The sequence below is a fragment of the Diceros bicornis genome, chromosome 5 (assembly GCF_020826845.1).
Source record: "Diceros bicornis minor isolate mBicDic1 chromosome 5, mDicBic1.mat.cur, whole genome shotgun sequence".
Taxonomy (NCBI): domain Eukaryota; kingdom Metazoa; phylum Chordata; class Mammalia; order Perissodactyla; family Rhinocerotidae; genus Diceros; species Diceros bicornis.
Window position 1 is genome coordinate 11899349 of NC_080744.1, and position 288358 is coordinate 12187706.

The window sequence follows — 288358 nt, forward strand, 5'->3', positions numbered from 1 at the left end:
AAATTTAGAATTCCATGTATGCTACTTCCTGCCCTCTGTTATTGTAGGCAGCCGTCTTGGCAAAAATGGAGCAGAAAAAAGCAACCGGGCCAGATTTCATCATTCCCAGGTGACAGGACTAAAGGTAGTAGGGAGATAAGAGACAATTACCAAGTTGATAAGATTCATCTCGATTCTTTCCTGATGTGTAGTTGAGTTTGATCTAGAGCAATGCTTCTCAAACTTTCATGTGCCTATGAACCGCTTGGGGATCTAGTTAAATTGTAGATTCCCGTTCCGTAAACGTAGGGTGAGACCCAAGGCTCTGCATTTGTAATAAGCTCCCAGGTAATGTCTACACTGTGAGTACAAAGATCACAGTTTAAGTAGCAGGTAAGAACCTAGAACAAACAGGCCTGGTGAACATGGATTGGCGTAGGTCAGAGGGCAATCATGCCTTGAAGCAAAGGATTTTCTTCAATGAGAGAGAGTGTCAAAAGTGCCAAACACAACATATATTAGAGGCTGGTGGGGCCAGGACCTGAAGGGTGAACAGTAGAGACCATCTGTTGCCAGCAGAGGGCAGCAGAGGGCAGGGTAAAATGCACAGCACTCTCCCACAAGCGAACACCCTGGTGGCAATTCCAATCAAGCTCAGAACAGAGCGTGGGTGAGAAGGCAGCGGGAAAAGCAGGACCCTGGAAGGAGATGTTCGCATGGGCTGGAAGGAACTCACAGGAGGGAGCACTTTGTAGCAGCAGAGAGAACACCAATCATGGAGTCAGGAGACCCAAGATCCAATCCAGAAGCTGAAACTAAACAGGGGTGCCTTTGGGCCAGCCACTCACTCACCGTCAGCCTTGATTCCCGCATCAGTAAAACCAGAAGAAGCGCAAAGGGTGATGGCTAATGGGCCTTTCCAACCTTCACGTTCTGTGATCAGTGCTTCTTTCAGACTTGGAGGAAACTGGAAGGCAAAGGATGGGCAATCAGAGGGAGGACAGAGCCCAGGGAGAGACGGCTGGTCACCAGGACGAAGCCCAGCAGGGCACATGGATGGGCAGTGAATCGATTTGGCCTGAAAGCTAGGCTCTGTGGAAGCTTTGGGTTTTTTTATTGTTGTTTATTTTTATTTTTATTTATCAAAGATTACATGCAACTTGATCTAAAAGTCAAAGAGGAATAAAAGGCTTGTAACCCAAGCAGTCCCTCATTCCTCTTATCTTCCTCATCCTTTTCCCCAGAAGCAATGTCTGAACTCTTTTACTGTTTCTTCTCCGTATTTTTTGTGTGTGTGTGTGAGGAGATCAGCCCTGTGCTAACATCTGCCAATCCTCCTCTTTTTTTTTTTTTGCTGAGGAAGACTGGCCCTGGGCAAACATCCATGCCCATCTTCCTCCACTTTATATGGGATGCCGCCACAGCATGGCCTGACAAGCAGTGCGTCGGCGTGCGCCCGGGATCCGAACCGGCAAACCCTGGGCCACCGCAGCAGAGCGCGCGCACTTAACTGCTTGCACCACCGGGCCAGACCCTCTTCTCCATATTTGCCTCCATATTTCCAAATAATATGTACAATATAATCCTATTACTCAAATCAGTAGTTATTGATCTTTTACTATGGTGGATTAGGATATTATTTCAATTCCACCATCTCTTGCTCTTCATTATTCTCCAAATATAACATCTTATTTTTTGGGTCATATCTATATTCACTGTTTCCATTATTATGACTATATACATATTATTCAAGTAACATACTGTGTCAAGTAATATACTGTGACTCTATTTAATTTCTGATACAACTTTTTGTTTATCCTGGAATTAATAATTGTCTTATTTTTGTATTTGCTTCGTTTACTTTGACCATCTGACTAAATCTCCTGTGCTCTCCAATACCTCTGTACAACATCTCTTCCAAAGACAATTTTTCACATATGGAAATTTGTCAGATTATTCTCAGTTTTGCATTTTTTGTGTTGGATCCCGTGTTTCCTGGATCCCATCCTTCCTCCTCGGTTTTCTTCTTCATTTTAGTGGAGCATATCCTTTAGTAACATCCGCCAACACTTATATCTATGCCACTCTGGTCACTGTGGTCGGCCACAGCACATTCTCTAGTGAATCCCTCAGGAAGAACTCACAGAACCAACTCTTCCTAAGCTCTGGCATGGTCCTGACAGCGGGTCTGAACTCTTTGTATTGCAAGATATAAGTTTGGCTGAATACAAACTCCTTAGCTTACATTTTCTTTCCTTGAGTATCTTAATTATGTTATTCCATTGTTTTCTGGCATAACGCATTGCTCTTGACTGGTCTGATGAGAATCGATTTCTGTTCCCTAACACATGAATTGTTCTTTAGCCTGGATACGCCAGGGATTTTTTTCTTTCTCTCTTTCAAGTCCAATATGCTTGCTAGACTGTGTCTCAGTGTTGGCCTTTTTTGGGTCAGTTTTCCCAAGTATTTTCCCTTTTAATCTGAAGATTGAAACCATCTTTTATTTCGAGAAAGTTCTCCTGAATTACAGATTTTAGTATTTGTCGTGCTCCGTTTCTTTGGCTTTTTCTTGGGGGATTCCTATCTTATGCATGTTGGATCCTCTTTGCTTCTCCTCGTGTCCATCATTTTCTCTCAAATCCCGTTTCCCTCCATCTCTTATTGATTTGAAATGTTTTTCCTTTTTCCCTCTTCTATTTCTCTAAAGCAATATCCCTTGTGTTTAATTTGCTTTTGTTTTCCTCCTGGTTTTGTCATTTCTCAAATTTTTTTCCTTTTTTTGTGAATTCTGTAATTTCTCATCTAAACACTCCTTTTCTCCAATTATCTCATTTCTGAGTTTTTCTAATTCTGTTGGTCTTGCATAGCGTCTATCAACTTCTTTTAGCTTGTTTTGAAATATCAATTTACAATAGTTATCTGCTTTGTGGGTACATTTTTCTAGACTCTTTCATTGAGTGGGGACATTATCTACTTCTTATTCTCCTTTTTTGAATAACTTTGTATTGGTCCACCTGCAATCCTGTTCCGTTGCTCATTTTTCCAACAGATGAATTTACTTCACTTTTAGGAAGGAAGGATGTGTGGATAGCTCCTCCAGTTTCGTAACCCTAGAATTCCCTCTTCTGTTGTTTTTGGAGAGAGAAATATATGGCTTTGAGCTCTCTGAGATTTGCCTCCTCTATTCTCCTCTCCCATTTTCATCAGAACTTCTCATTGCTTTGACATTATTATTTCTACTCTCAGTTTGGATTCTGCTCTCAGCAGTTTCTCCTCAGTGCAGAACTTTGCCTCTGAAGGAAGCTTTGGGTTTCTAGTTTCTAGAGTTGGTAGTCTAGGTAGTCTAGAGAACCCAGTCTACCCCGAGAGTCTCCCATTGATTGTGGTCTCCAGCTCAAGTCACGGATGCACATGCACCTCAGATTCTGGTATGGGACTCTGAACACTGTGGTCTCTTCAGCGCGTCTCCCTGTAAGCCAGAAAAGCGTGGTGCTGGCTTCACGCTAATTGTATCACGTTCCACTCCCCTGGTTTCTTGAGAATGTGTCACTTTAAGGGGCAAAGTCAGAAAGGATTCAGGGAAAGTGACAACAGTGTAACAGCTAGATCTTAGGTTAGCATGAAGGAAGCCATCTCAGGGAAAGGAAGCAATATTGTACCTGTATATGACCCTGACTCACTAGTCTTTGTGAATACGTTCTAGCTGGCACATAGCCTAGATGATTAAGCATCTCTCACTTTTGCAAAATACATGATCTGCTAGTTCTACAACTCTTGCTTATGTATATCTCCCAGTTGTGATAAGGATATCTTTGTTCTCTGAGTTCCCCAGAAACAGGATGACCTCCGGAAAGAAAAACTCTGTGTTGGTTCCCGTCACGGATGACAGAAGAAAGAGATAATGAGGCGCCTTGAAGTTCATCACACCGGATTATCGACAACACTAACACCCTCCCTCCCTGCCCATTTCCCCTATATAACTGCCTCATGATTCTGTATGATTTTAAGATGGTTCTTTAGGACACTAGTCCACCATCTTCTGATCGTCCTAGCTAATTGAGTAAACTTTCCTTTCTCAACTACCGGCTTGTTTGCAATTGATTGGCACTGGATGTGGTGAGCAGAACGAGCCCCTTTTTGCTGGGTTACAACAGCACAATTTATGAACCTCCTTAAATCCCCTTCCACATAAAAACTGACAAAGTAACTATTAACCTTGAGTTTTTAAGTTTTTGCCAGTATTATTTCAAAAGTTTACCACTCATCGGATTGTGGTTTTCGGTTTTGCTATCCTAGATGCTTTGTCAGAGTACCTGAGTTTGTGGGGAGTCTGTGGTCTTGGGCTTAGGTAACCCACTCTTTCACAATTTGCAAATAGGATAAAGAATAATACCACAGAGTTATCAAAATAATGAGGTGATAAGGATGGTGAAACTTATGAAATTGCCTATGATATAACCTATGTAAAAAATTATTTATAAACTATAAAATGCTATTCCATTGTTAGTTATTTCAAAATGGGCTTATGAAATAGGTGAAAACCTATAATTTTATGTTTATACTGTTTTCACCTAATATGCTATTTTTTGTCTTTTCCCACTAGAATGTAAGCTTTATAAGATTTACAAGATTTTTATCGGTTTTTGCTCAATGCCATATCCTCACCACCTATATAGTGCCTGGCTCATCGTAGGCACTCGAATACTCGATGAATGAATTAATTATTTGTGCTAACTTTGCCTTAAAGCATGTTATGCAAAAGATAAAACAAATGGGCAAAAATTAAACTATTATCAGGCCGTTGTTGAATTGGGCCTGGGTAACACGCTCTGCCAACCAATTTCCTTCAGTAGTTCAGTTTGCTTTGCTTTGTTGCCTGAGAATAGCGTTGGCTCCCTGAACTGCAGGGTAGGAACTCGGCAGCACGGTGCCAGAAACCGCTGCTGCGGAGAATGTGGCAGCGTTGCGCTCCAAGCCTCCAAGCCCCAGCCCAAAATATCAAGAGCTTGCAACAACGTGGAGAATAGCTGGGCCGAGTACAAGGAGCGGCAGTGTCCTTCTCTCGCTGGCGTTTAGAGAAGCCTGGCAGTCTATTTTTAAGTACATAGACTTGCTTTAATGGAGCAGTCTGTCAAAATAAGCCGGGCTGCCGGGGGGGGGGGGGGGGGGGGGGGCGAGAAGGTGCAGCGCGGCGTCCCTCTCCCGTGGGAGCTGTTTATTTGCGGAGGATGACGCATGGGAGCGAGGCAGCGCCGCCAGTAATGATACTCACAGCAAGAAAAATAATAGCGTGGGGCTTAGGATGGGCTCATCTTGACTCGATGTATGGGTGGGTTTTGTGTGTTTAAACAGCCTCCCGTTGCATTTGCATCTCAAACGCGCTCGAGAAGGAGCAAACGCAGGACCTCGCCAGGTGAATTCTTCCTAGCAGGTTTTGCAAGAGCAGGGGAGCTACAATTAACAGGTTAATGAGCAAAAGTTTAGTCTCTACAGGTTTCTCCCTCCTAACTATTGGAGGGGTGACAAAAACCGCCGATTTGCTTCATCACCACACAGTGCTTGATAAATGAGTAACATTTCTACGTCGTGAGATACATAGGGTGGGGCGCGAGGTGCAGAGGGACGTGGGGGAAAATAGCAAACACTCACATGAAGACTCATATTTTGGCCTTTACTCACAGTATTCGCTGCTTGTGAAACTACACAATGAAGGGCCAGGTGGAGTTGGACCCTTTTAGTTGGTGCCAGAACCTTGAATTCTTTGGAAAGAAGAAAAGGATTTAACGTAAAGTACAAACGCTTTAATCAAGTGGCTTTCTTCACATACCATGAAAGCATTTTGAAACATTCAAGTAAAAAAAAAATCCTTATTTTCTGAAAATATAACCTCTTAAACACCAAGGACACTGCCAGACCAAGTCCCATCAAGTAACAAGGCACAATAAGAAGCTTAAAAAGGGGGAGGATTAAGTTACATTTGTGTGAATAAGCTCATTCCTGTTGTTCGGGTCTCAATCCTTAAGTGATCCTATCTCGTGCGTGGAAGGTGTCTCCGTGTTAAATTATACATTCATATTCTCAGTAGGGCTCACCACCCTTTGGAGACAAACAGCAATAATTCCAAGTTTGCTCGCCCATTGTCCCCACCTACAGGGCCCTCCCCTCCCCCCAGCCAGGTGCTCCTGAGCCGCCCTGGACCGTCTCACACGTGCAGAAGAGAAGTCTGCACCTGCCCCTCCGAATGAGCACAGCTCCTGCCCCACTGCTGGCACCTTCTGAGGGATGCCATTCCCAAATGCTGCTCTTGCCCCCGTACTAGCCCCAGGCTCTCAAATCTGCAAAACACACTAGCTGACAAAAGGTACACATCCCTTTCCTGCCTCAAGGTCAGAACCATGCTGGTTCTACAACAAAAAGGCAAGAGGGCCTCATTCCAGCACATGCCCCGCTTTGTTTCTGGGGCCTCAAAACAACCCGACTTGTGCCCCATATCACACAAAATCTTTCGTGGAAACAGCTTCATCTGCTGCTGCCTTCTCCTCCTCTCTCTGCCCATCTCAGATCTCCACCAAGGCCCTGGGAATGGAATAAACACTCCTCCTCCATCACCCAAAGGGTACAGATGTCCTCCTTCCAAGAAAACTTAAAGTCCCCATGCAAATTAACTCCTCTGGGGCCTTCCCTCCCATTTGACAAATACGCCAAGACAGATTTGAACCTTGAGTGTCTGATCCCGCCTCGCCCTGTCTGTCACACCCACGTGCCGGGTCCTGTAAGTCTTTCCTTCATAAAACGTCCCCCTGACCCTTCCTCTCCTTCTCGTCTGCCACCATCTTTATGCAGGCTGCTTGTCTCTTCGCTCCTGGCTTACCTCGGAGGTTCGCTACTTAGAATCACTGCTGCTGCCCAAACAACAATCCTTCGATGCTGTCTTGAACACATAAACTCTTTGCTGTAGTTTCTGACTCTCAATTGACCATACTAATCAGGAGTGTTACAGTGGAGACAATGCTGGCCTTGGAATCAGTCACCCTATGTTCAAATCTTGGCTCTGTGCTTGAATAACTTTTGTAACCTCAGTCCAATCACTTAATTGCTTTTAGCCTAGATTTCATCATCTGTAAAATGTGACATTAATATCTACATCATAGGGCTATTGTAAGGAAAACTTGAATAATGAATGTGAAGTGTTTTTTTAAACGTGAAAATACAAATGTGAAGTATAATGTTGCGAAAATTCAAGCACTTCCCCTTGGAACGAGAGTTCTCCCCAAGCTAGCCACCACCCACTTTTCCAACCTTTTCTCCAGTTACTCCCATTTCCAGCCCTCCCGGACTCATCAATCTGTTTCTTGCCCTTCAGATATGTCTTTCACTTCCAGATAATGCTAGTTGCTGTAACAGATAAACCAAAATTTCAGTGGCTTAATACAAGAGAAGTTTATGTCTTGGTCACTTAAAATCCAAAACAGGTGTTCCTATTTGCGAGGTAGTTCTCCAAGAGATGATTCAAGGACACAAGATCCTTCCATCTCGTCGCTCCACCATCCTTAATGTGTGGTTTGCAAGGTCTCTCCAAAAGAAAAAGATCATAGGGAATCACACTTATGAGGTTATTATGGGCCAGGCCTGGAGGTGGCACATATCAGAGCTGAGTCATGTAACAGCATCTACTGTAGTCCAGTGGAATGTCTAGCAGAGTATCCAGTAAGAAGAGGACACAGGTTTGGTGAACAGCTGGCTACTCTGTGCTGCCAACCCAGACACACACCTAGAATATATTTCCCAGAATTTATTCTCCAGATACATCCTTCAAAGACCAGCTCAGGCCTCGCTTCATTTGTGAAGGCCTTTTGGAGCAATCTAGCTAATGATCTTATTCTCTAACTCAAACTCCTTGCAAATATCAATTATACTATCCTTTGACTCATTAGCCTCTTTTTTTTTTAAATCACCAAGATTTATATCAGATCTCTTTCTTCTTAAACTCCCTGAGCCATCTAAATCTGACAGCAGCCTCCCTGATGAAACACTGCCCTACAGCGACATCCATCATTCCAGACCTTCTCCTGCCTCCTGTGAGCTCTATTGCTGGTGCAGTTCTCTTTTCCACTGAATAACTGTGAAAGTCCCCCGAGGAGGCTTCTTCTGGTGAAAGTGGCTGGGAGGCTTCAGTAAGGCCTCAAACCTGAACCTCGGAGCCAGAAAGCATTGGCTGGGGAAGAAGCTGACCTCAGCCCGCAGATCTTCCAAAGTTACTAAAGCCTCTTCAACAGTTAACTTAGACATAAAATGTAATAGAGTTTATACTTGTTTGCGGCCAATGATCCACGGTAGGAAGTGGTAGTATTGGCTATAGAAATAGTAGTAATAATAGGAATTAAATATTTAAGGCACTAAGGTTGGCAATAGCGGAAGATATAAAAAAAAGTCTCTGTTCACTTTATATAGTGTTCATTAGTCAGACATAGTAAAGTTCATGTAATACATTTTCTCCCTAAAAATGGCAACACGTATACTACTCATTCGTCTGCCCTTCATTGCCTTGGGGAACAAATGAGACTCGATGAGATGAAAATAAGAGTATAATTTGGAGATGAAAGAAAATTAAGGAACTGAACTCAACAGTAATTGCTTACAGAAATTCAAAATGTGAAAAAAATTTGCCAGAATTCGGAAAACCCACCTTCAATTGTAAAGTAGCCTCCCATTCCCTCTCTTCTCCTCTCCCTCCTCCACCCGAGAGCTCCTGATGCCTGGGTCTCACAGGACAGTTTGGAAATCCCTGCTCTGAAATCTCTAGAGAAGCCCGGGAGCGTTGTTGCTCTCCCGCCACTGTGAGTAGCAGGCGGAGAAGACTCCCTATTCTCTGGGCGGAGAAGCTGGCTCAGCCCATGCGTTTGAAGAGACACAAACCTCCCTTCTCGTTCTGCCGTTGACAGCACGGAACGGTGTAAACAAGAGGCTCCTTCACATGTATTCATGCAGCTCGGCTCCCGCCGTGCCGACGTTCCTAGGCAGATGTACAAGTGCCCAAAGACAATTAAGTGATGATTCATGCTCCACCACACCTGCTAAGGCAGGCTGCTGGCTGTGCGTGAAACATATTTTAGCTGTAGCTGATCTTTCCCTTTGGTTGAGGACCAAGTCAGAGTAGGCCTGGCTTTGAAGTGATTTCTGTCTCGGTGGATTAGGAGTATCAAAAACAGCAGCTCCGCAAACCTTTTAACAAATATTTACAATTCTGCACTAAACAGCCTCCACCATTCCTTAGCCTTTTCTGTCTTGTGAAATGCTTGCCAACCTCCCTGCCAAGCTCATGCCCTTGCCAGGGTAGGGGAGAGGGCAGCGGCTCAAAGGAAATGAAGTGAAAACAGTCAGGCAACCACACTCTTTGCTGTGGAGGAGAACGAGGCCTTTTCTCGCTGACCTATCTGCAGACGGGGACTCCCTCTCCGGTCCCCATGCCACCGAGGGGCCCTCCTCCAGCCCTGGGTGATATTTCACTTTCTCAATTGGGGTGTTGGAGGGACACATTCTCCACTCACTTCAGAGAAGTCATGGGACTGCCTTGAAGCCAAGGTTTCCAAGTACGTCCAAGGGTGGCTGTGGCCAGCAGAGAAGGACACAAAACAATAGGTTAAACTGCAAAGGAGATTGGTTACCAGGCTGTCGGTATTTTTGTCAGAAGACTGTGACACTTTGCATGGTTTATGGTAAACCTCCTTCATTGGAGATTTTAAATTAAGCTGCTCTTCACAGAATTCTTTGGTTGCGTCTAAAATGCATGTTAAACAGATGACACTGAAGTATTTTTTATTTTTAAGACTCCTCACCATGAGCACAAAGATCTCATAACAAAAACAGATGGAGAAGAAAATGATAAGAAGCCCGCAGGCAGGATTCCCTGGTGACAGGGCAGAGAAGAGCAGCGGTCCAGCCCCTGGCCCCTCTCCAGCCCGACTTCTCGGGGCCCTTGCACCTTACCCATGGAGTCAAGGCCAAGACGAGTTACGTGAAGGACGCTCAGAGCAGGGGGCAGCACTGGCCAGGCGCCTAAGCGGCTCTCAGCAGCAGCAGAGGCCTCTATCAGAGAAGTTACCACAGCGACAGATGGCAGCTGCTGACGTCACAGCCACTGCGGTTTGTTCATGGAGCCCCATGGTGTGGTACCCAGGGAACCTCAGAACTTACTGTGAGACTCTGAGGGGACCTAGACAGAAGCCCCACAGCAGTGGTAGAGGCAAGAGCCCACAGGATGTGCTAGACTGTTCACAGGACCACCTGCTGTTACCTCCAGCTGCTGTGGCTCAGGAAACGCAAATCAGAAGCAGATAAACTCAGAGATTTTGTGGGTAGGGTCGTGGTCAGGCATTTCATTCGTTCATTCATTCATTCATTCATTCAACAAGTGTTTCTATTTCAAGGCACTGGGTTAAGTGCTTCACAAAACAAAAATAAATTCCACACAGGTCTTGCCACCTGAAAGCTGGTACTAATCCCTCTATAAGCACAAGGTCATTATATCGTCACAGATAGAGTCTGCATTGGCTCTGGTGGTGGAGAGAGACGATCTCTGTACAGTATTGGGGAAAATAGGAAGGATTTTGTGTAGGAGCTAAGGGTCGAGGGAAAATTAGTGCATGCGAAGGCGGTGCGGAATATATTCCCAAGGAGAACAGCGTGAGGGATGGCAGTGATAAGGGAAAAGTTGGACAGGCTTAAAAATAAAAGCAAGTGGTTCCATTTGACCGGGTGATGGTGTGTAGGAAAGGAAATAGTGGGAAACGTGCTCAGACAAGTGTGATTGTCGGGACATGGAGGGCGGAGCGTGCCAGCCCCGGGAGCCTGATTTTGAGGATAAAGTAAGGGGAAGTCACTGAAGAGTCCTTAGCAGAAGAGTGACCTGATAAGATGGTTACTTCAGGAAGATTAATAGCCAAGAAAACTCCTGTATACGGGGCCAGGTTCATGACCACACTTTATAGTAGCACCTGTCACAATGGTAGTCAGTAGCACGTACGAGCAAGAAGACAGTTTTTCATCCCAAACTTACGTCTTCCTGCTGCCCAGAATACTGTCTCAGGCTACCAACTTTTCTGTGTGCTCAGGGAGTAAAAAATTATGTAAATAATAGCCTATGTCCGTCATAATTAGGAGGGTCTGCCCACTGAAGGGAGGGGCAGGGCAGACACAGTGAATAGCTAGTTACAATATATAAAATGATTCACACCCACGCTTACCAACAAGGGGCACATCCTCTGGGAAGCCTTTCCGGATGTCCCACAATCTCTCCTCATCTCAGATGGAGTGGGGGGCCTTCTTCCACAGCCCACAGCCCCCAGGCACATATTCTTAATTTACTCAAATCACTTACAAAGGCATCAATGCACAACCTCATTCCTGAAAATTGGTGAAAATATCTTTTTCTACAGGGATATTTTCCTTGGTAATTATGTAAAAATAATAATAATAGCACATACACATTGTGAGTCTTATCTAGAGGTCTTAAATATATGATAAACTCAATACACTTTATTTCACACATTTTAAGAATATGGAACAGGAACAATGGTCCTCATTCTGTGAAATCTAGCCAACACCTGTTAGTTCTACTCAAACGTAATAATCTCTATCCATAGAAAATGCTTCCATAACTCCTATAGCAGTTCATGAATATTTGCTTTCAATTTCAGAATTACTCTATAGTTTAAAAATAAAAAGGGACTTAAAAATTAAATGTAAAGATTTTTCTCTTTTCAAAAAGGTAGAAAATACATCTTTATTTTAGCAAAATTAGAAAAATATATATACAAGCAAAATAAAGAAAAATTTTTAATCCATTAATCCCACCATTCAAAGATAATGACTATTAGTACAATATTGTATATATTCTCCTAGATACATATGTAAACAGTAGCATACTTAGTTATATGTTGAACAATATATTGTGAATGTCAATCTATGGAAAAAATATTTAGTTATGATACATAGTACTTTTTAATAGAGAAGTAACATTTTATTTTATAAATATGCCATGATTCATTTAACCTGTATGCTTTTGTATGTTTAGATTGTTTCCAGTTTTTCCACTTTAAAAGCAGAACTTTTATAAGCATGCTGTCTAAATATTTGCTTCCATTTATAATCATTTCCTTAGAACAAATTTATAGAAGTCTAATTTCTAGGACAAAGGGTAAGCATATTTTAAAGGGTTTTGTTGAGTATTGACAAATCTTTTAGAAGTCTTAGACCAATTTAATTTTTCTTCTGCAATGAATGAAAATGGCCATTTTCTTGAACACTGGATATTATGATTGTGTTTTATTATTTGCATATTTGAATACTTTATAATGCATATTATTCAAATGATTTCTTCTTTTTTGTGTTCTTTGCCCATTTTAAAATTTGTGTATTTGGGGTTTTTCACTCTTATGTTTAACAACTCTTCATACTTATGTTGCAAATATATTTCTAATATGTTTTATTTTACCATTTTTGTACTGTTTTTGACATAGAGTAATTTAAATTTGTACGTGGTCAAATTTATTCACCTTTCTCTTTTTATGATTTCTGGATTTGTTGTCAAGTTTAGAAAATCTAACACTCAAGATTATATAAATATTGATAAAAATTTTTCATACTATTCTCATGAATTTTTGACATTTAAATTTCCTTAGTCCATTTGGAATTTATTTTGGTATGTGGTGTCAAAGTAGTGGTTTGTCCTCACGTGTTTTGCAAGTAGCTATCCAGTCGTTGCAACAGTGTCTGATAAAATTTCATCCCTTTTCACTGTTTCCCCACTCCCATTTTCTTTTTCACCACCCAAAGATTAATTACCATCTATCACAATACGCATGTGCCCTGTTACCCTTTTCACCCTCTTGCCTCTCCCCTTCCCCTCTGGTAACCACCAATCTAATCTGTATCTATGTGTTTGTTTGTTGTTGTTGTTGTTCTTGTTCTTGTTTTTATCTTCCACTTATGAGTGAAATTATATGGTATTTGACTTTCTCCATCTGACTTATTTCACTTATCATAATACCCTCAAGGTCCATCTTTGTTGTCACAAATGTCTGGATTTCATCGTTTCTTATGGCTGAGCAGTAGTCCATTGTGTATGTATACCACATCTTCTTCATCCATTCATTCATTCATGGGCACTTTAATTACATATCAAATTTTTATAGATGAATGGGCCAGTTTGAGGATTTTCTATTTTTTCTTTTAATCAGGATTCCAGTCCTCATCCAACACTGTGCGCTTTATTTTAGCTTTCTAACACCTTAAATATTTAATATGGTATGGTGAAGTCCTCAGGATTGGTTTGGTTTGCTTCGTTCAGATAAAAATTGTACTGGTCTCACTCATTTGTCCTTTAACATTTTTCAATAAGTTGTGAGATTTTCAACCATTTAAAAAGGCACATAGAACAATAAAATGAACACTCATGGACCCACCATGCTTCCTAAGGTTCTTTTGATTTTATTTATACCCTAACTATGCATGTAAATATATACACTTGTTTAGCAGTTTTTTAACTTTTAATAAAAATTATGCATTGAATATTATGTTCCTATTTTTTGTTGATGTTGTTCAATATTATGTTAGTGAAGTTTGTGCAACTGATACCTGTAACTCTAGTCTTTCTTTTTCATTCCTTCATAATATTCCGTTGAATAGAATGTATCATTTAAATTATCTATCTATTGCCTTGTAAATGCAGTTTTATGTGGTTTCTTTTGCTGTGAACATTCTTGTCCCTGTCTCCATATATATATGTAGGAATTTCTCCAGGAGATATGCTAAGTAGAATTGCTGAGTTGTGGGATGTATACCTGTTCAACTTTATTCTAGGGATTGTCCCAGTGCTCTCCAGCATGGTTGTACATTTACTTTGCCACTAACAGTGTGTAAGAGTTCCCATCACTCCACAGCCTCACCAGAGTTTAATGTTTTCAAGTTTAAACTTTTGCCAATCTAATCAATTTATTCTTCCAGATGAACTTTAGAATTGTGTTGTCAAGTTCCAAAAACATAACTCATTGAGATTTTTAATAGAATTTGTAACTTCATATATTTATTTGGAAAAATTCACACCTATATATATATAATATGAACTCTTCCCATCTCAGAACATGATTTTTCTTTCCAATATTTTCTTTTGCCTCTTTCTAAAGTTTTGCATTTTTTCATAGTTGTGAACATTGCTTGAGTTAATTCATGTGCATTGCATATTTTGTTGCTATTGTGAATGAACTCTTTTTTCAGAAGTTGATTTTTTAAAAGCCAAAAATTTACTTTATTCTTTTATTGACTTTGAATTTAAGTAGATTAGTGCCCCCAAAAGATGGAAAATATGTTAAGAACAAATAGCTGAGCATATCCATAGCATTATCTAAAATGTCAAATGAAAGGTCAGCACTGACATTAAATTTCAGTGCTATTATACATAGTGCTAGTCCCCTTCACTGATCTGCCCTGCTCTCCAGAAACCCTATTTTTTTTAAAAAGTCACTTTCAATGGCTCCTCCTCCTAACAGGCTGGTAACCTCAAGATGATCTAGAATTCATCACATGGAGGGGTGTGCAGAGAATGGGTAATTCCTTTGGGACCCTCCTCCCCCGGGCACTGTGCACCATCTTGCAACACCTTACCAAGTTTCACTATCAGTCGTAAGGACAGCTTAACCCTTAGCTTTAATCATATGCTCAAAACTAAAGGATACAGGAGAGGGTAGGAGGAAGAATGGAGGCTGCTACCTCGATGCTCCTCCCTTTCTCTCTGAGCATCCACCTCTTCATCAATAGGAGTTATCAAGCACCTACTATGGGCCAAGGGCTCGGTCCGACACTGTTGGGGTAAAGGACAGAATATGGAAAGAGCCAAAGACATGCTTCCTGTCCTCAAGAATCGCCCAGTCTAGCTGGTAAGAGGATTAATGTTCATGCAGAATCAGAGAACAGTTCAGTACCTCTGAAGAGTACTCATTTTTTCTGTACTACTCTCAGCTTCATCCAGTTATAGATAGATAGATAATAGAGATAGATAGATAAAATAGATAGATAGATAGATAGATAGAGATAGAGATATATAAAATATTTGGGGTATTTTAGTTTCTGTGTCACTCTGTGAGTTGGAATAATGTAAACTATTCTTTTAATACCACAACTGGATAGAAGACCTAATTTAATGCTGCTGTGTCTCACAGCCTGTACAAAGGACGCCATGATTTCACTTTGAGCTGAGTGCGTTCTGCCCATCGTCACCACGCACCGGCCCTCAGCTGTGGGCAGTTCTGGATCACAGCACTTTCCTCCCCAGAGATATTATGTTGAGCCCCCAGCTCTGTTTAAGCAATCTCTGGTGTGAAACAGTAAACTAACCAGTTTTTCAGAACTTTGAAAGGAGTAGGAAAAAAAGTCCAGAACCCTGTGTACCTGGGATTAATTTTACCTCTGTTTGAAAAAAAAAAAAAATAGTTCCTCCCTCCAGCCCATTGCTTTAGAATGACACTTGGAGTAGCATCTAGTGAGAGAGAGATTAGTCTGTTCGTTCGTCTTGCATTATGGTGTACATCATTAAAGACCTAAATACAAAAGATATACACACAATTCTGAGGATTAAAAGTAAATTGCAAGCTATTTTGATTCTTCAGAGGGAATTAATAGTATCACATTCCTTAATCTTTTGTAGAGGATTTACAGAGTAGTTTCATAAATATGATCTCCTTTAATTCCCTCAACAACCCAGTCGGGTAGGCTGAGTGGGTAATATTATTCCATCAAATCCATAGATGTTAAGGCTAAAAGGGACTTGAAGACCAACCCTGCAGATAACAAAACAGGCTCAGAGCAGCTGACTTAACCCAACTGATAGAGATGGAACTAGAAAACCTAGCGCTGACGACCAGACCCACTGCTTTTCTACTCACCACGATGCCTCATCTATCTCAAGTAAGGAAAGCTAAAAGTGGTCATTTAGTCTGTAGATGACCAAAAGGGAAGGAAGGAGGGTGAGGTGCTCAAGGGTTTCAATGGTAGAATGTCTCTGTTTTATGATGACATCAACTGAGACCCCCACGTTCGAGGTTATGGGAGTGTGAGGTACAGAACCTCTTAAACCTCCTGTGGTTCATGTGCCAATGTTACAGCTAACAGAGAAGTGAAAAGCCCTACATTCAGCCTCTCTGACTCCAAGGGAACATTGGCTCCCAGTTAATGCATCCTACCTGGCTTTCTCAGGGGATGCCTAGGTCTGGAATTACAGAATCTTTGTGAAGGAAGGTCATTTCTAAGACTGACTTTGATGCATAGGGCCCAAACTTAGTCCAAAATCTTGAAACCCCATTGAAACAAATTCTACCTAGAATGGAACCAAAATTTACAGTTTTCCCCCAGAATCAAAGCCATGGAATAGTTCTAGAGCAAGGATAAATTCCAGCCCTTGCCTCCTTGGACTAACCCTTGTGTGAGTCCATAGATGTACTGACAAGACTATACAAGGTGACAACCAAGCTGGGAAGGAGGTGAAGGGCAATTTATTTTATCAGGACACCTCTGTTTCTACCTTAATATTAAACAGCTGACACTGCAGATGCAAAGGTGAGAGGTTGCCCAAGGATTGCACCGCAACCTACTTCCCCTCGTGAGGCAGGGTAGTGCGTGGCTGCCTAGCTAAGCTCTTTACTTGGCAAGGCACCAGGCATCTGGGACAGACAGCTGGGTCACCATGCCCCCGTGACATCAACACTGTTCAGACACTGGAGCAAGTAAGACAGAAATTTGATCCAAAGATTGGTTTTGGAGAACCACACTCAGACTGGAAGGCTGAGCCCCTGAAAAAGATCTGTCTCGCCAGCTGGCCAAAATAAATACGTGCAAAAATAAAAGAAAGGGGGAGAAAAGCAGATTATGAATAGTTTTTCCAGACGTGCAATTCTAAACCTAAGTCCAGATATGCACATTAGAAAAAAAAAGTACCCTAATCATTTGAACTACTTCGTCTCTGGGAACAACCTTATTTTACTTTAAATTTGCTTTGATTCAGAAAACTGACATAGAGTGAGATCAAGGAACTTATATGCATTTATGTAGAAGTTTATTATTCTGAACATTGAAGCATATTAATGCAAGACTGAAGTGCACATCATTTGATTATTACCGATAATAAACACACATGACTGCCTTCTGCATCCTGGCACTTAGCACTGATTTTTTGTTGTGAATTACTGAGACCCACGTTCACATTTTAAATTCTGTTTCTTGTTTGAGAGGTCAAATTTTTTGCCCAAATATTAAGTTTAGTTACTTCAACAAACCTGCATCAAATACCCACTCTGCGCTGTACAATCCATTACTGAATTTGGGACTTTTTGGTTTTTATGTTGAGGAGAGGAAGAAGAGGAAGAAAGTGAAATTCCCCATGGGGAAATAAAGCTTATGAGAGACTTGACTGTTTACCTGCTAATCTTCATGTATCTTAGAAAAGTGCATATCAAATTTGGAGAGGTTTTAATCCTCCCATTAAGAAGAGATGGGTATTATTTTATTTCTGCTCATAATTAACATGGTCATCTTATTGTATTTTGAAATGGTAGCATGCGTTGGTTGTTTTCATCCCACAGTCTCAAGTAGAGACAGTGTCAGTGAAACAAAATTATTATGAATACTATATTAATTATTATGTGCTAGAAGTTTAACAGCAATGGTGTAACTGGTAAACAGACCATTTAAAAGTAAAGTCTTCAAGCAACTAGAGGGATGTGCAACTGTGACATACAACTATCTACTGGGGCTTTGGGGGAAAAATAAATAAATAAAATTATAAAAGTAAAGTCTTCAACAGTAAAGAAATAATTCCTCCAAATACTATAATGTTATGTAAAATGGAAAGAGATATTCTTATAATTAATTGCTCTATTCCCTTATTCTAATACTCCCAGGCCTAAGAGAGCAGAATGTTTACAACGGGTGTTACCATCCGTATCCTAAATAGCTTTTTAATGACACTGTTCTTCTTCGGTTAAATTATGTGACATAAAACCTCCCAGAGAAACGAAAAAGAACACAGTAATGAACAAGACATATAAAGTTCCCGGACTCCCTCAACAGCCTTGCTGATACCCTCATCCATTACTGAGCACATGTTCAAAGCAGCCACTCTGACCTTTCTGATGAGCATCTTTTGAGAATCACAACTCTCATAAAAGGAAAGATATCTTATTAACCAAGAAAGTTCATATCCCATGTAAGCCTCACACATTAAATATTGCATAATCCATTCACTAGGGAGTGGAAAAGATCAATATTCTAAGTACGGTAATCTCAAATAAGCTTAAATGAATGTTTTTATATTTGGATAATAATGACATACTTTGAACCCTACATTATGAGTAAACATTTTAATACAAAGCACATAAACACTTTCCCTTATTTTTGACAATATATCTAAAACCATTAATTATGCTTTTGACGCCTGACCCGTTTATACATGAGTTATATGATAAATGAAAGTCAAAGAGAAGATGCCTTTATTTAGGTACCACATAGCATAACTAATTTTCCATATGAAAGGATATTTATTCTCCTTTGTTATAAATTGAGATAGATTGGCAAGGTACTCAGGAATGTCAGTCATATTACCTGCCCAGGTTACTGTTTAATACCAAATTTACGTGTTTAAATAGCTAAAAATATCTTGTTTTGAAAAGTCTCAAATCAAAGAAATGTGGATTACAGGGGATGAATAATAACAAAAACTTTGAAAAACAAATCCACTCATGTTGTATTGATGCTGCATTAACATTCTTCATATGTTTAATTATGTCTTAATATGTGCTTATCCACTTCAATGATGTCTGGTTTTGTGGTCAAGTTCAGATTCATTATGTTTCTTTAAAAGTGTCTAACACAATATGATGCTCATTTAATAAGAACCTTTGATGATGGTTGCAAACCCCAGCAAACTCCCAATTACCACAAGAGTATTTTGTAAAAAGAAATTTTTTAACAAACTTGTAATCACCAATAACAAAGATTCCAGCACTGACTTGTCACTATTTTTAAGAACTCTTTTTCAGTCAGAAGGAAACGTTTCTGAGTAATGCAGTACTTCTCAAACTTAAACACACAGACAAAGCACCTACAGATTCGGATTCTTATTCTGGGGTGAGGCTCAAGATTCCAGGTTTCTAACATGTACCCAGGTGAGGCGGCTGCTGCTGGTCTAGGCACCACACTCTGTGAAGCCAGAGTAGAGAATTATTTCTAGGAAACCAGTAAAAAGCCTCAACACCTTACTGGAGTGTTCCCTGGATTTTAATGAGTTTTACTATAAAGATACTCATCAAGACACTACTTACCTTGTGAGCTAAATTAAAGAATGACCATCATTGCTCTGAAGACAGATCCTTCAAATGGAAAATATAAAGCATTAACAGTCTAGCTCTAATTTAAAGGAATTAAATTCATTCTTCTCCCACTGAAACATTCATTCATTAACCAAACACCTGATGAACATTAATGAGGTGCCATTGTCAGGTCAGGCAAGACAGAATTAAAAAAGGGCCTGAACTTTGTGTTTAAGAGTTTGCAGTATGGTAGAAGAGATGAAACATCTTCCCCCAAACACAAATAACTGTACCCGGATGTAGAAAGGAATCCGTATCCTAGAGCAAGGGAGAAGCTGGGGTGATGGGAGGGGCTGAGGGGACACTCACGGCTGTGTGAATCATGGCATCCTGAAGGGCATGGGAGTCACCTCTGAAGAATGAGCTGAGTTGAATATGCAGAGATGGAGCTTGAGGAATGGTCCACACAGAGGGACAGAGAGAAATTTGGGTGTTTTTATTAACATCTTTATTTCTACAACCAAAATATTTAACATTTAACATTTTGGGGCATGTTTTATTGAAAAGTCTTTCAGGACTTCAAAGATCAGAGATTCTCAAAGCTCTAGGGTTCTCAAAGTGGGATTTCCCAACCAGCAGCATTAGCATCACCCAGGAACTCTCCAAAAATGTAAGTTCTTGGTCCCCATCCAGGACCCACTGAATCAGAACTTGGGCCAGGGCCTAAAATTCTGTTGAAACAAGCCTTCCACAAGGAAATTGGAAATCCACTGGACCAGACCTTCTCTGCTTCAGTATGGATAGAAATCTCCCTGGGAGCTTACTGAAATGCAGAGTCCTGGGCTCCACCCCAGAGAATCTGATTTAATACAGTGAGGTAAGGCCTGAAACACGCATTTTAATAAGCCTCCCAGCCTATTCAGACACAGGTGGACCACAGACCCCATTTTGAGAAACACTGAGTTAGAACATAATTTCAGAGGAGATGAAGGAAAGACAACAGGATGTGAAAAGAGAGTCAACCAAAACAGGTAGGAAAGGAAGAAAAAGTAAAACAGCTCTATGTTTATCAGTATGAAACCAGCCAGTAAGGAAAGAGTTTGATTCTGAATGCTCTGGAAAGAAAATTAGATCCAGAAAGCTGATACCTAAGTAACTCACACATTTCATCTAGTTTGATGGACAATTCCATGAGGGGTTTTCAATAGCCACAGACAATTCCTCCTTTACAGCAGAGGCCTCCGAGTATGACTCCTCTTGACATTACAAGTGTAGAGAAATCGCCGGAGTTCTTCCCTGCTGGATGGATGCCCAAGAATTCAATAAGCCATTGTAGTTCCTAAAAGACTGTCATGTATCGCTGTAGGTCACAGGAGAGCTGAATGGCAGAAGTTACTCTTAAAGCCTCGTCCTGTTTAGAGAGCGAGGTCAGTATTAGCCATTTACTCTCAGAGGGTATTTTCTTTTTCCTATAAACTTTCAGGGATAAATCTCAGAGAGACCTAGTATCTAGAAAATAAAATTCTGGCTCAGTAGAAGCTACAACTCTATAGCAGAGTGAGATTAATTACTAGGTTTTGAGGTTGAATGTTATCCTCTAATCTTCCTCATTTTTAAAATAAAATTGAACTGCCCACTTTAAGTCTAGGTTATTCCAAACAGAAGATAAAACATGGAGTTCCCAAAGTCCTCAGGGAACTGTATAATTACTGGGGTGCCAAGAGAGAGAGTTTCCAGGGCACAGAGCTCCCTGAGACATGCAGGCAGCTGACAGCAGCTCCTTTGTACAGGTCGGGGCCTCCATGTCTGTTCCCCATTAGGCAACTTAGAATCGGGGTAAAGAGCAAAGACCTCGGAGTCAGATGGCCCAACCCCTTAATTGATGCGTGACTTTAAGCGAATTACATAATCTCTCTCCGCTTCAGTTTTCTCATCTATAAAATAGGCATGTTAATCATAATAACTTCATGGGATGCTTGCAATAATTAAAGAGATAATACATATAGAGCATTTAGAAAAGGTCTTGACACTTAGTAAGCACTTAAATGTCTCTATTTCACATATTTTATGCATAGAATGGATCTAAGTAGACACGAAGGTGTCACTAATATTATTAAATAAAAACACATGTATCATTGAAAGTACTTTTAGAAATGAATTATTTTACATCTAGTTAGTCAAAAATGCATTAGATCAGAATCCAAAAAAACCTCAAAGAGAGAAGCTTCAGCCTTTTTTATCTGGCTTTATTGGTATTTCCATTCCAAAGTGTTCCTGAAACAATATGTTTCTCAAACGTCTCAGGTAGCCTGGGTTTGTATTGTGGTTCCTCCATTAAATGCGGGACCTCAGTGGGCCACCTAATCTCTCTGGACCCAAGTTTCCGCATCTGTGAAATGGGCTCAGAGCACCCGCTGTGGAGGGAGCCTCAGGAACAATGTTGTTGTGTCGCTGTGGTGATGAAGGCGGCTGCTGTCTCAGGGTCCCTAACCACAGAGGAGAGTGAATGTCAACCCCATGGGTCTGTGGCACATCCCAAAGCAGCCATCCAGAAGGAAGAAGTCTCCAAAGTCTTGATATGACCGTTAAGATTCGTGTGAATTTTTAAAATTCTATTCCATGACATAATTGTATCTTTTTACGTAAAAATGTTTAAATTGCTTTCCAGGTAAATTACTTAAATTTCTCCTTCCTCTGTCCCTCTAACACTTCTCAAGTCAAATTGATACTCATCGGCTACCCACTTATTTCAGTATTGGTAAAGACACCCCGGGTTCAGAAACCCTAGAGGAAAGTTCTATGCAAAAATCACATTTTTGCAATCAAGCTACAGGGAGAAGTCTAGTGCAGCTATTTTCTGGATTACTGAGGATTTCCAGTTCTCAAGCATTCTTTCCCCACCTTGTTTATTCACCATCAAAGATCCAATATAGTGAATACATGGCAGAGGAATTGAAAGTAGAAGAAAGAATCCTGGAGCAGCTGCATTCCGTGAGATGAGACTGCGCTCAGGGCTATTACGCAAATCATACATTATTCAGGGTAAATCACACCTAGAAAAATTGTGTTGAGATGTCTCCCACATTTCAAAGGTACAGAGCTGTACCATAGAATTTGTAAATTTCTGAATAGGACTCTAAGACTTTAATAAAATCATTGCTCTATCATTTTTAAGGGAAGAAGACCTCAGCTCTAGTTTTTGTATAATAAAGCACCTTAACTTAGACACTAAAATTCTTACTTTGGTCCTCAAATTCAAAGGAGAGATTTGTTCCTAGCTTATAAAGCAAACATATCTAAATGGCAGTCTCCCAGTCTAATAAATTCAGAATATTGTGATTTATAACAAGCTTTTTAAAACAACTTACTACTGTGTAACAGTCATAATGCCATAAAATATTAAGTTAAATTCTCAATTATTTTATCTTTATTTAAATGTAAGTCAAGCTAAGTTGATTTATAGACTTACATAGGTCTCCTATGGGAAGGTTATAGAAAAAAAGAAATGTTTCATGCAACATAATTACGGATCTATTCTTTAGGTCTTAGAACCACATAAGTAAAAATAATACTTTAAAGTGTCAAATAATAAAATATATATATTGTAACAATAAACGGAATTTTCTAACCTATTAACCAATTGAGGTGAGATGAAGGAGTATTTTTATATTTGGAATGTAAGTGATGCTTTTTCCACTTAGTGATTTGTTTCTTTTAAGTGATTGTTATAAAGTTACAAGTATTATCAGCATAAACCACTAGTCTCTTAAGATTCCTTTCTCTATTAAAATTTGTGTCATGAAGTTGATAGATATGTTGAGGCAAATTTTTCAGTGATTAATTTTTTTTCTTTTCCTCAGAGGCTTTGGAGATCTTTTTGCTTTCAGAGAAGAGCTCTCAAGTGCAGCAGAATCACCACATGAGTGCATGCAAACAAAGATCTCCTTTTGCAAATAAATTAAAATTGTAGTGCTGGGAAGATAAAAGACTTCAATTGACTCACAGGTTTAAACAGAAAATTTTATATTTTCCTTGGAAATTCAAGTGACTATGATCATTACCCTCCATATTTTAGAAAAAGAATTTTTTAAGCCTAAGTCTTTTTCAAAGAGATGGTCATGATGCAAACATGGACCTGAGATGCTTTGTGGGCAGGACCCGCCTGAACCAGTTGGGCCTCGGAAGGGGTCCTGGTAGCCAGCTCCAGCTCAGAGTCCACTGGAGGCGCCCAGGAGAAAGGGCAGTGTGCACCTGTTACAGTCTTAAATGTTGCCTACAATAAGCTGTTTAACTTAGGGGGCAGGGGACATAATTTTATATTTTTCCTATTATACAACCAGGACATGCTCAATGATTAAAAAAGAAATAAATCAGAGAATACAGAAACGTCAAAAGTAAAAAATCAAACTGAGGTTCTCTTAACCTTCCACATACCCTCTACCAACCAACCCTACACCAGCAATCCCATTCTCCAAGGGGTTCACTGTTAAAGGCTGGTGTGTAATAATCATTTCAGATTTTTTATGAAAATATAATAAGTATATTCTGCATATGTATAATTTTAGGATAAAATGGAATTATCCTGTAAGTATTGTTCTCCATGTCCATATGGAAAGCCAAATTATCACTAGAAGATTTCTTGGCTAGAATAGAGTCAGAAAGTAAAGAAGTACATGGAGTTGAATTGCCTTAATGGTTTAGTGGATTGAGGCTAAGACAATGGTATGCTCCATTCACTTTATGGGAATTTGCTAACTAATAAGAAGTCAAAAGATCAAAACGTGCCTGTCCACTCTTTAAACCACCAGTTCAGCAGACAGAGCCAGGAACACACATATAAATGTTTGCACTCTGACCATTCCCTATCCCCATTCTAAGTTCAGTACACACTATGCCCCCTCGATTAGTGTAAACTTTCTTAAGGAAGGGTAGTAATTAAAAATTTGTTATAGTCTCTTATTCACTATACTTGATTGCATTAGAGCTTGATTATGTCATTGTATCATCCAATTATACAAATTATAATGATTAGCTTGAGAGGTTGATGCATCATGACTTTAGACATTCCCCCTCATCACCTTGACAGAGCTATTTATCAGCTACTTTCTTGTTATTTTCACAGCAGACTGATCTCATTCATTACATCTTGATTTTTCCTGATTTCATTTTCTAAGGTTATTCATCTTATCTTGTAGTCCTAAGGGTGCCGTGTGTGTGTGTCTGTATATGTGTGTGTGTGTGTGTGTGTGTGTGTGTGTGTGTGTGTAAGTGAGGCATTGTGAAAGCCAAAGAGGACACTAAGGACCTCTCTACTCACAGGAAATGTTCAATAAGAACAGCACTGACAATGCATGCTGTTATTGCTTGGACCTTTGAAGATTCTGGGCTTGCCTAGAATCTCACAGGATGCTCACTTTATCATAGACATGAATAGTAAAACATATATCTGTAGAGTGTTGGGTCATAATGCCCTGCATTATGAGTGTCCAGACCTGCATTTTATTTAAGGAAATTCATCAGATATTTATGAAGCACCTGCTATGTGCCAGGAGCTGTGATAAGCGTTGGTGATACAATGGTGAACAAGACAGACCTCATCCTTGCCCTCGTAGAGTTTCTGATCTAGTGGGCAAGACAGCCATTAAACAAGGCTATACAGATATAAAGGGTGTTCCAAAACAGTAGGCAGCAGTGCTGTGGAAGTGGAGAGCAAAAAAATATAAGCCACCTCCTGGTTAGGGGAAGGAATTTCTTCCTAAGAATAAATCAGCCAGGCAAAGATGGGTGGGGAGAAGAGAGGTTGAACATTGGAATCCATAGTGGATGGTCATAAGGTGCCTGTTATTTTTGGAAATCAATGATTCTAACACACTGACTAACAAAACATTTTTATGCCATTGGAGAACCTCTGGGAGTAAGATCCTGTTACAACACGCTAAGAATGTCGACTGAGACTCTCAAAACACAAGACTATTGCTTCTGGCTCTGATCTGCCCGATCAGGCATCAACGAAGCTCTGCTGCTTTCTCATTCTCCCTCCCTCACCCATCTCAACAGGCGTCCTGTGTTCTTCTCTCCCTCACCCTGACTGCTCTCCCAGCTGCACCCATCAAGCAATAAGACCATGGAGTAAAATGTTTCCCTAAGTGTCATATGAGTAACACTGGCATAAAAAACGATGATTTTAGGTAGAACACGGACAAACTTTTTAATAGTTATGCATTTATTTTTACAAATTCCTTCTTTTTAAATAAATTCAATTCAGTTTTCTTTAAATTCAAATTTAAATAAATTCACTAGTCAATTTAAAGAAATATGTTGAGTAAATAAAAGTGAAACAAAGTTTGGGTGACATCATTATACTGGGGGTGCTCTAAACTGACCGTTTCCCTTCCTGTACCTCATATTTTCCTTCCGTAAAACGGGAATGCTAAGACTTGCCTCGTCGATAGTGGTGAAATGAAAACGTCCTTAAGCCGTAGCTGGGTTTCTGGTACACAGCAGATTTTTAACAAATGGTAATTTCCTTTTTCTTCCCTTTCTTACTGCCTACATGCTGACCTTTCTACTGTCATTCGTATCTGGCCTTAACTATTAAAGATAAAATGTAAGATATGCACATGGACTGCATTTCAAATTAAAAGCTCAGGATAATCTACTACGGCTTTCTTTTTTCTCCAAGGCTAGGTCAGATACACAGACACATAGATACATAGACATAGACAAAGATATAGATACATAAATATGCCAGGACAAAAGAAGTGTTGAAGAAAAGACTCGAAATCCTTTTTCTGCAAGAATGCTCATTAGGCAGGCAAAGAGCTTTAATGTCATTATGATAAAGACAGTTTAACAGCCTATGAATTTATCTTGTTTTATTTCTCTCTGGGTGAGAAGGAGCAGCAGGTGCAGAGGCTTTTAAACTAGAAGAGGGGTTGACTCTCAGCTCCACTGTTCACTAGCTGTGTGACTAGCTGATCAGGTAACTCCATCCTCTGAGCCTCGGTTTCCTAGTCTAATGACACCTACTACCTTACAAGGCTGTTGAGAAAGTAGAGACAATGTACGTGAGGCATGGGACACTATACCTTGCTTAAAGTAAGTGCTAAAAATTATCATTATCATAGTTATTATTTTTATCTACTGCCCATGACCAAACTACAAATACCTCATTGCAGAAAAGATGCTATTACTCTTACTCCATTCATGAGGGAAGAAAAGCCCTAAATTAGTTTTTAAAAAAGTCTTAGTGGGGGCCAGCCCAGTGGCGTAGTGGCTAAGTTATCACGCTCCACCTTGGGGCTAGCGTTCACAGGTGCAGTTCCCGGGTGCGGACCTATGCACCGCTCCTCAAGCCATGCTGTGGCAGGCATCCCACATACCAAGTAGATGAAGATGGGCACGGACATTAGCCCAGGGCAATCTTCCTCAGCAAAAAGAGGAGGATTGGTAATAGATGTTAGCTCAGGGCTAATCTTCCTCACCAAAAAAAAAAAAAAATCTTGGAGGGACCAGCCGGGTGGCACAGTGGTTGAGTTTGCACACTTTGCTTCAGCAGTCCAGGGTTCGCAGGTTCAGATCCTGGGCATGGACCTACATACCAATCATCAGGCCATGCTGTGGTGACAACCCACACGCAAAAATGGAGGAAAATTGGCACAGATATTAGCTCAGGGACAATCTTCCTCAAGCAAAAAGAGGAGGGTTGGCAATGGATGTTAGCTCAGGGACAGTTTTCCTCACCAAAAAAAAAAATTTTTTAATTTTAAAAATCTTAGAAATAATATCAGAGTTCAATTATAAATAACAGAAGCCATTCTTGTAATTTTAAGCAGAAAGAGATTTCATGCAAAGAAATGGGTGCTCACACCATTGTTGGAAGATCTAGAGGAGCAGTTTCTAGGCTGGGCCATCAGAACAGCAACACAAAAATGGCCAAACCTGGGGAGAGGCTGCTCTGCCATCAAGAAGAAGGTGGGAAATCAAGAAATGGGCACAGCAGCTGTTGGCTCCAGGAAAATGTACATCCATCCAGGGTCAGGAAGCCAGGGCCATGATGGTTGGCTGCAGAGTGGAGTCGCTAGATGAGATAAGGAATGCCCATTTAAATTTGAATTTCAGATCAAGAACAAATAATTTCTATTATAAGTGTGTCCTATACAATAGACATGACATTGTTCTACTTGTTCTAAAAAAAATCATTGTTGGTCTGAAACTCGAATTTAACTCAGTGTCATGTGTTTAACTAGGTGCCCTGAATTACTCCTCCTCTATCTGAAATTCAAATTTAACCAGGTGTCCTGTATTTTATTTGCTAAATCTGACAGCTCTACTCTAGAGCCACCCAGAGCCTACTAGCAGAAGGATGCCTTGCAGATGCAGCCTTAGTTCAGTCTCAGAGGATTGCATCAGATTGGCAGAAACTAAATCGCGTCAGGAACTCTGGCTGCGAGGCACTGGGGAGACACGACTCTTAGCTTTCCAGGCTCTGTCTTATGGAAGGCACACAAGAAGTATGAAGGAACATGTGACAAGCAAACACTCTGCTACCACGGCTACACAGGAATATAGATTCATCGTGGTTGTAATTTGGTTCATATTTATCAAATACATCTTGAGCATCTGAATTTGCCAGGCAGTATAGGTACTGGGGATACAGTACCACCCAAAAAAGACAGTCTCCCCTCATAGAGGTTATGATCTAGCAGAGAAAAAAATATAATTAACAAAAAAACCTGCAACTTACAGAAATGCATAAAATTGAAAGTAAAAGCCATCTATAATCCGACCACTCTTCTTCCATCTTGATGTGAAAAAGAAAAGTATAACTCTCCCTATCCTTTTCTCCCTCCAGTTTTATCTCCCAGAGATAACCGTCAGTAGTCCTGTGTGTGTGCCCACACACGATTGTAAATAAATGAAGCCTGATCACCAAGTCTTACCATGGTGGAAGCATAGAGGCTCAGGGCATCTGCTGAAGGGGTCCCACTGCACAAAGCTAATTAGAAAAGGATGGAATCTAGACACCTCTCTCCTCTTCCCTTGGATCCTCAGTGCCTGATTCAGCTCGGGTGGCCTTCTGGAAGTCACTTTCTCTCTTGGTCTCCATCCTCTCTCCAACCTGCTGTCTCTCCCTTCACCTGCCTTGGATCTTCTCTGTCAGAGAAGATCTGACTCAGTCGGAGACAGAGTGGAGCACATACAGGGCAGAGCAAACCTCTCTCTGGAGACTATTAATCAATTTCATACACCCAACTTTTCTTTGGTGATGTGAGAATACCCCCAGTCCACTAACGGGAGGATGGAGGGAGAGAAAGGGAGTGAAGGGGATACACCCCCTGCCCCACCCCTACTTTCTCTCACACACACAGTTAAGTCTTAACTCTTTGCATTGTGTTTTGACTCCTTTATCCAGCATTAAGGATTCTCCATGTCTGACTGAATACATGACCATGTTTTCCGCCCACAATTCTCTCACAACAAATCTGCCCCAGTCACTCTCCAAACATGCTTTTCTGTTTTCCCACTTCCGCCTCTCTGTCCTGACACTGTCTGTATGGAGGGCCTTACTATTCAACACCTCTGCCCACGGGCACTTCCCCGCTCAGGACCCAGGGTGACACTGTCTTAGACTCTATTCCTCCAGAAGCCGATCCTGAGACAAGGATTTGAGTGCAAGGGGTTTATTTGGGAGGAGGTCCCAGGGAGCTTGTGTCGGGGAGGAGGGAGTGAGGCAGGGAAAGGAAAAGCTAACGAAAGATATGTATCGAGGAGGTCATATGGTGGGCAACGGGGGGGGGGGGGGCGCGCTCAGCCGACTAGGGAAGTCAGGCAGAGGAACCCCCCAGAAGGAAGAAAGCTAACGTGTTTATGCTACAGGTCCCACCTGTCTCGCTGAAGGCTGCTCCTAGTGACCCGAGCTCCCCTGCAGTTCCTGCTTGGCCCGTGTGTAGACTGAGACACGCCTGCGGTGGAAAACGGCAGGTGCGCGCAGTAGGATGCTCAGTGCATACAGAACAGGTGGGTGCCGCGGACGTGGAGCATTTTAGCAAGTTAGATGTGGTTTGCTCTGTTATGCTCTCGTGGCTCTTGGTTTGTATCATTCCTGCCTCACGTTACAGGCATTTGTGTGTAATCAGAAAAAAAAATATTACTGCCTTCGCCTAGGTTGCCCCCAGAAAGCAGAGCCAGAGGCAAATGCTTCTGTGCTAGGACTTTATCAAGAAGCGCAAACCCAGGAGGGCAGGAGCGGTGACAAGAGGGAGCGAGGCGGGGAGGACAGAAGCGCCAGTAAGCGGTGCGGGTCCGTGCCGAAGTTGGCCGCCAGGAAGCTCACCCTGATTGCTTTCTCTCCCAGGACCGCCTCCAGGAGGCTGTGCGAACCGAGCGTCTCAGGACACTCCTCCAAGCGATGGAAGGGGGAAGAGCCCATCTGCTAGTTCCCTTCCCCCATCGGCGAAGGTTCATGCGACAGGGACTTAGGTCCTGCACATCCGCGGTGCATGGGGGGCGGGGGGGCCAGGAGCACCGAGAGAATCCCGCAGCCCCCAGCGCCTCAGCATGAGCGGAGACGCCCCAGGGCGGTGGGCGAGCCACGTGCGGCTGCGGCAGCAGGCGAGCGGCTGTCTGTGGGTGCAGGAGGTTGGTCTGGACTTCCTCTGTGGCCGGGGCTAGAACTAACGGCTCTGGAGGCAGATGAGGGCAAGATGATCTGAAGCGGCTTTTTATTGTGGCTGATTCACCCACTGAAATAACTCACTAGGGATGACCCAGTCCTCACGTGGACCCACACACATCATGTCAAGAAAATTATTCTGAAAGAACATGGAGCATCCCCACAGTGGCGCACAAATTAAAATCAGCTTCCTATTGTGAAAATCTGGTAGATCAAACTAAAAACAAAGGAAGCTGAGTGGATAGAGGTCTTCTTTCCAAAATGGCTGATCTCAGCGAAAACAGGTCTCTGAGGAGCTGGGGACAGACGGGAGGAATGAACCAAAGAAGGAAAACAAACCGAGTGAAGCAAATCTATGTGAAACCTCCTTATCAGTGAGATAATGGAAGGGAGTTTTCTGGTTCACTTAAGGATCCCTCAGAGACATTCTATAAAGAATTTTTAGCTGTTTTATTTGTACTCATCAACTTCTATGAAGCACTAATTTTAAGTGCATACAAATTTTTTATATATGTTTGTGAAATTTGCAGTAAAGAGGCAAAGGGAACTATCTTAAGGAAATGGGATGCTCAAAATCTTCATAGATGCTGGAGGCAACCTGTGAAAGAGAACCGTGTTTATCTGGTGGAAGATGAGTAGGCAGAAGAATGCAGGCCTGGAGAGACACTGTTTAAAGAAGAGAGAGGAAACGTACTTGATTTCAACCTCTTTATAGTCATCAGCTCTACATTTATTTTTTTTAAATCTGGATACTGTTACATATATTATGAGTAGGTATTGATGAAAAGGTCGATGACACTTTTTCTACAATCATTCAGTATTATTTCAAAAGGAATTATTTTACTTTAAAGAAAATATTTTAAGTTAATATTCCTTAAGAAACATTCTTATTTAAATTCTGCACCCATGAAGAAATTCAGTTTTTAGTTATTCCAAATATGCAGAAAATGACCTAAAAGTTTTATAATTAATATAGGACATAAATATATTGTTAAAATGCATTAAAGGGTTACACAGATAACAAAATATAATGAATACAATAATGAAGATAGTGCCACCTTTTAAACAACAAGTCAGTCTCAATTTCTGGAAGAAGAGCTGTGTAAACTACCACAGAAACCACGGTCTATGTAATCAGGTCACTGAGGCGTGTTCCTGCAGATCAAGCGCTTGGTTGTAGTCAGCCATAGCTTCCTCAGTCAGACCGATTTTACCACGAACTTCTGCTCTAAGACGATAGAGGAGAGCATCATTAGGCTTCAAAGACAGGGCTGTGAAAGAAAAACATTTCAAGATATGTTTTATGCCAGCACTGGAAAATAGTCTCATTTTTTAAAAAATAAAAATTTTGTAAGAACTTTAGTATTACTTATTTGAAAACATTTTTCTTCAAATGTAAGTAAGTATTTAGTTAAATTAAAAATATTGAATCTTTGTAAGAAAACTAACTTGGGGAAACACAATACAATGTCTTTCTTTGCAAGGCTGGCATTGTTTGTGGATGGTTTCCCTAATAGTTTTCTATATTTCAGCTCACTGTGCTTTAAGTTATGACACAAAGGAATCTATATTGATTACATTAAAGATATGATCTATAAAAACATTAATTCTTCTGTAAGTTTACCCAAATAGACCTGATGATTTTCATCTTTTGTTGTCTAAAAAAAACCCACAACAACCACTGTAATCTTACCCAAACAATTACAAAAAGAACATACCTTTACTTAGGTCTTCCTCAGCTAGCTCATATTGCTTTAAACAACAGTAGAAGTGTGCTCTGTTAGAATATACTGCAGCCCAAGAGGGACAGCTTTTCACTACATTTGCAAAATCTTCTTTTGCTTCTTTGTATTTCTTTAATATTGTATTTGCAATAGCTCGATTCATGGTAGCACATTCATTTTCTGGATCAAACTTTAAAGCCTTTGAGAAGTAGTCACTGGCCTATAAAATTCGAAGATAATGATAATTTTAATATTTTAATTGGCAGCTATCCAACAAGTTGAAGCACTTTTACTCTTAATTTAATATTAAGGCCAGTGATGTACCAAGGGGGCAGTGGAAGCATTTCATCCTGAGTACCAATGATAAGGAGGGGCATTGTCTGGAGACAATGTAAGATACAATAATAACACCGACCAAAAGTTGGTCTGCTTTTTGTTATCCCCATGTGTGAGCAAATCTAGATTCCATCAGTGATAAAGCACTCCTTCTGGCTCAGGTGAAATGCTCCATGACCCACCCCTCAGATCCCACAGCCCTGTACTGCACCAGAAAAAGGTAAAATATCAATTAGAAAAGAAGGTCATGACAAGAAGATAAAATACGTAAGAAAATTAATATTTTTCATTTAAAAGCAAAGTATCTAAAGAGCTAAAGGGATAAGTGAATTTTCAAAATAAGGTTCTAAACCATACCAAAAAGGGATAAAAACTCAGTTACACTATGAAAAGTTATGAAGAAGGAAGAGAGAGAAAAAAATATCGGCTTGTCAAGAAGATCAAAGGCTCTGGATTATTCGTTACTCGTCACGGAGCTAGAAGGGACCCTTCCAAGTGTGGTCTGGAGACCGGTACTAGGGTCTTGGTCCAAGAATCGTTTGCTTACGGGTCCTCGTTTGCAAGGAGGTAAGGACAGAAACTGAGAGGAAATTGTCAGTAACTTCTACAGCATTTTGACAGGGCGGTGACACCCCAGCACAGGAACATATTTCTGCTAACTCATTTTTACCATGTCTTAGCAATGTGTTCATCAACAATAAATTGGAAATTTTTTTAAAAAACTGGTCCTTCACCACAAATAGCTTCAGATGCTGATTCGACATCCTACTACTCAAGGTAGGAATCTCTTCTCTAACTCCATGATGGACGAAAATTTGGCTCCTACTTTAAAACCTACCTTAAAGGAAAGGTCATTTTTGACAATACAGTTTGCCTTCTCCAGTTCCCCACCACACAGTTCTTGCCAACACGCCACAACGCTGCTTCCACTACCTCCCCTGTTCTCTGAGTTCTGCTCTTGTTCAGGTCTTGTCTTTGATGACATTTCTGTGGCATGAACACTCTTGATCTCCCCTTCCTTTTTAAACTCTCTCTGTCCTTGGGACAAGGTGTCTCCTCGGCTGTTCTCCCACCTCTCTGACCATTTTCTCTCAGTCTCCTTCCCTGAACTATTTTTCCCTATGTTTCCCAGGGATCTGCCTTCAGTTCACTTCCATTGTGGGTGAAATGAAACACAGATACCATGGTGGCCAGGAGCCCAGACCATGAAGCCAGACTGCTAGGTTCAAATCCTGGCTCCACCACTTAATATCTCTGTCTTTGAGTGAGTAACTAAAGCTCTTTTTGCCTCAATTTTCTCATCTGTAAAATGGAGGTAACAAATAGAACTCTGCCTCCAGTGTTGCTTTGAGGATTAAGTGAGGTAAAATGTAAAGTACTGAGAATGACATCCAGAATATCATAAGACTCAATCAATTATTATTGATATACCATTTTTTCCCAGTGTCTACAGGTGGAGAGACAACACAACCCTCAGTTAATACTCCATGAACATTGCTGCCTCTGCCTTGTGTAGGCGTCACAGGGCACATAAGACTGTGTAACCCATGTCATCCCTGGATGGAACTATTCGATGCTGCAGATAAGTGCAGTTTAAGGATCAATTAAGAAGGCAGCAGAATTGACATCCTTCTGTGAAGAGCTTAAAGAGAATTCACTCCTGAACAGAAGTTCATCAGACTCACAATCATCAGAAATGAGGCAAGGGAGTAACTCCAGGCAGGGCCTAGACTTTCTTCAAAAAGCAATTTAGGCTTCATTTTAATTCATCAATAAATGATGGATCAATAAAGGCCACACTATTCTACATCACAAAAGCATGACTTCAAACAGGTGGGAGCAAATGCCTACCTCTGCTAAGATGAAAGAACTCAGTAAAACACGATAATGTGCCTAACTGTGAACACTGTAACTTTCTATTATAGCTCCAAAGTATATTACTTCGAAAATGAAAGCCTATAAATTTAATGAGGTTACTTGCAGGATAGGAGTATTAACAATGAGGCCACAGACACCTGCCACAATGGACAGCTTTGAGTTTTTCACCATTGGTCCAATGCCCTCATATCTATACTTAATTAGAAAGCAGACTGCCTTTTAAAAAGTTACCTGTAGTTCATGATTCATGCACGTGGGTCATCCAAATATAGTTTAAAATCATTAAGACACTAACTAACAATAAAAGAAGCCAGAGCACATACATGTTTTAACCCTCTAGAGATTCTTGTATCTATTGGAGGACCCTTTTGCCTGCCCCTTAATCTCCCTTCCCGTGTAGTCAGAAACAAAGGGGAGAGGGTGCAGGGAACAGAAGAATTTTCTCCACAAAGAGGCCTGGAGCATCCTCAAATAGCTGAATGACTGCTCTCGAAGTCTGCTTGTCTCTGGAGGGAGTGTGCCCTGTGAAGCCTGTGCATCCAGGATCTCAAGACAGAGGACAGGATACATTTTAGATGAAATATTTGCCCAGCTGTTGTGTCTCTGGTTTGGGGGAAATAGAGCCATACTAAAAAAAAAAAAAAAAAAAAAATCAAAGATCAAACTACACTTTAGATCTAACCAAATAGTTGTGTACATGAGGCCCACAGAGTTATTAAAGACAAACAAGTTTAGAAGGTGAGGGTCTCCCTCTCATGAGGATCTTAAACATTTATGGAAACAGAAAATTGCCCTAAGCATTGCATTTGTCTTAATCTCATTGACTAACTCTGCAACGCAGAGAAACGTTGCTAGGATCCAGCCAGAGAGTGATTCTGAGCCTGATGAAGTTTAAGGCAATTGACCCTGCATTGTCAGCCTGGGAAAACATTAACCTCCCAGCTGTCCACTGAGGTCTGAGCTACAACAATCTCACTCATGCCTTACAGAATCATACCTTCGATAATTCTCTGTCCCAGCTTCCAGCTTTGCCACTGAGGTCAATCAGGCTCATCACAGGCATCAGCAAGCTGTTAGGGTCATGATCTAACTTGGGAGAGAACAAGAGCTCAACTAAGGCAGTGGCAGTAGGAACAGAATGGAGGGGAGATGGTTGAGAAAAAATTAAGAAGCAAAACCAACAAGATGAGATGACTGACTAGAGGAAGGAGGTGAGGAAGAGGAAGTTATGGTTGACGCTGACATTTTTACTCAGGTGACGTTATAGAAGATGATATCTTGAATCGAGAAAGGGTTTTTACCAAGAAGAGGTGGACTGGGGGTAGAGGATCAATTCAGTTTTGGCTCTACTGCATTTGTAAAATATCCAGTTTTAGCGACTGGTGATATACTTGAGTTAGGAGCTCAGAAGGAAGGTGCAGGCTGACATGTAGTATAAGGCCATGGGTATAGTGGGGCTTTCTGAGGAAGGAAATGTAGGGAGAAGAGGGCAGAGTATGACTCCTGGCCCTAAAGAGCTTACAATCTAATTGGAGTAAGGAGATAAGAGATCAACACACAGAAACATTGTGGAGTGGCCCAAGGCAGTATTGAATCTGTATAGAAAGAATTCTATACAAAGCAGCATAGAGTCAAGATCTCACTTTCAATTCATAACCACAACCTAAAATGAGAACTTAATGTTGCCTGGTAGGATTACCAGTAGGGTTACCTACTGCATTTCTCTAGTGTGTTCACCCTACCACTCTCTAAAACAATTATTTCACATTTTCTCTTTTCTCCTCAAAACTGCTAGCCACCTCATCCCCCTTTTTAACTGTCCATCTTCACTTTTAACTGATAACTGATACTCATGTTCCAAGGAGAAAACATAATTGATAGGAATGCCTACTATCGAAATCTACCAATCTTCATTCCACTGGGCCCCAACTCTGCCTTCCCTCATGACGTAATGGACAGGGTGTCCTGCTCCCTTCAGAAGCCACCCCTGCAACTTCCAAACTTTAACCTCATCAAATTCTCAAAGATTTTGATCCTAATTATCCCTGCCACCCTCTCCTACACCAACAATTTCTCCCTTTCTACTAGATCCTTTCATTAATGTAGGAGCATGTTTCTCCCTTTCTACTAGATCCTTTCATTAACATAGGAGTATGAATCGATATCTCTCGTATTTAAAAAAATAAAAAATAAGAACTCCTTACCCACTGTAGGTATTACCCCCATGTCACTGCTCCTCTTCACAGAAGAATTTCTTGAACTAGTTGAACTGTCTAATTCTTCACCTTACATTTTCTCCACAACTCTTTCCATTCCAGGCTCTGTCTCCACTGCTGCTCCAACACTGTTCTTGCCAAAGTCATCAGTGACTTCCTCCATCCTCCTCTTCCCTGCCCTCTCAGCAGCGTTTGACACAGGACACTTTTCCCCTCTTAAAGTACTTATTCTCAAGGGGATACCATTCTCTCCTGCTTTTCTTCCCATCATCCTGACTGGATGCTCCCTTCTCAGTCTACTTTCTGGCATCTCCTCTCTGCTTTACTTCTAAATATTGGTATCACCTCACAGCTGGCTCCTTAAACCTTTTCTCTCCACCTGTACTATCTCCCAGATAATCCCATATAGTCCCACACATATGCTGATACTGATATAATAATGCTTCCATGAGACTGCATTAGACATGTATCACTACTAATATTTTCTTGTTCATTTTCTATTTCTTCCTCCAATAAAATGTAAGCTACATCAGAAAAGAAGCCTTCCTTATCTCGTTCAGCTCTGTATCCTCAGGGTCTTTATTAATGCCCAGCACATGGCAGGGACATCATAAATATGTAGAAACTGAAAGAATGAAGAGCTAAGTGGAACCAGGAAACATTTGCTGAGCTTTTCTAGCAAAATACAGACAAGAAACATAGCCTCTTGGCATATAAAGGTGCCCTAAAGAACATTTTATTGAGGGGTATGGTGACAGTGTTGGGTGGCAGAGGAGAATACAGAAGTGACGGGTTTCAGAAAATACAAGTGATAAAAACAACTTTTTTAAATGAGTATGTTGTCTTAGAAGGCAAGGGCTGTGAAAAGTTCTGAGAAACACAGAGCTTGTGGTATAAGCCTTCCCAAACCAGGCTAAGCTAGAGGGGACATATTGTAAAGTCCTTTCCTATAGCAACAGAGGGAGCCCAACTTGGAAAGTTACCATGGCACGTCAGCCTGTTTCCCACAAGAATCTCTGCTTTCAGTCCAGCAAAAAAATTTATCTCATTCAAACATGAGTAACAGAAAAGTAATTTGCCTGCCTTCATTGTAAAAACAAGGATGAAAAATAACAGCTTAATTTCTGGAAAGATCATAAAAATTCCCCAGAAAAAAAGTATTGCTACAATGTAGATAAAAATTATTATATACATTTCAAAATGAACTAGAAAAAAATTGTTAGGGAAGCAATTGCATTTAAGAAAAAAATAAATCAGAATTAAAGGATCTCAGCAAAGAGGTAGCAAGGAAGACATGACATTGAAATGGATAGAACTAAAAAAAAAAAGTAGAAAAGAAACCTGAATTATAAGGTCCACAAGGGGATAAAAGATATTTCAGAAAACACAGTAAAGATTCAGAAGAGAGATGTGGGAAGGCAAAGAAAAGGAAACACAAATTAAGAGATAAAAAACATTTGAGAAAAAATAATTGGTATATAGAAGTCAAAAGACATCCTATATATAGTAATTGGTATTCATTCTCAGTGAAGAAAATCAAAACAATGAAACAGAAAAGAATTTTTACACTGAATTGAAAAAAAATTTTCTGAAATCTACATATTGAAAATGCACACTGTGTACTTGATAACTTTGATCCCAAATGGTCAACTCTAAGGCATACCTTGGTAAAACTATTTACTTAAAAAAAAAATCTTTGATTATCCTGACAAAAAGAAGTCACTGACAAAAGAACAAAAATCAAGTTTGCATCAGGCTTTTTCACACCTGCATATAACACCAGAAAACAGTAAAACAACACTTACAAGACACTCAAGAAAAGAAAAAGTGAGTCAAGAATTTTAAGCCCAGCCATGCTGTCCTAAGATATAAGGGATACAGGCAAATGGCTCTGAGCATGAAAAAATTCAAGGACCATTGTTCTCATGAGCCCTTTCTCAGGACTCTACTGGAGGACTGATTTCAGACAACCAACAAATGACTGGCTGGGAGGGAAACTTTGGCAAAAAGCCTGGTGATCAGAACTGAATATACTTAACTGGAGAACTAGGACAAAAATGTGAAATAAGGGTAACAAAATAATAGGCAAGTATTAAGTCCTCTGGCAGTGTAGGAATCGTGAAACTCATAACAAAATGGGAGAACAGAGAGACAGTGGAAAGTAAGTGGACACAATAAGCTCAAGCATATTTGAGAACACAAATATAAACATTTTTCATAAAGAGAATTCTATTAACTAAAATTGACTAACAGATGAAAAGGAGGAGTAAGGGAGGAAGAGATTAGAGGGTAATTTTATTGTTATTCACAGTAAAGAAATTAAAGAAATAAGGAACTGAGGGTATAAAAGTATTTTTATAAAGGTAATCACTAGAGCAAAACTGTAAACCTTCCTAGATATTAAAAAAGCTCTGAAAAAATTACATAAAACAGACCACAGAATAAAATATTTTAAATACATGTAAACAGAAAATATGATGTAAAATAATGGAACTAAGATCAAACATATTGATCATGCCAAAATGTAACTGAGCTTAACCCACCTATTAAAAGGTAAACAAATATTTTCAAATCAGAATCTAAAGCAAAATCCAACCATATGCCATATAAAGAGACACCTAAAACAAAGGATTCTCAACACTGAAAGTAAAAGGAAGGGCAAAGGAACATCAGCACAAGCAAACCTAATGAAACCAGAGGACCCGATCCTCCTATCAGATAAAGGAGGATTTATTCCAAAGAACATTGAAAGAAACAAAGAAGGGCATTTGTAATGCTGAAGGCTACAATTCACATTGTGTATCTACACATGAAATAATGTAGTGGCAATTTTCATAAGGCAGAAATTACAGGACATGTAAAGAAAACTATATAGGGCCACACTAATTCTAGGATACTGGAATAAACCTTTCTCAGTCTAAGATAAACCAAATGGAAAAAAAGTATGGATATAGGCTAATTAAAAACATAATTAATAAAGTAGATCTTATACATATATTTTTAACTCTATATCCTGATAGTAGAAATTCTTCTTTGCAAAGGCCCCTGGAATATTTAAAAAAAAACGTTGCAGGGCTGACCCAGTGGCATAGTGGTTAAGTTCAGTGTGCTCTGCTTCAGCAGCCCAGGTTTGTGGGTTTGAATCCCAGGCACAGACGTACACCACTCATCAAGCCATGCTGTGGCAGCAACCCACATACAAAATAGGAGAAGACTGGCACAGATCTTAGCTGAGGGCCAATCCTCCTAAAGCAAAAAGAGGAGGATTGGCAACAGGTGTTAGTTCAGGGCCGACCTTCATCACAAAAAAAAAGTTGCCATATACTAGACCACATTAAAACTCAATAAATCCCCAAATTAGAAAATAGAAAAGCCCTTCCATCTGGACATTTTAAATTCCCTATCAATTTAGTCTTTAGTCAAAGGTAAATAAAATTTCAGGTGCAATATTTTGGGAAAACAAACAAAAATAAAATCATTACGGACCAAAATACATAGGATATTGCTAACAGCACTACTTGGGGAAAAGGCATAACCTAAACAACTTATCACAATAGAAACAAAAGGGAGACAAGAAATGAATTAAGCTTCTGGCTCAAAAAGATAGACAAAGAACAAGATAAATTGAAGAAAAAGAACAAAAGAATGAATATAGATAAAAAGCGAAAATTAAAGTTTGAATTCTGTAGATGTATTACATGTTACAGTTCAAATAAAACAAATTCAAAATATAAAAAAAATCATCTATACTTTTATTTCGGACATTATGAATTGAGATCCAAGGAGATTAAGAGGTCACAAAACCAAAAGTAACATCCATATCTCCCTACTCCCAGTCAAGTGCTCACGTGACTGAAATTTAGAAAAGGTAGAAACTAAGACAAGTTAGATAATCACATCATGAAAGAGGGTCTTGAAGGAAGCCAGAGATTTGGCTAAGTGGGCTCAGAGAGCAGGGGATTCCAGGCTGGAGGATGGCGACAATGGATATCAAGGCGATTGCTGCCCTTGGGGATGTCCCAAACAATGTTACCTGCACAGGTGTTGAATGGTTGGTGACAATGAGGAAGAATAAATCCATAGAGGTGTAAACATTTAATAAAAAATTATAAACATTCTTAAGAAAGGAACATTTTTTTTAAAGAAGAGCTAATGAATGATTAGCCAGATGTAAAGATTGCATTTTGAAACTATGTATAACAAAGAAAGCACTTAGTGTCATAAAGGAAATGTTAAGGAAAACTCACATTACCTGGGAAAACTGCCTGTGGTGAAAGTAGATATTTCCTGCATTAAAGTAAGCCAGCGAGTACTCGGGGTTTAGAGAAATTGCAGCTTGATAGTCTTTCATTGCGTTCTGTTGTTGACCCATAAACTCGTGAATCACACCACGATTTGTTAAGAATTCTGCTGTAGTATTGATCTGCAGTATAATAGTATGAGTATTTAGCATCTGGGAATAGTATTTATCTCCGATTTCATGTTCTGCAAAAATGAATGTTATGAAATCTACTTGTGGGAAACTAGTAATTTTATAGTGCAGGTGAAACCCCATTAGAGCAAATATTTTGAGAAAGGACTCTGTATGAAGTTGGTTCAATGTCAACACTTTGTTGAGTTGGTTGCAATAAAATAAATAATCTTAGTGCTTTACTCGGCTCCTTTCCAAGGAACAGACACAGAGAGAAAAGCTTAACTGTTTAGCTCTGTTAAGCTGGAGAGAAATTGAATAGTTAACATGTTTATTTGTCCTATGTAGTTGCTGTTATCTTTCAGTTCTTTCCTTTTTCTCATCTCAAAGATTACAATATCTACCCGAATCTACAGAAACAAAATCAAAAATCTAGAAGAAAAGAGGAGGATTTTCTGTCACTGTAAACAAAACCTGAGATTTTTATTTGCCATTTCACTACAAAATAATCTTGAGGTTTACTTTATTCTTTCTTTAGTTCCTTCAAACCCAGAACATTATTTTTTGCCTTCTTTTTTTCATTACAAAATAATACTGATGTCCCAGGAAACTACAAATGGCATTTACTGAGAGGAATCAATATTTATCAGGAATTTGTTTTTTGAATTTTAAACATACTTAGGTTATAAAATTGGCAAGCCATAATAACTCTTTACTCCTGAAATCTCCTGGGAAAAAAGCACAAACATTATTTTCTCTACAAGTCACTTTAAAAAAGTAATAGAAAACTTCTTACTTGACTCTATTCATTGATGGTGTTAACTTATGCTAATGATAATATAATCTAAGTGGATTTTTACCTTTATGGCAGCATTAATATCCTGAATTGCAGCAAAATTATCACGCATCTGAAGACAGACCACAGCTCTTCCTTCATAGGCTAGGTAGCTCTTTGGATCAACTTCTATGGCAATGGTAAAGTGGTTCCAAGCTTTCTGGAATTTTCCTTGGGCCTAAAATAATTTTCCACTTACATGAAGTAGCAAATAGTCCATAACATGACAAATGTTTATGATTCTAACTTCATCAAATAAAACCTTTAGTAAGGACATATTTATATTGTGCTAGATCTAAAGATATGTTAAACAAGGAAGTAGGCTGTACTGCATTCAACTGACCTCTGAATATTTATGCTGAATTTTAATTAATTAAAATAAATCTAATTGTCAGAGTCACCTCTTATACCAATCTCGGACACCATAAAATCATAGCCACCATGTGACACTCCAATGTTTCTGACAATCATCACAACGTTTACATTGAGCTCCACACGCACAGGCAGGGACTGTGTTTATTTGACAGTGAATCTCCAATTATATATAATATATACGTAACAAAATAAATATGTGTTGAATCACTAACTGAATAAACTAATGGCGTAAAATCTATTTTGATGAATTGTACCAGCATCTGAAATTTTAGGATCACTATACACATTCCATGGAAAATGCATGCAGATCTACCAACCATCTATTTATACCAACCTTAGCGCCAACCAGAAAACAAGAAAAAAGGGCAGAAGAGGGCACTGTTAATAGAATGGTGTCAGAGTATTTCCTGAGAAGACCAGCTGGTAACTAAATACCTCATCACAGGAAGGCAGTGAGATGATAAATTCAGCACGGTCCTGGGTCTGTCCTTTATTCTTGTGGGCTCAAAATCCCAACTTGTCAGAATCTCAGAAGCTGACTCACATAAACCAAGCTGAGCCCAGTGACTCTTGGATGAAAGTAATAAGAAATGTAACTAATAAGATAACTAGACACAGTTTTTTAACCAGCAAATCTTTTCCCTCAGCGTAAATTATGTGGAACTCAACATCATCATCACAAATTTGTTTGATAAACAAGAAATCAGGCAAATTGAGACTGAGTTATTAGACCATTAAACTGCAAACAGCCTCACAATAAGATTATTTCCATCCTCTCTTCCTGACAACATCTGTTTTGCTCACTTCTAGATCCCTAGTGCTAGACACGTGGTAGGAGAATCTGTATTTGTTGAACAAATGGTACTGTTTCTCCTGAACAGGACTTGGACGGGCCCCTCTAACTCTGCTTTTTCAGTCCTTCCTTCCCTGACTCAATCCTTCCTCATACTGATGTGTTTGTCAGTCCTCTTTCAGGCTGCTATATATCCAGCGAGATCTTCATAAAAATGCAAACCTGATGTCACTGTTCTGGTGAGTGATATTCACGCTTTTTTTTTTGTTTTTGGTGAGGAAGATTGGCCCTGGGCTAACATCCGTGCCCATCTTCCTCTACTTTGTATGGGACACCGCCACAGTATGGTCTGGTAAGCGGTGTGTATGTCTGCACCCGGGATCCAAAACCACGAACCCTGGGCCGCCGAAGCGGAGCACGCAAACCCAACCACCATGCCACTGGGCTGGCCCCAGATATTCATATTTTTAACTGGCCTACAAGACCTTCACCTCTAGTCATTATTCAGTTCTCCAGCCTCATCCCACGTCACTCTCCCCTTGTTCATAACACTCCATTCACTTGGGTCCTCTGTCTCTTTCTCACAAGACTTGCTAATGGGCTATTCTCTCTGTCTGGAACACTGTTCTAGCCCCAACTCCTACCTCTGACTAATTCCTAGTCTTTCACACCTCAATTTAAATGTTAATTTCTCAGAAAGCCCTCCCTTATCCCTCAAACAAAGCTAGGTTCCCTTATTACAAGCTGTCCTAAAACCCATCCTTTTCCTTGTTGCACTTATCATGACTACAACTAAATAATTATTCATATGATTGCTTGATGCTCATCTTTCCACTAGGTAGTACACTCTACATGAAGAACCAAGTATATTTTGTTCACTGCCGTATCCCCAGGCCTAGAGCAGTTCCTGTCCTATATTAGGTGCTCAGGAAATGCCTTCTGAATGCAATGAATGATGACATTAACACATTTTATTGTATTGCAGGTTCTGGCTGCTTTGGCAGTCATCCTGTCTCTTTAAATTGACTTTGCAAATTTCTACTGTCCTCCAGTAATGGCTAATTTTATGTTTAACTCTCAGAAGGCAGTCTTATTTCCCTTATTAATAAGTTCTTGAGCATACCTCATATAACCACCAATCCCAACAATCACCTTCAATATTAGTCTTAGATCAGTCAAACTCACTAATTTTTAAATGAAAAAAAAATCAACTTTAATGGCAGATTATTAACAGGAATTTCTGCACGTTACAATAATTTTAACATACTTTTTTTTGCCCATTGTTTAAATTTTGGACTATTAAAAGGGATAAAAAGAAGATTTGATTACTCAGTTCCTTTCCGTGAATATAGCACATTTAGTATTCCAAAAATGTCACTACATCTTTTATTAGTGCAAGTTAGTGCAGATAGGTTGGTGAGTGCATGGGTCAGGTCAGAGTGTTCCAGAAATCACTCAGAGACCGGCGTGGCCACACACAGAGGAGCCCTCTTCCACCTCGCTGGAAGGACAAATGCCTGGTCTCTTGCCTTCCCAAGATGTTCTAATTCACTGCCTTCTAGAAGATGACCTGACTTCAGAAGTCCCTGTACAGTGCTCATCTGAGCCATCAGATGGCTGGAGTCCACTTCAAAACTTTCATACACTGTTTATTCCCTTCAGCTTCTCACTAATTCAACAGGACAGAACCTGTGGAGCCCAGATACAAGCTGGTGGAACGAAGGTTAGCCAGACTCTTATGTGAAACTCATTGGGCAAATTTAGAAGTTGTCCATAAGTGTGTTGGGGGTCGGGGGAGGGAGGGGTGCAGGCATTAAGGAAACTCAGGTTCCAAAGATCCTGGTCTCACCAGCACACCAGCTCCCCAGACGAGCTCCCCAGGCGGCTCCCTGTGATGAATGAAACCCCTGCTTCCCACTGCTGCTCTGAATACTCACACAGTAAGCGAAAGCAAAATGTTCATAATCAAAGAAATAATATGGATCCCCATCGCCAGCAAAGGGCCAAATACATTCTATCTCTTGTCCAAAAAGTGCTTTCATGGCCCAAAACGTAGTTATATAATATTACCTGCAAATTATAGCCTAAACTAATTCTGGCTTTTGCGGACATTGGATTAAAATGCAACGCTCGCAGGAAGTCCGTCTGTGCTTGTTTGGTGGCTTCCTCATGACCATACTCCATGTAAGAATTTCCCCGTCCAATGTAAGCATCCAGAAAATGTGGATTCATTTTAAGAGCCCAGGTGAAGAAATTGACGGCTTCTTCAAACTCTTTATTTCTGAAAATAAATGAAAATATTGATGCTTTCTGGGGAATTTTCTAAGTGCTTTCCTGTATATAACTTTTTCATAAAGATTTGCATCGACCCTTATAAAAAACCTTTCATTTTTATTGTCCCTCACAGAAAGTAGGTACATAAGTCCACGAGACCTAAGGAAGTCTGACAGATTCTTTGAAGATTTTGGCAAAAGGGGAGGGGGGGGGTGAGAGCCATTTTTATAGCAGAATATGCTGGGATGCTGTTCTAGAGGTTTTTTCAGAATTATAAAAGTCTGAATGGTGTTTCTGAACCTGTTTTTAACAGCTATCAGTGGCCAATATAGAAAAATATGTGCTATTATTGATGAAATGCACTATTTAAATCAGATTAAAATAAATTTACATATATGTATTTAATATTTCCCTATACAATGAAAGGAACCACATTTTCATTACATGGAAGTCCTCACTTCAGATCTTCTATGAGGGCAGGCCCTTTGTTTGTGGAGAGGAGAGGAGAAAAAGAAGTAAAATGCATTTTATTTATTAACTGGTGAATACATGTGACTAAATGATAACTCTGCTTCTCTCCTAATCATTCTCTTTGGTGGCGTGATGGCTGTCGAGGGAATCAAGTATTTGTTCATGGGCAGAGAGAGTCGCTTTTCCATCTCACATGCATATCTAATAATTATACTTAATCTCAATTAACATGGAGAAAGTCTAGAAATGTTTTAAAAAATAGAATGAGGGAGCTAACCTTGAGTAACTTTCCAGGTGCTGCGCAAAGTGCTTTACATATGCTATCCCACTTAATCCTTCCAACAACTCTAAACTAGTTGTAATTTTCTACATTTTACAGATTAAAAGAGAATGGCTCAGAAAAGTTTGCACCTAGTAAATAACACAGTAAATAGCATACTAAGGCTGCACAGAGTAAATATCTGGGATTTAGACTCAGGTAAACCATACTCCAAACCCCATGCTTTTCCACACAGTCGTCTCTACTGCAAGTTCCTCAACTTTAACACACTTGCAGTTGGTGCACGAGAGCTGGTGTCTCAACAGCGCAGTCAGAGGAAAGGCATGGAGTTCAGACTTAAGCCCGAACATGCAAATTAATACTACGCTTTCTAGGTTGTTATGAGGATCACATGAGAGCATGTGAAAAACACTTAGCACACAGACCTGCACCCAATATAGATTATTATCTTCCTTCCATTCTTTTCATTACTTCTCAAAAAGGTTTCAAAATTTAACGAGATGCATCACTATGCTGATTTTTCCTTTATAAAACACATGGAACCCAGGGTAACCATTCTAGACACTATCATCTCCTAGATACTATTCAACAATATCTCTCAGAAGACTATCTCCCAGACTTCAGCCCCTCCTTCTCGACAGCTGCCCCACATGCAGTATCAATCACTGAAGATTTTTCTTGAAGTCAAATCACATTTTTACTTAACTAACTCTGTTTTAAAAGACAACTTAATTTCAATACCATAAACAAAAATCAATGTCTCATCCCATAAACAGAAGGCAATCATAAAAATAAATAACTTTTGGAGCTGGATACTGTAGTCTGCAGAACACTGAACCTGAGGGCTGCACCATCTCGCACAGTGTTGGAAAGATGTTCAAGACTAGCTCTTAGCTAAGACTTTCTCCTGGATGTATTCAGGTTTGAGAAAGAATTCAGTTTGAAACTGAAAAGCAATTCAGTTTCTCACAATGTGATTCAATATTTTTTAATACTGTCAAGTGAGAGAGAGGAAGGATTAACTAACAATCACGGAACAACTGACAACTGGCCATTCACAAAGAAATAAAGTCGGATTCCCACCTTACTCTACAAATTCCAGATGGATCAAAATTTTAACATAAAAAATAAAATCCTGGGGCCGGCCCGGTGGCGCAAGCGGTTAAGTGCGCGCGCTCCGCTGCGGCGGCCCGGGGTTCGCTGGTTCGGATCCCGGGCGCGCACCGAAGTACTGCTTGGTAAGCCATGCTGTGGCGGCGTCCCATATAAAGTGGAGGAAGATAGGCACCGATGTTAGCCCAGGGCCGTCTTCCTCAGCAAAAAAAGAGGAGGATTGGCGGATGTTAGCTCAGGGCTGATCTCCTCACAAAAAAAAAAATAAATAAAAATAAAAAAATAAATAAATAAAATCCTAAAAGTACCAGAAAAAAACATGAGTTTAGGATGCGAGAAGGCCTTGATTTTTATGGAGTTGAGTTATCAATATTTTCCTTTATGCCTTCTGGTGTTTGTGATTAATTTGAATTAAAGCAAAAGTAAGAAATCCTGTAGGCTTTAAAAAGGAGTTACACCATAAACAAAACCAAAAGGCAAAGGACAACTGAGAAAGTACCAAATAAGTGACATTGACTAAGTTCCTAGCTTTGGGAAGCGGCCACGAAAATCAGTAGGAAGGAATGACAAGAGGCCCAACCAAACAGGACATTTTCCAGGAAGGAAGCAAAGGTCAAACAGCCAATGAGTACAGTAGTCCCCCCTTATCTGAGGTCTCACTTTCCATGGTTTCAATTACCCGTGGTCAACAGTGGTCTAAAAATATTAAATGGAAAATTCTAGAAATAAACAATTCATAAATTTAAAAAATATATTTTTTAATGCTTGTGCACGCCATTAAAAATAATTGAGGTACTCATGATGTTTGCTCCATATTTTGGCAAACACTACTCAAAAGTGGTACATCAAGTGTTCTGCCAGAAGATCATACAAGAATCCACAGTAAAGCCCCAGGAAGGCTTGGCTTCTGACGTTACAGACAGGCGAAGGTCAACATGCACATACATGAGCCAGTCGTTATCCTCTGTGTTCGCTCTGTGGATTCTTAATAAGAAAACACAGGCTCACTTCCCTCAAATAGTTTAAAATGAAATTGTGTTTCTCTCCTAATCACTGGCACTATTTGAGAAGTAAAAGTTCACTAAATATAGATTCACAATGCTTGTAGCTGCTTTCTCACTGTATTACAGAAATAATGCTAGACAACGTACTTTTTATCAAGAATAATTAAACAAGCCAAAGCAATCCTGAGAAAAAAGAACAAAGCTGGAGGTATCACACTCCCTGATTTCAAAATATTCTAGAAAGCTGTAGTAATCAGAACAGCATGGTACTGACAGAAAAACAGACACACACATTAATGGAACAGAATTGAGAGCCCAGAAATAAAACCACACATCTATGGTCAGTTAATCTTCAGCAAAGGAGCCAATACAATGGAGAAAGGAAAGTCTCTTCAATAAATGATGCTTGGAAAACTGAACAGCCACATGCAAAAAAAAAAGGAAAGTAGACCATTACCTTGCACCATACACAAAAATTAACTCAAAATGGATTAAAGACTTGAACGTAAGACCTGAAACTATAAACCTCCTAGAAGAAAATAAAGGCAGTACACTCTTTGACATCAGTCTTGGCAGCATCTTTTCGAATACCATGGCTACTCAAGCAAGGAAAACAAAAGAAAAAATTAACTAATGAGACTACATCAGACTAAAAAGCTTCTGCAAGGCAAAGTAAACCATGAACAAAACGAAAAGACAATCCACCAACCAGGAGAAAATATTTGCAAATAATATATGCAACAAGGGGTTAGTTTCCAAAATATATAAAGAACTCATACAACTCAACAACAACAACAACAAAAAACCCGATCAAAAAATGGGCAGAGGATATGAACATACATTTCTACAAAGAAGATATACAGATGGCCAACAGACCCATGAAAAGATGTTCAACATCACTAATTATTAGGGAAATTCAACTCAAAACTACAATGAGATATCACCTCACACCTGTCAGAATGGTATTATTAAAAAGACAAGAAATAACAAGCGTTGGAGAAGACATGGAGAAAAAGGAATGCTCGTACACTGCCGGTGGGAATGTAAATTGGTGCAGCCACCATAGAAAAGAGTATGGATATTTCTCAAAAAATTAAAAAAGAAATACCATATGATCCAGCTATTCCACTTCTGGGTATTTATCCAAAGAACATGAAAACACTAATTTGAAAAGATATATGCACCCCTATGTTCATTGCAGCATTATTCACAATAGCCAAGACTTGGAAGCAACCCAAGTGCCCATCAATGGATGAATAGATAAAGAAGATGTGGTATATATATACGATAGAATACTATTCATCCATAAAAAATGATGAAATCTTGCCATTTGTGACAACATGGATGAACCCTGAGGGTATTATGCTAAATGAAATGTCAGACAGTGAAAGACAATTACTGAATGACTTTACTTACAGGTGGAACATAAACAAACAAACAAACACATAGAGAAGAACAGATTAGCAGTTCCCAGAGGGGAATGGAGTGGCGGAAGGGTGAAAGGGGTAAAGGGGCACGTGTGTATGGCTATGGATCGCAACTAGACTTTTGGTGGTGAACACGATGCAATCCACACAGAAGTCAAAGTACAATGATACATATCTGAAATTTGTATAATGTCAAAAATCAATGTGACCTCAAAAAGAATAATTAGACAGTAGTAATTTTGTAAAAAATTCATTTAGTTGATAGGTTTTGTTGTGCTCAGTATTTCTACCTATGAGCAGTGAACTGTTTACTTATGATGCATACCTATGGTGACCATGTAAACTTAAATTTCCATGGCAGTTCCAGTTCTCTCATATTTTTCCCATAAATCATTGAAATGCTCCTAGTCTACTGACATCCAAATTGCATTATACACACTGCTAAACCTCTTACCCACAGGAAGATTAAAAATCCTTTGTGAGTACATATGCCGATATATGGTTTATAAAATATAATCTCACCCTTTGTATAGACTAACCAATTTAAAAAGAAAAAAGAAATGAGGCAATGGATTGAAGCTATTTTTCTATATCTATCGAGTTATCAGACCTAATGTTTAATGAGCTAGTCTGTTCAGACTAAGTCAATAATCACTAAACCTTAATGCTGGAAAGGGACCTTGAAAGCCACCTAGCAAGCTCTTCAAAGCTGATAATGACTGAAAATCAAGATGTGCATATCCCACAGTGTCCTACAGATTGAAGCTCTTGTTAATAATCACACAGCATTTGGACAGTGGAAAAATGTGGCAGAGTATCTGTGTTGTATCTGGATACGTGTTCATGGAGACATCAATTGTTAAGCATCAACTACCACAAATATAAAAGTATATCAAATTAGCTTTACTAAAATAAAATGAGTTTGTATAAATCTAAAATAATGTAATCACTGACACAGGTGCATGATTCTCATTTCAGCGTCCGTTAACTACGGATCCTGTGCTAAGCTTGCAGGCGAGGCCATGGACACAAAGGCCCACTGCATTTTCCAAATTAACCACATACGTGACAAGATGTGCCCTACTGAGCTGTGCAAATAAATCATAAATACCTCCCAAAACTAAAGAATGTGGCTTGCAGAGTCAAAGATTCAAAAGTATTGTATGCAAATATAAGAATAGTAAAACAAACATGCTGAAGTAAAAAGTGGATGGGATATGCAATTCTGAGTAATCAGGCTCTCCCTCTGTGACATAATTTTTTTTTAATCTGAAGGTGGCTTTCTCAAAGAGATCTAAAAATTAACTCTACCGTCACACACTCAGTGACCAAACTGGGCAACAAGTAGGATATTCAGCCTGAGGAATGTTGTCTCCTAGCAACCACAAGAGCGAGAACCAGAGATACACAAAGGCATACTTCAGAAGTCTGCGACCCCACGAGTTCAAAGATCAAAGCCCTAAAATTTAAAGATTTATTCTTTTTTAAAAATTTTCCAAGTGGGAAAATCTTTCCTTTCTCTGCTTTAAGACGCCAGTGGCAAATCTCAATACTTATAGAACATGCTGCTGTGGTATAAGAACATTATAGTACACCTTGAAAAGCAAAAATATTTTTCCTGAAATACATATAACCAATCACTAAACATTCCTTATTGTTAAAGTCAGTAAAATTGTTAAAACTCAAAACACGTGGAATTGGAACTGTGGGCGATCAGGGCTTTACTGTTGATTTAAATTCAACTTTTATTAAAGGACAATAGAGATTCTAGTCGGCTGATAAAAGTTGGTTATTTGGAATTGCAAAGCAGTATCAGCTTAAGGAGGCTCGGCCATATATACCCAGTGATTACATTTCATAAAAGAGACTGGGAGCCGACACACACAGAAATTCACCGACTCTAATGGTTGCTAAACACAGGAATGAGGTTGAGAGAAATTTTGGAGTGTGTTTTGAGTTTTAAGAGAATGCAGTGAGCTCAGACAGTTTTGATCTTCACTCACCCCCAAAACAAACATGAGTCGTCGTTATTCCATCTCTTTTTAAGAATGACAATGACTTAAAGAGATGGATTGTACACAGGTTGCTGGATTAAAATAGACAGTGGTGAGACTACGTTTTGCTGTCTGTGCCAGTTTAGGCCTGTTAACCCAAAGACACCTTCACAAGTCCCAGGTATTATATTACTATATTCATGAAATTAAAAATCTAACTCTCATAGGGAAATGTAGCTGTATTATCAATGTCTTACAAGGAGAAAAAAAAGAATGTCAACTTCCTAAACAATTCAAACTATGTTCTATGGTCTAAATTGGATATTTACACAACCTACTCTACCATCTTAATTTCCTCCTCCAGTTAACTGCTATTGTTCCTCTCATGAAAAATAATGCTGTAAACTATTACTTAACCAAATACATTTTATCCCACATTAAAATCATCCCGTGCTGAATCTCTATGCTTTTAAAAGTAAAATGACCAGAAATTAATATTTATATGTCAGATGTATATGCAGAAATGTAAACATTATCATTATCAAAACGAATCTCCTATACTCTAAGATTATCTCAGAGTAACTTTTAAACTGATCACCCTCTGTATTCAGCCTCATGTAACTGTTCTTTTCTCCCCTCCTATAACTTACTTGTCTTTGCAGTAGTCCCAGAAACAGGTAATAATTTTTTAAGTAATATGTTTTTGTAGGTTTTCTTGTATTATGTAGATATTTACTGGTATTGTTTTAATCGGTTTTAGATTTAGAAATGTTTTCTAAAGGCAAAATTTTCCTGAAAATATATTATTTTTTGAAATCACCCTCTTTTCCAGGAAACAGGCTTTTTAAAAGTTCCATTTTATGAACAAAATAAATTACTTGATTTTATTCTTAGATATTTCAAGCTACACATAATTTTATTCTGTATATTACCAAGGTCCTTTCCCGGTAAATGGGCTTGAATCAGATGGACACCCCCAAATCTGTGATGCAGGTTTTTACTTGCTGACTTAGCTAAAATAGTTTATTAGAAAATAGAAGATAATGACACACTTAGGTGAGTTCCCTACTCTTATACACAAGGAGTTGCTTTCACTTCTACATAAATTGCACTCCATACCTGTGATGGCAAATGGCAGTAGCTTGAAAAAGGCTCACGTTAGTCTTGCTTATCAGTGCAGCTTGTTTAAAATCCTGAAACAGTTTTATAAACTTTTATTAATTTTGCGACATTATCTTTTGTGCTTTCTTAAACTTCCTTCTAACTTTGAGTCTGCCATGAATATACTTAACACAAGCATTAAAATATACATCTTCCTGAAACTTTATTTCTTCCCTTTAGTACCACATCTAGTGACAATGGATGGATCAGAGGAAACCCGTAACTGAAAACTCACTCAGAATCGTGTGTTACTGGTCTTCACTTTTCCTGAGGTTTTGCCTGCTATGTGCAATGAAGTACCTCATTTACTTTCTTTTTATTTATTTATTTTTTTTTGCAGTGAATGCCACCAGAGACTTCCCCACCCAGGTGGAAATGGAAATTCACCTGAGAGAACCTTTGGCTTGATGTGACTATAGGACAAATAGGTACCCTGGACCCAGGGAAAGGGTGTAACTGGGCCTTTTGAGTGGATTGGCTAAGGCTGTTCCTACCTTTGGAATCCGAACTTCCAGGAAGAAGTCTACTGTTTTGTCTAGAGATCCCAGAGACCTCTCGAGAGGGAGCAATGGAAACCCTGATCCCAAGATTTGAAGTTAGGGAGGTCAATTGGGATGGACTCAAATGGCCGTGGGGAAGAGGTTGTTTAAGAGAATTAAAAGTGCTCAGTCTGCAAGAGCTCTTGCCCCTGTGGCCCCAGACACTGTCCTCTGTTAGGCACCAGAGACACAGAGTCTGAAGCTCACAAGCTTTACAAAACCCTACAAAAATGTTTGGGACCTGAAGCAACATAAGAACATCACTAAGCTGCAATTAATAAAATATTTAAATAAATATCTACATATCAAAATATCATGTCAACTGCAAGGGCTCTGCTTTTTCCCAAAGGACAGCTTCAGCAGGAATTTTCATGGGCCATTGTGGTTGTAACCTCACTTGACCAAGCTAAACAGTAGGGAGTACTGTAACCTCCTCTGGGTGACAAAGGAAATCCCTCCAGACTCCCTTCCTGGAGACTGGGACACTGGCACTCTACAGCCTTAAACGGCAAGTGACAGAGTTCTGGTTTCCACCCAACTGGAGAGGAGCTGACCATAACAGTCTCCCTGTGCCTCCCCCTCCGCTTCCCCTCCCCCGCCTCCTCCTCCTTCCACAGACCTTCCCTGGCTGTATCAGAGGGAGGAAGCTGGCTGTCTTATGGGGCTAGAATGAGTTTTCTGCAAATACTAGGGGCGGCAGCGGGAGTAGGAGGGCCAAGCTGAGTGCTATGGTACCCTACTGGAGGAGGAAGGTGTCAGTCACAGACCAATCTGTGACTGTGGACTCCCCACTTAGATTCCTGAAGCATATTTGTATACTAAATGGAACTATTTGGAAGAAAATAAGAAATTGATTGTATAATATAATCAAATATGCTACAAGATAACTCCTTTAAGAGGATTGTTTAGCTAAAATGGAAGCGAACTTGCAAGTAAAATGAGATTTATTACAAATATTCCCATTAATGTTGGGAGTTGTGAGGAGTGATCACTAAATTAAAAGGCTGAGAACACCAATGTTAGTTTTGTAATCAGATAAAGCTTACAAAAATCAACTTGTCTCTATATACATAGTCATTATTATACTACATGGTAATTAGGCATTAATTATCAGCCATGGACATAAATGATGACTGTTAGCATTACTTAGAATAAAGCTAATCATAATTTTTATGATTTTTCTCTTCTGCATTGATTTTTCTCTAATATGAAGATCATAAATAACACACCACACGATGTCGCTCATACACAAAGCAAATTCCCTCAACTCTCATTCCCTCGGCTGATGAGTTTATTTGTAAGGACCTTCACCCACACTGTCTTCCTTTCTGTGTCAGAGGGTGGGCTCTTTACCTCTCTGCTTCCCATCTCCTCTGGAAACTTGCTGCATCATATTCCTGCTGTCTTCTGTGTCTTGTCTCACTGCCCCTATTTAACACGCCTTCCCTCAACTCCCCCTGCCCGCCAACTACACACGGCCATGTCTTTCTAGTTCCTGTCACTACGAATCTCCTTGAAAGCACAGTCAACACTCACTGTCTCCACATCCCCAAATTCCATCAACTTCTTACTATTCGTGTTATTTAATAAGGTCAGTTTTATTTTGTAATTTGTGAACTGCCTCTAAAGACATTATTTTTATTCTTATCAAAGTAGCTCATGTATACAGTGACAGGTTCTAATAAAACTGGAAAACTTACAATGCTTACAGTGATCCCCTGCTCTATTCCTCCTTATCCCTGACTCTCACTCCCTAAAGGCAATCGTTTTTACATCTTGCTGTTATTTCTTCTGCTGTTTCCCTTCAAATTTCTAAATAACATGAGTATTACATCATGTCACTTCCAACATAGGACAGAATTTAGCTATCTTACACCATCACTCCACACCCCTCTCCTTCTCCCACCATCCCTGTATACCTAGGACAATTCGTTTGTTTTAGTCTCTATTTTACTTCCCTCAAGTGTAGGATCCTTGGCTACCTGTTCATATTTAAGTTTGAGGCATTAAAATATGGCATGTTGCCTGAACATCTCTTCTCCACTATCTTTAACCTTGTGGAACTATATCTTTTTTATTCCTTTACTGTCGTCCTGGTAGGTTTTCAAGAGGACAAAGAGATAAACAGATGTTCTCAATCCAACAAGCTTAACCGTTAACTTCCTAACCAAGGCCAGTCTACCTGCTGCTCTGCTTCCCAGTCAAGCTGTGCCTGTAGCAGTCACACAACTATCGCTCCACTAGATGTTTTCAGCACTCGTCTGATTTGACCTCTCTGTTAATCAATCATTCCCACGAACAATTTTCCCCTGGGTAGGTGTTACGACTCTGCCCTCTCTTGGTTCTTCCTCTAGCTCTCTTATTATTCAGTCTTGTATTCCTTCCTTAGTTCTTCCTCTGCTTGCTTCTTTTGTTTTTAATTTTTCAAATTAATTTTTTTACTTTACATAGATAAAAATTTGTTTTTTTGCTTCTAATTAGTGTTCACAGGGCATATGTTTTTCCAGCCTTTTACTCTTACCTATCTATATCATTATATTTAAAGTGTGTTTCTTATAGCCAGAATATAGTCGGGGCTTTTTAAAAATTCCAATCTGACATTCCCATTATCTTAATTGGTATATTTTGACCATTTCATTAAATGTAACTGCTGATATGGTTGGGTGTAAGTCTACCATTTTATTTGTTTTCTGCTGTTCTCCTCCATTTTCTGTTCCTTTGTTTTCCCTTCCCAGACTTATTTTGGATTATTTTAATTTTTTTTAAAGTTCCATTTAATTAATCTACTGTCTTTTTCACTCAGGAAGTCACATTTGAGCAGAGATCTGAAACGAAAGGAGGGCATCAGCCATACACAGATCAGTAGGAAGAGTGTTCTATGCATAGAGAATAGCTTGTGTGAGGAGCCTGAGGCAGGAAGGAAGCCTGGCATTTCCAGGCAATAGCAAACAGTCAGAGTGGAGTGAGCTGAGAGGGGAAAAGAAGAACGTTTGACGATGAAGTCAGATCAGTGAGCAGCAGTCAGAACACGGAGGGTCTTGACCGGCCATAGTCAAGAGTTCAGATTTTATTCTAAGAGTGACAGGAAGTCATTGGAGGGTTTAACTTGATCTGCTTGATGTTTTGAAGAGGTCTCTCTGGCTGCTGTGTGGAGAACAGCAAGTAGAGGGACACAAGCAGAAGCAGCGAGGCCAGCTAGGAAGCTCCTGCTACAGTCCAGGGGAGAGAGGGTGGAGGCTTGAAATAGGAGAATAGTAGTGGCAAAAATGAGAAATGACCGAATTCAGATATGCTTTAAGGGTAGAGCTGACTGGACTTGCTCATGAGTTAGATGTGAGGTGTGAGGAAAGAGAGGAGTCAAGAATGATTCCCATTAGACTATGGGCTCCTCGAGGACTGGAAATCTGTCTTATTTATCTCCATATCTTCAATGTCAATGCCAGTACCTTGCCTTGTCTGAAAGAACATAGGATTTGGAATCAAGTGAGACCTGAGTTCACATACTACCCCAGTACTTTCTGGCTGAAAGACTTTATTTAACCTCTTTTGAATGTCAGCTTCCTCTTCTATAAGTTACAATCATAAATTGTGCATAAGTTACAGTCGTTGAGAATCTGGTAGGCAGCAAGTATGCAACAAATATAGAGTTAATGTTTTTGTGAAGTACTCAATAAGTATTTACTTGGTAGACAACACAGGCCCTGCATTTAATTCACCAACGGCTGAGGTCCTTTGCTCTCAATCCCCATTTCCTCCCTTTCTCCATCCAACACTGGTGCCCAGAGTTCCACAGCTTTCTTGCCTACTCCAAACAAAGAAGTTCTTTAGCTCTCCTCATGTGAGGGAATTCCAAACGGTTCAACTCAAAACCAAAACCTAAAGGAGTTCAACTCTTGAAATTACATTTCATCATAGTGTAAATTGCCTAGAATAAAGTTTCTCAGACGCTTCCTTAGTAATAAGTAATTCTGTAGGGCAGAATCTCAAAAGAGGACTCCAGAAGTCAAAAAAATCATACAAGCCATCTTTGGAGGTTAACAAAATAGGAAACACTCCATGACATAATGTTCTGTCATGGTTCCTCAGAAACAAACAAGCAAAACTACCATTATTTAACTGCAAACTTCAAATTGCTATTTAATTTTTGCCTTGTATCTCTTAATCTTTTTTGTGTGTGTGTGAGGAAGATCAGCCCTGAGCTAACATCCATACCAATCCTCCTCTTTTTGCTGAGGAAGACTGGCCCTGAGCTAACATCCATGCCTATCTTCCTCCACTTTATGTGGGATGCTGCCACAGCATGGCCTGACAAACGGTGCGTCAGTGCGCACCCCGGATCCGAACCTGGGATCTGAACTCGAGCCGTCAGCAGGGGAGCACGAGCACTTAACCGCTGCACCACCTGGCCGGCCCCCGTGTATCTCTTAATCTTAATTCCAAAGTTGGAATACAAATAAGATAAAAATAAATGAGAATATGAATTTTGCTTAATTTTCAATAAAGAAATACATTTTAAGCCTCCTGTTTCTTTTTGATACATTACAGATATTCTCTTCTACTGCCGTTCCAAGCGCCTGTTCCCACTAATTTAAAAACCTATTCTCAGTAGCCTATTTTGAGCAGCTATTTTCTGCCCTATGTGAAAAAAAAAGCAGATTTATTTTGATATATTTTCAAGGGGAATGAGGAAAATTGTGAATGAGAAAGAGCATCGAGCAACAAAGTAAATGATACATAAATCATTTATTTGCCAAATATTTGAATTTTGTGTGTCGTCAAGATACTCCCCTGGGGGAGGTGATAGTCTTGATATTTCATCAAATCAGAAACATTTTTTTTTACACATTGGCTATTTATCTGTAATCAAAACAAAGTAAAAATACACTTTTTCTGCTAAGATTCTAGTAGTCAAAGTATTTCAATACAGTTCTTCCTAAAGCTGAGTTACTGCTCATTAATATTGACATTTGACATCAAGAAAAACTTGCTCACTATTTTCGAGATGAACCTGCAAAATCAAGTGGGTTTGTTTTTACAAGGAAACAGGAAGTTTTACCTCTAATGCGAAACTGTGCTGCCCGAGTTCTACGTAGAGGAGTCCACGATTAATGAAGGTATTTAACGTCACAGTTTCTCCAGCATCAAGAAGAAGCACAATTCCATAATCTGTTAATGCCTAAAAATAAAACACTCACTGACAGCCTGGATTCACCACCTTAGAGCCTTACTACATCGGCCACACACGCACAAATGTGTTTATGCCCAAACTAAGACCTCATATTTAGTTCTTTAATTTGACTTCTAGTTTATGGCCAAAAATAATCATTTGTTACATTTAAAGGGTCCCCTGAACTAAATATTATGGACGCTACCACTTTTTAGTAAGTGGTACGCACTGTGCCTGCACCTCACATGTCATCTGTGAATCATCCTAAACATTTTTATTGTCTGTGGTGGGAAGAGGGGACCCGACACCCTTCCCCCACCCCTTACTTTCACCAAATGACTGTCAATATTAAAACAGAGCACTTGTTACCTTCTGAAATTTAATTTCTTTTTAGCGTTTTATTGTTTTCCTCACTGAAACCTAAGTTTTATGGAGGCAGAGCTTATCCATTTTGTCCACCACTGCAAAGCCCGTAATGAGCACCGTGCCTGCCCATAACAGGCACTCAATAAACTTTTGCTGAATGAACAAACCCTGAATCAATGAAAATGGATCTTAATTAACAAATAAGCACTTGTTGGAAAATTACTTCAAAATATTTTGATAGGTATACTCGCTTTTTTAAGATATTAGTCTAAGCTGAAAATTAATCAACTTTCTCCATTACTTTTATCTTTTCTCTTCATTCAGTGAATAAACAAGTTTCTACTGGTCATCTACTCTACACCAGGTACTAGGAGCATCCCAAATTTGAGTTGCAGCTGAATCTCTTAACTGGTTTTCCTACTGCATATTTTGTCCAAAAGAGCCATATGGTTTCATTAGAAAAGGGCCAAATCTTACATGCCTATAACACAGGCTAACAGAAAATGCAAATAAATAGTATTTTACTATGTGCTCATTGGTCCTCCTCCAGTGTTTCATGATTAGGGACTCAAGTGTCTAAAAGAATTGTACAATTAAAGATTCTATAATGTACTTTGTGGCCTAATTATAAATAAACATGGTCAGGGCTGTAAAAATAATTCATAATACTTGTAAAAACAGAACAAAACGAGAATGTTGGTACTTTTTCTTTCACAGAATCGCAGAATGTGAAACCTGTCAGATGCCTTAGAGACTCACTAAACAGCTGAATATGTGACACAAGAGGAAACGAAGGCTGGGAAGTGAGACTCCATGAAGGTCAATGAGCGGGATTTGTATCATGCCTCTGCTATTATTACTAGCTTTTCAGTCTTGGGAAAGTTACTTAACACTAAGCCTCAATTTCTTCATCTGCAAAATTGGGATATTAATAATTCATCACCTTGTTGTAAGGGTCCACTTAAAGATATTTTGATGGTATGCTGGGAAAGCGTTTAGCCCAGTGCCTGTCACACAATAGCCCTAAGTAAGTGGTAACTGTTATTATTTTTATTAGTATGGAGTGGTAGGAACCAGAATTCACCTTTTCTTAATTTTTATGAAACCATATCTTGGGAGAATGCCTTAGTTCATTTTCTGCAGAAAGTTTCTTGGGTACTCTCAGTCAGGAATGCTGAGAAACAGGTGGAGGTAGATAAAGAGGGAGGAGGTGACACTGTTAAGTGACATCCGGTCCACAAGCTGGATGTCAGCTGGTTTTACAAAGCCACCTAAAGACTGTTAACCAGAAGCAAACAAACCTGGGAACACCAATAGAGGTCTACTCCCTGTGTGACTTGGATGTGTTTCTAACCTCTCCCTACTTCCATTTCCTCATCTGTAAAATGAGTTGATTGGATGAAATGCGTTGGGTACGTGGCAGCTCTAAAATAGCCAATACGTTATTTTTCCAGTTAGGTCTCTATTTAGGTAGTTTTTCATTTTCCTTATTCATAGAGCAGTGGCTCTGTTACCTATCAGAGATAACAAAAATGGAAGTTCCCTGCCCCCACCTAGCCCATTGTGTGCAGCCTCAGAGTTACCCAGAAAAGGCAGGAGTGGGGGTGGGGAGGGGGGTCGTCAAAGACGCCTGCTGTGCAGGTTACTCTGATAAATGACCCTTTAATTAGCTCCTAGAATCTTAACAACTCCTTTGTTAAAAATTAGTTATTCATTTGTCAACATTTCTGGAGGAAACCTGATAGTCTGGTTACTAGGAATTTTACATTCTCTTAGGTAGAAACAATGTTTCTCAACTTCTCTTCCACAGCAAATAAATTTCTAAATCTCTAAATGTTTTAAACAGATTTAACTGTCCAAATTTCAAGGAGATTGAGGGAGTGTGTCCACACAGAACAGCAGGAACGTGATGTGTTCTTCTTCAGGAAGGCTTCATTGACGGTGGAAGTGGATAGAAACAAGGAAGGGAGGCAAGTGGACAACTGAGAAAGAGAAGCAAGAGGGTGGCCAGAGCACTGAGACCACAGACCAGCTGGCCGGTGAGGAATCTTGACTGAAAAAGGACCAAACCGACAGGCGGAGGGAGGAGAGGGGCAAGATTAGCAAATAAGAAGAGGGGTTGCACAGGTAGAAGCTGGATGAGGACAGCTAGAGAAAAAGGTGTGCTGTGGCCGTCAGTTAGGGCTTCGAGATGCACAGGCAATCCTGGTCCCTGGTCCTGGAGTTGGAAACCATCACTCAAACCCGCTGCTGTGTCTGTGATCTGAGCACTGTACAAAAAATACCTCAACATACTGTTCTAGCCAATGTTGAGATTCTGAAGCAACAGTATTGCTGGGGTTCACTGCTTAAAAATTCTGCAGGCAGTGTGTATCAGTAGAAACATTTAGTCAAGTGAGAATTATGTACTGTATTTTAATTTATATATGCCTTTCAATGCTTATAAAAGCATTGTAAAATTAATTTTTCATTTGGCGTTGCAGATATTGTTTAAGAAAATTTAGTGAGCACTAACAAAGAAATTAAGTATTCTTTGAAACAGTTCTTTGGTTTCTCAAGGTTTTGGTGTGTCTGTAATTCCACAGGAATTATTTTTCAAAATTATAACAGAAATAATAAGGAAATACTTTACACACGCTTTACATGTGTTTACAAATGCTTGATCGTGTTTTTACTAAACTGGGCGTCTTACCATTCGAAGTTCACTTATCTTGGTGTAACATAAGGCTCGGTTATAAAAGGCTATGTAACTGTTCTTGTCCATGTTGATGGCTATAGTCAAATCTGTAATGGCCAGCTTATAGGTCTACAAAGAAAAAATAATTAGGTGAGAAGGGTTAATCATAATGGACTAAAATTTAATTGTAAAATAAATTCTTGATTCTATCCGAGTTTTTGCACACTCATTTAACCATTCTGTGTATCATCCATGAAATTAAGATAATCAAGCTAATCCTTCCCAGAATTAACTAAGAAGATCTCTTGGTAGGAATAATTATTCGAGTTTCTCTTACCTGCAAATAAAATTGAATATATAAACAACTTTAATTTAGACGATTATCTCATAGCCAATGTTGCTATACAGCAAGGAGAAAATTATACATCTTATTGGCAAGAGAGAAGCAAGCCACATTCACCCAGCACACATTCACCAGAGCCTGCTTGCTTCTGTCGCTTGTACCCTCACGTCACATAATCGTCATGTTTTCTACCCACGTTCTCTTTTGCTCCCTCTCTGATGCTCCTCTGATACCCTAGATCATCCATTTCTATAGATAGTAATTTTCATGGAATTAACACGTAATGCAAGGACTTACCTTTGCTTTAAGGTATTATTTGCAAAATATTTCATATGAAATAGCTACAAAGAAAGGTCAGAAAAGAATAGTAGAGAGAAACAAAGTATTCCATATAGTATCAGATATCAATGGTGCTGCTCACACCCTCAGATCCAGTAATTTCTGTTTAGAAATCAATCATAAACTCAAGCAATGATTTTGTTCTCAGTGTGTATAACTGTATTATTTAAAACAGTAAAAAATTTAAAACAACTCAAATGTCCAACAATAAAGTAGTTAAGGGGCCGGCCCCGTGGCTTAGTGGTTAAGTGCGCTCGCTCCGCTACCGGCAGCCCAGGTTCGGATCCCAGGCGCGCACCAATGCACCGCTTCTCTGGCCAAGCTGAGGCCTCATCCCACATACAGCAACTAGAAGGATATGCAACTATGACATACAACTATCTAGTGGGGCTTTGGGGAAAAAAAAGGAGGAGGATTGGCAATAGATGTTAGCTCAGTGCCAGTCTTCCTCAGCAAAAAGAGGAGGATTAGCATGGATGTTAACTCAGGGCTGATCTTCCTCACACACACAAAAAAAGTAGTTAACAATAAAGTAGGGTGAATCTTATGTAGTAATTAAGACTGGTATCTTCAAAGATTAAGTGCAAGAAGCAAGGCACAACAGAAATTATATAAGCAGCATAATCCCAATTTTGGAAAATATGTATCATATATTATTAGAAGAAAAAAAATGACAATGCAAATGCACCAAAATGCTCCCAGGAATTTTCATTTGACGTTGGGATAATAGGTGATTTTAATCTTCTCCTTTATTTATTACTGTATTTTCCAAATTCTCTACAATGAATATACACTACTTTCTTAATAAAAATAAATTATAAGGCTATTTAAAATGTATATGTCAAAAATAAACATCACTATGTTGTGAAAAACTATGGACTGAAATCCCCTTTGATGTGTAAGTGTAAAGTGCTGTATGTAGCTCAGCAGTTCATACCAGGTCCACGGTGATTCGTCTCTCAGAGAAAAGAAAGGGAAGTGCGTCCCTACTCGGCATGGGAGCATCCGCCCACTCTCAAATTTCAGGGAACAAGGCAGGAAATCGCCCTACCTTGTTGTAGTATTTCAGGACTCCTCGGTAGATGTAGGCACGCACACTCTGAGGATAAATTTTGATGGCCTCATTACAATTCAAGATCGCTTTGGAGTATCTGCCTTTCAGACCATAGAAGGCTACTCGGCTTAAATATGCCTTTTCAGAGAAAGAGAGGAGGAAAGCAGGAACGGATGTCTTAGTAAAAGCATCAATTCTACCAAAATATATGGTAGTTTGCACAAATCTATGCCACCCAAAATAGTATAAAATATAGTCTTTTTTCCCACTCTCTTTTATTATAAAAAATTTCAAACACACAGAATAATTGAAAGAATAGTACAATGAGCACCCATATGCCTACCACCTGGATTCAATAATTATTAACCTTGTGTAATATTTGTTGTATCTTTTTCTTCTGACATATTTGAAACTAAGTTGTAGACATCATTATGCTTCACCCCAAGCCTTCCAGTATGCATCTCCTGTGAAAAAGACATTCTCCTACACAACCACACTACCATTATACATCTAAGAAAATTAATAGTATTTCCCTAAAGTCATGTAATATTTATTCCATATTCAAATTTCATAGACTTTTAAAATCAGGATCCAATCAAGCTTCACCTATTGAATTTTGTGTTGTCTCCATAGTCTCTTATAAGACAGGAATAAATGTGTTAGCAAAACAATTTTATAGTATATAAAATTATAATTATTAACAGCTTCATCAAAATATTAACAATATTTATATACATCACAATTCACAAAGCACTTTTACGTATATAATATCCCTGCTGGAAATAATATTTTTAGTTCAAGGGGAAATACAGATGTATGGATTATCAAAATGGATTATTATAGTTAGCTGAAAAGTAGGTATAAGTAACTGATTGTTGCTAACTAATAACAACAACATATAAAGGATTTAATAGTTTTAGCAAATTTAACACACTCTCCAAATCACTGCAATTGTTCATTTAAGTACCTGGTAATGTTTTGGATTGAGGGTAATTGCACGATTAAAATCCAGAATCGAGTTATCCTTGTGGAGTTTTACCTTACAAAGCCCACGTTGATAAAATCCTTCTGCAAAATCAGGATTTGCTTTCACAGCTTTTGTAAAAGAATCAAAAGCCTAGAAGAGTATATTGTTAAAAAGAAAATCATTTAGTGAGTAGAATATATTAATTTAAAATGTTAATAAATTACAGTATATAACTATTGTTGAAAAGTTTTCCCTCTTTTTTGGTGATTTTAAATACATTTCTCCCAGAGAACCTTGTGGAGCAAAGAAAAGTTATATTTATGAACAAGTCAGGTTTATTATTATAATTTACAGGTCCCCTTACTCCCAGACTAATGTCTACATAATCCATGTTGTTAGATTACAATACTTTTGGAGGTGTAATTTTAAGTGTTATTCTTCATATTGTGTTTCTTCAAAGAAATCACAACCAGTACATTTTATTCCATGAGCATCCAAGAACCATAGCGGATACTATGAAATTTCAGAACAACAGAAATCCAAAATTTTTCTCAACATTGTAAAGCAAAGCTGAGTTTGCTCTGTTTGTCTGAAAGTGCTAAGGACATGAGATTTGTAATTAACCTTATATTTATTGGAATTTCTTTATGAAACAACTAATCAAATGCAACTCTTTTTCAAGGCTATGGAGATGCAAGTTTTGGACACTGTTCACCTCTATGAATATAAGTACTGAAATGGTGTGTGTGTGTGGAGATGGAGTTGTGGAATATCCAACATTAGCCATTGGAAAATATTAATTATTTTACATATTTATCATATCATTTGACAATTTTGTGGAATATCCAACATTAGCCATTGGAAAATATCCATTATTTTACATATTTATCATATCATTGACAATTTTGAAGTGGAAAATTGTGTAAGATAGCCTAATACTGGATAAATACATAACAACTGAATCAACCAGTTTTCAATGAACCTGGCTATCTTAATAACCAATTTCAATCTGATTTGAATTGTTCAGTTGTCAATAAGATAAATCAGTGTCCTAATCATTTTCCGTTTATTCTACATTACACTGAAGCACTCAATTTAAAGTACTTAGAATTTAATAAGTAAATTCATATTAATGTGATGAAATTATTTTGCTATAGTAATTTCTTACAGTTAGATTTATTGTTTTGGTGGGAAATACACATTAGTCTTTAGAATATTTTTAACAAACAAGCATCAAATAAAATGTGTTGAATAAATAAAATCATGTAGTAGTATTGCAGTGTGCAGACTGTAAGAAGCCAAGCTTTCCAAGTAGCTTGGGTCTAGTCACTCACCGCATAGGTGGCTTCAGAAATGGATCTGAATGCAAGCAATTTCTAAAATCACAAATAACCTATGCTCCTAAATACACAAAATACCATTTGTAAGTTGCCTTCCTCCATGTAACAAAGACCCAAGTTATACAGACAGTCTGCTGAAGCCGCTACGGCATTTGGTCCTTTATCCGAATGAGAAAAAACTTCCAACGCCTTTTTAAGCATTCTCATAGCTTCCTGTAACGGTAAAAAAAAACAAAAAAACTGGTCGGGGAGAATGTCTCTGTCTCATTTTCATTTAATATAACAGCCTTAAATGTCAGAAGGAATCCTGAGCACACTGCCCCACTCTCATTCCCCATGAGGACACAGAGGCCCGGTAAAGGCTCAGATCTTGTCGGGGCGCGACAAGAGGCCCCGCGCAGAGTCCGACGGCAGCGAGTCCCACACCGGGGCCTGCCCTACCAGCTGGTGCTTAAGCAGGCTCACGCACATGGACTTTTGGAACTATAATTTCTAAATTCTAAAGGATATTTTCTTGTATTCTTAAAACAGACTTAAGTTTATAGACTAGTTTATGGCCAATTTCCTAGTAATTTCCTGAAGGGAATACTGGGCAGCTATTAGGTAGTAAAAGATCTCCAATGATAAGGTCTGATGGGGTTTTAATCAACCTTTATTTTGTCCTGCTGTGCTCTTAATGGGGTTGCACTGACACCAGGAAATAAACTAACATCAAAAATCACCTATTTAGACTACCTAGTCAAAATAGTTGAAACTCATTAATGAAAAAAATTTTCAATTTTCCAGATAGGAATGCCTTTTCATAATTACTTAATCAATGTATACATATACACAGAAAGACAAACACAAGTGACTTTTTAGCCCATTTCTTAATTATATTAAATTGCTAAAGAAAAAATGAGATTTAACTTGGGTATGCTAAGTGTCCTTTGTGTCCCCCTGCAGCATTTACTCTGCATGTTTACAGCCCACCTCAACATCCATCCTTCCATCCTGTCTCAACATCCATCCTCCCAGCCTCACTCTCAACATCCATCCTCCCATCCTCACTCTCAACACCCATCCTCCCATCCTCACTCTCAACACCCATCCTCCCATCCTCACTCTCAACACCCATCCTCCCATCCTGTCTCAACACCCATCCTTCCATCCTCACTCTCAACATCCATCCTTCCATCCTGTCTCAACACCCATCCTCCCATCCTCACTCTCAACACCCATCCTCTCATCCTCACTCTCAACACCCATCCTCCCAGCCTCACTCTCAACACCCATCCTCCCAGCCTCACTCTCAACACCCATCCTCCCATCCTCACTCTCAACACCCATCCTCCCAGCCTCACTCTCAACACCCATCCTCCCATCCTCACTCTCAACACCCATCCTCCCAGCCTCACTCTCAACACCCATCCTCCCAGCCTCACTCTCAACATCCATCCTCCCATCCTCACTCTCAACACCCATCCTCCCATCCTCACTCTCAACACCCATCCTCCCAGCCTCACTCTCAACACCCATCCTCCCATCTTCACTCTCAACACCCATCCTCCCATCCTCACTCTCAACACCCATCCTCCCAGCCTCACTCTCAACACCCATCCTCCCATCCTGTCTCAACATCCATCCTCCCATCCTCACTCTCAACACCCATCCTCCCAGCCTCACTCTCAACATCCATCCTCCCATCCTGTCTCAACATCCATCCTCCCATCCTCACTCTCAACACCTATCCTTCCATCCTCACTCTCAACACCCATCCTCCCATCCTCACTCTCAACATCCATCCTCCCATCCTCACTTTCAACATCCATCCTCCCATCCTCACTCTCAACATTCATCCTCCCATCCTCACACTCAGCACATGACCTTGCCATAGAAAAAAACCATCACCATCTCAATTTCCCTCTTTTTTACTTTTCGATGTATCTATATCTTCCTCCACTTCCATCTTTTTCCCTCCTGTCTTTGAATGGTTTCCTTTCTTCTCCTTTTCAGAGCTAACTCCTCAAGCTGTGTCCCTGACCCCAGTTCCTACTCTCCCCTGAGCACAACCTGTTATTTCCTTCCTTTTTCGGCTATCTGCCTCTGCACTGTCTCCTTGAGTCCATAAAGTCTTCTATCTCATTTAAATTAAAATGAACACATCTTCACTTTCCCCTGCTTCCTCCTCTAGCCAGATGTCCAGGTCTCTGTCCTTCACTGTTTTGAAAAGTCTCCTCAGGAGGCTCTGGAGGGTCTTGCAGGTAAGGCATAGATACATTCTGACAATAGTATTGCAGCTGCTGTATAGATAAAAGCTTGGAAGAGTGCAACACTGTTGCTCTAACTCAAGCAAAATAAAAATATGTTTGGACTAGGAGAATGACTGTAGAAATAGAGAAAGGAAGTGGATTTGAGAGATATTTAGAAAGTGGAACCAAGAGAACATCACTTGAGTGGAAGGGGACAAACAAAGGTGACCCCAGGTTTCTAGCAGAGCAACCAGGGCACAGGGGGGAGATTAAGGTAAATATAAGAGTATTCCTAAAAGGAATTCACTATCAGAAAGGTGTCTGTTCTCCCTAAAATAATCTAGGGATTCAATACAATTCAATCAAAATTCCAACGGGGTTTTTGATGGATCATGACAAGCTGAATTTAAAATGTATATGGAAGGGGGCGGAGTCAAGATGGCGGCGTAGGCAGGCTCTGAACTCACCTCCTCCCGTGGACACAGCCAATTTACAACTACTCGTGGAAAAATTACCCCTGAGACAGAACTGAAAACTGGTAAGAGGAACTCCTGCAACAACGGACAATCCTAACTGAGGTGGAAGAGGCAGAGACTCCCTTCCGGAGAGGAAAAACGCCGCCTTCACAAGCCGCCAGCTTCACGGCCGCCGGGAGCAGCTCACAGGTGCGCAGCCTCCCTGGAGGCGCGGGGCCCTGAGCCGGGGAGCGCCCCCGCTGTGGGCATTTTGTGGACCCAGCACAATCAACACCAGCGGCATAATATCTGACTGTGCCTGCTACCAAAACACTGGGGAGCACCCCCAGAAAACCCGGTTCACAAAGAAACTAAAACTGGCTCTTAAAGGGCCCGCGCACAAACTCACCCGTTCCAGAAAGCATCCTAAAATCACCAGAAAAGAAAGGTGCACAGTGCTTTGGTGACAAGAGACTCAACTAATAGGCCCTGAGTGCATCTCGGTGAGGGGTGAGACCTCTCCAGGGACTGGGACATTGGCGGCGGCCATTGTTGTGGCCTGGTGTGAGCGTGCTGACACAGACGCCATTGGAGTTCTCCCTGAGGCCAGCTAGCCCAGGGTCTGCTCCACCCGTTAGAGCACCCATTTAATCCAGCTCAGCCAGGGCAGGCAGCCCACCCTAGAGACTGGCCCCACCCAACAACAAGCCCTCAGGCAACATGTGGGCCTGCATAGATTGGTGACTAGATTCTCTGCAGCCTGGCAACTGAGCCGACTTGAACAGGGCAGGGTGTGCACAAGGAGTGGGTGGAGAGTGTGGGGCAGTGGCGGAGTGTGTGGGGCTCCCACTGTGGAGAGACTGGGTCCGCTTGGGGAGGTCGGGGCGCTCACACGGGGCAGGATTGTGTTGACTGTGTGTGTGGACCTGTGGGCAACAGGGCTTGTCAGCTGCAGAAGACTTGTGCTTCTCAAAGACCCACATAGGAGGTTTGCCCCACCTTCCAAAGCCTGAAACAATTGGGTGTTCCTGTGCCTGAGGCCAGCCCCACCCAGCTGCAATCCTCAGAGAGCTGACAAGAGACATAATAGGCTAGAGGTTTGCAGCAATTGTAAGGCCCTGAGCCTAACAACCTGCCACGCTGGGGGCCTACTCAGTTAAAAGAAATACTGCAACACAAATGTGGTATTAGAACTTACAGCCAACTGTGCTGGGGCTCCCCACACCTGATAAAGAGACTGAAGGGCCCACAACAACTACAAGCAGCTGAGCATTACAACAGCTGGCCAGGAGCATAACTCAGCCTCCCTGGGCACCTATAGGGAGAGCTAACAGGCCACAATAGAAGGACACACGTAGCCCACATAGGGGCCACCCCTGGAACATTGAGAACTGAGGGAAGCACACTGGAAGCCTCCTAAGGCATCACTTACATAAGGTCACCTATCCAAGAGCAGGAGACGTCGCTGACCTACCTAATACATAGACACAAGCACAGGGAAAGAGGCAAAATGAGGAGGCAAAAGAATACATTCCAAGTAAGGGAACAGGACAAAACCCCAGAAAAGGAACTAAGTGAAACAGAAATGAGCAACCTACCCAACAGAGAGTTCAAACTAACAGTGTTAACGATGCTCACTGATCTGGGGAGAAGAATAGATGAACTCAGTGAGAATGTCAACAAAGAAATGGAAGATATAAAAAAGAAACAATCAGAAATGAAGACTACAATACTGGAAATGAAAAATTCATTAGAGGGACTCAAAAGCAGAGTAGAGGATACAGAAGAACGGATCTGTGAGCTGGAAGAAAGACTAGAAGAAATTACCCAAGGTGAACAGGTAAAAGAGAAAAGAATTAAAAAGAGTGAGGACAGTCTAAGGGACCTCTGGGACAACATCAAGCGCACTAACATCCGTGTTATAGGTGTCCCGGAAGGAGAAGAGCGAGACAAGGGGACAGAGAATCTATTTCAAGAAATAATAGATGAAAACTTCCCTAACCTAAGGAAGGAAACAGAATCCAGGTACAGGAAGCACAGAGAGCCCCAAACAAGATAAACCCAAAAAGGCCCACACCAAGACACATCATAATCAAAATGTCCAGAATTAAAGACAAAGAGAGAATCCTAAAAGCCGCAAGAGAATGTCAAGTTACATACAAAGGAAACCCCATAAGGCTATCAGCTGACTTCTCAGCAGAAACCTTACAGGCTAGAAGAGAATGGCATGATATATTTAAAGTGCTAAAAGGAAAAAACTTACAGCCAAGAATACTCTACCCAGCAAGGTCATCATTCAAAATGGAAAGAGAGATCAAAATTTACCCAGATAAACAAAAATAAAAGGAGTTTGTCACCAAGAAACCAGTGCTACAAGAAATGTTAAAGGGACTGATTTAAGGGGAAAAGAGAAGACCACAAATAGCAAAAATTATCTATTTCCATGATTAGAACGTAATGGATACAAATGCACAAAAAAGAGGTTAGATATGATATTAAAAACATAAAAGGAGGGAGGAGGGGAGTTAAAGAGTAGATCTTTCAGACAGAGGTCAAACTAAAGTGACCATCAATTCTGTATAGAAGAAGTAAGGAACAGAGAATGACTGCTAAAACACTGAGGAAAAAAAAAAAGTTAAAAAATGGCAGTAAGTACATACTTATCAATAGCTACTTTAAATGTCAATGGACTAAATGCTCCAATTAAAAGGCATAGGGTGGCTGACTGGATAAAACAACAAGACCCATATATATGCTGCATACAAGAGACACACTTCAGACCTAAAGACACTCACAAACTGAAAGTGAAGGGAGGGAAAAAGATACTCCACGCAAATGGCAATGAAAAGAAAGCTGGGGTAGCAGTACTCATATCAGACAAAATAGACTTTAAAACAAAAACTGTAAAAAGAGACAAAGAAGGGCATTACATAATGATCAAGGGAACAATCCAACAAGAAGATATAACACTTGTAAATATCTACGCACCCAATGTAGGTGCACCCAAATATATAAAGCAATTATTAACAGACATAAAAACAGAAATAGACAGTAACACAATAATAGTAGGGGACTTGAACACTCCACTTACACCAACGGATAGATCATCCAAACAGAAGATCAATAAGGAAACATTGGCCTTAAACGACACACTAGAACAGATGGACCTAGTAGATATATACAGAGCATTCCATCCAAAAACCGAAGAATACACGTTCTTTTCAAATGCACATGGAACATTCTCCAGGATTGATCACATATTAGGCCACAAAACAAGTCTCCATAAATTTAAGAAGATTGAAGTAATACCAAGCATCTTTTCTGACCACAACGGTATGAAACTAGAAATCAACTATAGGAAGAAAATCGGAAAAGCCACAAATATATGGAGATTAAACAAATGGCTACGGAACAACGACTGGGTTAACGAAGAAATCAAAGAAGAAATCAAAAAATACCTGGAGACAAATGAAAATGAAAATATGACATGCTAGAATTTGTGGGATACAGCAAAAGCGGTTCTAAGAGGGAAGTTTATAGCGATACAGGCCTATCTCAACAAACAAGAAAAATCTCAAATAAACAATCTAACAATGCACCTAAAGGAACTGGAAAAAGAAGAACAAACCAAGCCCAAACTCAGTAGAAGACGGGAAATAATAAAAATCAGAGCAGAAATAAATGAAATAGAGACCAAAAAAACAATAGAAAAAATTAATAAAAACAAGAGCTGGTTCTTTGAAAAGATCGACAAAATTGACAAACCTTTAGCTAGACTCACCAAGAATAAAAGAGAGAAGGCACAAATAAGTAAAATCAGAAATGAAAGAGGAGAGGTTACAACAGACACCTCAGAAATACAAAAGATTATAAGAGAATACTATGAAAAGCTATATGCCAACCAATTCGACAATCTGGAAGAAATGGATAAATTCTTAGAATCATACAACCTTCCAAAACTGGATCAAGAAGAAGTAGAGAATTTGAATAGACCAATCACCAGTAAGGAGATCGAAACAGTAATCAAAAACCTCCCCCAAAATAAAAGTCCGGGACCAGACGGCTTCCCTGGTGAATTCTACCAAACATTCAAAGAAGACTTAATACCTATCCTTCTCAAACTCTTCCAAAAAATTGAGGAGAGGGGGAAGCTCCCTAACTCATTCTACGAAGCTGACATTACCCTGATAGCAAAACCAGACAAGGACAACACAAAAAAAGAAAATTACAGGTCAATATCACTGATGAACATTGATGCGAAAATCCTCAACAAAATACTAGCAAATCGCATACAACAATACGTTAAAAAGATTATACACCATGATCAAGTGGGATTTATTCCAGGGATGCAGGGATGGTTTAACATTCGCAAATCAATCAACATAATACACCACATTAATAAAATGAAGAACAAAAATCACATGATCATCTCAATAGATGCAGAGAAAGCATTTGACAAGATACAGCATCCATTTATGATAAAAACTCTGAATAAAATGGGGATAGAAGGAAAGTACCTCAACATAATAAAGACCATATATGACAAACCCACAGCTAATATCATCCCCAATGGTGAAAAACTGAAAGCTATCCCTCTAAGAACAGGAACCAGACAAGGATGCCCACTGTCACCACTCCTATTTAACATAGTACTGGAAGTCCTAGCCAGAGCAATCAGGCAAGAGAAAGAAATAAAAGGGATCCAAATTGGAAAGGAAGAAGTGAAACTGTCACTATTTGCAGATGACATGATTGTATATATAGAAAACCCTAAAGAATCCACCAGAAGACTTTTAGAAGTAATAAACGAATATGGTAAAGTTGCAGGATACAAAATCAACATACAAAAATCAGTTGCATTTCTGTACACTAACAACGAAGTAGCAGAAAGAGAAATTAAGAATACCATCCCATTTACAATTGCAACAAAAAGAATAAAATACCTAGGAATAAACTTAACCAAAGAGGTGAAAGATCTGTACACCGAAAACTATAAAAATTGCTGAAAGAAATTGAAGACACAAAGAAATGGAAAGATATTCCGTGCTCTTGGATTGGAAGAATTAACATAGTTAAGATGTCCATACTTCCTAAAGCCATCTATAGATTCAATGCAATCCCTATCAAAGTTCCAACAACATTTTTCACAGAAATAGAACAAAGAATCCTAAAATTTATATGGAACAACAAAAGACCCCGAATAGCTAAAGGAATCCTGAGAAAAAAGAACAAAGCTGGAGGTATCACACTCCCTGATTTCAAAATATACTACAAAGCTATAGTAACCAAAACAGCATGGTACTGGGACAAAAATACACACACAGATCAATGGAATAGAATCGAAAGCCCAGAAATAAACCCACATGTCTATGGACAGCTAATCTTTGACAAAAAAGCCAAGAACATACAATGGGGAAAAGAAAGTCTCTTCAACAAATGGTGTTGGGAAAACTGGATAGCCACGTGCAAAAAAATGAAAGTAGACCCTTACCTTACACCATACACAAAAATTAACTCCAAATGGATTAAAGACTTGAATGTAAGACCTGAAACTATGAAACTTCTAGAAGAAAACATAGGCAGTACGCTCTTCGACATCGGTCTTAGCAACATCTTTTCAAACACCACATCTGACCGGGCAAGAGAAACAATAGAAAAAATAAACAAATGGGACTACATCAAACTAAAAAGCTTCTGCACAGCAAAGGAAACCATCAACAAAACGAAAAGACAACCTAACAATTGGGAGAAGATATTTGCAAACCATACATCTGATAAGGGCTTAATCTCCAAAATATATAAAGAACTCATGCATCTCAACAACAAAAAAACTACCAACCCAATTAAAAAATGGGCAAAAGACCTGAACAGACATTTCTCCAAAGAAGATATACAGATGGCCAACAGACACATGAAAAGATGTTCAAAATCACTAACTATCAGGCAAAGGCAAATCAAAACTACAATGAGATATCACCTCACACCCGTCAGAATGGCTATAATTAACAAGACAGGAAACAACATGTGTTGGAGAGGATGTGGAGAGAAGGGAACTCTCATACACTGCTGGTGGGAGTGCAAACTGGTGCAGCCACTATGGAAAACAGTATGGAGATTCCTCAAAAAATCAAAGATAGAACTACCATATGATCCAGCTATTCCACTGCTGGGTATTTATCCAAAGAACTTGAAAACACCAATTTGTAAAGGTACATGCACCCCTGTGTTCATTGCAGCGTTATTCACAATAGCCAAGCCTTGGAAGCAATCTAAGTGCCCATCAAGGGACGAATGGATAAAGAAGCTGTGGTATATATACACAATGGAATACTACTCAGCCATAAGAAACGATGAAATCCAGCCATTTGTGACAACATGGATGGACATTGAGGGTATAATGCAAAGTGAAATAAGTCAGAGGGAGAAGGTCAAACACCATATGATTTCCTTCATTAAGTAGTAGATAATAACAACAATAAACAAACACATAGGGACAGAGATTGGATTGGTGGTTACCAGAGGGGAAGGGGGCAGGGAGGAGGGTGAAAGGGATAATTCGGTACATGTGTGTGGTGATGGGTTGTAATTAGTATTTTGGTGGTGAACATGATGTAATCTATGCAGAAATAGAAGTACAATGATGTACACCTGAAACTTTTACAATGTTATAAACTAATGTTACTGCAATAAACAAAAAATTAAAAAAAATAAAATAAAACAAAATAAAATAAAATGTATATGGAAGAGTAAAGGTCCAAGACTAACCAGGAATTTCCTGGAGAAGAATATGGTGTAGGGACTTGCTCTACCAGATACCAAGAGTTACGATAAAGCTTAGCAATTAAGACATCGTATTACCGGGCCAGGGGCAGAAAAATTGGTAGAGAGCCCAAAATCAGATCTACACATACATGAAAACTTATGGTATGATAGATGTGGCACTTCAAATCTTTGGGTTAAGGAGAACATTTCAATAAATGATACTGGAATATTTGAATATCTATATGGGGAAAATTGAAATTTTATCACTATCTCACACTCAGAAAAATCAACTCAAAATACAGTAAGGTCTTAAATGGAAAAAGAAAACTTTTAAACCTTTAGAAAAAAATATAAGAGAATATCTTTATGACCTTGGCTAAGGAAGGGCTTCTTAAACAAGATTTTTTTTTTAATGTCATGACATAAACAGATATATTTGACTACATTAAAATTAAGAATCTCTATTCATCAAAAGACACCATAAAGAAAATTAAAAGACCAGCCACAAATTTCAAGAAAATATGTGGCACACGTATAACTCACCAAGGATTAATATACAGAATTAATCTTTTTAAATGACTAAAATTGATAAGAACAAGAGGAAAAAAACAAGCAAAAAAATGTGTACAGGAAATTGATAGAACAGGAAATATGGGTGGCTAACAAACACCTAAAATGATTTACTCAAACAGAGAAATGTGAATTAAGACCACAATGAGACATCAGATTTTTATCCACCAAATTGAGAAAAATAGTGTGACAACACTAATTATTGTAGAAGATGCAGATCAATAGGAACACTCATACACTGCAAGTGGGAGACTAAATTGGTACAACCCAATGGAACAATGTGTCATTTTCTTGAAAATTAAACATTCTCCGTACCAGCAATCCCACTCCCAGGAGTCTATCCTGGGAAACTACTCCCTGTGTTAACAGAAGACATGAAAAAGAATATTTATAGCAGCTCTACTCTTAAGAGGAAAAAATAAATAAAAGGAAATAACCCAAATGTTAATTAACAGAAAAATCAACAAATAAATGGTATAATTTAGTTTTGTAAAAAAATAAGCAGTTATTCTAGCACAATATAAAATTTCCATTAATAGGCTTATTGAACATTACTGAAGACTTTTCACCTTTCTTCTCTTGGCCTTCATTTGGGCTTTTGCTAATAGTGTATACACGGTGATCTCGGGCTTGTTCAAAGTGATCCCATCCAGGACCTGGATGGCCTTGTCATGGTTCTCACAGAATGAATAAATGAGTGCTTGCTGTATGGGACTCAACTTAAGGAGACCTACAAGGAAAGGAAAGTTTAGCAATACCTTTGCCAAGGATCTAGAATATAGAATAGAATTATTTTAAGGAAGTCAAGCAATTCAATAATCTACCTTTATAATATGAATTAACAAATCAATATGATACTAAAATCTATTTGCTACCAACAAATAAAAAGACCTCCCAATTACAAACAAAAAAGGTAGAAGTGTGAGCCACCCCTGACGGCCTAGTTATTAAAGTTCAGCGCTCTCACTGCTTCAGCAGCCCGAGTTGGTTTCCCAGTCACGAAACCACACCACCTGTCTGTCAGTTGCCATGCTGTGGCAGTGGCTCACATAGAAAAACTAGAAGGACTTACAACTAGAATATACATCTATGTACTGGGGCTTTCTGGAGGGAGAAAAAGAAAGAAAGAGAAAAATTGGCAACAGATGTTACCTTAGGGTGAACCTTTCCCTGCAAAACAAAATGTAGCAGTGTCAGCCTAGTGTTTCTTATAATAATCCCCCTCACAAAATTCCCTGTGTTATGGAGCATTTTACTAATTGATTACGTACATGTGAGGCTGAAGTTTTAAAGTTTCGCAATCTAGCTTTGACTTTCAAGTGACCCCTTCGTGCTATCTGTACATAGCTATCACAAATAGTATCAAAATTTTAAAGAGATATTTCTTTTTAAATTGACAATTATAATTTTTCATTAATTATATTTACCTTTGTTCATTTCTGCAATTTGATAAATAGTGAACTTTGCAAGATCGTAGCATTTCATCATAAGAAGATATTGGCCTCTGGAAGAAATAATACCTTTTCAACTCTAAATAGTTAAAAACAATTTTTTTAAAATAAAGTTTCCTATAACAAGTTACTTAAAATTTTACAATTACAATACATTCATTCATACTTACATATGCATGATAAAAACTATGTGAAAATTATACACATTTTACATAGTCTAAATAGCATGGAGATGTGGTGAGAAAACAATTTAGGAAATGTGAGGCTGAAAGGAAACTACTAAAATCTTTTCGCAATTATCTGTATTTAAAATGCTTTACTCTGTTACTGAGAAATTTTTAAAAGATAGACATACTCCAAGGGACATAAAAGGGGGAAAGTATTTACACAAATTGCTAAAATATGGTTCAAGAGTTAAAAGACAAAGCAAGCCCTTATCAGACAGCATTGTTCCAGTCCATTTGCCCATGTCTATGAGTCCATGTCCCACGTTAGAGATCATAACATATTTTTGGTAGGGATAACTTATAACCTGCAATGGGTCCCTTTATAGCAAGCTCTACTGCATTTGAAATACAATTCAATGTGCTGGGGGTTTTTTCCACCAAATCAGCTGAGGTTTACATTTGGTACCTCTGTGGACACAAACAAATGTCCAAAACATGTTACCTAACTTACATGAGCTAACTTACATGATTACTATATAACCAGTAATCTAAAAAGGTCTCTAAGAACTTAAATGCAAGGATAGAGCAAAGGGAAAGCTCTGGTTATCTTATATCATAAATTATCTTATATATACATGATGAGCTGAGGCCTTCTGGGGAAGTTGGAATTTCCTCCGAGCATACTTAGGAACTAATGCACCTATTATATATATATATATATCAATATATTATATATATATATATATATCTTATATATAAATTAACAAAAACAATCACTACGTCTGACTTGATGGTTGGGAGATGGCCATTGCTGGGAGAGTAAATGTAAAATGAGGAGGCTGGAAGGATCAAGAGAGAACTAAAGATCTCAACAGCCACCTCAGAGGCTCAGTTACCCAAGAAGAATTCTGTTTCTAAAACACATACCTGATTATATACAATTGGATTCCATCTGGCTGAAGGTGGATTGCGCGAGACAACTCTCTTACTGCCTTTTTCAGTTTATGCAACTGCCGAGTGATAAGCAGAAACTTAAGTCAGAGTAATATTGCTTGCGCCCTTTCTGATGTTTATCCCCTCCCCCCTTCAATACAGAAACTTTGCAGGAACATCTCCTAATACACATGTTTTTCTTAAGAATCATCAAAGCAAACAGAATAAAGAAAATTAGAAAAAAATGTTTTGATGCAAAGTCAGTTTTTTAAAACCATTTATCTTTAATTTTGAAGAATGATTATATATACAATGAATTATATATATTACATATATATAATTTTACATAAATGTGATTACATCATACATTCCATTTTGCTTTCCTTTTTTGTTTAGTTTTTCAGTTTCTCTCTATCAACTAAAACAAGTTTTTCACCAGACTTTATCCATGTTAATAAACTAGCAAAGGAGGGTAAAATGAAAAGTAAAAGTCAATTCCACTTAAAAATAAGGGAGGTAAAACAGGCTTGCACTTAAATTATTAAGTAAATGAATGAATAAAACAAATACAAGAATGATGAAAAAAGACATCTGTTCAAAATCAACATACAATGAAAAGTAAACCTTGATTCTTTCCTTAATACTGGTCTCAGAAGCATAATCTGGATTTGTACAAATCTGGGGACAAAAATCTACTATCATTGGGGATATTACAAAAGGAGGACTACACAGATCCCAGCAAAATGAACCCGGGACAACCAAGCACTCCTCTTATTATGCTGACATGGCGATGCAAAGAGGAGAAGGCACAAAACTAATTTGTGCCAGGAAGTAGGCAGTGTCTGTTGAAATGGTACAAACTGTTTAGAGAAAATAGTGGAGGGAGTCAAAAGAGGGAAACCAAAATGGGGGAGTTTGATATGTGTTTAAGTAAGTTTAAGAATTTCTCTGGAACTTCAGGCCTGTTGCTTCTCAAGCTGAACCTGCTGGGGTTGGTGTAATTAACAAACCATCTAGTCACATGTCTCCATGGCTCCACCTGTTACAACCATATAGATCTATGCACTGAGGAAACCCCTGCTGGAAAAGAAGGAGGCTCACCCTGATCTTTACCAGGTGTCCCGTGGTTGGACTTCTCCAGGTGGCCTTAGATTGGGCTCAGTCTGGAGGCTGAACCCACACAGTAGGCATATTATTATTCTATATATATACAAAGAGTTTGATTGGTAATTGTCTTATTTACATGGGATCATATTATACATACTTTACACTTTACTGAATCTTGCTTTTCTTACTCAGCAGTATCTAATGGAAATCCCTCAAACTCAGCTAGACTAGTTTCAATTATTCTTTTTATTGACTACATAATATTCTATGGTGTGACTGTAACACAATTTATTCATCCATTACTGTGTAGATATTTTTGCCTCTCAGAACAATCAGTCTTTGAATATATGTCCTTACACCCTGATATTATGGTGGTGCTTTGGTTCCTAAGTATGCTAAGAGGAAATTCCAACTTCCCCAGAAGGCCTCAGCTCCATCAACAAGGAGTTAAGCAAAAGGACCACACACCCTTCCCATCCCTTCCCCAACAGCACTCAGGAGCAAATTTTCACTGGGGACAATACTACAACTTCCCTGGATCTTCTACCTCCATCATCGTGGGACTCTAGTCACACTGGGTCCTGAGAGGTAGACAATGGAGAACTGAGCCTCCAGCCAACTCTCAGTGGACACACAGTGTGAGCAAGAAATAAACCTCTGTTATTTTAAGACAGTGATTTTGAAGTCTTGTCTGCTGTTGTTGTTGTTCCACAGCATGACCTAGCCTACGCTGACTGAAACTAACGTGACTAGCGGACTGCAGGCGGAGAGGGCAGGAAGGTAGTGAGGAGCCAGCTCACACGGGCTCTAGCAGACTTTTGGATTTTGCAGGATTTGGCTTTTGTTCTGAGTGCAAAGGGAAGCTATTGAAGGGTTTTGGACAGAGAAGTGAAATAATCTGACACGTTTTAACAAGATCACTCAGGCTGCTGTGTTGAAAATCCATCAGAAAGGAGTAAAGAACAGAAGCAGGAAGCCCAGGAGGCTGTGGCAACACTCCTGGCGAGAAATGGCAGTGCCATGGAGGGCCGGGTAGCGGTGCAGTGGAGGAAAGGGATATCTACTTTGAAACGCAGAGACAACAGTTAACAGCGTTTATCTCTGGGAAGTCAGATTTGGTTGGAGTCAGGGAGAACTTTTACTATTTATTGTATTGTTTGAATTTGTTACACTAAGGATACATTATATGTTTTTATTTAAATAACTTGTAAAATTTAAACAAAATTTAAAGGAAAGTACGAGTGAGTAGGATCCCGTTCTACGCAAGGATCCCATTCTACGAACCCACCTACTCACTCATACACACACATACACACAAAACCAATAGACTCCAAAATGTTAGTAGTAGTTATCTCTAGAGAGTGAAATTATGGATGGTTTTTAATTTATTCTTATTTGCATACATATATTACCTGCAATAAATATACATTGCTCTTGTAAATAAGGCAAAAACAGCTATTATTAAAAAAAATGAAAGACAAAAATTCACACCTCATCAGTAGAGGCTTTATAAGAAAGTAATTATAGTTAACTATATCTATGTAATATTTATTGCTTATAAATTCATTAGTCTCTGTAATTAGCTGAAAAAGAATACATTAATATATTTTAAATTATATTGAACAAATATCCAAAAATAAAACTTTTTTTTTTAATTTTTTTTTTATTTTTTCTTTGTGTAGGACTTTATGGTTCACTTTTTTTTTTTTAATCTTTTTTTTTTTTTGGTGAGGAAGATCAGCCCTGAGCTAACATCCATGCTAATCCTCCTCTTTTTGCTGAGGAAGACCGGCTCTGAGCTAACATCTATTGCCAATCCTCCTCCTTTTATTCCGCAAAGCCCCAGTAGACAGTTGTACATCATAGTTGCACATCCCTCTAGCTGCTGTATGTGGGACGTGGCCTCAGCATGGCCGGAGAAGCAGTGCATCGGTGCGCGCCCGGGATCCGAACCCGGGCCGCTAATAGCAGAGCGCGCACACTTAACCGCTAAGCCACGGGGCAGGCCCAAAACTTTTTTTTTTAATTGATGTTTTAATAGTTTTTAACATTGTGACATTTTGGGTTGTACATTTTTGTTTGTCCATCACCATATGTATGATTCCCTTCACCCCTTGTGCCCACCCCCCACCCCCATTGCCCCTGGTAACCACAATACAGTTTTCTCTGTCCATGTGTTGGTTTATATTCCACATATGAGTGAAATCATACAATGTTTGTCTTTCTCTTTCTGGCTTATTTCACTTAACATAATACCCTCCAGGCCCATCCATGTTGTTGCAAATGGGACGATTTTGTGTTTTTTTATGGCTGAGTAGTATTCCATTGTATATATATATATCACATTTTCTTGATCCAATCATCAGTCAAGGGACACTCAGGTTGCTTCCACTTCTTGGCTATGGTGAATAATGCTGCAATGAACATAGGGGTGCATAAGCCTCTTTGGGTTGTTGATTTCAGGTTTGTTGGATAGATTCCCAGTAGTGGGATGGCTGGATCATAGGGCATCTCTATTTTTAATTCTTTGAGGAATCTCCATACCATTTTCCACAGAGGCTGCACCAGTTTGCATTCCCACCAGCTGTGTATGAGGGTTCCTGTTTCTCCACATCCTCTCCAACATTTATTGTTTTTTGTCTTGGTGATTATAGCCATTCTAACAGGCGTGAGGTTATATCTTAGTGTTGTTTTGATTTGCATTTCCCTGATGATTAATGATGTTGAACATCTTTTCATGTGCCTATTGGCCATCTGTATATCTTCTTTGGAGAAGGGTCTGTTCATTTCCTCTGCCCATTTTTTGATGGGGTTGTTTGTTTTTTTGTTGTTCAGTTGTGTGAGTTCTTTATATATTATGGAGATCAACCCCTTGTCAGATGTATGTTTTGCAAATATTCTCTCCCAGCTGGTGGGTTGTCTGTTCATCTTGATTCTGGTTTTGTTTGTCTTATAGAAGCTCTTTAATCTGATAAAGTCCCACTTGTTTATTTTTTCTTTAGTTTCCCTAGTCTGGGTAGGTATGGCATCTGAAAAGATTCCTTTATGACCAATGTCAAATAGTGTGTTGCCTACATTTTCTTCTATGAGTTTTATAGTTTCAGGTCTCACCTTCAAGTCTTTGATCCATTTTGAGTTAATTTTTGTGAATGGTGATAGCAGATGGTCCACTTTCATTCTTTTGCATGTGGCTGTCCAGTTTTCCCAACACCATTTATTGAAGAGACTTTCTTTTCTCCATTGTATGTTCTTACCTCCTTTGTCGAAAATTAGCTGTCCATATACGTGTGGTTTTATCTCTGGGCTTTCAATTCTGTTCCATTGATCTGTGTGTCTGTTTTTGTACCAGTACCATGCTGTTTTGATTACTATTGCTTTGTGGTATGTTGTGAAGTCAGGGATTGTGATGCCTCCTGCTTTGTTCTTTTTTCTTAGGATTGCTTTAGCTATTCGGGGTCTTTTGTTGCCCTATATAAATTTTAGTATTCTTTTTTCTATTTCCGTGAAGAATGTCATTGGGCTTCTGATTGGGATTGCAGTGAATCTGTAGATTGCTTTAGATAATATAGATATTTTAACTATGTTTATTCTTCCAATCCACGTGCATGGGATATCTTTCCATTTCTTTATGTCATCATCAATTTCTTTCAATAATGTCTTGTAGTTTTCATTGTATAGGTCATTCACCTCCTTGGTAAGATTTATTCCTAGGTATTTTATTCTTTTTGATGCAATTGTAAATGGTATTATCTTTTTGAGCTCTCTTTCTGTTAGTTCATTATTAACATACAGAAATGCAACTGATTTTTGTAGATTGATTTTGTACCCTGCAACTTTGCTATAGTTGTTGATTATTTCTAATGGTTCAAAAAAATAAAACTTTTTATAAAATCAAATCTTAAGTACCTTATAATAGGTTTCTGCTCGACAAATATAGCTTTGAATATATAAAGGATCAAGTTTAATAGCCTCAGAAAAATGCCAAATGGCTTCAATGTAGTTATCCAACTGTAGCAGATGTATGAGGCCAATATTTATATAAGCCAAAATAACAGTTCTAAAAAAATGAGAAAGCAAAATCTTGTTAGACATTTTAATTATTCCAAATGTTCTCCAATTATGAATGAACCTAATGAAATACGTACATCAATATATATCAGGGGTTTTTTTTAATGTTTTACTAAGGCAAAGTAAACTAGTTAACTCTCTACTAAAAATGATAAACACCTTTATCAAATCCTTAGTAGGGAATCAACATTTGTAGTCTGTGCTAGGATCAGAATTCCTGAAGTTTCCTCGACTCCTAGCAATACTTTACCCTTCCTTGACCTAATCTTGACTTATCTTGAATTACAAACTTAGTTTTCCTCAATTCAAAAGTTTTTACCTCAGGCTATGTTATATTCTCCATGAGTAACAGAAACAGTAATGTTCTTGAGGCTTGGGGTTAAAAATCCTCTCCACTTAGGTATTAACCCAGCCTCTTTTCTATATCAAATAAATGTTGTTTTTCTCTCTTAAAATCAAACAACTTTAAATACAGAAATGTCCTTAGAAATTACCTTGTTTGATGCCTCTATTTCAAAATACACATCCTACAGCTCAACATCATAGAAGCCGTGACCTTTTGCCTAAAAGACACCAAAGTTCCCACTGCCCACTTTTTGGTTTTTTGTAACTGGAACTCTTTTCTTTACCTTCCTGACCCAAAAATATCCAAAAGAAAACCATTGTGGTCATTATGGAGCCATGCTCCATGACTTCCCTGAGTCAAACTCAGTTTACCTTAGATAAGCTAAGTAAACAGTAGGCTGGTTGGCATGGAATTGGCATGATTTGTTACTCTTTCTGCCACATTCCATTTTAATGAATGCTCCATTGGAAAGAAGAGGAATTATTTAATTAAATTCTGTGTTTTGCAGCTTAGCTTTCTGACTAGTATGTGTAACTTTCAGTCTGTGTTTCTTCCTGAATCTGTGTTCTAAATGTTATTGGTTTTTTTCTTTCACTTTACTAAGCAAAATGAAGTCAGAAAATCTAAATAGAGGGTTTCCTCCTATTGAGTCATATGGTCTGCATAGCAATGATATAGCAAGCAGAATGTTTTGCCATTATTTTAAAACTTGATTACAGCTTTCCATGAAGCTAACTTCAAAAAGGTCTAACCTGGGCATCCCCAAGCTGTTCTTAGTAACTTGTGGATTTTGTTATTCATGGATTTAACTCCTCTCAAACCAGTTCAATCTCTAAAATTTGCAAAAGCATCTGAGGCAAACAGACGTTGAGAACAGGTCTTATTTTAGAAGTAATCTAATCTCTAGAATTAGTGTTCTAATTCTAGGATGACTTTATAATTGTCTCATTTTTACAAGGTTATTAATGATGAGAGGGAAAAGCTTTTCCCTTTATTCTGTTTTTTTCTTAATTTTATACGAAAGTGAAATCAGTAAGAATGAAAAGGAAAACGCACCTGTCTAGAGAAATAACAGTTTCGAAGTCACAAATTGCCAGCAACCAAAGTTTTAGATCTGCATAGAGTATGCCCCGATGTAGAAAACAGCTGAGATTCTCATCTCCATCATTTATGAGAGCTTAAAAATAAAAGTATATCTCTTATTCAGGTTCTGAACAAATGTATCTGAGTTATGTTTTAGTCTATACCTTTCCTACTGCTATTCTTATTTTTTTAACATTACATAGAATAAAACATATCTGCAATGAGTGCTTCTACTCATTGTAGAAGCATTCTACTTCTTATTTGGAGAATGAAAAATAGTATTCACATAAAAATGTATTTGTTTATAAGTAACAATGTGGCTATCATGGTTCACAAACTCATTACAGCTGGAAGAAATCCCGGTGGTAATATAGGATAGTCCACTCACTCTACAGATGAAGAGATTAAGGTTCAAAACCGCTGGGTACACTGACCATGGTCGTGCTGCAAGTCAATGGCAAAGATGGGCCTAGAATCTAACTTCTGACTCACTCCAGTGGATTGCAGTCAGAAGGGTGCCCTTGCCCCTGACGGCCTGTTATTCTCAGGAAGACAGGATGGCATTGCTACTGGCCGAAGAACAGGCTCTGGTACAAGTCCAGATGGGCAGACAGCAGAGGTCAGGTTTACACACACAAACCAGGTCAGCCAGCTCAAAGAGGCTACTCCAAGACAAGCGGATGGTGGAGTTAAGGCAGGTACCTTGACTACGCATGCCCTGACTAACAGAAGATGCAGCAGAAAGAAGCCCCTCTCAGAACTCCAGGTGTGTGGCTTTCATCAGTAACCAGTCTAGAGTCAGCTCATGTCTCCTCACTTACTGATTCCCCCTTCACTTTCAAGAACATGCTAGTGAATTAGATGGGTGTTCCACAACATTTGATCCATGTCTTCTAAGCCTCTGAAGCCCATTCTGGCTAAAAAGGGAAAGTTTTGCCAAAAATGTGCATAATGCTCACAGTCTGGGACACAAATATTCACAGCACTAGATTTTCGGAAGTACATCTAAAGTAAGCAATGATCACACAGATTAAGTAAATAATCACTTGAAGGCAATCTGACTCCTCAGTTCATAGTATGATTGGCTAGCAAGGAGAAAGTCAGCTGCAGTTTTGATGGTTGCCCTAGAAAAATGGAAAAATTCTTCTTAAGGAAAAAAATATTAGAATTATTTAACCTCTCTGTGCCTCAGTTTTCTCATCAGTAAAATGGGGATGAAACTAGTACCTACCTCATACCATTATTCTGAATATTAATTGATACACTCCATATATAGCATTTAGAATAGTACTTGGCAAGTAGTAAAATGCCCAACAAATGTTAGGTATTAATCCTAGCTTAGAAAAATATCTTGAAGGTCCTTTTTGATTGTGGAAGATAAAACTCCTTAGGCTAGTCTATAGGACAGGATTCAGGCCAAAATCAAGCTGGTCTACTCTTAATAATTAAATAACCAGGATTTTGTATTATTGTGATAGCCGAGAAAAGAGGGGGTGAGAGGCCCAAAACTTGGAGAAGAGGAGAATATGAGAAAGAGGTCCTTAAAGAGGACCAGGGAGAAAGGGGTTCGGCCAGACGGCAGATGGACAGGGCTGACAGTGCTAGATAAATAGGGTGTTTGACTTCCAATTTTAAATCATCTGTGCTAACTTTATCCTTTGAACCGTAAAACTTTCAATAACAGACAGCAGCCACAAGAAGTGAGTGGGTGAGCAAAAGTGAAGAATCAATCAGAGAGCAGAAATGAGATGCAAAGAAATGAGATGCAAAGATTACAAGAGAATTCAACAGGAATCCTTAGTTTTCTCTTCCAAGAATCCTTGGAAATAGAAGGGAGGGCACTAGACTCCTCTCAGCACATAGAATGGGATTTAGGTTATTTTATTTAAAAATTCATGGGAAGGGTGACTTCAGAAGGCAAGTGGACATAGAGACATCAAGTAACAATCTTCTGGGATTGCCTTCCCTGAGGAGTAATGTATTCTCTTTGGAAGAGTGTTAGTTGTCTCAGTTAGACTAGATACTGTCTCATCTAGAATGATGAAATTTTAGCACTTTGCACCCAGGTTGCAAATTACAGCCATGTTGGAGTGCTGGGCTCTGGCTGGAATTTGCTGGCCAGGATGGGCTAACTTATTACTGAGCACTTACTCTACGCCCAGAATTGCTGAGCGTATTCCTATACCAGGAATGCACCAATAGAGGGCCAGGGGGAAATGGCCGCTTTTACCTGCTGGCGTCCTCTATCTACTGAGGATTCTCAAAGCCCATTTTCAGTTTGAGGGTTAAAAAACACCGAATTTGACTAATCCATGGACTGGGCCTATGGAGTAGGACACAGCCCATGAGGATAATTTACTGTCATTTTAGCAAGCTGACTGGGAAATAGACCTGGATTTCCAGAAATATCCTCAGAACTCAATATATGAAAAGAGATTTCTTTGATATGATATTCTTCCTTTGCCACAGTTACACACACACGTAAATACACACACTCACACACAATAAAAGGCATATGAGTAACACTTAGCTAAACCATTGTAGCTTGTAAGTATATATGAACATACATACTACATAAATAGATATTAATATATAAGAAAATATACATCATTACGTAATAATATACATATCACAATAGTCATCCCACATTAATGTCCCACTCCAAGGAAGTGAGCTGCTGAAGCTCAGATCAAACTCCCATCTACATGCAGTTGAAGACAAAGTACCTGAAACGCTGTAGTCCTGGAGCGCTCTGCAAGGGTTGCTCTTTCTAAATAAGCAGGCTCTATAATACAAGGCCAACCAGTTATTGGGATCTAAGTGAATTGCAATGGAAAGATCTTGAGTTGCTTGCTTATATAAGTGCTGTTTAAAATATGCTCTCCCTCGGCGTGTCCTAGTGAAAGAAAAAAAATGATTTTAATAGGTATTGCGAAATACACATTTTCTTTTTTTGGTATATGTATACGACTAATTTTACACTTGAATAACAATTCATGATCATTTCTCTTTGCTTCCCAAGTGTTTAGTCATGATGTTGACAGCGAAAGTAATATAAACCTTTCATAAATAATCAATTATACTTTTTGTATATATAATTATATGCTATATATTCATTACACGCTTACTAATTTTATTATATTTCTTACATTTATCAGAGAGATGGGTCAATAAAATAAAGATGAGATTTATTTATTTTTATTATTTATTGAGTACCCAAAATGTTAGGCTCTAATTTATACAAGATTGTTCTCTGGAAAAAACAAATAATCCATTTTGAAGGAAATGGGCCTCAGTGAGTAGAGCTGTTATGGAATTTTTCTCTGGCACTGAAGATACACCCAAATAAATGGGAGGCTGCTCTATTATGGATGAAATTATTGCATCAGTTGTGTGAATTGGATTCTGTCTCCATTAACTTCTGACTTTGATTTTGAAATTATCATTGACCTATATCAATTCCAGAAAATCTCATTTTCGATCATTTAATAATGTAAAGCAAATTAGTTTTTAGAAATAAAATAAGGAAGACAATTAAGGAAAAATAGGAAGAATAAGCTAGTAGGTTGCTTGCTCTGAAGAAGTTAAAATAAATCCAGGAGGAGGATAAATAGATGTCCAAGGAAGTTAGATTACGAAAGCCATGGTAATCTGAAGAAAAGCATGCAGCCAGTATGTTAGCAGATTGGTAAGAGAGTCTTTCAAATGCACTAGGCATCCTGAGACTCAGGCTATTTTATCCTGGAACAAAGTAATTTTTACCCTATCTTTAAGAAATATCTTATGTATTTTCTATTGAATATAGGAATTTTAAATTTATTTTTATTTCTGATTGCTAAAGAATATTACTAACTATTTTTCAGCATATATATGATTCTGAACTTAAAATCTTACAGAATAAACCTTTAGTAATATTTTTGTAGGATGCCATTAAGTCATGCCAATTCTTCAAACACACTGACTTTTGCATCTGTTCCTTCTTTCATTTCTACTGCCTCGATACTTCAGACCCTCATCAACTCACACCTGGGTTACTATTTTACCCACTTCCTAGCTCTAGAGTGATCAGATTCGATCATCAGACAATAAAGATCTCTTTTCTCAAAAACTCTCAACAGCCTCCTATTGACAATGGGATAAGGTCAAATTCTTTAAAATGGCCTATAAGGCCGTCCATAAGGTAGCACTATCTTACAATAGCTTGAATTGACCTTTTGTTCCTCTCCAATTAATTTGATGCCTTCCTACCTAAAGGTAGTACCCCTTTAACTCAAGAAGAAGTAGACAACCAGAATAGACCAGTAACTAGGAAAGAATTTTGATAGAGTTTCAAAAAAGTTTGCCCTCCCTTCAAAAGGCTCTAAGCTGGGATAATTTTAGAAGTGAGTTATTTTAAACTTTCAAAGAACCAAAATTATCCAATCCTAAAGGACTTGTTTCTAAGAAAAGAAATAAGTGGAACGCTTAATTTATCTTGAGAAAGTAGCCAAATCCTAAAATCAAAATCAGACTACAAAACTAGTGATTAATCTTACTAAGAATATAGATAAAAATTCTTAAATAAGTAAAGACAAAGAGAATTCAGTATAGTTTAATAATATTCCATCTAAAAATACATGATGGCCAAGAGGCATTTACCCTTCAAAATTAGAAAGCCTAGTAATATGAGCATCTTATAAGCAGATCACAAGAAAAAAAAATTAAATAAGAATGAAAGGATACTCTCTTGAAATAATTAAAAAATAAATGGCTCCAAGATTACAACTATGATACTTTTTGGTAAAAACCAAAGGCATTTTCACTAAATTCAAAAGATGACAATTCCTATTATAACTAAAATTATTGTTAAGTTAAAGTGAATACAATGATAAAATGAGTTGGGAGAGTAGGGCAGACCAAAAATGGTAGAACAGAGAACTCTAAAACTCCATCCTTCCACAAAGAGAAATGAATAAGCTGGCAAAAACTGTCAAAATCAACTTTTTTGGAACTCGGAGATCTAATTAAAAACTTACAACAACCAAGGGAATGCTTAACAAAGGTGGAAAAACTGATGAATTTTGGTAAGAGAGCTCTATAGTGTTCTAACTTACCCTATTACCCTCCCCCACTTCCCAGCTCCATGGTGGCCTTGAGGATGGCAACCTGCATTTCTGGTGAAGGTTGCTAGTACAAGAGGGAGCAATACAAATCTTATTTTCAAAGAATTATGGCTGTGTGTTTTGACCTGTCTGGTGGATCACTGAAAGACTGGCTCAAAGGATTTCCCTTTGTTTTGTCTGCCTCTGAGCTTCCTGAATGGTATCTATCAAAAGCATTTAAAGGTAAATGTATTAACTGCTGCCACCTGGGGCACAGGATGACAGCTGAGACAAACAATAGACAGACCAAAAAGCCTGGGAAGGAAGAAGCTAAAGAAGGAGATACCTGGGGGAATGAGGGTTTTGAAAAGTTTCCACGTATTCCGGGAAATCTAGAAGGCCATATGCAAGCCCAAGGCTGGAAGCATGCACAGAAAAGACCTAAGAAGAACCTAAGCTCTCACTTGAATCTGGTTGATTCAGGCTCCATGCAAGCAGGAAGTGAAAGCTAAGACATTGAAGTTGTAACTGTTGGGTAAGCACTGAAGGAGCACCCCAACACAGAGTCAATCTGCAAAGATTGAGAGAAGTTTTTCTTGTTGTTGTTTGGCTACAGGAGTTTAAGGAAATCTCAGTCAAATCACTAACCAACAACTGAGTTAACAGAACAAAGACTTCAGTGGCCACACGTGATATAGAATATTGACGTTACAAAATCAGTTCAGAAAAGTCACTAAACAAACAATATGAATGACAAAAAGCAGTGACAACAAACCCTGGGAGGGGAGAGAGTGAATCTAATATCCCAAGCTGCCACATTATAATAGTCAAAGTGTCTACTTTTCAATAAAAAATTACAAGTAATGCAAAGGACCAAGAAAATATGGCCCATTCACAGGACAAAAAGAAATTAATAGAAACTGTCCCTGAGGAAGCCCAGACATTGGACTTACTAGACAAAGACTTTAAATCAACTGTCTTAAATATGCTCAAAGAGCTAAAGACAACCATAGACAAAGAACTAAAGGAAACTAAGAGAATGATGTCTCAACACATAGAGAATATCAATAAGATACTGATAGATAGAAATTGATTGATAGATGGATAGATAAATTATAAAAAAGGAACCAAATAGAAATTCTGGAGTCAAAAAGTACAAAAACTGAAATGAAAAATTAACTATAGGGTTTTAACAACAGATTTGAGTAGGCAAAAAAAGACTCGGTAGACTTGAAGTTAGGTCAATTCAGATTATCCAGTCTGAGAAGCAGAAAGAAAAAATAAATAAATAAACCTGGGAGACCTATGGAACACCATTAAACATACCAACATATGCATTTGTTGTAAGTTGCAGAAGGAAAGGAGATAGTAAAAGGGGGAGAAATAACATTTTAGAAAGTAATGGCTGAAAGATTCCTAAACTTAACGAAAGAAATGAATCTCTACATCCAAGAAGCTCGGAGACGCCATGTAGGATAAACTCCAAGAGATCCACACAGAGACACCTTATAATCAACCTGTCAAAAGACAAAAAGAGAATCCTGAAAGCAGCAAAAGAGAAGCAACTCATCATGTACATGTGATCCTCAATAAGATTAACAGCTGATTTCTCATCAGAAATTATAGAGGCCAGAAGACAGTGGGATGGCATATTTAAAGTGCTGAAAGAAAAAATTATCAACCAAGAATTCTATATCTGGCAAACTATCCCTCGAAACTGAAGAAGAATTTAAAACATTCCCAAATAAACAAAAACTGAGGGTGTTTGTTGCTAGTAGACCTGCATTACAAAAAATGCTAAAAGAAGTCCCTAAGGCTGAAATGAAAGACACCAGACAGTAACTTGAAACCATAAGAAGAAATAAAGAACACCAGTAAATGTAACAAAAGGTAAATACAAAAGCCAGTATTATAGTATTTTTTGTTTTTAACTCCTCTTTCTTTCCTATGTTACTTAAAAAACAAATGCATATAGCAATGATTACAAATCTCTGTTAATGGATATATAATGTATAAAGATGTAATTCGTGACAATAACAACATGAAGCTGGGAGGTGGAGCTACATATAGAACAGCAAAGTTTTAGTATACTATTGAAACTAAATTGCTATTAAAGTCTAATTAGATTGTTATAAATTATCATTTTAATTGTAATCTCAGGGCAAACACTAAGAAAATAACAATAATATACAATAAAAGAAATGAAAAGGGACTCAAAATGGTACACTAGAAAAAAATTAATTAAACACAAAAGAAGGCAGTAATGATGGAATTGAGGAACAAAAAATATATAATACATATAGAAAGCATATAGCAAAATGGCAGAGTTAGTATTTCCTTACCAGTAATTACACTAAATGTAAATGTATTAAACTTTCCAATTAAAAGGCAGATATTACCAGAATGGATTTTTTGAATAACATAATCAGCTATATGCTGTGTACAGGAGACACAATTTAGATGCAAAGACACAAATAGGTTGAAAGTGAATGGAAGGAAAAAGATATTCCATATGAATAGTAACCAAAAGAGAGCTGGAGAGGCATTACCCTGATATCAAAGCCAGACAAAGACATCACAAGAAAAGAAACCCACAGACCAATATCTCTTATGAATATAGATACAAAATTCTTAACAAAATACTGGCAAACTGAATGCAACAGCATATTAAAAGGATTATATACTATGAACAAGTGAAATTTATCCTATTAATATAAAGGTGATTCAACACACGTAAATAAATCAATTTAATACACTACATAAAGAGAATGATGGGGGAAAAAACCACATGATCATCTCAATTGATGCAGAAAAAGTACCTCACAAAATCCAACACCTTTTCATGATAAAAACACTCAATAAACTAGGAATAGAAGGGAACATTCTCAACATGATAAAGGACATTTGTGGAAAACCCACAGTTAACATACTCAGTGGTGAAAGACTGAAAGATTTCTCCCTAAGATCAGGAATGAGATGAAGATATCCACTTTCCCCACTTTTATTCAACATTGTACTGGAAGCTTTAGAAAGAGTAATTAAACAAGAAAATAAGCAAGAAAAATAAATAAACAAAAGGCATCCAAATTAGAAGGTAAGAAGTGAAACTATCTCCACTTATAGATCACATAATCTTACATATAAAAATCCTAAAGAATCCACAGATAAACTATTAAAGTTAATAAATGAATTCAATAGAATTGCAAGATACAAAATCAACATATAAAAATCAGTTGTAATTAAAGGAAACTAAGAAAACAGTTCCATTTACAATAGCATCAAAAAAAATTAAATATTTAGGAATAAATTTAACAAAGGAGGTATAGGACTTGTACACTGAAAACTATAAAACATTGCTGAAAGAATTTAAAGACGACATTAAAAAAAAGACATCTCATGTTCATGAATGAAAGACAGCATTGTTAAGATGGCAATAGTCCCCAAAGTGATTTATAGATTCAATGTAATTTCTATCAAAATCCCAACTGTCCTTTTTGAACAATGGAAAAGCTGAGACTAAAATTCATATGGAAATGCAAATATGCCAAATAGCCAAAACAATCCTGAAAAGGAACAAAGTTTAAGGACTCACATTTCCCTAGTTCAAAATTTAATACAAAGCTACTATAATCAAAACAGTGTGGTACTAGAATAAGGATAGACATATAGGTCAATGGAATACAATCAAGAGTCCAGAAATAAACCTACCCATTTATGGTCAATTGATTTTGACAAGGGTGCCAAGACCATACAATGAAAAAAGAATAATTTCTTTGACAAATGGCTCTGGGAAAAGTATGTAGAAGAATGAATTTGGACATTTACCTCACAACATATACAAAAATTAACTAAAAATGCACCAAAGTACTAAATGTAAAAGCTGAAACTATAAAACTCTTAGAAGAAAACCTAAGGGCAAATCTCCATGACCTTAGATTTGTCAATGTTTTCTTAGATATGACACCAAAAAGCACAAACAACAAAGGAAAAAATAGATACACTGGACTTTATCAAAATTTTAAACTTTTGTGCATCAAGAAAACTAAAAGACAACCCACTGAATGGAAGAAAATATTTTCAAATGATATCGCCGATAATAGTCTAGTGTTCAGAATACATAAAGAACTCTTACAACTCAACAGCAAAAGGCCAAACAACTCAATTCAAAAAATTGGACAAAGGAATTGAATAGACATTTCTCCAAAGAAGATACACAAATGGCCAATAAGCATGTGAAAAGATGCTCTACATAATTAAGTATTAGGGAAATGCATATCAAACCCACAATGAGATATCACTTGACACCCACTAGGGTGTCTATATTCAGAAAAATGGAAAATAACAAAGGTTGATGAGAATGTGGAAAATTGGAACCCTTGTGCATTCCTGGTGATAATGAAAAACTAGTGCAGCCAGCCATTTTGGAAGACAACCTGGTGGTTCCTCAAAAAGTTAAACATAGAATTACCATATGACCCACCATTCCACTGATGGGTATATACCCAAGAGAACTGAAAAGAGGTGTTCAAATAAAAACCTGTACACCCACGTTCATAGCAGCATTATTCACAATTGCCAAAAGGTGGAAACAATCCAAACATCCATCAACTAATGAATAGGTAAACATAATGTGATGTATTGATATAATGGAATATTATTCAGCCATAAAAAATGAAGTACTGATTCATGCTACAGCATGAATGAACCTTGAAAACATCATGCTGAGTGAAAGAAGTCAGACACAAAAGGTCACATATTATATGATTCCATTTATATGAAATATCCATAATAGGCAAATCCAGAAAAACTGAAAACAGATTAGTATTGCCAGAAGCTGGGCACAGGGAGTTATGGGGGTGACTACTTAAATGAGTAGGAAGTTTCCTTTTGGGGAGATGAAAATATTCTGTAACCAGGTGCAAGGAAAGCATCTGACAAATCCAGCACCCACTCATGATAAAAACTTTCAGTAAACTAGGAATAGAAGGGAACTTTCTCAACTTCACAGACTATCTATAAAAAACCTAGAGCTAACACACAATGGTGAAAAATTCAAAGCTTTCCCACGAAGATCAGATACAAGACAAGGGTGTCCCCTCTCACCACTCACTTTCAACATCATACTGGAAGTCCTTGCTAATGCAAAAGGCAAGAAAAGGAAATAAAAAGTATATAGATTGGAAAGGAAGACATAAAACTGTCTTTGTTCACAGATGACATGATTATCTATGTACAAATTCCAAAAGATTCAACAAAAAACTCCCGGAACTAATAACTTATAGCAAGGCTTCAGGATACAAGGTTAATATACAAAATTCAATTGCTTTTCTATATACCAACAATGAACAAGTGGAAATTGAAATTAAAAATACAATACCATTTACATTAGCACATTATACTTAGGTATAAACCTAACAAAATATGTACAAGATTACGTACAAGATCTACATGAGGAAAACTACAAAACTCTGATGAATGAAAACAAAGAAGAACTAAATAAATGGAGAGGTATTCCACATTCATAGATAGGAAGACTCAATATTGTCAAGATGTCAGTTCTTCCCAACTTGCTCTATAGATTTGTCACCAGCCACAAACTCTGATCTATTTCTCTTGTCTTGTCTGACCTATTTCTCTTGTCTTGCTGAAAAGTGCAAGTGTTTCTTTCTCTAACGTCCTTGAGGTTGTTGGTTTCAGCTATGTTCCAGGAGGAAGATCTAAACACCAACCACCCTGAACCAGTCCAAACCCCAATCGCAAAAGTGATGCCTGAGCAGATAGGCAAAGTGTACAAGAGTAAGCTTTGCCTCATTATAATGCTAAGCTCACTGCCCCAGGAGCAGTTTGAACCTTATTAACATAACATGTGATGTATGTGAAAACATGATTTCAGACTATGCCTGCACAAGCTTATACCCACCTCTACATGTGACGACAAAACTTCCCTTTTGAATATTCATTCTCTACCCCAAATAAAGGCACCACTTTCCCTTTGCTTGGGGAGCCACAGCTGTGTGAAATTATTCCCTCTGGTCTCTTTAGTTGCTGCATGCTGCAAATAAAATTTTACTTTGTGTGACAACTACTTCTGATGAAGACTTTGATTTCAACTCACCAAGAAGCAGACCCACTCTGGTCTGGTAACAGAGTCAATGCAATCCAAATAAAAATTCAGCAAGTTATTTTATGGATACTGACAGATTGCTTCTAAAGTTCATATGGAGAGGCAAAAGACCCAGAATAACCAACACAATATTGAAGGAGAAGAACAAAGTTGGAGAACTGATGCTGCCCCACTTCAAGACTTAACTGTGAAGCTACAGTAATCAAGACACTGTGGAACTGGTGAAAGAAAAGATCTATACAAATAGATCAATGAAACAGAAGAGAGAGCCCAGAAATAAACCCACATAAATACAGTCAACTTATCTTTGATAAAGGAGCAAAAACAATACAATGGAGCAAAGATAGTCCCTTCAACAAATGGTGCTGGAACAATCAGACACTCACATGCAAAAAAAAAAAATTTAATCTAGACAGACCTTACATTCTTCACTCAAATGGATAATAGACCTAAATGAAAAATGCAAAACTATAAAACTCCTAGAAGATAACATAGGAAAAAACCTCAATGACCTTGGGCATGGTGCTGCCTTTTTAGATACAACACTAAAGACATAATCCATGAAGGAAATAATTGATAAGCTGGAATTCATTAAAATTAAAAACTTCTGCTCCATGATAGACAATATCAAGAAAATTAAAAGACAAGCCACAGACTGGGAGAAAATATTCGCAAAAAACACATATGATAAAGGACCGTTACCAAAAATGTGCAAAGAACTCTTAAAACTCAAGAATAAGAAAACAAACATCCAGATTAAAAAATAGGTCAAAGACTCTGACAGATACATCACTAAAGAAGATATACAATTGCAAATAAGTATATGCAAAGATGCTCTATATCATATGCCATCAGGGAAATGCAAATTAAAACAACAATGAGATACCACTAGACACCTATTAGAATGGCCAAAATCTGGAACTTCGACAACACCAAATGCTGACAAGGATATGGAGCAACAGGAACTCTCATACATTGCTGATGGGGATGCAAAATGGTACAGCCACTTTGGAAGACCATTTGGTGGTTTCTTATAAAACTGAACATACTCTTACCACGCCATCCAGCAATCACACTCTGGTATTTATCCAAAGGAGTTGAAAACTACATTTTTCACAAAAAAACTTGCACACAGATGTTTATAGCAGCTTTAGTCATAATTGCCGAAACCTGGAAGCAACCAAGATGTCCTTCAGTAGGTGAATGAATAAATAAACTGTAGTATAGCCAGATAATGGAATATTATTCAGTATTAAAAAGGAATGAGCTATCAAGCCATGAAAAGACATGGAGGAAACTTAAATGCATATTACTAAGTGAATGAAGCCAATGTGAGAAGGCTACATATTGTATGATTCCAATTATATGACATTCTGGAAAAGGCAAAACTATGGAAACAATAAAAAGATCCATGGTTGCTAGGGATGGTGTTGGTAGAGAGGAGAGAGGAATAGACAGAGCATAGAGGAGTTTTAGGGCAGTGAAAATACTCTGTATGATATTATAATGATGGATATATGTCATTACACATTTGTCCTAACCCATAGAATGTACAACACCAAAGTGAACCCTTAGGTAAACTATGGATTTTGAGTGATTATGATGTGTCAATGTAGGTTCATCCTTGGTAAAAAATGTGTAATTCTGGTGAGTGATGTTGATAATGGGAGAGGCTACATGTGTAGGGGCAGAGGATATATGGGAAATATTTGTACCTTCCTCTCAATTTTGTTGTAAACCTAAAACTGCTCTAAGAAATAAAGTCTAAAAAAAAGAAAGAACAAAAATATTCTGAAATGAAATACAAATTGTAAATGTACCAACAGCCACTAAATCGTACACTTTTAAATAGTGAGTGGTGAATTTTACTTCAAAACAAAAGAGTTTGGAAGTATAAATTTTAAAATTTCAGGGACAAAATTAACATTACTTGAATATAATAGGCTTGTATACATATAAAATCTATTAGTATCAACAAAAAATGTTTCGCACTTAGAAGGGAGTTACTTAAGGTGGTCAATTATTCAATATTCAAAACAACATTACTCTCCTAATTAACAGCAACAACTACTTATAAAATGTTATGAAAAACTACCTCATTCATACAAGAAAAAACAGATTTAAGAAAAACTGTGACTGGGGGCTGGCCCAGTGGCAGAGTGATTAATTTTGCATGCTGCACTTTGGCAGCCTAGGATTCGCAGGTTCAGACCCTGGGCATGGACCTACACACTACTCATCAAGCCGTGCTGTGGTGGCATCCTACATACAAAATAAAGGAAGATTGGCACAGATGTTAGCTCAGGGACAATCTTCCTCAAGGAAAAAGCAGAAGATTGGCAACAGATGTTAGCTCAGGGCCAATCTTCCTCACCAAAAAAAAAAAAAAAAAAAAACCTGCAACTGGAACTTATCCTAAAATGTACAGGATACAACTGATTATTGTAAATTTACAAATATTTGATTGAAATTTTTTTAATGTTTTAAAATACTTTTAAGAAAGTGATTCTAAAGTTCACTTGGAAGGGAAAAAATGGTAAGTAAGCCAGGAAAATATACACAAAAAAAGACTAATGAAGGGGCATTCCCTGAAATAATTAAAACGACATATTAATATAAGAATAGGAAGACACATCAATGGAACAGAAAAAAGTATCATCATATATGTATGCAATTAATATGAAAAATTAGCATGTCCAATCAATGGTGAAAGGAGTATTCAACAAATAGTATTGGATAGTTCATTCTCTATTTGGAAAAAGTTATCCCTACCTCACAATATACATCAAAACAAAGTCTATATGGATTACAGCTTGCAATTTTTTAAAACTAAACTTTAATACAATTAGATAAAGCTGTAGGCGAATTGTTAATCTGATCTCAAAATAGAGAATAAATTTCTAAACTTAAGAGCAAAGGAAGAAACTGATAGAAAAAGACTAATAAATTTGGCTGTGTACAATTTTTACATTCTTTATATTAAAAAATTAATACACAAATTTTAATGAGGCAAGTGACAAACACTGTATACATAGAAAAATGCACACAAAGTGCAAAAATTGATGATATCTAAATTGAAAAAATATATAACTAAGACTAATAAAAGAAAAATTATTCAAAAGGTCAATAAATATATTTTTATTTCAGCCTTACAGAAATGTAAACAGTGAAATATTATTTTAATCTATCAGACTAACTTAACTTATAAATGACTATAAAAATAGAATACCCAGTATTGGTAAAGGTATTGGGAAATGGACCCTGCCCTTAATGATAGTGACAGTGTAGACTGGGACAACATTTCAGATGTCAACTTGGTAATAATTATTAAGAATATTAAAAATATCCATACCTTTTAACTCAGTAATTCTAAAGCTAAGAATTTATTCTATTTCTTTATTTTTAACTTCTTCTTTATATTTTCACATTTTTTTCAAACATTCCCCATGGAAATGTGCTGTTTCTATAAGAAAAAATTAACTTCTTGTTCAAAAAGAATTAAAAAACAAAGAAATTGAATTATTAAGTTTTCCCAACTCTGAGTAGAAATTATCGATTTTACTATTGAGGCAATAGAAAATATTATAAGTGAAGATTTCTGCTACCAGTAATGAAAGAACAGGTAATTCAAACCAATCCTCCTACTGATGACAGCTATGAAAGATATGCAAAATATGAACAATACATGGTAGAAAATATGGGAGAGCTACAAGAAAGTAAAAAATTACCAGGCAAGAATATGAGAGAGGATGGAGATCAAAGGAGGTTAGCCTGGCTTTTGAAGCTGCTTTTCCAATGAGGCTATTTGCCTGTCTTGTAGGAGACAGGCGACAGGCTTGGTGATATTGACAGCTTCACAGGGTTAATGGCTGGCATTGGAGTCTAGGACTTATCAAGAGGGACAGGCCTTGCTGAACCTCCACTCCTTGTAGGTTGCAACCACAAAGAGCAACGTCTAAGGAGTAAAGATAAACTGGAACTAGACAGGGCCCTATGGAGCTGCAGCTTAGCTTTGAATCCTCTCAATCCATGAAAATGGACGAAGGAGAGATCCTGGATTTCTAGTGCCTTCAGGCTCCCGTGGAAAGTAAGCATAAATCCTCTCTAGAGGAAGATAACATCATTCTAGGCCTTTGATTTTTTCAAAAAACAATTTTTCAAATGTAATGATAAACATACAATCAAAAATAACCAGGTACACAAGGAAGAAAAAACTACATGAGTCAAATCTAGGAAAAATGAGAGAGAATACAAATGAAACTAGACCACTATCTTACACCACACACAAAAACTAACTCAAAAGGGATTGAAGACTTGAATGTAACACCTGAAACCATAAAACTCCTAGAAGAAAACACAGGCAGTACGCTCCTTGACATCAATCTTGGCAATGAATTTTTGGATCTGACTCCAAAAGCAAAGGCAACAACAGCAAAATTAAACAAGTGGGACTACATTGGACTAAAAAGCTTCTTTCTGCATAGCAAAGGAAACAATCAACAAGATGAAAAGACAGCCTACCAGATGGGAGAAAATATTTGCAAATGATATACCTGAAAAGGAGTTAATATCCAAAATATATCAAGAATTCATACAACTCAATAACAAAAAAAACAAACAATCCAATTAAAAAATGGACAAAGGATCTGAGTAGACATTTTTCCAAAGACACACAGATGGCCAACAGGCACAAGAAAAGATGCTCAACATTACTAATCATCAGGCAAATGCAGATCAAAACCACAATGAGATACCACCTCACACCTATTAGAATGGCTATTATCAAAAAGACAAGAAATAACAAGTGTTGGCAAGAATGTGGAGAAAAGGGAACTCTCACGCAGTGTTGGTGACAATGTAAACTGGTGCAGCCATTATGGAAAACAGTACACAGCTTCCTCAAAAAATGAAAAATAGAACTACCATATGATCCAGCAATTCCACTTCTGGGTATTATCTGAAGAAAACAAAAGTACTAATTCGAAAAGATATTTGCACCCCTATGTTCATTGCAGCATTATTTACAATAGCCAAGATATGGAAACAACCTAAGTGTCCATCAGTGGAGAAATGGATAAAGAAGATGTGGTACATATACAGTGGAATACTACTAAACCACAAAAAAGAATTAAATCTTGCCATTTGTGACAACATGGATGGACCTTGAGAGAATCATGCTAAGTGAAATAAGTCAGACAGAGAAAGACAAATACTATATGATTTCACTTACATCTGGAATCTTAAAAAAAAAAAGCAAATGAACAAAGAAAACAAAACAAAACCAAAATCATAGATACAGAGAACAGAATGGTGGTTGCCAGAGGGGATGAAGGTTGGGGCCTGTAGGAAACGGGTGAAGGGGGTCAAGAGATACAAACTTCCAGTCATAAAATAAATAAGTCATGAGGGTGTAAAGTACAGCATGGTGACTATAGTTGATAATATTGTAGAGCATACTTGAAAGTTGCCAATAGAGTAAATCCTAAAAGTTAATTGTATGGTGATATGTGGACAACTAGACTCACTATGAGATTCATTTCACAATGTATACAAATATCAAATCATTATATTGTACACCTGAAACCAATGTACTGCTATATGTCAATTATACCTTGATAAAAAGATGTTTTTAAATGAGAGATAATAGAAATAAACCTATAGGAGCTATATATACATTGGAGATGCCACACACATTTTTAAATAACTGTGTCTATAATGTTCAAGAAAATACAAGACAAAATTGAGAACTTTGGCCAAGAACTGGAACCTTTTAAAAAGAACAAAATGAAAAATCTACACCTGAAAAGTATGGCTGGAATTAAGAAAGCAATGGAGGAGCTAAATCACATATTGGACACAGTTGGAGAGAATTAATGAACTAGAAGAGAGGTCAGAAGAAAATATCCAAAATGAATCAGAGAGAGACCAAAAACTGGAAGATATAGAAGGGATGGTATGAGACCTAAGAACAGAGAGAAGGCCTAACATACACACAATTAGAATCACAGAAGAAAAGGAAAGAATGTGCCAGAAGCGATATTGGACAAGACAATGGCTGATAATTTTTCAAAACTACTGAAGACTTGAAACCACAAATTCATGAAATTCTACGAACCATAAACACAATAAGTAAAATCACTCCCATGCACAACAGAGCAAAACTGCTGAAACCTAAGACAATGAGGAAAGTGTAAAAGCAACCAGAGGAAAAAGACACATTACCTTCAAAGGCACTGACTGACCACTGATTTCCCCACTAAAAAAACAATCTCAATGACACTGCATTGAAATATATTCAAAGTGCTAAAAGAAAATAAGTGCCAACCTAAGATTCCATTCCGAGCAGAAAAGCAGAGATAACCTTTAAGAACAAAGGTTAATAATAAATAATAAATAAAGATATTTTCAAACAAACAAAAATTCAGATGATTTGTTACCAGCAGATTGGCCCTAAAGTAAACTGAAATACGGAAGCAAAATTATTCTAGATAGAAGATGATAGATGCAGGGGAAAAATACAAATGGACCAAATACGACAATTAAAAGACAAACATTGTCATACCGGTTAAAAAACAAAACTCTATTACATGCCATTTTCAAGAGACATTTTTAAAACAAAATAGTATAGAAAGTTAAAAATAAGAGATGGAAAAAATATATAACATGCATATATTAGCCAAAAGAAAATTAGACATAATATCTAATAGTAAAATGTTGACATCTTTCCCTTTGAGACTGGGAACAAGATAAGGATGCCTCCTATCACATTCCCATTCAAGAACACAATAAGGAAAGAATGGGGCGAAAGGTGTAAAGACTGGAAAATAAAACTAATATGTTTTACAGATGATATGTTTGCATATGGAGCAAATCCAAAAGAATCCATAGATAGATTATTACATTTCATAAGTTTAACAAGAATGCTATATTACAGATCAATATACATTTATCAATTGTATTTCTACCTACCAGTAACAAAAAGTTAAAAATAAAATTATACTAGAATAGTACCTAAGATAACACTAAGCAATACCAAATATCTAGGAATAAATCAAGCAAAAGATGTGCAATAAGGCTTCTTTACAGAAACCATGAAATATGGTTTGAGCAAAAGGAATGAAGATCTAAAGAAATGGAAGGATGTACATGTGCATAGACGAAAAGACTCAATATTGTTAGGACATCAGTTTTCCCCCTACTGGTCTATAAACTCACTGCAATCCCAATCAAAACACAGAGGAGTTACCATGGAAGTTGACGTGCTGATTCTATTAGGTTAAACCATATGAAATTGTGAAATTTGACTATTTTGATCTACAAAGAAGTCAATTTTCATATATTTCAACCCAATATATTTGGAAATGCAAAAAGTCAAAGAAATCTCTGAAAATTTTGAAAGACCAAAAGAATTGTTCTACTGGATTTTAAGACATTATGAAACTATAGTATTTAAGACAGTATAGTATTGATGCAAGGATAGATAAAAAGGCAAAAAAGTAGAAAAAGGGACTCAGAAATAGATCCATCCATAAATGGATCTTCATTTTCTACAAAGCTAACACTGCAAAGCAATGGTGAAGGGATAGCCTTCCTATTAAATGTTGCTGGGAAAATTACATATGCATATGGAAAAAATGAAATTTGGTCCCTGCTTCATATTATATACAAAAATTGCCTCCAGGTATATTGTAAATCTAATTTTAAAAACAAAACAATAAACCTTCTAGAAGATCAAATAGGGAATATCTACATGACACAAGAATATGAAAAAACTTTCTTAAAGAATACAAAAAGCACTAACCTTAAAGAAAAAGGTTGATAAATCAGACTATATTACATTTAAGAACTCTGTTGACCAAAAGACAATATTTAAGGAGTGTAATAACAATGCAGAATGGGAAAAAAAAATTGCCACAAATATAACCAAGAAAGGGCCCATGTCAAGTATATGTAAGAATTCATACAAATTAATGAGAAATAAAACAGAAACGCAAAAGACATGGATGACAAAAAGGAAATCCAAATGGTTAATAAACATATGAAAAATGCACAATCATGTTAGTAACTAAGAAAATGAAAATCCAATCCCAATGAGACAATACTACATGCCCACTAGGATGCTAAAATTTTGAAAGTCATAATAATACCTAGTGTTGTGTGGAACCCGCACGCACTGCGGGTAAGTAGTATAACTACTTTGGAAAATTAGTTTGGCCCTACAGCTGAACACTTGCATACCCTATGAACCAGATATTCCACTCCTAGTTGTACATCCGACAGAAGTACGTATAAGTGTGTACCAAGAGATATGTACAAGAATGTTGAAGGTTGAGTCTGGCCCCGTGGCGTAGTGGTTAAGTGCGAATGCTCTGCTTCGGCAGCCCGTGGTTTGCAAATTCGGATCCCAGGCGCATACCAACGTGCTGCTTGTCAAGCCATGCTGTGGTGGTTGGATGGGCCAGAGGAGGATGGGCCAGAGGAAGATGGGCACGGATGTTAGCCCAAGGCCAATCTTCCTCAGCAAAAAGAAGAGGATTGGCAAAGGATGTTAGCTCAGGGCTAATCCTCCTCACAAACAAAAAAAAAAAAAGAATGTTGAAGGAAACAGTATTCACAATCACCAAAACTAGAAACACTCAAATGTCCATCAACAGTAGGATGGATAAGCAAATTGTAATATATTCATGTAACTGAGTACAAAATATAAAATGAGCAAGCTAGAGCCAAATGCAACAGTACCTAATATTCAGTGAAAGAAGCTAGATATGAAAGAATACTACTGTATAGTTCTATTTACATAAAGTTCAAAAAAATAGGCAAAACTAAACAGTTAATGTTTAGGGACACATACTTATGTGAAGAAACTATACAGAACTACAGGGAAGTGATTAAAAGAAAAGGACAGCGGTTACCTTCCAGGGGAGGCAAAGGCACAAGGAGGACTCCAGGATGCTGGAAATGTTTCTTGACCTGGTGATGGTTACACAAGTATTTGCATTGTCATAAGTCATTAATCTGCACATTTGTATTTTGTATTTTTCTTTTTTTTTTTTTTGCTGAGGAAGATTCACCCAGGGCTAACATCTGTTGCCAACCTGTCTCTTTTTTTGCTTTGAGGAGATTAGCCCTGAGCTAACATCTGTGCCAATCCTCCTCTATTTTGTATATGGGTCACTGCCACAGCATGGTTGACTAGTGGTGTAGGTCCATCTCTGGGATCCAAACCTGAGAACCCAGGCCACTGAAGTGGAGCACACCAAACTTAACCACTATGCCATGGGGCCGGCTCTGTATACTTTTCTTCATCTTTTTGTTTTTTTTTGAGGAAGATTGGCCCTGCACTAACATCTGTTGCCAATCTTTCTTTTTCTTTTTTTCTTCCCAAAGCCCCAGTACATAGTTGTGTATCATAGCTGTAGAGTTGTAGCTCTTCTGTGCAGGACGCCACCTCAGCATGGCTTGATGAGCAGTGAGTAGGTCCGCACCCAGGATCCGAACCGGCAAACCCCGGGCCACTGAAGCGGAACACGTGAACTTAACTGCTATGCGACCGGGCCGGCCCTCTGTACACTTCTCTTGACCCCTGCTTTATTTTACTATAAAAAACTTTAACATTGAACAAAAATTGTGAGTGAAAAGATGAGCAGGTATGAATACACATACATTTTTAAACCTCTTCAAAACAAAACTTAGATTAAAAGAAAAGCAACAAAATGAGAGCTGTATTATGCACAATGAAGGTGGAAGGACAAAGTTTAATATCCAAGTTACAATAACATGTCACGGAAACCTACATGAACAGTTCTCTGTACTTAATGAATACACAGCATAGGGAAAAGAAATCCAAGGAAAAAAATATAGGTCAATACTCAAAAAATTTATAATGTAACTAATATTTAGGAAATGCAAATGAAACAACTCTAAATTATCATTTCATTACTATTATTTACAAATTTACATTTATTTTTACATTTATTATTATTTACAAATTACCTACTACAATTAGGGTGCAGGTAAAGATTTTCAGTCACTGGTAGCACTGAAAATTGATTCACTATTTTTAAAGGGCTGTCTGATGTATTTCAAGTAATGTTCTTTCCTGACAATGTATTTCAAAAATAATAATAATTTCAAAAGTACATCTAAAATAATTCTCACCTTGCTTGAGAATTTTGGGGATCTATATTTAACAATGCTGTGAAATCTTGTGTGGCTGCAATCCAGTTTTCATTTTCATAGTAAAACATCCCACGTTTCAATAAGGCATCTGTTCTTTTGGGATCATAAAAAATACACTACATGGGGTCAGGGGGTTGGGGGAAGCACAAAAACATATCACATAATTAACAAAAAAAAAGTAAGTCAAGTATATAATCCCATAGGAAATTAAATGGACCACAACCACATTTTTAACTTCAGATTACATAAGATCAAACTACTTTTAGATGCCCAAACTTTCAGATTTGTATTTAAAGATTATGTCTTTAGAAAGTCCATTTATCATCAAATTCTAGAAAGGGGAGGTTTTCTGAGAGAAAAACAAAAAACAAACAGCATATACAAGAAGCCAAGGCTTTTTCTCACTAAAATTTTTACCGATAAAACTTCATAAGTGAATTATTCAACTAGAGTGGGGTTATACTGGATCTATCACAGCATTTTATCCCAATTAAAGATGATACATATTAGACCACATCAGGCTGATTCAATCAAGTCAAGTATGGATTAATCTAGTCCCTAACATGGTGGAAAGAAAGAACTGGTATTGGCATGGTTCATTCATTTCACATTGACATACAACGCAATAGAGCGAACAGATTAAGTCATTGTATACTCAGTTGTAAAGCTCCTTGCCTATTGATAGTGGGGGGAAAATTGAAGCACAAAGATTAGCAAGTATTTTAAAACAGAAAAAAAAAAACCATAAAGATTTTGAAGCTTGTTCGACCTCAAGTTGCTGCGTTTGTCAATTTTTAAACTATTGGTGCCAGTTGGAGGAAAGGAACAGAAGAGATAATCTCAATATCTTCAAAAGAGATTTTTGGTCACTTCTAGACCAGAAGTGACCAAAACTTACAATATTCTCTGGAAGCAAAAGAACCTCAAGTCTGTGGCTATCACGGATTAAGAAACAGGGTAGGGGCAGGCCTGGCGGTGTAGTGTTGTTAAGTCCACACGCTCTGGCCCGGGGTTCGCAGGTTTGGATCTCAGGGGAGTACCTACACACTGCTCATCAAGCCATGCTGCGGCAGCGTCCCACATACAAAAAATAGAGGAAGATCAGCACAGATAGTAGCTCAGGGACCATCTTCCTCAAGCAAAAAAAGGAAGATTGGCAACAGATGTTACCTCAGGGCCAATCTTCCTCAAAAAAGAAAAAGAAACAGGGCAGTTGGCAACATGGAAAGCTAAATTATTTAAATAACTTCTAAATTCTCATTTGTGTTAAGAGCTGAGAATTTAGAGTTAAAAGTAAGGAGATCAAAGTTACGATTCTGCTACAATCGGGGGAATATTTTGCCTGACTTTAGCTTCAAAGTACAGTTTAGCCACAAGTTCACTTCCTCAAGGGAATTCCCTGATATCCCCCAACCAAATATAAATTACCCCCATCATCTCCATTTCCTTCACAGCACTTATCATAATCTGTAATTATATATTTACGTAGGTATTTATTTCTTTAATATCAGTCCTTTAAACTACAGGCTCCATGTAAGCAGGAAACATGTCTGTTTCATTCATCAATATTTATCCAGTACATTATACAGTGCCTTAGTCAACACATATTTGTGAGTGAATGAATGAATGAATGGGCCAGTGAGCATAGCTTCTTTGAGAGCAAATGGGCTTGCTGCAGAAGAGAATCAGCTATGTCTCAAGAGTTAAGAAGTAGAAAACGATTTTCTCTATTGTTTGAAGGGAAGAAACAATTTTCAAAGGTTTCTTTAACCACTGTTTCACTGTTCAAGAGGAGATAGCTGGAAAAGTCAAGCCCCCTCAGAGCTATCTCAATGCTCCCACATCCAACTCTTTGACATAAATCCATTCATTCACTAATAATTAAAAAAACCATCCACATGGTGTTAATATCAATTCCAGTAATGAACGCTCTAGGTCCTAACCTATAATGAATTAATTTTGATTATATAACATATATGAAAGAATCAACAATTTCTATATTAAGATGAGAATATCAATGATGTAAAATACATCAATGGCAGCATTATATGTGATAGAGCTTACTTTAGAAAAGTCATCAATGGCCAATATTTTGTTTGCTATTTCATGCATCTCACCCCTCTTGAAATACAGATCAGCATCCGTGGGCTTACACTTAATTGCCTGGGTGTAGTTTAGAATTGCCAAAGTAACGTCTTTTTTTCTCCTGAAAATTTCTGCCTTTGACAAATATGCCTCTAAAGAAAATTAAAAAGGTAAATTTTAGTGTTACAGTCCTTCCATTAACTATGAAAATTTTAAAAGAGTAATCCCTCTCTCTCCAAAAATGTAGTCTTAGAATAATCTTTATTATACTTTCTTAACCATTTAAGTAAGGTTTTTTTTTTCACTTCAACAATGCAAAATTTATTCTCAAAGGCAGGATAGATACTCATTTATTGTTAGAAGCATTTTCAATTTCATTTTGAAGTGACAAAAATTACCTTTTACCTTTTTGTATGTCTGAAATGTTTCATAATCTTTTAATGTTCACAATAAAAAGTTAGATTTGATAGCACAAAATTTTATGGACTTTTACAGACATCAGTATAGATCAAAAAAACATTTATTAAGCTCACGTTATATTCTAGGGGTATGTTTTAGATGCTGGGGATACAAAGATGAGTACAAAATTTCTCATTCCCAAAAAGGTCCATGTTTAGTCATTCAAGTTGGTTACAGGATGGTACATAAGAGCAAGCATATAGATTTCATCCAACCGAGAAGTCTTAGGAACACTACAACTCTAATTCAGAGATATGTGGTCAAGGAAAGATTTGTGAATCACTTCTATAACTAAAATTTTTAAGTTCATATTCTTCTTGTGGGATGAGCAGTAAGAAACGAATTTATTGTAATGTATACCAAGTACATTAACATTTCAAATCATGATGAGTATTTTGAAAACAATGTAAGATCACAGAAGTCCTAAGTTGACAATATCAAGAGTAAATTTAACTTAGGAATGTCACAACCACTTTTGGAGACTTTTATCTATAGATTTATGTATCTTTATAATACCACTAAATGATCAAAGCTTAAGTAAATATATAAATAATATAACTGTCTGCAAAGATAACCCACCTGCATTATTTTTATTATGTTTATTTATATAATTCAAGTCATCCAAAGCTTCACTAATTTTGTCTTGGAAAAGATAAATGAAATGTCGGTGCCAATAGGCATTGAGAAACAATGGCTCCAAGAGTATAGCCTAGAAAATATATGTATAAATTCAATTAAAATTGATTTATTAAAGGAAGATAACCTATCAAATAAATTTTTCAAACATTATTGATCCCAAAGGCTTTGTATGTGTATAGTATAAAACAGTACCTCTCAATCTGACAAACTAAATCTAGTGTTTCTAATACTAATTATTTGAAAATGCCAATAATTATACTTTCACAATGCCACATGTATACTACAACTATTCATTGTTCAAAATTCTAGTAAAAATTAACTATATAATTATAAGCAAGTGTAAATTGTTAATATTGTTATTTTGATTAAATAAAACTTACTTCCTGTAGATCATTCATGGCACTCTGTAACTTTCCCAGTTTCCTATAAATAGCTCCACGCCTACAATATGAAAATGCAGGATATTTTTTCTTATTATTTATTTCTTCAGTCAAGATCTCCACTTCGGATTCATAATGTTTAACAACCTCTAGAGGAAGATCAGACTTCAAAGAATCACTCAGTTCTAGTTTTGGTGGTTCTTTCACTCCTTCAGATAAGTCTTTAGGAACAGATATTTTAACAACTTTCTCTCTTGTAGTTGTCTTCTGACGTTTATACTTAGAGAACATACCAAGAGCCCATGTTCGAGGGTCGCTATTTTCTGGAATTCCTCCCTTACTTTGGACAAATTTGTCAAAATTTAAACACAAAGGTAGGCTGGGACATGGAAGTGGACGTTCATGTAATGGAACTTTGAGCAAATATTTCTTCTGTCCAGGAAGGATTCCATGAGACGTTGATCTAGGTTTTAAGAGAGTGATTTTTATATTACAGAAATATAATTATTTTTATAATCAATGTCAACTCACCCAAAAACAAAATTACTATTTCTCTGTTATTGAAATAAAATTACATGCTACTTTTATGCAACCCAAGTCTTCCTGTTCATTCATTAAAATTGTAATACCATATGAAGAATCTCTGTAGAGTTTATGAAAGCAGAAGATTGTTATTAAGATATATTCTCCCTAGAGTAGAAACAAGGGATCAGCGCTCCTTTCAGGTTTAATTTATACTCCCACCCCCAACCAGAGGAATTACAATGGAGAATTGAGGAGACAAAACTCAATATGAGAAAGGAAATGCCATCCAAGAGGTTGGATAGGACATGAACTTGAGGAAGCAGGAAGAAGGAAATATTTGACTACATAGCAGTCTACCAAGGAAACATCCTAGACTTCACCCTTCTTTAGTAGGCTATCAAATTAGATAATACCTCATAAGCCCTCAAATGCTACATTTCTAGGATTATCCTCCTCAAATTCTCCATTTTCCACACAGTTTTCATTCAGTGACATTCACCGTATGGCTGGTACTGTACTAGTCACATGAGATAGAATAAACACATTCTATTGGAAGAAAACAAATTGAAACCCCATCATTTCAATAATATTTACTGAGGGTGTACTAGGAGAAAGACCTAATTCTAAACATTCGGGGAATAAAAATGAGAAAAGTCAGCATCCTTCTCTTCCCTGACTTTGAGACACTCTCCACTCCTCTCCACATTCTAGTGCAAGCTGCTATATCTCTTTTGCCTAGAGTACAATAACTTCTTAATTCTCTGCTTCTGCTCTTGCCCTTCATCTCATCCATTCTCCACATGGCAGCCAGCATGTTTGTTTGTTTGTTTTTGAACAACTGTAAATCAGATCATGTCACTCCCTCTAAGAGCTTCCCCTAGTACCCAGAAGGCAAATCAAGCTTTCCTCCATGGTCTACAAGGCTCTACATGATGAGGCCCCAGCATATATCTCTGGTAACACTACTCTCCTTTCCCAGTTTTCTAGCCATGTCATCCAAAAGAAAGCCTGAAAGCTATTGCATTTCCAGCTCTTCTGACTGGCTGGCTCTTTCTCATGGCTTCTTCTCAATTCATATTTCTGATCAAATGTCACTTTAGAAAAGCCTTCTGTGCCAGATATGATTTGTTTCCACCTCCACATTCATCTCTACCCTTCTCTACCTTGCTCTCTGCCCTGGGGCACTAATCTGTACAGACTACATTCACAAGATCCCTTGCTCTCTGTTTTCTAATAGAGTATGTACTATTAGGAACCTTGAAGAGGGAGGGAGGAGAGTGAAGTCAAGGTATTTATTCTTCTGGCTCCTTCCTGAAAGGTTGCCTCAAACTGGCTATGATCCTTGACCAAAGATTATGCGACCAAAGATCACTGCTTCTTTCAAGGAAATCCTTTCTATACAACTCTTTTATTCCAGGCTCTAGTAATCACTCCCTCTTTTTGTCCTCTCAGACTTAGGGACAGAAAATGGCTCTATTATTTCTAGCCCCAGGATACTACATTATCATTTGTGGTTTCCCTCTGCCCTGACATCTTTGTAAATTGCCCCTTTATTATGCTTTCCTAGAATTATCCTAGATTGAGAGTGCTGTCTGTTTACTACCCAGACCTGGACTGATAAAGTAATTGGTACCAGAGGTGGACCCACGAAATACACACACAAAAGGATCCTGGGATAAACTTCTTGCTGGGATAAAATAGGACGCAAGTAATCCATGGTATGTGATGGTATCAAAACTTCTCAAATTATCCCCAGTGTTAGCAGGGGGCAACGTTCAGGTGGAAGGCAAGGCATTGGGAGACCAAGCAGCTATCACTTAGTCACTAGGACAACATTAATGATTATAAACATTGTGGAATCATTTGACTTCTTTCAGACGAAAAGAGAAGCTCCAGTACCTACTAAATGCCCAAATCCCCTAACCCTTGAACACCAAGGTAATGAAGCTACTAGGAAAGGAGGATGAAACTAAAATAGTGGATACGAACATTTGAGCAGGCTGAATGAGGCTGAGAATTTTGAATCTCCAAATCCACTCGTCTTCCCTTGATGGAGGAGACTGACTGGCTGAGGGATTGTCAGATTCCCCAGTCTGAGAGACTCAACTCTCTCCTGCATAAATATCTTTCAATGACAACACTGTGACATTGCCTCATACACTATATCAGATCTGATTTATGCACTTCCCCAAATCACTCAGCTCTTGACCTCCTGAACCCTCTCGTGGAGCTACACCTACTAGAGTCCCTCAGTTCCCCACATACCTCCTCCATATAGGTGGCCTTGGATGGGTGGCTGCTAGCCCTAGCCAGTGCAGCCTTGGCTAGAACTTCCCTGGCATATTCTGAGTGATTATCAAACTTTAGCATGCATCAGAGTCACCTAGAAGACTTGTTAAACACAGATTTCTGGTGTATTAGCTGGATTTGGTGGACACAATTACCACAATAAACCACAGGGACAGAATGGCAATCACAGAATCTTAACCCACAAGGATCTGAGGCAATAACTAAATGACTACAGGTCCTTAGAAATGAGATAGATGGGCAGCCTGCTAAGGTGTTCTTTGACTTACATAGGTGAAAAACTTCTAGGTCTTCTGGGCATAGGTCTAACCAGCTATAGTAGGGGTTCACAACCTCTTACCCAGCTCTCAGACCTAAGCCAGTTCACAGTCTAAAACCACTCACTTGACAGGAAGGCCAGGCCAGGTCGCACTGAGGAAGGATCTTGCAATGTGGCATAGGTGTATTCAGTGAATTTTTCCTAAAAGCTTTCAAAAGTTTGAGAAAGTGAAAATACCCAAACCTTCTAGGGATTAGTAAATACTGCCTCTAAACTTATGCTGATCCACAGATACCCACTGTGAGTGCCACTGAAGTCCATCAATCAAATTAGGGAATTATGAAGGTCAAGTGACATAAATAATTCTGGCCTGAAACCATCTAACAGTAGATCTAGTAAGACATGGACTCATCCCACGATAATTTCCCTAGCCCCAGAATGTGTAGTGGGAATGAATCAACTTAATAACATAAACTATACAGTGAAGGAGATAATGGTAGTGAGGTCAAGTGGAAATCTCTGGAACTGCCCTCATTCCATTCCATACCACCATCCACCAAGATAGTATACCAAAAAGACTACCAGGGAAATTACAGGTTAGTGACACTAAGGAAACTACGTCACCTCCTGCTTGGGAGATGATAAATTCTGCCTCTCTTGGAAATGTAGTGGCAGAAGGATGGGCCAACAAAACCAGGACTGAGACTACAGATTTGCTTTCAGGAGCTGGTCAAGTTTGGAAGTTTTGATAGTGGAAGTCAGGGCTAAGGTCAGTTATCCCAGAAAGGGGCACAAGGCGATATATCCACAGGGATGGAGAGCCATTAGCAAAAGGGCTGGCCTGGATCTCAGACCAAGTGTGTTACTTAACCCTGGAAGACAGAACACTGGCAGAGATCCAAGAGGCTGGCAATTCACAGAAGTCCAGGTAAGAGGGAAGGCAATGGGTACAAGGGAGCCAAGGTGGGCCAGGAACCACCAATAAGCACAGCTTACTGCTGCATCAGTGAGCTGCTGAGGAAGGTCTCTGCAAGTCCCTCACTGGCTGGTCCATCAATATTGGGCTCAGAGACCAAAGCCAAGGGAAACTTCCAGAGAAACGGTGAAGCTGCAAAGTTATTGTAGACACATGGCACCCTGCCATGACCTAGCTGACGGGGGGAGGCAACAGGGGTAAGCTATAGTAAAGGGACTGGAGGAAATGCATGGGTCTGGGTCCTTAATCAGCTCAAACGGCCTTCAGTAGGAGTTACTCTCCACAGTCAAGATCTGACTTGATATACGAGTACGTACGCAGTCTGTTTCTAACCAGTTAAGGAAGCCAGCCAGAAAGAGTGTGATTAAACAAGCTTAAAGCTCGGATATAAAATGGTAAAAAGAATATTTTTGTGTTACCCAACTTAAGATTAGTGAAAAAAGATCTCAAACTATAGGAATAAAATCATTTTTATAGCTGCTCCATAAACTTGTTTTAAAATAGCAATTATTTCAGAGCTACACTTTTGTGGTAAATTAGTTTAAATTCAGATTTTTTTAAAAAAAAACAAGTTAGGAACTCTGTATTAATGTGTTATCTTAGATAAATACTCCCACAGTTTGTTGTATTGCCTCCACCAAAAGGCTTATCCTATGGATCCTGTTACACCTGTTGGCAGTATATACAAATTTCAAATTCAGTTGTTAGAAGGCAAATAAATCTCTTTAAATGGTGAAACTGTATAATTAAAATGATAAAAGGTCAGTAAGCAGTAAAACACCCCACTGAAGTACTGTTTCATCTGCTTACATCCTTTATATAGATAGAGGTCACTTAGGTCATGGCCAAAGTGGTGCTGTGTATTATCTTTTCCAGGATGGTGAAGATTCATAATACTTTGAAATCAGAAAATGTATCAAAAATGTATAAGCAAATTTCTAGTTCTGATCTAAAACATTTGTCAACTTAGAAAAATCTACCAGGCTTCTAAAGATGAGCTAACAAAAAACGTTTTAGGTATTATATTTGTTGCAGGGGAAACTTAAGCACAAGTAACGTGCAGAGAATCCAGGATTGGAATGGCGTTCTCCACTAAGGTTGGTCTCTGTTCCACTCTGGCCCTCACACTTACACACAGTTATTCCCCAGTCTTCTACGGGACAATGTCTCCCCACCATGATATAATTAACCCTTCTTCAGAACCAGTAAATCTTTATAACAATAAAATGAACAAAACATTTATGATTCTCTTATCACCAGGAAAGTCTTTACTGTTCAAAAGGGCTTAAGTTTAATAGTTTTTTTGTCATCTAGGGATATCTAAAAACAAATAAAGCCCAGAGCTTTTTGGAACCTATTTTGCACAACACTTGGGTTATAAAACAGTTATGTCCTGAGCACTTAAATATGAACATAACTGGAATTTCAGTTGTTGTTATTTTAGGTACCTCCATATTTTTAAACACGCTAGATACTATTACCTCCAAGAAAGGAGAAAAATTAATTATTTCTTATGATGAGGCCTCAATAAGGGCACAAAATATACAAAAAAAAAAAGCAGCTCGTCTATCTAGATTTATTACTCAATACAATAGTTTAAAATTTTAAAACAGTTAAATTCCAACAATCTATTTCAACTTTTCAATAGGTGGTGTTTGTCTGGAGCAGGAGTTTGTTTTCTGGTGCTAAATCGTTTCAGGAAAATAACTTGGTAGATTTTACTTCTATCTACTGAAAGATTTCATTTAGCCATCAAATTGACTTAGTCTTACTTCATGTCCTTAAATCAGCCCCACCTTTAACTTATAGTTTGAACCATTCACAGGTTTATATTATTAAATATCCAATATCAAAATTTAAGAGATTGCCATTTATCTAAGAGTTCAGCATATTTTCAGTGCTGAATAAAAGAATAACTCCAATGAGTGAAATTACGAAGTTAGGGTCAAAACCACGATACATTACTTAAACTATAAGAACTACTGATTAAACAAGACCTTGTAAGCATTTTTGGAGGCTTGGATAACTCCTCATACACAGTCATAAGTTTGCTGAGTTTCAATCCTTTCTTCCATTTCATCTTCTTTTTCTTGGGATAAACAATGTAACTAATGCCAGCTTTTCTAGATGCTTCAATGAGAGAGAGAGAGAGATCTCTCAAACCGTGTTTGTTCTGAATGTTATCTAAGATGGTATCTATATTTTCTTTCACAGGGATGGGTTCCTCGGTTTCATTTTGCTCAGTCATCCGACGCTCCAACTCCCTTTCTTTCTGAAATATCACCTCATTTATATTGCTTTGCACGTCGTCCTTAATCTCTAGTGGAGCTACAGCCTCCACCTTTCTCAATTCAACCGCAGATTTTACTCTCTTATTAATAAGGATACAAAGAGGCAGAAAAAATATAAAATCAATTTAGTTGCTACGTTTAAAAATAATTTAGCTACAATTACTATTAATGTAGTTTGGTCACTATTGAAAAATTTAAAATCATGTATTCTTGACATTTTTCAAAAGTCAGCTTATAAAGTTAATAGTGGGTTAGTTAAAGCAAAATACAATAATTTGGTTGGTCACAGGACATTTTGTTAGCTACATAAAAATAACACTATACAGTAAATATGCATTAATTGTGATTTTACATATTCTTAATTAAAAGAGAATGCTTTTTACATATCCAAATAAAGTACAAGCTCTGCTTTTACTTTCAAGGCAAAAAAGTTGGTAGAATGGGCAAACATTATTAGAATACCTTATCCTATTGGTAGAATGGGCACAAATTATTAAAATGCCTTATGCTATAAAATCAATTTGTCAGTCTGTTTTCAAAAGAACTTTAACAACATTGAATTTCTATATGACAGTATTCAAATATTCTTTACAATAATTTTCAATTTAATATTTACAAGCTTAAGTAACAGAATTTCAGCCAAAAATTTATTTGATCTCGTCATTAAAGAATCAACTTAACTTTTTTTTTTTTTTTGATGAGGAAGATTGGCCCTGGGCTAACATCCATGCCCATCTTCCTCTACTTTATATGGGACACTGCCACAGCATGGCTTGACAAGCAGTGCATTGTTGTGCACCCAGGATCCGAACTTGCAAACCCTGGTACTCTGAAGTGGCGCAGAGCACGAGCACTTAACCACTGCGCCACCGGGCAGGCCCGATCAATCAACTTAACTTTTAATAATAATATTAATATTATAACACATGAATAACTGTAAATAATTTGCAATAATTATTCATTAGTACTTGAAACTCTAACAACACTCATTACTAATAAAAGATAGACTAGTTCCAATCCTTTGAGACTAGTTCCTGCCTATTGAGCCACTATCAACAAATTAACTGCATTTAATTTTGCTAAAAAATAATTCGTTATAGAGATGTTTTTCTTTATAGTGAATTTAGGCCCAAATTCCAAACATAACAATTTCATACAAGCTAGTTATATACTTCAAGATGTACTAAAGTGCAATAGAGATATTGACCCTCCATTACTTACTATACTTCCCTCTATCTCAAGAAACACTAACTCAATATGTAATTAGCAAAGAGGATAGAGAAATACATAGACTATATGTTACATGTAGGTGTATATATCAATAAATATAAACACATATGTATATATCAAAAAAGCATGTGCCTAGGGGCCGGCCCGGTGGCGCAAGCGGTTAAGTGCGCGCGCTCCGCTGCGGCGGCCCGGGGTTCGCTGGTTCAGATTCCGGGCGCGCACCGATGCACTGCTTGGTAAGCCATGCTGTGGCGGCGTCCCATATAAAGTGGAGGAAGATAGGCACCGATGTTAGCCCAGGGCCGTCTTCCTCAGCAAAAAAAGAGGAGGATTGGCGGATGTTAGCTCAGGGCTGATCTCCTCACAAAAAAAAAAAAAAAAAAAAAGCATGTGCCTAAAAAAAAGTAGAACATAAGATACTCATTCCCCACTTGCTGACTAGATATGGATTATGCAGAGAGACCATATGCAGCTCTGTAGAACACTCAGGAAGGAATCACTGACAAAACCTATAACTATAAAGCAAAGATACCAGAATGGGTTTGGGGTTTTTTTCCAGCTTTATTGAGATATTATTGACACATAACATATGTAAGTTTGAGATATACAATGTGATGATATGACACACGTATATATTGTGAAATGATTATCACAATAAGGTTAGTTAACACCTCTATCCTCTCACATCATTACCATTGTTTTTGTGTGGTGATAACATTTAAGATCTACTCTCTTAACGACTTTCAAGTATATAGTATGATATGGTTCATTATAGTCACCATGCTGTACATTAGATCTCCGGAATTTATTTATCTCATAGCTGGAAGTTTGAACCCTTTGACTAACATCTCCCCATTCTTTCCCTCCCCCACTAGCCCTGGCAACCACTATTCTACTCCATGTTTCTATAAGTTGAGCTTCTTTAGATTCCTCATATGAGTGAGAACAGACAGTATTTATCCTTCTCTGTCATTTAGCATAATGACATAAGATCCATCCATATTGTCACAAAAGGCAAGATTTCCTTCTTTTTTACAGTTAATATTCCATTATATATATTTATTACAAGAAAAGAAAACTACAGGCCAATATCCCTGATGAATATAGATGCAAAAATTCTCAAGAAAATACTAGCAAACTGAATTCAACAGCACATTAAAAGGGTCATACAACCTGATCACGAGGGTTTATCCCTTGGAGGCAAGGATGGTTCAACATACACAAATCAATAAATGTGATACATCACATTAATAGAATGAAAGATAAATATCATATGATTATCTCGATAGATACAGAAAAAGCATCTGAAAAAATTCAACATCCTTTCATGATAAAAACTCTCAATAGATTTGGTATAGAAGGAATGTACCTCAACATAATAAAGGTCACGTAGGACAAGCCCACAGTTAACATCATACTCAATGGTGAAAGGTTGACATCTTTCCCCCTAAGATCAGAAATAAGTCAAGAGTACTTACTCGTCCACTTTTACTCAACATAGTACTGGAAGTCCTAGCGAAAGCAATTAGGAAAGCAAAAGGAAAAACGGCATCCAAATCAGAAAGGGAGAAGTAAAATTGCCTCTATTTGCAGATGATATGATCTTATAAAGAGCAAACGCCAAAGATTGTACCAAAAAATTATTAGAACTAATCAATGAATTCAGTAAAGTTGCATGATACAAAATCAACATACAAAAATCACTTGCGTTTCTATACACTAACAATGCAGTATTTGAAAAAGAAATAAGGAAAGTAATCCCAGTTACAATAGCATCAAAAACAATAAAATACTTAGGGATAAATTTAATCAAAGAGGGGAAGTATTTGTACACAGAAAATTACAATGATGAAAGAAACTGAAGGGGGCGGAGTCAAGATGGCGGCGTAGGCAGACTCTGAACTCACCTCCTCCCGTGGACACAGCCAATTTACAACTACTCGTGGAAAAATTACCCCTGAGACAGAACTGAAAACTGGATAAGAGGAACTCCTGCAACAACGGACAATCCTAACTGGGGTGGAAGAGGCAGAGACCCCCTTCCGGACAGGAAAAACGCCGCCTTCACAAGCCGCCAGCTTCACGGCCGCCGGGAGCAGCTCACAGGTATGCACCCTCCCTGGAGGCGCGGGGCCCTGAGCCGGGGAGCGCCCCCGCTGTGGGCATTTTGTGGACCCAGCACAATCAACACCAGCGGCATAATATCTGACTGTGCCTGCTACTAAAACACTGGGGAGCACCCCCAGAAAACCCGGTTCACAAAGAAACTAAAACTGGCTCTTAAAGGGCCCGCGCACAAACTCACCCGTTCCAGAAAGCATCCTAAAATCACCAGAAAGAAAGGTGCACAGTGCTTTGGTGACAACAGACTCACCTAATAGGCCCTGAGTGCATCTCGGCGAGGGGTGAGACCTCTCCAGGGACCGGGACATTGGCGGCAGCCATTGTTGTGGCCTGGTGTGAGCGTGCTGACACAGACGCCATTGGAGTTCTCCCTGAGGCCAGCTAGCCCAGGGTCTGCTCCACCTGCTAGAGCACCAATTTAATCCAGCTCAGCCAGGGCAGGCAGCCCATCCTAGAGAATGGCCCCACCCAACAACAAGGCCTCAGGCAACATGTGGGCCTGCATAGATTGGTGACTAGATTCTCTGCAGCCTGGCAACTGAGCCAACTTGAGTGGGGCAGGGTGTGCACAAGGAGTGGGTGGAGAGTGTGGGGCGGTGGCGGAGTGTGTGGGGCTCCCGCCGTGGAGAGACTGGGTCCGCTTGGGGAGGTCGGGGCACGCACACGGGGCAGGACTGTGTTGACTGTGTGTGTGGACCTGTGGGCAACAGGGCTTGTCAGCTGCAGAAGACTTGTGCTTCTCAAAGACCCACATAGGAGGTTTGTCCCACCTTCCAAAGCCTGAAACAATTGGGTGTTCCTGTGCCCACCCAGCTGCAATCCTCAGAGAGCTGACAAGAGACATAATAGGCTAGAGGCTTGCAGCAATTGTAAGGCCCTGAGCCTAACAACCTGCCACGCTGGGGGCCTACTCAGTTAAAAGAAATACTGCAACACAAATGTGGTATTAGAACTTACAGCCAACTGTGCTGGGGTGCCCCACACCTGATAAAGAGACTGAAGGGCCCACAACAACTACAAGCAGCTGAGCATTACAATAGCTGGCCAGGAGCATAACTCAGCCTCCCTGGGCACCTATAGGGAGAGCTAACAGGCCACAATAGAAGGACACACGTAGACCACATAAGGGCCACCCCTGGAACATTGAGAACTGAGGGAAGCACACTGGAAGCCTCCTAAGGCATCACTTACATAAGGTCACCTATCCAAGAGCAGGAGACGTAGCTGACCTATCTAATACGTAGACACAAGCCCAGGGAAAGAGGCAAAATGAGGAGGCAAAAGAATACATTCCAAGTAAGGGAACAGGACAAAGCCCCAGAAAAGGAACTAAGTGAAACAGAAATGAGCAACCTACCCGACAGAGAGTTCAAACAAAGAGTGTTAAGGATGCTCACTGATGTGGGGAGAAGAATAGATGAACTCAGTGAGAATGTCAACAAAGAAATGGAAGATATAAAAAAGAACCAATCAGAAATGAAGAATACAATACTGGAAATGAAAAATTCATTAGAGGGACTCAAAAGCAGAGTAGAGGATATAGAAGAACGGATCTGTGAGCTGGAAGAAAGACTAGAAGAAATTACCCAAGGTGAACAGGTAAAAGAGAAAAGAATTAAAAAGAGTGAGGACAGTCTAAGGGACCTCTGGGACAACATCAAGCACACTAAAATCCGTGTTATAGGTGTCCCGGAAGGAGAAGAGCGAGACAAGGGAGCAGAGAATCTATTTCAAGAAATAATAGATGAAAACTTCCCTAACCTAAGGAAGGAAACAGAATCCAGGTACAGGAAGCACAGAGAGCCCCAAACAAGATAAACCCAAAAAGGCCCACACCAAGACACATCATAATCAAAATGTCCAGAATTAAAGATAAAGAGAGAATCCTAAGAGCCGCGAGAGAATGTCAAGTTACATACAAAGGAAACCCCATAAGGCTATCAGCTGACTTCTCAGCAGAAAACTTACAGGCTAGAAGAGAATGGCATGATATATTTAAAGTGCTAAAAGGAAAAAACTTACAGCCAAGAATACTCTACCAAGCAAGGTTATCATTCAAAATGGAAGGAGAGATCAAAATTTTCCCAGATAAGCAAAAATTAAAGGAGTTTGTCACCAAGAAACCAGTGCTACAAGAAATGTTAAAGGGACTGATTTAAGGGGAAAAGAGAAGACCACAAATAGCAAAAATTATCTATTTCCATGATTAGAACGTAATGGATACAAATGCACAAAAAAGAGGTTAGATATGATATTAAAAACATAAAAGGAGGGAGGAGGGGAGTTAAAGAGTAGATCTTTCAGACAGAGGTCAAACTAAAGAGACCATCAATTCTGTATAGAAGAAGTAACGAACAGAGAAGGACTACTAAAACACTGAGGAAAAAAAAAAAAAAGTTAAAAAATGGCAGTAAGTACATACTTATCAATAGCTACTTTAAATGTCAGTGGACTAAATGCTCCAATTAAAAGGCATAGGGTGGCTGACTGGATAACAAAACAAGACCCATATATATGCTGCATACAAGAGACACACTTCAGACCTAAAGACACTCACAAACTGAAAGTGAAGGGAGGGAAAAAGATACTCCACGCAAATGGCAATGAAAAGAAAGCTGGGGTAGCAGTACTCATATCAGACAAAATAGACTTTAAAACAAAAACTGTAAAAAGAGACAAAGAAGGGCATTACATAATGATCAAGGGAACAATCCAACAAGAAGATATAACACTTGTAAATATCTACGCACCCAATGTAGGTGCACCCAAATATATAAGGCAATTATTAACAGACATAAAAACAGAAATAGACAGTAACACAATAATAGTAGGGGACTTTAACACTCCACTTACACCAACGGATAGATCATCCAAACAGAAGATCAATAAGGAAACATTGGCCTTAAACGACACACTAGAACAGATGGACCTAGTAGATATATACAGAGCATTCCATCCAAAAACCGAAGAATACACGTTCTTTTCAAATGCACATGGAACATTCTCCAGGATTGATCACATATTAGGCCACAAAACAAGTCTCCAGAAATTTAAGAAGACTGAAATAATACCAAGCATCTTTTCTGACCACAACGGTATGAAACTAGAAATCAACTATAGGAAGAAAATCAGAAAAGCCACAAATACATGGAGATTAAACAAATGGCTACGGAACAACGACTGGGTTAAGGAATAAATCAAAGAAGAAATCAAAAAATACCTGGAGACAAATGAAAATGAAAATATGACATGCCAGAATTTATGGGATACAGCAAAAGCGGTTCTAAGAGGGAAGTTTATAGCGATACAGGCCTATCTCAACAAACAAGAAAAATCTCAAATAAACAATCTAACAATGCACCTAAAGGAACTGGAAAAAGAAGAACAAACAAAGCCCAAAATCAGTAGAAGAAGGGAAATAATAAAAATCAGAGCAGAAATAAATGAAATAGAGACCAAAAAAACAATAGAAAAAATTAATAAAAACAAGAGCTGGTTCTTTGAAAAGATCAACAAAATTGACAAGCCTTTAGCTAGACTCACCAAGAAAAAAAGAGAGAAGGCACAAATAAGTAAAATCAGAAATGAAAGAGGAGAGGTTACAACAGACACCTCAGAAATACAAAAGATTATAAGAGAATACTATGGTTGGCTATATGCCAACCAATTCGACAATCTGGAAGAAATGGATAAATTCTTAGAATCATACAACCTTCCAAAACTGGATCAAGAAGAAGTAGAGAATTTGAATAGACCAATCACCAGTAAGGAGATCGAAACAGTAATCAAAAACCTCCCCAAAAATAAAAGTCCGGGACCAGACGGCTTCCCTGGTGAATTCTACCAAACATTCAAAGAAGACTTAATACCTATCCTTCTCAAACTCTTCCAAAAAATTGAGGAGGGGGGGGAAGCTCCCTAACTCATTCTACGAAGCTGACATTACCCTGATACCAAAACCAGACAAGGACAACACAAAAAAAGAAAATTACAGGCCAATATCACTGATGAACATCGATGCGAAAGTCCTCAACAAAATACTAGCAAATCACATACAACAATACGTTAAAAAGATTATACACCATGATCAAGTGGGATTTATTCCAGGGATGCAGGGATGGTTTAACATTCGCAAATCAATCAACATAATACACCACATTAATAAAATGAAGAACAAAAATCACATGATCATCTCAATAGATGCAGAGAAAGCATTTGACAAGATACAGCATCCATTTATGATAAAAACTCTGAATAAAATGGGGATAGAAGGAAAGTACCTCAACATAATAAAGACCATATATGACAAACCCACAGCTAATATCATCCTCAATGGTGAAAAACTGAAAGCTATCCCTCTAAGAACAGGAACCAGACAAGGATGCCCACTGTCACCACTCCTATTTAACATAGTATTGGAAGTCCTAGCCAGAGCAATCAGGCAAGAGAAAGAAATAAAAGGGATCCAAATTGGAAAGGAAGAAGTGCAACTGTCACTATTTGCAGATGACATGATTGTATATATAGAAAACCCTAAAGAATCCACCAGAAAACTTTTAGAAGTAATAAACGAATATGGTAAAGTTGCAGGATACAAAATCAACATACAAAAATCAGTTGCATTTCTGTACACTAACAACGAAGTAGCAGAAAGAGAAATTAAGAATACAATCCCATTTACAATTGCAACAAAAAGAATAAAATACCTAGGAATAAACTTAACCAAAGAGGTGAAAGAGCTGTACATGGAAAACTATAAAACATTGCTAAAAGAAATTGAAGAAGACACAAAGAAATGGAAAGATATTCCATGCTCTTGGATTGGAAGAATTAACATAGTTAAGATGTTCACACTTCCTAAAGCCATCTATAGATTCAATGCAATCCCTATCAAAGTTCCAACAACATTTTTCACAGAAATAGAACAAAGAATCCTAAAATTTATTTGGAACAACAAAAGACCCCGAATAAGTAGAAGAATCCTGAGAAAAAAGAACAAAGCTGGAGGTATCACACTCCCTGATTTCAAAATATACTACAAAGCTATAGTAACCAAAACAGCATGGTACTGGCACAAAAACACACACACAGATCAATGGAATAGAATCAAAAGCCCAGAAATAAACCCACACATCTAAGGACAACTAATCTTTGACAAAGGAGCCAAGAACATACAATGGGGAAAAGAAAGTCTCTTCAACAAATGGTGTTGGGAAAACTGGACAGCCACATGCAAAAAAATGAAAGTAGACCCTTACCTTACACCATACACAAAAATTAACTCCAAATGGATTAAAGACTTGAATGTAAGACCTGAAACTATGAAACTTCTGGAAGAAAACATAGGCAGTACACTCTTCGACATCGGTCTTAGCAACATATTTTCAAGCACCATGTCTGACCGGGCAAGAGAAACAATAGGAAAAATAAACAAATGGGACTACATCAAACTAAAAAGCTTCTGCACAGCAAAAGGAAACCATCAACAAAACGAAAAGACAACCTAACAAGTGGGAGAAGATATTTGCAAACCATACATCTGATAAGGGTTTAATCTCCAAAATATACAAAGAACTAATGCATCTCAACAATAAAAACCTACCAACCCAATTAAAAAATGGGCAAAAGACCTGAACAGACATTTCTCCAAAGAAGATATACAGATGGCCAACAGACACATGAAAAGATGTTCAAAATCATTAACTATCAGGGAAATGCAAATCAAAACTACAATGAGATATCACCTCACGCCCATCAGAATAGCTATAATTAACAAGACAGGAAACAACATGTGTTGGAGAGGATGTGGAGAGAAGGGAACTCTCATACACTGCTGGTGGGAGTGCAAACTGGTCCAGCCACTATGGGAAACAGTATGGAGATTCCTCAAAAAATCAAGGATAGAACTACCATATGATCCAGCTATTCCACTGCTGGGTATTTATCCAAAGAACTTGAAAACATCAATGCGTAAAGATACATGCACCCTTGTGTTCATTGCAGCGTTATTCACAATAGCCAAGACTTGGGAGCAACCTAAGTGCCCATCAAGGGACGAATGGATAAAGAAGCTGTGGTATATATACACAATGGAATACTACTCAGCCATAAGAAACGATGAAATCCAGCCATTTTTGACAACATGGATGGACATTGAGGGTATAATGCAAAGTGAAATAAGTCAGAGGGAGAAGGTCAAATACCGTATGATTTCCTTCATTAAGTAGTAGATAATAACAACAATAAACAAACACATAGAGACAGAGGTTGGATTGGTGGTTACCAGAGGGGAAGGGGGGAGGGAGGAGGGCAAAAGGGATAATTTGGCACATGAGTGTGGTGATGGGTTATACTTAGTATTTGGGTGGTGAAGATGATGTAATCTATGCAGAAATAGAAGTATAATGATGTACACCTGAAATTTATACAATGTTATAAACCAATGTTACTGCAATAAACAAAAAAATTTAAAAATTTAAATAAATAAAATGTCCATTCTACCCAAAGCCATCTATAGATTCAATACAATCCCTATCAAAATTCCAATAGCATTTTTCACAGAAATAGAAAAAACAATCCTAAAATTTGTATGGAACCATGAAAAACCCCAAATAGTCAAAGCAATCCTGAGAAAGAAGAACAAAGTTGGAGGCATCACACTTCCTGATTTCAAACTTTATCACAAAGCTATAGTAATCAAAACACTATAGCAGTGGTATAACAGACACATAGACCAACGGCACAGAATCAAGAGCCCAGAAATTATCCCATGCACATACAGCCAACTAATATTTGACAAGGGAGCTAAGAATACTCAATGGGGAAGGGATAGTTTCTTCAATAAATTGTGCCGAGAAAACTGAATATTCACACGTAAAAGAATCAAATTGGACCCCTATCTTACACTACTCACAAAAATTAACTCAAAATGGATTAAAGACTTACACGTAAAAACTGAAATTGTAAAACTACTAGAAGAAAGTACAGGGAAAAGGTCCTTGATATTGGTCTTGGTGATGATTTTTCGGATATGCCACAAAAAGTGCAAGCAACAAAGCAAAAATAAACAACTGGGGCTAAATTGAACTAAAAAGCTTCTACACGGTAAAATAAACAATCAGCAAAATGAAAAGGCAACCTACAGAATGGGAGAAAATATTTGCAAACCATCTACTTGATGAGGGGTTAATATCCAAAACATATACGGACTCTTACAACTCAATAGCAAAAAACCCAAATAATATGATTAAAAAATGGGCAGAGGATGGTCACGTAGTGGTTAAGTTTGAACACTCCACTTCAGTGGTCTGGGGTTCATGGGTTTGTATCCTGGGTGTGGACCTACACACCGCTCATCAAGCCATGCTGTGGTCCCACATACGTCCCACATACAAAATAGATGAAGATTGGCACAGATGTTAGCTCAGGGACAATCTTCCTCAAGCAAAAAGAGTAAGCTAGGCAGCAGATGTTAGCTCAGGGCCAATCTTTCTCACCTAAATAAATAAATAAAAGGTGGGTGTTGTTTAAAAAAAAAAAAAATGAGCAGAGAAACTGAATAGAGATTTTTCCAAAGAAGGCATACAAATGGCCAACAGATTCATGAAAAGATGCTCAACATCGCTAATTATCAGGGAAATGCAAATAAAAACCACAAGGAGATAGCACCTCACATCTGTTGGAATGGCTATTATCAAAAAGACAAGAGACATCAAGTGTTGGCAAGGCTGTGGAGAAAAAGGAACGCGTGTGCACTGTTTGTGGGAATGTAAATTGGTGCAGCCACTATGGAAACACTATGGAAGATCCTCAAAAAATTAAAAAATTAAAAATAGAGGGGCTGGCCTGGTGGCATAGTGGTTAAGTTTGTGTGCTCTGCTTCAGTGGCCTGGGGTTCACAGGTTCGGATCCCAGGTGCAGACCAACACACTGCTCATCAAGCCATGCTGTGCCCGCATGCCACATACAAAATAGAGGCAGATGGGCATAGATGTTAGCTCAGGGCTAATCATCCTCAGCAAAAAGAGGAGGATTGGCAATGGATGTTAGCTAAGAGCCAGTCTTCCTCACAAAAAAAAAAAGTAAAAATAGAACTACTATATAATCCAGCAATCTCACTTCCAGGTATATCCAAAGGAAATGAAATAAGGATCTCAAAGAGATATCTGCACTCCTATGTACACTGCAGCATTATTCACAATAGCCAAGAAATGGAAACAACGTAAGTGCCCATCAATGGATGAATGGATAAAGAAAATGTGATGCATATACACACACACACACAATGTTACATATATAGGCTATGTATATGTGTATCCACATATATATGTATATACACATATACATAACATATATACAGTGTTATATATGTTATATGTATACAATGTTATATATATGTTATATACATATACAATGTTATACACACACACACACACAACAATGGGATATTTTTCAGCCACAGAAAAGAATGAAATCCTGTCATTTGTGATAACATCGATGGACCTTGAGGACATTTTGCTAAGTGAAATAAATAAGTCAATAAGTAAATAAGAGAAAGACAGACAGATTGGTGGTTGCCAGAGGTGGGGAGTGGGGGATAGACGAAATGGGTGATGGCAGTCAAAAGGCACAAACTTTCAGGTATAAAATAAATAAGTCCTGGGGATGTAACATACAACACGATGACTATAATTAAAATACTTTATTGTATATTTGAAAGTTGCTAAAAGAATAGATCTTAAAAGTTCTCATCACAAGACACAAAATGTGTAACTGTGTGTGGTGATGGAGGTTAACTAAACTTGCTGTGGTGATCATTTTGCAATATATACAAACATCGAATTATTATGTTGTACACCTGAAACTAATATAATGTTATATGTCAATTATATATCAATAAAAAAATCTTTAGGATAGTGTCAGTGTACAGGGATATAAAACAGAGGATCAAAAAGTCAGTATGAAAGGAGAATGTCAGAAATGAAATAGGAAGCAGGCTAAAGTTAAACCAGTAAAAAGCAAGTTAGAAGCAAGTAATGTGGAGAATCAAGGAAGATGTCATATTTCAGAGAGAAAAACAAAAGCTGGGAGCTGGATGCCGTTGCACTGAAGGTAAGCCCCAGCTGCTCAAGGAGGCCTGTGGAGTCTTGGTGCAGAGGAAAGTACGTTGCATTTGCTAAGAAGAGGTGCGGGTTTAAGTTCTAGCTCTGCCATTTACTACTTTCTGATCTTTGCTGTTTCAAGTATAAAACAAGGATAATATCTATCTCACTTTCCTTCTCATCATGAGATTGTGAAGTTCAAGATCAAACTGGACGAGTGTCCACGAAAATGCTTTAAAACTGCAAGCCCAATGCAAGTCTAGGTTAATAAGTGACTTCATTTATAATATGCCAGGTAAAGTCAAACTACGAATATGAGACACCTCCAAGAGCTATTGCAAATCTTAAATTGGCACCCCAATCACAATCTTACAGGGTCTACCAAATGCCCACTCCAATCCAAACTTTCAGTCAACTCTGGATGACTGGATGAATCAACTGACTACGTGATTTCAGGAAAGCAAACAAAAAAGCATAGGTCGTGATTATTACTAGAAATATAAACATTTCTTTTGAATAATAAAAACTGAAAATTTATCATACCTTTAATTGTGGAGATTGTGTGCTGAAACATTTTTGGATATTTTCAAATGATGCAGATTTTCTTAGGAAAAAAACCTGTGAAATAATCAAATGATAAATATCTATCGACTATAGATATTATTCGGTAAACTAAAATATCATATGACAGTTGGCTAAGGATAACTGTTTAGGTTAATTAATGAAATGCAGAAATACTAATTAAAATACAGGTTCTTACTCATTTCACTGACTTCACAGAATGGAGCAGAACTTAAAATCCATAAATTAATTTAGAAAAGTGCATAATAATATAAACTATCTTATTTTTAAAAATGCAACTTAATATAATAAACACTTACCAAAGCTTTCTGGTGGGTACAAGTGGCACAGGTTGGTGTGAATGTGGCACAGATATGATGAGCCATAATCCCCTTAGCCCTGGGGCTGCACTAACAGGACTTGGAGCAGCTACTGTCCCCTGAATAGTCACCTCTAATCAGGGGTCCACAGGACCTTTTACTCCACAGGACCACACAAATATTATCACTTATTATGAGAGCTACTAAATTAAAAGAGTTGGGAAGTACTACTATCTACTGGATAGAGTAGAAAGTACAAAAAAAAAAAAATGACATGTTCTATGTCCTCCAGCAGTATAATGGTGGAAAGACATAAAGAAATAACTACAATCCAAAGCAGCTGTGGCAATGACTAAGGATGGTGTGAATCAGGTGTAATCAGGTGTAAAGAGAGCAAGGGAGAGGGAGAGGGCAATTCTCAATGGGAAGGAACTTGGATAGACTGGCTTGAAGAGGTAGCCTCAGGGCTGGCCTGTGAAAGGTAGAGACATTTCCACAGACTGAGAAAGGGTTGAGAACGTCCCAGGCCAATGGAAGAGGCTTAGCAAGAACAGCGAAGTGTCACAGTACAGGGGATTTTAGTCCCCAAGCACTCTGGTGCAGGCAGAACACAGGTACGTGAGGTTACATGGAAGCAGAGATATAACGGGAGGGAGGATAGAAAATAGAGTTGAGGCCAGGTCATGAGGCTTAGTGAGCTCTCTGACTTTATTTGGTAGGTGGGGTTACTCAGTTTGTTGAGACATGAGTGACATAATCATTCTTGTGTTTTCAGAATATAGCAGGGGGCAGTAGGGAGGATGGATTGGAAGAAGCGGTTACTAAAAATGGGAATATCTGACAGGTAGGTATAAAGCAGTGCTACCACAACAGTTTAGAAAGTGCAAATGGCATTCCAAACTAGAAAATGCCATTCGCTGGTTCAATTCTTTTATGTGATGCTCACTGCTCTAGGTGCTACAGATAAAACAGTGAACAAGAATGATATGACCCCAGGCTGGTGAGGAATAAAAAGATCAAACGTACATAAGGACAAATATTTAGTAAGTGCTACAAGGAAAATAGCAAAAGAGTGATCTATATTAAATAGAAACATTATCCCCTCCAAAAGAAAAGTATTACCTGACTGCATGGGGAACAAGGAAGGGGGCATAGACACATATTTAACCTGGTTATCCTACTAGAATAGAGATTTGATTGTCTCAGGGCACCAATACTCTCTACTGTGTGGCACTCAGCATCCCAAAACATCATCAGGGGAAGGAGAGGGCTGAGGGCACGAAGGAGAGAAAAACAAACTGCTTCTTGTTTGTCTCCCATAAAATTCAGGGCATTTATTTAGCCACTTTTATTTTCATACCTTTCTTCTTCTCTCAATCACTATCTCTTTTCTCTCTGATTGTGTTTATTGTTTAATTAGCTTATTTGGATGCACTGTAATGATAATAAAGTCATAAGCATGAGTCTAGTCACCATTTACAGAATTCTCTGTTTCATGGCCATAAACAATTCCCCCATTTGGTGAAAAGATTTATTAACATGTTACTTTGATCATTTAAGACCTAGGCAAGAAGTGATAAATGAGTGCAAACCAGAAATTTTAGGAAAACTCACAGAAGATATCCTGCTATTGATTAGTAAATAATATCTTTTGAGTGTCATTAAGACAAAATATTTGAAAAAGAGGAAATGTGTCCTCGGCAAAAACACCAGGGAATGTTTTGAGGCATTTCCCGGAATGAGGAAGCATTAAGAAATAATTTCCAGAATTACTAGAAATAATATTTGAGCTGTAGGCAGAAAAAATTATAGAATAGCAGAATAAAAATTATACATACCCTAGAACTTCTTCTGCTATACTGATTTAAAGCAACGACACTTTCCTTGCTTTCAGATGAAAATTTCTCAGTTAAAATTCTGCTTGCTTGAACACTCTACGATAAAATGATAATAGTTTCAAATTATATAGTGGAATACTTTTAAAAGCCTATTATCACTGTTGCTTCATAGTACAACATTATTACCAAAAGAGAAATGTATAGAAAGTTAGAATTGTAGAAAACCAGAGATGCATCAAAGTCCAGCTACAGCCTTAGTATTTGGCTAAAACCCACAATTTGGCTTTAGCATTGGCCTTTAGCCAAACGGATACTTCCACATTATTTCTGGCATCCCTAGTCTTAGTAGCAATCACCAAGCCTGTGATCTCATAGGTAGCATTGAATCTATTCAGCATATCAACATCAGGATTATGAATAATACATATCATTTGGATTTATTGTCAATACATAACTACTCACTGCCAAATATAAGTAAGCATTCTAAATGTTAATTGGAATGAAAATCTCCTCAAACACTTTATAATTCAAACTCTATGAGTTAATTAAGTTATATATGTATATTTATTACTGTAAGGGTAAACTGCTGCAATGATTAGGATTACTATTAAACGTGCTACTTCTCTATCTTGTAATCAGTGATTTGGATATATAGAAATAACTAGAAGATCTCAGTTTGATAGCCTGGTGGATTCATGATGAATTAAATCATGTCGCTGCTTTATTTGCTGAAATTTTCAGGTCTCAAACAACTAACATTTCAAATTCAAAAAATATTTATTCAATAGGAAATCAGATTTTAAAAGTATCATGTAATTATTACTGAGATTGGAGCAGATATGGAGAAGGCTATGGGTAATTTAGGAAGCACCAGCACTGAAGTTTTGTTCATCCTCTTCTGTCGTATTTTCATATAGCAGCTATAGCACAATGTAAGGTAAGAGAATTACTGGACGCAGCAGAAAGATACTTGGTCACTTGCACCACTATTCTTCAAAGACAAAGTATGTGAAACACAAGATTTTGGAATTATTTTGTCATATGCCTACACAAAATACTCAAATATGATGGAATAGCAGCTATTACATATTAAAAATAATGCTTGTAACAATAACAAGGACAAAAACCTTAATACTGTATTTTACAGATATCAAAACAGCAGAACTTACTAATGATAAATAGTTGCTTTTTAAAAAGAGAACATGGTACGCATGCTGGAACCTGCCAAGATACTGCCCAAGCTAATGTGCCTTGAGAATGCGAGCACTGCTTACACGACATCTGATGTAAAAATCCTCCTTCTCTACTCCAGGGATATTGCTGAAACTGGTAGGCATGCAATAAAAGCTGGGATGCAGATGGAAGTGGAAATAGTTTTGCTACCTTAAAAGTCAATTATGACTTCTGCTTCTAATTTTGGCAGGCTAAGTAATTTTGCTGAGGGCAGAAAGCTACATGTAATATGAAAAACATAATCTTCAAAGCATCAAAGAGCTAACAAGATGATGAAGAGATACAGGGCCAAAATCTAAGAAAAGGCAAGAACTTGGAAAGGTAAGCCCAGTATTCAACGATGCTTTTGTTCTCAGGATGTTTGCCAAAGCTGCTGCAAATCTGAGCTGCAGATTGGCAGCTTCTTGGGGTAAGGGTGACAGAAATCGAAGCCCAGAGTCTACCTGAGTTATTTATACACAAATATAATATTAAATATATACAAAATATACAAGTATCTAAGGCTACACAGATGTTACACCCTCAGGGTTACACCCTCAGATTAAGAGTGAATGGAAGTAAATCAACCTTTGTGTAGACCTTCAGCCTGGGCTCTATCATGAGGTCAATAAACTCAAGCCTCAACCTTAGATTAAGGCTGTCTCTGAGTGGTAAAGATACCAGGTTCTGACAAAAAATTTTCTCTGGAGAAAGGAACTGTCATTCTAGGTCTCAAATGTTTCCTAAAAATAATGTTTTAAATATGGTGATAAACATTTAAAGACAGACAGGTACACAAAGAAATAAAACACCAGAATGTAATAGATTTAGAGAAAAAAATACAAATTCTAAAAAGAAAAATACAAAACCAAATTTAAAAATACAGTGAACAAGTTTAACAGTATATTAGAAACAACTGAGGAAAGAATTATGAACCTGAACTATAATATAGATCAAAAGAAATAGCCCAGAGTCCAATATCAAGAGAAAAAAGAAATACATGTGATTAAAGTCTCAGAAAATGAAAGAGAGAATGGACAGAGGCAAAATTTGAAGAGATAATAACTAAAAATTTTCCATAGCTGATGAAAGACATCAAACCACAGATGCAAAAATCCCAATGATTCCAAAGTGTGATAAATAAAAAGAAACCTGCAACTAGACACATCATAGTGGAACTTAGGGAAGAAAGAGAAAAACTTCAAAGTAGCCAGTTTTCAGGGAAGCAGAGAATTAATTAACTTCAAAGGACTTGCACTTAAGATTCACTTCTCGACAGCAATAGCGGACACCAGAAAATAGTGGAACAACATTAGTGTGCTAAAAGAAAACATTTACCACATATACCATACCCAGGTAAAATATCCCTCAAGAATGGGGTAATATTAAGATATCTGAAACAAAGAAAAACAAGGGTTTCCACCGATTGCAGACCTCCCACTTTCCTTAAAGCAAATTCTAAAGGATATACTTTAGGCAAAGGGTAAAATGATTTCAGACAGAAAGGTCTGAGATGCTAGGGAAAAAAAGAGAGAGGGAGAGATAAATACATGGGTAAAATATAAAGAATATTGCATAAAATGATAATAATAATGTTTTGGGAGTTTTAAAAGATAAGAATCTAAAAATATATCAAAGTAAGAACATATTAAATCAAGAAGGGGTAAATGGAATTAAAAGGTTTTAAAGTCATTGCATTTTCCTGCAGGTGTATAGAGGTATTGATTAACATTAGATATAGATTAAAGATATTGATTAAAGGTAAAGATGAATATTCTAGAGAAACCACCATAGGAATAAGAAATAATATATATAACTTCCAAAATAGGGATGATAAAACACAATTTATCCAGATAGTTGAAAAACTAAAAATAAAATCAGAATATATTATATCCAGACCACTGCATTTTTTTAAAAAAGGAACAACAAAGATAAATTTAAGAAAGGGAATAAAAGGAGAATATAAAACAAACAAAAGGCAGAGTCTATAAAAACATAAATTAAATGGCAAGATAAAACAAAAAATATCAATAATCATAATATATATATATAAATAGGTTAAATTTGCTTTTAAAAAAGTAGGGCACACAGATCTTTGTATCTAAATACCATTTCCCATTCACAGGAACCAGGAGTCTTTGAACAAAGGTCTGATTCCAGTTATGGCGCATGGAAAGTGTCTTGGGCCCTCTTTTTGCGCCAGAAAGTCCTGTTGGATCCTTTTTCTTCTGGTCATTGGGTGTGAACAACCACCCGTATCGATTTACTTTTAGAACATCTTTCTAATGGATTACTCCATCATCACCAGTTCTAACCAATCCTTCTTATTCTTGCTACAATTCAGACTTTGTTCAGACAATTCTGCCCACTCTCAATTCCCCATATTCATACTTTCCTATATACAAAGACGGAAAAATACATGCCCATACTTTAGAAACATAATACAGTAGTTTGGAAAACATTGCACTCATGTTACAGACTCTCCTACTGTGTCAGTTCAGTTAGAAGCAGATGCTACCAGTGGAGCATAAAAAGAGAAGCAGCAGTAGGCAGAAGGGGCCTTCAGACCATGATGTAGGTGTGACACCTGTGAAAGGGGAAGAGAAAGGAAGGATTGGGTAGGAAGAGCTTCAGACCACAGAGAAGTTCTGAGAAAGAGTCAGCTAGGCAGATGGAAAGTCCCTGAGCCAAAGCTGCCTGTTAAAACAATTCCACATCAAGCAGGAATGGGTCAGCTCTGGCAAGCCCCTTGTGCTCAGGCACTGGCCGGGAGCAGCCCAGAGGAAGAAGAGCCTCTGAGGGAACACCGTGGTAGATCTACAGGACAGCAGTTGGAGGCTAGCAGTCAAGTATGCTCCTCTCAACAGATTCTCTTGAAGGAGATGTGAGCATCACATTTTCATGGGTGCCACACGTACTTACACAAATTAATATTTGCCAATCTTTTACATTAAGGCAATCTTTTCATATACCTTATGTTATTAACCTTATTTTAGCACATGGCATCTTTTTCCAAAAAAAAATATTATTTTCTTATGTAAATGAAAAATCTATACTACACTAAAAAGAAAGAAATGCAAATATACACCATAATCTTCCAAGATTTGAGTTACATATACACTTTAGCCAGGAATTCCAAATAGAAAAATATATATGTGTGCAAAGATATATGTTCAAGTATCTTTTAAGTGAAAAAAATAGAGACGCAGAAAAATATAGATTACATGACTCCACATACGTAAAAACATTAACTTGCATGCGCCTACATTACATAAATGAAAATGAAAATGTCTGAAACGATACACACAATGCATTTAACAATGATTAACTTCAGGGAGAAGAGAACTGGGGAAGGACAGCGTTCAAGGTGGGGAGCGCTCTTTATGCCATACACGTCTTTATTGTTTGAGTTTTTTCCACACGAAAGCATTCATATACTACTCATACAAGTTCTTCAGTGATTTTAATAGGCCCGGCCACTTTGAAAACGGCACAGACAATAATACTGCTAAAGAAAATAATGGTAATTTAACAAAAGACAGAATAGAAAGAAAATTTTTAAAAGACAGAAACCACAAAATAAGACTAGTAAGACCAAATTAACCATATGCTTCTTATACGGCTCATTTAAAACAAACAAAAAACACAACAAAGACAGGAGTAAAATGAAAATATTCCCGAACACAAACAGAAAAGAACACAGGGTTGGCCATATTAGAGTGGAATGCTAGCGTTAACTCGGCCAAAGTGGGTCATCTAAAATCGATAATAAAGAATAAACAGTGCTGAATTCATAATAAAGACAAAACAGCTTCTACTCACATAAAGTAAGAACTGTCAGTAACACTTGGAGAAATGGACAAAACGTAACTGCACTGAAAAATTCCAACCAGTGTTTTTTAGATCAAAGGAAAGAAATATGCCATAGGAGAATGGAATATAACAATACAACAGCTATATCTATTATTAATTGAGCACTTACTATGCATCAGGCAATACATTATATAGTCTCTCATTAAATCCTCAGAACACCCACTCTACATACAAAATAAACTGAGACTTCAAGAGGCTAAGATACTAGTACAAGGTTATCCAGGAACTAAGTGGGATTCAAATCCAAGAGCGTATAATTGCGAAGCCTGTGCTCTGCTTAGTGCTGCCACAATGTAACAATGGTCACTGCATATAACACGATTGAATTAACAAATACTATTGGTACATCCAGTACACCACAAAGCAAATATCAATAAATTCCAAGAAATTGGTATTCTAAAGAATATATTTTCTTATGTTAATAAGGGTTAAGAATAAAATTTAAACAAAATAATTCCAAGTCAAAAAAGTTTAAAAAAAATTTCCCGTATATGTATCAAAAAGATAATGAAAACTACAATAGAAATTATCTAGAAAATAAATGAACACACTATAAAAATGTATGAAATAAGATCAAAGGCTTACACAGAAGAAAATTATGAAGTATTTATATTACTTAAAAAGAAGATAAAGAAATTAATTAAACTTTCAGTGCAAGAAATTAGAAAAATGCCAAAAAGAAATGTCAAAATTTTATGGAAAGCAGGAAGCCAATAACCAAAACATTTTCAAAGACAGAAGCAAAAAAAATTCAGAGAGGCAAAAGTTGAATTAATAACAAACCCAAAAGTTTTTTGGTCAAAGTTAGTAGGTTGAACTCATTTGTTTTTCTGGCTGACCGGCCATGGCATCTAACAGCTAGAGGATCATACATCATAAACTTTGTTAAAAAAATTAAACGGATGGTTTTATACTGGTGTGAAAATAGTAGTTTGACAAGTAGAGACTAAAACATTTGTAATTGAAAACAAATGAGAAAAAACCAAAAAAATTAAACTAATTGCTAAAAAATCTATCCTAGAGAAGAAAAAAATCTCAAAAATATCACTAGAAATCTGAAAGAAAATGATGCAACATTAGAAATGGAGATTAAAACTGAAGAGAGAATATATACACACTCTGCATATAACTTATACATTTCAATCGAATAGATGGCTTTCTGTAAGAATACACGTTACCAATTAACTCAAGAAAAAATAGTAAACATGAATAACCCAAGAATTAGAAAGGAAAAATTTTTAATTGTCAAACAATTACCTTCCCAAATGGCTCACGTTTCCAATGAGTTCTTCCAAATTTTCAAGATTATTCCTTGTATCAATTCCAGAATATTAAAAAAGATGAAATGCTACCCAATTAACTTTATGAAGCAAGAATAACCCTGATAGCAGAGTACAACAGAGGAAAAAAATATACTACATACATATTTCACTATGAGTATATATTAAAAATAAAAATAAAATATTGCCTATCAGAATTCAACATGCTATTTAAGAATAATACACCACAATCAAGTAATCCAAGAAATATAAGGGTGTTTCAGTATTAACATTCCACACACATAGTATCAGTAGGTCAAATATGAATGTGATTCCATCCCTGCCTTGGTTGCAGAAAAACTAAGAGGTAAATTAATGACCCCATTTCAAGCAACAACAGCATATATGAATAGAATTTATTTGATTTAATCTTACCTCTGACTTTATTATGCTATTACCCTTGTTATGCTTTCCCCATAATTTCTTTAACTTTTTTTTTATCTTTCTCTGATATATGTGTTCTAATAAGCTGCCTAAAATCCTGTGCAAATAAAATAATCCTAAATATCATTAAAAATTTATGCACAATGATGTTCATCACAGAATTATTTCATTTTATTTTTTGTGTATGTGTGTGAGGAAGATCAGCCCTGAGCTAACATCCATGCCAATCCTCCTCTTTTTGCTGAGGAAGACTGGCCTTGGGCTAACATCTGTGCCTATCTTCCTCCACTTTATATGGGACGCCGCCACAGCGTGGCCTGAGAAGTGGTGCCTCGGTGCGCGCCTGGGGTCTAAGCCGGGCTGCCAGCAGCAGAGCGCGCACACTTAACCACTACGCCATGGGGCCGGCCCCACAGAATTATTTTAAGACGAAAAAAATAAAGAAGAAAAGAGGGGAAAGGGTGAAAGAAAAGAAGATAAGGAAGAGGAGGAAGAATTTTTAAGGATGAAATAAAATGGACCAAAAAGTGGGCAGTAATTGTCTTGAGGAAGAAGAATAATAGATGATTTGGGTTTTCTTCTCTTGATCTTTCTAATTTTTAAAATAATCAGTATAAAATAAAATGAGAGCAAGTGAACACTCTTTAAGGGAAGAAGAAAAAGATTAACAATTGTATTGGGTAGTGTTAAAAATTTTTAACATTAAATTAACTAAAAATACACTTTTAAAAGCAAATGAAAATACCATGAAGATCTAAACAACCCAAGTAGCTTTATATCTCGGCACCTCAGTCAAATAAAACATCCTTCAAAAAGAAAACAGAATATTCTTCTTGACTGGCTAAAGTAACATGGATAAGTACAACATTTTTTATAAATATATATATATAAGTATACATGTATAAGTATGGGCTAATAAGTATATGTGTATATATGCACATACATATAATACATACATACTATAATTATTATATATGAATTTCGATAGCGCCATCCAATCATTCTTAATTATGGCAATAGTTGTCTGACAATTTACACAACTGTCCAGTAAAATTCAATGTCATAATCAGACAATTAATTTAACTATGAACAACAACCATAGAGAAAAGTCATTCGGTATATTACCTCATATTTCGGATACAGAGTTTCCTTCACGACGGATACTGGAACAGAGAATTTGGGTGAAGTTAGATTCCAAAACAACTTCGTAAACCCTGGGTAAGCAGACACCTTTGAAAATAACATAAAAGGCTGTTAGAAACTATCAAATCGTACCTAAGGTAAAAACCCAAGCTCCTGTCAAAATTGCTTCTAGTTGCCCAGAAATTGAAGTGATTGGTTCCACAGCCTCTGAAGGTCTTTGGAAGAGAACTTTTCATAGCCATCAGATTAGCAAAAATGTAAAGTTGGCAATTCCAAGTGACGCCAAGGATGTGGGGAAATTAGAGAACCACACTGGAGGCAAAATGGCCATTTCTAGTAAAACAGAAAATGTGCATGCCACGTGATCCAGCAATTTTCACTTCCAGCTATGTATTCTAAGGAAATTCTTACACGTGTTCATGAAGAGATATGTACAAGGATGCTCATACAGCACATGAAATGGCAAAAAACAAAGTCCAATCTAAATGTCCATTAATAGAGAAACAGATGAATAAAATGTGGTATATTCACATAACTAAACACTATAAAGCCATTCAAGAACAAAAATTACATACCATAGATGGATTTTAGAAGCTTAGTATTGACAGTAAAATAAGCAAGTTTTAGCAAGATGCATACAAAATAATGTCATTTATATAAATGAATCTATAGTATTTATTGTTTAAGGTCACAAATACATTTATTAAAGTATAAAATCATGAAAGACCACAGGTGTAACAGTAATTGCCTTTGGATAAGGAGGAGGGGAGAGAAATGGAATTAGGAAGAAGTACAATAGGACTTAAATTACTTTTAAATTTTCTTTTATTTTAGAAAATCTGAAACAAGTATGAGAAAACGTTAACATAAATTCTTGATAACACTTCCCCTTGTGTTTTTTAGTTTAGTTTCTGTATTTATTTATTTGTTTCTTTAAACTTTTTCCAAATAAAAATTAATCAGGTATAGGGGAATTTTTAGGGAGGTGAAACTATTCTGTACGATACTGGAATTGTGGCTATATGACATTGTGCATTTGTCAAAACCTATTGAGCTTTGAGCACAAAGACTGAACCTTAAAGCATGCAAATTTTAAAATATCATTTAGGAGATCAAGAGCAAACCCAGGATGGAATGCAGAATGTAACAAAACAATCTGGCTGTATTATAAATGTCTGAAACAACCTCACTGAAGGCGGTGGGGGAAAAGTTGCTGACTTTAGGAACTTTGGAAATGAAAGGAGTATGTAAAACTAAAGGCAAAAGAAACTATACATAGCACTGCACTTTAGTTGATAAAGTTGTATCCCACAGGAATATAGGCTAATAATTCTGACACTTCTATGCATGAATACTTCTATACTGGAACTGAACAATTAAGCAAATGGATGGAGGATGGTAGGAGCCAGATTTGTCATGGTTGGAGTAGGAGTCTTAACATAAGCGAGGAGGCTGGAAGGATCCATGTGGTGATGGATTAGAGTGGAAGACATCAGTATGAACTCACGTTTAGCTTAATTTAGACACACATGGTTACATACAGAAATATTTTTAAATATGTATATTTACAGGAGTTAGGATACACACATATACTTCCTGGCTGAGTCAGCTGAGAAGGCCTAGAAGCAGCAATGCCCTGGGAGCAACAAGCACACCAATGCCCACATCTTGGTTTCTAAGTACATTCTCTAGTAAAGGGAACCAGGCCTTCTTGTGGAAATGGCTTATTCTATGGACTGGGGCAGGAAAAACACAACATGAGCCAGGAGCATCTTGTATTGCCAGAAATTAAGAAAGTCATAAAAAAAAAAAGATCCCACAATGATAGGGTATGTCAAAGGGACATAGCAGCCAACTGAAGGAGGTCTCAATGACCAAAGCTAGAACAATTTTAGCAAAATAATAATAATAATAAAGCAGTATTGGATTACAACTCTAAGTATAACATAAATACCCATGAGTCATATTGATATAAATAAATAATTGAATAAATAAATAAATGGGAAGAATAGACAAATCTCCTACACAGATGAATGCAAATCAATTTTTGTATATACTCTACCCTCAAGGAGGTGGAGCATAACTCCACATTACTTCAGTGTAAGCTGCACACAGTGACTTCCTTCCAAAGAGTAGAGTATGGAAAATGTTGGAAAAAAAGAGAAACTTGACAAAGAAGAAACTTGGCAAACACTACCTTTGCCAGGTGATCAGGATTAACACCAACAGTGATAAGTCACGTTGATAAGATGTACCCTTGATATGATGTGATGAGAATGGCACTTCACCTTAGTGGTCTCCCTCCTAAAACCACATCAGGTAAATCCCAACTGGGGGACATTCTACAAGATACCTGACCAGTACTCCCCAAAACTGTCAAGGTCATCAAAAACAAGGAAAGTCTCAGCAACTGTCACAGCCAAGAGAAGCCTAAGGAGACAACTAAATGTAATGTGGTATCTTGGATGGCATCCTGGAACAGAAAATGAACATTGCATAAAAACTAAGGAAATCTGAATGAAGTATGGATCTTAGTTATTAATGATGTATAAACATTGGTTCATTGATCTTAACAAATGTACCATACAACTGTAAGATGTATTCATTTCCCGGGGGCTGCCATAACAAACCACCACTGTATGGCTTAAAACAACAGAAATGTATTCTCTCACAGTCTTGGAGACTAGAAATCCAAAATCAAGGTCCATGCTTCCTCTGAAGGCTCTAGCTAAGAATCCTTCCTTGCCTCTTGCTAGCTTCTGGTGGTTGCCAGCAATCCTTGGCATTCCTTGGCTTGCAGCTGCATCATTCCAATCTCTGTCTCTATTGTCACACAGCCTTCTTCCCTGTGTGTCTGTGTGTTCACGTGGCATTGTCCTCTTATAAGGACACCAGTCCTATTGGATTTAGGGCCCACCCTAAATCCAGGATGATCCATCCCAAGATTCTTAATTACATCTGCAAAACCCCTACTTCTAAATAAGGTCACATTCATAAGTACTGTGGATTAGGACTTGGACATACCTTTTGGGGCCACTATTGAACCCACTATTATATTAATGATAGGGGAAACAGGGTGTGTGATATATGGGAAACATCATATTGTCTTTAATTTTTCTGTAAGTCTAAAACTATTCCAAAAAATGAAGTTTATTTCAATAAAATAATAGGAAAATAACAAAGCAAACAATATAAGAAAAAATAATTTTTAAAAATAGTTGGAGGTAAAAAATTAATCAGTCACTCATGACAAGAGCTGGAAGAAAATGTGGTAAGATTTTTAAAACAATAACTGTTTGAATCCATGGTGCTATTGGTAATTATGTTTTCTTTAATATTTTCATTGACTTTTAATAATATTTAATTGGACTATGCATTTTCCCCAAAAAGACTTCCTTCACCAGAAAAATGAGCTCAAATGATTTTAGAGCATTAGCTCACAAGCATTATTCTAGCATTAACTATGAAACCTTAACGGTGACATCTCTTGGAGCGTGGGTGTTACACAAATTTTCAAGAGTAAATACAAAGACCCAAACCCAATAAATAGAGTCACAATGATAAGGTGACGCTGAGTTTTGACCACTTTTATTTCTAGTCAGATATACTTCAACTATGCCGTACACTTGATCACGAGCTTCCTATCTATCAACAGAGTATTCAGAGAAAGCGGATTTTGCAGTTGCCAGGTTAATTTGTCGAACATAAGTATTCAAAATCATGTTTCCATCTCACTCATCCTCTGTTTTGCTGGGCACACTGCATCCCTTTCTGCTGTACAGACCTAGAGCCAAGAAGTCCTTGCTAAAAAACGAATAAACTCTTCCAAACTCAGCTGACAACTTTTCTCCCAAAGATCACCTAGAAATTAAGATTTCAGGTAATCAAATGATATGTCATGTACAATACAATAACTTCTTTCATGCAGTAGATAGACTTCCAGCAGCTTAAGCATCCAGAATAAAATCATTCCCCTAGAAGTAAGCAGGATACAAGCCTCCAAGTGGGAAGAGAGGAAAATCTATCGCTAACAGCAGTACTTTGCTCTCAAGGAGAAACACGGAGGCACCTTCAGGACTGAATTTATCAAATTAAACTAGTGAATAAACACTCGTCATGGTAAATTGTTTCGCCAGCAATGCTCAGAACTTTCTAAAAGGAGACAGAGGAAAATGGTTAGAAACAGCAGTGTTGGTGGCTGCTAGAACCTGACAAAAGGGTAGAGATTGCACAGCAAACTGAATTACTAACTATAAAGCAACCCAGGTTAATTTCATACAACAGTACCTGCACAGCCCCTACGGTTACTATGTGTTTACAACACAATATAATAACTCCTGCTCACTCTGAAGACCAAGCTCAGAACATTCTGTTCACTAAAAGAGAGAGAGAACGCAAATTTGTGTCAGGGGTAAATTAAGCTTCATATACATGAAACATAAGGACAAACAATAGTTTTTAAAATATGGTCTGAGACACTGGAGAGCCTCAAGAACTTTTCCAGGGACTTTTCCAGACCTTTCCACACTTGAAAACTATTTCTTTAACAATACTAAGAGGCTATTGACCTTTTTCACTGTGTTGAAATTTGCACTGATAGTGTAAAAAAATGTATTGGGTAAAACCAATTGTGCCTTAGCATGAATTAAGGCGGCGGCACCCTAAAAATGCCTGGCAGGAAGCAAGAAAAATTGTTAATATTATTGAATCCCAATTTTTAAGTACACATGTTTTTAATACTCAATGCGACTGAAGGAGAAGTACACATTAAGGGTCTCTGTGGCCACAGTGAGGTAGGATCATGGTTTTGAGGAAAAGCACATGTGCTATTGCTTGAGTTGTGAACTGAATTTGCCATCATTTTTATTTGAAAGGACAAACACCAAACTATGGTTATTCAGACTTGAGTATGTGGCAAGTATTTTCTTGAAAAATGAATGAAGCAAACTTGTCATTTCAAATAAAACCATGGAGAGTATTTGTGGCCATTAAAAAATGTAAGCTTTTAGCAAAAACTAGAATTTTGGAAAATTTGTGTCCTTCATCACGAGCTTGCCAGGTTCCTAATACTAAAACATTTTTCTGATAATATTAAAAATAAGATATTTTGATAATATATATAGTGAAATGTGTCAACATTTGAAGATCTACATAACTTGGTGAACAATATTTTCCAAATAACCAACACATGATGTTACAAAATCATGAACAGGTATAAAATCCATTCAAAGTACAAAATAAACCAATAGATTTTAATGAGGTATGAAAAAGTCATTGATATGGTTTCAGATTTCAATTGCAACAAACCTTTTTAGCTATACAAATGATCCTTTAATACATTCTCTTCTAGCTGTACACATTATCATTTAATATTCTCTTTTTAACTAAGTTTCTCTTTTACCCAGTTTACCTCAAAGGTAACATCTTGCAAAATTATAGTACAATATCACAAACGAAATATCGACATTGATACAGTCAAGACAACATTTCCGTCATCACAATGATCCCTCATGCTGTCCTGTTACAGACACTCTCACCCCTGTCCCCATCCTGAAACCCTGGAAACTATTAATCTGTTCTTCATTTCCATAATTTTCTCATTTCAAGAATGTTATATAATGAAATCATACAGTATGTAATCTTTTAGAATTGGTTTTTCTCAGCATAATTCTCTGAAGATTCACCCTTGTAAGTTGCATGTATCAATAATTCATTCCTTTTTATTGCTGAGTAGTAGTTGCATGTTCAGTTTAAAAAATAAATAAACCTGCCAAACTGTTTTCCAGAGGGCTGAGAGGAGAGTTTTCCAAATTAAGAATTCAATTTCCAGGGGTGGGGGGTTGGGCGAAAGGGGTAAAGGGGTAAAGGGGCGCATATGTATGGTGATGGACAAAAATTAGAATATTGGTGGTGAGCACGATGCAGTCTATACAGAAACTGATAAATAATAATGTACACCTGAAATTACACAATGTTATAAACCATTATGACCTCAGTAAAAAATTGAAAAAAAAGAATTCAACTTCCTTAATAGTTATAGGGCTATTTAAATATCTATTTCATATTGAGTTAGTTGTGGTAGTTGGTGTTTTTTGAGGAATTGCTCCATTTCATCTAAGTTGTCAAATTTATATGTGTAAAGTTGTTCACAGTATTCCCTTATTATTCTTTTGATGTCTGCAAGCATCTGTAGTGATAGCTCCTGTATCATTTCTAACATTGGTAACTTAAGTTGTTTCTCTTTTTTTCCTTTTCAGTCTTGCTAGAGATCAATTTTATTAATCTTTTCAAAGACCTAGCTCCTTGTTTCATTGATTTTCTCTATTGTTTTTCTGTTTTCAATTTCATTGACTTCTGCTCTTTATTATTACTTCCTTCTGCTTGCTTTGGGTTTATTTTGCTCTTCTTTTTCTAGGTTCTTGAGATGGGAGCTTAAATTATTGATTTGATACTTTCTCTTTTCTATTATAAGCATTTAGTGCCATAAATTTCTCTCTCTGCACTGGCTTAGCCGTGTTCCACAAATTTTGATGTTTTTTTTTTTTTCAATTGATTTTCAATGTTTTCTCCCAAATCCCTTGAGATTTCCTTTTTAACCCATGAATTACTTATAAATGTATTGTTTTGATTCCAATCATTTGGAGATTTTTCTGTTATCTTTGATATTGATCTTTAGTTTGATTCCATTTTGGATTTGCTCTATCTTGGTATATATTCCGTTGGAACATAAAAAGAATGTGTATTCTGCTCTTGTTGGGTGTAGTGTTCTATAAATTTCAATTAGATCCTGTTGGTTGATGGAGTTGTTGAATTCTTCTATATCCTTGCTGATTTTCTGTCTACGTGTTCTATCAACTATTTAGAGAGGGGTTAAATTTCCAACTATAATTGTGGAATTGCCTATTTCTCCTTTCAGTTCTATCAGTTTTTGCTTCACATATTTTGCAGTTCTGTTGTTTGGTGCATACACTTTTTAAGATTGTAATTTCTTCCTGGTGGATTGACACTTTTATCATAATATAATGCCTCTCTCTGTCTCTGATAACTTTATTTGCTTGGAAGTCTACTTTATCTGATATTAATATAGCCACTCCTGCTTTCTTTGATTAATGTTTGCATGTATATCTTTTTTTACCCTTTTACTTTCAACATCCCTATATCATTACATTGGGAGTCAGTTTCTTGTAGACACTATATAGTTGGGCCATGTATTTTAATCCACTCTGCAATCTCTGTTACTTACCTGGTATATTTAGACCATTTACATTTAAGTTAGGAATTTAGTCTGCCATTTCATTTTTTGTTTTCTGTTTATTCCCTCTGCTTTGTTTTGTTTCTCTGTTTTCTTTTTCGTGCCTTCCTGTTACTTGGACATATTTTAGAATTCCACTTTTATTTATCTATGATATTTTTGAGTGTATCTCTCTGTACAGCTCTTTAGCTTTGCTCTAGGTATTACATTATATAAACATAACTTATTAAAGTTTACTGATGTCATCATTTTACCAGTTCAAGTGAGGTGTAGAAATCTTGCCTCCCTGTATGTCTCTTTATCCTTCTCCATTTATAATATAATTGTCTTAAACATTTCCTTAATTACATTTAACAATATGATAATTTTTGCTTCAACTGACAAACATAACTCAGAAAACTCAAAAGGAGAAGGAAACTCTACTGCATTTACCCATATTTTTGCTTTACGTGTTTTCATTCCTTCTAGATATTCCAAGCTTTCTTCTTTCATCATTTTATTCCTGTTTAGAGAACTTCCTCTTGCCATTCTTTTAGGGTAGGTCTCCTGGAGACAAATTCTCTCAGTTTCCTTTCATCTGAAAATGTCTTGATTCCCCTTCATTCCTGAAGGATATTTTCTCTGGATATAGGACTCTGGAATCATAGTTCTTTTCTTTCAGCACTTGAAAAATGTTCTGCCACTGACTTCCGGCTTCCACAGTTTCTGAGGAAATTCACTGCCATTCAAATTGTTTTTCTCCTGTAGGTCACATATTGTTTCTCTCTGGTGGCTTTCAAGGTTTTTTCTTTAGCATTAGTTTTCAGAAGTTTGACTATTATGTGGCTTGGTACAGAGTTCTTTGGATTTTTCCTCCTCAGAGTTTGCTCAGCGTCCTGAATACGTTTAAGTCTTTTGCTAAATTGGGGAATTTTTCAGCCATTATTTCTTCTAATATTTTTTCAGTCACCCCTCTTCTTTTTCTTCTCCTTCCAGGACTGCAATAACACAAATGTTAGATCTTTTGTTATATTCCCACAGATCCTTGAGGCTCTGTTAACTTTCATTTTTAGTCTATTTCTGTTTGTTGTTCAGACTGGATAAATTCTATTGTTCTACCTTCAAGTTCACTGAGTCTTTCCTGTCTCTTCCATTCTCCCTTTGAGCCCATCCACTGAGATTTTTATTTCAGTTATATTTTTCAATTCTAAAATTTTCATGTTTCTGCTCTATATCTTAAATTTGTTTACTAAGACTTTCTATTTCTATTTTAAACAAATTTAAAAATTTGTTTCAAGTGTGTTCATAATTGCTCATTGAAGAATTTTTATGATAGTGGCTTTCAAATCTTTGTCAGATAATTCTAATATCTCTGTCATCCCAGTGTTGGCATCTATTGATTGTCTTTTACATTCAGTTTGAGATTTTCCCAGCTCTTTGTATCATTAGTGATTTTCAATTGAAATTTGGATATTTTCAGTATCATGCTATGAGACTCTGGATCTTTTTTAGACCTATTTTAGCTGACACTCCACTAGGCCTTCTCTGATACCCCCAGAGTGGGAGGGAGAGGAGTGGCTCATTACTGCCACGTGGAGATGGAAGTCCAGGATCTCCATGTGGTCTCAACTGATACCATGGAGGGGAAACCTCATCATTACTCTGTTAAGATGAAAGTCCCAGCTCCACACTCGCCTTCTCTGACGCCACCCTCACAGGAGTGTTAGAGTGCCTCATTACACTCTGGCAAGAGTAAAAGTCTAGATTTCCCACTAGGCCTCTACTGGTGGGAGTGAGTATGGGGCCACAGGTTTTTCTGTGGTGTTTGTCTAGAGTAGAGAGTTTATTGTCTAAAAGTTTCCTGTCGGGGCTGGCCCGGTGGCGCAAGCGGTTAAGTGTGCGCGTTCCGCTGCGGTGGCCTGGGGTTCGCTGGTTTGGATTCTGGGCGCGCACTGTCGCACTGTTTGTCAAGCCATGCTGTGGCGGCGTCCCATATAAAGTGGAGGAAAGTGGGCACGGATGTTAGCCCGGGGCCAGTCTTCTTCAGCAAAAAAAACAAAAAAGAGGAGGACTGGCAGATGTTAGCACAGGTCTGATCTCCTCACAAAAATAAATAAATAAATAAATAAATAAATAAATAAAAGTTTCCTGTCTTGCTGGGCTGCCTCTTCCCTGGGTCTTTGGCTAGAGAGAGCAGGTTTTATTGGGACTTTTTTTTTGTCTTTACCTATTTTTGTTTCTAGGTTACCAATTTTTCAGCTCCCAGTATAAGTTATATGAAGCAAAAAAGAAAACCGAAGGAACTGACTCAGCACCACATCATTTCTTGGGTCCCAAGGTTCCTGGTGTGTGTGCCTCATTCTCTCCACCTTTCAGAGGCTTCTTACGTTTACAACGTCCAGGGGCTTGGTTGTGCTTAGCAGGAAGAACCGGGAAAAGTACTTCTGCTCTATCTTCCCCAGAAGCGGAAGTCTCACAACTAACTTTCAGGAAACTAACACTTGATAAGTTTTGGAAAATATTCATAATTATGTTAAAAAGCTATTAAAATAATCTTTCTTTTTCCAACTACAAATCTGTGTGGGACCAGAATTTGCCTTATATATTTCAACAAAAACAGACCACCACAAAATAGAGTGCAGAAGCAGACAAAAGAATTTAGCTGACATTAAAGAGATTTGCAAAAAGGAAAAAAACCCTAGTTTTCACACCAAATATTTTGTGTAAAAAAATTATTATTTTTTATAAAAGTATATTATGTATATTAACATATATGACTTTATTAATTTTAATAAAATTTTATATTAGTTAAATTATTTTGTATTATATTAAATATATATTTATTATTTATATATTTATTTATTTATTTAATAATATATATTTATTTAAATATATATGTTATATTAAATAAATTAAATAAAATTTAATAAAAAACATCTTGGCATTTTCTCAGTTTTAATTTTCAAAATTTTAAATTTCAATAGATATAACCCACATAAATAATTATTGAGGTCCTCAATAATTTTTAAGAGTGTAAAAAGGGTCCTGAAACGAAAAAGTTTGAGAACTTGTGAGGTAAGGAAAACTAATACTATAGGAAATTCTTACTTCCTCTCCCAAGAGTTGTAGCTCTGGTTTGTGAGCATGCTGTCTAGTGTCTGGTGTCAATCCAGGCGGTATCCCTGGTGTTGTTGGAAGGACAGCAACATATTCTTGATTGTCACCCATAGCAGGAATTCCTTGCAGTATTCTGCAGTGTGATTAAAAAAAATAAATTTGTTTTTTAAGTCATTGATAAAGCAAAAGATGTTTGCTCTCATTTCATATCTCTACTGAAATAAACAAATTGACGTTTGATATCTGTACCAAACAGAAACTGTGCAGAAGTCAGATTATCCAAAACGGGAAATAATTTAAAAATAATTCATGTTTGGTTCTGAATACATTTCAGTAGTGAGCTTTATGATGGTTTTGTTTATTATATTGGAATCATAGATTCACCCTATGAAAGCCTGATTATAAAAGAGGTAAAAATTCTCTCCCCTCTGATCACTAACCTGCTCCCCACTCCAAGCTCACGGGAAACAGTTTCATTTCTTAGACTGAGGCAAAGCGTCAGCCTAAACAGAACTGCTTTCTCACGTTAAAGTTTTCTCTTCTTGATTTATATCTTGCCAGGAGGAAGAGAGAACTGTTACAGCATCAGGTCTTCCCTGTTAGGCTACAGACTATGTATATATATAAGGATATATACAGGAGGTTCAAAGCTTATCAACAAAAGCCTTAATTAAATCAAAAAGATGAGGTAAATCAAAATTTGAAGGCAAAACGTGTCATTAATGCCTGACTTACAGACTGCTTGAAAATAAACTTTTGTGCTGCAGCACTTACTGTAAAAGAAATATAAATGAGTATAAATTGGCCCTACACAGACTATATAACAATGTCAATTTCACATGGCAGTATCTAGAGTCAGTGTTCCCTCTAGCTTTTTGGTATACCATTATATAAACAGACAATCATTTTATGAGCCACCAAATGTTAAGACTAAGCACACACACACCCAACTGACTTTAATTACTTCATAATATGCCGAAACCCTCAGATCCCATCATACTAGCTCTTAAAAAACAGGCCCACCCAGAGCCTGGCTGGAGAAGGTAGGGCTTTGCCAAAGTAGAGTCATGTGAAAAATCTTCCTATCTCACCCAGTCAACATCTGAATTCGAGTAGAAAATAAAGCTCAACTCCCAACACAGTGAATACAGTAGACTGCTACTCGACATAAAATCCACCCTCCTTCTAATATGCTTTCCTTCTGAGGATGGAGACGTAAAAACTTTCCTGCAGCCAGTGTCCTCAATGTGATTTAGGATACGCTTAAGCAGATGCACTCACATACAACTTGGAAGGAAGAAGGTTCTGATGTTTCTGTTGGCAAGCAGTCATGGCAACGTTGAGTTCTTCTGTAGCAGTGTTCCAATTACTTCTTTTATAGGTTGCCTTTTTTTTTTTTTTTTTTTTTTGCTAGTGAGCATATCAAACAGACATAGTGTGGATTCAGAGTCAAAAGTGGTGACAGTAGAGACCACATGATCCCTGACTCAGCTAAGGTGCTATGTTGCCAGCATTGTCTTCTAGATTTCCCGCCTTCTGGACTATGCCAGAAGGAGCAGCAACCTTGGCAGCCAGTTAAGCATGCTGTGTGAGTCATCTCTGTAAGCCCTCCCTACCTAGGGCCCATTTTTCCAATCTTTCCATTGACTTTGTAAGCATTGAATTCCCATTACTAAATCACTTTTTGTTTAAAATAGCCAAAAATATTTTGGTTTTCTGCAACTAAATTTTGACCGATATATCCAGGGAAAACAAAAGAATAGGGTAAGGTCTATTGGCTAGAATAATGAGCCAGGAGACTATATACATCAAGATCAGTAAAGTATTTCTAAGATCAGGGAGGAGAGGGTGACTTAAGAAGCTACTTTGAGGCACTGCTGTGTTTTTACCTGACCCTAAGCCAAAAACAAGGTAGTAAGAGTCATTCACATCTTATTGTCTTTTGCCCTTTCATGTTCCAATAGCTCACTAAAGAAATAGAAATTGTGGTTGGTTGGAAGGAAAGTGAAAGAAGTCACTGGACATTTTAGAGTGCATAGCTCTAGCAGACATGAATGGGCCTTAGCAGAAAGGCTACCAAAGTTAGCAACTGTTCCTGTATGACAAAGATGAATCACTGACTTTGAAATTTTTCTCCAGATTTTGATTTCCAGAGAAAAGAACCAATCCTTTCTAGAGTTCTACTCTTTGGAAAACACCACCATCTCAGTGGTTCAGACTGAAATCTCTTCATCTCCAACCTCTCTGTCACTCCCAACAGTAATGACTTGCCCTGTTCCTTCAGCCTCCAGAATGTCTCTCCTGCCATTACATTTTCTCTCACCTGAGTCCCATGATAACGTCTTTGCTGGTCCCTTACCTCCAGACTCTCCCTCCTCTAATCCATGCTATATACCCCTGCCAGAGGTGTCATCAGTCACCCCCTCTCCTGCCCCTCTCCTGAGACTGGCAGTCAGGGTCCTCCACAGTCTGGGCACCATCTACCCTACCAATCCTACTTCCCTCCCCTAACACCCTGTCCAACTGCATTCACTTTGCAAAAAGGTGTCCTAAGTGCTGAGACTACTATGGGGGCAATAAAGGAGACAGGCAAACCAAGTTACAGTACAGTGTGATTATGGAAATGATTAAAACAGGCTTTCAGATTCAACCTCTCCGTGAGACCTTTACAAATGCCCCTCTGCCCATTCAAAATTCATCGTTACCTCCCTAGTTTTCCTGCTGCATTTGATCTGCTCTTTCATTATAAAATATACTATACTTTATTCTGTATATCTTTTCCACAGTAGATCATAGGCTGGTTTAGGGGGAAAAGTGATTCTTATTCATTTTCTGTCTCATATGGATGCAAATGTAGTAGGTACTGAATAAGTATTGTTGAATTTTGGCTGACCAAGAAAAGTCCCACAGCCAAAGCTTGTCCCAGACCTATCCTGGGGAACTGAGAACCGTGGGTCAGCAAGATATACCGCAGTGGTTCTCAAAGTGTGTTCCCTAACCAGCATCATTATCATCACATAGGAACTTGCTAGAAGTGCAAATTCTTGAGCCCCATCACACGCAATGAATCAGAACCTCTGGGTGTGGGGCAGAGCCCCACCTGTGTTTTAACCAGCCCTGCAGGTGATTCAAATGCATAATGAAGTTCGAGAACCACTGACGTACTACAATCTTTCCTAAAACAGCCTGATAATAAGTATATCCCGGGATGCTTATTAAATCTACAGCTTTCCAGATCCCTCCTCTGGAGATTCTAATTCAGTAGGTTCAGGATAGAGCCTGAGAATTGATACACTTATAAAACACTCCAGGTGGTCCTTATCCTCAGGGGAAACCTAAAAATCACTGATATAGTGGGAAGAGCTAGTCTTTGGAATGAAGTTGAACACCAGGATTTAAGCCCCAGTTTGGCCACGTGGGGCGCTATGTCGAGTATGTCACTTTTCCCTCCTAAGTGTCTGTTTCCTCGTCTATGAATGGCAACGGTGATCGGGTCTTTTAGGGTCTAATGCTTAGGTATAATATGTGTGAAGAGTTTGAACATACTACATGCCCAGTAAGTTGTTGATATTACAATCATTATTGCTATTATCACTGAGGGGATTGAATAAGGAAACAAGCCCACCTCTCTCCGAGTGAGTTCAAACCTCCTTCCCAGTCAACATCAGTCTCCCATGGCGCCAGAGATATAAAATGTACTTCTCATTGTAGGTTGCTGTCAAAGAAGTTTGGAAAACCTTTGCTCTAAGCTGAGAACACTCATAAAACATCTCTGCACACATCTTCTGTGAGTTCCACAAAAGTGACCGTGAGCTCACTTCACAGGGTGGACCGTGAGTTCCACCCTGTGAAGCTTGGAGAAGCATTCTGCCTCGGGCAACACTCTCCTCTGCTTGGTGGTACTCTAACAGAGAAGTTTCCCCATCACATCTTCCCTATCTCTTCCTTAGCAAATTTCCCTTGCTTCTTGGAGTACCAAACCTGGGTGAGGCTTCGCAGGGAAATTTTAAGAGTGCTCATGTACAAAAGTTTAGCCAAAGTAATACTACTCCAGACATTTTTTTTAAGTGTTTGCAGCAAGCCACTAAATTGATTTCACAACCCACTTATTGGGTCACAATCCACAATGTAAAAAACAGTAACTTACAAAGAATGTTGTTTGAAAAGCAAGTTCCTAGGTCTAGAAAACACTTTAGGAGTTCATCTTCTTGAAGATGCTAATCTACAAATAATTTTCTTTAGTATAATCTTTAAAATCTGGAGCAAAGGTAATAAATACTTTTAAAAATTCAGGGATTGTAGTCTTAATAAAATAATAAATCTAAAGAAGAATAAGAGTATAACTATATAGAATTTTTTTTTACAAAACATGATTGGGGGGAATTTTATTTTTAATCATTGTAACTCCATTGCTACATGCAAACAGTGACATCTGGTGGAATGACATCGCTTTGCTTTAAAAAAAAATTCCAGCTTTCATATGTTGGCAGTTATGAAATCAGATAAATTTCCAAGTAATTCCTTTTTGGGTGTATATCTGTATAAAAACAAAAATGTACTAATCTAATATCTTATCAAACATTGATAGTGCATACTGAAATAACTTTTTGTCATTCCAATCTACTTTTTAAAATATGTTTAAGGCTTACTTAGGTGTATGGAATATTTGTTGAAAATAGATATAATAGAAATCTAATTGAGGTTACTATTGTTTCTAGTTCTAACTCTGCCACCAACCGTGATTTGGGGTGTAAAATTTTGCCTCAGTTTCCTCATCCACAATATGAGAAGGTTAGGCTAGGGGAAGGCTAAGGTCTCTTACAGCTCTAATATATGTGCTTCTGTCACACCTATCACCAGCCAGACTTCAAACAGGGATTAAGTCTTATGCTCTTTGGCATAATGTCTTGGGTCATTGCCTGGACTATGCAGCAAGGAACAAGACCCAGTAAGGGATGCGGATGGGGCCAGGATTAGACTTGACCATGGAGGAATGGCAGACGATGCAGGAGATGGGGATGGTGGGGGAAAGTCAGCCCCAGATACCCACACTGGAAGGAAATGTAGACCAGAAGACACAACACAATGTTTCAAATGCAGTGCAATAGACCACAGGTGGTGGGGCACTACAAGTGGCATCAGAAAGGCCTAGCATGGGACAATAGCACATTCTAGTGGGGGCAACCAGGGATGGGGAATACAAAACCAGGCAGTATTCAGCGAAAGCTTTCAGTAATTAAGTAATTAACACCAGGGACATCTCCCACAGTTAGGCAAGGCCCCAGACCTGGCCGAGGACTCAGAAACAGGATTTCTATTCCTAAAAGGGAACAAGCAATATAAGATAGAACCCCCACTCTAATATAATCAGAAACTTGCTTCCAAAATTGGGTCACAATGGGTCAAATATAAACCACCAAGGGTGAGGAAAATATGCTTATCTCAGTTTATTCAACTAGAGCTTGTCAGATACTTCCTAGCTTATATCAGGATTGGTTCTGAAAATAAAATGAAAGTGAGTATTCAGAACAAGGTATACAAGAAAGAAATGAAAGGGTCTTTCACAAGTTCACAAAACAGTGGGATATAATCTCTGGAGGCATAATGGTTCCGTTTGTGTGCTCCGCTTTGGTGGCCCAGGGTTCGTGGGTTTGGATCCCAGGCACAGACCTACACACCACTCATCAAGCCATGCTGTGGTGGTGTCCCACATACAAAATAGAGGAAGATCAGCACAGGTGTTAGCTCAGCAACAATCTTCCTCAAGCAAAAAGAGGAAGATTGGCAACGGATGTTAGCTCAGGACAATCTTCCTCACATAAAAAAAAAAAAAAAAAAAAAAAAAAAAACAGTGGGATATAATGCAAACCACATTTAAAATCAGAGACACCTGGGTCTGAGTCCTAGCTTTTATCATATATGGACTTATATATGGACTAGTTACTTAATCTCTGAACTGCATCTTCTTCGTTTGGGAAATGGAATGATTTCATCTACTATATAGAGTTGTTGTTAATGCTGAATTATATAATAAATGCATTTCAATGCATTTTCTATTAGATAATTTTCTGTTTTCCTATTCAAATATCACTATCCTATTTGGAGAGTTTGGATAAAATCTTTCGAATAAAAGCACAGTTTGTATAGTTGATTTGTAAACTATAAGAAGTAGAAATAGTAAGTCAAAACAATTACTCATGTGCCTGTCTTTCAGTTTTAAAATAAAAATCCTTAAAGGAATATAAACTGTCAAAACAACATCTTTAACGTCATTTTTGTAAGATGTATGTATATGTAATATACGTGCTTGCCCAGAAAAAAGCCTAGAATAATCTTTATCATATAGAAAAACCAATAGGAAAAGGTCAGCCTCTAGTACAATAGTTTTAACAATCACAGAGAAAAATTATAGAGGCAAAGTTTTCAGATCCTGCCCCATCCCACTCCCAACACCTTTCAGGATTCTGAATAACTAAATTAGTAACATAAACCTGCATCTTCTGTTTCTCCTACTTAAGATCTAAAAGTAGTATTCTAATGCCTCCAAGATGAATAGCCAAGAAATGCCAGGTAAATCTATTCAGTACTAACTTTGGGCAGCCAGAAACGACCTATCTTCATTCAAAGGTGAGTACACAGAAAAACCCAATACAAGTTCTATGAAGAGTCTGCAAAATATAAGAAAAATATATAGCAATCAAAAATTTATATGAAGAACATCCTTTTGAAAAAGATTTATTATAGAAATCAAAAAATATCTTAGAAAAGATTTGCTTTGTTTTGGCAAGAAAATTTTTTAAATGCTTTCACAAAACAAGTAACAAAAGTTCACATAAGACAAGACTTAGACTTTTCTTAAGAGATTGATAGATTTAAGAAAGAATAAGAAAAATGCCATAGCACTATTAAAATGGCAATCAGAAGGAATTTTTTAAATTTACACCTCAGAAAATAAAACCATTGATGTGGAACAGAGGTTTGAGAGATGAATGTAATCAAAGAGATGATAAATGTAAAGGATAGATAATGAAGATCCAACATATGGCTAATTGATATTCCTGAAGAAATGCACCAATAAATAGAGTGGAAACACAACTCAAAATAAAACAGAAAAAGTGATATCAGATAATGATATAAACAAAAAAGACAGACAAATGTTGACAAATATGACAGGTTATAGGAAATAGCAAAGAAGCAAAAAAGAGAAAGAGAATACAAAATAAGATGACAAGAATAATACCAAGTACATCCAATATGACAACAAATGAATATGCAGTGATCCAACCTATTATGGGAAAATGCATTTCTAATTGGTTTAAAAAATATTCAAGTCTATGCAATCTACAAGGGACACAACTGAGAAAGATTAAAAATAAAAGAAAGGGCAAATAGATACCATATAGATAAGGCAAAAAATAAGACAAAGTAGAGTTTCACTTTTTATGGATTTAGTGTACAATCTACAATGAAAACAAAAGGACCACAGTTAACAGTTTCTTGAATTTCTTCCCACATACAAAAAAATTTGTTTGTATATAGTCACATATCTGTTTATATATTTAGTTCTATCTCCTTTTACACAGATCTCTACCTCATTCTTTATCTCGAGTACAGTGCATCCCATCATTGGATGCCCGATAAAAACTCTTCTACTGACGGACACTTAGGTTGTTTCCAGTTTTTAGTTATTACAAAAAGTGACACAATGAACATCCTTATGCATTTATCTTAGTAAATGACAGTCATCAGCAAATAGGTGGTATTTAAAGCCATAGTACTGGATAAGATCACCTTGAGAGTGTAGGTAGAGGGGAAATATGTCCTAGGACAAGCCCTTGGCACTCCAATGTTTTGAAATCAACAGACGAGAAGACACCAGCGAGAGAGACTGAGAAGGCATAGCCAGGGAGGCAGGAGAAGAACCAAGAGAGAAAGCGGTCCTGAAACACAAGGGATAAAAGTGTTTTAAGGAAGAGCCAGTGATCAACTGTGTCAAATGCTACTGAGAAGTCAAGATGAGGACCGTGATATCTTAAAGCAAATCTGATCATGTCATTCTTCCTCAAAAAAACCCATCAATGGCTTCCCAATACACTGTGAATAAGAATCTCTCCCCCAAAGATAAACTAACACACGGACAGAGAGAACTGTTTGGTGGTTACCAGGGGCAAGGGGGGTGGAGGGTGGGTACGAGGGGTGAAGGGATGCATTTATATGGTGACTGACAAACAATAATGTACAACAAAAATTTCACATTAGAGAAAAAAAAAAAAAAAGAATCTGTCCCCCAAACGGTCACACACACACCCTCACATACACATGCAGGGCATATATAAAATCCTACATGACTGACCTCCCACCTCCTGTCCAGCCTCGACTCTATCACTGTTCTCTCATGCTGGACTTCTTTCTAACTCTCAGATGGGTTCCAACTGTCCACAGAAGAGACTCTGAATCTTCAATGTGTATATGAATCATCTGCCTTTCTAACACATTCCCAGCTGAAGTTGATGTTGCTAGTCTGTGGACCACACTTTTGAGTAGCAAGAATCTAAAAAGCATTCTTTCCCCTCCTCCTAGCTATCTTCCATTCATTCTTCAGGTTTCAATTTAAATTTCAGTTCCTTAAACCTCCCCAGGTAATCAGGAACTCTTCTTACATGTTTCCTTAGCACTCTGCATGTCTCCATATTAATTGTCACATTCACCATAATTGATTCACCACCTTTCTTCTCTGCTAGCCTCCAAGTTCCCCAAGGGTAGGGATTATATTTCTCTTGTTTGCTGATGCTTCCTAGTGCCTAATTCTACGACTGCCACATAGCGGGTACACAAAAAAATATTTGTTGATTGACTTAAGTGATTATTCAGATCTGTATTTCTTGAAGTGGAAAGATATATAAAACATAATGAGTGTTAAAAATCGGGTTACAAAACAATATGTACATAGCATTATCCCAGTTTTGTTCTATATGATTTATTATTTGCATACAGAAAAGTCAGGAATCATATATTTAAGAGCATAAACAGTAATATCGCTGGATGGCAAGATTTTGAGTAACTGGGAGGGGTTTTTTGTGCATTTTCTTGCATCTTTGCTAAAATATTGTATTTTTACTACTATTTTGTAACAAAATAATAAATCAAATTAAACATTGAATTCTGACACTTAACCTTTGGTTTTCCTGTTGTTGTTGTAGTAGTTTCTCCTGTCTTAACGGACAGAACTAACAGTCTGTCCACATTTTTTTTAATGTGACTAGAAATTTCCCTTGTAATTTGAAGCTGAGTTGAGTCTGGAATCTATAGCTGAAGCCCTGCTTACACCAGGAAGCCAGCTATACGGGGTACCTGACTTGAGAAGGTCAGCCAAGGTTTGTAGGATAGTATTTTTGCCAACTCTCTACTGATGATGGATTAACAAAATACACAAGCAATTTTACATAGACAAATCAGTGAAATAGAATACAAGTTCATAAATAGACTCAATAACACACTGGAATTTAAGGTGTGAAAACTTGGCATTTCGAATTAGTGAGGAAAAGAGGATTTATTGAATAAATGATATTGTGCAATTGGCTAGTCATTTGGGGAAAATAACAATGCTTACTCTTATTATCAAATTAATTACAGGTAGATCAAAGATTTATTTTTTTAAAAGAGAGCCATAAAATTTATGAGAATACATTTAAATTTAAATATAGAAAAGCCCTAAGAATGACACCAAGTCTAGAACACATAAAGAAAATGATTGCCAGTTTTACTACATAAAATTAAAACTTCTGTATAGCACTAAGACATCATAAACAAAACTGTAAAGCAAACAACAAAGTAAAAAAAAGTCTACAATGTATATGACAAATAATTAAAACCTTTAATATAAAAAGATCACTTATAAATCAATAAGAGAAAGATGAATGATGACTCAACACAATATGAATTGGTAATTCTCAAAAGGAGAAGAGCAAATAGCCAAGAGACATCTAAAAATATGCTCAACCCTACTAGAAATGAATAAAAAAAGAGAGATTTTTTCTCATCAGATCAGGAAAATCAAGAAGACTGACAATTAGTAGTTTCTCAAGGGTGAAAGGAAATGAACTGTGTCACAAATTGTTGATAAGAGTATAAGTTGGTATACTTTTTGTGGAGAAAAAGCCAGGAATATGCATCAAAATTTTTTAGCCAAAAAATTTAATAAATAATGCCACACTTGGGAATATTCTTACATTGCAGTTTGGTTAAGTTAGTGAATATTATGAAATAATTTAAATGTTCACACATAATCTTGAGTGAAAAAATTCAGTCTATAGAATGCCATGTAGAGTTTAAACACATGTACATACAAGAGATGTTCAGAAGGCTGTTCACCAAACTGTTAACATTAATCTGTATTTAAATACTTCTAATGATTTCCCCTATTTTAAAACGCAAAATATAAAATTCCATGCTAAGAATTCTAACCAAAGGCCTATAAACTTCTCTTTACAGTACAGAAATTTTAAAAGTAAAAATATGATCAATATGGAATATTTTTATAGTTCTCATCAAAATTGCTGTTTAGCAAAATAAACATAAGTTTGAATAGTACATTGGTATTTTATATAAACTTAACTATGTACCCATGCTATTCCACTGAAATATCCTTGGTGTTTGGCACAAGTAACAATTACTATATGCAGAATTAGGAAATCATTAAACTGTATAACCACAAGTATTATTATGCTTTGTAGTTAACTGTTGATTGCACAGAAAAACCAAAAAGCCACCAAGTAAAAGGATATTCATTTTGTGTTTACAGTTGCTTTTCTTGAGAACACTTATTAGAGCAGAAAAAATTATACATTTCTCCAAACTTGTAGGCTCAGCAGACAGATATATTTTGAAAAGGTTAAGCTATGTTTAGCAAGGTAATCCTCAAGAGATGGATGCCAGAGAATTAAATATTCAGTACCTAAATTAACTTCTTATTTGGTACTTAGGAACAAATTGCCAAGAATTAGCATCATCAAATAGAACATTTATTGACTCTCTTGGAAAAAGAAAGTGAGATCTACTTGAAGAAAAAAAATTTTAGAACTGGAAAGAAAACAGAATTTTTAACACTTTGCATGAATAAAAGAAGCTGTAAATCCTCAAAATGATGCGTGGCTTGCAGAGTGCTCATGGAAATGACTCAAAATAGTAGTTTCATGACTCCTAGATTACATTTGTCTTTATACTCGCAGCTTTAGGCTTTTAAAAGACATGCCAAAGAATGTCACACCAACTGCTATTTTCTACCAGAGATACTGGAACAGTTTTGAAATTTCTAACATTCTTCATGTATAATTTTTTTCAAAAACTTAGCAAACTGACTGGATAAATTAAAACTGAAAGACTTAGATGTATAAAATTATGAATAAGAGAAATCCTAAAAAAAACTTTTTGCCTAAATAGAAAATAAACATGAGAATGACCTTCTTTAGGGATTCAAATTGAATCTCATTGTGATTACTAAACACAGGGAAACCAGATGCTTTAAAACCACGAAAGAATACAGTAAAGGATTAGAATTTTTACTACAAGTCAAGTTTGAGGAAATGGGCTCAGAACATACCATGAAAAGAATGGTAAGTAACCAATAATTTTGTGATAGTATAAGTAAAAGTGATCTTTTAAAATATTATTCTCATTTATCTAGACGAGTTAAAATATAATACTGAAAATATTTCTCCTTAAATTTATCTTAATAGTTAATATTTTTAATATTCTTAAAAAGTGCAATACATGATTTTTCAGGATTTCCACCAGTTCTTCTGAAAGGTGTTCTCAATGAGCAAGTGATAGCACCCCCAAGGGGGTGAAAATTCGTGCCTTGGGGGGCGATAAAAGGTAAGTCTTTTTATGTATAAAACACAGATACAGTGCCATAAACAGATGTACAGTATATCTGGGGTATTACAATTTACTGGGGAGGGGCAATTAGGAAAAAAATGTCTAAAAAGCCTCCTTAAGGAGGTGATAATGAAAAAAAGTTTGAGAAAAGCTAAGTTAGACACATCTGGATTCTAATCACTATCCAGAGATAAGAACTTGGGCAAGTATCCTGATATTATGGAGGCTAAGTTTCTTCATGAATAAATCAGAAATTACGACTTCTCCCTTACAGTTGAATATTTCAATAGGAAAGATGCAAAGCACACAGCACAGTGCTAGGAATATAGTTACTGCTAAATAAATGTTAGCCCCTTCTCCTCTCTCCTGTCTTTTGAGGATGCTATAAATGATATACCCTCCACAAAAGAATACTCAGATTCCAAAGGAAAGTGAGACACAAGGAGAAATGGAAGAAACTCCAGAGGCACTGACTTTTGTTCACGGTCACTGGACCCAAGTATGCCCAATGATGGTAAAATCTAAAAGACTGGCTTCAGCTCCCAAATCTGTGATCTTTTTAGTTGTATGAGCCTGGCGAAGTTGCTTGATTTTTATGAGCCTCGATTTCCACATCTGTACTCCACAGGGTTGTAATGAAGAACAAATGAGACAATGTATGTGACACTCTTTGGAAACTATAAACCACTAAACTAAAGTTACCTTACGACAGGGCATGGTTCATGTAAATAACGGCAGGAAATGAAGACACTGACCTAGACAGTGTACGTCCTGGGAAGGAATGGAAAAGGATGAAAACTGCTCCTCTCTAGTGTCCAAGAACAGAATCAAGTCTCCAAAATCTAAATCTCAAAGGCAGAATGTCTTTGACAGTTTAAATCAATTTTAAAGCAAAACTACCAGTGGAACTCTTACCTGTCTCTTTGCTCTTCATCTGTCAAGGGATCGCCTGAGAAAGAGGTTCCAAATATTCCCCGCAGAGGACGGTGACCTTTCTTGTCGGCTGTATGATATACTCGAGAAGCCAGGCGCAGGTCAATGGGCAGCTCCCGGGCTGGGACAGTGGTGCACAGATTGTGAAGGGTAGGAGTGGAGCAGTCTTGTGGAATTCTGCAACAGAGAAAAGAAAAGGGGTTTCTTTTATCATTTTGTGGTCTTTAGATATAGAACACATTTATATTGACAGTTTAGTTCAGGCTCTACAAAGGAATAAAAATGTAGGAGAACAGATTTAAAACCCTGTGATCCAGCTATCCCACTACTGGGTATCTATCCAAGGAACCTGAAATCAACTATCCAAAGAGGCTTATGCACCCCTATGTTCACTGCAACATTATTCACTATAGCCAAGAAGTGGAAGCAACCCAAGTGTCCCTTGACTGATGATTGGATAAAGAAGATGTGGTATATATATATACAATGGACTACTACTCAGCCATAAAAAAAAGACAAAATCATCCCATTTGCAACAACATGGATGGACCTGGAGGGTATTATGTTAAGCAAAATAAGCTAGAGGAAGAAAGACAAACACCGAGTGATTTCACTCATATGTGGAATATAAACCAACACACGGACAGAGAGAACCTGTATGGCGGTTACTAGGGGCAAAGGGGTTGGGGGGTGGACACAAGGGGTGAAGGGAGGTATTTATATGGTGACTGACAAACGATAATGTACAACCAAAATTTCACAATGTTATAAACTATTAAGATATCAATCTAAAAACTGTAATAATGCTTTATAACAAATTTAATATCACAATTTCAGACCATTGGCCAGATCGTCAAAGTCATATATCCAACTGCCTGCTGAAGATCTCAATCTACATGTCTTACAGATATTTCAGAATCAACAGGTCTAAAAGCAAACTCGTTATCATTCCACCCCAAACCTCTCCTCTCCTAAGTTCTGTAACTCAGTTGGTGACACCATATGCAACCATCATGCATTTCTCCTTTGCTACTCTGCTCAGATGCTAATGTTCCTGAAGAAGGAGAATACGGTACTTTATTCATTAACTAGCATCAACGGAACCCTCTCTAAGTTAATGTGGTGTCTTCCTTCCCACTGTGCTAGAACTTGCCTCTCTTCTGCCTTTCCAAAGGAGAGAAGAGGGCATGAAGATCTGCTTTCCTAACCCCCAGGGTCACTTGCCATCCAAGCAACAAATACTTACTGAGCACCTACTATGTACCAGACTCTGGCTAGGTGATTTACAAACATTTTCTCTAACTCCCACAATAAACCTATATGAGAGGTATTACTATCCTTATTTTGGAGAAGGCTTATTTTGGATAGGTTGCAAAATTAGTGACTGGCTACTAGGATCTAAACACAACACTGCTGACTATAAGCCAAATTGTTTTCCTATTAATGCCTGTTAATGACCCCTGAGGTGGAAGTGGCCCCTATCCAGTACTACTCCATCCCTACCTGCCTCCTAAAGCTATACTCTTAACATTAACCAAATGATGGCTTTTCCATCAAATCAAATCAAATCAACTTTAGATCGTGTTCTCTACGACCTCCAAGCCACAGCTGACAGTATTGATGATCCTTCTTGAAACTGTTCTTCCTCCATGAGCCTATTTAAGCCCGCACTATTCCAGCTCTCCGTTTACCTCCCCAAGTCACCATAGTTTAACTTACTCACTGGCTTTTCTTTCTCCATCTCCCAAACTGGGTATGACTTCCAAAGTTTGAACTTCTCTTTCTACATGGAAAAATCATCTTCCATGTTTCAGCTATTTCCTCTGTGCTGAGAGCACCCAAATCTCACCTTGGGTGTCACTATCTCATCTAGATTCCTCATCTTCAAGATACAGAATGCTTGGGGCCGGCCCCGTGGCTTAGCGGTTAAGTGCACGCCCTCCGCTACTGGAGGCCCAGGTTCGGATCCCGGGTGAGCAGTGACGCACCGCTTCTCTGGCCATGCTGAGGTCGCGTCCCATGTACAGCAACTAGAAGGATGTGCAACAATGACATACAACTATCTACTGGGGCTTTGGGGGGAAAAAATAAATTAATTAAAATTAAAAATTAAAAAAAAAAGATAGACACAGAATGCTGGAGCCATCTTCAACTGCCTTTTCTTCACCTACATGTCCAGTGAAAAACTCAGCTTCTCCCCTGCATGGAGTTGCTCGTGTGTTCCTTCTCCCTCCTCACTTCCAACACACTCCAGTCAAGGTCCTCAGCACCTCAGCCTGCATTAGCAAGGGTCTGCCAGTTGGGTTGAGCACTGCACTCTCTGTCTCTTCCCTTCTTCAATACATCCTGCAAAATTCTACTGTTACCCCAACCCCCTAGCCTCATAAGACATTAACCATAACCCTGCTCAGAACAAGCCTAACACGTTCTCTTTAGCTTACGGGAAACCACAGTGAGAGGAAGGAGGAGATAGCTGAGACATATAGTTGAAACCAGTTAAAACCAGTTGAAGGCAACATGGCAGCTGACTTCACCTGACGTAGACCCCACAACTCATTATATGCTCACTGTAATACATTACCATGCTACATAACACACCCACTGGCGCCATGACAGTTTACAATTGCCATGGCAATGGCAGGATATAACTAAATGAGGAAAGAAAAGAGGTGGCACCCTTGCTCCCCAGAAAAGCCTGCCCATTTCCCCAAATAACTGTGAATGTTCCTCCCCTTCCTTACCTAGATCCCTTATAACAGCTGCCTAATCACCCCAGGAGCTGAGAAGTTGATTTGTGAACATAGTTCCCACTTCTCCATTCTTTGGCCATTGAATAAAAGCTTGTGCTGTTGAACACTCACCTTCGGTTTCGTTTCAAATCAGCAACACCAAACAGGGAAAAACCCTCTGCGGAAGAGATGGCTTGTGGGTATGAGGCCCACCCCCAGGCTCCTCCTCAGAGCTCCTCCGAATGTGGGTTGGAGTCCCACCGGAGTGACGCAAAATTGGTAACACTACCACTTTGATCTTCTTACATACTCCTTTACCCAGTACAATGGTTCTTTGTTGCTTGCTGCATCCACCTAACCTCCTCTCTCCTAAGTCCTCTCCTCCTCGCATCTGGCCCTATTTCTAGCATAGTGGTCAAGAGTACAGAATCTGAAGTCAGACTGCCTATGTTCCAATCCTGTTTAAAATTATCACTTGGCCATCAGCAAGTCAATTTCTCTATGCCTCAGTAAGTTGGCAATAACAACATTGGTGCATCCTGGATAAAGTTGCTGTAAGAAAGAGAGGACTGAATGCATTCAGAAGAGTGTCTCTTACATGGCAGATGTTAGCTATTCTTATCAGTCTCCAGGAAAAATCACAAGGCCAGCAAGACCTGTCCGTTCCTTCAGTTAGGGATAGAATGCTGCCTATCCTTTTGTCCTTTTGTCCATGTCTAAACATCCTTCAAACAATATCTCCAGGACAAACTTCCCTGCAAAATTTACTTTTTTTTTTTCTTTTTTACAAATACCTCTTTTTATACATTGCCCTATACTTGTGCCGCCCATTCTGACCCTTTATCTAATGGGTTAACGCTGGTCTGTCCACCTACTGCTCCGTGTGTCTGGAGAGTAGTGTCATATAAAGAGTACAGACTTTGGAGTTGGCTGGGCCTCGATCAGAATCTCAGTTCTAACTCTTGCAAACTGTATCATTGGCTTCTCTGAAGGTGTTCTATAAAATGAGAATAGAAATCCCTAACCCTTGCCTTTGTAAGAATTGATATCAATAACAGTTCCTGGTCTGTGGAACTCTCAAGAAATGCTTGTTTTATTTTTATTGCTGCTGTTAGTAATTTTCACTGCACAGCACCTAACGCATTGCTAGGCATGATATGTACGTTCTTGAATCACTGAAAGAGAGCAGTTTATCTCATTTCCAAAACAGCACAGGGCCCAACAAGATCAGGACATTAAATTTACACATGTTTGAGTGTGGGGGAGAAAAAGAGAGGTAAATTTAAAGAATTTGGAAATGCCTGAGACAGAGACCTAACTGGTGGAGTGAAAGTGGGTGGCCAAAAATCCAGGGATCCCAGGCACTCTGGGTTCCTAAGAAAGGACTGAAAAAAAGAAGGGAGAAAAAGGTGAGCTCTGATGTCAAGCTCGCCTACATCATCATTCTGTCTGGGACAGGTCCTGGCTAGTGGAATGTACTTGAGATTACATTACAGATTTTTTTTCCTTAAAAAAGCATCACAACCCATCTGAAATTCCTATGTTCCCATCATTCTCTAATAAAATAGATCTGCCAGTGAGTATCCCTTGGTTATTGAACTAAATAACACTAGGTTTTCAAGAGATACCTGAATTGCCAAGAAAATAATTTAATTTGGGGGCTAGTCACTGGTGAGAAAAGTTAGGTAAAAAATTGATTAAGGAAAAAAGAGCAGTGAATAAAAGATTTCAGAAACATTTTTCCAAAATTCTCTTTTACTATACAATTTTTTTAAATATCAGATTTTCATTCCTCTGCATCTCATTCTTATTTCTCTCTAATGGAAATTTCTGACTTCGGCTCTAATGAATTAACACAGTACTATATATATCAAAAAGATCTACAAATATTTTTGGCATGCTTAGGAAAGGCTGTGTGTTTTTACAGCACCCTCTCCTTAAACAGGACGATTTGTCATTCTTTGAAACACTAAGACATAAAAAAGAAAAGACTCTGACTCTGTGTGTGGCCACGCTACTTTGCTTAATGCACTAAAGGCAAGGTTTTTAGAAAAAAAAAATCAAGAAGTTTCTGCTTCATTGATAATCTGACAGTAACTATTTATTGAAGGTAAAATACTTGTTGTCTGCTGTCGCTATTTGTTTTAATACATAATCTTGCTAACTAAATGAGCTTCAAGCAATGCAGATAAGCAATGGCATGTACAGGGTCACTTAAATGCCAATTTGACTCTTTCATAAACTTTGGAATTCTTTTCCCATGAGTCTATTCTCAGCTACTAAATTGTGAGTAATATCCATTTACAAAGTTTAGGCTGGCCGTAAAAAGGTTGTCTTGCGTGTCCAGCACACCTTTCAGTGCCCTAAGCAACAACAAAAGCTAATAATTAAAGCTTCTTTAAGCCCCCATAAAGAGCTAAACGAAGAAGAATCTAGAATAAACCAACCCATAAAAACCGAGTGGTGAAATAAGCAGAAAATCAGTTTCAACAAGGTGAATGGCAAAAGGTAAATCATAAATCTAAATTGCATTTACAAACTATTATTCAAAGCTGTGGTTGTACCCCTGTGTAATAAGAAACTCTATTAAAAACATAGGAGGGGGATGAAACAGAACATGATAGTAGAGAAAAATAAGACCATCTAAATTACCAAACCGACTGGCCTATGGACGTTTTGTGTTGGGTTATCTTTTATTTTATTTTATCATAACAAAATTAAGCAATATAATAAGCAGTTAATGCAAATTAGGCATTACAGTGACCAAAAATGTCAAATCTAACATGTTAACACAATTTTCTTTTGTCTCACAAAGAGCTATTTTTATTCTAGCTACTGTTATGTCATTAAACTAAGTACCTTGGTCAAAAACAAGAATATAAAGAAGTGTGGAGTATGGAGTACAGCCTATGTATCCTAATTGTATTATCTGCCACCAACTCTTCCTGTGAGATTTAACTTCGATCTCACACATGAATTCCTAAAACATTTAATTTTCCTTTAAAAATGCATTTTAAGGTATAAATGCTACTGAAAACTTCTCTTCAGATGGTGACATTTGTAAAGTTAAGGAAGTTACTTTTTTTTAGGTAGTTTTTGATCCCACAGGGGTTTTGGAGACTTCCTTTGTCTCTGTTTTGGAATTCCTACTTTACTTTTTCGTGTCCGCTTAACTTCTTTTCCTCTGATTTGCAACAATTCTGATGATTTCACCTTTAAAAAAACATAAAGTGTGCTGTTAAGGAAAGTTGTTAACTGAGAGCTAGATCTTTTTCTCATATTTAACAGTCCAACTTACATTTAAACTCTTAATTGCTATGTATATTTTATAAGAGAATAGAAATCCTAAAGGTAAGCTGATATTTTCCTCTAAATTCATTCCTAAACTTTTACATATACACCTTTATAGCAATAAAAATATTAGTACCATATTTACTTATAAATTTTATTTATTGCCTTAAAACTATTAAAGAAGAAATATAAGGTTTTGTCCTTCCATAAATCTACTCTTCTGGATTGGTATTTTTCATAGAACTTACCCTTAGTCTCTTAGAATTTGGCATGACTGGTGGTTGCAAGCACAAGCCAAAGCGAACTTTAATGCCCTGTATAACTACTTTGAGCAATGTTTACCAATTTGTACTTCCTACAATTGTACTGTTTTCTATTTCTACTACTTGGGAAAGATCAAATGCATTTTTGTCTCTTAAATAATTGTCTTTTAATCATTATAGACTTTGGGAGTATTGTTTTCCTAGATTGCTTAGAAAATTTGCAGTGTTCACAGCAATAGTTCATCGAAAGATGTTTTCCTCTATGGGTTGCTCTGTATTTTTTTGAGACTGGATTTAAGGAATAAAGCAGAGAGGCTTTCCTTGAGGAAAGCAGAGAGATATGGTTGAATAAGTAGAAGGAGGCCAGATACGGGGAGGTTCTTATAAATTTAGGTAGAGGGTTTGGACTCGCTGCAGTAGTAAGGTTAGAGCTACTGCAATGTCTTGGGTAAGGAAGCGATGATGAATAAGGAAAGCTCAGAGTACAGAGCATTCCATCTCACCATCCAGTTAATGTTTGAATTTCCTCTACAGTGTCTCCATCCATCCTGACTTGAACAGGATCAGGAAGAGAGGACTTGGATACATCCAAAGGCAGCCACTTTCTCTTTGAAACTCTTCCAGTTGTTAGAATATTTGTTTGTTTTTTTATTATTGAACCTAACAACTTTCATCCACTAATCTCAATTCAAAGCTCAGGATCATACAGCCACAATCTGGCTCTCTTCCATTTGACAGACAAATATTTGAATACAGTTGACTCCCCTGGGCCTGTTTTTCCCCCAGATAAGCATCCCCAGTTTCTTCGACTCTACCTTACACGACATTGTTTTGAAGTATTGTGCTTTGTCATCTTGAATGCTCTCCTCCAGTCTCCAATTTGTCAGTATCTCTCCCAGGTTTGGACACCCAGATCTGAACACAATATTTGAGGTGTGACATGATCAGATCAACCAGGAGAAAGACGATCCTCTTTTATGGTATTTGTCAATCAACGCCAACTATGACTGCACTTGTCTTCCTATCACAACACTAAATTATAGCCTAAAACCCTGAAGTCTTTTTCACATTTGCTTTAAGTCATGTCATCCCATATCTATGCACTTAGTTTGTGGACCTGAAGGCAGAACCATACACACATTTATCCCAATTAAATTTCATCTGAGGTCTGACCAACCAAATCTTACCAGTCACATTTGGATGTTATCTGCAAATCTGATCAGTAAATCTTCCATATCCTCATCAAAATTATTAGGAAATCTGCTGAACTAGATGCAGCCCTATTGCAGTCTGCTAGGGACTTTCATGACTAATTGTGCATCCTTTGCATAACCAGTTACAAATCCATCTAGCTGGTACCCTGACTGCAGTCTTCTCTGCAAAACTGTTGTTGGGAGGCATTCATGAATGGATTGCAGAAACCCCAAGGGTAATAAGAGTATCTCAACTTTATTGAGTTTTCTTGTATGCCAGGCTCTTCACATGATACTCTTGTGTTGAACTCCAGGGCTAACACTTTTCTGATGTTCAGTCTAGTAATTCTAGAAAATGAAATAAGGTTGGTCTTCCATGGCTTGTCCTTAGGGAACTCTGCTGGCTCCAAGTGATTATCGCTTCCTTTTATAAATGTTCAATGATTCATTTAATCATTCCAGAGTTTTGTCCAAGATCAATGCATATATTACAGAAAGCATAACACTTACCCTTAAAAAAAATAAAATTCAGATTTGTAGTCGCTAGTCTCCAGGCTTCTAGCACCTCTCCCACTGCAGCAGCTCCTCAAAGCTGCTACTGACAGGGGCACAATAGGCTGAAACCTATCTACCTGAGCCCACGGGGTCAGGTGTCTAAGTTAACTCTTAAAATCTTTTACCAATCTTGGGCTTCAAATTTCTTTTATCAATTCTTTTTTTCTTCTTTCTAAACTAAAGATCATTCTCCTTGTCAGATTTAAGAGAAGCAAAGTATGAGTTTATCAGCTTCCTTTTCTCTTTGTCATCTTTCAGTTTATTTAAAACCTCAACGTTTTTCCAAAAATAAATTAAGGCTGCTCTGTCATCTGTTGTCATCACAGTATTCATCCATAATGACAGGGTTATCCTTCCTTTTTTCTCTCTTTGCTCCAAAACTAACATGAAAAAAATACTTTTTTATTCTTAGCTTATTCACAGGCCTCAACCCATTCTGGATCTTAGCCCTTCTTGATCTAATTGTTATAGCCACATGCCACTTTCATGTTTATCTAGGGATATGTATTTCTTCTTTCATATTTTGTATATTTTGAAAACTTTGAATGCAATAGATCACTCATAATTGTTTTGAGAAAATTTAGGGCATCCCACATTTCTTAAACTTCCTTCCATTGAGAATCTCAGGACATGTGATATCCATATTTTTTACAGACTTTTGACCTTTTTCCCTCCTAAAATGCTCAACAATCCACTCATGGGCTCTTGTGTCAGTCATTTCTTCACAGAGTCGCCATTATCTAATTTTTCTTTTTGTTGGTCACGACTTAGACTAGAGTCCTAATAACTTTTATTACACTATTGAGCTTCTAAGAGTAGAAATGGTCAATAAAGTAAGGACTGACCAATTCTCTACTTTTTTGCTGAATGTGACCTCTGGCATACATCTGAGCAGTGGAAGTCCTGCATTGCTCCTTTGTCACACCTCTGTGCTAGTTCTGTTAGCTAGGTCAAAAGAGGTCTTCTTATCCCCCCAATCTGGTCTGGCTTGCTGGAATATATTATTCCTCATTCCTGTGCCAGATGCTCGAGAATAACTTTATGGCCTCAAATGTCCAAACAGGGTAAAGTTCATGGATAATAACTGATCTTAAGATGTTAATGCAAATAAATAAATATAAGATATTTGGTGAAGATTTGGTGGGATAAGTCACAGGAAGACTTCCAGTGCTATTTTCTATAGCATTTCTGATGTGTCCCACAATATCTCACAACAATAAACCATCAAGTCTTATCGGGCATTCTCTTCTCCTCCCCTTAAAACACTCTGGTTTCAGTTTAGAGCCCTCTTAACCCATTCTCCAAGTCTCTCTCATCAAACCATTCCTCCTAGTTTTGTGAGGGACACTCCATCCCTAGTCAAATTGCAGCTGTGAGTCTGTGTTCTCATACTGTTAATTGTTATGAAAGGGAAGTGTTGCAGAATGGTAAAGAGTGAAGGTTCCAGAATTAAACCACCTCAGTTCAAGTCCTGCCTCTATAACTCAACTAGATGTTTGTACTTGGGCAAGTTATTTATCTTCTCTATGACTCAGTTTTTTCAACTATAAAATGAGGGTAATAATAGGGTTGTTATTAGGAAAAAATAAGATATATGTAAAACACTTTGCAAAGTGGCTGGTACATGGTAAACACTCAACAAATTCTAGCTACTTTAGGAAAGGACTGCCTCTTTTTACCAAAATTAAATAATTTTGCATAATTTTTAATAATATTTACTAGCAGCCACAACAAACCAAAAGAATTAACATTATGGGACTTCTCTAACGACGGATTTAAGTCCCTGACAGGCCGTGGTGGTTAAACCACTGTCCAGAAAATTCGTTTCATTCTTTGACACATTTAGTAGCTAACCATTTGCCTCTCATGCACACATTTTATTTCCAAAGTTCCAATGTCCAGGTAGAAGAATAGATGAAAACACCACCTGTGCCCATCAGCCTAACACTTTTTCATCAAGATGCTATAGTCTTTAAAGATGCTTTCTGAGGTCTCCACACCTAGAAGGTGTCAGCCTAATACACAGGATTCACCTGGAGTAGTTAGCAATGAGTGGATTCACTTAGCCTTGACAGGCTTCACATACCCCAAGTGCATGCTTGAAAAAGACAGCATGAGGCCGGCCCAGTGCCTTAGTGGTTAAGTGCACACGCTCCGCTGCTGGCGGCCCAGGTTCGGATCCCGGGCGCGCACCGACGCACCACTTCTCTGGCCATGCTGAGGCTGCATCCCACATGCAGCAACTGGAAGGATGTGCAACTACGACGTAAAACTATCTACTGGGGCTTTGGGGAAGAAAAAAAAAGGAGTAGGATTGGCAATAGATGTTAGCTCAGAGCCGGTCTTCCTCAGCACAAAGAGGAGGATTAGCACAGATGTTAGCTCAGGGCTGATCTCCCTCACACACACACACAAAAAAAAGACAGCATGACTTCTGAAGGAGTCAGTCACCAATCACAGCATAAGTCCGTTCCCCCTGATGGCAGTGGTGGATTTTCTCTGGGCAACTATGACTTGTGGACCTTCCTTATTACCTATTATTCTCAGAAGATCAATATGCTAGTGTCATGCAGGATGAGCCTAAGAAAGTAGGGCTTAAGAAATGAAGAAAAATCAGGAGGCAACTGTACTAATCCAGGGATAAGGTCACCAGGATCCAGACTATGATGGCAGCAAGCAGAAAAGAGAAGAAAAAAATTATAAGCAATAATGTTTAGGAGGAATCTAGGCCTTGGTGACTGATTATACGTGAAACGCAAGGGAAGGGGAAGGTCACGGATAAATGCAAGGTTTCAGAGTTGGGAGTTTGGGGCAAAAGTTGAAGAACTGTTAACAGCCAGTTGACTTGGGTAAAGCATAGTAGGAACATGGTCATTGGTGGGGAGAGGGGGACCCAAAAGGAGAGGTATTGACCAGGAAGGTTGTCTGTGCAAGAAGTGGTATCCATTTGAATCAGTCAGAGGGAGGATCCCTGGTGATAATCAAGATAATAGCTGTGGTTCAGGGAAAAGTGGCTTTTTTTAAAATCCTAATAATAGTGTGTCTATTTTTAAATAAACACATTTAAGTCAAAAAGTGACTCGAATTAAGGAAAAGTACTAAGTAAACAGTAGTAAGGTGATACGCAAATATGGTAAAAATTATTTAAGTTATACATAAATAAAATGAATCTGGGAAACACTCTCACAATAGGAAAACACTCAGGGGTTAGGACAAACTTAAACGGGGCAAAGTTACAAAAGCTACACACCCTGTCCTGGTCCCTGGACTACAGTGCCTGACTCCCTCGATGGTAACGGGAAAACTCTCAGGTCAATTTCTGAAAGCTCTGAACTTCTTTCCCTCCTTAAAAATCTGTCTTCTCTCCCCAGAGTTGCAGTTAGGCTTGAGACTAAAAGCCTTCACAAAACAGATGTCTCCTTTTCCCAAATAAGCAATTTGCACACCTGAGGCCCTTTTTTCAGGGTGAACCCGCCCCCATGCCTTGGCCCTTGGCTGGGCCATTTCTTCACACCTACACATCCTCAATTCTCATAACTCTGCTTCCAACATAAATAGTGTTTTACCTTTAATGACATTCTTTTGGCCACTTCTGAATCACCGGTAGGCTGCTCATCTTCCAAACGTTTACTTGAGTCATCTGCTGGCTGAACTTCCAAAGTTTCCTGAGGTTTAAATAGTAGGCTTTCTGCTTCTAAGACGCCCCATTCTGACGTATCCTCTTGTTCAACCTGGAAAATACTTGATACAGCTTCAGGAAGTTCCTCAAGCACAGTCTGTTGGAAAACGTAAGTGTACAAGAATGCTCTTTTTATTGGTCCTTCCAAAGTTTAAAGTCACGCAATGTTTTCTCTCTGACAACAAAATGATTGTGAAATGCATGATTGAAATTAAGCAGAGGTAGTAAGTTTTCTCGGAAGATTTAGAAAAAGTAACTCAAATTGACTTAAGAAAAGTGCAAAGCTTGGCAAATTATTTTCTTCAGCCCTTGTCTCAGAAAATATAGCTACCCCACAGTTATTAGACACCAACTCTAAAGAAATAAGAAGGCTCCAATCTGACCCCACCGCACATTCACAGAGTCAAGGCCCACTGAAACATCTGACCTCTGCCCAACCTGAGGTTCTCTGGTCCTGAGAAATGGGATTCCTGCCGGCATGATGCTCTTCCAGAAGCCTGACTTCAGGTCCTCAGAGAAGAGCTGACCCAGAGGTCTCAAGAAGACCACTCAGACACCCCAGCTCCATCCCAAACCCAAATGAAAAATTCTCACAAAATATCACTCCAACACCTGCTTTGTGTTCCTTAAAAATGTCTCACTGACTTAATCTGTATCTCACTAAGTCTTCAAGAGAGTATCTTTATAGCCATATTTGGGTATTACTCAGTTTTAAACCAAGATTATTTGGGATTATGGAGCACTGGCAGTCAAAACTTTGATTGAGGCTAATTTTTGCCTCAAGTTAGCAGATGATAAAACCAGTCTGATTTACATAAAAGTCTGAATTCTAGAAAACGACTTGAAAATGCAATTGTATCACTTTATTCTTGGACACACTCATTTGCTAATAAATAAAATAAAAGGTTAAGATGGCATACAGTACCAAATACTATATAAATTTCTTTGTTATGCAAAAAAGGATGGCCAAACCAAGAAATTTAAGTTTGTAAAATGAAACTTTAATCTGGAGCTGGTGTTTTTATAAAGCTACTGATGGTGTTGTGGAAAGAGTAAGAGCTTTGTAACCAAATGAGACTTAATTCAAAACCTGGATCTGTCAATTAATAGATGTGTGATCTTGGTCAAGTTACTTAACCCTTTTTAGTCTCATTTTCCTCATTGGTTAAAAGGGATTAATAAAATCCTTTTCATAAAATGGCAGAACAGATACTCTGGGGTAATGTGTGTTATGAGCCCCATACTGTCCACCCATGACAAACATTCATTTTGCGTTCCATAGCTTTGGCACTGTTAATCACTCCCTTTCTTTTGAATTTCTCTGCTCCTGGCTTCCTCAACACACTCTCCCAGGGTTCTGGTTTGGGAGACTGAATAGACGAAGGCACCACCCTCCAAAATAGAAAATGGAGGAAGAAAAGCTGGAGGAGAGGGAAACGGTATTCCTCCAGCTGCAAATGATCCTCTTTAGGACTCTGCCCAGCCTCCCCTCCTCCACAAAGCCTTCCCTGATCCTCTCACTACTCTGTGCCCTGCCTCTATTTTAGCATGTATCACACTGTATTACAATTCTCTGAGTAATCACTGTCATAGTCATCAACGTATATGAGCATTATCTCATTTAATTTTAATCTTCATCACAACTCCATGAAGTAGGAACTGTTTGTAACCCCATTTTATGCATGAAGAAATTGAGGCTTAGAGAAGTTAAGCAACGTGCCCAAGGTCACACTGAGAGTAAGTAGCAGAGCTGTGTTTGAACCTGGACAACTTGATTCCAAATTGTACTCTCTTACCCTCTTTCTCCTACATTCAACAGACTAGTGGTTCTCAAAGTGTGGTCCACAAATTCTGACAGTCTGCAAGACCCTTTCAGGGGATCTGCAATGTCAAAACTGTTTTTATAATAGTACTAAGGCTTATTTGCCTTTTTCACTGTGTCAACATTTGTACTGATGATGGAAAATCATTGGTGGGTAAAACAGTGAACTAATACTTTTCAAATGATTAATGAATTAGATTACAAAATCATGCAGGAGTAAAAGATCCTTCAAAGAACAAGGTAGATCAATGAATTTTAATGTAATAATATATAATAAATTCATTTATCTGGTTTCAGATTCCCCATTGCAACCAATCTTTAAGAAATTACCACTTGTGGACTTTTGGTATATTAACAAAGAAGAGTATCCATAACTATGTAAAAAGTCTATTAAAATATGACTCCCTTTCTAATCTGTATGAGACCAGACTTACTCAACATACTTCAATCAAAAGAACATTTACAACAGATCGAATGCAGAAGCAGATATGGGAATCTCTCTATTAAACCAGATATTAAAGAGATTTGCAAAAAATGTAAGATAATCCTACCCTTCTCACTAAATTGTTTTGTTTTAGAGACTGTTTTTTCCTAAAAAATAGTTTTATGTTAATATGTAATTGGCTGGTTATTATTTTAAATGAATGAACAAATATTTTATATTTTCCTCAGTTTTAATTTTTAGTATGGTAAATATTGGTTGATATAATCCACATAAACAAAAACTCTTTTGGGTCTTTAAAATATTTTTTAAGAGTGTAAAGGCATCCTGAGACCAAAAAGTTTGAGTACTTTAAAACTATAAAGTTAAAAACAAATTGTCTCCCACTTATCTTTTATATCTCAAGCATTTAGCACATTGTAGACCCTCAGCAATTATTTGTGACTGAGCGAACGAATAAATAAATGAAAAGAAATTATATCAACTTTTTCTCTACTACGTAATTAGTCTCTATTAGAATACTTATTGCACAGTATTATAATCTGTCTCTTTATATATTGGTCTACTCCATACAATGAGCTCCTCAAGGGTAAGAACTGTCTTTTCTATCTGTATCAACCATGCCTAAAACAATGCATGCCACATAATAGGAAAAGGAATGAAGGAATTCTTTGACCTTTTTGATAAGTATGGGAGGACATCATTCTCTATCATGGTTCAAAACTATTACATTTAAAATGGAGGGTACCCCAAAAGAAAAGACATCTCATTACGAATGCTCTTTTTTAAAAAGAAAATAAGTTGCATCAAAGAACTAAGAGACTTCTGGCCTGTGGCATTGAGATGTTCACACCTGAGGCTGCCCTGATCTGAGGGTAGAGTGTTGGGTGCCACTTAGAAAAAACAGGTCCTTTTGGAATGGGAGCATGCTGGCCAGTACTGCCCAGACAAATTTCAGCTCAAGAACCTTCTAGAAGTCTAAGGAACAGGTAGGACGGACAGATAGAGTTCTAATCTCTGGCACAGAGTAGGCACCCAAAAAAATGTGTCTGGAATGAAAGATACTACAGAGGAGCCTTTCTACCATGGTCAAGTATCAAGTTAAAAGGTATTTCACCTCCAAGGAAGTAGTAGCTTCCTCACAAAAAGCCAGTGGCCAGAAGAGGTCCAGCGATTGCTTGTAAATGCCAAAGCTGAGGCTATGCTTCCCACAGAATTACAAAGAAATCAATATTTGCTTTTAAATTTTTATTTTAAATAGGGGCCGGCCCGGTGGCGCAAGCAGTTAAGTGCTCGTGCTCCGCTGCGGCGGCCTCGGGTTCCCCGGTTCGGATCCCAGGAGCACACCGACGCACCGCTTGGCAAGCCATGCTGTGGCAGCGTCCCATATAAAGTGGAGGAACATGGGCACGGATGTTAGCCCAGGGCCAGTCTTCCTCAGCAAAAATAGAAGAGGATTGGCAGATGTTAGCACAGGGCTGATCTTCCTCACAAAAAAAAAAAAATTATTTTAAATAATTAAGATGATGCCTAGGCTAGGTACCTGATAAGTGGCATTTATCATAGTTTCCTTCAAAATGGTATCTTTTCTTATACTTTACATGAATATGTAGTGAATGGCATTAAGTCAAGTTTATTCTATTAATGAAGATTTCTATTTTTCTAAACCTAACTGATCTTTGTTTACTATACCTACCAGAAGTTTAGAGGTCAGAGGTTTTGATGTCTACCTGTAAATGGTGTCTCCTAGACGCAGCTACCCTAGACGTCAGCCTTAAGCCCAAAGCACATGTGGTAAGGCTTCAACACCTTTGTGGATTTATCCACATACCTTTACTGAGTGGCTATTAGTGCCATACATGCTGGGTCCTGAAGCAGGTGATGAGAATACAAAGGGGAAAAAGACATGATCTCAACCCAGAAGCATCTCAAACTCCGGTAGTTCAACCATTTGTGGTAACTCTAACATCACAAGATCCATGGTTTTTGTGAAAAGAGAAGATTCTGTATGTTTTCTAAATATGATACGTCATCCTTAAAGTGAAGTGTGATCTGAGTTTTTATGTATACTTTCAGGAACTAAAGGAGCTTGCTATTTAACGATATCATTTTACAAATTCTTAGTAAAGGAACTGATCATCATGCCATCATTTGTTACGTAAAGGTAGATTTCTATACACAGAGAGACATTTCACATTCACAGGGACTATGTTCCAGATTGCTTTGAATCCCATAAGTATTTTGCCAATGATGGATGAAAAGGAAGCTTTATTTCTGAAACAAACTTCTGTCACCAATTGTCCCTGTTTCTCTACAAAATTCTTCCCTTGTCAATGCTCTTCACAATTCTTCTAGCTAAATAAAGAAAAGGTGATGTTTTCTTAGAAACTAATAACTTTTAATAATTCTCCAACTATCTTCTAGACCTGAATGTCTCTGGACCAAAAGAATTGTTAAAATCTTTCCCTTCTGAAAAGAGTTTCAGGCCGTAGCTCAGAAAGTCTATGATAAGCAGCAACAGTGAGCCAAAACAGCCAAGACTCCCAATGTGGTATTCAATTAGATGAGCTTACAGTCAAACACATCTCTAAAATAAATCAGAGGAGATTTTTTTTAACACTCTAGATAAACATTCAAGCAACAGGAGGCAGACTATTACTTCAATATAAGCAAGGAGGATTTTTATTAAAGATTACCATTTGAGCTTCCTCAATACTTATCTGTAATCCTTGTTCTGCTTGCCCTTGAGATGTTTTGTGCCAGTACATTTTTCCCATTGAAGAAATATCCTTGAAAGAGGAAAAGAAAAAATTAAAACAATGACAATTTAAAAAATCATTGAGGCATATCATTAAATACAGCAAAATGTGAGTCAATATAAGGCAGTAAATGAGGAATGTATGAAAGAGAAATGTAAACTATTCCATATTATGCAGTAAATAAGAAATACAGGAGACAAAAGATACAACAAAAATATTTTGTCTATTATTCCAATTTCATGGCTTTTTAAATTATTAATCTCTATAGATATATCATCATGTCCTAATTTAATAGGACAATTAGGTAAAATTAAATCAGATATTGTAAAACACCGCTATTCAATGACTGCACAAGAAAGATAAAATCAAAACTAAAATTTACTTTAACCAAGAGCAAGAAGAAATATGAATATACTTAAAATTTTAATGGGTATAACTGTTAGTGTCATTTTTATCATTACCAATGCTAATTGCTATGATATACTCTCTACTCAGTTGAAGTGGTAAGAAGATAGCACACTGCAATGTCTAACAGTGAACAGGAATAAAGTGACCCAGGTTCTGCCCAAACTGTAAAGTCACAGACTAGACATCAACGCGCAAGTTATTTTGCTTCCCTTCACCTCAGTTTTCATCTTTAAAATAGGCATTCAGCTACACGAATTTTTAAGGCGTCTTTCTCCTCTAGCCTTTTAGTAATGTCAACAGCAAGACATGAACATTCATCGTGCTTTAAAACTCTACTTTTCTACCTTTTCTTTGCTTCATTAAAAAGATCCAACTGAGGCCCTGCCTTCTACTTCTGCCCTCTTGTCATAAATAACTATAAAACTGAACAAAATATAAGAACAACTCTTTTAGGAATGGACCACAGGCAGTGCAAGAATATAATGACGAAGAGAATGGAAACAAAAACGGTTAAGAGCTAAATCTCCCCAGATTTCTGCCTTACACAATTTCCAGACCACAACAAAAGGATGGGGAAAACACACAGAGCCCACGGGTCTCACTGAGTTGAAGAGATAGAACAGAGTGAGGATAACACAAAGATTTTGTAAGGCACAGTATGGAGAAGAGAGAGCTGATTAGAGAAAGAGCTCCAGAAATCTGCATCCGGTTCTTGAGTCTTTGGCTGAATACCAATCGGCTCCAGCAACAGAAACCCATGAACCCAGACAGAGAAAAACTGCCAGGGGAAAAAACAATTACCAAATTGCTGTAAGCCACAATTCCCAGAGCTCAGACATACTGGGAATCATTAGATCTCCCACTAGACATGCTGAATACATGGTATATTCATTATAAACCTCAAAAAGATCATACATTAGTAGTAGCGCTCAATTAGCCTTAGAGTAAAGGCTTCTCTGGACTTTAACAACACTTTAAAATAATACTTGAAAAGATGGAGCTGATCTATTAGAACAAACTCCAACCCTTTACAAAGACAGACAATAAAATCCAGTACTCTACAATGTAAAATTCACATTGTTCAGCACCCAATCAAATGTTGCTAGTCATATGAAGAAGCATGAATATGTGGCACATAACCAGGAGAAAAATCACTAGAAAAAGACCCAGAAATGACAGAGATGCTGGAATTATCAGATAAAGATCTCGAAACTTCTAATAGAAATACTATAAATGTTCAAAGATGTAAATGTAATGAGGAGCAAATGTAAAATATGAAAACAGAATCAAATGGAGCGTCTAGATAAAATATATGTTATGGAGTTCCAGTTCCTGATGGCGAGGTAGGAAGTTCCTGAACTCACCTCCTCCCATGGATAAACCGAATCTACAGCTATATATGGAACAATTTCCTCTGGAAAAAACCTAAAAATCAGCAGAATGACCCCTTCACGACATGGGAAACCACACTGAAATGGGCAGGAAAGGCTGAGACACAATCTTACCATAAATCTTACCCTACGCACAGTGGCCCACAGCCGGGAAGGACCTCAAAAGCTGGAGCTTCTCCCTGAGGAGGGAAGGGTTTCTACTCCACATCGGGCACCCCAACTTTTAAGACCAGCACCGAAGAAACAAGTCCCCAAAACATCTGGCTTTGAAGACCAACAGAGCTTGTGCCCATGAGACCCCGGGGGCTGTGGCCAACTGAGAAACGGCTCTTAAAGGGCTGGTGTGCAGATTCACCCGCCCTAGGGCCCAACGCAGGAGCAGCCCTTTGAAAAGTGCCAGACTTTATGTGAAAGAAACTCATTTCCTAATTTGAAAGCATTAGTCTGAGGGGCAGGGGCCTGCTGGGATACTCTCTGGGGATGGACGCTGGTGGGCACCATCTTTTTTTTTTTAATTTCTCTTCTTTTTCTTTCTTTCTTTCCCTCTTTCTCCTTTCTTTTTCTTTTTTTCTTTGTTCAGCCGGTGCCCTCTTTGCACTCCCCCTCTGCCTCCCCCCAACCAGTGGGTGCTGTCTTCATACTCTCCCTCTGCCACGCTCCAGAGTGCCAATATCTCCCACAGGGGAGCTTCCGCATGCATCTGGTGCTCCAGTTTTTATTTCTGGTGACCTAGTTGTTGCAGCTGCCACTCAGGGGATGCCCCTAGATTGCCTGGCTCTGGAGGCTCTGGAGGCTCTGCGTTCCTGGGTCCCATGGGATTGTCACAACCAGAGAGTCAGTTCTTGGCAGACTGCCACCCCCAGGGCACTGCACAGACAGCAGACTGAAGCACACCCCAGTCGTTCTAAGAAACAGGCCTATTTGCTTGTCCAGGAGCTTTGGCCTAAGGGGCAGGCTTCCGGTCTGGCGCACTTACAGAGACCTCCTACAGAGGCGCTCTCAGGGAACAGAGACTGGTGGACGTAGTTTCTGCTCTCTCTGCCTCGCTCCAGCTGGCTGGTATCTTCCAGAAAGGAATTTATACCTTCCTCTGGTGCCCTGATTTTTGTGGTTGCTGCCAGAGGACATCTCTACATTGCCAGGCTCTAGTGGCCACCAGGGCTTACACTTGTAGTCCCACAGGACTCTATATATTTGCATTACTTAAAAGCTACTGCCTGAGAGTATGGCTTCCAATCAGCCTGAATCTAGGTACTGACTGAGATCCTCCCCTTTGGGACAATGGCTGGTCTTGGCATATCCTCAATATTGGGAGCTATTAAAAATAAAATAGGCTGCTTGGACAATCACAAAGGTTTGAGAGCCAACCACGAGCTAGGGAAGGGTTGAACAACAAGGTTCATCTCCCACATGAGGCCATTCCTTCAAGACTGGGAGGGGTGACTATTTCATGTAATGCATAGAAACCAACACAAAGAGTCAAGCAAAATGAAGAAACAGAGGAATATGTTCCAAGCAAAAGAACAAGATTAAACCTCAGATAAAACATACATTATCTGAAATAAAAATTTCACTGAATGGCATTAACAGCAAAGAAGACATTGTAGAAGAAAATACCAGTTAACTTGAAGACATAGCAATAGAAACCATACAAAATGAATCACAGAGAGAAATAAAAACTGAAACAAAACGAATACTTAGTCTAACACATATTTAATTAGAGTCCCAGAAAGCAGGGTATGGAGGGAGCAGACAATCTCTGTACAAAAAAATGGCCAAAAATTTTCCAAATTTCATGACAACTATAAACACCCTGATGCAAGAAGCTCCATGAACTACAAGCAGAAAACACAAAATGTGCCAAGTACATTATAATCAAAGTAATGAAAACCAGTAATAAAGAAAAAAAATCTTATAAGCATCCAGAGAAACATTAAGTACAAAGAAACAAAGAATTACTGGTGAATAATTACCACTAACTAATACTGCAGGCTTCTTGCCAGAACTATGCAAGCCAGAAGACAATGAAGCAACACGTTTATTGTACCTGTGCTAAAAGAAAATAACTGTCCACAAAGAATTCTATATCCAGCAAAAATATCTTTCAAAATCAAATGCAAAATACTTTTTCAGCAAACAAAAGGTGAAAAAAATTTATTGCCATCAAACCTGTGTTACAAGAATGTTAAAGGAAATTCTTCAAGTGGAAGGAAAATGATTAGATTAAAGTATAAAAACATGATAATAATGAACACCAAATTCAGGATATTGTTCACATTGAAGGAGGGAGGGAATTATTGGAAAGAGGTACAAAGGGGGCCTCTACTTTACTTGTAATTTTTCACTTATTTAAACAATCTGAAGTGAATATGACAAAATATTAAATTTTGAAAAATCTGAATGATGAGGACTTGTTCTATAATTGAAATATTTTATAATAAAAATACCTCAAAGAAATTTCTCAATATATTTTATGTGGGTAACATAACAATGTCAAAGATGAAGAAAAGTATCTTAATAAAGAAACCTATAGTTTACCTCACTTGAACATAAATGCAAGAATCCCAGTTAAAATATTTGCAAATGAAATTAATCAGCATATTTGGGAACAATACATCTTGACCAAGTAAATTTTTCCCAGAATCACATGGAGAATTCATTGCTAGTCTGAGATTAACAGTTTAACATGGAGATTCACATGATCATCTCAATAACTGCTGAAGAAAATCATCAATAAAATTCAACACCTATTTCTGAGTAAAAGGTAACTAGAAATAGAAGAAAACTTGCTTAACCCCACAAGAGATATTTGCAGAGTTCTGCATCAAACAATGTATTTCATAATAAAACGTTAAACAGATCTGACCCAATACAAGAAAAAAAATAATAAGTTGTAAAAATAACATAAGAAAGAAGACCAAAATGACACTATTAATAGATTATGTGACCAAATATGGTGGAAGAAAGAAACTCAACTGAAAAACTACCAGACCAAAATAGAAGTAATAAGTACATCTAGTAAATTCAATAAATAAAATTTCACACCGGCAATAACCAGTTAAGATCACATTCTCACAATAAAAATGAGCCACTAATATAAGCAATGAAATGAATGAATCTCAAAAGCATTATGTTGAGCAGAAAAAGCCAGGTTAAAATGGCATCAGAATAGCCAAAAATAGCCTCTCTAAAACACCCAATAAAATGAGACAAAAATATATGAAAACTTTAAGTATTTGTCTAGTAAGTCCGATGCCTGGGCTTCTTCAAGGACAGTTTCGTTTAACTGCTTTTTTCCTGCGTATGGGCCATGGTTTCTTGTTTATTTGCATGTCTCACAATTTATTGTTGAAAAGCTTATAGCAACCCAGGGAGCACTTATTCAGTAAAGACTAATGAATCTCAGTAGGAACAGCGAGTTATTTAGTGTTTTAACTTGCCCTTCTCCCATGCTCTGCTGTCCAGCTAAGTAGTAGCCTTGAAAAATAAAGATAAAAATAAAATAAATATTTTAGTGACTTTAGGCCCTGTGAATGTATAGGTTGATTGTTTTGGGTTAGTCTCAGCCTATCAATAGTAACGCTGTTGGTTAGAAATGCCTGGGGCACTCCCCTGGGCCTATACTATTTGTGGCAAGCCCCCACAGACATTTCCCCAACCAGAGCCAACGTTGTGGCTGGACCAGGCCTTGTGGTTCTTTCTTTTGTGTGTGTGAGGAGGTTCAGCCCTGAGCTAACATCCACACTAATCCTCCTCTTTTTGCTGAGGAAGACCGGCCCTGTGCTAACATCTATTGCCCACCCTCCTCCTTTTTTTCCCTTTTCCTCCTCAAAGCCCCAGTATATAGTTGTATGTCATAGTTGCGCATCCTTCTAGTTGCTGTATGTGGGACGCGGCCTCAGCATGGCTGGAGAAGTGGTGCGTCGGTGCGCACCCAGGATCCGAACCCGGGCCGCCAGTAGTGGAGTGCGCACACTTAACCGCTAAGCCACGGGGCCAGCCCCCTTGTGGTTCTTACAATGATTACAAGACACACCTCAGCAACAACCATCAAGGAACTTTGAAAAGACAAGGTTTATTACTCACAAGTCCTGGAGAGTACCTGGCACACCCAGGGCCACACAGCAAAGTTGCAGGTAGAGAGAGAGAGAGAGCACAGACGTGGAAGTCTGCCTCTATTGGGGTTGAGGGTGGGAGCCCAGGGTTCCACGGGTTCACCCTTTATTGGTGAATTTAAAACATAAGAGTAGGAATTAAAGCGCAGGAAGGAAAAAGCAAGCAGTCAGTCAAATAGTCAGTTATCCGGGTCAACCAGAGCTTTCCAAAAAGGGGAATTTCATGGGTGGGGCAGCCTAGATCTTTATCTATTTTGTAGCTGGAAATGTGTTTATTCACGATGGATGTCTGTGAAGCAGATGCCTTGGCAATCAAAAGCTTAATGTCAGACACTTACATTACGATCAAAAAAGCTAACTGTCAGGTGCTTACAATACATTGATGTCCATGCCAAGGGCAGTGGACATGCTCAGAAAAGATCTAAAAACTCTAAGTTTTCACCTCTGGCTGACCTTGAAGCTCTAGGCAATCTAAAAGTGAGGGCTAACATAGAGTTGTAAACTGCCTGCCTGAGCACTGAAGGTGTGTCCCAACACACAAAAGAACTCCTCAGCAAAAACTGAGAGATATTGGTTGCAGGCACTCAAGGAAATCTATGTTCAATCTTTACCTGACCATTAAGCTAACCGAGCAGAGACTTCAGTGGCCACACACAACAAAGAATATAGACTTTACAAAATTAGTTCAAGCCAGTCAGTAAATTTTTGTAAAAGACACAATAAAAACAGGAACAACAACAGCAAACAGCAATAACGAGCCCTGTGGGAAAAGGAGGCTCTGACTTCCACAATTATCACATTATATTATTTTAAATGTCCAGTTTATAAAAAGAAAATGAGATAGGCAAAGAAACAAGAAAGTATGACTCAGTAAAAGCAACTAAACAGGTAAATACAAAAGACAATATTAATGAATTTTTTGTTTATAACTCTTTTTCCTCCTATCTGATTTAAAAGACAAATGCATAAAGCAATAATTATAAATATGTGTTGATGGACACATAATGTATAAACACATAATTTGTATGACAATAGCATCACAAAGAGAGGGAGAACAGAGCTATATAGGAGCAAAATTTTTTGTACATTATTGAAATTAAGTTGGTACGAATCTGGACCAGATTCTTATAAGTTAAGACATTAATTGTAATCCCAAAGGTATCCACTAAGATAATAAGTAAAAAATATATAGTAAAATAAATGAGGGAATCAAAACAAAAAGAAACCTATAGTTTTTCATGGTTTTCATTAGTTCAACATTTGTGAAAAACACACCATTGGTACTGAAGATGCCAACACAGTGAAATAGAGATTCCACAGTGAAAGCTTGATGGAAGCAGGGAATGAGACTCAGAGCTAGGCAAGTCAACCTACCCAAGAGATGGGGCTCTAGGAAACAGTGCAGGGTAAAGTGTGTCCACAAATCCATTCAGTTCATAAACATCTAAACTTTACAGAACATATTCAGTTCATGAATAAAGAGAAAAAGGCAACGTAAGGCCTAAGAAAAAACCATTGCAAGATAAGGCAAAGGAGACAACACCTGAAATCTCAAAGGAATACGTTTTAAATAAACTATGTGATGTGCTCAAAAAATCCAAGAAGATATGAATTCTATCAAAACATACAGAAATTTATGTAGAGTAAAGAGAATGAGTTGAAAAAACAGCAAGATGAAAACAAAACTTAAATGAAATCAAATAAGAAGGTTTAAAGGAAAATAAACTGCAATAATAGTAGTAAAGTATTTAAATATATATTAAAAAGCAGAGTTCTTAATATGTTCATGAAGAAAATTAAATCATAAGATAGAAGACAAATGATAAGATCTTCCAAAATATAGAGGAAAATGACCAAAGGGGAGGGGGGTATGCAATGGGAAGATAGTGATAAAATCAGAGAGAGAAAATAGAGAGACAATACAGGGATAATTGATGTTCCTGAAGACAAAAGTAAATGAAATACAAGCAAAAGTCAGTAGCTTGATAGAAAAAGATGTAACTGATTCTGAAAAAAGGGGAGGGGGGTGGGTAAGTTAAAAGGGTTACTATCGTCATATTCCAGGAAAAAAAATCAGTGAAAATAAAAGCACACTAAACATATTTTGTAAAACATTTAATTAGAATATAGTAGATGTCTGAGTTTGTGCCCAAAAAAAGGTATTCTGGGGCCCAGCCCAGTGGTGCAAGAGGTTAAGTGCGTGCGCTCCGCTTAGGTGGCCCAGGGTTCGCAGGTTTGGATCCAGGGCACACACCGAAGCACCGCTTGTCAAGCCATGCTGTGGCAGTGTCCCATATAAAGCAGAGGAAGATGGACACGAATGTTAGCCCAGGGCCAATCTTCCTCAGCAAAAAGAGAAGGATTGGCATTGGATGGTAGCTCAGGGCTGGTCTTCCTCACAAAAAAAAAAAAAGTATTCTGACATATTCTCAAAGCAAATCATGACCTAGTGGGCGGAGCTCCCAATGGTCAATTTGGGCAGGAAATGCAGAAAGGGTTTCAGCCAAACAACAGTGGGAAAGTAGGGTGGATTAGGAAGACAGTGGAATCTGTCTCAGACACTGGCCCTTGGTCCTAAGAAGTTTCTACAGGTAAAAGCTGAAGGAACACTTTTCACAGGTGACTCCAGGAGGCTGAGAGACACAAAGAACTCCTTGACAATGAGCTTACACCAAGTAGAGACCAGGGACATCCTCCCTTCTTGGGTCAGAACTCTGCATGTCTCCTTTTCCATGGGGATCACAGACATATTCAGCTCTGAAAAAACCACACATGAGCTTATCTTTTGGAAAAATTATTTGAAGATACAATTACAGTCAAGCACCACATAACGACGTTTCGGTCAACAATGGACCACATATATGACAGTGGTCCCATAAGATTAGTACAATATAGCCTAGGTGTGTAGTAGGCTCTACCATCTAGGTTTGTGTAAGTACTGTAGGGGAGCAAGAAATTTTTCTCTACCCTTCCAGATTCTTCTGGCTGGTCTAAGAATTAAATTGACATAAAACAGATTAACAGGAGAAAAACAAACAAAAGTTTAATAACATGTATACACAGGAGAAACCCAGGAAAACTGAGTAACTCACCTAAATGACTGAAGCCCTCACCTTAAAAACCACCCTCAGTTAAAGACAAAATACGATGTTGGGGGCACAGAGGATGTCAGGGACTTCAAAAGGAAGAAAGGTAATTCACAGGTAGGTGAAAAGGAGCAAATGTTTGGAAAACAAGTATTCGTCTGGCCACACAGAAACAGAAGAACACAGAAGGGAACCCAGCAAACAGGCTTTTCTAGGTTCTTCCCTGTCTACCACCTGGTTCATGTTATGCTAAGGTGATAGCTCGCTTCCTGAGAGAGGCTTTTTAATCCGAATTCTTTTAGGCAGTTAACGGGGAGGTGACAAGAAAAACTTTCTGAGTCTTTTATTTCTTAAAAATGTGTTAAAGAGACACATTTTGTTTCCCTTCAGTACATCTATGATGTTTGCACAACAACAAAGTCACCTCATGATGTATTTCTCAGAACATATCCCCATTGGTAAGTGATGCATGATTGTAAGGGCTCCAAAATGGGAAGCTAAAGTATAAAAATAAATAAGTAAAAGTGGTATGTAATGAAACCATTTAAATACAAGCAATAGTCTAAATAATTTTAAAATGCCTCGTAGAACTGAGAGCAAATGTCAAGAATTACATTTAAAAAGACATTTAAACTACTAAAACTGACCCAAGAAAAAACAGAAAAGTTGATCAGATCCATAACAAGTAAATAGATTGAATCAGTAATCAAAAACATCCCAAGAAAGAAAAGTCCAGGACCAGATGGCTTCAAGGGTGAATTCCAACAAATATTTAAAGAGGAATTAACATCAATCTCTCTCAAACTTTTCCAAAAAATAGAAGAGAAGGGAACACTCCCTAACTTATTCTATTAGGCCAGCAAAATCCTAATACCAAAGGCAGATAAAGACATTACAAGAAAAGAAAATTATAGACTATTTTCCTTATAAATATAGGCATAAAAATCCTCAATAAATTATTAGCAAACTGAACCAGCAGCAAATTACTATGATTATAGGACACAACCAAATGGGATTTATCACAGGAATGCAAGGATGGTTCAACATACAAAAATCAATCAATGTAATACACCCCATTAATAGAATAAAAGGTAAAAAAAAAAAAAAAAACACATGATCATCTCAATTGATGCAGAAAAAGGATTTAACAAAATCCACCATCCTTTCATAATTAAAAAAAAAAAAAAAACTCAAAAAACTGGGAATAGAAGGAGACTTCCTCAACCTGATAAAGGATATTTATGAAAAGTCCAGAGCTAACATTATCCTCAACAGTGAAAGACTGAAAGTTTTCCCCCTACTATTAAGAATAAGACAAGGATGCTCCATTTCACCACTTCTCTTCAACATAGTACTGGAAGTTCTAGTCAGAGCAATTAGGCAAGAAAAAGAAATAAAAGACATCAAAATTGGACAAGAAGAAGTAAAATTATCTTTATTCACAGATGACATGATCTTATATATAGAAAACCATAAAGAATACCAACATTAAAAAAAAAAGTTACAGTTAATAAACAAATTCATCAAAGTTGCAGGTACAAGATAAATATATTTTAAAAGTATTGAATTTCTATACATTAGCAATGAACAATCTAAAAATGAAATTAAGAAGACAATTCCATTTACAATAGCATCATTGAGAATAAAATACTTGAAAAAATTTAACCAAGGAGGCACATGACTTGTACAAAACATTGCTGAAAGAAATTAAAGAAGACCTAAATAAAAGGAAAGACGTTCCATGTTCATAGATTAGAAGACTTAATCTTGTTGAGGTGGCAAGACTCTCCAAAGTAATTTACAAATTTAACCAATCCCTATCGAAAATCCCAAAGGCCTTTTTCTGCAGAAATAGAAAAGCCAATCTTAAAATTCATATGGAATTGAAAGGGACCGTGAATAGGCAAAACAATCTTGAAAAAGAAAAATAAAGTTGGCAGACTCAAACTTCCCTATTTCAAAAGTTACTATCTAGCTACAGTAATCAAAACTGTGATACTAGCGTAACTATAGACATCTAAATCAATGGAATAAAACTGAAAGTCCTGAAATAAACTCATCCAACTAAGGTCAATTGATTTTTTGACAAGGGTGCCAAGATCATTCAATAGAGAATAAACAGTCTCTTTAAATAGTCCTTGGGACAACTGTATATCAACATTCAAAAAAATTAAGTTGGCCCCCTATCTCACATGATATAAAAAAATTCACTCAAAATTTATCAAACACCTAAATGTAAAAGCTATAAACTATAAAACTCTTAGAAGAAAATATAAGGGTAAATATTCATGACCTTGGATTTGTCAACAGATTCTTAGAAATGACACCAAAAGCATGAGCAACAAAAGCAAAATAGACAAATTGTACTTCATCAAAATTAAAAATTTTTGCGCATCAAAAAGTGAAAAGACACTACATTCTCACATTCTACAGAATATGAGAAAATATTTGCAAATCACTTATCTGATAAGGGTCTAGTATCCAGAATATAAAAAGAACTCTTAGAACTCAACAAAAACAAAAAACTCAATTAAAAAATGAGCAAAGGACTCCTGGCTTTGAAGTTACTAATACTCTTTGCCAATAAAACTAGTGGTTTTTAAGTTGAGAAAAGCAGGAGGAGGGAATCAAAGGAGCTGTCCTGATTATTCAGCTTAAGAATTTCCCTCCCTCCCTCAGGACATTGTAACTATCCTGACGACCCCAGTCTTTCAGACCTTGGTCCTATTACTAATCATTGTTTAATGTCAATGACTTTAGCATTTTTCATACTTGTGTTTTTCCTCTCAGAATCATTTGTTCATCATTAATGTCACCACGCAGCAGAAAACTAATATTCTTTCCTTTGGCACAGTCTTGACAGTAACATGCAACAAGAATTTTCTGGGAGTTGTAGCACTAGCTCTCTGCTTTAGAAAACCCTGTGATTTGTTTGGTGAAAGTGAGAAGGGAATCACAGTAGAGAAAACAGACAATAAATTTTCATTTTTACACAGTCAGAAAAAAATGGGCAAAGGACTTGAATAGACATTTCTCCAAAGATATACAAATAGCCAATAAGCACAAGAAAAGATGTTAAACATCTTTAGTCATTAGGGAAACAAATCAAAATCACAATGAAATACCACTGCACTCCCACTAAGATGGCTATAATGGGGGAAAAAAGACAATAACAAGAGTTGACAAGGATGTGGAAAAATTGGAACTCTTGTAAATTGCTGATGGGAATGTAAATGGTGCAGCCACTGTGGAAAGGTTTGGTGGTTACTTAAAAACTTAAACTTAGAATTACCATATGACCCAGCATTTCCACTTTTAAGAATATGCCCAAAAGAACTGAAAGCAGGTATTCAAACAGATATCTGTACATCAATGTTCACAGTAACACTATTCACAACAGCCAAAAGGTAGAAACAACCCAAATGTCCATCAATTGATGAATGGATAAACAAAATGTGGCATATACATACAATGGAATATTATCCGGCCAAAAGAAGAAATAAAGTACTGATACATGCTACAACGTGGATGAACCTCAAAAACATTATGCTAATTATGAAAAGTCGTATATTGCATGATTCTATTTATATGAAACATCCAGAATAGGTAAATCTATAGAGACAGAAAGCCAACTACTGGTTGCCAGGGGCTGCAGGGGGGGGTTGGTGGATGAGGAGTGACTGCTTAATGTGTGTGGGGTATCCTTTTGAGGTGATGAAACCATTTTGGACCCAGATGGATATGATGGTTGTTCACCACTGTGAATGTATTAGATGCCACTGAATTGTGCACTTTAAGATGGCTAATCTTACATTGTGTGAATTTGACCTCAATGTAAAAAAAAAAGTAATTAGATGTGATGAGCACTTGGAAATATTTCCTGCTCTTTTGACATTTTTACTAGTATAGCAGTAAAATTTATGCTTGATAGTTATAAGACATTGCCCAATTACAAAAGGACTTATTTTTGTTTGTCTGTATTCTACTAAATTCATAGACTATTCACATTTGACATTTTAAAACAGACGCATAATGTAAAAAGTAATGATTTATTGACAATAATTTTGTTAGTGTTGGATCTAAATTTTAGTAACAAAGACACATAAATGGATGTGGAGGTAACAGGTAAGGGTAAAAAAAGTGCTTCATTTAACATTAGGAAATTCGTTAATTTACAAGTCAAATAAAAAAACAAATAGTCATCTCCATGGTAGTCTCAAATAAAAATCACATGGACGGCAGCATAATAAACTGGTTGAGCGCGCACACTCTATAGCTGGACTGCTTGGATTCCAATCTTGACTCAGTCGCTTTAGGGCAGACTTGAACAAGTTACTTAGTCTCTCTGGGCCTCAGTTTTGTAAAATGGGGATAATCATAGTATATACATCATATATTTATTGTGAGGAATAAATGAGATAATACATGAACACAGAAAATATCTTATATATAATAATAGCTATTACTATTCACATTAAAATAAAAAGCAAAATAAGGATGCCTATTGTCACCATCATTTGATATTATACTGAAAATTCTAGATATGAAACAGCAATAAAACATATAATTATAAGAAATGATTTAACCAAATTACTGTTATTTGAAGATGCTATGACCATATGCCTAGAAACCCCAAAGAATCTATTGCAAAAGCATTAAGAACAAGGTAATTTAGACAGAAAATCAATTCACAAAAACCAAATTTAGAAAATTAAAAAAGGAATAAAATCACAAAAGCAACAAAAAACATAAACTACCAAACAGTGCCTTAAGAAATGTGAGGAAAACTAAAAAGCTTTACTGAGATATAAAAATTGCCTTGGATCAGAAATCTTGGATTTGGGACTAAGAAGAAAATCAAAGAGAATTTTTTAAAGAAATATAATTAGTATTTTGCCTAACACGTATTAATTCTATCTTGTCTCCCTAACTGAGTCAGAAACTATGATGAGTAGTATATTTCTACATCTTTCACAGGGTCTGGCACAGTGTTGAACAAATTTTTAAATACTCAAAAATTTATAAAGCCGTGAACAGTTCAGCTTCACGATCCTGGATACATTCTTCATGTGTTACACAGGGCAGTCTGTACCTGTGGCATCTAACAGAATCCAAAATGTCAGGGCTGGAAGGAACTTGAAAAATGAATAAAGTCTGAAGGAAGCCCAAATTTCATAGACACTGAAACCAGAGCTTTGAGCCCCAAAGTGTGTGTGTTGTATTCAAAATAGAGTCCATGGTCTTTCCCCTCGACCGCTTCAAGCAGATGGACCAGCAACAGAAGCAGCAGTGTTCCTCTGGCTTGTCAGGCAGGCCCAGGATTTTTTCAATTGTCTTTAAAAGAAGTGGGGAGAGCAACTTTCCTTCACTCTTCCTCATGCAATCCAGGTTCTCCCCAAATGACGCTGGCTGCAAAGATATGGGTCAAAAGAGTGTTTCTAACACATCCCCTTTTATGGTTTCATCAGCCCTTATTCAAGGTGCATTCCCTTTAAATAACTTACTATGAAGTTCAATTTTCAGAAAGAAGGAAAGAAAAGACATTTTTATGGCTCTAAACAAATACTTGTCCACACAGGTTATTTTCTCGAGAAACTGCCCTGATTTGCGTTGACTTTCTCTTGCTTCCCGCAGGCAAAACCCTGCTGGCATTGACCTGTAGAATCCTGCTTACAGGCACAAGAACGTGTCGGGGCTGCTCTGCGTTCATTCTTAACCACATTTGACCTTTTTTTTTAATTAAATATTTTATATGATTGTTCTGGATGGCTAGACCTTGAATTCAGTAAACTGTCAGTTCTAAAAAATATGATTTAAAAAAATATATATATGATTTGAAAAAAACAGAACTTGCATGGCTGCCATATAAATTGAAACATCAAAATTGCTACAGACACTGTCTATACCTAAATATGCATGGTAACTTTTCCATAAAGTCCTAACAGAATACAGTTCATCCTTTAAGCCTGTTCAAAAAACAAAATATTTCCAGAATCACTGTATTTCAAGTAGATTTCCTCTTTTTGTATCACTTTTCTTATTGGTACCCTATACCATAAAACAACGTAGTACTTTTAGAAAGAAATTATCGAAGCATTCATGAAAAGCTTGTTTAATACAGGTCGTCTAAAACAGATACAATCAGAAAAATATTTCCAGAACATGATCTTGCCTATGGTGAGACAATGCACTATCCTTGACTCCTTGACATTCACACCAAAGAAGACAACACAAAGTTTGGGCTTTTCCTTTCAGAAGCCTATAGGTAAATGTGAGTTAATACGCCTGCTTCTAGGTCACAGTATCTGCTGTATCTTTACATACATACAGGAACGTGTATGACATTCCTTTGAACTAAGCCCAACTGTTGAGTGAGTTATGACCAGCTATGTGAGCAGCACTGTGCTACAGCGCTTCAGAGTTAGGAATCCAAGAGAAATACAAGGCAAAATTCTTTTCCCCAAGAAGTTCACCATCTAGTTAGAGAGACGAAAGCAACAGACTAGAAATAATGTTTTTTTAATTGCAAAGCAATGTACCCAGTCAAGATAAATTATTATGGACAGGCTCTAAGTTCACTAGGAATTCAGTTTATAGAGAGAAATGAAGATGAGTATAAACATCAGAAAATGCACCAGTTCCACTTATGACATTGAAAAACAAATTTGGGTGAGAGCTGGGTTCTTGGGCTGGGGGCCAGGAGAAGAGGGAAGGGACAACAGCAATTCTCACTTCATATCTTAATATAAGACCACTGAAAATCATTATGTGCCTGTGTCGATTCATTTTGAAAGTTCTTATACCTCTTTTGTTTTTTTGGTCAACGTGAATCTATAAAACTAAAACTTTCGAGACACACATGGAAGAAGGGTGAAAACATATTTGTTATGGCTTCTCAAATGACAATAAATCTGAAAAACTCACCCAGTTTTTGCTGTCCTTAAATCAAATAATAAGTTCAATTAATTGTCTTAAATGTTTCCCATTGTAAAAATAATTCAAAATATTTTAACTAAAATAAAACTCAGCCAGTTAATACAGTTAACCTATACCAATATTCAGCAAAAACATTTGTAGTGCCATTTGCAGATCTTATTAAGAAAAGCCTCTGGTAGTCAGTGTCGAAGATGATCCCCAGTGATTTCCACCTCCTGGTATTCACGCCCCTGAGTAGTCCTCTCCTTGGTGAATAGGGTTGACCTGTGTAATCAATAAGATATAGCGGAAATGACAGTGTGTGGTTACGTCATAAAAGATACTCTAACTTCTACCTTGCTCTCTCTTAGATCCCTCGCTCCGGGGGAAGCCACTTGCCATGTCATGAGGACACTCAAGCAGTTGTATGGAAAGGTCCACATGGTGAGGAATTGAGGTCTCCTGGCAACACCCAGCACTAAATTGCACTAAATTGTAATTGAGGTATCCTGGAGGCAGATCCTCTGGTCCCAAACAAGCCTTCACATAACAGCAGCCCCCAATATGATCTTGACCACAACCCCATGAGAGACCTCAAGCCAGACTCATACAGCTAAGCTGCTCCTGGAATTCTGACCCTCAGAAACTATATGAAATCATAAATGTTCATTATTTTAAACTGCTAAGTTTTGGGGTGATTTGTTACAAAGAAATAAATAACTAAAAGAGGTCCTAAAGGCAAAACTCAAGCTCTTTGGATATTTCATGGCATTTCCTAGAGAACCTATGATCTCAAAATCACATAATTATTATTTATTTAGGTAAGTATGTGTTTTCTTCCTTATTACATGTTATTGCATAATTTTCTTAGCCTTTTTAAAAGATATGTATTGTTTAGGAAAATCTATTAAAAAGTGAAACATTTTGTGCCAGATGCTTAAGCAAAACAATAGGTATGTGCATTAGCAATATATACTGGGTGATACTTAAGATGCCCTTCTTTGTCTCACATAATTATCCCATTCATTATGAAATATTATCATCTAACATTTCATTACATATGTCAGCAACTTTATAAGACACACCCCATGCACCATTGCTACAGCATTTGTGAAAACTACAGAATCACAAAGAATTAAAGAGCTTACTAGAAGCAGGATGTGTGATAAACCCACACCAAGAACACGATTCTTTGTCTTATTATTAAACAAAATCAGTGAGGGAAATTCTGTAAGTCCCCTGAGTAACACAAATCTATAAATATCATGTAATCTATGTTTATATTTTAGGCAATGTATACTCCTTCCTTAGTTAAGATAAAGAATGACTAATATCATCCATAAAGGAGCATTAATAATCAGCCTTCAGTTATCTCTTCTCTATACTAAATTCCAGCTCTTCCAAACTTTTCTCATATGGATCTTGGAGTGGAAATAGAAAGATGAGTAAGACTCAATTATGATCACTTATGTATTCACAGCCTAGACAAACATATATATTGGTATGTACATAAATAACAACAATACGTGTCATAAGAGAGGCAGAAAGTAAATTTGTACTATGGAGTTGGGGCAAGGAGGGAGCAGATTAAATAGATTTAGAATAGAAGGCAGTATTTCTTAAAATGGGCCATAAGAGAAAGATAGAAACTAAATGTGTCCAATGGACACAAGGGCATTCCATGTGGAAAAAGCCTCCTTGGGCAAATTTTCAGGTCCTTTCTCTTCCCTGGGGGAGACACACACACGCCACTTACTACAGATAAGCAAGGAGAGGATGGAAGGTACCTTCATATTAGCTCCCTCACTCCCTAACCCCAGGTCTACTTCCAAGAGATTGAGATGAATCCTATGGTTGTATGTGCTTACTTGATTCTCTAAAATGGCTTTGCTGACAGCCAGGTTCCAATTCAAAAGGGAAATTACTCTATTAATTTGGTTTATATGAAGTTGTGAGAACTTGTACTTGTCTTCCATTTCCCTCCTACTTTGTGAATTCCTGAAGCAAGAAAGTTCATCTCTGCACAGAAGCAAGGTGCTTATTCAAGTCATCAAGAAATTCAATCAAGATTCTCAGTTGAGAGCATCATAAACAGACTCTTGTCACATAGGAGGCACTGAAAGGCTGGCAAGACACACAATCAGAAGGAGAGGGACCAAAGAGGTCACAGGATCAAGAAGCAAGGAGCATCATAATAGTTTTAGCAAGAACAGACTTTCCAGGCTTCCTCATGACACAATGGCTCAAAATGAATCCTTACCATCCCTTTCCTAAACAGACATGGTGTGTACAGGAAGTTTTAAAAGTGCAGTGGATGGCTGGGGTGGTAAATCACAGTAATGGCCTCAATTCTTCACTTCTCACTCTATCCACATCTTTTGCTATGTGACCTTTCAGTTTTCCCATCAAGAGACAAAGTCTATTTTCCTACCTCTTGACTCTTGATTCCTCTATGTGACTTGCTTTAAGGCAGGAGTAATGATGTGCCAATTCCAAGGCTAGAGCTCAAGAGGTCTTGCATGTTGCTCTCTTGAGCTTCTGCCACCACTATGAGAAAAGCATGCCTGGTCAAATCAATGGTTCCAGGGTAAAAACATGCATGGATGTGCCTAGTTTAGATGTTGGCCCCAGAGAGGAGACACATGGAGCAGAGCTGCCCCAGCTAAAGTCTTCAGCTGATTCACTGATACATGAAAAGGCCAACTGATCCACAGACACACATGCAAGCCCAGCCTAGATCAGCTGACTCCAGCCAATCCACAGATGTAAGAGCTATAATATTTTTTTAAGCCACCAGGTTTGGGGAGTTGTTTGTTACCCAGCATTAGATGACTGACACAACTGGTGAATGACATTAGATAGCAAGAGAAAAGTATGAGGCTAGTAAGTTCAAGTGATGAAGGACTCTCTATGCTATCTATGCTTTGGAGTTGGACTCTATCCTGTGGTCAGTAAGGACCCAGACAAATTTTTAGTGAGAAAATAACATAATACAAGTGTCTGATGAATTAACTTCAGTGAGGTAAAAACTGGAAGTTGGTCCTGAAGCTGTGGCAAGGATCCAGGTGAAAGCTGATGAGGGCCTAACTTAAGGCACAGTCAGTGGAAATAAGGAGGTTTAAAAGAATATTCTTGATTAATTCTCACTCTCCATTCACATTCTTACAGATCAAAGGAAAAGATTAATAAAAATAACCCTCAAGTTTTTGAAATATGGGGGAGCCCCATCTAGAGTCTAAATGAGATTCAGATGTGTTTGGGCATGTCTGGCAAAGTCTGATGGGACAGACTTTCAAATATCTCATTTCCGTGAATATGGAGAGTCACTTGGAGAAAAAAACCCAAAGAATGAAGGAGCTAGGCATGATGAACAAAACTCCACAAGAAAGCCTTGGTCTTCTCAGAGAGGTGACAGTTCTGTCTCTCAGATCTGTCTCCTGGTCCAGCCCAGTGGGACTCATGTCTGATACACAATAGGTATGTGATTGGGGGAGGGGAGGGGGGCACACAACAGAAAACGAGGATGGGTGCTATAAGTAAACAATGAAAGAATTAATTAACACTGTCCTACTAAGAGATGAAGAATCCTCTCGCTCAACTCAATCCCCTGCCCTAACCACGGCTGACTTACCAGTAGACTCACAGGCACAGTACCTGTGGCACGTGATACTTTAAGGACCTACAAAAATATTTTCATTTTAATTTCTTTTAAAATCAGAAAAAAAATAAATAATAATGAACATGTAATAATGAATCCAGCCTGGAGGATATTTATCTTTATACAAACACAGTCATAAAATATAATTTTTAAATTTTTTTTATGGCAGAAGGTGCCCCAAAGGCAAAAGTTCCTAGGGCCCATGAAAGTGATAATGCAGCCCTGGCACCACCACAGTGTAACTTTGGAACCCTGGGAGCCCTGAGCTGCGGGGGACATTACCAGGACAGGGGTTGAGTAATCGTCCTTCCCCCATACCCCTCAGAAGATATGAGTAGTATCTGGTCTAGAGTGGGGAGGGGACTTATCAGATTGAGAGCAAACAAGTTTTGGGGGTGTCTTTCCTTCCTTCCTCTCCCCTTCTCTCCTAAGGGAGCCTCTGCCCCCTGACAGGGCACCCCACAAGCAATATGACAAAAGACCCACTGCCTAAGAGAAGCAAGAAGTCTCCCCAGTGGCCTGAACAGGCACTCTGCCCACATGGCTCGAGAAAACTGCCATGTGTGGTGCTAGGCACTGGAGAATTAAGAGTATTGGATATACACTTTAAATCAGTGGCTGTCAACTTTTTTTAATGAGGATCCTTTTGTCAAACAAACTCATACTTGGAGGTCCACCACATAAAGCAGATCAATAGAGAAAGTTGCAGTTAGGTGAGGCTGATGGAGAGTGCTGGAAGGGCCAGAGCCCTGCCCACTCCTCCTCCACTCCACAGGACCCCAGGACTCTCTGGGACACTGGAGATCATTGCTTTTGTTAAGTTACAGTATAAGTAGATGGGCTGATCTATAAACAAATTTACATTTAGAATTCATTTCATTTGTAAATTGTTTTGTAATCACATATTCATTAAGCTCCCATAGATTCAACTATATACACCCGGAGTAGGGGAAGGAAAAGACGTAATCTATTTAAATTGAGGCTCTGGCATGTGCATAAGATGACAAGCTTGACTCCGCCAGTGCCTAGGTCAGTCCCAGCTCCTGGTGCAGCCTTGGAGTATGAGCAACTCAGCCACGGAGTGCAATTCTGGTTTTAAGGAGATGTACCGCCTCGGAACATTAACTAGCCAGGTCATCTTGGGCTCAGCCCAGCTCCCCTGGGCTTGCTAGAAGACTGTGTAGTCCATCTCACACAGCCCCTTTTCCTTCGAGATGTTCAAGGGTAACTTTGATTGTTCATCATTTTCAATCCTAGTCCTGATTTGGGAACCTAACCCCCTCATAAGATGAAACTCCACATTAACTTTTATCATGGCAATTCTTTGATTTTCAGACAGGCAACAGTGGCACAAATGCCACTGTTTTCTCAAACCATTATCTATGTTAATACCAGGAACATCATGTCTGAAGTAATTGGCATAACTAATAAAGTAAAAAAGTTTCAGGTGGATAATATGAGTAAGAGAATTAAGGATTCAGATTAACCTTTGAAATCAACTTGTAAATATTGGTAATTAGCCATCATGGAATTTATATTTCAAAGAAAAATAAACTCTAACTGTGCCAGACAATGATTACAGTTTTGTGAGACCAAGATCTAAATTTTAGAGTGGAAGCACAGATAATTCTCAAAAATGTCATGAATTTCCATAATAATTTCATTTTACATACATTTCAAAAATGAAGGTGAAATAAAAACTTTTTCAGACACTTACTTATTCAGGGCTTTTCTAAAAACAGACTAGACAAACCTAAAGTACCCCCACCAGAGGCCCCCAACACACACTTTCAAGTAACAATGGCCAACGTTCTCACCTTCTCTCTTTTGTGCAAAAGAGGAAAACATGATCACATAAAATGACTGGCAGCCTCTTTCACAATATAATGTAACTCAAGAGTTGGCAAAGGATGGCCCATTGACCAGATCCGGCCAGCCAGCTGTTTCTATTTGCCCCATGAGCTAAGAATGGTTTTTACATTTTTAAATGGTTAAAAAAACAATAGAAGAGTAATATTTCATGATAAAAGAAAATTATATTAATTCAAATTTCAGTGTCCATTAATGACATTTTTAATTTCATCAACAAATATTTGTGGAAATTTGTTTTCTCTCACTATATAAGTGCCTACATACAATATTTGATTTTGCCTCCTAGCCCACAAAGCTAAAACGATTTACTCTCTAGTCCTTTACCGAGAAGTTTGGTGACCCTGAGGTAAAAGACTGATAAGTGATAAGCAATCACCACTCTGTGGGAAAAATGTATCTGTAAAGAGGACGAGAGGAACGAATTTTTCACTCTGGAATTTCAGACAAAACAAATAGTTTTAAGAGTTGGTACATGTCAAAGAAATCAAGCTATCTCCTTACGTGGAATTATATGGGTTACACTGATTTTATCACCTCATTACATACCATATTGTCTGAAAAACAAGATAAATTGGGATCTCCTCTCAAAATTAATGTCATCAAGTGTAAGCCTAAGAAGCAGCCATTCTACTTTTCCCTTCCACTTTAACTTGACAAGATTTTTATTAACCAAAATAATATTTTACAAAATTGATATCTGTGAAAAATCTACTTGATGACAAGCAATGTATTAAATAATTTTCAATTCATGAAGCATACGAATAATCTTTTTATTTTTCTTTATAGATCGTTCAAAAAATCATTCACAATGAAACACTTAGTTTCCCAAATACACCGGGCCCTTTCTTGGCTCAGCGTCCTTGCTTATGCTTGTCCCTCCATCAGAAATTCTCTTCCCAAACACCCTCCTGGTGGTTTCTTCCAGGTAGCATAGGTAGATAAGTACGATATTGGGGGGGGGGGGGGCTTGGGGGGGAGAAAGGAATGTTTCTTTTTTTATTAGAAAGCTTCCAAACCTTCCAAACCTTTTGAAAATAATTTTTTATTAAAATGCGTCTCCTCTTTGAATGTTCACTCAGAATTCACTGTTCCCACAACACGTTATTTGTACTTCTATTTAGCATTTATGACATTCCATCCAATTAGAAGGTGGTTTTATAATCAATCACCTCTAGTCTTTACAGATTTCAAGAAGCTGGCTGTCTTTTGGTTTTCCTTATGTCCAGAATGCACACCCAAGGTGCAGTGCCAGAAAGGAAGAGCCATCCTTGACATCTCTCTTCTCCCTTACCTCTCAAATCCATTCATCACCAAATCATTAAATTGCTGCCTAAATATCTCCAGAATCCCCACTGTAGCATCTTAACTATTATAACGCACAACCAGGCTAACTACCTCCCACCACAGCCATTCATTCATCACACTACAGTCAGGGTAATCCTCTCAAATCAAACCTCATCGATATACATGCACTGACATCCCTGACCAGTTCATCTACCCGTAGCACAGGCGATCAGCACCATGTGGCTTGCAAAATTGTGTTAGGGTTTGAAGCCTGTTTCGCCCACCAGATCAGAAACGCAGGGACTGTACCACAGTGTCTGGCATACAGTAGCTGCTCAAAGATGTTTCATGATTAGATTTAGGCTGGCCAAGATCTTAGTCTTCTTTGATTCCATGAGGTGGCCAACTGCTTTAAAGGAGTCCGTTTTGGAAGTTCCATACATACTTCTGTAATTTTTGGAACTGCCTCCAGAGACAGTTTGCCATCCACATAAGAAAGTTTTTCTTCTTCTTCATTGCTACACCTGGATTTTTGACCCAGAGTAGCTTTACTCCAGTCAAAGTATTCACCCAATGTCACCAAGACATTGCTTTAAATGACATTTGGTTGTTTCCAAAAAATCCAACTCACCTCCAAAGCCTAGATACTTGACAAGAGATAAGCAAGAGAATGTACGTGGACAATCACCAAGCACTTACAGTGTGCCAGGCATTGGGGAACACTTTACAAACATTATTTCATCTAGTTCTCACAACACACCCATGTGGTAGTTGCTATTATCATGCCAACTTTACAGATTTAAAAAAAAACCAACAAATTGAACTCAAGAAAGGTGGTTAAGAGTCAGAAGATATGCAGCCTTCAACTGTGAAATCCAAAGAGGAGTGATTTTGTAGCAAAGTCCCTTATGAATGCCTGTGAATGAAATATTGAGCGGTGGCAGTGTCAGATTAATGTTTGTCTTTGCATTTCCTGGGAAACAGTCTCATTTCATTACTTTATTATCTTTTGTTGGTCTCTATTCAAAGTGTTTGGGGCCCCTTCACAATGCTGAGTCATGCTGAACAAGCCTCGGAGGAGCTGCTAGGAAAATAAAAATCTAGAATAGGAATATCACATCTTCATTATAGATGTAGCAAACAGTTCAAGGGAAAGCAAAGTTGCTTCAAATTGACACAAAGGTAGTTCTGGAAGGAAAGATTAAACTTGATTGGCTCTTCATTCTCTACAAATTCAAGATACCATGACTCATATTAGTAGCATGTAGCTAAGTAGCAGTATAGAAATTAAAACATAAAGTTTTATTTTAAAATTGTTGGAAAAGCTTAAAATGCAGAATGTTAAAGTGAAAATAAAAGAATTAATATGAAAAACTATCCATTTTGTACTTTGATTTCTTTTCTCTTTTAGTCTTTGCTCTTCTGGGTATCATTCAGTTTCTCTACTTAGATAAACGTATTTGCCAATTTATGTTTTATTGTAACTATTTATCTTTACATATCAAAATTCAGGGGTGGTATTTCGCCATGACTCCTGCTTTTCCACTCTTTATGTTAAAACCTCTGGGCCTGCTACACTAGAAAAGCAAGTGGTTTAAGAGCTGGGGGGATGGAGGGGGGATTCAGTGGCAGTAACCGTAACACACACCCTAAGAGCAGCCAAAACAGCTCACTCATAGTGTTCCCAAACTCGTCCACAGGGTAATGAAGTCATACACTTAGTATGAATTTAGAAATTACTTAAGGAACAAATTGGTAAATGGGAAAGTATAATCTCCAGATTAACATTAGTAGATTACAGTCAACTATAAAATCTAGCATCGTTCCCTACGGACTAGAAAAAATTTTTCAATGACTCAAGTACCTGACTTACCCATATTTCTGGGAGTACTGTTATTTAAGCTAATTTAACTTTAGCTGGATACCAACTATATATTTTCTTTTAAATTCATAAGGCTAAATAAAAAGGAGAAAAATTATTTATCCCTGAGCTGCTTTACTCTCTGAGTGGCAATTCTATCAGTTCCGACTTCTGTTTTCTTAAAGTTATATTTAAAATCTTCTCAAAAATAAGAGGATTTCTAAAAAGCATCTATAGAAAGAATTATCTTAGACAAGATTTAACCATAAGAAGACATTACTTGAAATAAACATTCTTCTAACTTGGAACAAATATATTAAAGGAAGTTTACTTTGGATGTGATTTGATAGACAGTAAGAACCTCAAAATGTATTCTACAAGACAGTTATTTATTCTTGTGTTTTACTACTGTAATGCATATAGTAAGTTGCCAGTATACGAACAAATAAATAAAGGTGCACATTAAAAACAACAATAAATATTGATAAACTGACAACAGAATGTCTTATAAATTATTTTCTTATTATTTTATCAAAAACTCTCCATGAAATGTGACCACAGTTTACAAAATGAAAGCCCAGAAGCAAAACGAGTCATACTACAGAACCTCACAAAGACTGAGGAAGTGGGAGTACCAATCTCCAAAAGTGAGGGGGCAAGTGAGGCTGAAAACAGCCTCCCTTGATCCCCCTCCACACAGCCAAATAACTCCCTCTCCCACCAGAGCAAAAGACAGAAAGTGCTGAAAATAAAAATGCTGGCAAGAAGGAATACTTGAATACAAAGAAAGAAGCTAAAATTGAGAAAATTCTCCCAGTACAAAGAGGAGACAACGAGGAGGAAAATAGGAGAGAAATATATAAAAATAAGAGAATCATTCTGGAGGACCAACATCCAAATAATAGGAGATCCAAGAGGAGAGAATTAAGAAAACAGAGGGGAACATATTTTAAAAGAAATTGTAAAAGAGAATTTCCCAGAACTGGAGGATATGAGTTTTTATGGTGAAAGTGCTGCTGAGGACTCACCACAACGAATGAGAAAGAACCACATTGAGTCATTTCGTTGTGAAATTCCATAAAACACAGAGTCCATAAAACACAGAGTAAAAAGCTTTTAGAGAGGGGAAACAAAAGGTCACTAAAAAGGAACATAAATGAGAACGTCATTGGATTTCTCACCTGCAACCACAGAGGTTAGAAGATGGAGTCATGCTTCCAAAATTCTGAGTTAAATTATTTCCAACCTAGTATTCTATGACCAGCCAAACTATTATTTTAAGTGAAGGTAAAATAAAGAAATGTTCAGAAGTGAGATCTTAAAAAAAATGTACGTCCCATGTATCCTTTCCTGGGAGTTAATAAATCAAGAAAGAGGAAAATATGGGATCCAATCAACAGATGATGAAGGCAAATGCCAGGGCCGCAGCAAAGTGGCAGCCCAGAGAGCAACTGATCCTGAAATCAAAGAGCTCTTAAAAGAAGAACATGAGAGATTATCTGATGTGTCTGAGCGTGACAAGAGGACATTTATACTTGTTATCAAAGAGCTTAGGGATAAATTAGTGATGTTTACATAGAAAACTAAGTAATTGAGGGGAAAAAAAATTTGCAATCATCAACTCTAGGAAAAAGCAGTTACTCAAGAAAGGAAACGTTACCTATGATATCTTCCTAAATATAATATTGCAATACCAAAAATTATGATTAACTATATTGAGAAGGTAGGAAAGGAACGTGTATGTAACATTGGCGGGGGTGAGTGGTAGTAAAAGCGCTAAATGGTCATATTCCATAGTATGAAATAAAGAGATGCTGTCTAATATGGAAGAAAATCAGAAACTATCAGCATTAAAACTTGATTCAGAGGCCGGCCCGGTGGCAGAAGCGGTTAAGTGCGCGTGCTCCGCTGCAGCAGCCCAGGGTTCGCCGGTTTGGATCCCGGGCGCGCACCGACGCACTGCTTGTCAGGCCATGCTGTGGCGGCATCCCATATAAAGTGGAGGAAGATGGGCATGGATGTTAGCCCAGGGCCAGTCTTCCTCAGCAAAAAGAGGAGGATTGGCAGATGTTAGCTCAGGGCCAGTCTTCCTCACACACACACACACACAAAAAACATGATTCAGAAATATAAAGATATATATAAGATGACATAGCTAAACGGTTGCAAAGTAGTTGTTTATGGGGAGTAGGAGTGGGAGGTATGGAGAGGTTTGACAAGCAACTGTTGTTATAAGCCTAGTAATACTATATGACTTTTTAAACTGTTTGTGTATTACTTTGACCAAAATAAAAATTAAATCAAAAATAAAACAGGGCCAGCCCAGTGGTGTAGTGGTTAAGTTCATGCACTCCACTTCAGCGACCCAGGGTTCACTGGTTTGGATCCCAGGTGCACACCTACACACCACTCATCAAGCCATGCTGTGGTGGCGACCCACGTACAAGATAGAGGAAGACTGGCACAGATGTTAGCTCAGGGCCAATCTTCCTCAAGCAAAAAGAGGATTGTTGACAACAGGTTTTAGCTCAGGGCCAATCTTCCTCACCAAAAGGGGGCCAGCCCCGTGGTGTAGCGGTTAAGTGCGTGTGCACCACTGCTGGCGGCGGCACGGGTTCGGATCCTGGGCACGCACCGAGGCACCACTTGTCAGGCCATGCTGTGGCGGCCTCCCACATAAAGTGGAGGAAGATGGGCATGGATGTTAGCTCAGGGCCAGTCTTTCCCAGCAAAAAGAGGAGGATTGGCATGGATGTTAGCTCGGGGCTGATCGTCCTCACAAAAAAATAATAATAATAATAATAATAATTAAAATAAAACAAAAAATAAAGCAATAAAATAAACAATAACATTAAATACATAGCTTCTTGTATCTTCAATCTCTCTCTCTCCTATGTCTTTCCCCTCAGTATATAAACATCCTTTCAAAGAAAATCCTTACACAACCTCTTACAGCTATAGTCCAATTTCTTTTCTTTCTATCACAGCCAGTCTTACTTCAAATTATTTTCTAATCAGGTCCTCACTATCACTCCTCAATCTGCTGTAATGGATTAAATTGAGTTGAACCATATGAAATTGCTGATTTGATCTTTTTTTTGGTGAGCAAGATTGTCCCTGAGCCAACATCTGTTGCCAAACTTCCTCTTTTTGTTTGAGGAAGCTTGTTCCTGAGCTAACATCCCTACCAATCTTTCTCTGTTTTGTATATGGTATATGGGATGCCACCACAGCATAGCTGGATGAACAGTGAGTAGGTCCGATCCTGGGATCCAAACTCGAGAACCCTGGGCCGCTGAAGCAGAGCGCTTGAACTTAACCACTACGCCACCAGGCCGGCCCCTGATTTGATCATTTTTTACCTTGAAAAATATCAGTTTCACACAGTTCAACCTAATGGCCTACTGTCATCACCATCACCAAATTCCGAGTCCGTCACCTGAATATCACTTGCTGTCTGTTTCATTTGTGCCATGCTTTCCAGACACTCTGCCCTGCTTTAATTCAGACACTCTTCATTTCTTTCTGGATTAAGGCTTCAGCCTCTAACTCTTGCTGCCCACCAGTCCATGTTGGCACTGCTGCCAGAATGATCTTTCTAAAACATTCGTTGTATCATGTCATTCCCTCACTTAAAATCCTTCAGTGGCAATCCTATGCCATCAGAATCAAATACAAACTCCTTCCCATGGCCACAAGCTGACCTCTCCAGCTTTATCTCCCTCCAGCCTCTGTAGCCACCCTGGCTTGACCCCAACCTTGCCCTCTATACTAGAGTCATACTAAAAAACTCACATGCAGAAATGTTCCTTTTATGTTGATATATTTATTTATATATATATATATATATATTATAATCTCCCTAATATTTGGTGCCTTGAAGGCACTTGATAAATATTTATGAAAGGAAAATTCAATTTTTCATAAATGACCCAAAAGTGAATCGTGGATGAAAAAAAATATAAAGATTCAGTTGTTTCTAAGGGCCAAGTGAATATTGAAAAGGCTGACTATGTTTATTTAAATAGTCAAATGCATACTGACAGGAAACTAGGAACAATTTATAAATTGTATTGAGAGTGAGAGAGAGAGCAAGAAAGAATGAGAGGAAGAAAAAGAAAAGAGGAGAGGGGAAAGGAAGGAGGAGAGGAGCCTGGAAAAAATAGCTTCACCTCAATTTTACAAAGAAACAACTACGAGAAGAAAATCTGCAAATATTACAATTAACCTGTGGGCAGGAAATTGTTCTTTGCTTTCCAGAAAGTGATAACACTAAGACGTTATGGTTAGCCTTAAAAAATATACTATTAGTATTTCTACGTGTTGTCCGGTGAAGAAGTGCGTCATTAAGTCTTAAAAGCTGTCCAACCAGTTCTCAAACTAGTGCCCCATCCAACAAAAGTTTAATTAGGTTTGGAGTTTTGTTTAAACTGACAGCTGTGGTTCAAAAAGCCCCCAAGGTCAGCAGTATAGTTTGCATCTTAAATAATCAAATAGCCCAAAGGTATTCTGTGGTTCTACGGTTTTTATTTTTTATTCTGATTTGCAACATATCTAGTTAATAGCTCTTTGCTAAGAACATGGCTTATTCAAATGCAAAATATTTTTACAGTATCTCTGAATCAATAAAAAAAGAAAGAGAAAAAAACGCAGTTATTTGTCACCTATTCAGTGTGCAGACATCCTGCAACCTCACGGATCTAGCAGAGACAGGAAGCAGGATGTAAGCAAAAAAGGCCTTAGAACAGGCAAAGGAGATGTCAGCTCACACACTTTCCCATAGGAAAGCTTCTGAGGCCCTCCCTCAGAGGCTGTTTACTCTCACTCCACAAACAATATTACCAGGCTTATTTACCTAGTTTCGAAGCCTAGGGCAGAATAGAAATAAGATATTAGGAAGAGAGCTGTGGGAGAGGGGCTCCTTACAGCATACTGAAATACTGACTACACAGCAGAGGCAGCTGTCAGCCTAATGGGAAGGAGGAAACAAAATTATAAAAAGAAAACAAAAGAGCTCAGAGCACAGCTGAATCTAGGGTGTGGGGCAAACACTTCACACCCAATAAGACCTTAGGCATCACTATATTACAGCACAGAATAAGGAACCTGACATTCTAAATGTGTCCTTTGTCCTCAAGAAAAGGATCAACCCAGCGCCTTCGCTAGGGCATACCAGAGCCAGGTACGGGAATGCAAGGAGCAACAAGTCACACTTGCTTTTACAAGGGGGAAAAAGCACAACAGATTTTTTTTTTTTTTTTTTTAGATTTTATGCATGTCACAGAATTGACCTAGGGAGAGGAAGGGAACTGAAAGCCTGAATAAATTAATAATCATTAAAGAAACTCAGGTAATAAAAAAAAATCTCTCTTTACCCAAGACTCCAGCCCAGACAACCTTACAGGTGAAAATTACCAAACTTGCAAGGAGCAAATAATCCCTCTCTTACACAAACTGTTCTCAAAGAAAATAAAAGGTTAAAAATGCATCCAATTTATGCAGCCAGTACAACCTTAATACCAAAAATGAACAAGAACAGTACAAGAAAAAAAGTATACACCAATCTCACGTATGAACACAAGTGCAAAACCCTAATAGAAATCCTCTGTGTATTAAAACATACTGTAACGTAACCAAGAACGTTTCTCCCAGAATGGAAGGATAGTTCAGATGGACTAGTACATCACAATAACAGATTACGGAGAAAAGGTACGATTAGCTCCGTAGAAATGGAAAAAGTATTCAACAAAATTCAACACTCATTCATGAAAAAAATTCTTAGCAAGCTGAGAAAGGAAGTGAACCTAATCAAGGATGTCTATCAAAAAGCTATAGTAAACATCGTACTTCGTGGCGAGACTAAGAACCAAACCTTTGTTTTAAAGTCAGGAATAAAACATCGATGCTCTATCATTACTTTCATTAAACACCAATTTTATTAAACAAGAAATTCTACAGGCAAACTATTAGAACCAATAAGAGAGTTCAGAGAGGTTATGGGCTACTTAATCAACATATTAAAACCAATATGGTAATAAATAATTTGAAAATATAAATAGAAAAGACAACCCATTCACAAGAGCAATAAAATCTGTAAGGTAGGTATGTGTGTGTATATGTTAAATGTTATAGTTATAATGCTATGGTTAAACATTACAGTCCTCATCTTACTTGACTTAGCAGGATTTGACAGTTACTGCATCATTCTGGAAATACTTTCTTCAAAGTATGGTTTCCAAGACACTATACACCTTCTGGTTTTTCCCCTACACCTGGCTCTCCTTCTCAGTTTCTTTTGTTCATTCTACCTCTTCTCTCTGCCTCTAAACAAATGACGTGCCCCCAGGCTCTCAGTTCCTAGCTTTCTTCTCCTTTCCAGCTACACTCTTCCCCTTCTCTTCCAGTTTAACGAATTCAAATACCATCTGATCACTGATGATTCCCAATCTTTCTAGCCCTAAGCTCCCCCTGAACCCTAGAATTATAACTAACTGCCTATTTAACACCTCCACTTCGAAGTATATTATGCACTTCAAACTTACCATATGCAGAATCAACCCCACAACCTGGCTCACCCCTGGTCTTCACCACCTCAAAAAATGAAAACTATAGTTTTCATTTTTCTACTAGTTAGCTTCACTCACCAAAAACCATGGAATCATCCTTGACTCTTGTCTCCACACATTCAACCCATAAGCAAATGCTAAACACATATGCTAAACCAGGCCATTTCTCACCTCATTTCCACCACTATCACCATAGTTGGCCCAAGCCACCATCATCTCTCATCTGGATTATTGCAATAGGCACCTAATGGGTGTTCCTTCCTCCTCCATTCCTCCTGCTATAATCTATCATCCACATAGTAGTCAGATGATCATTTTAAAACAAGGTCAGATCATGTCATACCTCTGCTCAAAACCCTCCAATGCTTTCCCATGTCACTCAGAGTGAAATCCCAAATTCTTACCATGGCCTACAAGACTCTACACGTTAGTGATTCTCAGCAGGGACGATACTGCTCCCTAGGGGACATTTATAAATTGCCTGAGGGGTGGGGGCAGCATTTTTGGTTGTTACAATGGGAAAGTGCTACCTGCATTTAGTGGGCAAGGAAGGACCAGGGATATAGCAGACATCTTGCAGTTCACAGGACAGTCCCACAAAACAAAGAAATGTCCCGCATCCTGCATAAATTGCAGATGTCTGGAAAGTCTTTCATGTCAGTGAAAAACATTTTATAAATATCTATGACCAGAATCTAACTCTATTTTATATATTTAAACACAAAATATTCCACTCATTTAACCCACACTATATTTTCCAGGAATGTGACTACTGCGTAAATTGAAGGAAGATCGTACCTTGTTTTCTTGGGAATTTGAACAACAGTTCCTTACCATTTTAGAATATCAAGTCAACTAAAGGCAATGCTGCTAGTAGCAGTTTATTCACCAAAAACACACCTGTTTCCTTCTGCATTGGTAGCAGTTGCATATAATTATGTGCAGAGGATATACGAAGTTCATTTCGTAAACTTAGAACCAAACATAATTTATTTAGCAAAGATGTGTGAAACACAGGAATAATAAATATTTAACTAATAAAGGCAAAGTTTGAAATATATATTATTGTCAATCAGTATAATTTTTAAATACTTTTAGCAAAATGATGATAAATTTGTCATGAAAATTACATTTTGAAGTTACGTATTTAATTTTGAATGGCCTGTTATTTTTATTTTACTCTCAAATTGTCCACAGAGGCTCTTTCTCCCTGCCTTCTTGTATTTCTCTTTCTTTTTTCCAGTCCATCCTGTAGTCTCATCGTCTATCAAAAGATATGGCTTCTAAGGTCTTTTTAAGTTCCAGAGACTGAATGCGTACTGACATATGCTGGGATTGCAAGTTGGGAGACATAGGGGGATTTTTGACACTTTGTCACTCTGCCCCACGTCACAACAGGGATTTATTTTGACACTACCCTTATAAAGAGGCCTAGCTCATTTTCTCCATTTCAAAAGTCTTTAACTGGTTGTAGCATATGTCCCTACTTCATTAAGGTTGCTTCCCACTGTCTCTCATCCTATACACTTAAGTCTAGTCTGCTATTATTTATCCTAGTGTGTATTCTAATGTCACCTGAACTGCTTCTTCATTTTCTGGTCATTTGTATACAGAAAATGATGGCTGCTTATATTCCTACCCAAAGCACATTCATTATCAGTAGACAAAAGGAGCTAACAACCTCATTATGTCTTCCGATTTAGTCATTTACAATTATAATTTAATTATAAATTACTCTCATTTTTCCTTTATGTTACAATAGGGCATTATATTAATTTTTGACATTGCATGGGTAGGAAGATGATAATTATCTATTATTTCAGGATAGAAAAAGGGGCAAAGCATATGCAATAAGAAGGGAGTCCTGGATCTGATTGTATTGAGAACCACCGCCCTGCGGATCTGGCTCTTGGGTTCTCTCTGACTTTATCTCCTACCATACTCCCTGTTGAAAGCCCCCCACCTTGCTGTTCCTGAAACACCACAAGAACATTCCTGCCGTGCGAGTTTGCAATGTTTCTTCCCTCTGCCTGGAATGATCTTCCACCATACATGAATTGCATGGCTCACTCCATCACTTCCTGCAGACCTCTGTTCAAATGCCATGTTCTCTTACAGTCCTTTCCTGACCGTCTGATTTAAATCTCTCTCCACCTCATCGCACTCTCTGTCTCTTATCCTGCATTATTCTTCTTTATGTCACTTATTGCAACCTGAGACATTACTGATTCGTTCTCTCTGCCTCCTCTCTCTAGAATGTAAGCCCCAAGAAAGCAGGGACTTCATTTTTCCGTTGCTGTTTTCTAGTGTCTGGTACAGTGCCAGACACAATAGGCACCCAATAAAACTGAACGGATAGATGAATGTCTTAAGGGCCAAAGGATGTGCTGGTAGGAGCCTGAATCCAGCAGGTAGGTTCCAGGTCCCTCATCGCCAACTGAGACACTGCTGTCACGCTATTAAATGTTTGGGATATTGAACGTTCATTGAATATTTCTTTTGAAGAAAGGTTTCCGCAACCGAAAAGTACTAGTGAGGATGTAGGGAAACCAACTGGTATTCACTGTTCGTGGGAATGTAGGTGGTTCAGCTTTACTGGGAGGCAATGTAGAAGTATGTACTAAGAACCTTTAAAAAATGCAGTATATTTAGCATGTGTTGTCTTATTTAAGATCATTTTATTCTCATGGTATTTTAAGGTATTATTAACTCTACTGCACAGATGAACAAACTGAGGGACCAATAATTTTAAGGAACAAATAAATTACAAATCAAAGACCCCTATCTAGGTCATCGAACTGCAATCCCAGGGCTTTCTCCACCATTTTCCAATGTCTGCTATTACCTAACTGCTTAAAGCTAAAAATTGTGTCACATACAAAATCTTTCAATTCTTAGTGCCCAGTACAATGCTAAACATTGTAGGTGTTCACTGAACCTTCGCTGGAAGAGAGAATAACTCTCTGAGCCACAAAAGTCTCACAGAAGGTGCATGAGGTGTGGAGACAATGATAGAAACTGCCCCAGTATCTATCGTATTCCACAGTAATAGAAGGTGAACCTTGGCACACAGCTGCCCAGAAGAGTGACTTCATTTTCATCCTCTTTTCTGGCTAGATGTGGTCATGTGACTAAGTTCTGGCTAGTGAAATATACGCAGAAGTAGTGGGAAACTTCAAATACAATCTTTTCTCATTTAAAGCCTTCCTGCTGGCTGGAATGCAGATGTGATGGCTGGACCAGTCATACTAAACCTTGAGATGACCTTGGGAATGAGGGCCACAGTCAGTGAAGCAATAAGATGGCAGGCTCCTGGATCCCTGACTCTGCAAAACACCAGATCAGTCCTACATTACCTTCTACATGACCTTCTTACAAAAGAAAAATAAACTTCCATCTTGTCTAAGTCACTATTATTTTGGGTTTTCTGATTATCTGCACTCATCAGCTGCTCAGAACTAGTTCTATTAGGGCTGCCACTTACTCTCACTTCCTTGTTACTTGATATTTAGCTAAACTGATTTGGCATTGTGACAGCCTATATGAATTATGCATTCCATATGGCATTTTCAAAGATTCCTTTGTAAATGGATATTTAATAAGCTTTTTCACTTAACCCTAAAGAGCAATAGCACAGAGTCATGCATAAAAAGCCATAATTCAGTGAACTGTTTAATAATCACTTTCCAGAGTAATAATTGATTGTCAAAGACTGTACATCTAGGCAGGTCTCAACAGCATAATGAAATCAGAACAATGAAAAGTGTCTCAGCTGTCTCAATCTTTCATTTCTTCTGAACCCTATTTCTGATGATTAAGAGATGAAGAGCTTGAGACTGGAGATGTTGTTGAGGGGAAATCTGGCTGAAATGATGAGGTCTGGATTTATTATAATCTTCTTCTGTGTGCCTAATAAATTTTTAGTAAGCCAAGCACAGGAAAGGAATTTTATTTACTGTATTATCTGTGAGATTTAAAGAGAAGATAGACTACCAATTTAAAAAGTGAGGAAGGAGTGGAAGATGCAGGGGATGTTACTTGTTACCAAGACTGGTCAAACTGGATGACCAGTCTGCCGACTCACTGTTAACCATGTGAGCACAGCAATCCTGCAGCCTTACTTAGATAACATCCAAAGCATTGGCTCTTCCTTCTGGCTTTTGGGAGTTCTTGCTAAGGCCACTGACACATTCTATTCTCTCAAGTCGAGGATTCTCAACAAGACCCCAACCCACCACAGATAATAAGATTTCAAGTATGTCAAAAGTAGCTCTTCTTCCCCAAAAGGATGGTGACTCATAACCTATACCTGTTGGGTTAAGAAGAGAAAGTACTTGTGGGTATTTCTTCACTCTGAGAATAGCTCATAGATCTCAAAATAAAATAAAACTAATAAGATGAAGTAGAAGTGGGTAAGTCTGCCTTTATCTGACATGAGAGATGGCAGATAACGATTTTATCTTTTATTCATATTAACAGCAAGCTAAGTTGGCAGAATCAGTGATACTTGACTGAATATAACTGGTTAGTGATCATATAACCAACTACTAATGTCATCACTACCTGTAATTCGTCCCACCTGTAGCTTTACTTTATGACACGATGTGGTATCTTAGGTGCCCAGCCCAAGTCCCATTCCACACCCACCATCTCTAACACCACCACAGGGCTCTGTGAGAAGTAAATTCTTGTTTATTGCTGAACTTCCCCAGGCCTAACTGTGCTAGCTCAGAAGTCACCAGCAAGGGGCTATGGGTGGCCACCCCAGGACAGACAGTGTGATGGTCCTCCCACTAATGCAGAGTCATCACAGAGATCTGAGAGGCGAGAAGTCACAGTGAGAAATAATTCTGGATACCTGGGGTCTAGATCTTAAGACAGTGAGAGAAGACAGGAAGGGAAGATGGGGGGAAAGAGAGACAGGAAGTGCGACCAACATGACATAATAACAACAAAAACAGTTCTGGTCTGGCTGTCAGAAGAACTAAATGGGTTCTGGTCCCAATTATGCTAATTAGCTGTATGGCCTTGCAAAAGTGACTTTCTCTCATTAGGTCTCAGTTTTGTTATCTATAATACAAAGTTAGCTAGGTTACCTCCCAGCTCCAGAAACTATTTTAATGAAAAATGAGGATAAGGAAACACTATGGAAAAATTTATCACCAGGACTCTGAAAGTTCTCTTCCATATAACAAGAATACAAAGTAAAATATCTCAAAGAAAATTTATTAAATGATAATTTATTATTTTTAGTTTTAATGCAATAAACTAAGAAATTAACCTTTCTCCTACTATTCTCATAAAAACTCATACAGATAATAAATATGGCTGATTTTGTCAAGCCATCCTTCTCCACCAAGGTGAGACCAAGATTCAGTGCACTTTGCAGTGGGCTAAGGAAACCAGGTACTTGTAAAAGAATATTCCCCCAAAACAGAAATATATATTCAGCACAACTAGAAAATGTGCTGCACAGTCTATCGTCCTGCTTTCATTTGGGATGAGAGATGCTTAAACATGATTGTGGTTGGCTAGTTCTCAAGATTTTGATTTTACTGTCAAAACTGTTTATCTATCCATCCTTAAAACCCACATGTTTACCTACCATGCTTTAAAACAAGCATTGTAAAGAATACAGCTGCCTAGCTTCAGGCTGTTTACAGCTACAGAATGACTGACTTAAATCGCAACCAAATACTGTACTTTGCAATAATAAAAAATAAACAGCTTCCCATGTACAATAAGTCACTATGTAACCTAACTGGGATATTCAGTTGGTTCAATCTGCTGTCAAGGTAGCCATATTATTCTAAGCCCTGATATCAACTTTACATTTTAAAAAACTGTTTTAAATTGTATAAACTCTTTCCTCTCGTTTTACACAAAACAGATGAAAACCATGACTTAAAGATATTACCAAAATTACCCTCAAAGTGGACTAAAACTCTACAATGTTAAGGTGGCGATTAGTGCTGGATTTTAAATATGCAGTTTTTCAGCTAGTGCCCACCTCACCTCCCAGTGAAGGAGATTCTAGGCCCTTGGACCAATCCTTACAATTTAAAAGCATTAAAAAGGTCTACAGAGCCTGGCCCATGGCCGAGTGGTTAAAGTTCCACACGCTCCACTTCGGCGGCCCGCGTGTGCAGCTTTGGATCCCGGGCGCAGACCTACTCCACTCACCAGTCATCTGTGGCAGTGTCCTACACACACAAAAAAAGAAATGGGGGACTATTGGCACAGATGTTAGCTCAGGGCTAATCTTCCTCAGCAAAAAAAAAAAAAAAAAAGGTCTACATTAGGAAATCAAAGTTGAAATTGAGTTATGTATTGAAATAACAATCCATGGAGGGGAAATGTCTTTATCCTAAATAGTCAAATAATTGTACATGAAATAGCCTGAAAAAGCAATTATTTTGCCAACTTTTAAAAATTCTTCACTTTACCTCACATGTGCTTAAACACTGGTATATGTGAAAATGGATCAATTTCAAGATCCAAACGCAGTTGTCATTTATAATCCAAATTCAGGGACTTTACGATACAGGCAAAAGAAAAAATATCATTGCTGGGCAGCATCTGTACTAAGAATCAGAAAATAATACATCTGAATTCTACAATAAATTAGCATTTCATTTTTTAAGTAACTCTGTGTTTCAATCTTGGAAAAAAATTCTCGTGGAAAATAAATTGCACTTGTATCCAACAAAGAATAACTTTATTTTCAAGGAACAACTTCTAGCTTGGTTCAAAATCATTACCACAAGTAACCGGCTAAAGGAATAGGAATTTTCCTTCAAGAACTAATACAAATATCTTATTTTCCATCTTTTAAAAATGAATGAAAACTAAATACATAAACATTTTGTATTTGTTGAAAGTATGCAAATGTTATCCGAGAGATTTTAAAACTTCACAGAAAAAAAAACTGTAAATCAAGAAATGTCTTAATCATTATATTATGTACTAGCTGAAGCGGTTACATCTATGAGGACAATAAAGTACTGTACAAAAGGAATGTGTGAGAGAAAAGTGTAATAAATGTGTCTGTCATTCTCAATAGAAAAGATTTGCCCAAACTGGTCCCTCCCAAGTGTACTGGCATCATTCAAACAATATAGATTGCTTGTCTTTGCCCAGATCTCAGTAGGTTCCCTGATTTAGAACTCTAATGAGCAAAAATTTGTTCCTAGGATAGGGAAAGATGAAATTTGAAAAGCAAAGAGCCAAGGAAATGTTTAAATACTATGGAATAATATGCAACTATTTCAAAGAATAAATTAGAAGCTATACATATTGATATATGTCCATCGACAGGCGTCAAAAAGTAAGTTGCAGGATAATGTGTACCATATGTTCTTATTTTGGTAAAGAAAAAAACCCTGTGTGTGTGTGTACATATGTGTACACATTTGTACTAAAGAATTAAGATAAGTGTAGAAGGACAAACAACAACAAGTACTGGTTACTGTTGGGGAGTTAAGGAGGGCGTTTGTTGTTGGTACTGTTGAGTGGATTCCAACTCCTAGTGCCCCTGTGTACAGCAGAGTGGAACTCGGCCTGGTTTTTGTGCACCATCCTCTCACCTTCTGGCACTCTATCAGACAATGTTCCACTGCTATTCACAACATTTTCACGGCCAATTTTTTCGAATCCTTCCTCCTGGTCTGTCTTAGTCTGGAAGCTCCACTGAAACCTGTCCACCATGGGTGACCCTGCTGGCATTTGTAATACTGGTATATTAGCTTTCCACAACAAAGCAACACACAGCCACCAGAGTACGACAACTGACAGACAAGTGGTGTGGTTTCCTGACTGGGAAATGAACCCAGGCTGCAGCAGTGAGAGCACCAAACCTTAACCACTAGACCACCAGGGCTGGAAGGAGGGCCTAGAAGAGAACATACTATTGTTTCCTTATGTTGCTTCTTATAACTTGTAAAAAGAAGCATACACTTTAATAAGGAATCTGATAACATTTTAAATTAAAATTTTTATTTTGAGATAATTGTAGATTCATATTCAGTCGTAACAAATAATACAGAGATATCCCACGTAACCTTTACCCAGCTTTCCCTAATGGTAATATTGTGCAAAACTTTAATAGAATATCACAACCAGGATACTGGCACTGATACAGTCAGGATACAAAATGTTTCCATCACCACAAGGATTTCACATGTTGCCTTTCGAAAGCCACACACTTCCCTCCCACTCTCCCCTATCCCAAACCTGTTCCTTAATCCCTGGCAGCCACAAATCTGTTCTCCATTCCTATAATTTTAAGAACATTGTACAAATGGAAGTATACAGTATCTATTGTTTAGAGAATGGCTTTTTTGGCTGAACATAATTTTCTGGAGATTCATCCAAGTTGTTGCAGGTATCAGCACTTCATTTCTTTTTACTGCTAAGTAACATATCCATTTATCCCCTGAAGGACATTGGGGTTGTTTCTAGTTTTTGGTTACTAAGTAATAAAAAATGCTATGAACACTCACCTCAGGTCTCCGTTTGGACTTAAGTTTTCATTTCTCTAGGATAAGTGCACTGCTTTACCTGTGTCCTATAAATTTTGATATGTTGTATTTTTATTTTAATTTAGTTCAATTTTTTTTATTTCCCTGAGACTTCCTCATTGACTTATGGGTTATTTAGAACTGTATTGTTTAGTTTCCAAGTGTTTGGAGATTTTCCTATTATCATTTTGTTATTAATTTCTAGTTTGACTTCATCATGGTCAGGGAATACACTCTGTATGATTTGAATTTCTTAAATTCATTGAAGTTCATTTTTACAATGCAGATATGGTCTTAGTATATGTTCCACGGACAGTTGATAAGAATGTGCATTCTGCTCTTGTTCAGTGCAATGTTCCATAAATGTAGATTAGACCTTGATGGTTGATGGTGTTGTTGAGTTCTATATCCTTGGGGAATTTCTGTCTAGTTTTCCATCAATTGTTGAAAGAAGGGTGTTGAAGTCTTCAACCATAATTGTAGATTTGTCTATTTCTCCTTTCAGTTTTAATTCACATATTTACCAGCTCTGTTGTTTGGTACACACACATTTAGGACTGCTTTGTCTTCTTGGTGGGTTGACCCTTTTATCATATTATAACACCCTTTGTGTCTCTGGTAATTTTCTTTGTTCTCAAGTCTACTCTATCTGAAATTAATATAGCCACTCCTGCTTTCTTTTGATTAACGTATGCCTGATATACATCCTTTACTTTCAATCTGCCTATATCATTACATTGGAAGTAAGTTTCTTGTAGACAATATATAATTGGGTTATGTATTTAATCCACTTGTCAATCTCTTTCAATTGGCACATTTAGACCGTTTATATTTAATGTAGTTACTGATATGTTAGAGTTTCAGGGTGTCACTTTATTTTTTGTTTTCTTTTTGTTCTCTCTGTTTTTTGTTTGTTTGTTTCTCTGTTTAATTTTACCTGCCTTCCTATGAGTTACATAATATTTTTTAGAATTCTATTTTAATTTATCTATAGTGTTTTTTGAGTGAATCTCTTTGCACACTTTTTTAGTCATCCCTCCAGGTATTACATTATATATACACAACTTATCACAATCAACTGGTATTGTCATTTTCCAATTAGAGTGAAGCATAGAAACCTTACCTCCCTTTACGTCTGTTTACTTTCTCCTATTTATAAGTGTCTTAAATATTTCCTCTATGTACATTTAGAATCACATCAGACAGTGTTATAATTTTAGCATCAACTATCAAACACAATTTAGAAAGCTCAGGAGAAGGAAAGTCCATTGTATTTATCCATAGTTTTTGTTTTGTGTTCTTTCTTCCTTCCTGTTGTTCCAAGAGTCCTTGTCCCAATCGTTCCTTTCTGTTTAGAGAACTTCCTATAGCCATCCTTTTGGGGTAGAACTGCAAGTGACAAATTCTCTTAGCTTTCTTTTATCTGAGAATGTCTCAATATCCTCTTCATTCTTGAAGAATAATTTCACTGAATACAGACTTCTGGATGGACAGTTCTTTTCTTTCAGCACTTGAAAAATGTTGTGTCATTCCTTCTGGCGTCTGTGGTTTCTGATGAGAAATCCACTGTCATTCAAATTGTGTTCGCGTATAGTCAACACGCTGTTTCTCTCTCACTGCATTCAAGATTTTTCTTTTCCTTTAATTTTCAAAAGTTTGACTATTATGTGTTTTGGTGTGGGTTTCTTTGGTTTGGGATTCCCTCAGTTTCAAGGACTTCAATGACACGAAGGTTAGATCTTTTGTTATAGTCCCAAAGTCCCTGAGGCTCTATTCATTTTTTTCCTCCATCTATTGTCTCTCTATTGTTCAGATTGAGTAAATTGTATTCCAGCTTCAAGTTCACTGATTGTTTCCACTGTCCTCTCCATTCAGCTGTTGAGCTATCCATTGAGTTTTTATTTGTTATTTTATTTTTCAGTTCTAAAAATTTCCTTTGATTCCTCTTTATATGTTCTGTTTCTTTACTGAGACTTTCTATTGCTCTGCTAAGACTTTCTATTCTTTCATTGTTTCAAGTGTGCTCATTGAAGCCTTTTTTCTCTTTTTTTTGAGGGCCACTTTAAAACCCTTGTCAGCTAAGTTTAACATCTCTGTCCAATCAATGTTGGTATTGACGGTCTTTCTTTTTCTTTCAAGGCTAAGTGCTCCTGGTTCCTGGTATGACAAGTGATTTTTCTATTGAAACCTGGACCTTTTGGATATTACGCTATGGGAGTCTGGATCTTATTTAAACTTTCTGTTTTAGCTGGCTTCCTCTGATGCTGCTCTAGCAGGGGCAGTAGAGGGAGGCAGGAGCTGCCTCATTACTGCCAGGTAGGGATAGCAGTTTGGGTTCCCAACTCAGTCTCTGTTGACACCAGGGGTGGGGGCCTCCTTGTTATTGCTGGGTGGGAGTAGGAGTTCTGGCTCCCACATCATCCCACATGATGCCCTCCTGGTTGGGAGGGATATGAGTGTCTCATTACTGTTCCCCACATGGCCTCCAGTGACACCGCAGGGACACCACCATAGCCTCTTTACTGCTGGGCAGCATTGAAAGTCCTGACTCTCCACTGACATCACCTCAGGGGTGATGGGGTACCTTGTTACAGCCTAGTGAGACTGAAAATCTAGCCCCCACCTCCAGCCTTGGCCAGTAGGGGTGGGGATGGGGCCATACGTTTTTCTTCCACGTTTGACTAGAATAGTGCAGTTATTGTCTAAAAGTTTTGTCTCGCTAGGCTGCCCCTTTCTTGATCCTTTGGTAAAGAGAGCAGGCTTTTGTTGGGGCTTTTTCTTTCTGTAACCATTGGCATTCTTAGGTTGCCAGTTTCTTTAGCTCCAAGTCTGGGAGATATGAGGCAAAAAGAAAACCTATGAACTCATCACTACGTGAATCCTCGGATCCTGAAGTCCCTAGCCAGTCTGTACCCTTCTCTCCACTTCTTGGAGTCTTCTCATGTTTGTCTTATATATAATGTCCAGGGTTTGTACTTAGCTTTACTTAACAGGAGGAACAGAGAAAAGCACATCTATTTCATCTTCCCTGAAGTGGAAGTAGGCATAAATTTTAAAATTATAAATTTTATAATGTTAACTTTTTTTGTGAGCTATACATTATTTGTTTATAAGAGACCTTGGAACATGAATTTCCCCTTCCTAGGTCATGTTAAGCCATTTTCCTTTTGAGCTGTATGGCCAAAAACAACTACACATGAAAGAAGCAAGGATGGGCTGGCTCCTTGATCCTCAATTAACATCTGGAAGGTAGTCTCTGAACTCCAGTCTCATATAATTAGGACGTATTTTGTCAGTGATAATATTGAACTCATCAGTAAAACAAACATAGGACCTTATAACATTTCTATTCCTCCTGCCATGGTGTATGTATTCTGTTTGGGCTAGTGGTTCTCAATGGGTGGGGGTTAGTGAAGGAGTGATTTTGCCCTTCTCCCCAGGGTCTCATTTGGCAACATCTAGAGATATTTTGATTGTCATAACGTGGGATGGGGGGAGGCAAGAGAATCACGCTACTGGCATCTAGTGGGTAGAGGCCAGGGATAATTCTAAACATCCTACAATTCACATGACAGCTATCGACAACAAAGAATTATCCAACCCAAAATGTCAATAGTCCCAAGGTTGAGAAATCCTGGTTTACATGGCTGATCTACATTTGATAGCTAAGTTTAATCATCAGGTATTCTGTGCACCTTCTGGCCTATGTAATTGTTTGTGGATGACTGATCACTGGGTCTGGAATGGCCTTGCTCAACCTCTGAACAGAGACAACACACCCTGACAAGACTGTCTTACCCTTTGGCTTTCCCTCTCCAGACTGCTGTATGGCTACAAATTAGGATGTCTAAAGAGAAGAACCATATTCCTGGCTTATCCTGGAGAGAACGTTGTTTATATAAAATGTTTAAAATAAATGTCCTTATTCTAATCTTAAGAGTTTGTGTGTGTGTGTGTGTGAGGAAGATCAGCCTTGAGCTAACATTCAATGCCAATCCTCCTCTTTTTTTTGCCAAGGAAGATTGGCCCTGGGCTAACATCCACGCCCATCTTCCTCTACTTTATATGGGACGCCGCCACAGCATGGCCTGACACGCGGTGCGTTGGTGTGTGCCCAGGATCGGAACCTGCGAACCCTCGGGCTGCCGAAGTGGAACGCGTGCACTTAACCGCTGCACCACCAGGCTGGCTCCTAATCTTAAGATTTTTAAAATCATAATTTAGAGACCACTTTTACACTTGCCTTTTTATTGCTGTCTCTCACCTACCCAGCCACAGCCATTGCAACAAATTCCCCATTGTTCCCTTCTCGCCCTAATAAAACTTCTGAAACCATTTTTATTCAAAATAATGCAAAGCTCCATCTTCTGGAATTGTTGGGGCAGGAGGAGGCAAAATTTAAAAAATAAGAATGAAATCTGGGCTGCACTAAAAATCAATATCGTGGAAGGCAGGGATGGGACTGAAACATTTGGCAGTGGCCAAGTCTTATAACACAGGGCTAGAGCCCCTGGCTCCTGACTCTAATGCTCCAGGCCGCTCTCCTACATAAAACAATTCAAGGAATCAGAAAAGGATACACAAGAGAAATGGAATATGAGAAAGAACAGAATTCACTGTCCCAGTGTTCATTTGTCATTCGATACTTTCCCTTCTTATATTCTATTCTATTTGAACCCTTCAAAATATACTGTCTTCTGGGCCCTTGCTCTGAAAGTGTGACTTTCCACAACTGGACAGGACGCAGAGTCAGTGTCTAACACAGGCGCCTCTTCATGTCAAGTACGTTGACTATGTCATCGAGCTCCTCCTCACAGGGGCAGACACCGAGGCCTTTGTTCTCTCTGCTAAGGCTCTCCAGTGCGCATCTCCGATTCCTTTTTCTGTTAGACCCACAGACCTAATGAGAAATACCCATTTTGAAATGGCCTGAGCAGTCACACTGACCTCGTTCAGTAAGCGTGGGGAGGTGTGGGTCTTAGTTAAAAACATTTGTCCTACTCTGCTGACAAACATTGGGTCAAAGGCGACACTGGGGACTCTTGTCCTTACATGTTTTTGTTTCCGTAACGAGTTTTATGATCACATTCCTTAAATCACAGCCAAGAGTGTATTCTGGGGTTGAAAATATTTTCAAGACATAATGTGGCAGCAGTATTCTGTGTATTAACAAGAGGTTTGGCGCTGCAGCCAAGAACAGTAACAGAATCTTCTTCCCCCTTACTGTCATTCTCATTGCCATTCTCAAAAAAAACTAAAGACTATGCCTCTCTCTCTCTCTCTGTACAGGACTCAGATTCCCATATTATTATTTTTCCTTTGAATGTCCCTGCCAGAGCAAAGTTTGTATAATGGACAAAATATCTTAAACTATGACCCTATCTAGTTTTGCTCCCTGCCAGGGACATATCACAATCAAGAGATGGACAGTCCTGGCCTAGGTCCAGTCGTCTCCAGGGTGTGACCGCCTGGGGGGAATCCCAGCTCTGCCATGCATTGGTTGCAGGACACTGAGCCAATCCTTCAACCTCATGAAAGCTAGGAAGCCTCCCATGTCAAATGGGGCTCTTAGGGGTATCCAGCTGAGGAGATTGTCATCAGGACAAAAATGCACATAAACTGTGTCCCATGGCGCTTGTCACATAACAATCACCTAATAATCTCTATAATTGGGAAGGCCTAGAAAGTAAATTTTTTAAAAATATTTTAAGAGAATGGTTTTCACTGGAAATACTACACAACTCTTTCAACTTCTTGATGGTAATACATTGATCTTCTTAGGATATAAATTCACTGTTAATAATGCCAAGCTTTCATATAAAACATCTGTCATTTCAATACTAAATAATCACAAGACTTTGAAAGAAAAGGTTACCAGTGATATATTACTCAGGTCTACAAGTAATGTTCTTTGAACCAGTTTTTGAAATAACCTCTCAGTTTCTTTCACTTTGAAAAGAGAACACACTCCCTCGATGGAAAATTCAAAAATTCAATTTCGGAATTCAAAGAACTTGAACAACACCCCAGCGTTTTGTCTAGCTTATCACACACCGCATGCACTGAAATATCTGATGTGACGTCTCCTAAGGCTGCATTTACCCAGGAGCAATATTACTCTCCTTCGGGGTCACCTACTTCCATTTTGAGGTCGTAGTTCGGGCCCAGGACGCTCTGGATGAGCTCTCTGACGGTCTGGTCGGAGGCCAGCTGGGCCTCGGACTGCAGGGAGGCGATGACCTCCTCTACGGTGGCGGGCACGGCGCGCGCGGGCTGGGGGGCCTGCGGGCCGTCCCGCCCCTCGCCGGGCAGCGCGCTCTCGCGGGGGCTCTCGCGGCCCCGCCTGGAAACCGAGCCGGCGGCCTCCCGCAGCTCGCCGGCCGAGCCCTCGCGCGGGAAGCGGCTGCGAAGCCTCACTCGCCTCGGCCGGCCGGCCGCGTCCGCGCCGCGCTCCTCGCCGGAGGCCGGGCTGCTCTTCTCCGGGGCCTTGGGGGCCTCTGCGGCCGGAGCCGCCTCCCGGGTCGCGGCGCGCGGCCTGCAGCCCGCGGGCGGGGGGCTCCGCGGGCCCCGGCGCGCCTCGGGCCTCCCCCTGGGCGCGTGCGGCGGCGGCCCCAGGACCACCGGCCTGGACGTGCCGGCGCCCGAGGCGATGGCCGGCGGCTGCCGGCGGGGCCGCTGCCGCAGGAACGCCGAGCTGCGCGGGTAGAAGGCCTGCGGCCGAAAGGGCCGCGTCCTCCCGGGGGCGGCCGCCTCGCTCGCGCTCGGGGGGCGCGCCGCCTGCAGCGGGGCCGCAGCGCCTCTAGCCCGAGGGCACCCCGATGGCTTCCGGGGTCCAGGCCGGGCAACGCCCTCCTGCGCCCCCGGCCGCGCCGGGCCGGGCGCCTGGCGGCCGCAGACGCCGTCTTCATCCCCGGCCGGCTCCGAGGCCAGCTGCTTGAATCGGAGGAAATCCTTTTTAGTCTCCTGGCGAACCTTCTCAAGCTCTTTAAAGATGTACGATTCTTCTTTGTATTTCAGTCCAAAGTGCTTCGAAATCGTGGACATCTTGACTAATTCGTCCTGTGAAATAACAATATATTAATATATATATATTTAAAACAAAACTTCTGTTGATAAATAAAATTCCAGCTCAAAAAAAACTTATCATGGTAGAATGCTCACTGTGCTTCCTGAGGAAGGAGTGGGTAGTAGTCGTTTATAGAATTTATATATAATAGTTTTAAATCCAACTGTTGGCCTTTTCAGGCAGCCCTGGTTGGTCAGTAGTTAAGATTCTGTGCTCTTACTACAGTGGCCCACACCTCCCACCTGTCAGTTGTCATACTGTGGCAGCTGCATGATGCTGAAGGCTCTGCCACGGGAATTTCAAATACCAGCAGGGTCACTCATGGTAGACAGGTTTCAGTGGGGCTTCCAAAATAAGAAAAACTAGGAAGAAGGACCTGGCCTCCCACTTCCAAAAAAATTGGCCATGGAAACCCTATGAATAGCAGTGGAGTATCGTCTGATAGAGCACCAGAAGGTGAGAAGATGGCACAAAAAGACCAGGCAGGGTTCCCCTCTGCTGTCCACAGGGTCCTGGGAGTCAAAATCCACTCAATGGCACTAACAGCAGCAACTGGCCTTTTCACAGGAACCATGAAAAACTTTTAAAGCAGTTTACACTGGAAGTTTCCGAAACCACTGTTGGATTTATTTTAACATTTCTTTAGACTATAATGTAGTGTCTCACTTCCAGGCAAGAGAGACCACAGTCTGCCTAGGCATAGAAAATCTAAAGTAACCCTGCTAAGAGAGAATAGAGGCCATCGACTGTGACCTGGATGCAGCCCACAAACATGTTTTTCAATTGCTGACTTTTGCAAAAATATTAATTCATAGCCAACAATTTTAAATTGAGAGATTTGCACATAAAAATCCAAATTTGCAGTTTATCTGGGGGGAAAAAAAAATGAAGCCTCTGGCAATGCAAGGGCCTAATCCCTACTCCTGTAGCAGGATGGCAGTTTCCCCTTCCTTCAGCTGGTCCTGGGGTCTCCATCCCACACCCAGCACACTTCCCTCAATGTGTCACCTGAGCTAGAGCAGAGTGTATGAAAGGAGAGAGGTGATCAGACACGGTGGGCTGCAGAGAGATCCTGAGGCGTTAATGCCAAGTGTTTGTACTTTTTCTGCGGGCTACTGGGAACCACTTAAAAACTTTTAACAGAAAAGTAGGTTGATAAGATCTAGTGCTTGGGGGATATTAACATTGAGTGGGAGAAAGAATAAAGGGAGGGAGGGCAAATAAGGGTCTCCGGAGCTTGTGCCTAAGGTGTCCTCTTGGTAATGGAGCAGAGTGAAAATAGAGACATAACAAGGTAAGAGATAGGATCTGGCCAATGATTGGTAATAAATGGGAGCAATTAACACCTCTTCATAAAATAGGAACTTCCGATTGCCTTGATGAGGTCTTGGTCATAACCAAGTACATAATAAAGCTTCTGCTAGTCACTAAACTGTACAATTAAAAATGTTAAGATGGTAAATTCTATGTTATGTGTATTATCATACTTTAAAAAAAAAAAAAACTTCTGCTATTCAGCAGGACCAGCTATGATCATAACTGGATTCTGAGATCTTGAGAGCTCTAAGGTCATTACCAAAAGCCGGACTAACAGAAAATATAGAGAGAAGGGCCAATGACGGATTCTTTGGCACCTCACCTGCGGGAGGTGGGAGAGGCAAGAGCAAGCGGAGAGCTAGGGAAATGAAGAGAGCGGAGTTTCCCAGAAGCCAAGAAGAGAGTTTCAAGAAACAAGGGTAAAACAATGAAAATAAAGCAAAAAATAATGAATTGGAAAAACTAATTTATTTCTTAGAAAATCCAAGGCCAAGGTTCTTTGAAAATAAAATAAAATAGTAAAGCAGAAACACCTATGGAATATCACTATTATTTGCAAATATGATTATCTGCCCGGAAAACATAAGCACTAAAAAACTATTTAAAATTATAACAGCGTTCTGCAAGGCATTTAAGTTAAAAAAAATTTATACAAAAACCAATAACTTCCTTTACACCAAAATGATCCATTCAAAAGCATAATGGTAAAATTCCAGTTATAATTTATTTAAAAGAGTAAATATCTAGGAATAAACATGACAAGAAATGTGCTGAAACTGGAAAATAAAATTTTTAAATTTTACTGAGGGACATAAAAGAAAGACTCAACTAAAGAGAGAGACAGTTAATGTTTTTTGGTGAGAAAACTAAATATTTTAATTATATCAGGTCTTCTTGAAATATTGTATTGGTTTAATGTCATCATAATTAAAATCTAAAAATGATATTCTGGACTTTGAAAATTAATTCTGAATTCATCTGAAATAACAGGGTAGATTAGCCAAAATTTTGAAAAGGGAAATGAGGATGCACCTGTCCTATGAGATAATTAAAACTTACACAGATGTAAGAATGAAAACTGAAACACTGCTGTTAGAATCAATGTGTAGACTGAGTGAGCAAAAGAATTAAGAATAATATGGCTTATATTATAAAGACAACATTAAATTGCTGATAAAAGAATTATTCAAGAAATTGTGCTAAGGCAATTGGTTGACTATTTGGAGGGAGAATCACACCTCATTTTGTGCCATGCACCAAAATATGATGGATTTAAGACTTAAATGTGGAAAATATTTTATTTTACTTTGCATTTCTTTGCTTATCACCTATCCACAGTTCTTGGTTAAATTTCTTTATATCAACTTATAAAAGAGTTGTTATTTTAACAATTAGATTTCTTTATTTATCATGTAATATGGGCAATACGAAGAAAACATTCTATTTAGCTTCTAAATATACATAGTCATATTGCTTTTAATCTCTAAAATATCGCTGTTGGTTCTCAGACCCAAGACCCTGCTACATGACAGCTCTCATCTGGGAATCAATAGACCTTCTTTCTCTACCCAGCTCCACCACTGACTAGACCTTGGAGAATTCAGTGCTCTCTGTAACAAGATTTCATACTAAAAATTGAAAATAATAATCCATTGCCTCTTTTCCAGGCCACAGTATATGAACATTAGAAATGATTTCTAAAGCCCTGAAGGAAGTTTGCTTATTTAAAAAATGCTGTGTAATGCTCCTCCCAGTGTTTGGCTGTTATTCTTGGCACAGGTGGTAATACGATCATAGTGACACCATCTGCATTCTTCCTACAAAAGGGTGAGAGGTAGTGACTGGGACAGAGCAGAGCCCAGAAACACATTGACACCTGATGAGAACCCCCAACTGCACTTCCCTTTGTTTCTTAGTTCCTGCTTTGTGTTCCCTTCCCAACTTCTCCCAGGCCCTTGGTTTGCTACTGCAGTTTAACAAGTGTTCAGTGTTTAACGTTTCTCAGTACATTCCCTTGAGGTCTTCATAGGAAAGTTGCTCCTTACATGTAAAAATAAACCAATAGGAAATAGAACTTCTAAATTTGACAGAAACTTCTATGTGTTTTCAAGGTAGGTGGTATCCCAATGCTAAATGGGCAAGTCCATCAAAGCTTGGTGACTTTATTGCCCCCACTCACCCCTCAACACTACAAAATATGTAAAATGATTTTTCAATATCCAGTCTCAGGAGAAAATAACATGTCCTCTTTTTCTTGGTAGCAATTTATTAAAACAAAGAGACTAGTTCTGGTTTGGAGATACTCAAGGGAAAATAATGTAGCTGTCCCAAAAGGAGAAAGTATTAATCTACATAAGATGTCAAGCCTGCTACTCACAATCCAGGCTGATTACATTTACCCTACACTTTCAAATGGGACAGAATGTGCTTGAAACCTTTGCAACCTGAGCAGTAATTTCACTCTCCTCTTCTTTCCTAATTATTGGAACTCTGTGCTTTTTCCTTCCTCCTCTACCAAGAAGCTCAATGCCTGAGCAGTGAGGTAGTCAGAAGGGCCAAGAGCCAGCCTTCTCTCCCCTCCCTGGCCTGGTCAGATGTAAGGAGGGAGCTCTCTGGTCAAAAATGGCTAAAGCCCAGGGAGGGCGATCTGTGTGAATTCTCTAGACTCTGGGCTAGGTTGCTCTCTGGTTCATGCAGGTGTGGCTGCTCCCCCTATCGGAACAGAAGAACCAAAACTCTGTTCTAGATTCTAACTAAAGTAGAAATAAATAGAGCAGACCACCAAACGACTTGCTTCCAAGCTACATGAACACCTCACACAGAGAAAGGAGGTCTTCATATGTTAGGCCTAGCTTATCAGAGTATTACACTGGGAATGGAGCAAAAGCCCCAGAGGGTTATACGGATTACCTGGTCTTGACCTCCTCCTGTATATGGTCCCCTCAGTGGGAAGGGTGACCCATTAAGCGCAAGATTTATGTTCTCTTTGGTCCATGGCCAGATATTATCTCAATTCACTTCCTAAATTTCACACCAACATCAACTTCCAATACACAACACTGAAGTTCCAACAGAAACACCTAAGCCCAAGCACAGTCCATCTCGTCTAGTAAAACCTTTAGCACTGCAAGGAAAATAAAAAGATTCTGAAAGCAATATTTGCTTTTGAAATATCAGTGTTAGAAATGAGATCAGTTTGTGCACTGATTATAATTTATGAAAAAGTCTAAAAAGACATATACAAACATTTGAAGAATTCTGCTAAGAAAATGGGATAATAGTAATTTTTTCTATTTTTCCACACTTTCTATAATACTTGTTTTTGCTGCCTTTAATCCTAATAGTATCCATAATAATAATATCAATAATAGTAACTAACACTTATATTGTGCTAGTTAAAAATGATATAGAAAGTAGAGCAAAGCTGTTTTCAATCTCAGAAAAGACTTTCTTCTAAACTATTCAGAAGCTCACAGAAATTTCAATGACTATAGAACAACTTATTCAACTCTTTATAACCCAGTCCCTAGAGTATGCCCATACCCCTTGTGAATATAGATATACACATACAAAAATACATACACACATGCATACAGAACAGGTAATGAAACAACAAAACATTCTCCCTGCCGTTTTCTTCTTCCTATGTTCTATCCTTCCTTCTTGGACTTTCTTCATCTAATTGCTTAAATAGCCAAAATAGCAAAATGAAAGGATTTTTTTAAATTATTATTATTATCATGCTTTTGACATGTTAAATGTTGCAGGCTCTCAATTTCAAAAGCAATTTGTTGCAGTTCCACATCTTACAGACCAATCCCCCACTAATAATAATTTATAAACTCTAGATAAAATATAAAAAACTACCTGAGGATTCTTAGAAGTAAACAAAAGCAGGCAGATTGTGGAGGAGAGTCAAAATTTATGGAGGTGAGTTTCCAAGCTTATTGTGGCCTTTCCCTAAATGCCATCCATACTGCAGAATGGCATAGTACAAGTAGCAGAAACTTTGATAGAAAGCCCTTCCTCATTCTGGCCAGAAGACTCAGAGAAAAAAGCCCAGGTAACAACCATCACTGAGGAGTGAGAGAGAAATCCCAGAGGAGAAAGAGCCAGAGAAGGGACTCCTCCAATTCTGTGTCTAAACCCCTCACAAGTCTACACTGACCTCTGAAGTGTGCAAATGTGGGACAAACTCAAGGCAACATGGCAAAGGCTTAAAGAGCTGAACAGAGATTTAGCTGAACTTAACCTCCAACACAGAGAGTGAGCTAGAGCTTAGAGTGAGTCACACCTGGTGAACTGCCTGCTGAATGAAAAACATCAACATTCTTCAGAGGGATATAACAGAATCCAGAGTCTACACAACAAAACAGTCACAATGCCCAGGATATAACCAAAATATACCTGGCATAAAAGGATCCAGAAAAATGTGACCCATTCTCAAGGGCAAAGATAATTAATAGATGCCAGTTGAGAGATGCTGAAATTATTAAACGAGGACTTTAAGGCAGCTATTATAACAATGCTCAATGAAGTAAAGGAAAATATGCTCAAGATGAATAAAAAATAGAAAATATTAGCAGAGAAATAAAAATAAATAGAAATTTTATATTTGAAAAACACAGTATTTTAAATAAAAATTTGACTAGCAGAATGGAGGTGTCAGAGAGAAGAATCTGTGAACTGGAAGATAAATCAACAGAAATTATCCAATATTTAAAATAGAGAGTAAAAAGCTTTAAGAAAAAAAAGAAGCCTCAGAGCCCTGTGACTCAATATCAAAAGCTCTAACATATGGGTAATTGTATCCCAAAAGGAGAGGGGAGAATAGGGAGGAAAAAATATTTGAAGAAATGATATCTGAAAATGTGGAGAAATACATAAATTTATAGATTCAAGAAGCTCAGTACATTCCAAACAGGATAAAGTCAAAGAAAACCACACGTAAGCTGCTGGAAACTAGAGACAAAGATAAAAAACTGAAAGCAGACAGAGAAAAACAGCACATTATTTATAGGAAACAATTCAAATGACCATGGAGTTTCCATCAAACACCACTGAGACCAAAAGACAGTAAAACAAGATTTGCAACATGCTAAAAGACAAAAAACTGTCAACCCAGAATTATATATCTAGCAAGCATATTCTTTAAAAAAAATGAAGGCAAGGGGCTGGCCGGAGTGGCATAGCGGTTAAGTGGGCGCTCTGCTTCAGTGGCCCGGGGGGGGTTCACAGGTTTGGATCCTGGGCATGGACCTATGCACTGTTCGTCAAGCCATGCTGTGGCGGCGTCCCGTAAAAAGTAGAGGAAGATGGGTACGGATGTTAGCCCAGGGCCAATCTTCCTCGGCAAAAAGAGGAGGATTGGCATCGGATGTTAGCTCAGGGCTGATCTTCCTCACAAAAAAAAAAAAAAAAAAAGAAGAAGGCAGCAAATGAAGACATATTCAGATACAGGAAAACCAAGAGAATTACTCACCAGGAGACTAGAACTACAAGAAATGCTAAAGAAAGTTGTTCAGGCTGAAGAGAAATTATACCAGAGGAAAATCCAAACCTTCAGAAATAAATGAAGATTAGAAATGACAAATATCTGGGTAAGTTTAAAAGACCATTTTTTATCTTGTTTTTAAAAATTATATGCAAAATTACAACATCGTCTTGTGAGGTGTTTGTATACATAGATGTAATGCATGTAACAACGAAAAAGGCTGGGATGGGGATGCGACGAGGAACTACGGTTATAAGATTTCTGCATTTTATGTGAACTAGTTTAATATTAACTCTAGATTGTAAAATGTTAAGGATGTATATTATAATTCCTAGAGAAACAATTTTTAAAAGTAATATGAAGAGGTATAACTAAAGAGTCAATAGATAATAAAATGGAATATTAAAAATATTATTAAATCTTAGAAAATATTTTAGACTAAATAATAATGAAAACACAACATATCAGAATGTGTTGGGTGCAGCTAAAGCAGTGATTAGAAGGAAAAGTACAGCTTAAATGCTTAAATCAGAAAGAAGAAAGGTCTAAAATCAATAACCTAAGATTCCACCTTGAGAATCTAGAAAAAGAGGAGTTAAGTATACTCAAACTAAATAGAAGGATATAAGAACATAAATCAATCAAATAGAAAACAGAAAAATAATTGAGAAAATTAACAAAGCCAAGAGCTGGTTCTTTAAAAAATATCAGTAAGTTTTTAAAATCTCCTAGCTAGGGTGTTCAAGAATAAAAGAGAGAGAACAAAAATCACCAATACGAAGAATGAAAAGAGGATTTTCACTACAGATCCTAAAGATATTAAAGGATAATAAAAGAATATGATAACTTTAAGCCAACAAATCCAACAATTTAGATGAAATGGGCAAATCTCTGAAAATTGCAACTTACCAAAATTAACATAAGAAACAGGAAATCTGAATAGTCCTATATTAAATAAACCTATTCATTACCAAAAGTCTTACCAAAAAGAAACTTCCAGGCCAAGGTGGTTCTCTCAAACACTCAAAAAAGAAATAACACCAATCTTACACAAATGTTTTCAGAAAATAGGGGAGGAAGGAACACATTTTCTGAGACTTGCATAACCCTAATACCAACCTGACAAAATCATTTTTATATTTTTTTATTTTCTTTTTTTTTGAGGAAGATTGGCCCTAACATCTGTTGCCAATCTTCCTCTTTTTCTTTTTTTCTCCCCAAAACCCCAGTACATAGTTGTATATCCTAGTTGTAGGTCCGTCTAGTTCTTCTATGTGGGACACTGCCTCAGCATGGCTTGATGAGCAGTGAGTAGGTCTGCATCCAGGATCCAAACCTGCAAACACCAGGCCGCAGGAGCTGAACGTGCAAACTTAACCACTACGCCACCAGGCGGGGCCCAAAATCATTTTTTTAAAAAAGAAAAATCATGTACCAATACCCCTCATTAACATAGATGCAAAAATCTTTAATAAAATATTAGAATATCAAATCCAAAAATATATTTTTAAAAAGGATAATATATCCTGATCACATAGAGTTTATCCCAGGGTTGAAAAATTCATTTAACATTTGAAAATCAATATAATTCACAATATTAACAGAATATAGTAGAGGAAAAAACATGATCATTTCAGTACATAGTGGAAAATCATTTGAAAAATCCAACACCCATTCATGATAAAAATAAATAAGTCTGGGCATACTATGAATCAGAGAACATCCTCAATCTGACTAAGAGAATTTTTTAAAAACTTACAGCTAACATTATATTTTTGCTTTCCCCCTAAAATTAAAACCAGGCAAAAATGCCTCAGCTCTTACCACGTCTATTCAACACTGTACTGGAGGTCCTAGCCATTGCAATATGGCAAGGAAATGAAATAAAAGGAATGAAGATTGAAAAGGAAAAAGTAAAACTGTCCCTATTGGCAGATGACATAATTTTTAGGTTAAAAATCCTAAGGAATCTGCAAAACAATTACTAGTGCTAATGAGTGAATTATCAAGGTTGTACAATACAAGGTTAACATACAAAACCAATTGTATTTTTATATACTAGCATCAAACAATTGAAAAATAATGCCCCCTCCCAAAAAAAACATAAAATATTTAGGAATTAATCTAACAGAAGATGTCCAAAATCTCTACACTGAAAATTACAAAACATTGCTAACAGAAATGAAAGACCGACATAAATTTATAAACCATATTTCTAAACTGGAAGACTCAATATTGTTAAAATGGCAGTTCTCCCCAAATAGATGTATAGATTCCACGCAATCCCAAACAAAATTCCAGCAGGCTTTTTTATAGAATTTACAAACTGATTTTAAAAGGTATACACAAATTCAAATGAATGAAAATAGCTAAAGTGATTTTTAAAAAGAATGAGTTAGAGAACTTACACTACCCAATTTCAAAAGTACTATAAAACCACAGTAATCTAGGCAAAGGTCCTGGCAAACCACAATCCTGAGTAAAGGAAGCCAGACACAGAAGAGTATCTATTGTACACTTCCACTTCTTATATAAAATTCTGGAAAATGCAGCCTATTCTGTAGTGTCACACAGCAGATCAGTAGTTGGTTGGGGGCGGTAGGAGGGGGTGAGAGCAGGGGTGGACAGCAAAGGGGGCAGAGGAATGCAAAGGTCCAGGTACCTTCAAGTAACTGTTTCAAAGGTGTATACATCTGTCCAAATTCATCAAATTGAACACCTGTTCGTTACACAAACCGGACATTCTGTGCAGTTCACTGAATGTAAATCATACCTCTAGAAAGTTGCAAATAGGAAAAAAATCAATTTCTTACGCTTTTATATTTGCATGTTAAAAATAAGAACAACGACTGAACTCCTCTAAACTCCTGCAATGGTAGTCCGCAGTCCTCTCGTGTGGACCCGTGGCCTCCGAGGCCAAATACTCCTTGCACTAAGCCTACAGGGTTCCACCAAAGAGCTTTAAGGCCACACTCAGGAAACAGCTCCCTATTCCGAAATTAGACACACTGACCTCAGCGGGGGAGGTCACCTGATGGCGTTTAAGGTTTGCCCCAACCAACCAGCCCCTGTCAAGGGATAGCAGAAAAGGTAGGGGAGACGGAAATTAAATTCCCTCCACTGTGACCTTTCACCTTCCCCACAGCCCCCGACGCCTCCCCCTCTTTTGCCTTCCTGACGCCTTTTCCTTTCCCCACAGGCTGGTCGTCACAATCTACCTATGTGTCCCTTCCACCAGGTGTTCCCTGCTCCCAGCTCCCCCTCACCCGCGCTCTCCAGCCCCAAGCCCTTCTCCACCCCGAGCCCTATCTTCCGCCCCGCTTTTCGCGGAGGTCGCAGCCTAGAGAGGCGGAAGGAGGGGACGATTGCCCCGCCCCGCCGCCCCCGTATCGCAGCACCTCCTTCCCACTCCTCCCGACGGAGTCGCCGCGCCCCGCCCGCTGCCTCCTCTCACCCTCCTCCGGGGACGCCTCTGCTCCCATTCGGGAGGCGGGAAGGTTGGCACCGCCGCCGTGCGGCCGAGTATCCAACCGGCCTTTCGGGGGCCGAGCGGCCCGCTGGGCTGGGACCTGGTGGGTGGGAAGCAAGAACGCGCTCGGTTGCCCAGCAACCAGCCGCGCGCCCGCCCCCGCCCCCGCGGATCCCTCCAGGCAGTGGGCGCCCAGCCCGCGCGTTTCTGCCCCGCGAGACCAGCTGCAGTGCGGCCTCGAAATTGGACCCCAAACCCAGGCTGAGCAGCCTCCCCTCTCTCGGTGGTGAAGACATTGGTCCCAAAGTGTCTCTTGGACCGGAGTCGCCTAGATCCGCCGCTTTAGCCCATCTTGACTAACTGCTTACCTGGCACTCTTGTTCTTTCTAGATTTTAAACCAATGATGCTGGACCGAGAGACTTGAAGCCCGTTTTTTTTTTGGGGGGGGGGGGCATGTTTTTAAACTATATGTCTGCACTACATATCAGTTAAGGGTACATTTCAGGGGGTATTTTCCATGCTCCCCACCTAGACCCCAACTCATAAAGAAAATCTTGAAATCAAAGGCATGAGATTCAGACTTCTGGAGAGTTTCTATTAAAATCCCGGATTTGGAATTACCAAGACAAAAAAGAAGAAATGTTGGAGAGGATGTGGAGAAAAGGGAACCCTCATACACTGCTGGTGGGAATGCAAACTAGTGCAGCCACTATAGAAAACAGTATGGAGATTTCTCAAAAAATTAAAAATAGAGATACCTATGATCCCCCTAGCCCACTACTAGGTATTTATCCAAAGAACTTGAAATCAACAATTCAAAGAGACTTATGAACCCTTATGTTCATTACAGCATTATTCACAATAGTCAAGAAGTGCAAGCAACCCAAGTGCTCATCAACTGATGAATGGATAAAGAAGATGTGGTATATATATACAATGGAATACTACCCAGCCATAAAAAAGACAAAATTGTCCCATTTGCAACAATATGGCTGGACCTTTAGGGTATTTTGTTAAGTGAAATAAGCCAGACAGAGAAAGACAAACACCGCATGATTTCACTCATATGTGGAAGATGATCGCATGGAAAAAGATAACAGATTCGTGGTTACCAGAAGGGAAGAGGGAAGGGGGGTGGGTAAAGGGGTAAAAGGGCACATATACATGGTGACGGATGACAGTGGGCTATTGGTGGTGAGCAAGATGCAGTCTATATAGAAACTGATAAATAATAATGTACACCCGAAATTTCACAATGTTATAAACCATTATGACCGCAATAAAATAAAGAATAAAAAGATCCTGGATTCGGCCATAATCAGAGTTTCTGATGTCCAAGACGAGAAAGATTATAATAAGCAATACTTGGCATTATCTATTGAAGTTGAATATATGCATACCCTATGACCCAGTGATTCCACTCCCAGGAGAAATGCATGCACACGTGCACCAAGAAACATGTACACCAATATTCATAGCAGTTTCGTTCATAATAATTGAAAAGTGGTAACAACCCAAATGTCCATCAAATAGGATGCATAAATTAATTGTGGTATATTCATAAAATGCAATATTATATATGAAGGAAATGAACAAACTTCATCTGTGGAGAACAACATAGACAAATCTCTCACAAATGCAATGTTGAGCTAGGAAACCAGACATGAAGGAGTACATGCTGTACCATTCCATTCACATAAAGTTGAAAACCAAAGCCAGCAAAAACTATAGTGCTTATGGATGCATGCTCAGCTGACATATTACAAATAAACAGAAGAGAGTGATAACCGTTAAGAGTCAAGACAGTAGTCATGTTGGGCGGGGTAAGGTGATGGTGAGTGGGTGAACAGCACAGGATGGGTCTTGGGGTACTAGCACTGTTCTATTTCTTAACCTTGGTGATGGCTGCTTGAGTTTTTCCTTTGTGATAAGCCACTGATTTCTCTTTTGTTCATTTTCCTGTGTTATATTTCACCATTGTGTAAAAGAGCAAAAAGAAAAACCAATTGGAGGAAGTAGTGTAGATGACAGTGCTTTGCTCAGTGCCTGGCACTTTGCAGGCTCTCAAACGTTTAGTTTATATCCCTCTACTCTCCACCAACCTCTCTCTCTCTCCAAATAGTCAAGCAACTAATAAATGAGATCAGGGAAGTGGCAGATAAAACCTTCCAGAAGTCCTCCATGAGACTCTAGATGCTGGAAGGGGGCAGCATGCGTCCCAGAAGTTCAAGATGAAAGGATGCTCTGTGCTGCACAGTCCCCTGGCGCTAGGCCTCAGAGCAGGTGGATGCACTCAGGCCCCCTCAGCCTCCCTGAGAAAGCTCCCGCTCTAAAGGCACACAAACAGATAAGGACACCCAGCTTTGCTACTCAGGCAAGTTGCTTTCCTCTCCGGGTTACTGCAACTTCATCTGTAAAATGGAGATAATATCCTTACCTCGAAGGTTTGTTGCTTTACTCCCTAACATAATGAGTTCAAAAATGGTTACTGAATGCCCACAAGATGAGGAGCATTCTACAGAGGAAGACTTGCCATCTCTGAAGTTTCATTGCACCCACATCACATCCCACTGCCCAGTGGGTGCTCCATGAGGGCAGCTTCACTCTAAGCATGGGAGTAACCCCTTCAGACAATAAGTGAATTACTTTTCTGTGCTAATTAAAATAATAAGCAAATAACCAAAGTGCTTAGGGAAGTGACTAATTATTCTTGGTAGCATCCTGGATGCTGCACAAAGATGACATATAGACCATGTTCCTAAACTGGAAAAATTTAAAAATTAATGTAACCTTGAAATATGTCTATCATGTGATCAGGAAACAATTTAAATGATAAATAAATATTGTTCCTTAATACTTTTTATAATCAAAAATAGTGACTAAGTATTCAGATCTCTATATCATAGGATAATATAATCCATGAGCTATATACTATTAGCTTCATTTTATAGAAAAAGTACTCATTGTCAAAGAGATTAAGGATTTACCTTATGTCTCCTAGGTAGTAATTAAAGCTGTGTTAGGAACTGTATTCAAGGAAGCGGGGGGAGGGAGGGAAGGGAAGGAAGGAAGGGAAGGACGAGAGGGAAGAAGAAAGAAAGGAAGGAAGAGAGAAAGGAAAAAAGAGGGAGGGAAGGAAGGAAGGGAAGGACGAGAGGGAAGAAGAAAGAAAGGAAGGAAGAGAGAAAGGAAAAAAGAGGGAGGGAAGGAAGGAAGGGAGGGGCGGGAGGGAAGAAGAAAGGAAGGAAGAGAGAAAGGGAAAAAGAGGGAGGGAAGGAAGGAAGGAAAGAAGGAAAAGAAAGGAAGGAGGGAGGGAAGGTAAGGAAAGAGGAGAAAAAGGAAGCAGAAGGAAGAGGAGGAGGGATAGTAGTTAGTGATCTAAAGTCATTTCAGATTCATTGTTAATATTGTAATGCCCTTCTCTTTTTTTTTGCTGAGGAAGACTGGCCCTGGGCTAACATCCGTGCCCATCTTCCTCCACTTTATATGGGACGCCGCCACAGCATGGCTTGCGAAGCCGTGCATCAGTGTGAGCCTGGGATCCGTACCGGCAAACCCCGGGCCGCCACAGCGGAGCGTGCGCACTTAACTGCTTGTGCCACTGGGCTGGCCCCTGGTACTATCTTAAAGAAAGAGGAATTAGACTCCAAAGAGCAGCGTAAAATTACTCACGCAATCATTGAAACATTATGATTTCATCTAGTTTTTGTCACTCTCAAACCACCACCTGCCAGTCCTCTTGTCATCTGGTTTTGGAACCCCCTGTTGGTTCGCTGCACAGCAAGTAAGGGAAGACCCAACGTAACATTCAGCTTCCAGTCCTCCAGAGTATCCTCACAAATTCCAAACAAAATTCTCCAAAGAGAATTCAAGGCTCCTCACAATTAGGGCCTGCCCAAAGGTCTAACTATTTGGAAAATAAGTGATATCTTCACTTCACGTTGTGCAAAATAAATTCCAGCTGGATGAAAGGTTTTGTTATACAAGAGGAGCAGGTGTAGATAAGACCTGTAAGCATTAAACCACAAAAAGCAGAAATTATAAATAAAAATATTGATGGATATTTTTAAAAACATCTATGTACTTAAAAGTAAACAAAATTATAAAGCAAATAGAAACCTGGTGAGAAACTCACAATATTTACGGCAGACAGGGGATCAATACTCTTCAGGTGAAAAAGACAAGCACTCAAAATTTTAAATTGGCTAAAGAAGGTGTGAACAAGCAGTTCCCAAAAGAAGAAATATTTATGGCCAATAGAAATCTAAAAATACCCAACTTCAATAGTCATCTCAGAAATGCAAATTAAAACAATAGTATGCAATTGTTGCTGATCAAATTACAAGGTTGGTAATGGAGTACGCACATGGCAGTGAGGGAACAGGATCACTCGTAGATTTCTGTTGCCATTTTGCTAGATGACATGTAGCAAAATGTCTCAAAAGCCTTAAACACTTACATGTGTTTTGACTTAGAAATCTACTTTTATTAACTTTTCCTAATTATAGAGGTATGAGTTGTTGCCAGAACACAGGTGTGCAGAGAACAGTGCTCTAGACTGTTCTAGAGAGGAGAGAGTTCTAGAGAGGAGGAAACCGCAGATGCTCAGGCCTTGGGGAATGCACATAAACATCTCCCTTGGTCACTGGACCTACTTCAGTGTCTGATTATATTAACACAATTCACCACTAGCAAAAGTCTCAGTCCTTGGTTTACAGCAAAGGTCAGTTTACCAAAGGTCAAAAAACACTTGCACACTATCAATATTTGGTTTTAACATCAATTACCTTAACAATGATATCAAATGCAAATTAGCAAATTAAAGTGGCAAATATACTCAGAGTTTGCTCGCCCACTGTACCCAAAGGCAGCCTTGCCTGCAGAAAGCAGCCACCACAGAAACCCTGGAACCTTCACAGCTGCACTCCAAGATGGTGACAGGAAGGAGTAGAGCCTTTCCACGAGTTACAGAATGAAGATACCTCTGGAAAGAATTGAAGACATCGTGTTTCACTTCCATGAGTCTTCATTCCTCTCTTCATCAGTCAGGTCCCCATGGGAAACAGATGGCATGCTCAAAAGGGTCTAACTAAGCGGGGCGTGCGGGGTGCAGAGAGAATTAAAAGAACTATTTACATAGGTATGGGTGAGGTTAAAGAGAACTGACATTCAAGGTCTAGCAACAGCTGGAAGGTGTTGCCACCTTTGATCTGAAGGGGAAAGGGGGAAAAAGGAGATGTCAGCAGATCCAGGTGAGAGCTGAGCTGAAGCTGGGAAGAGGGGCTGCCTGACAGGAGCTATAGGCACAGAGAGGCGGTAAAGGACAAAGCCCCAGGGCTGGGAGAAAGCAGGAAGAATAAATCCTCCTATTGCTCTATCCTCCCGCCCTCCATTCCTGCACCATTGCCCCCACATTGGCCAAATCCAACTGGAAGCCCAAAGGCAAGGAAAGTTGGGCAATGTGGCCCACAGCGATTGGCCTCTGGGGCAGAGAACAGGGCAGAGGAGGGGGCTCAGAAAAATAACAGAATAACCAGCAAAATCCACCACCAAAGTTCCTTGTACTGCTTAATCCACAGGAACAAATGTACTGTGCAGTCTCCCCTGCCTTAGAGTCCTCCCTTGGCATTGCTTATCCCCACCCTGCTCACCCTACTTTCCCCGTGGTGACCTAACTAACATACACCAGGCTTCCCTCCTGACCCTGAGGGAACTCTGACGTGATTCTAACATCTGAGCTTGTGGAGTTCAGGAATGGACCCCTGGGAAGCCAGTCATCACCCTTCTCTGGGGTGTCTCAGAAGTCTGGCGCCTGGCCTGCTCTCAGGGTTTTTAAGGTAAGATAAAAATAGCAAGCACTGAGCAGAAAGAAAACTGTGAGTAAAACTATCCATTTGAAAAGAAAAGATACAAATAACACTAATAAGCCTGGTCCGAAGCAGGTGTACCTGGCTGAGAATGAGGGATTTATTTTTCTTGGATGTGGTGGCTGGTATTTAGCATTCCAGTTACACTGCACACTTCCAAAGGGCTTTGCTTAGGTGTTCTCCAAGTACGGTAATGCACTCGAGATTTTGCTGAGTTTGAGGTCGGAACCATTCCTTTTCTAAAGGTAAGCATGTAAGACCGTTGGATATGCTTTGTAGCCTAAACATTGAGCTTAAAGAACCAATGCCCGGTTTATGCTTAGAAAAACTAACAGCTCTCCCTAAGTAAGCTGTAAAAACAGAAGCTGCGTTTAGCCAGAGATCCCTCACTGCCTGAAACCTCTGTGTCCCAGCCCACTTCTCACGAATGCACCTCCCCCAATGCCAATCCAAGGAAAATTAATGTTTTGAAGATGTTTTTCTATTCTTCAGTGAGGAAAACATTTTATTTTATCCACCTAGTTCTGATTACTAAGTGAGGCAGAATTCAAAAACTTATTAGAGCCTTGTACACAGGACCTTCTTAGCCCATCAAAGCCCTACCTGAAATTTGTGGGTTGCTGTTCTTGTGAGGCCCAGGGATTCACCCCGAAACTCCAGCTCTTCCAAGCCTCCTCAGTAGGAGAGGTTAACCAACTCATGAATCTTCACCGCAGCAGATGGATCTCTATCTGGCCAGACCCTTTTGTGATTTGGTCTTTTCATATACTGTATTGCTTGTCTTAATTAAGTCTTGGCACCCCATTAAGCTTCCTTGCACATGCAAGGTAATGTTTGGGGTCTTTAATATTTGAAGGATGCACCATAAGCCTGGCGTGCTTGCTTCATTTCAGATGGACTTGGACTCCAGGGAAGAAACACTATTTTAGGGAATTTATATCAAATAATTCTAAAAGACAGCAACTAAAGCTTCCTTGCAGTAACATCGTCTTGGGTTTTGAGGATTTTAGAAACTATCTTAAGGAATGCTTCTCCAAATGAGTCCTAAGTGGTTTCTTCTAACTCTGTCTGTGAAAGGGGAAGTGGAGAAGGGGATCCGAGGGAGAAAGGAGAATGTGTCTGGGAGAATCAGCAGTCCTGCTTTCTCATCTCAGTGCTCCCCAAGTTAGGGTGCTGAGGGCAGAACCACCTCCTGGAAGCCCAGACTTGCTCCCCTCACCTCTACTACAGGGCGGCTTCCTGGATCCAGGCCCCAGGTCTTGCCTGAGGTCGCCGTAGCCAGGGCGATGATGCAAGTTCACCTAGTGCGCCTGGGCCCGGTGGACCATCTCGGGGGCCCTGGGGAGACGCACACGGACCTCCCTCCTCTCACGGAAGGGAAGGGGAAGGACAGTTTGTCTTGCCGCTCTAGGCGGGCAATGCTGCCTAGGGGGCAGGAGGCGCAGGACCTCTCATCTCTTCGCCCCTTGGGCCTCCTCCCAGAAGGTCCTTAACTTGTGCCTGACGCAGTTTCCGGGCCCTCTTCAGGTGACGCTTTTCTTCTGCCGTCCCCGACTCCCCAGAGAGCAGCCCCGCGGGTCGAGAGATTGAGACGGGATTCTAGGCAGGGGCGCCATGGACTCTGAGAGGCGAGCGCAGCTAGCCCAGGCGCTCAGTCCCCACACGGGAACTCCCTCCTCCTCGCAGATTGTAGCCAAGAGGGACCGCGACGTCCAGGGTGCGGGGCCGGCGACCACCTGCAACAGACCTGTCAAGGGGAGGGGCGAGGGCGCCTAGATTGCTGGTCCGCATTACCTGCCACTACGTGTTCCAGCATCCAGCGCCACCCGGTCTCCCAGAGTTCTGCGAAGGCGCTTTGTTTTTGTTACCATTCAGTGCACCTACTCTGCACTCAACTGGTGTGAGGGAGGTACTAACGTGCCCATTTTAGTTGAGAAAACGGAGACTCAGAGAGAGCAAGTTTCCGGCCGAGTACAGATTGGAATCCAGATCTGATTCCAAATCCTGTGCTCTCAAACATAAACCCTAATGTCCTTGTCAGATGCGTGAACAAGCCAGGTTGGAGCTTGTGTAAGGAAAGAGACTAAGTCTCAGAGCCCCTCAGCCTCAGGGGCTCCAGCTCTGCCCAAGAGAGTGTGAAGAGCGCTGTGCCGCCTCTCAGCTATGGAGGCTTTGCCTGGGATCGGACATTGGAAGACACGCTCTGCTCTCTCTCCTGCGGCTTGCTGTCTTGGGAGATGCTGGGAAGTGGAAAAGGGAAAGTCTTTTGCCCAAAATTTACCAGGAAACCTAGATCACAAAACGAGAGCTAAAGGGTGGAGACTTCGTGGTACCTGTTCTCCCATCTTCCGCCTCTGATGGAGAGATGCTTCGCTGCCGCGGGGAACAGAGCCATCGCCTCACCCCCATCACCATAACTGTTCCCTTCCCAAGTTCACATAGGTCCTGGTTCCCTTGGGTGGGGTCATCAGGTCTGGCTGTCCCCCAGCCACTCCAGTCTTCGTTCCTACAACTGACGCCTGCCGGAACCTGGGCGTCCAGTCCAAATTCCTCATTTGGAAAAGGAAGAAACTGAGGCCCGAAGGATCTGTCGGGGTTCCCCAGCAAGTTCCAGGTCGGTGGGACCGCTGCCAAGCTCCTGACCACAGCCCCCACCCCCCACCCCCCACACCCTGTCCTGCTCTCCTCTCATCCTTTCTAGTCCTGCTTCCTCTCTCTCGCATTTCTTGGGACTACAGCCCGGCCCCGGGTTATTCCCATTCCAGCACCTGCAGGAGTTGTAGAAGCTTCTGCCCCAGTGTAAACTGACCTTCAACCCGAGCACTGTGCTTCATTTATTGAAACCACTTCTCTTGGCGGGATGTGAGGGGAGGGTCATGAGGAGGTCAGAGGAGACCAGCGATTCACAATGGAAGGCATTTTGGCGGGAGGAGGCCAGTGGGGTGAGGAGAGTGGGATCCACCCCGCCGACTGCATCATCGAAAGCGTTTGAAAGAAAACAAACCTCCCCCAGATCTGCTAGCACCCTAAGTCTCCAAGGCGGATCAGGCTCGACCTGAGTTCTGAGCCGCTTGCCCGGGCCTCGGTGATGGGGTTTCAGAAGGTGGAGAGCCGCCAGGAGAAGTAAGCGTGGTCTGAAAGCAGGGAGTTTGCGGCGCAGATACCCGGCGGCAACCGAGCCCTGGCCGAGTCCCACATCGCCCGGTGCGGGTGAGGGGTAGGGGGATGGGACATTAGGGACACCAGATGCGGCTGGGGTATTGCGCTGCCAGCGGCTTCCCGAGTGACAGCAGCCCAGAAGAGAAGGAGGCAGACGTGCTTCCTCTCTCAAGGACTCCCACGCATGCTTTCATGCAAATAAAACTTCAGGAGGAGAATGTGACACGAGGGGTCTCCAGTTAATACCTTGTAACAACACGGCAGGCTCTGAGAGGTTTGGTGGGCCTTTAAGAAAGTCATTACATCACACGGAGAAGGCATGTGGAACGAAATGCTTTGGATCCTAAAGACAATTAAAGAAGGGAGGCAATTAAAGAAAAGGCTTGTTAATTCCGAGCTCGCTGCCACTGCCATGGCGCGCTGAGAGCCGGGCACCCGGGAGGATCCTGCCTGTGACGTTCGTTGCGCAAACCCGGCCCAGCAGGCGCCCCGGGGCCCGCGTGCCCCCTGCGCCCCCCGGCGCCAGGGCGGGCACGCAGAGCGCCTCGCGCTGGAAACCCGGGCGCACAGCCCCAGACTAACAGAGAGCTCTGCTGCCAGGCTGTTCCTTCTCCGTGCGTGGGCTCGGCTTCATTTGCTTGCCAATTTAAACACACTATTTAAACATGGACGTTTCCTTTACAGCTCCTAGTGAAACATTTTGCTTGATGGAAAGTTGATGGGGTTCTTTAACTGTTAATCAATAATTGCTATTGAAAGGCGCGGCTGCTGCCTTTTCACAGCAGAGAAAAGTGCAGTATTTTCTGCACTGGGTATTTTCTGCCTTGGGTCACACCTTGACGGCCCTAGATGGGCAAGAGCGGCCCTCATTCTGCCCAAGTCCAGGTACTGGTAAGGCGTGGGCATTTCCGATTTGATCATGTAACCCTGAAGATTTGTGTTAAAATCAAGCATCGATGCCAGGGGAAAAGTCATGCCCCGGGTCTGGAAGCCCAGTAATCCCAGGGCTCTGAGACCCTGGCCATTCTTCCAGAAGCATCTGTCCATCAGTCCATTCATTCCACAAGCCCATCAGGCTGAGATCCCTCCTCTCACTCGGAGACTTTGGAGTTGGCAGACACGGTTTCTGGATTCCAGCATCCTCTCCCCTGTAACGCCAGCCTGGCCAGTCTCTGAATTGGGGCAGTTAATTCATTGAGTCAACAAATCCTTATTGAAAGTCTACCCTGCTCTAGGCTCTGCTCTGGCAACGGGGACCACTGTGGTCCCCACCCTCAAAGAGCTTCTAGTCCAGTAGGGGAGACAAAAAAAATGAAAAAGACATAAATGGAATTTGCTGTCAGGGAGTGAGAAGTGCCTGGCAGAAATCTAGAGCGAGGTGTGGACCCAGGGAAGGCAGGGCTCAGCTGGTTGGGGAGGTCTGCAAAGTCCTCACCACAGACCCAGGGAGGCTGTGCCGGGCTTGCCACCACAGGTAGTGCCCAACGTTGGCAGCTGCCTTTTCTTACTTTGATCCATTTATAAGGGGCAGCCAGGCCGGCAGCATTCAGAATGTGGCCAGAGTACCTGCAAATCTTGCTGGTATCCACGTGAAAGAGAACGCTGCCAAGGAGGCCTCTTCCTGGGGTGTCTATTTGGAAGCATCCAGCCTGCAATGTGAGTTAAGTCCTGGTTTTGCTCTGTGGCCCACAGGACAAGGAAAATCAAACAACTTCAAACCAATACACTATTTTTACAGCAAAACTTTCCTCTGATATTAGCTCTGGAACAGCTGCTGGAAGTCCCAGAGCAGCCACTCAATAGTGTCCTCTAATCAAATTTTAATTTTAAATAACGAATGTAACCTCCCTCCAGGCATGCCGATAAGTTAGTCTTTTTGTTAGTCCAAAGGACAATTTTAAAATTAGGGAAAATTAGGGGAAAAAATCAGGAGGTCAATACAGTGAAAAAAGCCTGGCTAGAATGCATTTTTACCTTTTTTTTCCCATGTGTAGGATATGATTTATATGATTGTTACAAAAGCATCTGTTAAATAGAACTACGTAAATTTGAGGGTAATCACATTTGAATAGCCAAAAGTAAACTACCAGGGCCTTCTGCGGGGCCGTGGGAAAGCTTCTGGGTGTTTGTGTGGGGTGCGGGGGCGGGGACGGGGGCGGCTGGGTGGGTGGTATTGGAAGGGGGTGGTTCAGGGACTGAGAAGCTAAGTACTCAACGACGTTCAGGAAGGATTTAGGTTTAAGCTGGCAGCCTCGAGGCAAGAGATGATGTTCGTTGAGTTTTCTGAGGCCCTCCGTTTCCATCACTGCTCCCCATTAGCGCGAGCTTCCGCCCTGGGGAGGAGTCGAGGTTCTGACTTACCCCCGCCCAGGCTTCGAGCCTCCCAGCTCTTGTACACCCGGAGCAGCAGGTGGGGGAAACGCCGGGATCTCAAAGCGCCCTGCCCAGTGTGTGGCACACAGTAGGGCCTCAGCCGCTCTAGTCCCTTTCTGTTCTCCGGCCTAAAGCTTGTGACGTTTCTCACTAATTTTCCAACTCTGTGTCTGAAGCGTGCATTTCCAGTCCCTCCCCTAGGACCCCAACCATAGGGGGTTCAAGTAGCCAGAGGAAGGTGTGGGCACCACTGAGCAGAGACGGCGCTGCAGGCGCGCAGGAGTGAGGAGAGACTAGCTGGGACTGGGCGCTTCCCCAAGCTGCCGCTGACCAATGTGAATAAAGCAGTCGGTAACTCGGGGAATCCAGCTGCCTGGAGAGGCGCCACGACCGCGAGGACCCAGGCCTGGGGGGCGGGAGGACGGGGGACACCATGTCCGCCGCCCCGGCCTCGAGGGAGTGAGGTTCCCGTTCTCTGTGGGGACCGAGGGGACAATTTTTCCTTCGTTCCAAGGCTAGTGATTGCCCTGGAGGGCCAGTCGCCCTTCCCAACGTTTCTCTTTTGAATACATTAAAATGCGAGTTGATTTTGGCAAGGCGATGCTCTCGCTCACGGCCAGAGGGACGGTTTTGTCGCCTGCGGGCGAGGCCGGGTGGAGAGCAGCTCCGGCTCCGACATCCGGCTGCGGGAGAGCCAGGCCCGCGCCCGGGGCCGCTCAGAAACCCGGCGGCGGCTCAGCAGGGGAAGGGACAAACCCAGTGGTGAAGAATTGGTATTAAAATTTTACATTAACGTTTTGTCAGTAAAGTGAAAGCCCTGGTTGTGTGTCTGTGCTGGTCCAGGCTCGGGGTGCGGCCGGGAACCTTAGACCTCTCCGCACGGCACTGCCCACGAGGCAGGTTGGGTGGTCCCAGGGCCCTACCTAGTGCGGGTCGGACGCCTCGTGAGTTGGCAATTAATTTCTTGACTAATGATTTAACGATAGAAGGAAGGGCAGAGGAAGGAAGGTCTGTTTCAGTGCTTCTCCTCTCCCGGCCCCCTGCCTCAGACTGGGGCGGCGGGGGCCCCCCGAAGGCCGGGCAGCCGCCTCCCGCAGTTGGGAACCGGGTGGGGGACGGGGTGGGGGCTGTCCTCTCGGGCGCCGGCCCTTCCCCAGCTCGGGCACACACCTCGGCTGGCGAAGGCCAGGCACGCGCAAGTGCAAACAGTTGCTTCCAGCGTCCCAGGCCTTCCTCGGTGCTAAACTGATCCGGGTCCGCTTCGAACCGCGATCAAGACACCAGGTCTTAGCTTCGTCGCTTCTGATTCTCCCCGCAGGCGGAGGATTTAAGCTTCTTCTCTGTGCGGCGGGTGGGGGCCTGCGAAGGAGCTCGGACCACCCTGCCCGGAGCGTGGCTGTGCCCACGGCGGCCGAGACGTGGCCACAGCGCCGTCGGGGGTAGGGTCAGCGGGGACAGGGACAGACTAGGGAGAGCCAGAGAAAGAGAAGTCCTCGGGAGGCTCCAGGGTCATCGCAGAGCCCCGGCGCCCCGGCCCTGCTCTCCGCCCACCCCGCGGTCCCGCTGAACGGGAAGGACCCCGGCGCCGCCACAGGCAGCCTGCTGGGCCCGAGGCGCGAGCCCCTGGCCTTTCCTTCCGTCTCTCGCCGTCGTCACCCTCTGCTCCTCCTTGCCCCGGCGAAGAGCTGCGGGAGGGGATCGCAGCCGGGTAATGGTGGGAGGGAAGCGGAGGTGGCCGAGTGTGCCGGGTGGGCCGTGCGCCGCCCGCTCCCACGGCCGGACTGCACGGGGAACAGACGTCGAGGGCGTAGAAGCTTCCGGGAAGGGCGGAGCCGCTTCCAACGCCCTCTGCCACTGGAGTACCCGCGCACCCCACCGTCTTGAGCGCCCCGGCTTCCTCCGCCCGAGGAGCCTGCCTTCCCCGCCACCTGGGCCACCCCAGGCTCGCGCAGACCCGTCCTCGCCCGGACGAGTTGGCTCGGGACGCCCCAAGAGCCGCCACGAGGCTGCCCTCGTAGCTCCGCTGCCTCAAGTCCACCCAGCCTCCCCGAGGCTGAAGATAGGGCTAGCTCCCCGGGAAGCGCAACACAGTCTTCCCAAAGCGTAAAGACAGGGCCAATTTGGGAGAAGAGGTTGGAAACCGGCAGGCTGCAGCAGCCAGCAACCCGGAGGTAGCAGCTTTGTTTTATTTATTTGTTGTTTATTTTCCAAACCAAAGATCCGGCATGGACCTGATGATTCGCTTTTAAACCTCGGGGAAATGACTGGCTGGCATCTGGGTACACTAGAACTTCACTCTGAAATTTGTTAGGTGTTCTGGAATACCGCCACTGAGATGGAGAGAGGCTGGGAGCTAACCAAGTTGCCACCTTTCCTTCTTCTTGGCCTCTGGGAGTCAGCTCCATGAACCAAAATCTCTGGCTGAGGGAGGCGTGCGGGGTTCCAGTCTCGCCTGGCGGTGCTCGCTGGGGGCGCCTGCGGGAGGATTCAACATTCCCTCCCCACGACAGGAGGCGCTGTGACCGCGAGAATTCCTGGAGCCGCGGACCGGGGAACCCCCAAGCTGGATCTAAAGCTGACGAGTCCACTCTTCACTACCCTTCTTAGGCGGCTTTGAAGAAGCCCTGGATAAACTTCGCTTTGGCCATTCCGCTATGAACAGTGGGCTTTTTTTCCCCCCTTAGGTTGACTTTTTTTTTCTTTTTTTAAGATGAGGCCTAGTAGGTTTGGGAAGTGGGTTAAAAGAGGAAGAATATTTGATTTTTTAATTGACCCCCTTTAAGCAGTTTTTTCCCCTTAAAGCACTGGCTTTTTTGCACCAGAGAAGCTATTTCTAAGTTGTCACTACCCGTAGAAAAGACCCTAGTCATGCTCGACGTTGTTGAAGAGCCAAGAGGGCGTTGGAGGAGCATGGCGGGAAGGAACAAGGAAGCTCATTAGCACTGAAAGTCCCCCCGGATCAGGCTGAGGAAGCTAAGCATCCGGGTACTTTACAAATGGAACTAAGGTCCCGCTGCTGATGGGAACTTTTGCACAAAACAATTAGTTTCTGACTATCGCCCCGAGACATATGTGCAGACCCACACATTTGCAGATACATTTACACAAACTGATGGACTGACTCGCAGCCACAGGGGCAGGCTGCAGTCGGGGAGGGCGCCTGCTCTACTGAGTTCCAGGTGGATTTAATTTCACTCTCATTCCTTTCCTTACAATGTGACATTCCTCTCCTTTTTGTTAAAAAAAAAAAAAGGAATTGTAATCCAATGCTTTTATCTTTTTTATTTCCTTAACTGCACATCTTCACCCTCTCATGCTCCCCTGCTGATTTAAGAGATGTGTTTGGTTCAAGGATTTAACGTGATTCTGTTGCCAGATTTCAAGGAAGAAAGATTTAAAAGAACAAAGCACAGGGGGGAAAAAGGTATCTGTTTGGAAGACAAGTTAAAACATATTTCTTAAAATGAGATTAATAACATTTTTAAAACTTTGCCAAACAAGAATATTTTGCGATTCTTAGTCATTTTAGAAAGATTTTATTTTATTGCTACTTAAAGAAACCTAGTGGTTCTACAGAGGCTACAGCACACACATGGTCACACACACTCAAAAATACACATGGTCACATTCACTCAGAAACTCACACACACTCAGAAACACACACGCACCATCGCGCAACCTATCACCTACTCAGTGTCTATCACCCAGTCACTTCAGTTGGTCCTTCCCAGGACTTATGGGCAATTCACTACCCACGGCCTCCTGGGAGCCAAGAGGCTTGGCTTGAGGAAGAACTTCCCACCCATGTCCAGGACCGATTAGGAGCGCCTGGGGTCCTAGCCCGGCCCCCGCAGGTCAGACATGGGACCACGCACCGCCGGAGACCACCAATGGCTTCGCCCTGGCACCTCCCTAGCCGAGCAAATGCATTCCCGCGCCCGCTCCCGGGCTCTCCCAGCTAACGCGCGTATTTAGGGAGATGTCCCCTCCCCCTGACCTTTCCCTATCAGAAACCAGACGGTCGCCTCTAGCTCAGTCCCCGAGGCTGCGGAAGGGGGGCGGGAGGAGGAGCTGGGCAGAGGGAGGACGGCCCGCCTCTGGTCCGCCTGCCCTATCACACAGACATCTGTTCAGTTTCTTCCTCTTCGTGATCGCTACAGATGACAAGGGAGTAGAGCGGACCGAGGCGGAAAAAAAAAAAAAAAAAAAAAGTTATGTCATAAAGATATAAAACGGTGCTGTGACTCACCTGCTCTTAGCCGCAGGTACGGGTTTCGTGTGTGGCAGCGTCTCCTCTCTGCTAGCCAGGAGCCCGGATTGGCCTAACGTCAGTAGTTCGGCTGACTCAGATGGCCGAGTTTCTAGTGACGGGACAAAAGTGGGGCTTTTTCCTTTTTCAAGCCTGAAGTTGGGTAGGGGGACGGGGCGGGGGTATCTGTATACTCCGGTCTCCCGGGGTTGAACTTTAGGTCAGGAATCAGGAGGGTGGGGGCTGGAAGCGGGCAGAAGAGCAGCAGGGGCGCGGGCCGAGGCCGCAGCCCAGGTCTCCGGAGGGCGGTGGGTCCCCCTGGGGTGGGATCCTGGGATCATTTAGCCCGCACTGCCCCCGAGCCGGGCTCCAACGCCACCGCCCCCTGCCCTTCTCCGGCTGCGCGGTTCTCATTCAGAACCCACGCCAGGCCGCCCAGCCCCGCCTATTTTTCTTTTTTCCTCTTCCAAAGGGGGTTACACCCCCCACCCCATTTCCCTCTTCCCCCAGCCTCTGGGCTTAAACCAATTACGCTGCCTTGCAAACAAAGTGAAGGCCGGGTTTGGGGGAGGGGGCGCGGCGGGAGGGGGCGCGGGGGGCGCGCGCGGCGGCGGCGCGGCGGGGCGGGAGGCGCGGCGGCCGGGCTGGCGGGCGGCCGCCTCGCAGGTGCACCTCGGGCTTTGTAGGTGCGAGCGTCTTTGTGCGGCGGACAAATGGGGAGAGGACGAGGAGGTGGGCACTCGAGCGACGTAAGATCCACATCAGCTCAACTGCACTCGTCTCGCAGAGGCCGCCCGCTCACTTCCCGCGGAGGCGCTCCCGGGCGCCGCGCTCCGCGGCCGCCGCCCGCCCCCGCCCGCCGCGCCCCCGCCGCCGCGCGCGCCGCGCCCCGCAGCGCCGGGCTTCCTCCTCGCTAGGGTGGCCTTGGGGCGGCGCGGGCGCTCGGGAGACTCCGGCCGCTCGGCTCCCCTCCCCCGCCCCGCGCCGCGGGCCGCCCGTCGCTTCGCACAGGGCTGGATGGTTGCATCGGGCAGGCTGGCTCCAGGATGTTAGGGACTGTGAAGATGGAAGGGCATGAGAGCAGCGACTGGAACAGCTACTACGCGGACACGCAGGAGGTAAGAGGCGGGCAGCGGGCGGGACGCTCCCGGAGCCCGTGCCGGGGGAGGCCAGGCGAGGCGGCGCCAGGCAGGGCGGGAGGTGGCGGGCTGGGGGCGCCCCTCTCCGTGCCACCGCTGCCCGCCCACCCGGGATGGCCCCGGCCCGGCCTCGGCCGGGCCTCGGAGCGGGATCTGCCGCCCCGCGGGGGAGACTGGCTCCCGGCGCTCGGAGCCGGCGAGAGGGTTTTAGGAAGCTCTGGGTTTCAAGGCACCGGATCTGGGAAGCACTTGCCTCTTCCCCGCGGAGAGCGGGAGCCGGAGCCGGGCCGGGGTAGCGCGGGGTGGCGGGCGGGTGCCGGCACCAGTTGGAGGCAACTCTGAGAAAGCGCGAGTTCTCCGGCAGAGCGGCCCCTTCCTCCCGCGGCTGAATTTGCAGAAGTCTTCTGATGAAAGCGCGCTGCAGCTACATTGAGCGTCTTAATAATGAAACGATTCCGAAATTTTATAAAACTTCTTCAAAAGCCCTGTTTAGGGAGAAGTGTGTTCATTCTTCTCTGGAACCGCTGGGTGGCGCTGGTGCGAGCTGACTTTTCCTCCAGCACTCCGGGCGGAGAACCTGTTTCTCTTCATTGTCCCCTTGGTGGCACATTCATGTGGTTTATTTTACAATGTGCACAAAGGGATTCCGAGGAAAACCAGGTACAGGCAGGACCACCACCTACTATAAGTATTTCTCTGGAAACAGCTGGCGATTACCCCCAAACGTTTACCACTATGGAAAACGCTTTTTGAAACTGGCTTGGATAATCTTGGAGACAGGAAAACAAAAAATGAAAACCAAAAGTAAAAATACTTTAAGACATGGACACAAAAATTTAGAATCAGGAGATATTTTTATGGTAATGAATGTATTTAGATTTGTGTATATGTGTTCACAAACTTACCTCGAGTTTATTTGCATACCATAGCAGAGTGTGTTCCTAGTTAAATGTTTTTTCATCTTGTATGTTTTCAAATGAAGTCATATTTGATGATGAAAATAAATTTAAGGGTATTATTATTTTCATTAATTATCAGAGAAGTAGTTTTTATATTTCTTGACTCTGTATTTTTAACACATCTAGTGCATTCCCAAATTGCTGTTGATAAGGGTTTTCTCCTACTGTTGATTTAAAAAGGAGCTCAGAACTCTTCCTCACGTTTAATTCAGATACAGTCAATTAAATCTCCTTTCGAAAGAGCTTCCTTACAGGTTAAAGCTGAAAAATAGGAAGTAGAATAGCATTAAGAGAAAATAAGTAGACTTTGATTTTGGAATCTTAAAGTACTTGAAACTATTCATATAGTTTCAAAATCCAGGCTTTGAAATGATCAGCGGCAACTTATCAGTATTGGGAAAAAACAGATGATGATTTCACCAAATTGTGTCGCCAACATTTTCAAACATTAGGGGGCTAGAAATAGGCAATGAAATTAGTCCAAGTTTTTGAATGGCTTCAAGACGTTACATGTCAAGTCATGTTACAGTTAAACGTACGTAGTGCATTGATATTATTATGCACTCTTCCCTGCCCCTTCTCCTGTTGTAGATCTATTTTTAATTTTTTTCCAAAACATTTAACTTCTGAGTTTCTTTCTCTTTTAATATTACAGTTGCTACAAGTAGACGGAAAACACTACTTGTACATATAATAAACAACAAAAAAATCACCATTGGGAGAAAACTGCTAAGGCAGTAGAGGCAGTTGTTGGGAAATGGATGGTCGTATAGCATGCGTGATTTGCTCTGTCGGGGCGAGCTGAACAGCCACCCCGCACAGCCGAGGCCGCTTGGCGGTCAGCAGGGCCTGGCAGGCTTAGGCGAGATGGGCTCAGAGCTGGTGCCCTGTTGCCTGCCCCTGGGGGCTGCGCCACGGAACCCACCTCACCCTTAAGGTAGAGTGAATAAGCGGTGAGTCAGAGATTAATTCTATTTTCGGAGTTTTAACTCCTTTTAACCAAAAGGGCGCTTTGCCGAGGCTGGTCTGAGGTGGAGACTCGGATACTGCCTGGCGTGGATGGAGGAGGCGGTGGAGGGTCCTAGAAGCTGGCCCGTGAGCCTGGCGTGTAAGGCGATTACACATCTTCCTGGGGGCGTATTTTCTGCAGCGCTCGTCTTTCATGCCTGCCGCGCTAGGATTTTTCCCCTGCCAGGCAAGACATTTGCTCGTTCCGGGGAGGGCGCCTGACGGTTTGCCCCGGGTGGGGGTGCCGTGTTTGCAGAAACGCTCTCCGCTGGTCTCCGGGCTCGCCCGGGCCGGTGGGCCGCCCGCGCCCCTGCTAACCGCGCCCCTCGGGGCCTCTCCCCTCGCTGTCCCCGCTGCAGGCCTACTCCTCGGTGCCGGGCAGCAACATGAACTCGGGCCTGGGCTCCATGAACTCCATGAACACCTACATGACCATGAACACCATGACCACGAGCGGCAACATGACGCCAGCCTCGTTCAACATGTCCTACGCAAACCCGGGCCTGGGCGCCGGCCTGAGCCCGGGCGCCGTGGCCGGCATGCCGGGCGGCTCGGCGGGCGCCATGAACAGCATGACGGCGGCGGGCGTGGCGGCCATGGGGACGGCGCTGAGCCCGGGCGGCATGGGCGCCATGGGCGCGCAGCCGGCCGCCTCCATGAACGGCCTGGGCCCCTACGCGGCCGCCATGAACCCCTGCATGAGCCCCATGGCGTACGCGCCGTCCAACCTGGGCCGCAGCCGCGCTGCCGGCGGCGGCGACGCCAAGACCTTCAAGCGCAGCTACCCGCACGCCAAGCCGCCCTACTCGTACATCTCGCTCATCACCATGGCCATCCAGCAGGCGCCCAGCAAGATGCTGACGCTGAGCGAGATCTACCAGTGGATCATGGACCTCTTCCCCTACTACCGGCAGAACCAGCAGCGCTGGCAGAACTCCATCCGCCACTCGCTCTCCTTCAACGACTGCTTCGTCAAAGTGGCGCGCTCCCCGGACAAGCCGGGCAAGGGCTCCTACTGGACGCTGCACCCGGACTCCGGCAACATGTTCGAGAACGGCTGTTACTTGCGCCGCCAGAAGCGCTTCAAATGCGAGAAGCAGCCAGGGGCCGGGGGCGGCGGCGGCGGCGGCGCCAAGGGCGGCCCCGAGAGCCGCAAGGACCCCTCGAGCGCCGCCAACCCCAGCGCCGACTCGCCCCTCCACCGGGGCGTGCATGGTAAGGCCGGCCAGCTAGAGGGCGCGCCGGCCCCCGGGCCCGCCGCCAGCCCCCAGACTCTGGACCACAGCGGGGCGACGGCGACAGGGGGCGCCTCGGAGTTGAAGACTCCAGCATCCTCGGCTGCACCCCCGATCAGCTCCGGGCCCGGGGCGCTGGTATCTGTGCCCCCCTCCCACCCGGCGCATGGCCTGGCACCCCACGAGTCCCAGCTGCACCTGAAAGGGGACCCCCACTACTCCTTCAACCACCCCTTCTCCATCAACAACCTCATGTCCTCCTCGGAGCAGCAGCACAAGCTGGACTTGAAAGCCTACGAGCAGGCACTACAGTACTCGCCCTACGGCGCCGCCTTGCCCGCCAGCCTGCCGCTCGGCAGCGCCTCGGTGGCCGCCAGGAGCCCCATCGAGCCCTCCGCCCTGGAGCCGGCCTACTACCAAGGTGTGTATTCCAGACCCGTCCTAAATACTTCCTAGCTCCCGGGACTGGGGATTTCTCTGGCGTGGCCATGCTGGTAGCAGGAGAGGAAAAAAAAATCAACAGCAAACAAAACCACACATACCAAGCCGACAACAGCATAATAAAATCCCAACTATTTTTATTTCATTTTTTGTGCACAATCTTTCCCCCAGTGCGAAGGACTGTTACTTTGTTATTGTTATTCATAACACCTTGTGTATATTATTACAAAGAAAACCAACCCCAAACCAGCAAAATGTTTTCCTGCAAAGTTGAATGATCCACAAGTGTATATATAAAATCCTCCTACTTCCTTGCCCCTTGTCCCTTTCTTCCCTCTTTCCCCTCCAGACGCATTCTAGTCTGTGCAGGGTTTATTTAAAAAAAGAAAGATGGTCAAGCTTGTAAAATATGTTTGTGCTTTTTTCCCGCCCTACCTGACCCCTCCACGAGTTTACAGGTCTATGGCAATACTCTAAACCATAAGAACTGAAAGGCTGAAGAAACAAGTAGACACCAGGGGCTGTTAATAGTACTGAGGGACAATACTGCTGTGATGCAGCAAAACATAAACGGATTACAAACATCAGATCCATTTGTTTTTCAGCTTACATTTCCAATACATTCAGATAGCAGATGTCTTAAAATGAAATACATATATGTTATGTATGGACTTATGCACATGCTCAGATATGTAGACAACCTCCATATATTTATATAACATATAGAGGTAACAGGTAGGTGACATACATTTACATTTTCAAGAGTTGCCTGACCAAGAAGTTACAAAGACATGCCCCCGCCCCTGTCCTCTCCACCCACATACAGCCCTGGGAATCAATTCCTCAAAATTGCCCTCCTCAATGACTCTGCTCCTTGCTTTGCAGAGTGCCATGGTCATGTTATTCTGAGGTCACATAACATGTATAAAATTAGCTTCTATGTATCTATACCGTTTAAAGAATATTTTTTCCAGATAAAAGGGAATATTACAATGTTGGAGGAGAGATAAATTATAGGGAGCCATATTTCAAAATTTTGTCCAAAATTCCAAAATCCAATTGATTGTGGCCATTTTAATTATTGCCATCGTGTGCTTGTTTCATTCAGTGTTAATGCACTTTTCACAGTTGGACATGGTGTTAGTATAGCCAGACGGGTTTCATTTTTCTTCTTCTTTGCTTTCTCAATGTTAATTTATTGCATGGTTTATTCTTTTTTTTTCTTTACAGCTAAAATTGCTTTAAATGATGGTTAAAATTACAAATTAAAGTGTTAATTTTTATCAATGTGATTGTAATTAAAATATTTTGATTTAAATAACAAAAAATGATAAATTTTAAGCCGTGGAATATGTTCTTGATCAATTGCAGTTAAGGACTTTAAATAAATCAAACGTTAACAAAAAAGATTTCTGTTATTTTCCTTAATTAAATCCAAAATAGATATTCTGAACATGATATTTTTCAAAGTCCAGCACAGAATATAAATGACAAAAAGGAAAATAATCTAAAACGAAATTGTTTTGTTTATGTTTATTATATGAACGTGTAGCTAGTAAAAAGCAGTTAAAGAAATTCAATAAAAGTGGGTAGATAAATTGATTTAATATCCCCAAAATTGAGATTTTTGAAGATGCTTTATTCCCAGTAATACTTACTTCGATTTTTGACATGGGCTTAAACCTCCTGTGTTTTCTTTCAATCTTTCCACAGTGAAATCAAATATTAATTTAACTACCTTTCCCCCTTCCCCAATGTATCATTTTCCCTTTTCTGAGAAGTATTTGAGTCAAAATAAAATATCAGATGTGGCTAATAAAATTAAGCTGTCTACAACAGAGAATCCTGAACCCTCTTTCCATTAAAAGAGAAACAAAACTTAACCATCCTGGCAGCTTTGGAGGGGCTGGGGAGGTGAGTTAATTCACTCCTGCAGGGGAAGTTTTGTGCCACCACGACATTGCAGGGTAGCTGCTATTTTGTATTTTGTGAAGATATTTTTTAAAATATTGTTTCTAAAAATATTTTTTCCCCGAGAACTTAAAGCTGATGATTTGTTTGGCTTCTAAGAAGCTTTTAAATGCAACTTCACACCCCCACAGTTGCTTGAGATCACAAAATCATTAATCTCCTTTGATAGTAGGCTCACTTTCCAGTCCACCTGTTTCTTTGTAAGTCTTGTTCGGATTGACATCAACAATAACAACACCAGCCCAAGCAAAGGCTGGCCTGACTGAGCCCTTGTGTATGAACGCCGTCCTCGCCAGGGTTTGAACTTGGACAGCCTTTACTTCGATCGCCCCACTCCACACGGCGGACAAGATAAAAAGAGCTGTGTGAGTCCCTTAATTATCGCGTAATTGCCTCCCCAGATGAGAGAAGGGGTGCCATGCAGCACTTGAGAAAAATCCAGAAATCCCAAACTCCGGATCTCACTTCAGCTAATGAAAGAAAGAGAGGGAAATGACTGGTTTGAGTAATTTCAAACCCTAATTTGGAGGCCTCGAAGGACGTTCAAGTCCCAGAGAGGAAAAAGCTTCCAATCTCTACAGTTATTTATACTTATAGAGCGGGTAAACAAACGTTGGCAAATGCGAATTCCAAATGTAATAGAAAGGCATGAGCTTGGGCCTCCGATTTTACCCGGCCCCACTGAACCTAAATCGTCTAACTTTCGTGCGTTCCATTCCACGATGTACCCTTCCCTCTCTTTAAACATGTTAACAATATCAATGTCTTGCCTTCAGCCACCAGGTTTAAGTGGGCCTTAGCTCTAGCTCTCTCACTTGGCAGAGACTTTTTCTGTGCTTAGGGCCGCGGCCACTTTGGAGACCTGCCTGGAAAGCTAGACTGGTGGGTCTGGGCGAGCGGGCCTCGCCTCGTGGGCCTCCCACGCGACTCTGCCGCCTCCGGGCCACGCGATCTGCGCCCCGCGCGGCAGGACGCGCGCGGGTTGGGGCCAGGGCCGCCAGTTGCCGGGGCAGGGGGCCGAGCAGGACCGCCAGCATCTCGAGGTGACAAGTGCAGTTAGTTCTTCATTGTTCGGGCATTTTCCCCTCCTAGCGAATAAATCTTCTGTTGAGCCCGAGACCTAAAAGTCAACAAAGAAGGCCAGGCGCCTCGTTACCGCTCCTGCGGCCCCGAGGCCCGCGCGGCCGCGGCTGCTCCCGCTGCGTAATCCCTTCCTCGGAAACCCGGACACACAGACGCCCGAACGCCGGGCTGGGGCGCCGCGCCCGGGGCCAGGACGAAAACAGCTGTGGTTCGGAGGGCTGCTGGGACCCTCCTGGAGCGCGCCGCCTTCCCGCGACGCCCCCACTCCCTTTTGCGTCTTCCAGTTTCTGTATTTCTTCACCTTGGATGCTCCAGGAGACAAGGACCGGAAAGGGGATGCTGACCGCTCAGCCGCGGTCCGCCGGGCTCGCTTTCTTTAGGAATTTCGCCCGAGGTGGGGGAGGGGGCTCTGGAGGGGGAGGGAGGGAGCGAGAAGGGAAAACCTTCTTGCAGACCCAAGTGCAAAGCCCTGGAGGCCCTCCGATCCACTGACGACACCACCGAGCAAAAATTTTAGGAAAAAAGAAAAATGTTTCGGGAGTGAGTATTGCGCTGGGAAGGAGAACTTCAAATGTTACTTTCACCTTGTTGCAGGCCTGAAACATTTTCTGAATTGATATAAAGAGAAAACAACTATAGATAGGGAAGAAGAAAAGCTCACCAGTTGTATTCAGCAGAAACTACACAACTTAGAAGTGTTCCCAAGTAGAACGCAGCTCAGTGTTTTCTGCATGATGGCTAATACAGCGTTGAAATCAAAGATAAAATTTAATTTCCATTGCCCCTTCATGTTCCCCTCATAGCAGAATAAACTGGTGAAAATTATGATGGGAGGAGGGATTAAACAAACAGAATCCTATTAAAGCTCTAATAACTTCTGTTTTCATTTTCTAAAGGCTAGATACCTGACTGATTTCACTGAAAGTATTAAAAAACATTATTTTTTCTCAGGAGTCTAACAGATTTGAGTGAGCCAAAGAAGAAAAGAATTCCTGGAATGACAAAATTTAAAAACCTCGTTGCTTTGGCAGTTTAAAAAATTGATCTCAATTCCACAAAAATGCTTATTAAATTTATTCGCAAAAAACTTCTGCAATCAATACAAATGCCTTTCAATGCAGACTAAAGTAGGAGACCTGTAGCCCAAATTAATTAACCTTTCCTCAAGATCAATTGGTTTTCTGTGGATTTAGCAGTAATACTGTAGAACATATAGCAATAACGTATTTTAATGTGATACCTCAATATGTCAAGAGGAAAAACTCGTTGAAAAAGATAAAATTGCTTAAATTATTTAATAGATGTTTAATAAATTTGTAAAAATATTTTACTTAAAAAATTAAATTTTAATTGCTTATTTGAATTGTAATGTGTTTTGGAACGAAATGGAATTAAGATAATGTCTAATTACTTCAAGATAATTATGTGCAAAAAGGTGATTATTTGTAAGCTACCTCGGGCTAAATATGTAATTAAATTATGCTGAAATTTAGAAAGACGATTTTCCCAAGCTATGAAAGAATCATTAGCATCAACAGAAACCCATGAGAGGAAGAATGTAATAAAATGAAACAACTTAGAAGATTTTACAACCTTCCTATTTAAAAAGAGAATCCATTTGGGGAGATAGAAGGTTTTTTTAACAGTACTCATTCATCAAGTTTTATTTTCTACTGATGATCCTATTTGGTGTATCCAAATAACATTTAATTATAGAGTACCTTAAATATTCTGGGTTTTTTTCTTTCGAATAGTTAAATTTGAGGCCATATGGTTCCATTGGTGTTTCTCTTTTTTAGCTCCCAGTCTAGCTCTGTTCTTTGAACTTTGGACAGTTCAGATGCACCCTCACCTGTTTTTTTCTCTAGCCATCATTCTAGCAAGCAATATGGTGCTGGAAAATACCCATGCAGTTCAATTTTAACTTGCAAAACGCATGCATTTTCCTACTGTAAACATTTTTAAAGACTCTGACAAGGGGGAAATCCTCACCTGCTACCTTGCTTTTTCTATCTAACTTCCTCATTTCTCCAATTATGCTAGCTGTGACTGCACAGTGTAAGAGCGAAGCTCGTGGTGAGCGTGAGCTCCCCTCTGCAGCCCCGGAAAGCCAGGAACATCTCTCCTTTTAGATGCCACTTCGTGATATTTTAGGGTTCTCTGTGTTCTAGTCAATTTAGAGTATAAAAGCAGAATGTTCTCCCTCAAAATCCAGGAAGTAAAAGGCTTACATGGAATAAGTGCTTGAGGACCTCGGAATGCAGCTGGGACGCTGGTCAAGTCACGTGGAGATCAAGTTCAGAACCCCGCCAGTGCCCCACAAGCCTGACTCAGAGTTCTAGTTGTGAGGTTGCCTCGGGTCGACTTTCTACTTCTCTCCTCAACTCCTCTCAAGATTACACATCAGGGACTTTTTTTTCTTTCTAATTCCTGAAACCAAGAAAAACAACCTGGAAATACCCCCTAAACCATTGCCTGGAAATAGGGAACAATGCATTCAACTGGAAACCTTAGTTTCTTCGCCCTCTCTCCCGTGAAATTTTAGTTACTCCTTTGCTTGTCTAATCATGTTCCAGGTCAGTTTTTTTCTCTCTCTCACACCAAGGAGTTGTCACTGTAAAACACAAGCAATTTAATGAAAAGAATGTAAGGGGCTTTGTGGTGGTTTGTTTCGTTTCTATAATTTTAAGGACCCATTATGTACGAGGGAGGAAGGAGGCTGCACTCCTGGAGAGCGGATTTTCTTTGGGCGATTCAGGTGACTGGGGGCGTTTTGGGAACGTTCCCCTAGCTCTGGGTCCCACCTGGGAGCCTTGCGCTTCACTCCCATAGCCCAGCTACCAAGGCCCAACCCAGCAGCTGCTCAAGCCCGAGCGCCCACTCCCACCGCGTCCTCCACCGCTCTTTCCGAGGTGGAGGCCGACTCGCGAGCTCAGGCTGCAGTGAGCCGTGCGGCGCCCGGCACCGGCCGGTTACCTCGCCTCTCCCTGGAGTCACACCGCCTGCTGCTGACACGCGCTTCCTTTGTGTTATGCCTGGCTAGCATATTAATGGGGCGGATAACCCGGATCCTCTGAGGAGGAGTGGAGGGGTTGGAGACCGGGAAGGAGGGAAGGGAAGCGAACAGCTCTAGCTGCTGACCCTTGGGCCGAAGAGTTCAGGGGCGGGCGGGCGGGCGGGGTGGGAGGCGCGGGAGGAGAACCGAGGCGGGGAAAGTTCACGCTGAGGGCGCTGAAAGCACACTTAGGTGCCCGCACAAGTTTTTAGAAAAGGTGATCTGATGCTGAAGTGCTCTCCTGGTTCCGGACCGCGACGCCGGACGCCACGCACGCTGGAGACACTGCCCCACTGGCCGAGCGGGCCGCGCGCCCCGGGTTGTGTCTGCCCACGCGCCCCGCCCCCGCCCCGCCCGGAGCCCGGTCGCGCCGCGCGGTGTCCTCGAGTCACCGGCGGAAGACCCTCACTGCGTGTCGTACGGATGCGGTCCCCGAGGGGTACGCCTTCGCAGACTCAGCAGGCTGTAGCTAAGCCAGCCACCTTGGATGCTGGGTCCCAGTGGTCAAAAATACAGACTTCCAGCCCCCCTGGCCCGCGGCGCTCGCCGAGACCCCCGCTTCCCCACCCTCACCTCCCAAGGGCTGTCTGGCCCGTCGTCGGAGGTCCTAACTGAGTAACCACAGGTGGAAGCCCTGCGCTCCGCCACGCAGTGGGCGCGAGGAACCGCGACGCCGGGGCCGGAGGCCTGGGCCCGGGGCGGCTGCCGCTGGGTGCGGGCCTCGTCTCCCGTCTCCGCCCCCGGGACGAGCGCGGGCCGAGCCCCCTCCAGCCGGTGCCCGCGCGCCCAGAAACACACGCTGCCCGCAGGCCGCGCGGCCCGACGTGGTGCTCATTGCCGAGGCGGTTCTCAGCGCATCAAAAGGCCGGGCTTTCTTCAGCCGTATGGGCCGCGAGGTGAACAACAATGCCCGGGCCCCTTCACTTCAAAAGCGGCGATCAGGGGAAAGGCTCCCCCAGTGAATTTTTTTTTCCTGCGCCTTTCATTCCTGGTTTAAATGAAAAAAAAAGGCATCAGCAACTCCAGGGCCCGGGCGAGCCTAATGCCCTTTGATGGGGATTGAATTCATTATCTCCAATAACACAATTGTGCTTGGCCAACGAAAAGAGCAAAGCGGGGTCTATCCCGCCGGAGGGGCCGGCGGGGCGGGGCGGCGGGCGGGCGAGGCGCGCTCCTGGGACCCGCTCCGAGCGCGGTCTCGGCCGGCCGGACCCGGCTGCGGATCCCCCCGGGCGCGGGGGCGCGGGGACGCCCCGAGGCTGCGGGACCCTGGCGCCGCCCGCCAGGGCCGCGCGGGGAGGGGAGAGGAGGGGCGGGGCGGCCCTCCCGCTGGATTTATTCTCCGTGTCTCCCTCTGCAGTCATTCCCCGAGGGCGGCCGGCAGGCTGGGTGTTTACTCTCCTCCCTCCGGGTCTCCAGCTGCGAGGCAGTCCCTGCGCCCCGGCGCGCCCGCCACAGAGGCCGCCCTGCACCCCGGCGGAGCGCCAAGGGCTCCCAACGTCCCGGGCGCCCTTGGCTTGGAGCCGGCGTGACTCATAACCCAGCACCGACACACGGGGCTTTAAGACGCCCCTGCCCTGGACCGCCTCTGCTCAGGCTCCCCGCACTCGCTTTCACGCCGGCCCTCGGCAATGATCCAATGATCCGGAGCCTGGGCCAGGTCGGCCCGGGCCCCACGTCCCGCACCTGGCGGCGGGTCCGGGCGGCGGGTGTGCCGCGCCGCCCCTTTGGCTTCCGGCCGCGTGGACACGGCCCGGGACCGCGAGCTCCTCCTCCCGAGTCCCCCCTGCCATGCCTGCCCTTTCAGCCACCTCCAGCCTCTGCTTCTTCCCTCTCCTGAGTGTATGGAGGTGAAAACAGACTAAAACGGGCACTATCACGTGCCCTGATCTCGTGTGTGTGTGTGTGTGTGTGTGTGTGTGTGTGTGAGAGAGAGAGAGAGAGAGAGAGAGAGACAGAAAAAGAGAGAAATTCCCTAAGATTCTTGATCAAAGAAGACTTCTCCATAGCTTGGTGTCTAAAAGAGAAGTTTAAGTCGTTCCACTACTGGGCATACTTACTTACACAGCACTCTTTTTCCCTCACCCATTACTGAGGAAAGTATGCACTGCAGTTTTACTTCAGTCAGATAAAGAATAATAATAAACAGAATTTAAAGTACTTTTTTTTTTTTTGCAAGAACACTTACAGAACACTCTAGGGTAGTAACCATGGATTAGAATTAGGCATTCCATGCCGGTTAGTCATCACTATCCCAATCTTCAAGCTCTTGACTCTTCACCTATTTTTTCAGGGAATTAGAGCCAGCACACATACACTCTGGGATACATCCGTATACACACACATATATATGTCTCATACACATACATTTGTATATTAGCATACATATATACTATAGGATATGTGTGTGCACGCACACACAATTAGTATGCTGACTTAGAGGAGCATCCACAAGACCTTCCGGTCCACAAGACTGTCCCCAAAGCATGAAAGCAATAAACTAAGTGATCTGCTGATTTGGGGTTAACCAAGTAAAGCATTTCAGATTTATGACTTTTAGCTAGGCATTATTCTCATCAGTAGATACAGGAATTTAGTTAGTTAATTCCCTTCAGCATTAAGTGGAGTAACTTACAAATTCAGCCTATGGAACTCTGTCCACTCTCTTCAATTCTTAGGCCTAGGCGCTTGGGGGAGGGGAAGGGGAAAAATCTCCATTGTGATAGGTAAGATGAAAGAGAAGATTTCAGTTCTTTCTTCCTTCCTTTTTCTTTTCTTTTCCCTTCTTTTTGTCTTACAGAACAGCATCCTGAATATAACTTACATTGAAACATATATTTACTTTTGTGAAGTCTTTATGGCTTTCTTTTACATCAAAAAGGATGTAAAACATTTACCTTGCAGATACTCTGAGTCTCCAATAAAGAAGTCTATGAGTAATGCTATTCTTCAGACAAGTTAATAAACTCCAAATACTTACTACAAGTTATAAAAGAATGAGTGACTTCTCTTCTGGACTCTCACCCCACTTTTTATTAACTTCCTACATAATAGGTTTGAATCTTGGTGACCCGTACATATCACTTTCATCACTTTTTATAAAATTATTTCTGCAACATCATATGGAAGTTTCATCTTCGTCCTCAGTTGTGACTCACTATTCCTCACCTGGTGGACTGCTGGACTTCCGTTTCCTGTTCATTATCACATGTTTAGAAATACTGGGGAGAGAAGGGCATTTATGCAGGGTAAAGATGGCAGTGATTTAGATTCTACAGATTAACAATTTGAGTAAGAGTTTAACATAACACGTATGACCAGAATAAGTGATGTGTAGGTATAGCTATTTGGGAATTAATTTTTAGGATATTTTGAGGATTTCAGAGTAACCAAATTCTGAACTCAGTGTAAGAATCATTCCGTGAATAACAATACGTTCAAAACGACCACCAAAAATGCTTTAATTCTGATATATATCCACCAGAGCTCAGAAGCTACAGGACAGTCCTGTGGTTTATCACATAAACAATTTGTCTAGGGCCGGCCCCCTGGCTTAGCGGTTAAGTGCTCGAGCTCCGCTGCTGGAGGCCCGGGTTGGGATCCCGGGTGCGCACCCACACACTGCTTCTCCGGCCATGCTGAGGCCATGTCCCACATACAGCAACTAGAAGGATGTGCAGCTATGACATACAACTATCCACTGGGGCTTTGGGGGGGAAAAATAAATAAATAAAATCTTTAAAAAAAAAAAAAACAATTTGTCTAGTGCCAGAGCACACATAAAGGATTATGTGACTTCAGGTGAGCAGGGCACCATAGGATGGATGAATTACTAAAGAAAAGCTACCACGATTTTCACGTAGGTGTTTGGCCGTGAAACACAATCAGGAAGGGAGGAAATGTAAAGTATTTCAGTAGAAATGAGAATTCAGTGTTATCTGAAGTGCAATCCCAAAGCACACTTTAGGCTTGAGATTCACTGAATCATGGGACCATGGACTACAGTGATGGAAAGGACTTTATTATGTTTTCTAGTCCACTCACCTGCAAGATCACTCCCCTCAGAGTTTTCCCAAGCCAGGTCCACAACAGATTTAAATGTCAAGAATTGAAGGACTTTCACTTCTTGAGTTTATCGATGCAATGGAGAAGCACTGTGTTCACAGTGGAAAATATTTTGCCAGTGGAACATTTTCTCTGATATTTAGGTAAAATCAACTTACATTTTAAGTATGTCTCTTTGAGGATCCATTTTTATTAGGTCTCAAACCTGTTTCAGATACCTGAATGCCTGTCTAATTATTTATTTAGCCAACGTATACGTATTTACTTTCTTTAGTTCCCACCTAAGATTGATCCAAATAAGGTGCCCCTGGTGGGAAAACACCTCTAACATGTATAAGCATTTGACTTGCTATTCTTAATACTGAGAGGGGAAAAAATAAAGTTAAACCTCAATAACTCCTTTGAATTCTACCAGTATTATAAACAGGAGACTTGGTCCATTTGTGAGATGTCACCTAAATGCTAGGTCATGCAACCTCTTCACCTTTTAAGTAAGACTACGGTAAGAAGTCAAAAGAATTCAGCTTCTTAAAATGTGGGAAGTTCTTAAATGATAAGAACAGGAACCTAGAAACCAACCTGGAGGTTGGTTCATTTAGAAGAAATACTGTTCTTCATACCAGAGAGAGTTTAGACTATTTGTTAACTGTGGCCCCCAGATGTACTATGTGGCTTATTAAGAAGATATTATGTTGGAGTTTTACATAGTAAAGAGATCGAGGAAGTTCATTATAAAACTTCTGAAGAGAAGTTAAACTTTTAAATCGCAACTCCAGAGATGCAGCCGCTGGAGTTTCAAAGCTGCATCATGGTTTGGAGTTCAGACTCAAAACCAGACTCTGGGCCCCCAAGGCTCCGAAGTATTCACCCACTTTCTGTGCAATGACCACTGGGCCATGCTATGCCAAAGATTAACACTCCAGACTACACCTGTCTCTTAAGTTACAACGTCTTTAGTGAGTCAGGCAATTAGAAAGGAAGTGCTTATTGAGTCTGACAAATAATTCACATTGGAAATATAATCATAGTAATAACAGCCTGTGAGTTAAGTAGGGAGAACAAATGAGAAATGAGAAATGATCTCCATTGCATTCCACTCAGCTTGTAAAATAGACTAGGTGAAAAGGAAAATTGGAATTGTAATTAAAACGAAAGGTTGTAAGGCCTCTGATGACTCAAAGAGTAACATTGGGAAGTTGTGTAATAATAGTATAGTCTATATAAATGCACTGAATACAAGATTGCAAAGATATCAGCTTCTCCCATGTTGGCTATTGGATTCCGAGATGAGCAGGTTCTACCCAATTCTTGTTTCATATGGTATAATGAAGGATAGTGTTGGTTTACATTTAAGTCTCTGTGTAATGAACACAACTTTAAAAATATTCAAAAAGCCTTCTTAAATAAAGTGAGATCTGCATTTTTTCAGGACATATTTTAAAGTCTCACATTCACTTACAATTGTTACCAGATGATACTGTTTGGAATTACCTGGGATTTTAATAATAAGCACAAATGAACAGATTAAAACATAGCCCTTTTTGTTGTAGCCTTATCTTCAGCAACAGAAAGAGTTGTGTAGTAGATAGTGTTCAACCTGAAACATAAAAAATGTAGAACATAGTGAGATCCTTCTAGACTACATTCAAGACCCCTAAAAATGGAGTTATCATGAGGGATAATAAACAACGATTATCATGCTGTGACCAAAAAAAAATTTTTTTTTCTTTAGCGTTTTCAACTCAGGGGGGGTAAACTTGTTTTCAAAAGAAACAAGAAAATAGAGATTGCCAGGGAAATGTAAGGGATAAACAGAGGAGGGAAAGGAAAGAAGAGGTACCATAGCAGAAAAAGCAGAAAGTACGGTATCGGGTCTCATATAGACTCAGAGACCATGAGATTGAGGGAGTGAGAGATGGGACGTCGGCAAATTAATGGCTGGAGAGAGCTAGACAGAGTGAGCTGAGGAAGGGCCAGGCGTGAAAAGATTTGGCGTCGTCATGGCAACGGGCTCAGCTCTGCTCCCCCTGAAGCCCATTCAGCTGTGAGCTGCCGGAACACGTTTTTAATTAAAGCGTATAAAAGTTGTTTTGTAAGGACTTCTCCTCATCCGATAGATTTCAAAATGGTTAATCAGGCTTCATCTCCTTTTGATGCTCACAAGAGCATGGGCTGCCGCTGCAGAGAAACGGCCGCCGCTGCTGCCGCTGTGAGTTATCTCTCAATCACACCTAATACCGGGAAGGAGCAGGCATCTCCTTATATAGACACATGTGAACAGAGAATTCAAGCGGGGTGCGGGCTCCGTGTTTAGGACTGTAAGTGGAAACGTTAATTTTCTTTGCTCTAGAGACTATGGAATTCATCCTTCTAGGTGGCTCTTGTTTCTGGTTGACGATATTCAGCCTTTGAAAACAGCAAGATTTTTTTTCCTTTGAGAGAGACAGTCCAAAAGCCAAAATAAAAGATAGAAATTATTTGTTTCAAACAGTATTTAATCTACCATGAGTATCCCAAGAAAAAGGTTTATTTGTCCTACTCATATAAAAAGATGGCAACTCAATCCTTGGTTTTTTTGTTCTTTTTTTGAGAGAATAAAAGGGCTCTCACTCCTAAATCCTCCATAAATTCACAATATACAACAACACTTGCATTTTCTTCTTTAACAAAATGGGATGATTTAACAGAAAACAGCATTTTTTGGTTAATTCGCTAAACAGCTTAGCAGACAACTCAAACCTTCTCCAGGCTTTTTCATTTCCTTTCTTCTAAACCTTGGCAGATGATCTTGTTTCCAATTTCACTGAAAAAGAAAAAAAAAAAGATAACCTCACCTGCCATCCATTCCTTCATCTATCCTGTATTCCAACTCAGCATTTCTATTTCTGAACCAATACATCCTCTGCTAAGGCTGGTAGGAGGAGTCCGGCCTCCCCCCAGGATACCATATCCCCTGAAGTTCTTAGCCCCAGACTCTCTTTTCTGGTTTTCACTGCATTACTGACATCTTTACTGTTTCTATTTCCAAGGGCTTCTTCTCCTCACCTTCAAACATGTAACAGTCATCTCTATTTTGGGGAGAAAAAAGATTCCTTACATTGGTTTCACAAAATCTTCTAGTTAACATTCCCTTGCCCTCCTTTTCACTGCTAAACTTTTCAAATGCGTGGTCTTCACCCACAGTCTCTACTTCTCCACAGGCCTGCAGTCTGATCTGTAGCCCCTTCACCTTCTTTCTTGAAGATCATCACTGATCCCTTGGTTAAATGATGTTTTTACTCCATTTTTTTTTTTGTCTCAAATAGTCTTAACAGTTCTGAATATTCTTAGCAACATTGAACGCTCCCACCAAGGACCCCCTGGCACCAGCCCATCCTTACTCCCCACCTCCTCTTGACGGCTTCTCTGTCTCTGTGACTGTCTTCTGCTTCTGTTCTAGCCTCCACCATAGTTCCCTAAGGCTAAGGCCATTGGCCTGAGAGGGAAAAAATAGCCCCTCACCTTCGGAACCTGGCTTGACTCTCCAGCTGGGCTATGGCGTTTTTAGGAGTTGGTCTGACATTCACAGTTAGGCCTAGGTGTTTTCCTGTCAAACATAAACAATTCTACTGAACACCAACATTAAACAAGGCCACTCTACAACCACAGAGAAGTGAGACAAACAGAAGACCATTTTGTAATTTTGTCTAAGCACAGACGAAAACAAAGTCACAGCAAACCACGAAAATAGCAAACGTTCCCCCATCCTAGCTAATACTAGTAACTGTTGCATTTTCTGTTTTTTTGTTTTTTTTTTTTACAAATTACAGCTTTAGCTTTGTTCTAGTCTTCCCTCCTAGATAAGCATTCTTAAGATACCCACCCAATCATAGAATTACCCCCACATCCTGACAGCATCCAATCCAAAGTCTCACTTTCTTGAACCCTCCCCCAAATCACCTCACACAAGCCCCAATCCTATAAGTCCTTTCTAACACCCTCTTCCTGAAGTGCCACACAGTTCCCTATGGTGCGAGGTCTCCCTTATTTGCAACAAGCAATAAACCCAATGTGTTCAACTACAGGTATGTCTCTGATGGTCTTTGGCTAGAGGACATTGATAGGTCCTTTGTTCCTTTGTTTCATGGTCTGAGCTATCATGTATACCAAGCTAAAAGTTCATCTTGCCCTCCCACAAAAAGTCCCATCTTATTTCTATACCTGTCTATAAGGTATTTCCATGAATATTCAATAAATTTAAATTACAGCAACACATTTCTCTCAGTAACTAGGCATGCCTCCTGACTTCCATATTTTTCTCATTCTCTTTGTCACTCAGGCTTGAAAAGTCATAGTTATCATTGACTCATCCCTCTTAGTGCCCGTACACCTGCAATTAATTAATATGCCCTATCAATACTCCTATTACCCCAACCCTTCCTTCCTTGACATTCCAAAGGTCATAATTTTAGTCTGTACTACTGTCTACTATCTGTTGAACTAGCCTCCAGAATCTCTTTGGCCAGTTCTTGTCCATACGTCATTTTTAGCCTAATATTCCTGAGCAACAGCTTCCAGTGAACACAAATAAGTCCTAAGCTCTTGAGGCTAGAGTTCTCACAGAGGTAAAATTAGGAATTATTTATGAATAAATAATATGATTTGCCCCCCTTATAATAGATGAATGCCATTGCTGCACATGTGGAATAGGGAGAGCGAGAATGCCCTGGTCACCACAGGATCGTGTTTCATGTGTTGGGATCTATTCTTTGAGAAATATAGAGAAAGTGAGGTGCATTTAGAAGATTCTGGATGTAGACAAGAACTGAACCATGCCTTGTGAAGGATGGTTTAGACTGGGCTGTTTGGCTACAGAATAAAAACTTTCTGTTACATTGGAGGATATTATAGTTATTTCAAGCATGTGTGAGAGAGATTAGAATTATTTATTGTGTGTGATTGCAGAGGTCAGAATTAGGACCAGAAGTAGAAATTGGAGGGGATTGCAGATTACAGCTCAATGTAAAGCTATCTGCAGCATTACAGACAGAGCAGGCTACCTCAGGAAAGAGTGAAATTCCCAGCATGGAGCATTCCAGTGTAGACTGGATGACCACTCAGGTACACATTTCCCTCAAATTCCTGCTTTATTTATTTAGCTGTGATCATTAGACTTTCAATTACAATAGATTTGTTTCTTTTGAACAAGACAAACTTTTTATTTCATGTATTCTATTTTTCCTTAAATGGTCACTATTCACTGATCTCATCTCACATATTTACCCTTTCTGGTGCTCTCATTCTTTCCTCTGTGGTCATTTTCCATTTGCCTAATCAACTCCGTTGAGGATTTCCTTTAGTGGAGTTCTGCTTGTCATATTTTCTCATGTTCTGCTGGGCATTTAACTCTAGGTTGTTGACTTTTTTTTTACTTTTAGTTCTTTAAAGATGCTGTTTCAGGGGGCCAGCCCTGTGGCTTAGCGGTTAAGTGCGTGCGCTCCGCTGCTGGCGGCCCAGGTTCGGATCCCGGGGGCGCACCGACGCACTGCTTTTCCGGCCTCATGGCCGCATCCCACAGCAACCAGAAGGATGTGCAACTATGACATACAGCTATCTACTGGGGCTTTGGGGGAAAAATAAATAAATAAAATTATTTAAAAAACAAAGATGCTGTTTCATTTTATTCTTTTTTTTTTTTTAATTTTTTTTATTTGTTTATTTTTTTTTCCCCCAAAGCCCCCGTAGATAGTTGTAGGTCAGAGCTGCACATCCTTCTAGTTGCTGTATGTGGGATGAGGCCTCAGGATGGCCAGAGAAGCAGTGCGTCGGTGCACGCCTGGGATCCGAACCCGGCCGGCAGTAGCGGAGCGCACGCACTTAACCACTAAGCCACGGGGCCGGCCCTGTTTCATTTTATTCTGACTTTAAAGATGCTATTTCATTTTATTCTGGTTTCTGTTTCTCTGAGAAGTCAGCTGCCAGTCATTGTTACTATTTAGAGAGTAATATGTCTTTTTAGTCTTTTTTTCTCTTTTTTAAGTCTCTAATAATTCCAACATCTGGGTCATCTCTGGGTCTGGTTCAGTTGACTATTTTATCCTTTCATATGGGTCTTGTTTCTTTCTTTTTAATGTGTCTTGTATTTTTTAAAAAATTAAAAGCCAGAGGGCCAGCCCTGTGGCTTAGTGGTTAAGTGTGCGTGCTCCGCTGCTGGCGGCCTGGGGTTCGGATCCCAGGCGTGCACCAACGCACCGCTTCTCTGGCCATGCTGAGGCCGCGTCCCATATACAGCAACTAGAAGGATGTGCAGCTATGACATACAACTATCTACTGGGGCTTTGGGGGGAAAAATAAATAAATAAATAAATAAATAAATAAATAAATAAATAAATAAAATTATTTTAAAAAAAAAGCCAGATATTGTGTATAACAGACTAGTAGAGGGGCCGGACCGGTGGTGTAGTGGTTGAGTTCCACTTCAGCAACCTGGGGTTTGCAGGTTTGGATCCCAGGTGCGTACCTATGCACCATTCATCAAGCCATGCTGTGGCAGCATCCCATATACAAAATAGAGGAAGATGGGCACAGATGTTAGCTCAGGGCTAATCTTTCTCACCAAAAAAAAAAAAAAAAAAACCCCAGGAGAAACTGAGGTAAATGTCCAAAACGGGAATACCTCTTCTGTCAGGCCATTGGTGTGGAGATCTGAGTGAATTTAGTGAGCGTTTGAGGTGAGTTGGGTTTTGTGGTTGCTGTAGTTATCTTTAGTGTACCATAGACTTCAAATTCCTCCAGTGGTGGGCTGGACTGCCACGACCTTGTGCTTCATGTGAGTTCTACAGTTCTCAGTTTCCCTGTTCCACCCTAAGATTTCAGCAGGTTCTCTATGCCTAAGCATAGAGGGAATCTATTTCCATGGTTTTGTTCCTCCCCCAGCAGTACATGGCCGTTACTTGTTACTAGATGCAAGGCTCCTGGTGGGGCAGAGGAGGGGTTTCTCAGCTCTCCTGCTCCCGTCTCAGTCTTGGGCAGGCCCCGTGCACCTCCTCCAGTGGCAGACAGTCTCTCCCTCCTGTTCAGTGCAGGGTCTAGAGCATGGGCAGGTTCCCTGCCCATTTCTCCAAATTCTACCTTGTATTGCTGGGGGTCTTGGGTTGGAGTGAGTTTGGGAAGATCACCTTGATCTAGCTGAAGCTGGTCTATTTATAGTTTATCCATACTCCTACGGCATGGCTTTCCCAGGATATGAATCAAAAGCTGAGTCTCTCCTTTTTGGTGAGACTTGCACTCCAATTTTTGTCTTCCCAGCATCATGGGACTGGAAAATTCTCTCCTTAGTTTTTTATCTTCTTGTGTTTTTCACTTGGTTTCTCTGTGTCTTGTCCTGAATCTAGTCTCTTAGTAATCAGAAAACGCCTTCAGGGAAAATTGTCCCTAGAACGTCCGTCTCAACTGTCCATAGTTTTTTTCCCTTGATCTTGGCCCCTCATATCATAGCTGCTTAATTTAGCCCTGAACTCCACTTTTTGTTTCCCCAGCCTAGTTAAACTGCCACAGATTCAAAAATGCTGTTTTTGTTATGGCCCTATGCCCTAAGCCTTGAATCAGTGAACGCACCAAGGGAAGAATACAGCTGGAATGCAGAACTCCCCTCCATGTCTCCTTCTCTCTGGGATCTTGGCCGTCAGGTCCTGGCTGCACTGCTGTTCTCCAGTGCCTTCAGATTTTGTTTTGTTTTGCTTAGTATTTTGTCCAAGTTTTATTGTTGTTCTCAGTGACTGAATTAATCTGATTCTAGAAACTCTGTTACAGCTGGAAGACAATGATGTTGCCTTATTATATTCTAAACCTGAGTCCCTAACCATCATTTCATTGATTCTTATGAAATCTTCCTAATTACCTTGTGTTCAAGCCTCAGATTCACTCTTTTACCCATATTTTATGTATTGGCCTATATTTGAGGTCATGTTATGGCAGCCTTTTTCTGTAAATTTTGGTTGGTTCGTCAATAAAGATCATCTGGTTTATATATGGTAATTCTAGAAGAGTTGAATATTTTGATACTATTTAATACAGTATGTTTGTTTGACCTGTAGGGCAGAAAATCACAGATTAACATCCTGATGAAGAGTAAACCTTCACACTTAGAATACAGATTACTGTACAGGATTTGTATTGGAGTTTATACAGTTTGGATTAGATCATGTCCTTAACAGAGGACTCTCATAGAGAGGCAAGTTGGATAAATACATATTTGATTCAAATTAATATAGTAGTTGAACAATATACCGTGATACGTGAATCTAGGATAATCAAAAAACTCTCTTGGAAACGGATTTTAAACTGGGTTCTACATAGCTGGAGTGATAGTAAACTGTGCTGGTGGAAGTCAAGAGGTAGAATGTTCTAGAAGTGAATGATATTTTAAGCTAAAGATTGTTGGTTAGTAGCAATAAGATGGAAGATTAGGGAAGACATGGAGGTACGTTAGTATTAAACAGTTTTATAATATCTACAGAAAGAGGAGAAATTTGAAAAGGAATATAATCTGAGTTTCCCGCATCTGTAGGATGCAGGAAAGATTGAAAGAAGGAAGTGACCGGAGTTGAGTGACCCTTTTAAGAAGGAAGTTGTAGTATGGTCACCAGCAGAGTGAGGTAGGATTGAAGGCAAAGTGGAAGGATTTGATTAATACTATAACTTTCGGAGTCTTTCAGTGGAATGGATGGAGCTGAAGACAGGAGTGTTTAAGAGAATAAATACAAGGAAGCCAGATGCCATTTTTTTTCAATGTCATTTTAAGACAGTTAAGCTGAGGAAGTGACAAATTGTATTCTTGCAGATAATGGTAGAAGAGAACTTCATGGCAGAGGAAATAAAAGATTTGGGTGCTATCTTTGTCTAATTTAATTTCATGGGATGAATCTCCATTTCAGACTAACATTCACTAATTCAATCAACAGATTGTTGAACAATTCTTAGGGGTAAAGCATTGTAATAGATACTTATAGAGCTATTTTAGATGATTCTTGATCTCAAGAATTTATAGTCTGATAGGAGTGATGAGATAGAACAGTTATTCAATTGTGGGAAAAAGTAGAAAATGGTAGTTTCAGTTTCTGGCATATAGTAGGGTGCTCAATAAAGGTTTGTTGAATGAATGAATGAATGAAGGGCAGAGAGGCACATATAAAATACTAAGAGTTGAGAAGAGAAGTTGCTTATATGTGGAAAGATCAAGAAAGGCTTTCATAAGGAATACGACCACTGAACAAGACCGTAAATGTCAGATAGGATTTAGATATGAGATTGCTGGGGGTGGGGGGGAGGTTATTCCAAGTGGAGGTAACAGTGTCAGAAAGTGGAAGCTAGAAAGTTCAGAGTACATAGAGGGAAAGGTGGGGTTGAAGCAGGCAAGAAAAAGCTCAGGAAGACAAAGCTGAGGAAGTAGGCTGGAACACAAGTTTGGAGGGCCTTGAATGCTCTAAGGAATTTGGAGTTTATTCAGTAGGTAATATTTAGCGTTAGAAAGATAACGTACAGACAATAAAATATTTGAATCACTTGAGGATATGAAGTTAGAAGTATAAAAGGAAAGGAGGAATAGAACAGTTGGGGATCAAAGATATTCATATGCAAAGGTGCAGATACGTCCCTGCTTCAGGTGCTCAGGGTCTTGCTCAAAGGATTCATGTTACTGAGCCTGTACAAGTGGAGTGCAATTTATTCATTAACACTCAGCAAAAAAAATCCGTTACTATCATTAGTACTTAATTAGGCTATGCAATGCGAAATTCCTTATTAAATCTTTTCAGAAGCTGCAAGTAAGAAGAAGTAGAAGGCAATTTCTCAGGAAAAGTAGTCTATATCCAGTCTCCATTTCTACATTTTTCATTCACTTCTTAATTCGCTGCATTCTGGGTTTTGTCTCTCATTATAGCAGAAACTGCTCTTATTAAAGTCACCATGGACCCCTGAATTGCCAATCCCAATGGCACTTTGCTCTAACACTGCCTCCTCTGGGAAGCCTTCCTCAATCTCACAGACAGGGACGATGCCCTTTCATCTGTTCTGCTGAAGCACTCTGAGCCGACCTCTAGGATGGTACCTATCATACTGTATTACAATTATTTACAGCTATGTCATTCCTCCTGGACTGTGACTTCCATGAGGGCAGAAACTGTCTTATTCAACTTCGTATCCCCAGCACCTGGTATGGTGTTGTCTGAATTATTAATAAATACAAACAATAAACCCCTCTCTGTTATCTCTTTCAATCCCCTCATCAAGATACATACTGAAGACTTCCAGATATAATCAGAATAGAAATTATCCTGAGGACTTCCAACTATAACCAGAACAGAAACATTTCCTCTGAGAACACTACTTTCACCCTCACTTGTACTGTAAATTATTTGTAAATCATTAAATGATTGATATAGTAATGTTCTAGTATGTTCTAGTTAGTGCTGGAGATTCAAAGATAAATAAGAATAAAAATAAACACCTTTTATGAAATTTATGGTATTATTATTTCTAATACCATCTAACATAGTTTTCTCTATCATTACAGCTCATGGTCAATAAAGATGCTCAGCATTTTATTATTCTGATTGTCTTGTCACATCCCTAGAACTTTCAAATGTAATATGTGAAGACCACTCTTGTCTATATTTTTATAAACACATACACACACACGCTTAACCTCTTTTATTCAATTTTTCAAATACTTCGGGATTTACTGACATTGATACATCTGACAATTTGGAATTATCTTGGTTCTTTCTCTCTCTTTTGCTCTTTTATTTCAGTTTTTGCTAAATTGTTTCTTTCCATCATCTACAAAGTCCACACTTTTCATTCTTTTCTTTGATTCTGGTTAACATCTGTCTTTTCAATCTTATACTTAACTGTCATCACTTCTCCCATTATCTTGTTCATCTATTATTTTGATCATTCTACTCCTATGAAAGATCTTCCTATGGCTATCTTATGGTGGGACCACGAATGAATGAAATAACTATATAGGCATCTATATCTGCCATGAAGGTAGTCAGCCAAAATCATCTTTGGAAAAATTTGGGGGCAGCATTTAGTAAGGCAACAGAGGTATAGGGCAGTTATCTTTTAAGAAAGTTTGTATTAAATTAGTATCCAATACAGCGCAAAGTCCAAGAGAACCAAGGAGTTGAGTCTGAGAGGTAAATTAAAGTATTCCAATTGTCAACTCGTTACTGTTCCATGTGAGTTTATAATTTCCCTGAAAAAAATGATACATATTATGAATTTAAATACAATAACAGTATATTATCAAGTGTTAACAAGTGGTAAAGACTAAGCTTCAATGATTGTCATATGAGGGTTGGGTCGGGTGGAACCAATAAATGTAGGTGGGGCTGAGGTGGAGAACAATGATGCCCTGATTGGATATTACTTGTGGTAAATGTCCTAATGTCCTAAATGTATGATGTATATATTCCATATTTTTAAAAAAACATATCTATCAAACTAATTTCAATATTATAGTGTAAATGAAATATACTATGTGATAATTAAATATGTGACCAAAGGAATCTGTAAATGTTTTGCTATGAATTTTTTTTTGTTAAGAAATCTTCAATTTAATTATGCTGAAGGTAGTTATTTTGAGTAGGGGAATTGAGTGCACAACCACTTAAAAATCATATTCATAATTTCTTAGAATAAATGACTATATAAGCTTACATTCAAATTTAGTTTGTGGTGTTTTCCTTAATGTAACAAAAGTCAATGCAGGAAAATCGTTTGGATAACTACGAGTTTGTTGGTGGATGCTACTAAAGAAACTTAAAGTATTCATAAAAGCAGCATTTTTTTGAATGTCAACTTAAAAAATATTTTTGGAAATATGTTCCTCAATGCTTGTAAACACCTGGTCTGTATGGTGAGTAGCAGCAGTGGAGGTTTTGCTTTCGCTTTTAAAAAGAACTGTTGGAGCATCTGTGGATTTAGATCCGTTAGGGGCATTACAAAGACTTCGCAAACAGACTGAAGGAAAACAGAGGTCGAAATTGGTCTTTCCAATATACCTCATCATCATTCCTAATGTTAACTTTTCTTTCTTCTAATTATTCTTTACTTCTAATAAAGTATAAACTATGCCTACATGACAATGTTTGCTAGTAAGAGAATGTTAGAGAAGACTTTACAGGAAATAAAATTTTTAGGAAATAAAATGTTCTTTACAATGTACTATTTGTTAAAACAACATAATGAACAGTAAGATATATGAATATAAAATGGTTTTACATTTATTTAATTTGAAAGACATCAGAATAAATATATTACATAAAACCACTCATCCTTAAAGCAAAGCATAATTGTTTGTCACAATTATTTTAATATACTTCTAAGATAAGTTTTAACCTCAGGAAAACAAGGTTTGGAATGGGAAGAGTTAAAAAGCACGAAGCCACAGTAACCCCATTTAGATAAGGGGACAGATGGGTGGAGCAAGGAAACAATACGCTGAAGTGCTTTTCCTTCACAGATCTTGGTTCACATTAAGGTTAAATTCCAAAGGAGGATGTGTTTTCCCCATATGGAGTCTTAAAGGACATGCCTTTGTTTCCAACTTCCCAGAAAAGATATATGTTAACACAAACAAAGCATTTCATAATAAATTTAACTTTTATAGAGTGACTAATGCCCTGTGGAGATAAGGTAGACTCTCGGTCACCTGTGTTTAATCCAGGCTGAAGAAATTATGCCAAGGGCACACTGGCAAAACTTGATTCCTTTGGAGAGGATGGCAGGAACTTGGTAGGGAGCAGAAAGGGTCTTGGTTTTAAAAGTCTCATCGGGATGACTCTTCCTTCCTCACTGTGAACACAGTTCAGCATTTGTGTACTTTGGAAGGACAAAGAGGTGAGGTAAGCCTGCCAAAATCTGACCTGCGTTTCTGGGAACCTGTTAGTAGGTCAACTGTTACGAATGTAAGAGAAACTGCAAAGGAGTGGTGGGTCCTAGACATTTGGGAGCTGGACTACAAATAGCTTTATTAAAGCCTGCACCCTGTTTCTTCTTCTAGATTGCGAGTGAGATGACATGATGTTTAAAATGCCACAGAGGATCACTGTTATTCAATCAAATCAGGCTTCGGTGGCTGTGGTGGGGGGAACAGCAGAGAAAGAGACAACTCTTTTCTGCTAGAAATACTTATTTTACAGTTAACAGATAGAAAAAGATATTTTTAAAATTTTACCTGGGATCTTGTTAAAAATAATTTATTAACCTATCTCTTCCTTCTAAGAAAGACAGATTATTTCTGTAAATAGTGCTTATCTACCTGTCCTTTCCCCTTTCTTTTAACTTTGTATTATTCTTTATTAACTAGAGGCTAATTCATAAGCCCCTATTCTTGCAAAATGTCTCTGAATTTGCGGCTAGGTAATTCGCTCATTGAACACATACATCCCTTTTCCACGTGCAAATACTATTGACTTCAGTTGAAGATGTAAAAATTAGTCCCGAGGCACGTGAAGGAATTCCTTTTCAAGAGAGGGAAACAACATCTGTTTGTGTCAATTGTATCAGACGTATCTGACTATACAGAGTACAAAGTTTAATTTATTTCTTATATTTATGAATTTATCCATGATGAAAGGCTTAGGAAATCTACTTAAAATTGAAACAAAATAGAATAGCATTCTCCCCTCCTCCTCTACTCACTATAAAAGGAGACACTGACATAGAAGAAACTTGATTTTAAGTTGCTTTATGAGAATTTTTGAAACATCTCTTTACTTTATCAATCTGCAGGTCACTAATATTGATTCTAGACAAAATTAAGTAACATCACTTATTCTATGCTACTCATTTCTTTATAGTGCCCAATTTCCTTCTTGTGCTGTGAATTAAATAAAAAAATAAACTCCGTCCATCTTTTTATGTTAGCCAATGACTAACAGAAGAAAACTATCCTGACCCTAGACTTCTGGGCAAGAGCAATGAGGTTTCTCTTCTCAGACTTTATAATAGCAAATCCAAATTTCAGAAATTCATTACCTATTCAGAGAGGAACACCACAAGGGGGCAGGTGAATCCAGGCGAGGTCCTAGGTGAGAGGGTCCCTGTATTGGGAATTCCGCTCAAAGGAGGGGAGATGAAATGAAAGTCAGAAACCACTCTAAGGATAATACTTCTTCATGAGCATAAGCATTAGATCTGGATCATCCACGTGAAATCTTAGAATATATCCAAAGATATCAATTACAATATACCAAGAAAATAAATGAAAAAAACCAAACCAGTGTAGTCACACATTGCAAGTGTGTAATATATTTACAAAAGCCAATAGTATGGTTTTATCAAGAAGAGAAAGACTATAGCTGACCAGAAATCCAAAATCTTCTACAGAGCAACTAGGGTATGGTTTGAAAATAAATTACAACCAGACAGGCAGAGTATCAAATAATTAAAAAGATATATGAGAAGATACCTTTGCTTCAAAGTGATCTTAATAACCAACAATTTCATAACAGAAGAATAAACTTTGAATGATAGAGCTAAAACAGTTTTCTTTTCCCACACAAAAATTGAGAAATTTATTTCAGAGATTTTAGGAAAGATAAAAGCTGCTGCTTAAAAAGGTAATTTGAAGAGTCTGCTTTGATTTTTATAAGAAATTAAACTTAGCCCAGCAACAGGAGGCAAAAACTGATATTAAAAAATTAGTTCTTCTAAACAAATATTTTAAAATTGACAGCAGACACCCCCTGTGAGAACGTCAATGACAGTGTCTTCAATGGCCAACATATTACATACCTTCTATGCAAAGTAGCCAGGATTAATTCTAGCTGGTAAAGCTGGAAATTATTGCCAGCCTCTCTTTTATATCTCATGAAGGAAACACATTTAATTATTTGATGTGGGTAGACAGTATATTATTTTATCTTTTATAGATTAATAAAATGAAATGCACAGACTATTATAGCATAATATAGTATAGTATAATTTATATAGTATAAAATAGTATAGTATAACAAAAATAGTATACTATATAATATAGTATAACAAGGTATACAAGTCTCGTTTCTTTCTGGTAGCTTTTGTTTAGTTTCTAATAACAATTAGAATCTTTAAAATGAGCTTTTAAGTAGCTTATCTTATATGATAAAATTAACTTCTTATTTAGGCCCCTACAACAATTTTCTATAGTAACAACGTAGAAGTCACTTCTTCTATTATAAATCTATTGATTGATGAAGTCATCTCCTAAAAGACTTTAGGGCAAGCTAGGCTTTAGAAGTTGGGGTGCCAACTTGAGTAATCTTTCTGTTACGTCATGATATATTTTGGTTTCATGGTACCATAGGACTTAACTCTAGCCAAACTATAAAGACTATTTTTAAAGCAAAGCTCTGGATTCAAATGTAAATGCCCATTCTTATGTCACCTTAACAAAGTCTATTTTTCTCAAATTCACTCATTCTTCTCTGTGTGTACATATGTATATGAATATACATACACATACATAATATACACTGATACACACACACTCATACACATATATGTATATATACACACATACATACGTGATGCAATCCAGTAGTGATATTCTAGCTTATTCTTTCTCCTCTTTGCAGTCTGTGAGTGAGCTTTCTCTTCCTTGTCTTTCTTTATCCCAAGTAACTGCAGCTTCTTCACAAGCTTTGTCACCTAAAGGACATGGAGGCAGCTTCTGCAATGCTTGAAATAATAATGCTTTGATTTGTCACAGTGAAAAGTTGGATGGCTTTTAAAAGCTGACCAGTCCAGAGCTATTTGCACATAGTAGACATTCAATAAATATTTGTTGATTTGATTTATTCTTGGGTAACAACCCTTTTTTTCTTCACTGATGTGCTATGGTTGAGCCTGTGTACAAACGCATTTATGAGTAAATATTAATGGTCATGGTCACTGAAGATGTTTTAGAGGGAAAAAGCTAGATCTGCAGGCTGTTAGGAACAGCAATGATTGGGAGTTACTCTAAGTAGTTATAAAATAATAGACAGACACCATAAAATAGGGTCTAACAGAACACCATTCTGATAAATTTTTTGGAAACAAAGTGGCTACTCCATAGTTTTTGAATCAATCACATGTTGAGGGCTTAAAATCTGTGATTGCATATGCTAAGACAAAGGAACTTTTCATGTAAAAAAAATTAAGGATAATATTTTGGTTATAAAATTTAGTGAGCATATGTAAGCTACATAATATTTCCTTTGGTATATGCTCCTTTGTGATAGTCACAAAAGTGTTTATGTATGTTTTATTGACAATTGAGAGGCCTTGGACATACAAAATGAGAATTTTTCCCAAATTTCAAGTAATATGTAACTTTTAAAGAGTTAAACTCTATACTCCTATCATTCAAAAGAGCATAATTGATTTATTTCCTTTTCTGGTCACTAACAGTAAAAACTGTTTCTGAGCTTACAACATGTTAAATTTTGGCTCAAGGCAAATTTACAACAGCAAGGTTTACGATAAAATCTGTCAAAACATTAACCATGATGGCACAAGTTTTAGCTCTTAACAGAAACAGACAGGGAAGCAGGAGCCTTGGAATGGACAGACATTTGTACTTCTAGCTCTGAAAATGCCTGCTTATGTCACATATAAAAGTTATTCAATTCTTTTGTTTTCATTTTACTCAAATGTGAACGGTCTATAAGGTGACTACGTGTTTCAATTAACTGGTTTCAAAGAGATGGGAGATACTAGGATTAAAGATATAATTCTGAGTAAAAAATTACTAGCTAAGAGAACTTCAGATGTTCAAGACAAAAGCTAAGAAACTATGGCATTTTCATTTCTTGTTTGATGAATTTCAAGAAAAATTGTCTTAACATAGGTAGTGTCTTAACCTTTTTGGTGCTTTAAGACAAAGATGATTCATTTGGCCATGTGCCAGCATTTAAGCACTATTCGTTAGGATGATTTTAATTTCTCAATATGGCAAACAATCTTGGTAGTTTTGGTTTACTGTTGCTTGATGAGTAAAGAGGCTGCCTTTCTTAGGAAATTACAAACAAAATACTATTATCGAGGGTGAATCACTCTGCTGGCAATCAATTATAACCAAGACGGTTAACTTTGTGTGTGAGGCACATACTAGAAACAATTTCAGAGAAGGACATACCACCTTAAAAAACATAATTTGATTAGACACGGGCAGGATAGAGTTATGAGAAGAAACTCTTCTTTAAGGAACTTAGAGGTGTTCAATGTGTCAATGCCATGGTCATACAAATAAAATGCAGTGAGTCTTCTATGCCTGAGTGTTTCAGAAAGCCTTTGATATAACTGACCTGTTTATTGAAGAATGGTATGCATTTTTTAAGCTTTAGGATCTTCATTCAACAAGTTACATGATGAATATTGGTGGAGACCAAAGTAGAGATAAAATAAAATTAGTAACTAAATATTAATTTTTGAAGCTGCAGCTGGTGGGTAATGTTCATGCACAATTTATTTTTGCTCTTGAATATCTTAAAATATGGCTCAGGTGTTGAAACAATAATAAATAACTGGAAAGTAAAACCTCATGAAAGTTTATTAAAATAATCAGAATTCAGAACACTTTAGTTACTTTTAGGAAATGAGGAATCACTGAATTTGAAATCGTGATTCAAAGTAGATCACAGCAGTATCAGAAGGCATCCAGACGCACCACGCTGGTTCACACATTGCTTTCCTTCTCCCTCTTTGCCTGAATTTTGACACACTTGGTTCCAGAAAGCAATTTTGTTATTGCTGTTGTTCAATAAAGGCTTAAATAGTCTATTTTGTGGTCTGGAAATTTTGTATAAACTTTCCAAGACAATGAAACCATGTCTTCACTTTATCATAGAATGAAATTTCAAACTTTGGACTGTAAGGGACCAAAATTTAACAGCTACATAAGAAATTCTGAGTAAAAAACCAAATCTGACCAAACAAGACAGAAAAAAAAACCCAAAAAAACAAAACTCCTCACTTTAAATGGATTATGGTTAAAAGTTAAAGTCCTCAGGTAAGCACAATGTTTCACCCGGTAACGTGCCAGGTGCTAGATAATTTGACATAATAATACGTATAATACCACTATTTTAGGAAAGGATACTCATCTTAATCTTTTAATGTCATATATTTTTTAGAAAGACAGGTCACACAAATGTTGATAAAACAAAAATATAGTTTGAAAATTTCGGTTTCATCATTGACAAGAATGATTATTCATCAAGTATTTACCTGTGCAAAGAAACATGAACAAGACTGAATTTCTGACCTCCAGAAGCTGCTTTCTAATGGGAGATGGTCCAGGAATACTGAAACACGAGGAAACTTAATAACTGCCCTAATAGAGATGAAGAAGGAGCTCTACGGCATACAGAGTAGAGATTAGCTGCGACTTGGCAGTGCAGCGGGGGTGGGCAGTTAGGGAAAGATTCGTGGAGGGGGCAGCATATAAGTGTTCTTGAAGGATGAGTTGCATTTAAACACGTGAAGGTGGATTTGACTGAGTAGGGGATTAAAAATGGCAAATGAATTAAATAATGAAAGTACAGGGTAGGAACTGAAATGGTGAGTCCGCTTGGAGCCTAGGGTCCAAGGTATTAATGTGAATGAAAGTCACTTTTATTAATTTTCTTGCCATCCTTACAAAAACAAAATAATGTATCAGAACTTTGATGTATGATTTGGGCAATTGGTTCTTTACAAAAAATCCAAGATGGGACCAGAAAACTGTCCTAAAATCTAAAAAAAGTACACACACACACATACCCTTCATTCTTTGATTCCAGAAATGATAAAGCCACTGTTTGTCTTACTGCAAGTTAAAGACAATAGCATCTGAAATATGTAAACTTGCAGTCCACAATATAGCCACATTTCTTGAAAAAGTTGTTGCGTTTTTTATAAAAGCAGAAACAAAGTGATTATTTTGATACGGTTGAGGTTTTAACTAAAAGGAAACTTCTGATTTCAGACGTTTTTCTCACTTCTTTTCAACAAACAAGATTACATAGTCACATTCCTCTGTGTCACCCATACAAAAGTATACAACTACTCTTTATAATATGACCATAGTTTAAGAAAACAAGATGCAAAAAGCAAATCTAATTTTGTCAAGTGATAAGACTATGATTTAAGACATCAGTAATCAGTGTACACATTCAAATAAAGAATAATTCTTCAAAGCAATAACACTGAGGCATTTTATGTCAAATTGTTCTATTATTGTTCACACTATATTTGAATTTTCTCCTCCGGAATTATCTTCAGAACTGGTTTATGAGTTGGAAAAGAAATTCAATCTCCTCTCTTTTAGTCACCTGGTTTTTGTTTCAAACCAGTATGTTTAGAAACAAACGAAGCTTAGAGATTTAAAATCAAACTTGCCTTTAGCAAGCCAATGTGTACATAATCTATATGGGTCTGAGAAACATTCTTTGTCACATTATCAGGAGGATATCCCTAAGCAACAAAAACTGTTGGCCTGGAAGAAAAGGGCCCCAGGAGACAAAGTCTACTTGACTGGTGCATTTAGCAGCTCCCACCTTCTCAAATATTATGTAATTTTGGTTCCTCTATTTTAGGCAAAGTTCCTACGTTAAAACAGGTATGCATTTTGAAGTTTCTGTTACAGTAGGCGTGATTTTGAAATAAAAGTCACTTCTTAATTTAAGCTTTCTTAGGTGCACTTGGCGTATTTCTTTATTTTCCACACGCATTATGAAGGCTACTTTTTGGGGAGCAGTGGGACTAGACAGGCAAGAGTGTCTTAGTTGCCTAAAGACAGGCTAATCATATGGTTTTGATCATAAAACCAAAAATGTTGATTGCTGCTGTTTTCTAAGTCTTGCTTTACATGGAGCCAGTGTGAAAAGTTCGTTAGCTAGAGCTTAACAACACAATGGCTGAAGGAATGGGGTTACCATACGAGTGTTTAAATTCCAGGCCGGATCCCTAGCTACAACAGAGAAGAAAGTTCAAACAACAAAAACAGAGTCGCGAGGTCTGAACTTGTGTGTCACGGACACCTCTTACTCATCACCAGGCAGCTCTTACTCAGGGCAACGAGGCCCTCCCAAGCAACATGGCTAATTGAAGGAGGATTCTGAAGCTCTTGGCTGCAGATAAACCAAAGTGGCACATGGCTCATAACTCAAACATTTCATTTTAGGCAGCTTTTAGTTTTCTTGCATGGGCTAATTTGGATTATTCAATCATTTTCTTTTCTTTAATGAAAAACTGCTTGTAGTTACTGGTGGGGACAAAGAGCTGCAATTATGGCTCTTGGAAGGCAAATTTATTATCTATTCATTTTAATCACGTATATAAGCAATACTAAATTCAGAACATTTTATTAGCAGTACAATTATATAGCTCTGTGTGTATGAATTTAATAACATTCAGCGCGGATTACTGTTTCCTGCTATGATGGACCTGGAACCTCTCTCAGTCAGCCACTAGAAATGCTGGATAGAAAATGACAAACATCTCAAATGCATCAATATGCTGGCAACTTGGTAAGGAATATTCAGAGGCCAAAACCTAAGTAAAACTGGAGCCCTCAACGGTAAGTGAAGCACCAAAGGCAGTTTTTACCTTGAAAGCATTTGCCTTGTGATATGGGTGAAGGTGAGCTTTGATTTTCATGGCCTTTTAGTGGAGCAGGGAACAGAGGACAAAGTTCAGGGCCCACCCAAGGAGGGAAATCTTGAACTCAGGCTATGAATGAAGGATAAAAAAAAACATTTCCCGTGAAATTTTTTTTTTTCCAGATTTCACACGAGTGAGATCATATGGGATTTGTCTTTGTCTGAGTTATTTCACTTAGCATAACGCCCTCAGTGTCCATCCATGTTGTCACAAATGGCAAGATTTCCTCGTTTTTTTTTATGGTTGAATAATATTCCATTGTGTGTATATATGTGTGTGTGTGTGTGTGTGTGTGTGTGTGTGTGTATATGTAAATATATATACCATAGCTTCTTTATCCATTCATCCATCAACGGACACTTAGGTTGTTTCCGTATCTTGGCTATTGTGAACAATGTTGCTATGAACATGGAGGTTATCTTTCGGAGTTACTGTTTTCATTTCCTTCCTTTCATTCCTGGAAGTGGAAATGTTGGATTATATAGTAGTTGTTTTCTTGTGTGTGTGTGGGCGAGGAAGATTAGCTCTGAGCTAACATCTGTTGCCAATCCTCCTCTTTTTGCTGAGGAAGATTGGCCCTGGGCTACATACATGTCCATCTTCCTCTACGTTATATGTGGGATGCCTGCCACAGCATGGCTTGATAAGCAATGCTAAGTCCGTGCCCAGGATCCGAACCTGCAAACCCTGGGCCACTGAAGCAGAGTGCGCAAACTTAACCAGTACGCCACCAGGCTGGCCCCGTTTTTAATTTTTTTGAGGATCCTCCATATTTTTTTCCATAGTGGCTGTACCAGTTTACAATCTGACCAACAGTGTATTAGGGTTCACTTTTCTCCACATCCGTGCCAGTATTTGTTATCTCTTGTCTTTTTGGTGATGGCCATCCTAACAGGTGTGAGGTGATATCTCACTGTGGTTTTGATTTGCATTTCCCTAATGACTAGTGATGTTGAGTATCTTTTCCTGTACCTGTTCGCCTATATATATCTTCTTGGGAAAAATGCCTATTCAGGTCCTTTGCCCATTTTAAAATTAGATTTTTTTTTTGTTGTTATTGAGTTGCATGAGTTCTTTATATTTTTTGGATATTAACCCCTTACCAGATTTATGGTTTTCAAGTATTTTTTCTCATTCCAAAGGCAGGGTTCACTTTGTTGATGGTTTCTTTTGCTGTGCAGAGCTTTTGTTTGATGTAGTCTCATTTATTTTTGATTTGTTGCTTGTGCTTTAGGCGTCATATCCAAAAAATCATTGCCAAGACCCAGATCAAGGAGGTTTTTCTTGCTTTCTCCTAGGAGCTTCATGGTTTCAGGTCTCACGTTTAAGTTATTAATCCATTTTGAGTTAATTTTTGTGAGTGGTGTAAGATAGGGGTCTAGTTTCATTCTGTTACATGTGAATATCCAATTTTCCCAGCACCATTTATTGAAGAGTCTGTTTTTTCTCCATTGAATATTCTTGGCTCCCTTGTCAAATATTACTTGACTGTATATGCTTGGGTTTATTT

The 288358-nt window shown here is 39.3% G+C and overlaps 3 protein-coding genes across 4 annotated transcripts in view; 1 reads left to right on the forward strand and 2 right to left on the reverse strand.

Moving 5' to 3' along the window:
- Window positions 1-30993: 30993 nt before the first annotated feature.
- On the reverse strand, window positions 30994-225286 carry TTC6 (tetratricopeptide repeat domain 6). 2 transcript variants are annotated; one of them, XM_058540688.1, is made up of 31 exons: window positions 224381-225286; window positions 178505-178597; window positions 173432-173641; window positions 167643-167776; window positions 161817-162011; window positions 149016-149157; window positions 138659-138763; window positions 130746-130841; window positions 128570-128644; window positions 115278-115651; window positions 109214-109676; window positions 108774-108903; window positions 107715-107887; window positions 105630-105766; window positions 86993-87162; window positions 84240-84360; window positions 82676-82826; window positions 77657-77739; window positions 76539-76615; window positions 75681-75841; window positions 65172-65306; window positions 63754-63903; window positions 62784-62924; window positions 61066-61179; window positions 57897-58016; window positions 52260-52333; window positions 44648-44858; window positions 41435-41587; window positions 40416-40586; window positions 31728-31953; window positions 30994-31280 (listed from the first exon to the last, which is right to left on the reverse strand). In XM_058540688.1, exons 1-31 carry the CDS (start codon window positions 225284-225286, stop codon window positions 31144-31146), a joined length of 5628 nt encoding a protein of 1875 aa, XP_058396671.1. In that variant the 3' UTR covers window positions 30994-31143. The 2 variants fall into 2 exon arrangements, with proteins under 2 accessions (XP_058396671.1, XP_058396672.1); XM_058540689.1 differs by lacking the exons at window positions 62784-62924; window positions 63754-63903; window positions 77657-77739; ... (15 more) ...; window positions 178505-178597; window positions 224381-225286 and having other exon boundaries at window positions 76539-76599.
- A 26956-nt stretch (window positions 225287-252242) lies between these two features.
- Window positions 252243-257361, forward strand: FOXA1 (forkhead box A1). The gene is made up of 2 exons (XM_058540690.1): window positions 252243-252355; window positions 254703-257361. The coding sequence occupies exons 1-2, from the start codon at window positions 252284-252286 to the stop codon at window positions 256032-256034; spliced, it is 1404 nt and encodes a 467-aa protein (XP_058396673.1). The 5' UTR covers window positions 252243-252283; the 3' UTR covers window positions 256035-257361.
- Window positions 257362-268696: 11335 nt separating this feature from the next.
- MIPOL1 (mirror-image polydactyly 1) overlaps window positions 268697-288358 on the reverse strand; it is a 310457-nt gene continuing 290795 nt past the window's right edge. Inside the window, exons 13-14 of the mRNA XM_058540696.1 lie at window positions 269695-269779; window positions 268697-268996 (exon numbers count right to left, since the gene is read on the reverse strand). Of these exons, the coding sequence (XP_058396679.1) occupies window positions 269737-269779 (43 nt within the window). The 3' untranslated portion in view covers window positions 268697-268996; window positions 269695-269736. The remainder of the gene's footprint in view (window positions 268997-269694; window positions 269780-288358) is intronic.

Coding starts and splice junctions, on each gene's coding strand:
- TTC6 (XM_058540688.1), bottom strand. CDS start 225,286: ATGTCCACGATTTCGAAGCACTTTGGACTGAAATACAAAGAAGAATCG. Junction 149,158..161,816: donor GATGAAGAGCAAAGAGACAG/GTAAGAGTTCCA, acceptor ATCACACTGCAG/AATACTGCAAGGAATTCCTG. Junction 52,334..57,896: donor AGCACAGTTTCGCATTAGAG/GTAAAACTTCCT, acceptor AAACTGTTTCAG/GATTTTAAACAAGCTGCACT.
- FOXA1 (XM_058540690.1), top strand. CDS start 252,284: ATGTTAGGGACTGTGAAGATGGAAGGGCATGAGAGCAGCGACTGGAAC. Junction 252,356..254,702: donor ACTACGCGGACACGCAGGAG/GTAAGAGGCGGG, acceptor TCCCCGCTGCAG/GCCTACTCCTCGGTGCCGGG.